General features: G+C 46.1%; 1 protein-coding gene and 2 long non-coding RNA genes across 3 annotated transcripts in view; 1 reads left to right on the forward strand and 2 right to left on the reverse strand.

The window, feature by feature from the left end:
• The first annotated feature begins 9,783 nt into the window (after window positions 1-9,783).
• On the forward strand, window positions 9,784-207,141 carry tyw1 (tRNA-yW synthesizing protein 1 homolog (S. cerevisiae)). Its single transcript, XM_072469445.1, has 16 exons — window positions 9,784-9,983; window positions 11,939-12,078; window positions 12,955-13,086; window positions 15,530-15,631; window positions 17,368-17,562; window positions 19,000-19,293; window positions 25,220-25,339; window positions 34,667-34,793; window positions 60,342-60,394; window positions 79,116-79,234; window positions 84,755-84,864; window positions 92,919-93,096; window positions 94,536-94,671; window positions 164,778-164,888; window positions 186,015-186,182; window positions 202,652-207,141. Exons 1-16 carry the CDS (start codon window positions 9,914-9,916, stop codon window positions 202,868-202,870), a joined length of 2,274 nt encoding a protein of 757 aa, XP_072325546.1. The 5' UTR covers window positions 9,784-9,913; the 3' UTR covers window positions 202,871-207,141.
• Window positions 184,336-211,996, reverse strand: LOC140386767 (uncharacterized). Its single transcript, XR_011933665.1, has 3 exons — window positions 211,929-211,996; window positions 207,831-207,954; window positions 184,336-184,402 (listed from the first exon to the last, which is right to left on the reverse strand). It is a non-coding gene; the product is annotated as an uncharacterized lncRNA (long non-coding RNA).
• A 73,512-nt stretch (window positions 211,997-285,508) lies between these two features.
• The window catches only part of LOC140386769 (uncharacterized), a 76,108-nt gene continuing 73,258 nt past the window's right edge, over window positions 285,509-288,358 (reverse strand). The window contains exon 5 of the long non-coding RNA XR_011933666.1: window positions 285,509-285,935. This is a non-coding gene — a long non-coding RNA (uncharacterized lncRNA). The remainder of the gene's footprint in view (window positions 285,936-288,358) is intronic.

Here is a 288,358-nt window from a genome sequence, read left to right on the forward strand (position 1 = left end):
ACTAGCGCTCTCTATGACGGTCGCCTTGCGCAACATTCAGGCCTACACCCCCAGCCGCGCGGCCCACCCCTCCTACGCATCGTGGACCCCACAGATGGCCGCCTCAGCGGGGGCCTTACCCAGCCAATACGCCTGCACCATGCGCCAGCCAGTGAACCCCGGGGGTCCCCGATGTTACTTTTGCGGCCAGCAGAAACACCCCCGCCAACGCTGCCCGGCCCGCGCTGCCCTTTGTAAGGCTTGCGGCAAGAAGAGGCACTTCGCCGCGGTGTGCCAGGCCCGTGCAGTCGCTGCTATCGCCCCCACCCCCCTCATTTATGGACGATGGGCGCCGCCATCTCCCCCTCAGACCACACGCGGCTAGTGGGTGCCCCCATTTTCCCCCCCTCAGACCAGCCAGTGGGCGCCGCCATCTTCCCCTCTGAGCAACACATGCGGCCCATGGGCGCCGCCATCTTGTTCAACCCCCGCCACGTGTGGCCCATAGGCACCGCCATTTTCTCCTCAAGATCTTCAGGCGCCACCATCTTGTCTCCCCCATGGCACATGGGCACCGCCAGCGTTCCAGGACCTGTGCCCCCCGGGCTCCCCATCATTCGACTCGCCTCAGTGACCATCGACCAGTCTCCGCACAACGTGGCCACCGCATCGACCAGCGGTAAAATCAACGGACAAGTGACCTCTTGCCTGCTGGACTCCGGGAGCACGAAAGCTTCATCCTTCTGGATACGGTAAGGCGCTGCTCCCTCACGGTACACCCTGCCAACCAAAGAATCTCCCTGGCCTCCGGATCCCATTCCGTGGCGATCCGGGGGTACTGTACGGTCACACTCACGGTCCAGGGCGTAGAATTCAGCGGCTTCCGCCTCTACCTCCTCCCTAACCTCTGCGCTGCCCTACTACTCGGCCTGGACTTCCAGTGCAACCTCCAGAGCCCAACCCTGAAATTCGGTGGGCCCCTACCACCCCTCACTGTGTGCGGCCTCGCGACCCTAAAAGTCGATCCGCCTTCCCTCTTCGCAAATCTATCCTCGAATTGCAAACCCGTCGCCACCAGGAGCAGACGGTACAGCACCCAGGACAAGACCTTCATCAGGTCCGAGGTCCAGCGGCTGCTTCAGGAAGGCATCATCGAGACCAGCAACAGCCTCTGGAGAGCCCGTGGTAGTAGTTAAAACTGGGGAGAAACATAGAATGGTCGTGGCCTACAGCCAAACCATCAATCGGTACACGCAGCTCGACACGTACCCCCTCCCACGCATATCTTATATGGTCAATCAGATTGCACAGTACCGGGTCTTCTCAACGGTAGACCTCAAATCCGCCTACCACCAGCTCCCCATTCGTAAATCGGACCGTCCATACACTGCCTTTGAGGCAGACGGCTGCCTCTATCACTTCCTCAGGGTTCCCTTCGGCGTCACCAACGGGGTCTCGGTCTTCTAAAGGGAGGTGGACCGAATGTCGACCGGTATGGTTTGCGGGCCACCTTTGCATACCTAGACAATGTCACCATCTGCGGCCATGATCAGCAGGACCACGATGCCAACCTTGCCAAATTTCTCCACACCGCCACTCTCCTAAACCTCACATACAACAAGGAGAAGTGCGTGTTTAGCACGACCCGCTTAGCCATCCTCAGCTATGTGGTCCAGAACGGAGTTCTGGGGTCCGATCCCGACTGCATGCGCCCCCTCATGGAGCTCCCCCTTCCCCACTGCCCCAAGGCCCTCAAACGCTGCCTGGGGTTCTTTTCATACTACGCCCAGTGGGTCCCAAACTATGAGGACAAGGCCCGCCCACTCATACAGTCAACCCATTTTCCCCTGACGGCCGAGGCACAATAGGCCTTCGCCCATATCAGAGCCGATATCGCCAAGGCCGGGATGCACGCAGTAGACGAGACACTACCCTTTCAATTAGAGAGCGACGCATCAGACGTCGCCCTAGCCGCCACCCTCAATCAGGCAGGCAGACCCGTGGCATTCTTTTCCCGCACCCTTCATGCCTCAGAAGCTCGGCACTCATCTGTCGAAAAAGAGGCCCAAGCTATCGTTGAAGCTGTGCGGCATTGGAGGTATTTCCTGGCCGGCAGGAGATTCACTCTCCTCACTGACCAACAGTCGGTAGCCTTCATGTTTAATAACACAAAGCGGGGCAAGATCAATAATGATAAAATCTTGAGGTGGAGGAACGAGCTCTCCACCTACAACTACGAGATTTTGTATCGCCCCGGTAAGTTCAACGAGCCCCCAGACGCCCTATCCCGAGGTACATGTGCCAGCGCACAAGTAGACCGACTCCGGACCCTGCACGACAGCCTTTGTCACCCAGGAGTCACACGGTTGCACCAATTCATAAACGCCCGCACTCTGCCCTACTCCGTCGAGGAAGTACGGACAATCACCAGGGGCTGGCAGGTCTGTGCGGAGTGCAAGCAGCACTTCTACCGGCCGGACCGTGCGCGCCTGGTGAAGGCCTCCCGCCCCTTTGAGCGCCTCAGCGTGGATTTCAAAAGGCCCCTCCCCTCCACCGACCGTAACACGTATTTTCTCAGTGTGGTCGATGAGTACTCCCGATTTCCCTTCGCCATCCCATGCCCCGATATGACTTCTGCCACCGTCATCAAAGCCCTCAACACAATCTTCGCTCTGTTCGGTTTCCCCGCCTACATCCACAGTGACAGGGGATCCTCCTTCATGAGTGATGAGCTGCGTCAGTTCCTGCTCAGCAGGGGTATCGCCACCAGCAGAACGACAAGCTACAACCCCCAATTCACTACTGTGCTCCACCACTAACAACACACTCCATGAACGTCTTTTTGACTTTCCCAGGAAGTCCACATCCGGGGTGTCGCCCCCGACTTGGCACGCAGCTCCAGGACCCGTCCTTCTCCGTAGGCACGTCCGACTCCACAAGGCGGACCCGTTGGTGGAAAGGGTGCAATTGCTCCATGCAAAACCCCAATATGCCTACGTGGCGTACCCCGACGGCCGCCAGGATCATGTCTCCCTCAGGGACCTGGCACCAGCAGGTTTCACCCCCCCCCCCTCCCCCCCCCGGCCCGGCATCACCCTCCCCTCCCCCGGCGCTCCCAGCAGCAACCCCCCCGGGACCATCCATCCTCCCCATGCCCACGACCGAGGTTGAAGAGGATTCCGGCACGCTCCCGGAGGCGCCGGACATCAGACCAGCATCGGCATCGCCGCCACCACTACGTCGCTCACAGCGGCACATCAAAGCCCCGGATCGGTTAAACCTCTAACTGGTCCATTGGACTTCAAAAGACATTTTTGTTTTCTCTCTATCAAGTATTGTAAATGTAAAACCATTTGTTGTATGTAGTTCTCCACCACCCCCGCCGGACTCAATTTTAACAGGGTGTGAATGTGGTAAACCACTGTTGCACCTCTATTAGGTGATGTATGGTAGGACCTGTACTACAGGTACGTTGGTAGTCCCTGCCTGCTGGCTCCGCCCAGTAGGCGGAGTATAAATATGTGTGTCCTCCATGCTGCTGCCATTTCGCCAGCTGCTGTGGGAGGCCACACATCTGAGAGCAATAAAGCCTCAGTTGTACCCAGCTCAAGTCTTTGTGCAATTGATCGTGCATCAGAACCCAGGTTCGATTCCCGGCTGGGCCACGGTCTGTGCGGAGTCTGCACGTTCTCCCTGTGTCTGCGTGGGGTTCCTCCGGGTGCTCCGGTTTCCTCCAGCAAATTCTGAATAACGTGCTTGTAAGGTGATTTGGATATTCTGAATTCTTCCTCTGTACTCGAACAGGCGCCGTAGTGTGGCGACTAGGGGATTTTCACAGTAACTTCATTGCAGTGTTAATGTAAGCCTACTTGTGACACAAATACAGATTATTACTATTATTATAATAGGCATGCGAGGGGTCAATGGTATGGGGAGGGGGGAGGCCAGGTATTGGGGAGAGGAAGGGGTTCAGTGCCCAGTTTGTGGGGGAGGGCAGCAGTCAGTGATTAGGGTTTGTGGGAGGGGAGGGATCAGTTCCTAGATTGAAATGAGGGGAGGATGCAGGTCAGTTTACAGGTTTGGGGAAGTGGAGGTCAGTGCTCAGGTTTGGGAGAGGGGAGAGTGCGTGTCAGTGTGTAGGTTTGGGGGAGGGAATGTCAGTGCCTAGGTTTGGGAGAGGCGGTTGGGAAGGTCAATGCCCTGATTTAGGGGAATGGTGTAACCCCCAGGTTAGGTGGATGGGATGGGGGTAGTGCCCAGGTTTACGGGAATGGGAGGAAGCAGTGCCCAGGTTTAGGGGCATGGGAGAGGGGCAGTGCTCATGTTTGTGGTGGGGGATGGTCAATGCCCATGTTTAGGGATCAGGGTGATGGGGTGGGAGGTTAGTGTCCAAGGGTGAGGGATGGGGGCTAATGTCCAGTTTTGAGGGTGGAGTGGGAATCAGTCTACACATTTTGTGGGTGTGGATCAGTGTCCAGGTATATCGTGGGGGGGGGGGGGGTCACCATCACCATCACCATCACCATCGAGGCCTATTGGGGGAGGGGGGTTGGGCATGGGTTTGGTGGTGGGGAAAGATGGTCAGTGTCCTGGCAAGGGAGAGGCTTCAATGTTTTTTTTTTAAAATATATATTTTTATTCTCCTTTTTCACATTTTCTCCCACATTTACACCCATCAACAATAAACAATAATCAGCAAGATATGTCAGTCCCCATAATAACAACGATCCCATCCGCCCACCAACCCCCAAACATCAGCCCGCATGTTTACATAAACAAATGACAAAAAGGAATCCGGGATTACCCATAGTCACCCTTAATCTACACAGCCCCCCTCCCCCCCCCCCCCCCCCCCCCCAACTAATGTTTGATGTTATCCAGTTCTTGAAAGTGCCTAATAAATAGTGCCCATGACTTGTAGAACTCCTCCGAGCTTCCCCTCAGTTCGAACTTAACCTTCTCAAGGGTCAAGTATTTCAACAGGTCCCCCCGCCATGCCAGGGCACTGGGTGGAGAGGCTGCTCTCCATCCCAGCAGGATCCGCCTTCGGGCGATCAACGAGGCGAAGGCTATGATATCTGCCTCCGCTCCCATTTCCAACCATGGCTGGTCCGACACCCCGAATATGGCCTCCTGGGGACCCGGGTCCAGTTTCACACGCACCACCTTGGAAATTACCCTAAACACCTCCTTCCAGTACTCCCCTAGCTTTGGATAGGACCAAAACATATGAATGTGATTCGTGGCCCCCCCCCCTGCCCCCGGCAAAGCTCACACACATCCTCTACTCCTTCAAAAAATTGGCTCATCCTCACCCTCGTGAGGTGCACTCTATATACCACCTTCAGCTGTATCAACCCCAACCTCGCACATGAGGTGGAGGCATTCACTCTCTGGAGCACCTCACACCAGACCCCCTCCTCTATAACCTCTCCCAGCTCTTCCTCCCACTTTGCTTTGATCCCTTCCAGTGGTGCCTTATCCTCTTCCAAAATAGCTCCGTACACCGCTGACACTGCCCCCTTCTCCAGTCCTGTTGTCGTCAACACCTCCTCCAGCAATGTGGAGGCCGGTTCCTCTGGGAAGCTCTGTATCTCCTTCCTTACAAAATCCGGAACCTGCATGTACCTAAACACTTCTCCCTGCTCTAGCCCATACTTCGCTTCCAGCTCCCTCAATCCTGCAAACCGACCCCGAAGAAACAAATCTTTTAGCGTCTTAATCCCCTTCTCTTCCCATTTCCGAAAACTTCCATCCCACCTCCCTGGCTCAAATCTGTGGTTCCCCCGAATCGGCATTTCCCTTGACCCTAAACCCAACCCGAAGTGTTGGTGAAACTGCCTCCAGATTTTCAATGAAGCTATTATTACCGGACTCCCTGAATATTTCCCCGGAGCTATCTGGAGCGGCGCTGTTGCTAGTGCCTTCAGCCCCGACCCCCTGCACAAACTCTCCTCCATTCTGACCCACTGAGAATCAACCCCTCTGACCCAGTTCCGCACTTTCTCCACATTCGCCGCCCAGTAGTAGTACAACAGGTTCGGGAGACCCAAACCCCCTGCCTGCCTTCCCCTCTGTAACAGCACCTTTCTCACTCTGGCCACCTTCCCTCCCCATATGAATGAGGTAATCCTTCCCTCAATCTCCCTGAAAAAAGACTTTGGCAGGAAAATCGGAAGGCATTGAAAGATAAACTGGAATCGCGGCAACACATTCATATTCACCACCTGTACCCGACCTGCCAGTGACAGAGGAAGGCCATCCCACCTTGCCAGATCGGCTTTCACTCTCCCCACCAAACTAGTGATGTTGTACCTGCGAAGCCTCACGGGCAACCTGCGCCCCCAGATACCTAAAATGAGTCCCTGCTCTACGGAATGGCAGCCCCCCCACCCCTGCCCCCACCCCCGGCCGTGACACCACAAAGTACTCACTCTTGTCCAGGTTCAACTTGTACCCCGAGAAAGACCCAAATACCCGCAGTAGCTCCAATATTCCTCCTATCGACGCATTCGGTTACGACACATACATCAGCAAGTCGTCGGCATATAAGGACACCCTATGCTCTATCCCCCCCCCCGCACTATTCCTTTCCATGCTCCCGAACTTCTCAATGCGATGGCCAACGGCTCAATCGCAAGTGCAAACAGCAGGGGGGACATAGGACATCCCTGTCTCGTCCCACGGTGGAGAGAAAAGTATCTCGAACTGATATTATTTGTGCGGACACTCGCCTTCGGTTCCTTATATAATAGCTTTACCCAGTTCACAAACCTTGGTCCAATCCCAAACCGCTCCAGCACTGCCATCAGGTACCCCCATTCTACCTGATCAAACGCCTTCTCGGCGTCCAATGCCACAACTACCTCTATTTCCTTTCTTTTCGCTGGTGCCATAACAACGTTCAAAACCCTCCTAATGTTCGAAAACAGCTGCCTCCCTTTCACAAACCCCATCTGATCCTCCCCTATCATCTTCGGGAGGAGAGGCTTCAAAGTTAAGTGAATGTCTCAAAATCTCACTAAGTCGTGAGTAAATGGACATTGAGTCGATGAAAGGTAGATTAAGAAGATTGACTACAACAGAATTCAATTTTAAGGATACCCTTAAAAGAGAGTTGGAGAGGCAGAGAGGTTAAGGAAAATAATTCTCTAAATGGAATCGAGGTGGCAGAAGACATGATCACCAATGCTGGGTGAAACATTTTAAAAGATAAATTTAGAGTACCCAATTATTGTTTTCCAATTAAGGGGCAATTTAGTGTGGCCAATCCATCTAACCTGCACATCTTTGGGTTGTGGGGGTGAAACCCATGGAGACACGGAGTTAAACACTTTTTTTTGGAAAGTGGCATCATCGGAACAAATGTGACGGAGACACAGGGAGAATGTGCAAACTTCACACAGACAGTGACCCAGAGCTGGGATCGAACCTGGGACCTCTGCGCCATGAGGCAACTGTACCAAGCACTGCGCCACTATACTGCCCCTTTGGTGGGTGAAACCAAATCCAAACCATGAGGGAAACCAAGGAACCCAGTCAGAGGAATGGGGGCTCATTGGGGGAAATTGGGGAGTTAATTGAGGAAATTGGGGGGTAATGGAGCTGGAATTGGTCAGAGAGCTTGAGGAGATAATAATAATCTTTATTGTCACAAGTAGGCTTACATTAACACTGCAATGAAGTTACTGTGAAAAGCCCCTAGTCGCCACATTCCGGGGACTGTTCGGGTAGACGAGGAGAATTCAGGATGTCCAATTCACCTAACAGCACGTCTTTCGGAACTTGTGGGAGGAAACCGGAGCACCTGGAGGAATCCTACGCAGACACGGGGAGAACGTGCAGACTCTGCACAGACAGTGACCCAAGCTGTGAATCGAACCTGGGACCCAGGCGCTGTGAAGCAACAGTGCTAACCACTTGGGACCATGCAGGAATTGAGGTGAGTTTTTTAAAGAGGTGATTATGATAGTATTGAAAGAAGGCAGCGGCTCTTGAAGTGAAGAATTAATTTACAGTATTGGATTGCACGGTGGCTTGGAAGGGAAGTCAGATGCTCAGCTGGAGGGGTGTTGCGGGATCAGGACGTTGGTCTTATGGAGGAGGTGAACTTGGAGGTGTTAAGGGAGAAATTAGAGAAATATTGAATTTAGGACGCGAATGGCAAGGGGAATGTTGGAAGATTCAGCTTAATTCCACATTGGGATGAATGACAACCAGCACTGCTTGACTGAATCTCTGCTCGTCTTTGAAGGAAGGGCTTGTGAGAATGGCACTAGATGGTCAGAAAAAAAACAAAATCTGAAAAAGAAGTGAGCAGGGAGGCTGCAAGAGAAAAAGAACATTTGGTGTGAGCAGGGAAAACTGCAGGGTGAACAAATTGACCATGCACATATTTTAGTTTTGTAACAACACTGGAGCACAACTTAAATAAAAACAGAAAGTGCTGGAAAAAAATGCAGGAGTTCTGGCTCCATCTGTGGAGAGAGAAACAGAGTAAATCTTTTGAGTCCAATACGACTTCTTCAGAACTGGAACAAAACTAAATGTGTTTTGTGACTTTTATTGTATTCAGTGTCCTATATGTGGAAAGCACAGTGGACAAACTGAACCAATCAACCCCTTTCTCAGTGTTCATTTGATCCATTGAAAGAGTAAAGGTATTTAAACAAATTTTAAAGATACAGATATTGGGTCCAGATCACAAGGGAGTTTAGTTGTTACACTCCAAGCTAGTGGTTAGCTGTGGGAGTCAACTTTCATAAAAAGCTGGCAAACAGACGATTTGAAAAAAACAATTGACTTCACTTGTCCTTGGTAGGTTTGCTGCGACAGATCTGAATCAAAAATTAAATTTAATCTTTACTCATTTTCCAGTTCCAGCTTATATTGTTATACACCGTAACACACAACTTTCAATAAACACATTGCTATATCCCTGCACAGTTTTGGAAAACTGGCTTTAGGGTCTGTCCACTGGTGGTCATAAAAATTGATGGGGCTGAGGATTCAGGGTCAGGAGATGGAGACTGACAGGGAGAAAGTGGCTTTTGAGGGGAAACCATGGCTCTGGTGGAGGGATGAAAGGTTTAGGAAAGAAGAGTGGATTGGGAAACAAGGTTGTATCTTTATTGTATTATTATTATTATCTGACTCATTAGCATATTTTAAATACAGACTGTTTGGCTGTACAGATGAATACACTGACTGGCTCAATGAAGCTGCATTTAATGAGTTTTAGCTGATCCAGTGGAGTTTTGAAATTGAGGAGTTTGATGTATTATAGATGGCCCAGTGGAGCGTTTTTGAATTTGAGGAGTTTGATGTGTTTTAGATGATCCAGTGGAGTCTTGTTGAAGTTGAGCTGTTTGAAAGCTAATCCAATGGAGTTTTGTGGAAGTTGAGGAGTTTGATAGCGGATCCAGTGGAGTGTTGTGGAAGTTGATGAGTTTGAAAGCGGATCCAGTGGAGTTTAGTTGAAGTTGAGGAGTTTGAGAGCTGATCCAGCGGAGTCTTGTGGAAGTTAAGGAATTTGATAGCTGATGTGGTGGAGCCTTGTAGAAGTTGAGGAGTTTTGAGAGCTGATCAGGTGAAGTTATGTGAAAATTGAGGAGTTTGAGAGCTGATCCAGTGGAGCTTTGTGGAACTTGAGAGTTGATCCAGTGGAGCTTTATGAAAGTTGAGGAGTTTGAGAGCTGATGTGGTGGAGTTTAGTGAAAGTTGAGGAGTTAGAGAGCTGATGTGGTGGAGTTTAGTGAAAGTTGAGTAGTGAAGTGTAAGTTGTTGTTGGCGGGCTCCCAGCATGCTCCACGTTGTTAATGGCGGCGCTGTGTGTGTGTGTGGGGAGGGTGAGGATTTAAATGTCCACCCTGCAGTTTTCCTGAAAGTTTCTGAGTAACTGCTGACCGGGACCTTTTGCCGGAGGGTTGCAGCCATGCGGGAGATTGTTAGCCTGGTTTTGCTGTGTCTTTGCCGGCCTGTCTGCGGGGATGAGCGCAGTGATGGTGAGGCCGCAGCGTCTCCCGATGGATTTCCTCCTCATTGCTTTTTATCCCCCCCGATTGACCCACTTCGACCTCTAATTTCCTTCTCCGACAATCTCCCTCGTCCCCGGTTCTCTCCCCTTGGTTCAGTGTTTGTTTTTGAAAGATTGCGGGGGGGAGAGAATCTCTATTTCAGTAATACAATTCCGATTAATCTCGGTTCGATTATTCAAACAGGATTCCCTCATTATCAAATCCAACTTGAATAATTATTTTCCCTCTGCACTTCTTGGAAGCCGAGCGATGATTTCTGTTTGTGAAGAAATTCCTCTTCCCGACCTTTTTTTAAAATTTAGAGTACCCAATTATTTTTTGTTCCCATTCAAGGGGCAATTTAGTGTGGCCAATCCACCTAACCTGCACATAGAACATAGAACAATACAGCGCAGTACAGGCCCTTCGGCCCACGATGTTGCACCGAAACAAAAGCCATCTAACCTACACTATGCCATTATCATCCATATGTTTATCCAGTAAACTTTTAAATGCCCTCAATGTTGGCGAGTTCACTACTGTAGCAGGTAGGGCATTCCACGGCCACACTACTCTTTGCGTAAAGAACCTACCTCTGACCTCTGTCCTATATCTATTACCCCTCAGTTTAAAGTTATGTCCTCTCGTGCCAGCCATATCCATCCGCGGGAGAAGGCTCTCACTGTCTACCCTATCTAACCCCCTGATCATTTTGTATGCAATCTTTGTTTTGTGGGGGCGAAACCCAAGCAGACACGAGGAGGGTGTGCAAACTCCACACGGACAGTGACTCAGGTCCTCAGCGCCGTAGGTAGCAGTGTTAACCACTGTGCCATGTGCCGCTCTTGCCTGACCTCTTGTCTTGTGTTGATGTTCAGTGTTTGCTTTTCCTATACCGTTTCTCTACTTCAGTGAGATTTTCATTCAGTTTTCCTTCAGTAACGACTTGTATTAATCTAGCACGTTTTCACGTAGGGACCCGTCACAAGGTATCCAAAGTATGGATGCCAGCATTGGGAATAGAATCCCTCCGGTGCAGGAAGGAGGCCATTCAGCCTGTCGAGCCTGCACCCTAAGTATGCCCACTCCCCTGCCCTATCCCTGTAACCCCCACCTAACCTTTGGAGACTAACGGGCAATCTAACATGACCAATGCACCTAACCTGCTCATCTTTGGACTGTGGGAGGAACCCGGAGGAAACCCACGCAAATACGGAGAATGTGCAAACTCCATACATTCACCCAAGACCCGAATTAAACCCGGATTCCTGGTGCTGTGAGGCAGCAGTACCACCCACCGTGCCACTTCTGAATGGTGACCATGTTTTTGGTCAGAATTTTAAGAAGGCTGTTAAAGGAGGAGAGACAGAAGCTGGTGCTTCCAGGGAAGAATTCCAGAGAGTTTGACCTTGGCAGCTGAAGGCATGATGGGTAAAATGAGGTTAGATTTAGAGGACTGGGTGGTCTAGACAGAGTTGTGTATAAAGAAAAAGGAAGTGTGAATTTGCTTTGATACAGCACATCAGTACATTTCAACGGGCTTTACAGCCAATGAAATAAATGTTGCAGTCACTGTTGAATGGAAACCGAGCAGCCAATATACATATGAAGAACAACAAAATAATGTCTTGGTAATCTTTGTTAGAGGGATAAATGCTAGAACTTTGGAGAGGTCTCTTGGCATTTGAGGTTTTTAATGTCCACTTGAGAGAAGATATAGCCTTAGTTTAAAGCCCAATATGAAATACAGCAATCTCTGAGTACTGCAGAGGCAGGATGTTTCAGGGAATGATAGAGGCTAAAACTGGATTTAAGAGCAAGGTTGAGAATTTTAAGTCGGAGCCATGTAGGTTAGTGAGGTCGTCGGTGATTGATTCCCGTACTCTAGTGACTCGTGTTTTGAATGAACTGACGTTTACAGAAGTTTTTCTTTTCTTTTCTAGATCAAATCTTTGATACCTGGAACTCCTTGCAGAATTATGCGTTGTCGTTGTGGCATCTTAGACACTACGTCTACTCGACCATTGTTGTTGCCTTAGGAGTTTGGGTAGCTGTTGAGTTCTTGAGCAAAATTCACAACAAGGTAATAAATCTAATGAGTTCTGCATCTGCAATAGAGGCAATAAAGTATTGAAATGTAGGTTTCTGTCTGCAACTCTTGCTGGAAGATAATCTCACAGTTAATGTGAGCTGCGAGAGAAAGATTTCACATATCCTTATTGACATGTTGGGGTGTGAGCTGAGAGAAAATCAAGAGTGAAGATGATCTTGGATGAGACTTAAACCATGAAAAAAATAAAAGGATTAACATGTATAGAATCATAGAATACCTACAGCGTAGAAGGTGGCGATTCGGCCCATCAAGTCTGCACCGACCCTTTGAACGATCACACTACCTAGGCCCAGTCCTAACCCTGAAACCCCACCCTGAGGGACAATTTAGCATGGTAAATCCACCTAACCTGCACATCTTTGGATGTAAATGGTTTATTGTTACAAGCCTTTTGGTACTTGTATGTCAGTTAAGTTCCAATTGCTTTCCTTTAAAATAATTCTTTGTACCAAATTATTTAGCTTATTTATTTTATTTGTTTTATAAATTTAGAGTACTCAATTCTTTTTTCCAATTAAGGGGCAATTTAGCGTGACCAATTCACCTACGCTGCACATCTTTTTGGTTTGTGGGGGTGAAACCCACACAGACACTGGGAGAATGTACAAACTTCACATGGACAGTGACCCAGGATCGAACCCGGGTCTTCGGTGCCGTGAGCCAGCAGTGGAAACCACTGCTCCACCGTGCTGCTCTAAATTATTTTGTTTATGTACAGAAATGCTTTCCGTTGGCTGCATATATATATATACAGTATCTATTTATTTGAGAAGTGCACTGCTTCTTGCAGTTAAGAAGTTTTGTGTTAAATGGAAATTGACTCCATGCTGAAAATATTTTGAACAGCCGAAAGAGGACAACATTGTGCTAAAAGTAGCAAAAGAAGTCATTCAAAATGGGCATTTAGCCCAAGAAGAAAAAGAAGTTCATGTTGCTGGGGTGAAGATTTTCTTTGGTTCTCAGACTGGTACTGCTGAGGTAAGAATTTTAAAAATGTACATTTTTACTTTCATTAAGCAAGTTCCTACACCTTTTCTCACCAAGGCCCTATACAGCTGTAGTAAGACATCCTTTCTCCTGCAGTCGAATCCTCTTAGAATGAAGGCCAACATATCATTTGCCTTCCTAACTACTTGCTGTAATTGCATGCTTGCTTTCAATGACTGGTGCACTAGGACACCAGGTCTCTTTTGTACATCAACATTTCCCAATTTATAGCCAATTAAATAATACACTTCCACTGTGTTTCTCTGCCTGAAGTGGATAACTTCACATTTACACTGCATCTGCCATGTGTTTGCCCTCTCACCCAACTGGTCTAAATCACCATGAAGCCGCTTAACATCCTCATTACCACTGACGATTTTCTGTCGTCAGCTAACTTGGAAATATTACTTTTGGTTCCCTCATCCAAATCATTGAATATTGTGAATAGCTGGGGCCCAAGCACCGATCACTGCTGGATTGGATTGGATTGGATTTGTTTATTGTCACGTGTACTGAGGTACAGTGAAAAGTATTTTTCTGCGAGCAGCTCAACAGATCATTAAGTACATGAGAAGAAAATGGAATCAAAGAAAATACATAATAGGGCAACACAACATATACAATGTAACTACATAAGCACTGGCATCAGATGAAGCATACAGGGTGTAGTGTGAATGAGGTCAGTCCATAAGAGGGTCATTTAGGAGTCTGGTGACAGTGGGGAAGAAGCTGTTTTTGAGTCTGTTCGTGCGTGTTCTCAGACTTCTGTATCTCCTGCCCGATGGAAGAAGTTGGAAGAGTGAGTAAGCCGGGTGGGAGGGATCTTTGCTTATGCTGCCCGCTTTCCCCAGGCAGCGGGAGGTGTAGATGGAGTCAATGGATGGGAGGCACGTTTGTGTGATGGACTGGGCGGTGTTCACGACTCTCTGAAGTTTCTTGCGGTCTTGCAGTTGCCATACTAGGCTGTGATGCAGTCCGATAGGATGCTTTCAATGGTGCATCTGTAAAAGTTGGTAAGGGTTAATGTGGACATGCCAAATTTCCTTAGTTTTCTGAGGAAGTATAGGCGCTGTTGTGCTTTCTTGGTGGTAGCGTCGACGTGGGTGGACCAGGACAGATTTTTGAAGATGTGCACCCCTAGGAATTTGAAACTGCTAACCATCTCCACCTCGGCCCCGTTGATGCTGACAGGTGTGTGGATCCCACTAGGCTTCGCCTGCCACTTCAGAAAAGACCCATTTATTTCTACTCTGTTTACTGTCTGCTATCCAATTCTTGACCCATGCCAATATATTACTCCCATGCACTTTAGTTTTGTGCACTAACCTCTTATGTGGAACTTTATTAAAATGGGACAAACAAGGATCAAGAGGCCTGTCAACCACCGTGGCGAGGACTTCTTGGTTGAGGATAAAGGAAGGCAAGAGAAGTGCTGGTGTAGAAGGTTACATCAACAGCATAGATGCAACGGAGATGGAGAAATTGTAAAAATGGAAGAATCCTTACAGGAACCAGGATGTGAGGAATTATAGCCGAGGTAGCTGCAGGAGTCAGCAGCTTATAGCGGATATTTGTTGAGATCTCTAGTTTGCCTTCTACTACCTTGGTTGTTACAGGATACAAGAATGGAGTTGCTGATTAATCATAGCACTCAATCTCTAACAATTAATATACAAGGGACCCAGACATAAGGTGATGAAAAAAATCAGTGGCAGAACGTTTTGGGAGCCACAGGTTCGAAGTTAGCTGTTCCTCCTAAGTATTCTACACTTGAGGCCGTTTCAAGTACTCTGTTGCAAAGCTGCAGCAATTAATTGTGGTCTTACTCTGCCACGCCTTTGCAACCTTCTGAAATATGTCCCAGCTCACCTGCTTCCTCTTGTGAATATGGATTATTGTGCAAACCCTTTTCTTTCTCCACCACCTTTGGCAAAGCATTTAACTGTCACACCTTGCTGTATGAATTTCTTTCTAAACTCTTGTCTTAGTTGCCCCATCATCAAAAACCTTCTCAAACTTTGTCTCTTTAATCCTGCACACTCCTCTGATTGCAGCTTATTCTAATTCTGACGCATCTTGGGATACTTTTGTATGCTAAATGTATTTGTAATTAATTTTACTGTGTGGTGTATCCCTTAAGGGGAGAGTGTGCACCCTGTGTTTGACAAACAGGAATTCCACATGTGGATTTCTCAGAAATTTGATTTAGATACTCTCCAACATATTTGAGTTTTCATTTAATCAGACTCATTGCAAAGGGTGGGGGCTGGATATTAGAAGACACTGCTCACTCGCAATGCTGTGACTTGAATTTGAACGGATGTTGCTATGGACACAATGTGGATTGCTGATGCTAGTGCCCGACAGAGCCCTTGCAGAGCACATCTTTTAAATTTTGATTTCCCAAAGGTTTAAAAAAAATCTTGTATTCCAGAGGTTTGCCACAATCCTTGCAGATGCTGTACAAAAACATGGATTACCTGTGGAAGTTGTTGATCTGAAGGAGTATGATCCAGATGAAAACCTGGTTGATGAGGTTAGTTGTTTTTTATTGGTTAATTTCTGTACTGTTACTAAAAGCCTTGGTAATATATGAAATTAGGTAACTTAACACCTTAATCATTGCATTGCATGGGGTAAATTGGATGATTTGCTACTTTATGCACAGGAATGATTGCTCACCAAGGTTGTGGGTTTCTCAGTGTATCAGATTCCTAATGTCAGCAGCAGGTACCAGTCTCCGAAGAATATTCACTATTCCATCAGCGTGACATTATTTTCATTTCCTACACCTGCCATCCTGTTGCCATCTGAGTGATATGGATAATTAATTTTAAATGAAGATAGATTGTTTCGCTGTAGGAATTTTATTGAGACTGCCACCACTCATTTTATATGAAAAGACTTTCATCACTTCAGTCAAGGCTGGATTTGAACCCAGTTCCTAAAGGTGGAAGGTTGCTTTAATCCACTGCACCAGTCCATACAAAAAATGTTGCACTATGAAGCATAAATGTATTCTGCTATGGTGCAGTTCTGTCTCTTTAGAGCTGGAACCTAATTGTGGAGCAAACAGAAATTTGCTTGGTTCAAAATCCAATTGTTTTGTTAGAGAAGTTTGCAGGTTGGAGTGGCCTTGCCACTTTCAGGCTGGAAGTTTGAAGAACAGGTTTGAAGCCCATAGCATACCTTGGGAATAGGGGGTTTATATAAACTTGTCTAAGGGAGTCATCCTTGATGCTGGACCTGAGGGACAAACCCAAAATACAATTTATCCCGGGATGGTTTTTTAATCATGAGATTGCATTTTGCATCTGTTTATGATTTCAATCTTGTACACATTGTTAAAAATGTTATTAATTGTTCCTGGGATTATTAAGAGATTGCATGTTGCTTTGATCATACAAGCATAGGAAATAGGAGCGGAGGTTGAATGGTGTTAGGCCATTCAGCTCCTCGGGCCTGGTTGCCATTCAATCTGATCTGTTTAGAATTCCACATTCCCATTTACCCCGATAATCTTTGATTCCTTTGGCTAACAAGAATCTATCTACCTCTGCCTTAAAAATATTCAATGACACCGCCCTTCTGAATCAGAGTTCAACCATCTGAGAGAAAAATACATTTCTTCATCCCTATCTTAAAAGAGCGGCCCCTAATTTAGAAACTTTTTTAATCAGAAAAAATGATCATTGCTAATGAATGATTGGAAATAATTATTTTGTGTATTCACTGTATATTGTGCTCATCATCAGCTTTCGCCCTGACTCCTTTTACTGCTATCGAACTGAAAAAATGCAGACCTACTTTCTGACCATCATCCCTTCTGTTGTATTGAGCGCTTTATAACATTTAAACATTCATGGCTTGCTATTCGCAAACACCAAATCTGAGAGTTTGGCTGTGTTGAAATAATTTCTGCACCTTATGTCAAACAAAAATAAATATGCTTGCGGTTATGTTCTGATAATGCAGATATTGTTAGTTTTAATTATCAATAGCTGAAATTTATGTAGCTATATTTATTCTTTTTTCTACTTTTCTGAGATGTGTTTTGAAATAAAATCCAGATACCTGTAATTATTGGAAAGTTTCCCACAATCTGATCTTGCCTTGTATTCTTTACAGACACAAATTCTGAGTGAGTTTAAAAAAAAAAAGTCAATTAATGGATGGTAGATTGGGGAGAATGGTGGATGGGCTGAGGTAGTACCATAGAAATCTATTTATGATTTCATCTGATTGAAAAAATATGCTTTATTATTTGTGCAGGTATACAGTAAAACTATCTGTGTATTCATGGTTTCCACATACACTGATGGACAACCAAACAAAAGTGCAGCCTGGTTTTGTAAGTGGTTGGAAGATGCAACACATGACTTTAGATATGGAAAAACCTACCTCAAAGGTTTGAGATATGCAGTATTTGGCTTGGGCAACTCTGTTTATGTAAATCATTACAACACCGTAAGTATATTGTCTTTGTTCCTGTAACTGCTCACGGTTCTGTTGTATGGCTACAATCTTTTAAAAAAAAAATAATAAAAATTCCAATTACAGGGCAATTTAGCGTGGCCAATCCACCTACCCTGCACATCTTGGGTTGGGGTGAGACCCACACAGCCACAGGGAGAATGTGCAAACTCCATGCGGGCAGTGACCCAGGGCTGGGATCGAACCCAGGTTCTCTACGTCATGAGGCAGCAGCGCTAATCACTGCGCCACCATGCTGCCCTGGCTACAATCTTTAAAGATATATATAAAACACTTGAGCTATAATATGATAAGAAGCAACTCCCTTCTGAGACTTTATTGCAACTTGACCCGTGCCAGTGGCTGATAGAAGGGTGGAGCGAGGTTCATGTAAAGCATAATCATCAGCACAGACCAGTTGAACAGCATGACCTATTTCTGTGCTGTAGATTCTGTCTAACTGTGTTGTCAAGATCTAAAATTCTGATCTAATTTGCAAACTTTAGTTGATTTCCCTTGGTTATTCTCATTTATATCACTTTACAATGCATTTTAATCTGTTTATCTGTAAGTTATGTTGGAATGGGAGTTGAAATTCACCGTGGACATTCATGAATTTGAACTAAAAAAAAAAATCAAACTGAGAACAGTAAAAGTGACTCTAAAACTGTTAGATTGTTGTAAAAACCGAACTGGTTCACTCATGTCTTTTAGGGAGAATAACCTGTCATCTTTACCCAATTGGTTGCTGTGTGACTCCAGTCCCATTGTGGTTAACACTTAGCCATCCTCTTAAGTGCCCTAGCAAGTCATTCAGTTGTATCCAACTGTACAAAGTGGGTCAAAACGAAGGGCAACTAAGGATGGGCAGTAAATCCCAGCCTTGCCAGTAGTAACCACATCCTGAAAATGACAAACAAAAACACACGGGCATATTTACATTTCAGTTACATTGATCACTGAACGATACATATTTCAGGGACTGGGGTGAAACAGTCCTTTAGAGTCGCATATACTGTTCGGGCAGCATGGTGGTGCAGTGGTTAGCACTGCTGCCTCACGGCACTGAGGTCCCAGGTTGGGCCCTGGGTCATTGTCCGTGTGGAGTTTGCACATTCTCCCCGTGTTTGCGTGAGTTTTGCCCCCACAACCCAAAGATGTGCAGGTAGGTGGGTAGGCCACGCTAAATTGCCCCTTAATTGGAAAAAATGAATTGGGTACTCTGAATTATATATTTTTAAAAAAGTCACATATAGTTTTCCTAACCTAAAGATTCTTTCTTTTTCACATTTACCAATGTAGCTAAACATTGCTTTTTATTTTTATTGCAAAGATTGAAATACTCTTTCTATTGATACTCTTCTGTATACTGCATTGGAGTAGTGAAATAACCTAGTGCAGCTTAACTGTACTGTCTTTGTCCTTTATCAGGTCGGTAAAAATATTGACATGTGGCTGTGGATGTTGAGTGCCAGTCGTATTATGACCCGTGGAGAGGGTGATTGCAATGTGGTAAAGAGCAAACATGGCAGCATCGAGGCTGACTTCAGTGAATGGCAAACCACATTCTTGAGCAGACTGCAAGCACTCTGCAAAGAGGAAAAAAATGAGTGTAGTAGCAACTGCAAAAAGGGGAAATGCAAGTCCAAAGTGGAAAAGCATAACGAGGAATCCAGTCAGAATGAAGAAGTGCCAGAAGAGATTAAAGATTACAGTAGTGAAGAGGTAACGTAGATCACATCAAAGTGATCGACAAAATGTACTGATGTGTAATAAATGCTCACTTCTCCTCCATCACTTTTTTTTTAAGCAGAGGATGCATTCAGCTTGCATCACTAAACCAAGTGGCTTTCCCCATTTTCTGCTCACTGCAAAATGCCTAAATTGGGTGGAGTTCTAAAGCCTATTCATCTTAATGTAGCTTGTAGATGTTTAAGAGCACTTCCCCAACCACAACCCCACCCTTCCACTCCCCTGCACCATAAATGTGGGAAACGTGACCTCTATCAAACTATCATGTGGCTTCTGTAATCAGTGTGCTATGCAGAGGACCACTAGCAAAAATTTATGCAATGTGTTTATATTTCAGTGGGAGTTCCCTATCCAATATTTACTCTAGGGCCACTTCCATAAGTACTCTGAGATGTGGATTTTCAGGCCCTGGGGATTTATCGACCTCCAATCCCATCAATTTCCTAAACACCATTTCCCTACTCAGTGATTTCCTTCAGTTCCTCATTCTCACTAAACCCTGTGTTTCCCAACTTTTCTGGCACATTATTTGTGTCCTCCTTTGGGAAGACAGAACCAAAGTATGTATTTAGTTGGTCAGTCATTTCTTTGTTCCCGTTATAAATTCCCGTGATTCTAACTAACATTTGTCTTCACCTATCTTTTTCTTTTCACTTAAGCTTATGCAGTAAATTTTTATGTTCCCTGCAAGCTTACTCTCGTATTCTATTTTTCCCTTCTTAATCAATCCCTTTGCTCTTCTTTGCTGAATTCTAAACTGCTCCCAATCCTCAGGTCTACTGTTTTTTTTTCTGGTCAATTTGTATGCCTCTTCCTTGGATGTAATGTTATCTCTAATTTCTCTTGTAAGCCATGGTTAGGCCATCTTTCCTGTTTTATTGTTGTGCCAGACAGAAATGAACAATTGTTGCAGTTCACCCATGTCCTCTTTGAATGATTGCCATTGCGTATCCACCGTCATCCCTTTAAGTAACGTTCCCCAATCCATCATAGCCAACTTGGGCATCATACCATTGTAGTTTCCTTTATTTAGAATCAGGACCCTAGTCTCAGAATCAACTAAGTCACTCTCCATCTTGATAAAGAGTTCTATAATATTATGGTCACTCATCCAAGGGGCCTCGCACAACTAGATTGCCAAATATTCCTTCCTCAATACCCAGTCTAGTTTGTTCCTCACTGTATTGGTCCAGAAAACCATCCTGTGCAGACTTAGAATTCCTCCTCTATGGTATTGTAACTGATTTGAGTTGGCCAATCTACATTCAGATTAAAGTCACGAGTATTACAGATGTTCCTTTATCGCATGCGTCTCTAATTTCCTGCTGAATGCCATTCCCAAAATTCACCAATATAGCTTGGGTCTACATACTGCCACACTAACTTTTCTTTACCCTTTGGTGTTTCTCAGCTCTACCCATGCAGAATCAACATCGTTGGAGCTAATGTCCTTTCTCACTATTGCGTTAATTCCTCTTAAATCAGCCTTCGCCTCGTTGGTCACCCTGTAACCATGTCTCCATAATCCAGACTATATCATACCCGTTTATACCTACTTGCGGGATTAATTCATCCACTTTATTGCGAATGCTCCGCGCATTAAGGCACAAAGCCTTAACATTCCTTGCCTTGAAAAACTTGAGGATAGACAAGTCCCCCGGGCCTGACGGGATATATCCAAGGATTCTATGGGAAGCAAGAGATGAAATTGCAGAGCCATTGGCAATGATCTTTTCGTCCTCACTGTCAACAGGGGTGGTACCAGCGAATTGGAGAGTGGCGAATGTCGTGCCCCTGTTCAAAAAAGGGACTAGGGATAACCCTGGGAATTACAGGCCAGTTAGTCTTACTTTGGTGGTAGGCAAAGTAATGGAAAGGGTACCGAAGGATAGGATTTCTGAGCATCTGGAAAGACACTGCTTGATTAGGGATAGGCAGCACGGATTTGTGAGGGGTAGGTCTTGCCTTACAAGTCTTATTGAATTCTTTGAGGAGGTGACCAAGCATGTGGATGAAGGTAAAGCAGTGGATGTAGTGTACATGGATTTTAGTAAGGCATTTGATAAGGTTCCCCATGGTAGGCTTATGCAGAAAGTAAGGAGGCATGGGATAGTGGGAAATTTGGCCAGTTGGATAACGAACTGGCTAACTGATAGAAGTCAGAGAGTGGTGGTGGATGGCAAATATTCAGCCTGGATCCCAGTTACCAGTGGCGTACCGCAGGGATCAGTTCTGGGTCCTCTGCTGTTTGTGATTTTCATTAATGACTTGGATGAGGGAGTTGAAGGGTGGGTCAGTAAATTTGCAGACGATACGAAGATTGGTGGAGTTGTGGATAGTAAGGAGGGCTGTTGTCGGCTGCAAAGAGACATAGATAGGATGCAGAGCTGGGCTGAGAAGTGGCAGATGGAGTTTAACCCTGAAAAGTGTGAGGTTGTCCATTTTGGAAGGACAAATATGAATGCGGAATACAGGGTTAACGATAGAGTTCTTGGCAATGTGGAGGAGCAGAGAGATCTTGGGGTCTATGTTCATACATCTTTGAAAGTTGCCACTCAAGTGGATAGAGCTGTGAAGAAGGCCTCTGGTGTGCTCGCGTTCATTAACAGAGGGATTGAATTTAAGAGCCGTGAGGTGATGATGCAGCTGTACAAAACTTTGGTAAGGCCACATTTGGAGTACTGTGTACAGTTCTGGTCGCCTCATTTTAGGAAGGATGTGGAAGCTTTGGAAAAGGTGCAAAGAAGATTTACCAGGATGTTGCCTGGAATGGAGAGTAGGTCTTACGAGGAAAGGTTGAGGGTGCTAGGCCTTTTCTCATTAGAACGGAGAAGGATGAGGGGCGACTTGACAGAGGTTTATAAGATGATCAGGGGAATAGATAGAGTAGACAGTCAGAGACTTTTTCCCCGGGTGGAACAAACCATTACAAGGGGACATAAATTTAAGGTGAAAGGTGGAAGATATAGGAGGGATATCAGAGGTAGGTTCTTTACCCAGAGAGTAGTGGGGGCATGGAATGCACTGCCTGTGGAAGTAGTTGAGTCGGAAACATTAGGGACCTTCAAGCAGCTATTGGGTAGGTACATGGATTACGGTAAAATGATATAGTGTAGATTTATTTGTTCTTAAGGGCAGCACGGTAGCATTGTGGATAGCACAATTGCTTCACAGCTCCAGGGTCCCAGGTTCGATTCCGGCTTGGGTCACTGTCTGTGCGGAGTCTGCACGTCCTCCCCGTGTCTGCGTGGGTTTCCTCCGGGTGCTCCGGTTTCCTCCCACAGTCCAAAGATGTGCAGGTTAGGTGAATTGGCCAATGATAAATTGCCCTTAATGTCCAAAATTGCCCTTGGTGTTGGGTGGAGGTGTTGAGTTTGGGTAGGATGCTCTTTCCAAGAGCTGGTGCAGACTCAATGAGAAAAATGGCCTCCTTCTGCACTGTAAATTCAATGATAATCTATGGTTAATCTAGGACAAAGGTTCGGCACAACATCGTGGGCCGAAGGGCCTGTTCTGTGCTGTATTTTCTATGTTCTATGTTCCCAGTATTTTGCACTGTGGCTGTGTTTGATCCTGACTCTTGATTTCTTTGCGTATCACTTTTCTTATTTCCCTTTCTGTCTTTTGTTCTTGCCTGTGTTTCTCCCTCCTCAGATTCCTTGTATAGGTTCCCATCCCCCTGCCATTTTAGTTGAAACCTTCTCCAAACGCTCTCGTAAATACAAGAACACAGAGTCCTGGTCCTGTCTCGATGTAACCCATCCAGTTTGAACTGGTCCCAATATCCCAAGAATCTGAAACCCTCCTTCTCGCACCATCTCTTCATCTATGTATTCATCTGATATAACTTCATTGCAGTGTTAATGTAAGCCTATTTGTGACACTAATAAAAATTATTATTATTCTCTGACGAGCATGTGGCACTGGCAGTGATCTTAAAATCACTACCTTTTGAGGTCCTACTTTTCGACGTACTTCCTAACTCCCTATATTCTGCTTTTCGGACCTCATTCCTTTATTTTTAATCTGTGTCGTTTGTACCACGACCACTGGCTGGTCACCCTCTCCCTCCAGAATGTCTTGTAGCTGCTCTGAGACATCCTTAATCCGAGCACCAGGGAGGCAAAATACCATCCTGGAGTCTCGTTTGTGGTGACAAAAACACCTGTCTATTTCCCTTACAATTGAATCCCCTATGATTATTGCATTTCCACATTTTTGTACTCCTCCCCTGTGCAGCAGAGCCAGCCATGGCTGTTGCGACTTTCCCCTGAGAGCCCATTTTCCCCCCAACAGTATCCAAAGCGGTATATCTGTTTTACAGGGGAATGGCCACAGGGGTTTTCCTGCACTGCCTACCTCATCCTCTTGCTCCACCTGGTGGTCAGCCATTCCTTTGCTGCCTGTGGAGTCTTAGTCTGTGTTGTGACTCCTCTCTGTATGTGCTACCCACGTTACTATCTGCCTCATGGATGCTCCACTGTGACCCTCAGCTGCTGCTCCAGCTCTGAAACCTGGGCTTCCAGGACAGATGCTGGCCCTGGGCACTTGAAATGTTCCTGGCTTCCCACATAGAGGGAGAGGAGCACGTCACGCCTTAAAGCTCTCCTGCCAAGTCTTACCCCCTTAAATTATAACCTATAGGTCTGGACATCAAAAGCTCCCATCCCCAAACTTGATCTGTTAACGTGGCCCAGGACATTGCCCATGTTTTGATCAATGAACAGATAGTTAAAATGACAGAGAGTAGGAATAGATGAGTTGAGGTTAGCACTCTGTTCCAAGTGAGAGGCTGCAATGACCTGTGTTGGGGCTTTGGTTACTTACAATCTATATTACTAACTTAGATGAAGGGACCGAGTGTAGTACTCAAATCCATTCATTGCCTCAATCAACCTTATCTTTGTCACTTCCGCCAGCCACCCTGCCTTCTCACCCCCATCAGACCTTCCATAACTCGGTTCCTGGCATCTTGCATTATCCCCATCCCTAAAATAAAAATTAGATTTAGCTAGCATCACCAACACCCTCAGAATTATTATTTTTAAAATTTATCATTTTGATTTCCAACTCGGGTGGCAGTTTTTGGGGGTGATAACATGATAACACCTGCATTTATATAGTGTTATCAATTTTAGCTTGGCTGAATTGACTCTCTGCACAGTGATTAGCACTGCTGTTTCACAGCACCAAGGACCCGGGTTCAATTCTGGCCTTGTTCACTGTCTGTGGAGTTTGTACGTTCTCCCAGTGCCTGCTTCTGAATTGTAGGGATTCTATGATTCATTCCACAGTCCAAAGATGTGCGGGTTAGGTAAATTGGCCAATGATAAATTGCCCTTAATGTCCAAATTGCCCTTGGTGTTGGGTGGAGGTGTTGAGTTTGGGTAGGGTGCTCTTTCCAAGAGCTGGTGCAGATTCAAAGGGCCGAATGGCCTCCTTCTGCACTGTAAATTCAATGATAATCTATGATTAATCTAGGACAAAGGTTCGGCACAACATCGTGGGCCGAAGGGCCTGTTCTGTGCTGTATTTTCTATGTTCTATGTTCTATTAGTTTGCCTTTATGTGATGTTTAGTCAGTTCCCTCCATTAGATAAAGTCCAGTGAGTGCCTTGATTTATTCACCCTGATTTATTGCCCCCTCCATATATTAACAATAGTTTTGACATGTAAACACTTTAACACCAGTTCAGTACTGATCAATTGCATTGTTACTTCCAATTTTAAAACAAAATCCCTCAGCATCATCTCGTAAACTGAGATTTATTGAGTGTTGCTGTAGATTAAGTGAGGCATGCGGATATTTGTCAGTCACAACTGATTTGTTTGTTGGTATATTTGATTGGCACTTAAATTTGGTTGATTCTCACGTTTTGATTTTTTTTCTTCTCTCCAGGAAGAACTGTTTGAGACGACGAGTGAAGAAGAATCTGGATTGGAAGATGAAACTGAAGCTGCATCTGTCATTGACCTAGAGGACCTGGGCAATGTTATGAACAATATGAAACAAGCAAAGGTATGGGCCCATTTATCATTGTGTTAGGTACTGATACAGTTAACCAAGACTGGCCTCAGTCAATCAAAGCTCTTGCGCAAAAATAAACTTAAGTTTCAGGAAGACTGTATTAATGAATTGCTTTCAGGACAAAGTGGAGATTGCCTTAATTTTACGTTATTTTTTCCATCTGTAGTTTGAGGTACTGAATGAGTTTTAGTCAGGGCATCCACAATCCTATTCGATTTACCAGCAATGCGGATGATTCTTAAACGACACAGTTGAAGAAACATTTCAATTGAATTCTCCACAAAGGTCAAAGGACTCTGGTCGGTATAGACTGTGGTGTCTATCCATTTTGGACATAATTCTAAAAGTGTTTGAGAACCAGTAATAAATCTAGGGTTGCTTCTTCTACTGTGGAATACCATTTCTGATGTTTGTTCATTTTTTTGACAAGTACCTGATTGGTGTCTCTATTCTTGATTCGTCCTCCTGGAGGAGGATCTTGAGGCCACCAGCCTTGATATCTACTTTAAATACTTGGTTGAAGCCTGAACTGCTAGCACTGGCTTGTTTCTTAAAATGGCTTCAGCTTCAGTCCATACGATTTTTGCTTTTTTCTGTAGTAGGTCTGACAGCGGTAGTACTGACGTTTGGGACGAACCTGTAATAGAACCCACACATCCATTTGTCACTGAAGATATTTGACCTCCCCAAGCTTCTTTGCTACTCTGCAGGCTACTAAAGCGGGATCTTTGGGTTCATCCAGTGTTGGTTGGAACACTAGCATGTAGTCTCCTGGCTGAAAATTCAGGCTCTGGCATGTCTGATTGCCTGTTTTGTCAGTTTGCAATGTTTTTGGGTGTTCTCGAGCCACATCACAGGCTCTTGTGAGTTACTCACGGAACCTGGTTATGCAGTCCTAACATGGAGACTTCTTCCTTCTGTTCTAAAATTTTCTTTGTGATTAGTTAAGACTTATCAAGCGGTTGTTAATTCACTTACGCTGGAATGAACAAGACCTAACTTTTTCTAGCATGTTTTGTGGATGTCTATCATGTAAATACTGTAACTTTAAGTGTGTTTGAATGCTGAATCAAGTGAAAGCAAATTCTTTAATTCCACATTTAATTCTCATTTATGGTTGTTGGAAATTGCTCTCTGATTTTAGGAGCAGTCATCCTTGATTGCTATTATTTTCATAGCGAGGTCTGGGCCATTGTAACAGCAGCGGGTCCCAGAGAAGATTTCTGTGTAACAACACTGGTTACCTCGTGATGAGACAGATCACTTGCCACCCTTTAGTTTGAATTTGTGGAAGCAATTTATCAGCCATTCTATAGATCTTAACTGCCCTTGTCAGAAAACCCCCAAAAACTAGATTTACTCCGCTATTCTTATCCAATACCTTGGTTATTCTCACAAGGAATTTCAATAGGTCAGTCAGCTGTGATCTATTGTTCTTGATAGCTGTGCTCTTCAACTATTCACTTTTAAAGTACTGTAGAAGACAGTAAAGCACTTATGCTCTGGGGATGTTAAATTGACTGGCCTGTGATTGCTAGATTCAAAACATTCTCCTGCGTTGAAGTTGGAACTACATTTGCCATCTCATAACCCTCAGATATTTCTGCAGGGTTTATGGTACCCTGGAGAAATGTCCTTTAATTACTTGAGGATTTTAGAATGTGTATTATCTGCTGCAAGAGTATTGCGGATATTTAATCTTTTCAGATTCTGCATGGCACCTTTTATGCACTTTCATATGTTATGGATCACTCTGCCTCCTTTGCCATGTCTGGAATGTATCAGTAGTCCTCCTTTGTGAAAACTGAAGAATCTATTCTTAATAGGAAAGTTATTTATCTGTCTTCCTCATATTATTTAATATTTTAGCCCAATTTGTCATTTAATAAACTTTCCTGTTAGATTTTTTTTTCTATTAACGTTGTCTGGTGACTAGTTTCTTTCTCTACATGTATTACTTTGTGTATAGGTCCCCTTATTTTTTTTTCTAAGAATCATACCCCTCTGTATTTTCTCCATGTGCCTTTTAAAACAAAAGCTGGTGTTGGCCTGAAAGACGTTTGGTCAATGCAATTAAACATTTGAGCTTAAGGAAAATTATCTGTTGCTTTTAAGATTTTTATTTTCCTCTGGTCTTTCCAAAAAATCAGACAAAATGTAAATGCCAGTCTTGAAGTTCCTCGTCCAAAAATTGCTACTTTTAAAACTGGCAATTGAATTAAATCAGTGAATGGTGAATTTTTAGTTTGAGCGAGAGAAAACTTTGTTTAATATATTCTGTAAAGGTTTTCTACGGTGTGTTTGAAACAAAAAAAACAGGATTACTTACATTGAGAGCCTGTCTGGGGGAAAAAAATGAATCAAATCCTATCACCTGACTCCGTGCTAACAGAGAGATAGTAAGAGAATCAGATATTCGTGTCACTGAGGTAGAAGACCATGTCACTCTATTTACCTTGTGTTGTCTTTCTTGGATGTTACATTTTAAGTCTTCAGTGGTAGATTATTGGTTGCTTGATGACTGATGAACTTTGTAAGCTTGCTTTGAACAAAGGTACTGTTCTAAAAAATACATTGATATCCAGCCAGAATCATGAACCTGTCATGCCTGGACATTTTAATTAAAATGTTCTGCTTATTCCTTCCACTGGAGGATGTTTCTACATTTATAAATTCCGAAAGCTATAAATAAATTCCCAGTGCATCGAATGCTGTTAAAGTTCTCCATGCAGTTTTAATAAATGCATTGCAGATTGAGATTTAATTTTTTTCTTGTGTAATATCAAGTCAATACTCTCTTGGGGCACTAAGTGGTGCTGTTATTCCTGCAAACTCCTGGCTCCCAGTTTGTTTTCTCTTGACACAAGATGGCACTGCTGTTCCTTTCCCAAATCTACTTTTGGCCATTGAAGTTTTAAAGTAGAAATTTAGGAAGAAATAAACGTTTTATTATCCTTTTATTTTATATTGTGTGTATCCAATCCGTGCTCTCACCTCAGCTTCCTTTATAGGTCCTGGATTCTCCCTTTTCTGTTGGTGACATCCGATTCCACGCCGCCCCATCCCAAACTTGTTTTCTTCTTGTTTTGGGCTTTGGGTGCCCTACCTTGGATCACTGTTCTCTCTGAGATGCACAACTGGGCAGCAACCTGAAAGTCCTCCTGCAGGCCTCGCATAAGTCGGTCCCTTTATGTCACTGTGCGCACAGCGGGCGTGCAAAAAAATTAACACAGTTAAATTAAGCAAATTGGCCACACATTTCCCCAAAAAAGTAGAGGGTACTGTTATGTGATGTGTTTTTCTATCTCAGATTCTAGGCACAGGACTTGGTTCTCAGACAGACTGCAGACATATTCTGGTACCTGCTTAACAATTGGAACTTCCGTAAGCAGGTTACAAAGTAGGCACGTTGCACTTGGCATGAATCCAATATCTCTCTCAAGAGTTGAATGCATGGCTAACGAGGGTCAGTGATACATCATCATCTACGTCATATATTAGCATATCTCTGCTATTAACCCTTACACTACACCTCCTACCAAGTATGCTAGCTACCTTTAAAAATAACATGAACTACCTTTAAAAATAACATGAACTACCTTTTAACAATAACATGAAACTATGTTTTTAACTATTTACTTTCTTCTTTAATATGGCTGCATATAGAACAACAACTATAATTTGACATCAACTTGGTCAAGTCAGGATATTATGTCAGGAGTGGAGGCGTGTATTGCTGTAATACCTCCGTCATATTTATGAGTCGGGCATTGAGTCATTATGTGTTCCATGGTCTTCTGGGTAACCAGTCGCTGAGTTCTTAATTTTCCACTATTTACATTGCATTTCTGTAACTTCCTATTTACAACCATAGATTATAACAAGCTCCAATTCCTCCTCATCCTCCCAGATTACGGACCTGGGAGATTTACTCTCCCACACTCATCCCTCAGAGAAGATAACTTGGACATGAGGGTTTTCTTCTGCATCTGGTAGGACATCCCCATCTGCAGAATAGGAAAACACTTAACATCACTGCTGTCAGCAGAGCTGGGAAGCCGAGTGTAGGTTGCAGAATGACTTAACTGCAAGGACAATAAATGAACAAATATTCAATGAAAGACTGATCCAAAGGAGAAGACTGAAGAGAATCAACTGTTAGACCTTCTGTGACTAGAAGAGAAGAACTTGGGACATTCTGAGGAACTTATTGCTCCCTCGAAAGACGCTGGGAAGAAGTTTCAGAAAAGTAATGGTCTTTAATTTCAAAAAGACTGTCACAGCTGTATCTTCCATTGCTGTATCAAAGACTGAAAAGGCATTTGAATATCTGAGATTGCATTGAACTTAGACGATGAAAGTGACAATGACTTCCTGCAAGACTGTCAAAAAAGAAGAGGTGATTTCCCAATAATATTTCTGGAGGGCTGTCTACTTTTTGTAGGCAGGGAGCCATACTTCTCTCTGGATGTGGTTGCTCCACCATGGGCAATGGGAACATTTGCTGAGAATATGGAGACAAGATAACCTCACCTGTGGAATATCCTTTGTGGATAACAGGACATGAGCTGGACAATGCATCAGCAGATAGCAGATTCAGTGGATTAAGATTTCAATGTTGCTCAGCCATTGAAAGTATAGCTGATTCTTTGAAAATGACATCAGAGACTTCATATGGTGTGTCCATCAACAGGAAAGATGAATTATTCTTGAGGATCTCAACATCCAGCGGTTCACTCCATACTGCAAGGCATTCTTCCTCATCACTCTCTGGGAAGAGCCTCTTCATGGGAATGGTCACCGTCTGGTGCAGTGCTTTCTGTATCCACCACTTCTGACCTTATTTCATGATTAACTGAGGGATTCATTACTTCAGTTTTTTGCCCTAGGAGTAATGGATAGTGTCTCTGTGAAAGGGAGGTTATTGCTGTTGATTGTACAAACTTTCTCAGCTTCTGAAGACTGTATTTCCGTTACTTCTACATAAGAAGATGAAGGTTGTTGCATGATGGACAATGCTTTATGGTTTCGTCTTCGAATAAAATTATTGGATTTGCAGAAATGCTTGAAATGCCCAGTTTTCCCCACTGGAAGGATTCCAGGCCCCTTGCTTGGTGGTCTTGGCGCCTGTTGGGTTTTCTTTCATGTCATTTGCCTGATTTGGTCTACTTGACGCAGGTATGAGGATTGCCCATTTGGCAGGCTTTCAGAGAAGTGGATCCGTTGGCTACCCAATCTACAGAGTCATATGAAGCCTCCGAGTCGCCATGATTTATAGCCTGATTAAGCACTCTAAGCTTGGCCTGCCTCACACAATGGGCCACTTGATCAATAAATACTAGGGATTCCTTGGTTGATGTCAAGGTTTTAACAATTAAATCACAAAGTTCAAGTTTTGGTTCCTTTTCATGAACACCTGACACTGCTCGGTACCACAGAAAATTGAGTTTCCATACATCCCACTTCTGGACTCTCTGTGGCCCTTGAGACAGTCACATGGATGGTGCATGCTCAGCCACTGAAAGCATAGCTGATTCTTTGAAAATGACATCAGACTTCATATGGTGTGTCCATTAACAGGAAAGATGAATTATTCTTCAGGATATGAAGGTGGATAAATCACCTGGACCGGATGGACTACACCCCAGGGTTCTAAAAGAGATAGCTCAGGAGATTCTGGAGGCATTGGTGATGATCTTTCAGGAATCACTGGAGGCAGGAAGGGTCCCAGAGGACTGGGAATTGGCTAATGTAACACCCCTGTTTAAGAAGGGAGGGAGGCTGAAGACGGGAAATTATAGGCCGGTTAGCCTGACTTCGGTCATTGGTAAGATTTTAGAGTCCATTATTAAAGAAGAGATCGCGGAGTACTTGGAGGTGCATGATAAAATAGGACTGAGTCAACACGGCTTTGTCAAAGGGAGGTCATGTCTGACATCTGTTAGAGTTCTTTGAGGAAGTAACAAGGAAGTTAGACGAAGGAGAACCAGTGGACATGATTTATTTCGATTTCCAGAAGGCCTTTGACAAGGTGCCATATAGGAGACTGTTAAATAAGTTAAGAGCCCATGGTGTTCAGGGTAAGATCCTGGCATGGATAGAGGATTGGCTGACTGGCAGAAGGCAGAGAGTGGGGATAAAGATTTATTTTCAGGATGGCAGCCGGTGACTAGTGGTGTACCTCGGGTCGGTGCTGGGACCACAACTTTTCACTATATCCATTAATGATCTGGAGGAAGGAACTGAAGGCACTGTTGCTAAGTTTGCAGATGATCCAAAGATCTGTAGAGGGGCAGGTAGTGTTGAGGAAGCAGGCGGGCTGCAGAAGGACTTGGACAGGCTAGGAGAGTGGGCAAAAAGTGGCAGATGGAATACAATGTAGAAAAGAGTGAGGTTATGCACTTTGGAAGGAGAAATGGAGGCATAGACTATTTTCTAAATGGGAAGATGCTTAGGAAATCAGAAGCACAAAGGGACTTGGGAATCCTTGTTCCCGATTCTCTTAAGGTTAACGTGTAGGTTCAGTCGGCAGTTAGGAAGGCAAATGCAATGTTAGCAGTCATGCCGAGAGGGCTAGAATACAAGACCAGGGATTTACTTCTGAGGCTGTATAAGGCTCTGGTCAGACCCCATTTGGAGTATTGTCAGCAGGTTTGGGCCCCGTATCTAAGGAAGGATGTGCTGTCCTTGGAAAGGGTCCAGAGGAGGTTCACAAGTATGATCCCTGGAATGAAGAGCTTGTCGTATGAGGAACGGTTGAGGACTTTGGGTCTGTACTCGTTGGAGTTTAGAAGGATGAGGGGGGAATCTTATTGAAACTTACAGGATACTGCGTGGCCTGGATAGAGTGGACGTGGAGAGAATGTTTCCTCTTCTCGGAAAAACAAGAAGCAGAGGACACAATCTCAGACTAAAGGGACGATCCTTTAAAACAGAGATGAGGAGGAATTTCTTCAGTCAGAGGGTGGTGAATCTGTGGAACTCTTTGCCACAGAAGGCTGTGGAGGCCAAATTACTGAGTGTCTTTAAGACAGAGATAGATAGGTTTTTGATCAATAAGGGGATCAGGGATTATGATGAGAAGGCTGGAGAATGGGGATGCAAAAAATATCAGGCATGATTGAATGGTGGAGCAGACTCGATGGGCCGAGTGTCCTAATTCTGCCCCTTTGTCTTATGGTCTTATCTCAACATCCAGCAGATCACTCCATACTGAAAGGGATTCTTCCTCATCTCTCTCTGGTGCACTCCAGGTGTAGTCATCGTTACTCCTCTCCAGTGCTTAAGCTGCTTTCAAATGTTTCTTCATTCTGTGGTTCCTTCCTTAACGTCAATGTGTTATTTTACATCGATGTTTCCATCACTGCCACATCACATGTTGTGAGATGTGTTCTTCTATCTCAGACTCTAGGCATAGGACATGGTTCTCAGACAGACTGTAGACACTCTGATATCTGGTTAACACTTGTTTATTGGTAAGATGCTAAACAGCTTAGACTAGGTACATTGACCCTCAGCATGATTCCAACCTCTCTCTTTCACGTTTAATGACTAGTGTCAGTGATATATCAACTACACCATACATTAGCAGACCTCATCTGTTACCCTTACACAACAGGTACATTGCCGTTGACCACTTCCTACCCTGATGAAGTTTTGATCTTTGTGACAGTTTCAGAAGGAACTCTCACCTCTTTACTTGCCATCTTAGGCCTTAGGCCTCTGGCATTAAGCTGACTAACTAGCATTTAAAGTGCTTTATGTCACTTATAATCCAGTGCCCTAGGGTGGCATGGTGGCACAGTGGCTAGCACTGCTGCCTCACAGCGCTTGGGACATGGGTTCAATTCCAGCTTTGGGTGAGCGTCTGCGTGGAGTTTGCACTTTCTCCCCGTGTCTGCTTGGGTTTCCTTTGGTGCTTTGGTTTCCTCCCACATTCCACAGATGTGCAGGTTAGGTGAATTGACCATGCTAAAATAAATTGCTCCCTAGTGTCCAGAGATGTGCAGGTTAGGTGGGATTAAGGAGCTGGGGTGGGGGAGTGGGCATAGTAGAGTGCTCTTTCAAAGGGTCGGTGCAGATTTAATGGGCGGAATGGCCTCCTGTACTGTAGGAATTCTATGATTCTATTCTATAATTCTATGGATAATGGACATCCTGTAGATGTAGTGGATCTGGACTTCCATTGACTGAGCAACTTCTCAAAGCATCATACCTATTTTCTGTCGCACTGCTATGGTCTTGTGTTTTCAGTCGCATGTTGCTGATTGATTGGCTCAGAGTTCGCAAATCAGAATGAAGGTAAGAAAGTGGGTATCAAACGCAATGCAAATAAACAAAGGGAAAATACCAGTGGGGAAACTAATGAACAATTGCAAAAATAAAACATTCTGAACAATCATTCTGAACTAGATGCTGAGTCGATCTGATCATTCAGAATACTTATTCTGAGTCTACTTCAGATTGTAACTGAAATTTAACTTGTTAAAAGTTCACAACATAAATGCATATTTCACGAAGCGTTTTAAGATTCCTTTACGCGATGTGGGCATCGCTGGCTGGGCCAGCATTTATTGCTTCCATTTCAGAGGGCATTTGAGAGTCAACTACATTGCTGTGAGTTTTGAGTCACACGTAGGCCAGTCCAGGTAAGGATCGTCGATTTCCTTCCCTAAAGGACGCTAGTTAACCAGATGGGTTCTTACGGCAATCGACAATGGTTTCATGGTTATCGTTAGACTTCTAATTCCAGATTTTTCATTGAATTCAAATTTCACCATCTGCCGTGGTGGGATTTTACCTGGGTATCTGAATTAGATCTATCCACAGTGCTAATCACTGTGCTACCATGCCGCCCATAAATAGATCAATGTCCAGTGACAATTCTACTTCGCAACCGCTTCCCTACTGAGATGTTGAGATTGTTTGATGACCGAGATATCTCCTCTCTGATCTCCCCAGAGTTGTTTTTTTCCATGTGATAGGGCCCAACTTAGAAGCTCTGAGATTGACTTCAAAATGTCTTTGTATCTAAGTTTGGTATGTCCTATGGTGCAGGTTCCCATGCTCAGCTGGCTGTAGTTTTGTTATGCAGGAATGCTCCATGCGAACCACATGGTTGAGCCAGCAGAGCTCTGATGAGCAATTTGTCAATACTATAAAAACTGTTTATCTATATTGTACTTCTTTAAAAAGAAAATGCATTCCTCTTCTCAAGTCTCCAAATTGCAAAAGACCTCAGTGTACAATATTTATATGATAGAACCATCATGCTGTAAATTGTGTTAATTCTTAATTCAGTTTCCTATGGTCTTATAGGAGGAAAGAGCAGCGGCCAAAAAAGCTGTGAGACGAAAAGCATCAAAGTATGCCATTGGAATAAAAGAAATAGCAGAGCCAAGAGAAATGATCACTCCAGCACTTAGGAATGCACTCACAAAGCAAGGTATGATCGTTAAAAGGGTACATCTGTCTGACCTGACCTTTCAGATTTTCCACATTAGGAAAGTCTAAAGTTTGTTCAAAGTTCAAAAGGAAATACTGTTTTATACAAAAAGTAGATCACTGATAAGATCTGCACTTCTGTTATTTCATATTTCTGTGACGCCGCACATGCAACTAAACAGGCAGAAATTTTGACTACACATCTCGGGTGCAAAATAATTTATTTGTGTATCTATTGATCGATTATAAAAAGAGTTCTTGTTACAGAATTTAAAACGTTCTCAATTTAGCCCCTGCCTGCAGAAGGCTTTTTTGAGATGATTGTCCTTATTAATTACAGATAAATTGAATTCAAAATACAGTAACAGTTTCTATGTACAGAACAATACAAGCTGCGCAGTTTAAGATAGAATGAGAAACTAGCAAATAGATAAGATAGGATAGTCAATAGTAGAGAATGATTCTAGAAAATAATTATGGTCCGAAACCATGACATTTTAAGGCGTTTGTTATCAATCCAAGTCAATCTATTCCTTGCTCCTGTAACGTGTTGATTGGTTTGAGTCAATCTTTAATACATTTGATTTGATCAGCGGGTTGTCAAATCACTATAAGAAACATTATTTCATCAAACTTAAAATTAACATTTATGTTGCTTCTGAAAACTCTTCAGTGGGGCTTTATCATATATTGGTATGTGACATTTGTGCTTATCATATACTGGTATGTGTTTTATCCAGGGCACATAATTGGATGATGGCCAATTCTTTCTTTCGGACAAAGGATCGTTCATATGAGTTCTAGTGTCAACCTGACCTTGTTAGAAATGTTGCATTTGCCTAGTTCTTTTGCAAGTTGTCTGCTTTTTCAAACATATTTATTTTGCACAATCATGATGGAATCCATTTTGAATGGCTTATGATTGAGCTTTTAAATCAATTATTAATTCAATTATTAATTAACCCTCTTTTACCTATAAGAAATAGTTAGTTTCCTTCATGGTCAGTGTCTCATTCTAGTGTGTCGATTTCCCCCACTCCATCTCTGTTTTCCAAATCTTTTTTCCTATAATACAAAATAATAATAATCTTTATTAGTGTCACAAGCATGCTTACATTAACACTGCAATAAAGTTACTGAGAAAATCCCCACACTATGGCTCCTGTTTGGGTACACTGAGGGAGAATTCAGAATGTCCAATTCACCTAACTAGCACGTCTTTCGGCACTTGTGAGAGGAAATTGGGGCACCCAGAGGAAACCCACGCATCACGGTGAAAACATAGAACATACAGTGCAGAAGGAGGCCATTCGGCCCATTGAGTCTGCACCGACCCACTTAAGCCCTCACTTCCACCCTATCCCCATAACCCAATAACCCCTCCTAACCTTTTTGGTCACTAAGGGCAATTTACCATGGCCAATCCACCTAAACCTGCACGTCTTTGGACTGTGGGAGGAAACCAGAGAACCCGGAGGAAACCCACGCAGACATGGGGCGAACGTGCAGACTCCACACAGACAGTGACCCAGCGGGGAATCGAACCTTGGACCCTGGCGCTGTGAAGCCACAGTGCTAGCCACTTGTGCTACCGTGTTGCCCATGCAGACTCTGCACAGGGAGTGACCCAAGCTGGGAATCCAACCCTGGCGCTGTGAAGCAACTGTGCTAACCACTGTGCTACCATGCTGCCCATAAATAGATCATTATCCTTTTCTTTTTTAATGTTTAAATTATGGAATAAAATTTGAAAATCATTGAAGTTATACCAGTTTGCCCCTAATCATGTAGCTGAGTATAAATTGACCTGTGTAAAGTGTTGTCTCATTAAGTAAAAATAATCACAAAGCCTAGAGCAGGGTGACCTTTTAGTATCTAGCTACAAACCTGTTGGGTTTAAGATTGTGCCTCATGCAATTAGGTGCGTGTTCAACAGTGAAATGCTGGTTGGTGGCATCAGATCACATTTAATCAACTGACGTGCTAAAATCGAGCTTCCTGTTCCCAACACTAACCTGACAGTCGAGAGTTGGAATTCGTTTCCATAGTTTAACAGTTTAATAAATCCTTGTATGATTTTATTAAATCAATAACCTTATGCATAATTTCATTTAACCCCCTGCGACCCAGACTATTTTCCAATGTGATCTCATTTTAAAGCATGAAAATTCATGTGACCCCAGCGCCAGCATAAACAACAGAGCAGTAAAACCGCACATTAACATTAAGGATATAATTGAGAAAGTTTTTATTATAGATGAACATATAATACATCATATGAATATAAAAGGTACTTAAAAAAATTATTTTTCATACACCCGCACACACTTGTAAAAGTGCCCTCTGATGTCAAAGAAAAGTACTTTGAGCTCACCGTCCATCCCTTGCTGTTTGCTGGAATTGATCCAATGGGTCCAGGGCTGTCCCTTCGGAGCCCCCGAATGGGCGATCTCCTCTCCACAGACACTATTGTCGCCTCAGAGGAGGGAGAGTGTACAACCCCAATGTGATCTCTGTGACCCCATCAGGAGTTGCAACCCACAGTTTGGAAACTTGATTTAATTATTCATTCCTTTTGTGATTTTTAGTAACCTGTTTCACTGACAATGAGATCATCTATCTACTGAAATCTATAAATCTCCCATCACTTCATAGATGTCTCTTGAAATATTCCACAGATTTTGCTTGAGATGCCCTTATTGATCGCTGTGTGAATATGTGCTTTTCAAAAATAAATTTAAAGTACCCAATTCATTTGTTTTTCAATTAAGGGGCAATTTAGCGTGGCCAATCCTCCTGCCCTGCATATAATAATCTTTATTAGTGTTACAAGTAGGCTTCAATTAACACTGCAATGAAGTTACTGTGAAAATCTCCTAGTCGCCACACTCCGGCGGCGCATGTTCGGGTACACGGGGAGAATTCAGAATGTCCAATTCACCTAACAAGCATGTCTTTCGGGACTTGTGGGAGGAAGCTGGAGCACCTGAAGGAAACCCATGCAGTCACAGGGAGAAGGTTCAGACTACGCACAGACAGTGACCTAAGCCAGGTCCTCTGCGCTGTGAGGAAGCAGTGCTAACCACTGTGCCATCGTGCCGGCCTGTAAATATGTGCTTTTGACAATGGTGTGAATTTGTCTTTTAGCAGTTTGGACCCATAATCTTTTTACCTCAGTTCTGGTCTGACTGAAATAATGCTCATAATTGTTTCTACTAATTAAACTTAATATCTCTTGAAGATGCCCAATTATTCATTTTATTTCAAAGCTGAAGAGTCTTAGCCTTTTTATGATTGCCCCATCCTCTTGAGATCAAGGATCAACCACTTCAACTCCCCCTTGTGTTGAGATGAACAAAGCTGAAGCAGTGTTAAAGGTGTGGCCTGAGCAGAACTCTGAACAGCTTTAGCGTACTTCAGACCTACATAGTCTATTTAGTTGTCAGCGTTGCTTCTTCACATTGCTTCTTCACATTCTGCTTTGTTTGTTTGCTGCTCTCTGTTTTGTTTGCTGCTCTACAATGACAGGATATGGTCACTCTCCAATGTTTTTTCAGCCTCTTGCCTCACATCACTCATTCAGTATGTCCCCAACTTTTCATCCAATGTACAATGTGCTTATTTCTACATTGAATGCCATCTGCCATTCATAGAATAGAATCATAGAATCACTACAGTGGAGGGGGAGGCCATTTGGCCCATTGAGTCTGCACCGACACTCTGAAAGAGCACCCTACCTAGGTACATGTCCCCACCCTATCCACGTAACCCAGTAACCCCATTTGAGCTTTTGCCCTCAGGGACAATTTATCATTGCCAATCCACATAACCTGCACACCATTGGATTGTGGAAGAAAAACGAAACACCCGGAGGAAACACATGCACATGGGAAGAATGTGCAAACTCCACACAGTCACACCAAGTTCAAACCTGGGTCCCTGGCATTGTGAGGCAGCAATGCGAACCACTGTGCCACTGTCTAGATCATTTGTCTAGGTCACACGATACTTGGGGATGAGGAAGGCTCTTTAGTTCATGTTAATACATCCAATCTGAACAACTCAACACTTTCTTCCTTCGCCTCATGGTTGAACCTAGTTGCTTTTTACACAATTCTATCTTTTTTTTTCGACCACTCTGCCTAAATCTCCACTTCATGCAGAAAATGATTAATATTTGAAGAAGAATCTCGAAATCAGTTCTTTCATTCGTTTCAATATGTGTCCTCTTCTGCTACTCCCACTGTTCAAATTAAAGTAATGTTCAGATTAGCGTTTTCCTATTATCTACTACCTTGTAAAGCTTAATCAATTATTGAATCATGTTGTTCTGGGTTGTTAAACCTAAATCACACCGGTCTTTCTTCATGCGTCAGTCCCTTAAAGGAGGTGCGGAGAAGCTGCATGAAGTTGTCAATGTGTAAAAATAGGGTGAGGAATAATTGCCAATCTAGTTCCATGAGAAAAACCTTGTTCAGGATTCAAGGTTCATAGCAACATTATAACTTCCTTCCTTGAGCCTTGGGTTTTGTGTGGTGACATGGTGATGTAATTAGACTGTAGAAATTCTGAAGGGTACAGACTTCTCGGGCGAAATTCTCCCCCAACGGCGCGATGTCCGCCGACTGGCGCCCAAATCGGCGCCAATCAGACGGGCATCGCGCCGGCCCAAAGGTGCGGAATGCTCCGCATCTTTGGGGGCCGAGCCCCAACATTGAGGGGCTAGGCCGACGCCGGAGGGATTTCCGCCCCGCCAGCTGGCGGAAATGGCGTTTGTTGCCCCGCCAGCTGGCGCAGAAATGCGGCGCATGCGCGGGAGCGTCAGTGGCCGCTGACAGTTTCCCGCGCATGCGCAGTGGGGGGAGTCACTTCCGTCTCCGCCATGGTGGAGGCCGTGGCGGAGGTGGAAGGGAAAGAGTGCCCCCACGGCACAGGCCCGCCCGCGGATTGGTGGGCCCCAATCGCGGGCCAGGCCACCGTGGGGGCACCCCCGGGGTTAGATCGCCCCGCGCCCCCCCCAGGACCTCGGAGCCCGCCCACGCCGCCTGGTCCCGCCGGTAAATACCAGGTTTAATTTACGCCGGCGGGACAGGCAATTTCTGGGCGGGACTTCGGCCCATCTGGGCCGGAGAATTGAGCGGGGGTCCCGCCAACCGGTGCGGCCCGATTCCCGCCCCCGCCCAATCTCCGGTACCGGAGACTTCGGCGGGGGCGGGGGTGGGATTCACGGCGGCCAACGGCCATTCTCCGACCCGGCAGGGGGTCGGAGAATGACGCCCCTCATCTTTGTCTATGGAGTCAGCACTGATACATTTTTTAAAAATTTAGAGTACCCAATTCATTTTTTCCAATAAGGGGCAATTTAGCATGGCCAATCCACTCATCTTTGGGTTGTGGAGGTGAAATCCATGCAAACACAGGGAGAATATGCAAACTCCTCACAGACAGTGACCCAGGGCTGGGAACGAACCTGGGACCTCGGCGCTGTGAGGCAGCAGCGCTAACCACTGTGTCACCGTGCTGCCCGATGCATTTTTAAAATTTATCTGCCAGCTTTTCAAAAATATGTTCATTCAAATCCAGTAAACTTTATTTTTAGCTTTAGGAAAACTTTCATGTAATTTGTATCAAATAATGGTCCGTGTCATTTTGCCGCACTTAAACCAATACCATCATCCCATCCATTCCTTTCTTCCACCCCCGTCCCGTGTTTCTCATCCCACCCTGATCCCATTCCAGCCATCCATCCCATTCCCCCCAGCAATGCTATCCCATACCTCGCAGAAACAATCTCTCCAGCCAGAGGACCACTGTGCTGTCCTTTTTCCTGTTTTTTTTCCCTCTCACCCACTGTCACTGCCACCAAATGGTGGCAATTGCATGTGCATCATCCACTCCAATCTTTTGCAGGCCCCATGTAGCTGTCTGTGCCAGGCAGGCCCATCAAATAAACCTACCACTTGACATTCCCTTTAAACTGACCAATCAAAACAATCTGAAAACTGTGTTGTTACAAATTCAAATTTAGGCGGTTTAAGCTCAGTTTCTTCATTTTTTTTCACATCTAGTCAATTAGAGGCTAATTAAATTGCAGATTGTGCCCTGTTAAGACCCAAAGCATATACTACACTATGGTGATATACATACAATTACTGAATTGATTCAATTTTCAGTGTTCAATCACTTACTGTAAAGAAATATTGGCCTAGGTCTTCCAGTCAGCAGCAATGCTTAGGTATATTGTTGGGTAGGACAAAACTTCACAGGTAGCGACAATGCTCAGCCCATTGCAACTGTCCATGAATCTTTTTCTGACCTAACGATACTACTCATTTCTTACGAGATCTTCTGATCCCTGCTGAAGCAGTCACAGGCACTCCAGGGCAAGTCCAGAAAGCTTAGGAAAATCAGGGGGAAGGAGAGGCTCTGCCCTTCCTTTTTACTGGAGTAGCTGCCATATTTATACAACTTGTATAGTGGACTAAATTTTTTAATGACATACCACATAAGAATTTTCAAGCAGACTTCTAACTTAATTAGTTTTGTTATACATGACTGAATTCCATGCTTTGCTTCAATATCACATCTTGGAAATATGTGGACTACCTTCTGTCTCCATAAAGCTGTTTGTAATACTGCTTAATTCTTTTCACAAGTATGTAATGAAAATGGTTTTCATGTTTAATGCAAGTTGTCTGCATTTAATTGATATAACTTTCAAAACGATATTTAAATAGCAACTATCAACAAGGCAGTGTTCGTCCAGTAAATTGTAAATAGCATGGAGCCATTGAACAACTCTGTCTGAAATCTAATTTCCCACTCTAAACAATAGCAGTCTTATGATCAAGAGCACATTCTCCCTGTGTCTGCGTGGGTTTCCTCGGGTGCTCCAGTTTCCTCCCACGAGTCCCGAACATTCTGAATTCTCCCTCAGTGTCCCGAACAGGCGCCGGAGTGTGGCGACGAGGGGATTCTCATCATGACTTCAGTGCAGTGTTGGTGTAAGCTTACTAAAACATTATTATTCAGGTAAGTTTCTGAAGATCTCCAGTCTTCCAAGGAATGAGTATGGGTGAGTGAGTAAATGAGTAGTCGGTTCAGTGGGGGAGGGGGGGGAGAGAGAAGAGGGGGGGGGGGGAGAGAAGAGGGGGGGGGGGGAGAGAAGAGGGGGGGGGGGGAGAGAAGAGGGGGGGGGGAGAGAAGAGGGGGGGGGGAGAGAAGAGGGGGGGGAGAGAGAAGAGGGGGGGGGAGAGAGAAGAGGGGGGGAGAAGAGGGGGGGAGAGAAGAGGGGGGGGGGGAGAGAAGAGGGGGGGGGGGAGAGAAGAGGGGGGGGGAGAAGAGGGGGGGGGGGAGAAGAGGGGGGGGGAGAAGAGGGGGGGGGGAGAAGAGGGGGGGGAGGGGAGGGACAGAGGGAGGGGAGCAGAAAGAGGGAGGGTCAGAGGGAGGGGGGGCAGAAAGAGGGAGGGGGGCAGAAAGAGGGAGGGGGGGAAGAGGGGGGAGGGGGGCAGAAAGAGGGAGGGGGGAGGGAGGGGGGGAAAGAGGGAGGGGGGGAAAGAGGGAGGGAGGAGAGGGAGGGGGAGAAGGGGGCAGAAAGAGAGGGGGGAAGAAAGAGGGAGGGGGGAAGAGGGAGGGGAGGAGGGGGGGAAGAGGGAGGGGAGGGACGGGGGAAAGAGGGAGGGGGGGGAAGGGGGAGAAGAGGGAGGGGGAGAAGGGTGGGCAGAAAGAGGGCGGGGGCAGAAAGAGAGAGGGGGGAAGAAAGAGGGAGGGGGACAGAGGATGGAAAGAGGGAGGGGGGAGAAGAGGGAGGGAGGGGGGGAAGAGGGAGGGAGGGGGGGAAGAGGGAGGGAGGGGGGAGAGGGAGGGGGGGGAAGAGGGAGGGAGGGGGGGGAAGAGGGAGGGGGGGGAGGGGGGGAAGAGGGAGAGGGGGGTGGGGAAGAGGGAGAGGGGGGTGGGGAAGAGAGAGGGAGGGGGGCCGCTGTACAGTGGCCAAGTCTGAGTGCATAGGTTAAACAAATTTGGTTAGCTGTCAGGTGATTGTGGGGGTGGTTGGTGATTTGGGGGAGGGTTAGGGGGGGTCCGAACCTCGGCAGGCTCCTGCTGCACATTCCCAAGGTAGGACTAGGAGATTTGGGCTGTTATAATCTGCACTCTCAAAGACTTGAATTTGTCGTTCTGTATATTTTACAGCCATACAATTTCATATGTGTTGAATTTCACTCTCCTTCAATTTAATGAAGGTTGAATTAAACAAACTAAATTGATGAACACTATAATAAAACCAGGATCTGAATGTTCACTACAGTTAAACCTTCTGATATGCAGTTTCTAGATTATATGGAGTAAATGTCAATATTGTAAAATCAACAGTGTCAGTCAAATATGGCGAATACATTCAGGAATCTTAATGCACTTACAGAGAAACAGGTTGTGACAATGTGCTTATATTTAAATTGGAGCACAGTGTTTCTCTTTATTCCTCAATGAGTTCCTTTGTACTAGAAGTTTCTATAGATAGTGCATCTATCATTAGCTGTTAATTGGAAATGGTTAACCAGCTAGTCAGCTGATGCCAATAAGTGTATCACACTAAAATCATAAGGATTGAACATGAACGGTAATATTAATTGCTTAATTCCAGGTAAAATATAAATCTATAATCTTGAGAGAGAAGAAAGAAGATTTGCATTTGCCTAGTGTCTTCAACATGCCAAAGCGCTTTGAAGTCAATTAAGAAGTACTTTTGAAGTGCAGTCACTATTGTGGTGGTAGACTCGGAGAGTTATTTGAGCATATCCAAGCTGTAGATGACTATCGTCTTCTATGGGTCCTCTCAAAACTGAAGTCCCTGATCCAGGATTAGCATGAACTTCCATAGAATTAGCAGGTCATGTTGTCATTGTTGGTTCTTGAGAGAACTTCTGCACCACCTCTGACCTTCCCTTGGGCAGGTTGGATTTTACCAGTTTGATGTCGATGGCATGCTGAACCAAATTTTGATCCCTGCCTCCAGATGGGCCGGCTGGCTGCAGCGTTTTTGCAAGAGAAATGGACTGCAATACACAAGTTTGTAAGTCTCTTGTTTTTTGGGGGTGTCCTTGTATCGTTCATAATGTTTGTAGTGACCAGTGCTCTGTGACACACCAGTTGATATGGAGTTTACCTTCAGCTGGCGATTGAACAGCAGAGTGTTATTCTTTCACTTCAATTTATATTCCAATGGTTAAATCACTTAAGTTGTTGGTCTTTGAGTTTATCTAGAAAAAACCTGCAGCTCTTGGTGTGCAATGCCAGTGTGATGTGGGAGATCCTCAATGCTTTCAGTGTGGGAAGTGTCCGTGCTGTTGGAACGCACTATTTATCAGTTTGAGAAGCAGAGTGATTTAATGAGCATAAAAAACTGGCTGAGGCTTTCATAGAGTTGGGAAGGGGTAATTACAAACATTGCAAATGATGCAATCCCAAGATTGTTGAATTGACAAATATTCAGTAGCCAATATCTGGTATCTCGGAGCAAAGCCACTACAGTGTGAGACTAAAGGTAACAAAAGATAGGAGAGTGGACAGGGAATTGCAGAATCATTGTCGTGATATTAATTCTACAGATTGTGTATTCAGGCAATAAAAGGCACTTTGTAAATAAATCCAAGTGCCTTGAATGGTTTATTGCCCCCGAGTTGTCCGGGTCAAGGGTGGATGCAAAGGATTTTGAAAAGAAACAACCAAAAGTCAAGGAAGCAAGTGGAATAAAGGAAAATATTATCGAATATAATACCGGAATTGCTACCATGTGCTTGTTAATATAAGAATTCTAAGATAAAGGTAAATATGTGGCTAGAGAGAGAATAGTTCAAATTCCTGAGATATTGTGACTAATTCTGTGATTAGAGTGGCATACACGCAAATGTCCAGCTATGGCACATGCATTTACCTAACAATACGGATGCTAAATGAATGTTATGCTTGGATGAATAGTTGGATAAGTAAAAGAAAACAAGTTGATTGATTCATGGATGTTGTTTGGACTGGAGGGATGTACAGAGTGATGCCTCCAGAGAGTCAGTATTAGGACTATTTTACTTCTCTATATATGAATCAGCCAGTGAAAATATTTTTTTTCCTATTGATCTTATCAAAGTCTCTTACAATTTTGAATATCTCTCTCAGAACATTCCTCAGCTTTATTGTTCGAGTAGAGAGAGCTTCAGTTTCTCTTGTCTCTTCTCGAAACAACATTTATTCATTTGTGGTATCATCCGAGTGAAATCTCTTCTGCACTCTTTCTATGACCTTGACATCCTTCCTGAAGTAAAGCGCATAATATTCAAACTGAACTGTAACCAATGATTCATACTGCTTTATTACTGCCTCTTTGCTTTTGTACCGTATGCTCCTGCTTACAAAATTTAAGATCTTCAATTTGCATTCCTTATATTTTCATGAAATTGCCCTTCCACTTCTAAATATCTTTGTATCTAAAACACTAAATCTCTTTGCTCCTCTAGCCATCTGGAAATTTTAACATTTAGTGTTCTTTGCTTATTCTTTCCTCGAAATTGTATCACCTCACATTTAAATGCGCTGAAGATGGGCCTTGTTCATCATGCATTTTCATGAATTGGATGACATCGAACGTTGGGAGGGAGGTGGTTTGGAATGTATAGATTAATAATGACTCTTTTTCTTGGTGTTTTGTATTCGAAATGTTGGGAGCTGTTTGAGGGTGGGTGGGATGAGGGGATTGTTGGCTAGGGGATTGCCATTGTATTTGTTGTTATTTAAAAAAATATATATATTTATTAAAGTTTTTTAACACAATTTTTCTCCCTTACAAACAATAACCCCCCCCCCCCACCCCTCGTAACAAAAAATGTCCACCCTCCCGGGCAGTCGTCCCCCCCCCCCCCCCCCCCCCCCCAAGGTTGCTGCTGCTGCTGACCGACCTTCCTCTAACGCTCCGCGAGATAGTCTAGGAACGGTTGCCACCGCCTGTAGAACCCCTGCGCAGACCCTCTCAAGGCGAACTTAATCCTCTCCAACTTTATGAACCCAGCCATATCATTTATCCAGGCCTCCAGGCTGGGGGGCTTCGCCTCCTTCCACATCAGCAAGATCCTTCGCCGGGCTACTAGGGATGCAAAGGCCAGAATGCCGGCCTCTTTCGCCTCCTGCACTCCCGGTTCGTCCACTACTCCAAATATTGCTAGCCCCCAGCTTGACTTGACCCGGACTTTCACCACCTGAGATATTGCTCCCGCCACTCCTCTCCAGAACCCCTCCAGTGCCGGGCATGACCAAAACATGTGGACGTGGTTCGCCGGGCTCCCTGAGCACCTTCCACATCTGTCCTCCACCCCAAAGAACCTACTCAGCCTCGCCCCCGTCAAGTGCGCTCTGTGGACCACCTTAAATTGTATCAGGCTGAGCCTGGCACACGAGGAGGAGGAATTAACCCTACCTAGGGCATCAGCCCACAGACCTTCCTCGATCTCCTCCCCCAGCTCCTCCTCCCATTTACACTTCAACTCTTCTACTAGAGCTTCCCCCTCTTCTTTCAACTCATGGTGTATTTCCGACACCTTGCCCTCCCTGACGCATACCCCCGAGATCTCCCTATCTTGAACTTCTTGTGCCGGGAGCAACGGGAATTCCCTCACCTGTCGCCTCACAAAAGCCCTCACCTGCATATATCTAAAGGCATTTCCCGGGGGTAACTCGAACTTCTCCTCCAGTGCCCCTCGGCTCGCAAACGTCCCGTCGATGAACAGGTCCCCCATTCTTCCAATCCCCGCCCGATGCCAGCTCTGGAACCCCCCGTCCATCTTCTCCGGGACAAACCGGTGGTTACCCCTGATCGGGGACCACACCGATGCTCCCATTGCACCCCGGTGCCGTCTCCACTGGCCCCAGATCCTTAGCGTTGCCGCCACCACCGGGCTTGTGGTATACTTTGTCGGCGAGAGCGGCAGCGGTGCCGTCACCAACGCCCCCAGGCTCGTTCCTTTACAGGATGCCATCTCCATCCTCTTCCATGCCGCCCCCTCTCCCCCCATAACCCACTTGCGGATCATCGCCACATTTGCTGCCCAGTAGTAGCTCCCCATGTTTGGCAGCGCCAACCCTCCTCGGTCCCTACTACGTTCCAGGAACCCTCTCCTTACTCTCGGGGTCTTATTCGCCCACACAAACCCCATAATACTCCTGCCTACTCTCTTAAAAAAGGCCTTAGTGATCACGATAGGAAGGCACTGAAACACAAACAGAAACCTCGGAAGGACCACCATTTTGACCGACTGCACTCTATCGCCTATTTGTTGTTATTGTTAATTAGTTGATGTTGTACATATGATGAAAATGTTAAAAAGGAGGAGAATAAAAATATTTTTTTAAAAAATGAATGCACTAAATTTAATCTGACATCGCTACCCAATTTTTTAACATATGTCAAAGGCTAGGAATCCAGTGGTGAGTAACCCGCTTCCTGACATCCGAAATTCTGTCCACCATCTACAAGGCACAAGTCAGGAGTGTAATGGAATGCTCTCCTCTTGCCTGGATGAGTGCAGCTCCAACAACACTCAAGACACTCAACACCATCCAGGACAAAGTAGCCGCTTGATTGCTCCTCCCTTCCACAAACATCATTGATGAACAGTGGCAGCCCTGTGTACCATCTACAAGGTGCACCGCAGGAACTCCAGGTTCCTTGGACAGCATCTTCCAAACCCATGACCACTACCATCCAGAAGGACAAGAGCAGCAGATACCTGGAAACCCCACCACCTGCAGGTTCCCCTCCAAGTCACTCACCACCCTGTCTTGGAAATATATCCCCCATTCCATCAAAATTCTAGGACCCTCTCCCTAACAGCACTGACGGCATACCTACACTTCGGGGACCCACGCAGGCACGGGGAGAAAGTGCAAACTCCACACAGACAATGACCCGGGGCCGGGATCAAACCTGGGTCCCCAGTGCCGTGAGGCAGCAGTGCTAACCACCTTGCCATCCTTGGAAGATTACCCACGTAGTCTGAGTGTTGCTTCAAAGACTTGTATGAGAGTTGAGATTTGTTGAACCTTCTACTTACTTTCAGCAAAGTTGTCCCTTCAGATCACCTCCAACTGTCACATTCTCCCTCTCTATCACTCTCATTTTCTCTCTCACACACACATTATGAGGATATGCTTTTAAAAAAATTATCAATTTCTTTCTGGCTGTATTTTAAAAACAATAAACTGCGATATTATTAAGGCAATGGAGGGCTGCCAGCCAGCCATAGTTACAACTTGCATTCCATCAAGTGGAATGAAAAGGAACAGACACTCAAACCCCTCGGGAGCATTAAAGACTCCCATCTCCTGTGGCTTTACATTGTTCTGAAACTTTGCAAAGGTTTTTGAGATTAGACCTCAAAATGTAATTACCTGTTCTAAAAATAATGACAATGGCAGGCATGGATTTAGCAAATTCCTCTGAAATAAACAGCCAGCGGGATACTTTGAGGACTGGTTAGCAAATCTGAGAGATCAGAATGCTGCACTGAGGCTGCAAAGAACCTCTCTCTCTCGCTTGATCTCTCTCTCGATTTCTCTAAAGTATGATGCCCAGATTTGCAATGTCATGACCCTGAGAAAAGAAATCTACTGCAAACACAGCTCTTTTGGAATAGAACATGAAAATCTGATCCATCCAACATTCAGGAAAACAACTAAACAAAACGACTGCTATGTAGAAACATCTCATCAAGACCAGCCAAAATGTGGCTAACTGTATACTCCTTTGTTTTATCTACTTCATTAACTGTTAATAAATCTTTTAAGATTTTTGTCCTATTTTACCACCTATGTGTGTGTGTGTGGGGGGGGGGGGGCTCAGGAATGAGATATGAATGGTGGTTGCAATTTATTTAGTTTATTTTAATTCAGGGAAAAAGTTTCAATAAACTTATCTTGTTCTTTGTTTAAACTCTGAAAACCTGTCTGACTAATCCATTATCATCTCAAAGCTTGAATAGTGGGACTCCTGCAATATTGGCAAAGCACTAAATTCAAAAATTCATGTTATGGTCAGATCTGGAGGGGTAGAATAGAGGAGTCATTTTCCCTCTCCTTACATGGTCATAAATGAAATTTGTGGGCTCAGGTCCGTGATTTGATCCCACACAGATATGAGAGAATAGCAATGGGGAAAGTAAATTGTTTCCCAGTAGCAATTTATTTTTAAAAAAGCAAACTGCTACAGGTGTCCTAGGGTTTACTATTGCAAAAATGTCCACATTTGGAACCAGTGCCTTTTTCGAACAGATGGAAATTACTTTTGATAATTTAAAAGTACTGTCTCTCGAGAAATTACAAAGTATAGGAACATAAGAATGTAGGAGTAGGCCATTCAGCTCCTCGAGCGTTCTGCGCCATTTAACTAGATCGTGACTGATCTTTTACCTCAATGCCATCTTCCCACACTATCCCCCTATTCCTAAATGTCATTGGTATCATGAAATCATTTGACTTCTGTTTTGAACATACTCAATGACTGAACCTCTACAATCCCCTGGAAAATTCTAAAGATTTACCACTCTGACTAAAGAAATTCCTCCACATCGTGGTGCTAAATGGCTTACCTATTACTCTGAGACTGCCTCTCCTGGCTTTAGACCCCCAGCCAGGGGAAACATCTTTCCTGCATCTAATCTGTCAAGCCCTGTCGGATGTTTTTTTCAATGAGACCACCTCTCATTCTTCTAGAGAATAAAGGCCCAGTCTCCTCAATCTTTCTACAGAAGACGATCCTGCCATCCCTGGGATTAGTCTGGTAACTTTGTTGCACTCCCTCTGTGGCCATATATCATTCCTTGGGAAAGGAAAATAAAACTGCACACACAATCCAGATGTAGTCTCACCAAGGCTGTATACAAATTCAGCAAGACTTCCTTATTCCTTTATTCAATCCCCTTCCAAAAAGGCTAACATAGCATTTTCCTTCCTAATTGCTTGTTGAAATTGTTGCTTAGGAGTTGGAGTTAGCCTTTCGGCCAAAAATAAGGAAACCTGACATTTTTGAACTCGTGGCCAGAGGATTGGATCGGAAGCCTATGGAAATTGCAACAGACAGCTTAACTTTTAACAAAATTTCAGCTGGAAAAAAGATAGCTCGAGCCAGAATTCCAAAGAGGAGAGAGAGAAAGAGTGAGATTTCCAAAGGGACATGGGAATGCTTGAACTGCAGAGGGGCAAGTCACCTGTGCTTACTATTTGGTGACATCAGTAACAGTATTCCGCCTTCAATTTCCCCAAGCTTAGATCATTTATGTCTGGTGAATCTGCACAGGGTCAACGTGATAAGAATAGGTGATCTGTAAGCATTAAATTTGTAAAGATTAAATTACCCAATTTTTATATGTTTTGGGAGTAAGCATGACGTTTGTTCCCCACCAGAAATGGCGGCGATTCAGCAGGCGATTTCTTCAGAGTAGATGCGTGTATGTAAATATATAGATGCTGAGAAAGTGTGTGAGAGTCCATCCAATGAGTTACTAAACAATGCTATTCTGAAAAGTCTTGGGTTTGATTCTCTCAATGATAAACTAGTTCATCTGAGCTAGAGCAATGATACAGTCTTACAATTGATCTTATTGCTTAGATGTAACATGAAAAAATGTGGCCAAGATTCCTACTCCAAATTGTTATCTAGCTTGCAGTCTGCATATTTGGACACCCTATGAGGTGAGAATCTGATTTTACTGCAATGCTCCATGTGATTGAATATCCTGTTTGTCGTCACGGTCTTGAGGAAGGAATGAAGCATGGAAAGTGATGGCCATCCATAGTACCCTAGTAAGGAGTCACTGTTGTTGGGGAAGAAGGACGCAGAGAAAATTGGTTTTTAAAATTCCTGTTGTTTGGAGATTGCTTATTAACTGTGTGCCATGTAATCATGGGTTCCGGCATTGCTATTTGAATGAAGTTCTTTACATGCAATGAACTGATATAATTACAGGTTCCATCAGCCGATGAACCTGTCACCCAGAGCATTCCCGGATGAAGTAACCATATCCTGACTGAGTTTTGCTACTTCTTACAGATGGCTCAGGTTATCTGAATGATATTTCTCTATTTCTAGTTCTCAGGACAGAATTCACTCCTGTTCTGGCATTTTCTGTTCCTGAATAGTCTGCCAAAACTTGTTGTCGAGGTGAGCATGTGAACAGTTATGTGGACAATTATCTCTTATGCCCTAAGCTAAGGAAAGAAAAAAAGTGACCAGGTTTGCTGCTCCCAAGTGCTTCTAACAAACCTCTTTTAAGTCTGCAATAGTCTCCAGAATTGAAAACCTTGTCAACACTCAACACCTGAGTTTCTAGGAAAATTGTCAGAAGACTGTATCCACAGCATATACTACTGGCTTCAGCAAAAAAAAAAGGATAAGTTGAGGAGAAAAGGTAAATTGTACCTTTTTTAATAAAAATGCACTTAGAATATTTAATACCCAATTAAAATAATAGATACCGTCCATTGCCAGGCCAACATACATTGCCTCCCTAATTACTGTTGAAGTTTGTTTGTTGTGTTACTTTTGCACCTGCCTTCTGGGCAGAAGGTTTGATGAGATGATCTGCAGTTTTGTAGCAGGTTTCATTATCTTTTGAAGGACAAAGCAACCAGGTTAATCAATAATAAATGGTAGCTCAAAGAGTGGCATTAAGAATTGTCCAAATGTTTTTAAAATTTCGAGTACCCAATTATTTTTTTCCAATTAAGGGTTAATTTAGCATGGCCAATCCACCTAGCCTGCACATCTTTGGGTTGTGAGGGTGAGACCCACAAAACCACGGGAAAATGGGCAAACTACACATCAGTGATCTGGGGCTGGGATTGAACCTGGGTCCTCAGTGCCGTCAGGCAGCAGTGCTAACCACTATGCCACCGTGCCACCATTGTCCAAATTTTAAAGCAACATTATTTCAGAATAAGCCTTTATACACTTGTTAATTCTATTTCAAGGTTTTAATATTTGTTTCACATTTGCTGTCTTGTATAATTCTGATCCACAAATCTGTAAAGGTAAAGCACAATAATTATTCATCACCCCTTTAAACATTTAAATGTTTTAACCTATCATTTAATTGTTTTAAGTTGCAAATTTTTAAAATTACGTTAAATAAAATTCCTTGAGCTCTACCTAATTTCCAGGATAGTAATTGCCTTGTATGGACTAGGAAGAACCAGGATATTTATTCAGGAATTTTGTTCTACTGATTTCAGTTAAGCTGCTGATGGAGAATGAGACAAAAGATTCAAATGCAAATTGTTTAAAACTACTGCATGTGTTATTAAGAAACCTGCTGGTGTTACTTACGGGGGCATTGCAAAATCCTGAAGGGTAACTTGGAATGCTGGTTCTTAATTGTGTATTTTACAATGTGGTATGATGTGAGGAAAGATATGCAAACCAGTGAGGAATGGTCCAGTCTTGTAATCATTCAAATAAAATAATGCTTATTAAACTAAAAATAAACAAGAAAGGCCACAATGCAAAACACAATTAACCACAGTATTGACTCCATACACAGTATATTTAATTAACCCTGTTCCACATTTAATTACTTCCCAAACTTTGAGAATGTTCCTTTTCCCAAAACTACACCCAGTAAGGTTTAACTTATGAGCCAGATCCAGCAAATAGTTACCACTCATGACCTGAATCTTTATTTGAGGAAGCCATCTGGTTCAACATAGAATCTTTGAGGTTTTCAAAACAGCAGCCTCTCAGCCTTCACGACTTTCAGGAGAGCTTTTATTTCCGGCTGGAGGTGGCTATGATCGTGGGTGTTCATTATCTGTGCTTCTCTCTCCAGTACAGAGCTAAACCTATCATTGATATATTGGACGGGATTCTCTCAGCCCACACCGGGCCGGAGAATCGCCGGGCCGAGCTCGAATCGGCGAGGCTGCCCCGACGCCGGTCTGCCGATTCTCCGGAGAGCAGGCGCGGGTTGGCGTAGTGCCAGTAGAGTGGCTCCCCCGGGGATTCTCTGCCCGGGATGGGTCAAACGGCCGTAAAAAAAATCTGAGTCTCGCCGGCGCCGTCCATGTGTAGTCTTACCCGGCGGGACCCCACCGTTCATCAATCCGGGGGCGGCCTGGTTTGGGGGGGCGGGGGGGAGTGGGGGTACGACCCTGGAGGGGGGGGCTCCGCTGTGGCCTGGTCCGCGATCGGGGCCTACCGATTGGGGTGCAAGCCTCTCGGGCTGGGGGCCTCTTTTGCTCCGCGCCGGCCCCTGTAGCCCTATGCCATATTGCGTCGGGGCTGGCGCGGAGAAGGGAGCCACCGCGCATGCACGCAACCACACCGGTCGCAGTGCGCATGCGTGCAATCCCACCGGTCGCACTGCGCATGCGCAGACCCGCGGTGCCCATTTGACGCCGGTATTGGCAGCTGGAGCAGCGCGGGTCGCTCCAGTGCCGTGCTGGCCTACTGAGGGGCTCGGAATCACTGCTGAGGGACTGTTGACGCCATCGTGAAATGCGACAGCGTTTACGACGGCGTCAACACTTAGCCTCAGGATCAGAGAATCCCGCCCATTGTTTATCCTTTTTAATTTTAACCTATCAAAACAACCCATCTCAGAAGCCATGCTTTTAGCATGTAGGTGCAACATGCATTCTTATTTCTCCACTTTGAACTCTCACCTTTTGTAGTTTTAACATCTCTGATTCTATTATTCTCCACTTCAATTGCGTGAATATCTGTTTACTCTGCTACTAAGATAATTTGCATATTAAATACCCCTCTCAGAGTAAAGTATTACTCTATGCCATGCTGATTTTCTGATGGATTGAGAGCTGTGTGTTTCTTTTATTGTTGTGTAATGGGATGTTTAGTAGTATTGAGGGGTAAGTGTAAGCTATTTTTTTGTGTGTGTAAAAAGTTTAATTTGTATTCATGATAAAGTTTTGTTTTAGAAACACCAAAGCCCTATTTTTTCATGCAATCACTCCTGGAGCAAATCATTCTTTCTGCACAATCTTATAAATAAACTAAAATATTGGGGTTTCAGTCCAGTATCCGAGCCACGGTTGGGGTCTGGTCTGGGATCGTAATAGTAGTAAATGGAGATGCTTTCCCAGTTGAGCCATTGCAACTGCATTGATTACAATTTATATGTACATTATTGTCTCAGATCTTTATATTGTACAAAGTAAAAGAGAAAATGCTGTGAAAGAGGACGACAATAATGACCTGCAGGCCAAGGGAAATAATATGGGTTATATGGAATATACATGGTTTTCTCTTGCCCTTTTGCGGCTCTTCTGGTCCTCCCATATTTTCTTTCTTCCCACATGAAGCATAATCCCCCTACTTCATTACATTAAAATGATACAAACTCAACAACCATGCATTGAAATTGGGGGGAAAAATGTTAAATATATAAAAAGTGGAGTGTGTCACTCATCATGTAGAACTGCAGGAGTTCCAAATGCAATACAAATTGAGTTAAGGAAGAGCACCATGCGAGATGCTAGTAAATGTAATTTGCCAAACATGAGGCATTTTGCCCACACCTATCACTACCCCAGGAACTGTGTTATTAGCCTCTCTCAACATGCAACGATACGTTGAAGACCTGCCTTTATGCAAAGGCAGCGGCAACAATGAATTGCAACTGAGGAGGTTAATAGTGTATGTCACTTTCTGTCACTAACTAAGTGAAAGAGTATAGCTTTGTCCGCACCTTTTGACACAATTTGATGAAGGGGAGGGGGGAACAAAACCTTGATACCTCATATTATTTTACCTAACAATCTCTTACCAGATAATGTGAATGTTTCACCAGCTATTCAATTAATTATTAAGTTCCCTACCCATTACCTTCTCAATGATTTTAAAATATTTCACAACTCTTCTCCAGGATGTATCAAATTGGTGTTGTTTAGATTGTAGCACAGTAGGAAAAAAAATCTGTACCTAGGCACATGCTATATCTGACCTAGTGATTGATGAATTCCATTTTCTAGCACTGAGAGCCTCATGCTGATAGCAAAAGAAATCATCAAAAGTATATATACGGTGAAAGTATTTGTACTGGCCTCTCTGCCTTGTTAATTATAGAAAGTAATCAGATTGCTGCAAATTTGGTAAGTTTAGCCGTATTTGTGGGCTATTTATCTCTCATGACTGGATTAGAATGAGCTGAGATTGATATAAGAACAAATGAGTTATGAAAGTCGTTTGCATGATTGAAAGCACACCTGGAACTTATGATCGGTGATGACATAGTCTTTTTTTGCTCCTGCTAGAATATTTTGCATGTTCACAAGACGTCTCAAATACCACAAACTGCTAACAGCTGTTAAGTGTATATTTATAATCTATTCCTTCAAGGCTGATAATCATGTCCTTAGAATTTAAGATGTTTTCTTTTGCATGGTGCAATGATTGATACTTTTCTTTTGCCTTTATTCACCCGTCACCATGTTTCTCGTCAATGTGACCAATATCATCAACAGAGTTGAACAAACACTAGTATCTTCAGGGCATTTGTCTGTAAATCTAAAGAAAGCTACTGTAATCTTGATAAATTATTAGTGAGAACACGTTAGAGTTTTGCCGCTCTTACCTTTAGAAAAACATTGTGTTGGAGGGCTTAGAGAAGAATGGCAAGAAAGATTTTGGTCATAGGCCTCCAAGGTACAGGGGACAATCACCTAGTTGAATAGGTTTAAGCAGAGATATAATGTAGATTTTTAAAAGACCCTAAGAGATACATAATGTTTAATTAAGCAAGGTTTGTGACAGAGTGTGAATACAACTCGAGTTCACAGCTTTAAAGTTGGCAAACTTAAATGTAAGCTGTTAGAGATTAGGAGCTACTCTTATTTTGAGGGCCTGCTATTTAACTTGCTTAAAAAGAAGCTAGATGAATGTTTGATTAATAGTAGTGTGAAATATACAGGGATATGTATAAACTGAGTGAAAATTCCAAGGAATGAGTATGACAAGGAAATAATATTAATTGGTTTTGCATTTGTGTAGTATCTTGATTAAGATCATCTTTGTTTTCAAATCCTCAGGAAAGAAATTCATGAAATGTACTACTTGAGCTTCTTCGTGTTAAAGTGTAGACTGGGGGCTTTTCACAGTAACTTCATTGCAGTGTTAATGTATGCCTACTTGTGACAATAACGATTATTATTATTGTAGTTGTGCACTTTGGCTTAGAAGAGGAAAGTTGCGCCGACATTATTTGATATAGAAGGTAGTGAATTTGTGGAATGGACTATCCAGGGAAGCAGCAAAATTATTTATCTACATTTAGGGACAGGGTGTTTAAGAGATATTTGGAACAAACCAAATGACCACAGTATCTTGTCTTTTGCTGTGCTTTCCAATGTTACTATTGCTTCTTAAAACGTTAAATGCCACATCAACATCGTGCTTGAGTGCTGGGTTTTGTTCCTTCATTGCCTTTTCATCCTCTACCTCATCCTTTTGCTAAAACCATCTGTCAAAATCTGCTAATATGAGGTACTGCATGTGTCACCACTTAATCCAACACTAAGCTTTCTCACTGCTTGCCCCTGCTTTTCTTCCGTCTATAAAATATATTCACTCATCTATCTATCTAATTAAAGGTTTTACATCTGCCAAAAAGCCATAGGATATGGGAAATGTCTGTGGTGTGCAAAGCATGCCAATTAACTCAGTTGTCATGTTGGCTAAAAATCCGCCAGTCAAAAACTACTCTACCAAGTGAACCATGATAATTGATTTAAAAGTCCTAATCAGAAATCACTAGCTGCAAAGAGAAAAAGATCACCAAATCTAAAATAAATCATTCAGTAAAGAAACAACACAGAATGCATAACCTGCAATCACCACAAAAGAGTCCAATCCCAAAAGAATTATATCCTCTTGAGTGGCCATATTGGTTCCTTTCCACACTTCAATATGCCACTGAAAAGAAATGTTTATGACACCAGTGAACAGAGTAGAAAAGATGACCAAGCTTAACATTAAACTTACCCGAAAAGAAGGAAAAGCTGCAATGCTGGAAATCAGAACAAAACTATTGCATATGCTGGAAATACATAGCAGGTCTATGAAGAGAGCAATGCATTATGAATTTTTGCAAGTGTCCCTTCATCAAAACAAAAAAACTTGCTTGTTCCATTTGACAGAATTTAAAACAACCTTTGTCTGGGCAGCCCTTTTCTCGCGCACACTTGTGTCTTCTGGACATGTTGGAATTACCCCCCCATCCCCCCGGGGCCTCCATTCATGCATCTCTCAGGCATGTATCTCTGCTTTGTACCGGAGGATAACTCTCTCGCTCCAGCAAAACTGCGCAGCTGCTGTATGAGAACCTGGATTATTACAGACTGAGAGCAGAAACCTGAAACTGAAAGCCTAGACTGAAATAAGGTTTGCTCGAAGACAACCATCTGAAACAAAGACTCTTATCCTTTTACTTTCATAATTATTTTTACACCCCCTCTTTTCCCCTCTGTGTTTGTTTGTCTGGTGTGTGTGTATTGTATTTGCTGCATATTTAATAATAGTTATTATTTTAAAAAATTATTATGTTTAAATTTACAAGCCTGGTGACTCTAGTTTTTGGGCAGCAAAAGGCTAAGCACTTCGGATGGTTTTTCGAAGAATTATTTGTTAATTTCAATTGTGTTGCGACTCTGGGTCAGTGTGGCTGGAATTGACTGTCTCCTGGCCCAGGGGGTGGTGACTAGTAGAATCAACTGTTTCAAAGTGTAGAGTCAGCTCCTAATGATGCAAAGTGTAAGTTCAAGTTAATTTGGATTTGTAATGCAGGTTTGATGGCATTGTGATTTAGTTTCAAATCAGTCGAAAAGCACCGATGCCAACCGTACAGCATAAATATGCAGGCTCTGAACCATGTTAATATTAATGTTCAAAGATTGTCATAATAAGACATTTTTCTAACTCTGGATTTTATTTACAACCATGTACTGAACTTAAAAAAGAATCAAGCAGTCAGAGTGACCTGGAGCCAAATCCCTTTAAAAACTGACTTTAGAAGTTGCTATGTGAGTGACAAATGAAGTATAGATAGTTGAGCGTCAATAATTGTGAGATTTAGACCTTGTCTCAAGTGACCCTCCTTTACAGCATTCTTTGTTCAAGCCGAGATTGATGATTAAGAAAATTACACAGGATAAAGACATTGACTGCATGGTTTTCCCTTCCAACTTGTTTTCTAGAATCCTGTGCCAGTTGATAACATGATGAAAATTGTGTTTTCTTGATCTTCTAGTGTACATTTAACATTTGAAATTCAATATGACCGAGCAGCCTAACAGGGATTTTTTTCTTTGTAAGGGAGATCACCTTCCATCGAACAGTTAATGCTGATTTCTGTCGAGGGTATTTGATAAACTATTTCAGATTTCCAGCGTCATCAATATTTTAGAAATGATCTTGTTATCGTTTTTAACATTTTAAATATTGCTTAATTTTAACATTGACAGCAATTTTAAATGCACACTGGCTATTATTGAGGCACAACATGGAGTTGTGGACTGTCTGTTTGGGATTATTGGTAAACGTAGCTTTTCGGCATCACCTCTATTCTGCTAAAATGAGGTTTATCCTCCAAGTCTGTGTAGAATCCCAAGTTTCTTTACCCGTCAGTCTGGCCTCAATAAAAGTCGAGATGGATTTGCAGGTACAGCATTAGTTATTTTATTTAGCTTGCAAGCTTGTTTCATTTCACAGAAGCATAGGACACATCTAGTCTCCTACATTCCAGAAAGCGAATGAACAAAGAGACAAAGGGATCTCTGCAAATCAGTTCAAATGGTATCAAGTTTCACATACACGATTCCCATAGGTCAGCCTATACCCCTCCTGACCTAGTCAGACATTATGATTGGCTCACTTCCAATCCCTTCCTCTGGCCCCTATTACCCAGCATCCTTTTCTCCTCCTTTGGTGGACACACCTCTTCCTGCTTTTCCATGCGGTCTGAAATCCTTTGTCTGTGAACTCACCAGAATTAGACTGGCCTACCTCTACATTACATTAACTAATATCTCTAAAGTAACTATTTTATATCACATTCGTCATCTGCACTCCATGCTAACCGCTCATTAGTTAAATATTAGTTGCCACTTCTATTCAGCTCCTTTTAAACAATCCCAAGCAGATTTGACTGGATTAATATATACACAATTCTAATATGATCAAGCAATGGGGTCCACTCCCCAGTGTAGACCAAAGACTTTGACTATGGTGAACTGACCACTGGGTTATGACCTCCCGGGCATCCAAGCCTCTACTCCCAGGACACTTGCAAGTGCGATTTGAAGATCGCATTGACACTGACAATTGAACCATCACTAATGGCAATGGCCTCTGGAAGTTGACTGTTGAAGTTGAAGGGGGTTGGAAGAGGCAAGCAGAAAAGAAAAACTCAGTTAAAAAGAAGGCCCAGAGAAAAGAGAGGCCAGGAAATTGTGCAGCTTCTTAACCCACTGTCGTCCTCTGCATCAAATGCAGCAGAGACTGCCATACCAGAATGAGGATCCTGAGACACACCAGGCAATGTTCAACACAGTTGACCACTGCAGCGCAAACTATCATCTTATAATACATAAAGAAGGCTGCCACTGTTACACTTGAGAAAACAATTCTTGAAGACGAACATAGTTGAATAACATACTACTTGGCATGCAGAACAAGCACATAACAAGATTCAGTGAAGGGCCAAGAAATATTACATTCTTGCTGTGATGTTTATTGAAAAAAAGGTAGTGAGGGGTCATCGGAGGAATTAATAATGAGGCAAACTGTAATGGCTTGACGCAACAAAAAAAAAAATCTTTAACAACAAGAGCCGTATAGAAAAATTGAAATCTCTTCAGGATGCAAATGAGACTGAAACCGGAGACAAAATTGTTGGTGTAGTAAATGATTACCTCCTGGGAATATCTGTGAGCTACAAGTTTGTTTTTTCTTTTGACTCTGTTTGGAAACCAATAACCAGCAGTAAGCATGGCAGAATTGTCATGGTTTGTTAAATATAAAATTCTTTGGAGATGCACACTAATTTATTTTTCAAGGTGTCAGTGCAGACTCGATTGGCTGAGTGGCCTCCTTCTGCACTGTAGGATTTCTATGATTCTATGTTTGTGAAGGAGTCAACTCTTAATTGTTCTAATGCCCTTTTGAATGTGACAGTGAATGGGGAACTAAAATATGCTTTTGAGGTGCTTGCCTGTACAGATGTGTTTTGCAAGTAAAATGCAAAGATTTCTACTACTGTAGATTTCAATGATTTTACTCTGATATATAATTGAAAGACTTGCAGAAATTAATACTGTTAGAATTGTGTGTGGGTGGGAAGGCGGTTCTGTGATTTTCCCACATGCGTAAAAGATCATGAGGTTTTTGGGTTTAATTGAACTGAAAGAAGTTAAAAATGCCAAGAAACTAGATTGAACTCGTGGGTAGTTTATTGGAGCAAAGAGCAGTTAATGAAAAGTAATGAGAGTGAACCATTTTATTTTTCAGGATACAGGCTGATAGGAAGTCACTCGGGTGTGAAGCTCTGCAGATGGACCAAGGTAGCTTATCTTATGATGACAACAAAATCCACTGCATTTTTGTTCATCTGAGTTTTTAATATAGATTTTATGAAAATTGGTCAACGGGGAAAACTTTTAAGGCCATGTGAGACACTGCATTCAATCGTAAAGTTTTTGTTACTGGCTTAGAAATAGACCCTGCTGGCCATTGACTGTACTAAACACGAGTTCATCTCTTTTATCACAGTAACTTCATTTGTCAATCAACAAACTTTGCAATTAATAATTCGTAGGAATCTGCAATTTTTTTGTGTAGCAATTTATGAATGTTGGAAGTAGAGCTTTGATCTCAAAGCTGAAAACATTTATAAATCGTTTGATATTTCTATCATTGGTTACAAGCGCTATAATTGTTCATATTGCACTTCATATTAAAATTCTGTTGAATCTGCGGTAAACAGAATGCATAGACAATAGTATAAATTAATGAACAAGGTTTATTACAATACAATTCCAAAACTCCTCCACTATCTAAGAGTCTCTTCCCTGACCTGCGCCCAGGCTGGGGTTAAGGGGAAGCCCCGTTCCCTTAAAGGGTAAGTTCATATTCTGGGCAGGTCATGGGAAACTGTATGATCCTGATCCCGGGACCTCCATTGCGTTTATAACAAATTCCTACTTCATTATTCTGATATGCTATCAAAAAGTATAACATAAATTTTCAAAGTACTTCACAACAATGTTACTGGTGAAAATCTGACACTGTAGTAGAAGGAGTTATTAGGATGGGTTTAAAGGAGTGTCTTGAAGGATGGGGGAGATGTCTAGGGAGTGAATTCTAAGCTTAAAGTATGGTTGCCAATGGAGGGGCTGAAGGAAATTGCAAATGTGCAAGAAGCTGGAGTTCTCAGAGTTGTGGAGCTAGAGGAGGTTTCAGAAGAAGGGATAAGACCATGGAGAGATTTAAAAACAAGGATGAGAATTTTAAAATCAAGGCATTGCTGAACCAGGCGAACATGTAGGTCAACTAGCACAGACCATAGACCATAATACATAGGAGGAGAAGTATGTCACTCGGCCCCTGAGTCTGCTCTGCTGTTCAATGAGATCATAACTGATCTGATGTGGTAATCCCCAGCTCCCTGCTGTATCCCCACAACGCATTATTCCCTTGCTGATTAAAAATTTGTCTGCCTCAGTCTTGAACACACTAAATGAGCCAGTCTCGACAGTCCTCTGCGGCAAAGAATTCCACAGATTCACTCTCCTCTGAGAATTCCTGTCTTAAATGGATGACCCTTTACTCTGGAGATTATGCCTTCTGGTCCGAGACTATGGACAGCATAGGAGTGATTGAGTGACCAGGACTTGGCATGAATCAGGATATGGGCAACAGATTTTAGTAAAGTCACTGTTGCCGAGGTGGAAGGTGAGAGCCCAACCAGGCGAACATTGAGTTTGGAGGTGCCAAAAGCATGGAAGTGGGTTTCAGTAGCTTATTAATTAGGATTGCAGACTGGTGACATTATGGAGGTAGAACTAGATGGTCTTGAAATGAAAATCGCTTATTGTCACAAGTAGGCTTCAAATGAAGTTACTGTGAAAAGCCCCTAGATGAAGAAGTTATGGGGTCAGTATAGGCTTAAACAGAATTCCAAGGTTGTAACTATCCTAGTTCAACCTCAGATGGTGGCTAGGGAACAAATTTTATGGTTGGAAATTAAATCCTGGTTTCTGTCTTCCTAATATTTGATTACAGGAATTGTTATGTCACTGGATGTCATCGTTAATATGTTAAATGGAATGCAAACAGCTTAATATCACAGAATTTAGAGTGAATTAGGTGAGAGACAGAAGAATGTGCAATAGTGGGTGAGGGTGTGAAAAGTCACAAGTGTCGTGTTATTCACCCTGGGTTAACACGGACTGCAACAGAATGCAGATGAACGGTAAAGCATACACCAAAAATAGGCGTTGGTTCAATACGATTTATTGAACTTCTGTAACAATGCACACAGCTGGCTGTGGGTTGACACTACTACTCTTAAGTGTACTAACTCTAACTTACTGGACCAGGCTAGCTCAGATCCACTTGTAGAAGGTGCTGACTGATATATACACCCTGACTGTTGCCACAGTTGTCATCAGTGGAAAGAGGCTGGGTGCTGATGCCTCGTGTGTTTTATAGTTGGAAGCCCCCCTCTGGTGTTCTGTCTGGTGATTGGTTGTGTTCTTTCCTGTATGTTGATCAGCTACCCTGGGTGTCTGTCACTGCCTGTTTTTACCTCATGATGTGCATGGGTGCATATTATGAGATCCCCCCTTTTAAAAAAAATAAAATAAAAAAATTGTCGGTTGCTTAGAGCATATACGACATATTCACAGATATAACTATTTACAGCAAATGGCGAGTGAAGGCATATGTACATGTAAGGTGCCTAGCGTGCAAATACAGAACAATATGTACAAAGGAAATATTTATAAGTCCAATCTCTAGGGCTGGCGTCGGATCCTTGTCGACCGCCTGAGAGGTGGAGGTGGGGACGACGGCGCCTTGACAGGTGGAATTGCAGCCAGATTGGTGGCCTCGTGGAGCGAGGTGTCCGGAAAAGGCAGAACGACAGCTGGGAATGTGAGATCCAGTGGTGGGCAGGCAAGTTTGCGGAGTGCCCTTCTGTTGCGCCTGACGATGGATCCATCAGCCATGCAAACCACGAACGACCTGGGAGCAGCCTGTCGAAGAACAACAGCTGGAGCTGACCAGTCTCCACCAGGCAACTTGATGCGATCAGCATCTTCCGGAGAGAGTGCAGTCAAATCAGTAGCATGAGCATCGTATGTCAGCTTTTGCCGGTTTCTGAGTTGCTGCACCTTTTGCAGCACTGGGAGGTGATCCAGGTCAGGTAAATGAATGGCCGGAACAGTCGTCCGCAGGTCACGATTCATCAGGAGTTGTGCCGGAAACATACCGGTGGACAGAGGGGTTGCCCTGTACGCCAGGAGCGCAAGGTTAAAGTCAGAAGCTGAGTCCGCAGCCTTGCAGAGTAGTTGCTTCACGATATGGACCCCTTTCTCGACCTTCCTGTTAGATTGCGGGTCATGCGGGCTTGAGGTAATGTGCTTGAACTGGTATAGCTTCGCAAAGTTGGACCACTCTTGGCTGTGGAAGCAGGAACCGTTGTCGCTCATGACCGTCAGCGGAATACCATGCCTGGCAAATGTCTCCTTGCAGGCCTTGATGACAGTCCTTGATGTGAGGTCGGACAGTTTCACCACTTCGGGGTAACTCGAGAAGTAGTCAATTATAAGCACGTAGTCACGCCCATTGGCGTGAAAAAGGTCGATTCCCACCTTAGACCACGACCTGTCATTTCATTTCATTTTCATTTCAATTCATTCATTTCATTTCATCTCGTGTTGCTGGAGTGTTTCTTTGGGCTGAGCAGGCTGGAAATGCTGGCAAGTCGCACAATTGAGGACCATGTTGGATATGTCCTTGTTGATGCCAGGCCAATAGACAGCCTGCCGGGCCCTGCGCCTGCATTTCTCGATACCGAGGTGTCCCTCGTGGATCTGTTTGAGCACTAAGCTCTGGAGGCTGCGACGAATAACTATACGATCCAGCTTGAGGAGGATCCTCTCGACAACTGTTAGATCATCCTTGACATTAAAGAACTGGGGGCATTGCCCTTTCCGTCAACCATTTGCAAGGTGATACATAAAACATAGAACATAGAAAATACAGCACAGAACAGGCCCTTCGGCCCACGATGTTGTGCCGAACCTTTGTCCTAGATTAATCATAGATTATCATTGAATTTACAGTGCAGAAGGAGGCCATTCGGCCCTTTGAGTCTGCACCGGCTCTTGGAAAGAGCACCCTATCCAAACTCAACACCTTCACCCAACACCAGGGGCAATTTGGACATTAAGGGCAATTTATCATTGGCCAATTCACCTAACCCGCACATCTTTGGATTGTGGGAGGAAACCGGAGCACCCGGAGGAAACCCACGCAGACACTGGGAGGACGTGCAGACTCCGCACAGACAGTGACCCAAGCCGGAATCGAACCTGGGACCCTGGAGCTGTGAAGCAATTGTGCTATCCACAATGCTACCGTGCTGCCCCGATGTATGACCTGCTGCAGAAGCGAGTCCTTGGCTGTCTCTTCTCGAATGTTGACGAATCGTTCGTCTGAGGCCGGGAGGTTGCTGGCACACAGTTGCACCTGTGCTTCAATTTGGCGGATGAAGTCGACCTGTTCACAGGGCGAGGTGATGGCGCGAGACAGGGCATCTGCAATGATTAGCTCCTTGCCCGGTGTGTAAACCAATTCAAAATCATACCTGCGGAGTCGAAGGAGAATGCGCTGCAGCCTGGACGTCATGTCATTCAAGTCCTTGTGAATGATATGGACTAGGGGTCTGTGGTCAGTCTCTACTGTGAAGGTTGGTAGACCGTAGACATAATCATGGAACTTTACAATACCGGTGAGGAGGCTCAGGCACTCTTTCTCTATCTGAGCATACCTCTGCTCAGTGGGAGTCATGGCCCTGGATGCATAGGCCACTGGAGCCCAGGATGAGGAGTCATCCTTCTGGAGGAGCACCGCACCAATGCCGTCCTGGCTGGCGTCCGTGGAGATTTTTGTCTCCCGCTCTGGGTCAAAAAACGCCAGTACCGGAGCAGTGGTGAGCTTTGCCTTTAACTCGAGCCACTCTGGTTGATGTGTGGGTCGCCACTGAAAGGCAGTGGACTTCACCGGATGCCTGCGAGCCGTGGTGTGTGATGCGAGGTTGAGCATGAACTTTCCCAAGAGGTTAACCATACCCAGGAAGCGGAGTACTGCCTTTTTGTCTTCTGGGGTCTTCATGGTGTTGATGGCCTTGACTTTGTCCGAGTCCAGTTGCACGCCCTGCTGGGATATTTGATCACCCAAAAACTTGATTGATGACGTGCCAAAGGAGCATTTGGCCTTGTTCAATTTGAGGCCTTTGGCATGTATGCGTCTAAAGACTTGTTGGAGACGAGCTATGTGTTCCTCTGGGGTCGTGGACCATATAATGATGTCATCAACATAAACCCGCACACCCTCAATGCCCTCCAGCATCTGTTCCATGCTCTTGTGAAATATTTCAGAGGCTGAAACAATACCAAACGGTATGCGGTTGTAACAGTACCTTCCGAAAGGTGTATTAAACGTGCAGAGCTTCCCGTTGGACTCGTCCAGTTGTATCTGCCAGAAGCCACGCGATGCATCTAGCTTCGTGAAGAATTTGGCATGTGCCATCTCACTGGTTAGCTCCTCCCGCATCGGGATCGGGTAGTGTTACTGCATCATGTTTCGGTTAAGATCCTTGGGATCTATACCTATGCACAGTTCTCCAGAGGGCTTCTTCACACAGACCATTGAGCTGGCCCAGTCAGTCAGTTCCGTCACTTTAGAGATTATACCCTGGTCTTGGAGCTCCTGCAGCTGCGCCTTTAAACGCTCCTTCAAAGGAGCCGGCACCCGGCGTGGTGCATGGATCAGGCCTGAGTAAGATTTTGTAGCGGTACTGCAGCGTGCCCATCCCACTGAACACATCCGGGTATTGTGACAGGATTTTGTCAATGTCAGCCTGAAGATTCATATTGGCAGAGGACATGGCATGTACACGCTGGACGAGATTGAGTAGCTTGCATTGATGGGGACCAAGCAGGGAAGCCTTGTCAGGCTTGACGATTTCGAATCGCAGTTTGGCTTTGATGGCCTTGTTGGAGACATGCAGGTGACAAGACCCTAACGCAGTAATGGCATTGCCATTATAATCAAGAAGCTGGCAGGTTGGCGGAAGAACTTTTGGCTGCCTTTGGATGCGAGCAAGATCTGCTTGAGATACGAGATTGGCTGAAGCACCAGTGTCCAGCTTGAACCGGATGCTGCATTGGTTGACTTGTACGACAGCACGCCATTCGTCCGCAGAATCCACATTGAGGATGGGTAGGCATGTTGCTGAATTTGAGGAGGACTTGTCATACATGGTAATGATGCCCACACAATATGGGGACTCCAGGCAGTCGTCCTCTGGATCCGTGGTGTTACCAGGTTCCGAATCTAGCAGCTCTTGCTGCACACTTCAAACTCGTTTGCGTTGGAACTGGGATCGCTGGCCCACGATCGGAGGTGCAGACCTGCACAAGGGCTGCATAATGGCCAGGCTTCCCACAATTTAAACATCGCTTGCCTCTTGCAGGGCATTGCCGCTTTAAGTGGGCGGTGCCGCAGTTTGGGCACGTCATGACGTTGACGTCGTAACGCTCCGTGCGTCGTCGCACATGCGCAGTGCGGTCAGCCGCCGCTCGCACCTGCGCAGTGTGGTCTTCGGCTGCTTTGTTCTTCCGTCCGTGGTGCGCATGTATGGGACCCCGGGAAAAGCATGCAAAATGGTCGCCTTCATCGATGCTAAGGCGCCGCATTCGGGCGATGGCCTGTTCACTCTCTGCCTCGTGGGAAGCTTGTTGGTCCTGGTTTGCCAATTTAAGGCGGGAGTAGTGACTTTTCACCTGTTCATGCACTTTACACGTCTAGATGGCTACTGGCAGGGTCATGCTTTTTATTTTTAGGAGCTGCTCCCGCAGGGCGTCGGAGTGAACCCCAAACACGATCTGATGCCTGATGAGGGAATCAGTGGTGTCACCATAGTTGCAGGATGCGCTAATATGCAGAGATGAGTTAGAAAGGATTGGAAAGGCTCATCCTTACCCTGAAGGCGTTGCTGGAAGACATAGCGCTCAAAGCTCTCGTTCGTTTCGACTTCACAGTGACTGTTGAATTTGGCTAACACGGTCTGGAACTTGGTCTTGTCCTCGCCGTCAGCAAAAGTGAGCAAATTGAAGATTTGGATGGCCTGGTCCCCCGCAGTCGATAGGAGCAGTGTGGTTTTTCCGGCATCGGACGCATCCTCGAGGCCCGAGGCCTCAATGTATAGACTGAATTTCTGCTTGAAGACCCGCCGGTTGGCGCCATGATTTCCAGAGATCAGGAGCTGTGGAGGGGCCTGGATCGTCTCCATTCCGCTGGAAGGCACTTGCTGGTCGTCACTGAATTATTCAAGGTACATTACTTAGATGAAGTAGACTCCTGGTATCATGTCGTGTATTCAGCCTGGGGTAACACGGACGGCAGCAGATGAACGGTAAAGCATACACCAAAAGTAGTATACGATTCATTGAACTTCTGTAATAATGCACACAGCTGGCTGTGGGTTGACACTCTACTACTCTAAGTGTACTAACTCTAACTTACTGGACCAGGCTAGCTCAGATCCACTTGTAGAAGGTGCTGACTGATATATACACCCTGACTGTTGCCACAGTTGTCACCAGTGGAAAGAGGCTGGGTGCTGATGCCTCGTGTGTTTTATAGTTGGAAGCCCCCCTCTGGTGTTCTGTCTGGTGATTCTTTCCTGTATGTTGATTGGCTAACCTGGGTGTCTGTCACTGCCTGTTTTTACCTCATGATGGGCATGGGTGCATATTATGACAACAAGTTCATAGACAACAAATATATGTTAGTTCTTTGTTGTTCCTCTTCATGCTCACTCTATTTAGTGCATTGCAAAGTTGTTGGACCAGTTCCTCCCTCGCTTTGTAGTTTATGTTTTTCTTCTTCTCGTGGTTCACGTTGTTCTCCACAAGGTTTCATTATCATAGAATTTACAGAGCAGAAGGAGGCCATTCAGCCCATCGAGTCTTGGAAAGAGCACCCTACCCAAGGTCAACACCGCCACCCTATCCCCATAACCCAGTAACCCCACGGGCAATTTATCATGGCCAATCCACCTAACCCGCACATCTTTGGACTGTGGGAGGAAACCGGAGCACCCGGAGGAAACCCATGCACACACGGGGAGGATGTGCAGACTCCGCACAGACAGTGACCCAAGCCAGAATCGAACCTGGGACCCTGGAGCTGTGAAGCAATTGTGCTATCCACAGGGCTACCGTGCTGCCCCCTGTTCACTGTTATCCACAGAGAATGATCTGCATTGTAATCAAGTTTCATTTAATTTAAAGGCTACACCTCCTCCAACTTTTGTAGTTTTATTTGTATAAAGTGATTGTTATCTTTTTGGGAGTTTTACTTTTCTTCACAGTAGAGACAAAGGATAACCAGGTTGCCACATTGTAGGTTACTTAACGAGTCGTCAGAGTTTATTGCAGAACTGTTGCTTGCTCACAGTCTAAGATGGAAGAGAGGGAAAGTCTCCCAAATGCCTCTGATGTCACCATGTAATCATGTGACCTACTGGACAGAGAGGCATTGTTACAATACATGTGATCTATAGGTTTACCTAATCTCTGTTGCTGTTGGAACTCTTTTTAGTGACATTAGGATCTCCTTGTGCAAAGATCTTTTGATCTCCCATTTTATTGCTAAGGCACCATTAGAGCTGGATTCTCCATTTGAGAGACTTTAAGTGTTAATGCTGGGACTGAATCGGTGATGTTCTATGACGATCTGTTAATGGGCTACCATCGGCGCCACGCGAAACTAGGGCAATTCCAATGAAAAGCGATGTCCGATTCCCCGGGGCCAGGATTGGCACTCGAGAGGCTAACGAGCTGCAGCCGCATATAAGTACCCCCCCACCCCCCCCACGCACACACATTTCAGCCAACAAGATGGCAATCCCAAGAGTGGCACCCTGTTTCGTCGATGCCGAGGTTGAGCTGGATGCCGTGGAGGAGAGGCGGGGCCCAACCGCATAGAGAGTGAGAAGACTGGATAGGGCCCGCTAAGGCCCCTCACCGTCACAGAGCGGTGGACACTGGACTTGGTCAGTGGGTCTGGTGAGAGGGCAGTCACCAAGGCGGAGCTCAGCAAGTGAGCCCCCCACTGAGTTGTGGTGTCCTTATGGCATGCGTGTCACAACCCCCACACCAACCCACGATCCAACCATGCGTTGCGTCTTCGTGGTCCCTGGTGCATCCGATGGGCAGTGATCAGAACAGAGTGGCATCTCGCCACCTGGACACTTGAGAGACTGCTGGGCCTTCAAGTCATGGCCGCTCCAGAAGGTGGCCGCCAAAGGGGACCCGGGTCACACGGCGGGAATTGCAGCTGGCTCCCCCCCCCCCCCCCACCCTGATGTCCCGCCTGGGGCTCCACGTGGTGTTAGGGCCCCTAAGGCCATAAAGGCAGACACTAGTTACGTTGGCACCTAGAATAGGCAGAAACCTGTAGAAACGTGTTCACCTGTTCACAAGAAACACCTGCTCCCAAACGTTTCAATCTGCCTTGGTGCTCTGCCAGAAGGGTGTGTGGGAGGGGCTGGGCTGGAGAGGGGGTGCTGGGGTGGAGGGTGGGGGGGGGGGGGGGGGGGGGGGTGTTCCATCGCTGGAGGCGGGCATGGGCCAGGGCCTCCAGATTAGCCACTTTTCACACCACTCCGGTATCCTAACCCAACCCCACCCCTCCACCCAACTGCAATTTGGGAGACACTCCTAGCGCTATAATGGAGGGCCCCTCCAGTGGTCCAGGCACCTGAACCGTTTCTTCAGGATGCCGATGCGCCGCTTGATCATGGCCTTGGTTGTGGCATGTGTGCCATTGTAGCAGGTCTCTGCGTCAGTTTGTGACCTCCAGAAAGGTGTCATCAGCCATAACTGCAGAGGATAACCCATGTCACCCAAGAGCCAACCCCTTACACCGGGGTGCGCTTGAAGGTGTTGGGAACCGTAGAGTGTGCCAGGATGAAGGCGTCATGAATGCCGCCTGGGTACCGGGCGCAGACGTGCATGATGTGCAGCCATGGTCACACATCAGCTGCATGTTCATGGAGTGGAACCCCCTTCAGTTCGTGAAGACCACCCCCTCATGCGCCGGTGTTCATAAGGGGAACATGCGTCCCGTTGATCCCCACTGAACCTGGGGCATCCCGTTGATGGCGGTGAACCCCGTTGCCCACTGCTGGTGGGTTTGGTCTACATTGAAGCTGAAATGGTTCAGGCGACTGTCACCTTGACGGCTATTACAGTCCCCCTGCTCAGCTGGATACTTCGATGGCATGCCTGGTCCCGCAGGTCCTCAAATAACGGCTGCTGCCGGTACACACGAGGCCTCATGCAGCGCCTCCTTCCCACCTCCTCGGTCTGTTGGATGGTCGGCTCTCCATCCACACCAGCTGACTCCAGACATTAAAATGGACTGTGGGAGGAAACCAGATCACCAGCCGTCTTCATCTGGGGCAAGCTCCGTTGCTGCAGGCCCCTGCCCTAGCGGCCCCTGCTCGTACAGCCTCTGCATCCTTCAGGGCTGCGGCGGCAAGGCACATTCCTGGTTGGATTCCGAAATCCATTATTTGCAGGGGGTGAAAGGCAAACATGTTAGCATGGTGCATACTCTCGTGCCCAACCAGGTCCAATGGGCTTCATGGTGGCCCCGGCCTGCACTGCAGACCCTGTCCCCGCATGTCCCTCTCCTTCCTCACCCAACCCCGACCGTTCCCCCGGCACTCTGCCCTCCGCACCGCACACCTGGCCCGTCGGTGCCCGGTACCACAGTGACCTCTGGCTACCGTCCCTGCCGACAGGGGTATTGGTGGTTGGCGCTACCCATGCCAGTGGTACGCTCTGTGGCCTCTGTCTGGCGCCCTCCTGTGGGGGTTACTGTGGGCATTGCCCTTGGGTGGACCGCATCATGCCCTGCGGATGGGTGGCACCCGGTTGTGGATGGGAGAGGCGATTGGTCGGGTAGAGGTTGGGGTTAGGGGGGGGGGGCGGGCGGTGGGGGGGCCACCCATATGGCCTGTGTCACTCTGCTCAACCATGGGCCATGGTGGGCAGTTAGTTGGGTACCATTTAGGCAGCCCACAGTCGCGCCTCTGGGAACATGACCTACCATTCACTCTCTCCCTCAGCAGCCACTGCGCCATCAATAATTCCTCCTAATGGAGGCGGATCATCACGGGAGCCCCAGAGAATACCGAGACAGGCCCGTTAATGAAGTGCCTCTGGCATAGTTACTGTATGTTCGGCGTAGAATGCATTCATGCCATGGTTGAGGCACCGGAGCATGGCATTCCGTTGGGTGCCCAGCACTGGCTTCGATTTTCAGCTGATGCGCGATTCGCCATCCAATCGTTTCCTGATTCCGGCGTCGGCCGACAGCGAATCCCATCCCTAGTATTTATAATCCAACACTTTGAGGTTCCTCAAAGTCTCTCAAACCCACACTGCTGTTGCATTTGTTTATTCTGTGACGGCCCCATTTGGTCCTACGCATGTACTCTGCACACTTTAAAAAAAATATATATATATTTTATTCAAATTTTTTGGCCAAACAAAACAATACAAAGGTTTTCCTTTTTACAACAATAAAACAGTATAAATAACAGTGGCCGTTTTAACAAATAAATAAATAATATATAAACTAAATGGCAACTGCCATATCAAAAATAATAACTCCAAAAGTAAAATCAAACAATCCAATATACATAACCTAGTACAAATATCTATACAAAAACACCCCTGAGGACCCACCCGCCCCCCCCCCCCCCCCCCCCCGGGTTGCTGCTGTTACCTTCCCATTTCCTTTATCGTTCTGCGAGGTAGTCAATGAACGGTTGCCACCGCCTGGTGAACCCTTGAGCCGAACCCCTTAGTGCGAACTTTATCCGTTCTAGTTTTTTAAACCCTGCCATGTCATTTATCCACGTCTCCACGCCCGGGGGTTTGGCTTCCTTCCACATAAGCAATATCCTTCGCCGGGCTACTAGGGACGCAAAGGCCAAAACATCAGCCTCTCTCACCTCCTGCGCTCCCGGCTCTTCTACAACCCCGAATATAGCCAACCCCCAGCCTGGCTCGACCCGGACCCCCACCACCTTCGAAAGCACCTTTGCCACCCCCCACCCAGAACCCCTGCAGTGCTGGACATGACCAAAACATGTGGGTGTGGTTTGCTGGGCTTCTCGAGCATCTTCCACACCTATCCTCTACACCGAAAAATCTACTGAGCCTTGCTCCGGTCCAATGCGCCCTGTGTAAAACCTTGAATTGTATCAGGCTTAGCCTGGTGCACGAGGACGATGAGTTTACCCTACGTAGGGCATCAGCCCACAGCCCCTCCTCAATCTCTTCCCCCAGTTCTTCTTCCCATTTCCCCTTCAGCTCATCCACCATGATCTCCCCCACGTCCCTCATTTTCCTGTACATATCCGACACCCTACCATCCCCCACCCATGTCCCTGAGATCACTCTATCTTGAATCTCCTGCATCGGGAGCTGCGGGAATTCCCTCACCTGCTGCCTCGCAAAAGCCCTCAGTTGCATGTATCGAAATTCATTCCCTTGGGGCAACCCATATTTTTCCGTCAGCGCTCCCAGACTCGCAAACGTCCCGTCTACGAACAGATCTCTCAGTTGCACAACCCCAGCTCTCTGCCATGCTCCAAATCCCCCATCCATTCTCCCCGGGACAAACCTATGGTTATTTCTTATCGGGGACCGCACCGAGGCTCCCGTCCTTCCCCTATGTCGTCTCCACTGCCCCCAAATTTTCAGCGTTGCCACCACCACTGGACTTGTGGTGTAATTCTTCGGGGAGAACGGCAACGGCGCCGTCACCATTGCTTGTAGGCTGGTTCCCTTGCAGGACGCCATCTCCAATCTCTTCCACACTGCTCCCTCCCCTTCTCCCATCCACTTACACACCATTGAGATATTGGTGGCCCAGTAGTATTCACTTAGGCTCGGTAGTGCCAGCCCCCCCTATCCCTGCTACGCTGCAAGAACCCCCTCCTCACTCTCGGGGTCTTCCCGGCCCACACAAAACTCATGACACTTTTCTCAATTCTCTTGAAAAAAGCCTTCGTGACCATCACCGGAAGGCACTGAAACACAAAAAGGAATCTCGGGATGACTACCATTTTGACCGCCTGCACCCTACCCACCAGTGACAGGGGCACCATGTCCCATCTCTTAAAATCCTCCTCCATCTGTTCCACCAATCTTGTTAAATTAAGCCTATGTAAGGTTCCCCAACTCCTGGCTATCTGAATCCCTAAGTACCGGAAATCTCTTGTTACCTTCCTCAGCGGTAAGTCATCTATTCCCCTGCTCTGCTCCCCCGGATGCACCACAAACAACTTACTCTTACCCATATTCAATTTGTACCCCGAAAATTCCCCAAACTCCCTGAGTGTCTGCATTATCTCAGGCATCCCCTCCACTGGGTCCGCAACATACAGCAATAAATCATCTGCATACAAGGATACCCGGTGTTCTTCTCCTCCCCTGAGTACTCCCCTCCACTTCCTGGAGCCCCTCAGTGCTATGGCCAGGGGCTCAATTGCCAATGCAAACAGTAACGGAGACAGGGGACACCCCTGCCTCGTCCCTCTATGAAGACGGAAGTAGTCAGACCTCTGCCTGTTCGTGACCACGCTCGCCACCGGGGCCCCATACAGCAGCTGTACCCATCCGATATACCCTTCTCCAAAACCAAATCTCCTCAGCACCTCCCACAGATAATCCCACTCCACTCTGTCGAATGCTTTCTCGGCGTCCATCGCCACCACTATCTCCGCCTCCCCCTCTGGTGGGGGCTTCATCATTACCCCCAGCAACCTCCGTATGTTCGTGTTCAGCTGTCTCCCCTTAACGAACCCAGTTTGATCCTCGTGGACCACCCCCGGGACACAGTCCTCTATCCTCGTCACCATCACCTTGGCCAGGAGCTTAGCATCTACATTTAAAAGGGAAATGGGCCTGTAGGACCCACACTGCAGCGGGTCTTTTTCCTTCTTCAAAAGGAGCGATATCGTTGCCTCCAACATAGTCGGGGGCAGCTGCCCCCTTTCCCTGGCCTCATTAAAGGTTCTCTTCAAAAGCGGGGCCAATAGGTCCATATACTTCCTATACAATGCCACCGGGAATCCGTCCGGTCCCAGGGCCTTCCCCGCCTGCATGCTCCCAATCCCTTTTACCACCTCCTCCATCTCAATCTGTGCTCCCAGTCCCGCCCTCTCCTGCTCCTCCACCTTAGGGAATTCCAGCTGATCCAAGAAACACATCATTCCCTCCTTCCCTTCCGGGGGCTGAGCGTTATATAACCTCTCATAAAATGCCTTGAACACCCCGTTCACTCTCTCTGCTCCTCGTTCCATCTCTCCCTCCTCATCTCTCACCCCACCTATCTCTCTCGCTGCTCCCCTCGTCCTCAATTGGTGGGCCAGTAGCCGACTCGCCTTCTCTCCATACTCATACTGTACACCCTGTGCCCTCCTCCACTGTGCCTCTGCCTTACCCGTGGTCAGCAGGTCAAATTCCACATGTAGCCTTTGTCTTTCCCTGTACAGTTCCTCCTCCGATGCCTCCGCATATTGCCTGTCCACCCTCAAAAGTTCTTTCAGCAATCGCTCCCTTTCTTTACCCTCTTGCTTCCCTTTATGTGCCCTTATGGATATCAGTTCCCCCTCATACCTTGAACATACCCCCTCATCTGCCAATAAGCCCATATCCATTCTCCAGAGTGTGTGCTGTTCTTTTTCCTCTCCTACCTCCAGGTCTACCCAATGTGGAGCGTGGTCCGAAATGGCTATGGCTGTATATTCCGTCACTGTCACCTTCGGAATCAGTGCCCTTCCCAAGACAAAAAAGTCTATCCGTGAGTATACTTTGTGAACATGGGAGAAAAATGAGAACTCCTTACTCCTAGGCCTACTAAATCTCCAGGGGTCTACCCCTCCCATCTGCTCCATGAAGTCCTTGAGCACCCTGGCCGCTGCCGGCCTCCTCCCGGTCCTGGACCTCGACCGGTCCAGCCCTGGATCAAGCACCGTATTGAAGTCTCCCCCCATTACCAACTTTCCCGCCTCCAGGTCCGGGATACGTCCCAACATACGCCTCATAAAATTTGCATCATCCCAGTTCGGGGCGTATACGTTCACCAGAACCACCGCCTCCCCTTGCAATCTGCCACTCACCATCACATATCTACCCCCACTATCCGCCACTATGGTCTTTGCCTCAAACAGTACCCGTTTCCCCACTAAGATAGCCACCCCCCTGTTCTTCGCATCTAAACCCGAATGAAACACCTGCCCCACCCATCCTTTACGTAGTCTGACCTGGTCTATCAGTTTCAGATGCGTCTCCTGCAACATAACCACATCTGCCTTTAATTTCTTTAGGTGTGCGAGTACCCGTGCCCTTTTAATCGGTCCGTTCAGCCCTCTCACGTTCCACGTGATCAGCCGGGTTGGGGGGCTCTTTACCCCCCCCCCCCCCTTGTCGACTAGCCATCTCCTTTTTTAACCCAGCTCGTCACCGGGTTCCCACGTACCCGTATATCCCCCCCGACGGCGCCCTCCCGCCTCGACCACCCCATCCCATAACAGCTCCCCTTCTCCTTAGCAGCAGCAACCCAGTTACCCCTCTTTCCCCCCCCTCCCCCCTCCGCTAGATCCCCCTCTAGCGTAGTTGCACCCCCCATGTTGCTCCCAGAAGTCAGCGAACTCTGGCTGACCTCGGCTTCCCCCCTTATCCTCGGCCCCCACTGTGCGGGGCCCCCTCCTTCCTGCGTCCCTGTTCCCGCCATAATTACCATAGCGCGGGAACAAAGCCCGCGTCTCCCACTCGGCCCTGCCCCTAATGGCCGGCGCCCACAGTTCCTCATCCCCCCCCCCCCAACATGGGGAAGTGAGAAAAGTTACAGGATCGCAAAATTAACAAATTGAAAAATCCCCCCCCCTTTTTCTCGCCCCACATAATCACCCCACCACCTTTTCCCAAAAGTTCTTTCTCTCGCCAGACTATTCCAGCTTCTCGTCCACAATGAATGTCCACGCCTCTTCTGCCGTCTCAAAGTAGTGGTGCTTCCCTTGGTGTGTGACCCACAATCTCGCCGGTTGCAACATTCCAAACTGGATCTTTTTTTTGTGAAGCACCACCTTAGCCCGATTAAAACTTGCCCTCCTTCTCGCCACCTCCGCACTCCAATCCTGGTATACGCGGATCACCGCGTTGTCCCACCTACAGCTCCGAGTTTTCTTCGCCCATCTGAGAACCGTCCCTCTGTCATTGTAGCGGAGAAACCTCACCACTATAGCTCGAGGTATTTCTCCAGCCTTCGGTCTTCGCGCCAGAACTCTATAAGCTCCCTCCACCTCCAAAGGGCCCGTCGGGGCCTCCGATCCCATTAGCGAGTGAAGCATCGTGCTCACATATGTCCCGACGTCCACCCCTTCTGCGCCTTTGGGAAGACCCAGAACTCTTAAATTCTTCCTCCTCGAATTATTCTCCAGTACTTCCAACCTTTCCACACACCTTTTATGCTGTGCCTCGTGTGTCTCTGTCTTCACCACCAGGCCCTGTATTTCGTCTTCATTTTCAGCAGCCTTTGCCTTCACGACACGAAGCTCCAGCTCTTGAGTCCTCTGCTCCTCCTTTAGCCCTTCAATCGCCTGTTATCGGGGCCAACGGCTCCTTCTTCAACTCCTTTTTCAGCTCTTCCACACAGCGCCGCAGGAACTCTTGTTGGTCCGGGCCCCATAACAAACGGCCACCTTCCGACGCCATCTTGCTTTGAGCTTCCCTTCCTTGCTGCTGCTCCAGAGGAACCTCCGCAATCCGGCCGCCATCCTCTCCCTTATCCATGCGTGTCCGGGGGGATTCCCTTCTGGTTTACCGCACAGTGTTTTTGGCCGTTTAAATTGCCGTTGGGGCTCCTATTAAGAGCCCAAAAGTCCGTTCCAACGGGAGCTGCCGAAACGTGTGACTTAGCTGGTCATCGCCGCACCCGGAACGTACTCTGCACACTTAATTGATGCATCACTGTCTGCGTTGAAGGATCATTTACACCAGGGTTTTTCAAACTCAGGGTTGCGGCCCACGGGTGTGTCGCAGGCGGGTGTCAGGAGGTCCCGGAGCAATCTGCTGTGAACTACCAATTGCGGGATGAAGACCCCAACAGCCATGACTGGCTTTTAAGAATGCCGGCCACGGGCAGTCCCCGATTGATTGCAGCGTTTGAGGGGGCGGGGCGAGGCTAGGCTGTGTGCTGGTCACCATGCGCGGGGGTGGGGGGGGGTAAGAGACACGGTCTGACGGGCGTCCACATGGACTCGACGCTAACAGCAGTGGCCCCAGCTTGGAGCTCCGCTCTGGTGCTCGTTCTCTGCGTGTTCGGTTCGTTCCCCCCACCCGTCGGCAGTATGCGACCTGCGGCTCTGTGGTCAAGCTGTTCAATGGCCGGAAGAACGTCGGCTTGCACTCCATGGCGTGAAGTACTAGTCGGGATGGAGACACTGTGACTGGGATAGATGCAGTGAGAGGGAAGCCAGGCCATGCGAGGAATACCGATCAAACGAGGCCAGTCAATAGGGCTGTCACATGTCAACACTGAAAGAAACCTACACAGTCATTACTTTGTGTCGCCACTCTCTGGAAACCAGGAATGAAGTGATTTTGGTGAGAATGCAGAAGGAAGTGACTTGGATGTCAGGATAGTGTAATGCAGTGGAACCAATAAGAAATAGTGTAGCATTGTATGTGTTTGACAAGTTACTTCATCTCCTCTAAAGTCATAGTTTGTAAAGTAAAAACAAGATTGTACTTTTTTCTGTACATAAATTTCTAAAGACATGGGAATATATTGAAAACAAAGTTTGTGTGTTAATGTAAGGATGCGCATGTTCAACTGAAATTGTTTTAATTTTCAGTAGTAAAAAGTCATAAACTTGGAAAAAACCAGGTATTGGAAATAAAGTTTCAAAGTAAAAATAAAGAATGCTGGCCGCAACCAGCCTTTAAATATGAACGATGGAGTCTTTCCACCAGAGGCAGCGGCAAAGAGAAGATCACGCTCCCGGTACGTACACCGACGCCACGCACCCTGTACGTCCATGCTTTGGGTGCGAAATGGAGAGAATCCTCCATTTTGTAGCTGCCAGCAAGCAAGCAACAGGACTGTGTGAAGAACTGAAGATTAATTAGTTTGTAATAAGGAAGAGAGGTCCTGAGATACAAACAGGCCAGGATCACACAATCGAATCTGCTGGAAAGACCTTCTCAGGAAGTCCACAGCAGGACAAAGCAGTGCTGGGGTGAACTGTATCCAGAACCTCCAGGGCCGCTGGTGAACAAACAATTAAGAAGAAACTGAAATTGTGAACAAAGCAGTTTTCAATGATTTCTTGAGGTATGGCTTTAATTGTGCCATTGCAAATCAGGATGCAAAACCCATGAGTGTTATATGCAGGGAAGTACTGGCAAATGGGAAGTTACAAACCTCTAATACTCAAAGGCATTTCAAGACTAAGTATGGCGAGTTCGAGGACAAACTTATTGATTTTTTTCAAAGGATGCAGCGAGAATCTAATCGTCAGCTGAAGTGCTTAGCAGAAATGTAACATTGAATGACGAAGCAAGTGAGATTGTGAGGACCAGGCAGGCTTACCTGCCGCAGTAAAGGTAAGCAATAATGGTGTGTAGCGAAGATTGGCCGGCATGGGTGGCTATGGTCGGCCAGAATGGGTCGCAAACGTGGACCCCGAAGATCTGATGGTTGGTGAAAGTGGGTCCCAAGAAAAACGTTTAAAAAACACTGATCCACACATCCTTGTTCTGTGCCATAACATCTACTTCTTTATCTTTTCTACCTCCTTCATATCAGTGTTATTTGTTCCTCTTTGTTCTTCATATGTAAATATATAAGGGGCTACATTGATTGATGTGTAAGGTTTGTTGCATCTCTTTCTTATTTCTGCAGTCCATGCTTCGAGGCCGAGGTGGCTGTTACAAACACACATTCTATGGCATTGAAAGTCATCGTTGTATGGAGACAACCCCGAGTCTAGCATGTGCCAACAAATGTGTCTTTTGCTGGAGGTAAGGGACTTACGATGGGCACAGTTAGCTTAATTGATTTCTTTAGGTTTTATTTTGCTCATGGATTTTGTGGAGTAAACGAAGTGGCATAAATGAGCATCACCACCTAATGTTGTCTTATCAAGTGTTCGAGACACAAAAATATTAGGGTGTCTTAATTAATTATGAAGCCTGTTTTCCCCCACATCAATGGCACTCCTATTTTCTGTCACCCTTCCCCTCCCAGATTATTATGAGAATTAATTTGTGAATTGCATTTGTGTCACAAAAGTTCATTTTATGTAGGTCTTGATGATCCTGAAAGAACTTTATGGTTTGCATTGTGAAGGTTTTAAAAGTGTAACAATATAAATGGTTCCTTAGTCCTGCTAAAATAAATGTTATGCTCAAGTTACAGAGCCCTTTAGCTTACATTAACTCTGCAATGAAGTTACTGTGAAAATACCCTAGTCACCAAACTACCCTTTTCGGGTACACAGGGAAAATTCAGAATGCCCAATTCACCTAACAAGCATGTCTTTCAGGACTTGTGGGAGGAAACCGGAGCACCCAGAGGAAACCCACGCAGACATGTTTTTACTTGTCCAAAGCCACTTGGCAATAAACAAAGAAATAACGGATGCATGTAGAAATGGTACAGCAGTTATCATGGGGGATTTTAATCTACATGTCGATCGGTTTAACCAGGTCGGTCAAGGCAGCCTTGAGGAGGAGTTTATAGAATGTATCCGCGATAGTTTCCTAGAACAGTATGTAATGGAACCTACGAGGGACAAGCGGTCCTCGACCTGGTCCTGTGTAATGAGACAGGATTGATTCATGATCTCATAGTTAGGGATCCTCTCGGAAGGAGTGATCACAATATGGTGGAATTTAAAATACAGATGGAGGGTGAGAAGGTAAAATCAAACACTAGTGTTTTGTGCTTAAACAAAGGAGATTACAATGGGATGAGAGAATAACTAGCTAAGGTAGACTGGGAGCAAAGACTTTATGGTGAAAGAGTTGAGGAACAGTGGAGAACCTTCCAAGCGATTTTTCACAGTGCTCAGCAAAGGTTTATACCAACAAAAAGGAAGGACGGTAGAAAGAGGGAAAATCGACCGTGGATATCAAAGGAAATAAGGGAGAGTATCAAATTGAAGGAAAAAGCATACAAAGTAGCAAAGATTAGTGGGAGACTAGAGGACTGGGAAATCTTTAGGGGGCAACAGAAAGCTACTAAAAAAGCTATAAAGAGGAGTAAGATAGATTATGAGAGTAAACTTGCTCAGAATATAAAAACAGATAGTAAAAGTTTCTACAAATATATAAAACAAAAAAGAGTGGCTAAGGTAAATATTGGTCTGTTAGAGGATGAGAAGGGAGATTTAAGATGAGGAAATGGCTGAGGAACTGAACAGGTTTTTTGGGTCAGTCTTCACAGTGGAAGACACAAATAACATGCCGGTGACTGATAGAAATGAGGCTATGACAGGTGAGGACCTTGAGAGGATTGTTATCACTAAGGAGGTAGTGATGGGCAAGCTAATGGGGCTAAACATAGACAAGTCTCCTGGCCCTGATGGAATGCATCCCAGAGTGCTAAAAGAGATGGCTATGGAAATTGCAAATGCACTAGTGATAATTTACCAAAATTCACTTGATTCTGGGGTGGTCCCGGCCGATTGGAAATTAGCAAACATGACACCACTGTTTAAAAAAGGAGGTAGGCAGAAAGCAGGTAATTATAGGCCAGTGAGCTTAACTTCGGTAGTAGGGAAGATGCTGGAATCTTATCATCAAGGAAGAAATAGCGAGGCATCTGGATGGAAATTGTCCCATTGGGCAGACGCGGCACGGGTTCATAAAGGGCAGGTCGTGCCTAACTAATTAAACAAATTTAATTTTTTGAGGACATTACCAGTGCGGTAGATAACGGGGAGGCCAATGGATGTGGTATATCTGGATTCCCAGAAAGCCTTTGACAAGGTGCCACACAAAAGATTGCTGCATAAGATAAAGACGCATGGCATTAAGGGGAAAGTAGTAGTATGGATAGAGGATTGGTTAATTAATAGAAAGCAAAGAGTGGGGATTAATGGGTGTTTCTCTGGTTGGCAATCAGTAGCTAGTGGTGTCCCTCGGGGATCAGTGTTGGGCCCACAATTGTTCACAATTTACATAGATGATTTGGAGTTGGGGGCCAAGGGCAATGTGTCCAAGTTTGCAGACAACACCATGATGAGTGGTAAAGCAAAAAGTGCAGAGGATACTGGAAGTCTGCAGAGGGATTTGGATAGGCTAAGTGAATGGGCTAGGGTCTGGCAGATGGAATACAATGTTGACAAATGTGAGGTTATCCATTTTGGTAGGAATAACAGCAAAAGGGATTATTATTTAAATTATAAAATATTAAAACATGCTGCTGCGCAGAGAGACCTGGGTGTGCTAGTGCATGAGTCGCAAAAAGTTGGTTTACAGGTGCAAGAGGTGATTAAGAAGGCGAATGGAATTTTGTCCTTCATTGCTAGAGGGATGGAGTTTAAGAGTAGGGAGGTTATGCTGCAATTGTATAAGATGTTAGTGAGGCCACACCTGGAGTATTGTGTTCAGTTTTGGTCTCCTTACTTGAGAAAGGACTTACTGGCACTGGAGGGTGTGCAGAGGAGATTCACCAGGTTAATTCCAGAGCTGAAGGGGTTGGATTACAAGGAGAGGTTGAGTAGACTGGGACTGTACTCGTTGGAATTTAGAAGGATGAGGGGGGATCTTATAGAAACATATAAGATTATGAAGGGAATAGATAAGATAGATGCGGGTAGGTTGTTTCCACTGGCGGGTGAAAGCAGAACTAGGGGGCATAGCCTCAAAATAAGGGGAAGTAGATTTAGGACTGAGTTTGGAGGAACTTCTTCACCCAAAGGGTTGTGAATCTATGGAATTCCTTGCCCAATGAAGCAGTAGAGGTTCCTTCATTAAATGTTTTTAAGATAAAGATAGATAGTTTTTTGAAGAATAAAGGGATTAAGGGTTATGGTGTTCAGGCCGGAAAGTGGAGCTGAGTCTACAAAAGATCAGCCATGATCTCATTGAATGGCGGAGCAGGCTCGAGGGGTCAGGTGGCCTACTCCTGCTCCTGTTTCTCATGTTTTTATTATTGCATTGTCAAAATTTTTGAAACTTTTTATCTACTTTTGTTAGTTTTGTAGGGAGGTATGTATGTTAACCTCAAAACTGGACGTGGAAGTCAGCAATAGCTAATACTCCAGAAACACGAAGTTGATCAAATTGTTAAAATTAATCATACTTTTATTTCCTCTGGGGCGGCACGGTGGCGCAGTGGTTAGCACTGCTGCTTCACGGTGCCGAGGACCCCGGTTCGATCCTAACCCCAGGTCGCAGTCTTTTTGGAGTTTTCATATTCCACCTGTGTCTGCATGGGTCTCACCTCCACAACCCAAAGATGTGCAGGCTAGGTGGATTGGCCACGCTAAATTGCCCCTTAATTGGGGGGAAAAAAGAATTGGGTACATTAAATTTATTTTAAAATACCTTGATTTCCTCTAAACATTAAGAAGTAGCTTGTATATCATTGCTGTTCACTGGAAAATTTTAACCATTCCACAACAATATAAATCATCTCACTTAGATTAAAAAGCAATTTTATTCGAAAGTTCTGGAATTTGTTTATCACCGCTAAGGCCCAAGTAGCATCTGTTTACATGTGGAAGCACCCTTGGTAGTGAAAGGATAATGTGGGGTAAAATATCAAATGATTTTAAATTGAAGAATTGCATCTTAAAACTAAGGGTTAGAATTTTAAATATTAGTGAGGAAGTGACGGAGGTTTAAAAAGGGATTATTGTGGTTTCAGAGATTTATTTTAGAGAAAGTTGAGTTCTCGTAGCTGCCAAAGATATCCAGATCCAACAATTTTGTTTGACAAATACTGGAGAAAGTTGAAACTGCCCTATTCTGCTGCATTAGTCATATGGAATAGAGTAGGGTCCTCGGTTGCATAATTGTAACTCTTTTGTTCTTATTTTAAAAGCTGTCGCCCTAAATTGAATCATTTATTCTATCAGGATAATGGAGAAATTATGTTTGTGAGGATTATGATGACTGCTCCCCGCTGTGTGCAATTTTAAGTTTGCATTTTTTTTTAGAATTGCACATTCTCCCTGTGTCTGTGTGGGTCTCACCCCCACAATCCAAAGACAATAATAATCTCCATTGTCACAAGTAGGCTTACATTAACTCTGCAATGAAGTTACTGTGAAAATGCCAAACTACGGCGCCTTTTCAGGTGCACGGAGGGAAAATTCAGAATGTCCAATTGACCTAACAAGCACGTCTTTCCGGACTTGTGGGAGGAAACCGGAGCACTCGGAGGAAACCCACGCAGACACAGGGAGAATGTGCAGACTCCGCACAGACAGTGGCCCAAGCCAGGAATCAAACCCGAGTCCCTGGCGCTGTGAAGATGTGCAGGGTAGGTAGATTGGCCACGCTAAATTGTATCTTAATTGGAAAAAAAGAATTGGGTACTATTAAAATTTTTTTTTTAAATTCACCAAACAATTTCTGTGTGTAAATGCATAAATTTATCTATCTAGAAAAACTTTGTAATTTACAATGCTTTTTACTGTGACACTACTTCAGAACATCTTGAAACATGTTGCGGAAAGATTCTGGCACAAGTAAAAGCAACTTGGGTCGAAGATCTATGAGAACTGTCAGCAATTGTCAATTTGCTGAACAGCTTTTGTGGCCAGATTATAGCAATTTTGTGGCCATATTATAGCAAAGTGTGACAATATCTTTCAGAGATCTATCTAGTTCTGTTGAAAGGCAACTGAAAGGAAGCATCTCTATTGTTTTGATAAATTGTGAGCGAGAGCAAAGTTTGTAAGTTACTGTGACAGCACTCTGTGACAGGATACTCTTCATTTGCATAACTAACTTATCTGTAGATGTACAGTCTCACTAAGATGATATGATCGTAAGATAGCTCCAACTATTGAAGGCAAAGAGTCCTGTGATGTATTTCAAGAAGATGATGTCTTAAATCTTAAAAAAATCTTCAATAATCTTTATTGTCACAAATTGGCTTACATTAACACTGCAATGAAGTTACTGTGAAAAGCCCCTAGTCGCCACATCCCGGCGCCTGTTCGGGTACACAGAGGGAGAATTCAGAATTCTCAGCTGGTACGGGAATTGAACCCGTGTTGCTGGCCTTGTTCTGCATCACAAACCAGCTGTCTAGCCCACTGAGCTAAACCAACCCCCAGTGACAAGAGTTCTATTTGCTGCATTGTTCTGTGTATCATTAGTTAGACTTTGGACAGGTAAGGCACATGCCTGTTTATTAGGGAGGCTACTAATTTAGATAGTCAGTGACTGAACCGGACAAGATTACTTCAAAATTCAAAAACCTAATGAGGCGAATCTCAAAATACGGAAATTGAGAGAAACAAAGTGAAAATGTTGTAGATAAGTAACTGTGGCTGACATTGAATGCCTTTATTGTGATAGGCACCATACCAACCCAGTTGGAACTGAATGGCGATGGAAAATGGATGAAGCAGATACGATTTTAAAAGAAGCAATCGACAATCATCAGAACCTGATAAAACAGTTTAAAGGTAAAAGGTTGTCAGTGTCAGGAAATTTCCAAACCAGGAATTGGAATTTTTAGTTTAAATTTAGAGTACCCAATTCTTTCCTTTTCCATTTAAGTGCAATTTAGCATGACCAATTCACCTAGCCTGCACATTTTGGGTTGTGGTGCGAGACCCACACAGACACAGGGAGAATGTGATTGAATCCGGGTCCTCAGCGCCGTGAGGCAGCAGTGCTAAACACTGCGCCGCTGTGCTGGAATTGGAAATTACCTGGCAATTTTTTGGTTCCATATCATTAATGGTAATATGGTACATTGACAAAAACACCAGCAAAGGATCAGGAACTTTCTGTTTAGAGTCCCACACCATAGTCTACCTTCTTTCCATCATTCTGCTTTGAATTATAGGATAGTTCAGGCCAAGCAGTCCTTGGTGTTCATCTTTCATAAAAGCTATGGTCTTAATCCTAGCTGCCTAGTTCAATCATAGAATTCTTACAGTACAGAAAGGAGGCCTTTTGGCCTGTTGAGGCTGCACTGATCTTCCGAAAGAGCACCCCGCCCAGGCCCAACCCTTATCGCCTTTACCCCACCTAACCATTGGACACTAAGGGGAAATTTAGCATAGCCAATCCATCTAAGCTGCACATCTTTGGACTGTGGGAGGAAACCGGAGCACCCAGAGGAAATCCACGCAGACACGCGGAGAAATGTGGAAACTCCACACAGTCACCCATGGTCGGAATTTAACCCCGGGCCCTGACACTGTGAGACAGCAGTGTTAACCACTGCCATCGTGCCACCCGTAAATTTGCATCCGTCTCTATTCCTAGATGACCTTGAGTTAAACCCATGCATTGACCAAATGGACAGAGGCACTGGTGAGGCTCTAATTCAGGCTCCACAATTTCCTCGATGGGCGTGTTAGCCAACTAAGCCTAGCAGCGGAGTTGTTTCCATATGTGTTCATTCTCTTTTCCTTCAGCCACCTTTCTAACCTGTTTGCACGTATGATCTATACATAAGCCACAAAATCAGATAATGCATTCCACAGCCGTACAACCCTCTCCTCCTATAGACATAAATATCTTGTGTTTAGTTTTTATCAATGCTCCCTCCTTCAATGGAAACAGTTTGATTTTACATACTCCTTCGTCCCTTGCTAATTTTAAATGCCTCCTTTTAAATCCCCTTTTAATCTCTTTTCTATTCTAACAAAAGCAGCCCCAGTTTTGTTTAAGTTGTTAAGTTAGAAAATATTTTATTGAAGCATTTATAATTTTCACAGTTTAGCACATCAACATTTCTTAAATAACCGCGAGGGCCGACACGCGAACACCTAAAAGAAAAAAACCTAGAAAACAATGTGTCCTACTACCCCTGCCCTATTCCCTGATTACCCGTATACTAAGTTCCCTGTCCTTATCTAACATTGCCATGCCTCCTGTGTCCCCCCCCTTACTGTTGACGTTCAATTTTCCTTGAAAAGTATCAATGAACGGTTGCCATCTCCGGGCACACCCCTGAGTTGATCCTTTCAAGACAAACTTGATTTTTTCCAGACGAGAAACCCTGCCATATCGCTGACCCACACTCCTGACTTTGGGGCTTCGAGTCCCTCCATCCCAGCAAAATCTGTCTCCGGGCCACCAGGGAGGAGAAGGCAAGGACATCTTGGGAGTGGAGCACAAATTTGATAATACCCTCATGCAACTACTGCCCTTGCCCTTCTGGATGCTGGAGGTTGGAAGCCCAAAATTACATTGTAGTACTGTACTCCGACTATGGTCTTGCTGAAGTTTTATTCAGATTCACCACTGCATATTGGTGTTTATGTTTTTTGCCTTATGCTATAAATCTCACTGTTCTGTTAGAATTTTTGTGACATTTACTTGTGATGATGCTTCTAAATTATCTTTTGACGCTCAATCCTTATGCCCTCTGTTCTTTCACATAACTCAGCTATCCCGCAAAGCATATCTTTTTTCCCCAAGTGAAATGCAATGCCTCACATTGACTGATGTTGAATTCCAAATGTTGCTTTCATAATTAAACCTAAACTGCCTTTTAGCCTAATCTTCTTGGCTTAAAGCAATGCTCTCCTTTTAATCTGTTTTCTTGTAGAGTTTTACTTATTTGATGCTATGATCCTGGAACTCTAGTTCATGTTTCTAGCTGTGTTTGAACTAAATACCGCGAACAGAATCTTTGGCTGTTTTAGATCTTATTCCTGAAAACAGCTGCTCCAAAATCGATTGGCCGTTCATCTCATTTTTGCTTGTGGGACCTTCCTTTGCACAGGTTGGCTGCACTGTTTGCCTGCATCACAACAGTCACTCTACTACGAAATAACGTATTTACTGGTGAAGCACATTGGGATGTCTTAAGTTTGTGAAAGACATTATATATAAATGCAAATCTCTCTATTCTTCCTCCCTTGCCTCCTTTCTTCCTCCTCTCACTATAGACTGCACAGATTGATCTTTTCCTAGATATATAAATAATTGTAAATAAATTCTGACCATTGAGGAGAGGTATTGTGAGATTACCAATTCCACATTAAGTTGTTAAAGGATATGTTGACAAAGTTCCATTACTTTATTGCACTTAAAAATAAATAGTTGATCTAATTAATTGTCATCAAACATTTTATAGCTTTAGTAAATCAAGAAATAATTGGGTGTTTGAATAACAATTTCATATGGCCCATTGAGCCAGCTTCACCACTCAGTAGGATCATGGACGACCTTGTGCTGCAACTCCACCTTTTTGCACTTTCCTCATTTCCAACATTAAGCATCTACAGGCCCCTGGGATAGAGATTTTCAAAGATTTCTCCTCCTGTCAGTCCTAAATGGCTGACAGTTCTAGACTGCCCATCCTAGGGAAACCTCCTTCCAGAATTTGCGCTGTCAAGGTGTTAAGAACTTTATATGTTTCAGTGTGTCATGGAAATCATAATAAAGACAAATTCCTCGGTTCGATTTAAGGAAATTTATTTACACAAATATATTTGCGGAGAGAGAGTATTCCAGCTGCAAAGCCAGTGCACTGCGCTCTGAGATTCGATTGAAGACACATATTTTTATAGTCTGAAATAACAGCTTGAAGTAAACAGGCATGTTTATATTAGATAGACCTTGGAAAGTAGGTAAGATGAAATACATAGTACGTATGTTCTTGCCATTGGCTAAAAACAAACTCGAGTACACATTTTGTTATCTTTTGGAGGACAATGTGTTTTCATAATAAGGCCGAGATCAGAATATTAAGCAGTATTTCATTTATGTTATCTGACATACTTATTTTAATTCAAAAGCAGTGTTGAAGTATAGTCAAGCATTTCCCAGCATGCTTCTAAATTGGCAACTCATTAATTTCCCTTCCACAATTCCCTCCTTGTTGATCTTTTGATCAACACCTTTTAGTAAATTATCGTGTAGGGTGGGTTATAATGTAAGGGGAATGGATGTATGACCGTTCCCTGCATGTTATGAGCCTGGTAGCAAGGAGACAAGATGGCTAGGGCTGTTCCCGTGTTCGTACAATAAAAATATCTTGCACAACATTAAAACAGTAACCAGACGACAATCAAGATTACAATGGCGATTATAATCCAGAACACAATCCTCTGTCCTGACGATCCTAGCCACCCAAAGCCAAAGTCCCATCCATCATTTTCATGTAATCTTGTCACCTCTCTACAAATGTGATCCAACAGCTTATCAATTTTTTCTGAGTTATCAGGGATGTATGTGCAACAGTTACTTCCAATCAGGGCACAACTGCCTCCCTTTTCAGCAAACAAGAAGTCAAGAGCCATTCTATTCTGCAGGCCAACCGCTCTTATAGCACCCATCTCAGTTTCTATCTGGTTAACAGCTTCTGCAGTGTCATTAGCTGCCTGCTCAAGGATGTCTCGTAATTCGTGTAGTTCGTATGCATTGTGGCTATTCCTAATGGTGGTATCATTATTCCCAGCATTTGTGCCCATGTCATAACACTTCGTGTAGTCCTGTGATGGGAATGGTCCTGCAGTTGCTGGACGTGATGTACATAAGGGACTACATATCCCAAATAGCAGGAGCCTTCTCAATTTTCTGGTAACCACGGGTACGCCTTGCGTTCACAGATAAAATACATGCCGTTATATGCGGTCAGGTTTCCTTTACTATCAGTCATCATTAGTCTAATTGGATCCCCTTCTCAGAAGCCTCCACTAGTTCGATTTTCAGCTCCTGACCAATCAAAGATGAATAGCCCTTTAGCTGTAAGGTGGAACATAGGGGGTTGCCAATTCAAGGTCTGATCACACTGACTCGTGCCTACTGAGTAGGTCCCATCTGTTTTATGTTTCTTAAAGCATATACTTCCTTTTGGGACTCCAGTATAATTGGGAAGAGCAAGAAATTCAGCAGCAAGACAGAGAAAGACTGAGAAAGGATACCAGCAAAGTAATATGTCTGGTGGGACCATGTTTTAGGACGGCTTGGGTAGAAGCTATGGCCATCTGGGAAGTCCCACAAAGAGTGGAAGCATGAATTTGTTTCCCATGACCATAAGATTGGTGATAGAGCCAGGTTAACTGGTTCTGAACCATCAATTTTCCAGAATAATTGGCCAGTTACATTAATAAAAGTAAATAACTCGGTCTTTTTTTGTAATGTGCATTGATAATTTGGCTGTTTTAAATTGAAGATTGAATAAACTAGGCTTCACTGTTCAAATGAGGTGAGGACCAATTGCAAATACTGAGTCACTGCCAGTTTTACAATCACTATTCGGGTTTTAGGAACATGGACGCAATACTTTGGTATATGAATCATGTTTCCAAGAGTGTAAGCCAGCAGAGTTTCATTGGATGGAAAACATGAAGCCCAAATGAGATGCAGACAGAGTACAGGATAAATTTTCCTCATTGAAATTTGATCAGTCACTGTTGTCAATAATACATGACTATAATTTTGCTCTGAGCAATATTCTGCATTGTTTACATGGCAGAATTAAGTGGGAATGTATGTGGGAAAATAAAGCAGAATGATACTTTGTCCTTAAAAACAACCTTATCCCAGCCTGTACCATGTAAGAAATGCAGAGTGCAGTAATATGTTCATGACAGATTAAATAAAAGGTTTCTCTGGTAATAAATTCAATGTTGGGATGGAACTTCTTTTTGCAAACTGGTGCATTCTGTCGCTACAACTGGAATTGCAAATAAAAAAAATAATTGTACTCTAAATATATTGCAGCAGAGGTGGGATTGGATGGATTTATTGATAAGGCCACCTTTTAAGAATTAAATATAGAAATGTGATTGTATTTGACAAGAATGTGCATTTTATCAGATGCTATTAATGAATCACAGGTAATCTGAAGCCTGATATTGGGTATTCATAAAATTCGGTAAACAGGTTGTAATATTTGATAGAAAATTTGTTCTATCCATTTTGACTTCTGTATTCCCCTTTCCGATCATATGACGATATCATTTGTCATTTTGGATTGTAAGTTGTTGTACCAATCTATATACCTGTTTAAATGCAATAACAACAGTACAATAATGTATATTTCTAAACTGAGACATTGTGCATGTTGCGCCAATTATTATCCAATATCCTATATAGAACAGGAACAAAATGGAATGAAGTAGCCGAGTAAAGAACAAATGAAAGCTAAGGAGCCTTAAATCTACCGAAGAGGAGGCACTGAATGTGCATGCAAGCAGAGAGTTAAAGCTGCGCAACAAAGCCCGGGTCACTGTCCGTGTGGATTCTGCACATTCTTCCCGTGTCTGCATGGGTCTCACCCCCACAACCCAAAAAGATATGCAGGGTAGGTGGATTGGCCGTGCTAAATTGCCCCTTAATTGGGAGGAAAAAAAAATTGGGTACCCTAAATTTATTTTTAAAAAGATGAGCAATAAGGAAAACCTACCATTAAAATTAGAAATTTAACAAATCAAATCACTCCCAAAAAAAGTTCATATTGCTTTTGAATGTCCATTTTGAATTTCCCCTGTTAAGTTTACTCTTAGTAATAAAAACTTTTCTTAAAGTGCGAATGATTCTGAACAAAATGATTATTCATATCCATTGAGTTATCTGTGCAGTGTTGTTAATTTCAGAAAAATATTTTCCTTTAGAAGCGTCCTGTTGATTCTGTAGCTTAAGGTTCAATATCTGGCTGTGGCTAATTGGTATGCTGCTCACATTAGTAACTGTGGTTAGCACAATTGCTTCACAGCTCCAGAGTCCCAGGTTCGATTCCCAGCTTGGGTCACTGTCTGTGCGGAGTCTGCACGATCTCCCCGTGTGTGCGTGGGTTTGCTCTGGGTGCTCCGGTTTCCTCCCACAGTTCAAAGATGTGCGGGTTAGGTGGATTGGCCATGCTAAATTGTCCTTAGTGTCCAAAATTGCCCTTGGTGTTGGGTGGGGTACTGTGTAATGGGGATAGGGTGGAGGTGTGGGCTTGGGTAGGGTGCTCTTTCCAAGAGCCAGAGCAGACTCGATGGGCCGAATGGCCTCCTTCTGCACTGTAAATTCTATGATTCTATTTTCCGGGTGACAGAGATACTTTTTAATCTTGTCCATAGTGGCTCAGCCAGTTCTGCTCCCGAGAGCTCACTTTTGCTTACCCCTACAGTGGTGACTACTACTGCCAATGTTGTAATATAACTGTATTTGTGCCAGAGCGAGTGGCACCTCCATTCAGGAATGTACCACCTGAAAGAGTGGAAACCGATTCAGTCATAACATTCAAACGAGAATTGGGTAAATACTTGAAAAAATGACAGAGCTGGGGGGTGGGGGAGCAAAATATTAAAGTTTATTGGATAGTTCTACCAAAGAGCAGGCACAGACTTGATGGCCAGAGTGGCCTCTCTCCACGGCATATCATTCTTTAATTTTGTGGTGTTAGACATTCTCTGCTGTGAAATGCTGTGGACCCCTCCTTGATACTCCATGAGGCCCCTTCCCATTAGAACTAAATCCTTTACCTGTTGTTTGGCACTGTCTACTCTTGTGGTTACTTCCCTCTCGTGTCAGACCCCATGATCCATTCTACATATCTGCCAGACGCTTTGCTAAGCAGTCCCAGACCTAGAACCTGGAAAGGAGGAGGTGTGGTGGGCAGCTGGGGTGGGGAAGAGTATTTAACCAGGCGAGGCAATTGTACGTTATGTGATGAAAAATCAAGTGATACGATCAAGCCGAGTTGGCAACCCTATTAATACTTCATAAAAAATACAGCAGCGTTTCAGCTACTATGTGGTACCAAAGAACCCTGAGAAATTGGATGCAATGCACATACTCAGCTGCACATTCTAAATTCAGCGAAAACATCACAGCTTTGGGCAAAATCATCATGTCCACGTACTCAGAATGACTTCTAAACAGTGTCATAATTTTCAAACTATTTGATTCAAACTTTTTATCCAAGATACAAACTAGTTTAATTAAAGAAAATAATACTTTAATAAGTCCACAAAGAGTCTACACTGAGTTTGAAGAAACAAAAACTTAATTTTATTTTACGAAGACTGTTAGGTACAGCTCCAGAAACTCCCTACTGAGGCCGACTCTATTTATACATAGCCAGAGATTGTTAGAGGTGCCCCTGCCCCCTTATCGAGGGAGCTCGTATTCTGCAAGATCTACGGGGTAGGTAATCATTCCTACCCCGTAGGACCCTTGCGGATCATAACACATGGTTTGATCAGTTTCTATGAGGAGTGAATTGACATTGTGTCTGAATACCAGAAGCATGTAAAGGAATGAATTGACCTATTTTTATACAAGGCTAAATTACAACCCAGGAGGAGACAGCTACAAAGGAAACCGAAGTGCAGATCAAGTTTACCTGTTTTACCATGTATAAGGAGAGTAAAACATTTTGATATTAGCTAGATATTAAAAAGTAAAGTGAACTAAGGTGTGATTTGTAGTACTAATGACCTCCTGCATGCTTTAAATGTCAAGGGAGTAATCTTGGATGAAATAATTCTGGTCCACGAGCCCAAACATAGCGCACATGTGCTAAATTGATGTTTTGCATAAATATATGTTGTTTTTGCAGGTGTACCTGGAGTACAGGCTGAACGTTTTGCGGAGGGAATGATGGTGAAGCACTGTGCGTTGTCATTGGTAGGAGAGCCGATCATGTACCCAAAAATCAACCAACTTGTTAAATTGCTGCACCATAAAAAAATTTCCACTTTCCTAGTAACAAACGCTCAGTTCCCAGAGGAAATCAGGTGAGAATGATCAATTAAATTGACCGATGAAGTTTAGATACATTCAAGAAAATTAACTTTGCATATTTTTTAATTATGGTACTTTGTGGAAAAGGGATTATTGGTTATGGGATTTTAACTGTCTTTAAAATGCTGTCTGGTGAAATGAAGGCAATATTTATTGTAGCGTGAGTTTATTTACTAAGCTTTGATTTGATTTTCAATTAATTAAAGTAGATTATTTAAACAGACTAACATCTCCTTCAACAGCAACTTCTATTTATATAGCACCTTTAATGTAATAACATGTCCTGAGGCACTACATAGAAACATTATCAAACAAAGCATGACATGAATGTAAGGCGATGCAAGGTCAGATGACCAAAAACTTGGTCAAAGAGTTAGGTTTTACAGAGTCTTTTATAAGAGGAAAACAAAGTCAAGAGATGGCGAGGCGTAGGGAGGGAATTCCAGAGCTCAGGGCCTAAGCAGCAGACTGTGGTATGGCTACCAATGGTTGCGTATTTAAAATTGGGATGCTCAACAAGCTAGAATTAGATGAGTTGCAGCAATCTTGGAAGACTGTGGAACTGCAGGAGATTACAGATGTAGGGAAGATAGAGGCCGTGGAAAGATTTGAAAACCAGGAAAGAAAGCAAATTAAAATTTACCTCTTGTTTTAATGTGTGTATCAAGTGTAAGATTTTTGATTTCAATTCAATAATAGAAGTAGGTTTACACCTAATTTATAGTACTGATGGTCTACCTTTTGTTTTGAATGCCTTGTAAGTTAGCTGGTGAAGTACTTCTGAACTAATAGGTTGATATTTTTATACCTTCAATTTGTAGAATTGTTTTTTACTGTGGATAAAATTCATGCAGAACTATTATTTCCAGAATCATGCAATATATTACAAATGTGAAAAGTAGCTAAATTGATTTTCACTTCAAAAAGCATTTTATGCAATGAGGAATAGCATAATAGAAGGAAACTTTTGATTTGGACCAAAGATATATTTTACATTTTTATTGCAGGCATTGTATAAAAAGTGTCCAGATAAAAAATGTTTTAAAATTTAGAGTACCCAATTATTTTTTTTCCAATTAAGGGGCAATTTAGCATGGCCCATTCACCTACCCTGCACATCTTTGGGTTGTGGGGTAAACCCACGCAGACACGGGGAGATTGTGCAAACTCCACACAGACAGTGACCAAGGGCCGGGATTCGAACCCGGGTCCTCAGCGCCATAGTCACAGTGCTAACCACTGCGCCACCGTACTGCCCTGGACCAAAGTAATCTTGACCATTGTTTTCTTGGTCAGAATGGAAGCAAGGAAGGGAAAGACAAATAAGTAATTCAATTTCAGGAATTTGGGCTCAGTGGATTAATTCTCCTCTGTTCTGAGGAAAAAGTTATAAATGAAATAATTTCCTCAAATGTAATGTTCCTTCATTCAGAAAACTTGAACCAGTTACTCAACTTTATGTCAGCGTGGATGCAAGTACTAAAGATAGCCTGAAGAAAATTGATCGTCCTCTCTTTAAGGACTTTTGGCCAAGGTTTCTTGAGTCCCTGAAGGCTTTAGCAGACAAGGTATTGAGATTATTTACTCAATTTTACAAATGTATATTGTAGCTTTTAAATGCATCAGTGTGTCGTCATGATATTTAAATAGGAGAGAATGAAGAAAATATATTTGATTTCGATTTGCAAAAGGATCTTGAAATTGATTTATGGTGAGCTGACTTATAAATCAATGGCCCTTAAGTCAATTTTAATCCTTTGATGTATTCAGAAACATTGGCTTTTCATCGGCATGTTGTTGTGCACTTTATCCAATATCCAAACCGCTGCATTCTCCAAAAACTCATTATTCTGCCACCCCAACCCCGACCATCCCCAAAATGTATTCATACACAGCCCCTTGTCTGTTATCTCAAACCAATGCAAGCAATTAAAGCTATACCATGATCTACTGATAAATTTGGCTGACTGAATACTTCAATTGTTTTCAGTCGGCATCTTCCTGGCTTAAAAAATAGTTGAGATCTTGACTTCAGTTAGTTTTACGTATGGAAGGAAAAAAATGCAATTAACAGGTTATTCACTTGCTATGTGTAATTTCAATTGAGAAGCTTTTTAGCGTATTCTCAATCTAAATGATTGTCAATGGAACTGTTTAATCTGAAACTACAATCTTGTTCAATATATAGATTGGTAAATAGATTGCAAGGGTTTACGTCAGAAATATTTTCACGGATACCGATAAAGATGGTGTTTGGGTGTATTTGTAACAGAATATGATTCGATGGCGCTTGGGTGTATTTGTCACCGAATATGATTAGATGGTGCTTGGGTGTATTTGTAACCGGATATGATTAGTGTAACATTTCCTGCTTTGGGGGCAATAACAGTGTCAATGCCCTGGCGTTTGGCATATGTTGAATAGTTTATCTGTTCTTGAGTGGTGTAGTTTCCTGTTGTATGCACGACACCTGAAGCATTGAGCACATATTGCTTGTTAGTAGGTATGGATAACATGGCTTTGACATAGTTTTATTGCTAATTTTAAGAGGGAATCAATAACTGGAATACTAAGCAAAATGTAACCAACTGTAGTTAGTGTAGAGATAGAGAATGATTGTCTATGGGACAATTAATTTCAGTGCTAATAGACCACTCTCAAGAAAGTGATTTGGCTTCTATCCAAATCCCTATCTATTTAGAGGATAGAATGTAATTACTCGCCTGTTGAGAAATAATTTGGGAATTCTTCAAACAAACTGGCCTCCTTTTTGAAGGAAATAGGATAAATATGAGTAGCAACATCATGTTGTTTAGTTCACATGTGGCGAAGCAGCGCTCAGTGGGGGATTTAGAAGTCGTTAAGTAACACAATTTAAAAATTCAGGAAAAAGTCAACACTTTTATTTTCAAATCAGGAAACCATTATTGTGCAGATTAAATATTATCCTTCTCCTTTATTTTTTCTTCTGTGTAAACCTATTTCTTGTAATAATAATCTGTATTTTTAGTCCGAAGTATGTGTATCAAAGATCCCCTGAACAAACAGTGGACATTTTTCATTACTCTTGTGCAAAGCTTTAAGTATAATATTTCTTTATTGGTTCCTGGCATGTGGGTGTCATTAAGAAGACCAGAATTTGTTGCCCATCTCTAATTATCCTTGAGGAGATGCTTGTGAACCATCTTCTTGAACCACTGCAATCCATGTGATATAGGTATACCCACCAAACTCTCTTACAATCCAAGTTGGTGTTATAACTGGACGGGAAGATCCCAGAATGGAATCCTGGCTCAAAAGACTGTAATTTTCTTTTAGAAAATGTGGAGGACAGAGTTACAGGACTGCTAATTAGTTTTAACAACAAGAAAAAAAACATTTATTAAACATGCAAAGTTGGACTACGATACAATACTGCTTTACCCCCCTTACCGTCACAAAGACCCACAGATTTTCAGGTTAAAACTGATTACAAAATACATCTTAAACCCCAATGGTCTCAGTAAAGTCCCTTTAAACACATGAGTTGGCTGTCGTCAAATAACCTCTCCACTCTGATCTCAAGTGAATGCCTTTGGATTTCTTCAAAAAATCCCCACGGATGATTGTCACATGAGAGCTTCCAAACTCCACTCCCAAAAAAGCACGCTTTGAAATCTTCTTTCACAACAATGCTTTCCATCAGTGGTTTGCATTCCAAAATCCAGTCCAGGTTTTCCAAATTACTCTTTCAAACAAAGTTTCCACTACACTTTTAACAAAGAATCTCACATTCAGGTTTTACAACTTCTTCAGGATTTCTTTGGCTTGACTGTTGTATAATGTGTTCACAATTGCTTCAACTCTAGATTCACAGACTCTATTAAAATGGCATCAAACTTTTAATTTACCTCTGAAATCTGCTTTCCACTTCAACTCTGGTCACTGCAGCTGTCTTTTACACTCGCAACTCTTTGTTTGCTTTTCCCTTGAATTCTCCTGTGAATAATACCTTGTTCGGCTTCTGGTTCTCTGTTCTCTTAACTTCAGTCTCCCGAAGACATTCTACCTTTCCCAATTCCCTGGTTATCTGGATTAAATCTGATTTTTTGGGATGTCTGCCACTTTGCAGCTCCCTTGTCCTGTCCAGCTTGTCTTTTACTGGCAGAGTCGCGAGATGTTCACTATCTGGTGTCCTTTCTTCAACTGCAAACAAATTCGGCTAAAACTAAATTCAAAAAGCCCTCTATATTAAAAAGGCCCCCAGGACCTCTGGTGGTGGCATGTAGGAGAAGGTCGCATACGAGGTAGCTCCTGACAGGATACTTGTTTCTTTGGCCCTTTTTGTCTGGTTCCCGGGGAATTTTGGTGAACAAACTTGGCCTAGCTAAAGGTTTAGTGAAGCCGTTGACGAAATAATGTTGAAAATTTTTTAAAAGGCTGGTGGAAAGAAAGTTAGACGCATTTGGGAAGATGATGATTGAGTCAACTCCAGCGGGTGCGGCTGCTTCTATTACGGCGGTTAGGCTGGCGGGGCTACTGGCCTCTGAGTTTGAGAAACAGTTTGGAAAACAGTTTGAAAAACAAGGCAAGTAATGATGGACACCCGCAAAAAATTGAGGGGGCGCTTGGACCAATTCGGGGGAAGGTGGAGAAAACCTTGGAGGTTGTGAAAAAGCAAGGAGAGAGGGTGGGCGAACTGGAGGGATCCTTGTCGAGGCACAGTGATCAAATCACCTCACTCGAAGCTCGAAGATGCAGGAGAAAAACAAGATCCAAAGCAAATGTAGATGACCTGGTGAACAGAGGACAAGGAGAGAGAACCTGCAAAACGTGGGCCCGAATCCATCGAAACACGAGATGGGTAGGGGAGCACCATCCAGATCTATCAGGACATCAGAGCAGAGCTGGCGAAGAGGTTGGCGGGCTTTAATAAAGCGAAGGCAGAACTATACTGGAGCAGATGACGTTCATGGTGATGTACCCAGCGAGGCCTCGGGTTAAATATGGGCCGAAAGACCACTAATTTGTCACATTGGAGGAGACGGAGGCCTTTGTTGAAGAACATGGGGCGGGATTCTCCCCCCCCCCCCCCCCTGGGGGCTGGGCCAGAGAATTGCCAGGGGGCAGTGAGAATCCCGCCCTAACGCCGGCTGTCAATTCTGCGGTGCGTTTTTTTGGCGGGGCGGGAATTGCGTTGCGTCGTTCGGGGACCGTTGGCAGCGCCCCCCCCCCCCCCGGCGATTCTCCGCTCCGCGATGGGCTGAGCGGCTGCCCGTTTTCGGCCTGTCCCGCCGGCGTAAATTACACAAGGTTCTTACCGGCGGGACATGGCTCTGTGAGCGGCCTGCGGAGTCCTCTGGGGAGCGCGAGGGGATCTGGCCCCAGGGGGGCCCCCACGGTGGCCTGGCCCGCGATCAGGGCCCACCGATCTGCGGGCGGGCCTGTGCCGTGGGGGCACTTTTTCCCTCAGCACCGGCTGCTGTAGGGCTCCGCCATGGCCGGGGCGGAGAAGAAACCCACTGCGCATGCGCAGGAATCACGGCAATGGTTCTGGGAACACGCTGGCGCTCCTGCACATGCGCCAACTAGCGCCAGCCGGCGGAGGCCCTTTCCCGCGGTTGGCGTGGCGCCAATCACTCCAGCGCCAGCCTAGCCCCAGAAGGTGCTGAGGATTCTGCACCTTCCGGGTGGCCCGACGCCGGAGTGGTTCACACCATTCTTTGGCGTCGGTACGGCCCGCCCGCCGGATACCGGAGAATCCGCCCATGGTCTTGGACACAGTTAAAGGGGTTCCATGGGAACTGTTATGGGTGTTACTGGAATTTTTTGTACACAGTATATCTATTTGTTATTAATCTGGGGTTGCACATGTTATATGGGGCGGGGGGGGGGGGGGATGATGGAGATGGGGGCCAATGTGGGTAGGAGGTAATGGTTAAAGTAATAGTAATGGAAATATATGGTCCCTGATGAGAATTTGAGAATTGCAGGGGTGTTAGATTTTGATTTTTGTGTCGAAGGGTTCTACCAGACTGGGCGGCCTTTTATTACTTCAATGAAACTAATCACCGTCAGTTGCTCGGGGGGTAGGGGAGATTGGGAGGGCAGGCGGGTTTAGGAGCCAGGTTGCTGCTGCTGCTGACCGTCTTCTAACGTTCTGCCAGGAAGCCTAGGAACGGTTGCCACCACCTGAAGAACCCTTACACCGATCCCCTTAAGGCAAATTTCACCCTCTCCAATTTAATAAACCCCGCCATATCGTTGATCCAGGATTCCATGCTTGGGGGCCTCTCATCCTTCCACTGAAGAAGAATCCTTCGCTGGGCTACCAGGGACGCAAAGGCCAGAATACCAGCCTCTTTCGCCTCCTGCACTCCCGGCTCCTCTGCCACCCCAAATATTGTGAGCCCCCAGCCCGGCTTTACCCTGGAACCTACCACCCTCGACACCATCCTCACTACAAACTTCCAAAGGCCCTCCAGCGCTGGGCACGCCCAGAGCATGTGGGTGTGGTTTGCTGGGCTCCCTGAGCACCTAACACACCTATCATGTGAGCCTTATGCAGCACCTTAAATTGTATGAGGCTGAGCCTCGCGCAAGAGGAGGAAGAGTTCACTCTCCCCAGGACATCCGCCCACGTCCCCTCGTCCATCTCCTCGCCCAACTCTTCCTCCCACTTACCCTTTAGCTCCTCCACCGAGGCCGCCTTCTCCCTCCTGCATCACCTGATTCGTTGCCGAGATCCTCCCCTCTCCAACCCATACCCCCGACAGCACCCAGTCCTGGACCCTGCGTGGCGGCAACAGTGGGAACGTCACTACCTGCCGCCGAACAAACGCCTTTACCTGCATATATCTGAAGGTGTTCCCCGGGGGGAGCCCGAACTTCTCCTCCAGCTCACCCAGGCTTGCGAACTTCCCGTCCACAAACAGATCCCCCATCCTTCTAATACCTACCCTGTGCCAGCTCAGGAACCCTCCGTCCATCCTCCCCGGTGGTTCCCCCGAATCGGGGACCACACCCCCCCCCCCCCCCCCCCAAATCCCTGCACCGCTCCAGGAACACCCTTCTCATCCTCGGGGTCTTCTGTGCCCACACAAACCCGATAACGCTCCTGCTAACCCGCCTGAAGAAAGCCTTGGGATCAGGATGGGGAGGCACTAGAACAGGAACAAAAACCTCGGGAGCACCGTCATTTTAACTGACTGCACCCTACCCGCCAGGGAGAGTGGCAGCCTGTCCCACCTCTTAAACTCCTCCTCCATCTGCTCCACCAGCCTCGTGAAGTTAAGCTTATGTAGGGCCCCCCAGCTCCTAGCCACCTGGACCCCCAGGTACCTGAAACTCCTCTCCGCCCTTTTTAGCGGGAGCTCACCAATCCCCCTCTCCTGGTCCCCTGGGTGCACCACGAACAACCCGCTCTTCCCCATATTAAGCTTGTACCCGGAGAAATCTCCAAACTCCCTAAGGATCCTCATCACCTCCGGCATTCCTCCCACCGGGTCCGCCACTTATAGCAGCAAATCATCCGCATAGAGCAACACCCGATGCTCCTTCCCACTCCGCACCAAGCCCCCTCCAGTTCCTCGACTCGCTCAACGCCATGGCCAGGGGTTCAATTGCCAGCGCAAAGGGCAGGGGGGACAGGGGACACCCCTGCCTCGTCCCCCGGTGTAGCCAGAAATACTCTGACCTTCTTCTGTTCGTGGCCACACTCGTCACCGGGGCCTCATATAGCAGCCTCACCCACCTGACGAACCCTTCCCCGAACCCGAACCTTTTCAACACCTCCCACAGGTACCCCCATTCCACCCTAGCAAAGGCCTTCTCCGCATCCATCGCCGCCACTATCTCCACCTCCCCTTCCATCGCCGGCATCATTATAACATTCAAGAGCCTCCGCACATTAGTATTCAACTGCCTCCCTTTCACGAACCCCGTCTGATCCTCGTATATGACCTGCGGCACACAGTCCTCTATCCTCATGGCCAAAATCTTTGCCAGCAACTTTGCATCTACATTTAGGAGTGAGATCGGCCTATATGGCCCAAACTGTAGGGGATCCTTGTCCCGCTTCAGGATCAGGGAAATCAGCGCTCTAGACATAGTCGGGGGCAGAGCCCCCCCTTCCCTTGCCTCGTTGAAGGTCCTTACCACAGCGGGCCCAGCAGGTCTGAATGCTTCTTGTAAAATTCAACCGGGAACCCATCCGGCCCTGGTGCCTTCCCCGCCTGCATGTTCCCTATCCCTTTGACCAACTCCTCCAACCCAACCTGCGCCCCCAACCCCGCCACCTGCCCCTCCTCCACCCTCGGAAACCTCAGCCGGTCCAGGAAGCGACCCATCCCTCCCTCCTCCAGTGGTGGTTCAGACCGGTACAGTTCCTCATAGAAGTGCCTGATGACCCCATTGACACCCACCGCACTTCTCACCGTGCTCCCTCCTCCATCCCTAACTCCCCCGATCTCCCTAGCTGCCTCTCGCTTCCGAAGCTGGTGCGCCAGCATCCGGCTCGCCTTTTTTCCGTATTCATATACCGCCCCCCTGCGCCTTTCTCCACTGCACCTCCGCCTTCCTGGTGGTCAACAAATCAAACTCAGCCTGGAGGCTACGCCGCTCCCTAAGCAATCCCTCCTCCGGGGCCTCCGCGTACCTCCTGTCCACCTTCACCATCTCCCCCACCAACCACTCCCTCTCTCTCCTCTTCCCCCCCTCTCCTTGTGTGCCCTAATGGAGATCAGCTCTCCTCTGACCACCGCCTTCAGCACCTCCCAGACCACCCCTACTTGCACCTCCCCTTTGTCATTAGCCTCCAGGTACCTCTCTATACAACCCCGGACCCGCCCGCTCACCTCGTCGTCCGCCAGCAATCCCACCTCTAGGCGCCACAGCGGGCGTTGGTCCCTCTCCTCCCCCAACTCGAGGTCCGCCCTGTGCGGAGCATGATCAGAAATGGCTATCGCCGAGTACTCTGTATCCTCCACCCGCGGAATCAGCGCCCTGCTCGTGACAAAAAAGTCAATCCGGGAGTAGGCCTTGTGGACATGGGAGAAGAATGAAAATTCCCTGGCCCCCGGCCTCGCAAACCTCCATGGGTCCACCCCTCCCATCTGGTCCATGAACCCCCTCAGCACCTTGGCCGCCGCCCATCCTAGACCTAGAGCGATCCAGTGCCGGGTCCAGCACCGTGTTGAAATCCCCCCCCCCCCCCCCCCATTATCAGACCCCCTGTCTCCAGGTCCGGAATCTGGCCCAACGTACGCTGCATGAACCCCGCATCGTTCCAATTCGGGGCATATACATTGACCAACACCACCCGCTCCCCCTGCAGCTTGCCACTTACCTACCGCCATTGTCTGCCACAATGCTCGACGCCTCGAACGACACTCTTCCCCACCAAGATCGCCACCCCCTGATTTTTTTTGCATCCAAACCCGTATGAAACACCTGCCCTACCCACCCCTTTCTCAACCTTACCTGATCCGCCCACCCTCGGGTGCGTCTCCTGAAGCATGGCCACATCCGCCTTCAGCCCCTTCAGGTGCGCGAACACCCAGGCCCGCTTGACCGGCCCATTCAGTCCCCTTACATTCCAGGTTATCAGCCGGATCAGGGGGCTACTCACCCCCCTACCCCGCCGACTAGCCATAGCCCTTCCTAGGCCAGCCACGTGCCCGCCCCTCCCGCACGCCCCGTTCCCCACAGCGGAAGACCCCCCCCCCGCCCCAACCTCCTCTACCAACTCCAGCTCCCCCTTGGCCATTCCAGCAGCAACCCCCGGTACTTCTTCCCCCCCCCCCCTCCCCCCCCCCACCCCCCAAGCTAGGTCCCCCCCTAGCTGCATTGATCCCCCCATTGCACTCCCGTAAGTCAGCTGACTCCTGACCCCGGCCACTCCCGCTGCTCCATCGACCACCCCCCAGTGTGGAACTTCGCCCCCCCCCCCGTCCACCAGCAGGCTCTCATCCATTCCACTCCCAGCACGGGAGAAAAGCCCGTGCTTCCCAGCTCCGGCCCCGCCCCTTGAACCCCGTGCTTTCCACGCGCCAGCTCCCTTTCCAGGCCCGGTCCCAATACCCCCAACACCCCCCCTTGCGGGGCCACATCTCCCCTACCTTCCATCAACCCCACAAACAGTTTACCTACCCCCCCCCCCCCCCCCCCCCCCCCCCCCCAACGAGCCCATCCGGCAGACCTAATCAAAACAATGCCCAATCAACCCCCGAAAAACAAAGAAGCCCCCCTCAAAACACAACACAACAATCCTCAACCATCCCTCCACCACGACCCCTCGTCCCCGACCCTTAGTCCGAGACCAGTGTTTAGCCCTGAACAAAGGCCCACGCCTACTCCGGGGACTCAAAATAATGGTGTCGGTCCTTATAGGCGACCCACAGACGCGCCGACTGCTGCATACCGAACTTCACCCCCTTCCTGTGCAGCACTGCCTTCGCCCGGTTGTAACCGGCCCTCTTCTTCGCCACCTCTGCGCTCCAGTCCTGGTAGATCCAGACCTCCGCGTTCTCCCACCTGATGCTCCACTCCTTCTTGGCCCACCTTAACACATACTCCCAATCAGCAAACCGGTGGAACCGCATCAGCACCGCCCCCTGCGGCTCGCTGGGCTTGGGCCTCCTCGCCAGCACTCGGTGGGCCCCCTCCAGCTCCAAGGGCCCCTGAAAGGCCCCCGCTCCCATCAGCGAATTCGGCATGGTGACCACGTAGCCCCCCACGTCCGATCCCTCCAGCCCCTCCGGGAGACCCAGGATCCGCAGGTTCTTCCGCCTCGACCGGTCTCATCTCCTCAAACCTCGCCTGCCATTTCTTGTGGAGCGCCTCGTGCCTCCACTTTCACCGCCAGGCCCAGGATCTTGTCCTCGTTCTCCGAGACCTTCTGCCGGCCCCTTGGGCCGTCTGGGTCTCCAGCAGCTTATCAATTGAAGCCTTCATTGGCTCCAGCAGCTCTGCCTTCAGTTCCTTAAAACAGCGCTGCAGAAACTCCTGCTGCTTTTGCGCTCGCTGCTTCCACGCTACCTGGTCTCCGCCCGCCGCCACCTTGGTTCTCCTCCCTCGCACCTTTCTTTGCTTCAATGCCACTTTTTAAATCGCCCCACTCCTGGTCCAATCCATACACTATCGGGGGACTGTTGCTGTCCCCTTCCCACACCTGGAAACGTCGAACAAGCGCCGTTACGGGCCCTAAAAAGAGCCCAAAAGTCCGTTTTTAGCGGGAGCTGCCGAACGTGCGACTTGGCTCCGCATAGCCGCAACCTCAATCCCCCTGCTAATGAAACCCAACGCATCATACGCAGTCTTAACAACCCTATCAACCTGGGTGGCAACTTTGACGGATCTATGTACGTGGACCCCAAGACCCCACTGTTCCTCCACACTTCCAAGAATCCTGCCTTTAACCCTGTATTCAGCATTCAAATTTGACCTTCCAAAATGAATCACTTCACATTTATCCTTAAAACTATCTTTGTTTTCCTAACAACTCTTAAGAAGGAAGTTCCAGGTTCTGACCCAGTGACCATGAAGGAATGGCAATACAGTCCCATGTCAGGATGGTGTGTGGCATGGAGAAAACCTTGGATGGTGCTGGTCTTCCCGTGCTGCCCATGTCCTTCTAGATTGCACAGATTGCAGGTTTAGATGGTGCTGTCGAAGGATCCTTGGTGAGTTGCTGCTGTGCAGCTTGTGGATGTTACACACTGCTGCCACGTATGCTGGTGCAGGGGAGAGTAAACGTTTTGTTTTAAATTTAGAGTACCCAATTATTTTCCAATTAAGGGGCCATTTAGCGTAGCCAATTCACCTAGCCTGCATATCTTTGGGTTGTGGGGGAGAGACCCACGCAAAGACTGGGAGAATGTACAAACTCAACTCGGACAGTGACCCGGGGCCGGGATCGAGCTCGGGTTCTCAGCGCCGTGAGGCAGTAATGCTAACCACTGCGCCACCTTGCTGCCCGTGGGGAGAGAAAATGTTTCGGGTGGAGGATGGGGTGCCATTGAAGCATGCTGCTTTTTCCTGAGTGCTTTCTGTTGTTGGAGTTGCACTCATTCAGACAAGTGGAGGGTAATCTATCACACTTCTGACGTGTGCCTTGTATATGGTGGACAGGCTTTAGCGTGAAAGAGGTGAGTTACTTGCCACAGGATTCTCAGCCTCTGTGCTGCTCTTATAACCGCAGTATTTATATGGCTGATCCAGTTAAGTTTCTGGTCAGCTTGGCAGCATGTTATTCCATTCATTGCATGTGTGGTTTTGTTTTGTATTTGTTTCCGAAATGTGGGCGTAGCTGGCTAGGCCAGCATTTATTACCCATTCCTAATTGCCCAAGAGAAGCTGGTGGTTTGTTCACTTCTAAAACTGCTGTTGAGCCTGTGGTGTAGGTATACCCAGAATGCTGTTAGGTGGGGAGTCCCAGAATGTTGACCCAGTTGAGAGTCCACATGGTAACAATGAGCTTGATACATGTGCATATGGGCTGGATTTAAGTGGATACTGAAGTGCCCATCCCCAGCAAAAAACATAGAGGGCAGTACCTCTCCGTTCCAGTGACTTGCCCCGTTCACATTTCGTGTTCGGGACATGAATTGCTTTAAGGCGGGTCTTCTGCCCTATCTGGGTGGAAGACCCACCTCTGGGAGCTGCCAGCCAATCAAATAGCCAGCAGTTCTCTGGTCCTAACAGCGTCGCCAGGAGTAGTGGCCATTGCTGGGACTGCAGAAGTTCCCTGAGCTGGCATTAAAATGGTCAGTGGTGCCGTCTGTGGGGAGTTAATGCTGGGACAAGGCTAGAAGCCCTGGTGAGAAGGGGCAAAGTTAGAAGCCCTGGAGTGGGTGTTGGGAAATAACCTTGGTGTAAGGGGAACTTTATTGGGCTCCAGGACTTGTTAAGGAGAGCACCTTCTTGCCCACCACAAGCCCGCTATGTGAAAGGTGCTGGGCTGGTCTCCTGCATGTTGCCCTCTTCCACCGCTGGTTAAATCCCAGCGGCGAAGCCTGAGACCACTGAGTGACCATTAATTGGCCACTCAAGGGCTCTATTGGTCCACGTACGGGTGGACTGCCCAACACCTCCCCTGCTCCTTGTAAAATTGTGGGTGCAAGTAGGTGGCAGACACGGTGACTATGAACCCAAGGGGTCCATAAAATCCAGCTCCATGTTAACAATCTCAACTTTTACGTTACTCATTGGGTTCCTCAGGGAAACAATATTTCATTCCTATGTGCGTGTTATAAGCATGTAATTTTCAACAGCTAATCCTTACGCCTTAGATCTTCTTCTTAAGAACCTAATTTGTTCCACTTCCTCAACTGGTAAAGTTCATTTCTAATACCTTTGGTTTTGCTACGAGGGTGAGATAAATTCCAGCTTTGACGACAGAAAACTTATCTGACATCAAGATTTTGTGATCCTTTGGTAATATCCTGATTTCATCATGAGATAGTTGGCTACCTTTCTTATATGGTAGTAAGAACAGTACTGTCTGCACCATTCCAGAAATGCTCCCACTTCAGATAGTTTGTCATTGAGATTGGATTTCTTTCCTGTCTACAAGAATCACTCTTATCGATTGACACTACTTGGCGAGTGTCCAGCATGCAATTGCCTGGCTCCATTACAGCTCTATTGTATTGCCAGTAGCAGCTTGACATTAAGGTGGACTGTAAAATAATAAATTAGAATAAACAGTGGTGATTAATTTTATTTTGGTTATGTGCACTCTTCATACTGGTTTCTACGATTACAGTGCTGAAGGGAAATCATAAGGTGGAAACTTTGCAAATTCATAGTGAATGACTCGTATAGTAAATTAGTTTGGATTTCATTGACTTCAAGTATTCCTCCAGTCAAATAATAAAAATGCAATGTGTGAAAGTTGTTTAATGCTCTTTCCATAAATCTACCATGAAATAATTTAAAAAATGTCTAGCACAGGGATATTAGAAAGGAAATTAATTATTTCTCAGATTCATTGTATTTATTCTCCTATATTTATGTCTGTGTTTTACTTTGAGTACATTTATCTAAATAATTCACTATATTCTGAAGATGTTTCTTATGCTACTGATATTTAAATCATTTTATATTATTACTTGCGTTCACTTTTGCATTTGTTAATATTTCCAGTAGTTCTTTCCAGTGTCCCCCAATAAATGTTTTTTAATCTGTCGATTAGAAATTAAATGCTGTAATTGAGTCATTACTTGACCATTTATAATTTTTTTTTGTATTGCACAAATGTCCTTAAAGTTCTTGAAAGACAAAAAAAACTTGTAACCCGTTGAATATTTAGGCTCTGCTCCAGTTTCCAAAGTCAGTCTGAAATGTAACATTAACAAAGTAATACTGCAGATTTTCAATTCTGAATTCAAAGAATATGAAACTTTTGGAAATTAGTTTTATATTGAGCAAAAACACTACCTGCAATTTCCTAAAAGCCAATTGTGCTGTATTTTATAATGCTTTAATGTTTTTCAAACTTTTTTTCCCGGGACCCACTTTTGCCAACTGACTGACCTTCAGGTCCCACTTGATGCCCAGCACAGGCACTATGGGCTGAAGGGCCTCTTTGTGTGCTGTAAAACTCTGAGTTTATGAAAGTAGAGAGAGATATTCAAAGTGCAGAGGGGAGCCACGAGGTTGATGTCAATGTTTGAATTGTGGGAAAAAAAAACAAGGTTTACAGTTTGCTAGCACCTTCACAACTACGAGTACAAATTAGTCTGCAGACAACAAAGTACAGTCACTGCTGTAATGCAATTTGTGCATCGCAAACTCCATAGCTTCTGGCATTGCATCTGATTGAGCAGCAGCCTAAATGCCTTATCTTCTGCTCACATGCATTCCATTTATCAGCGATAAATCTTTTGAATGTCTTCCTCATCCCACATGTCATTTTACTCCACAAAACCTCCCAAAATGTTGGCTCCCTCTTCAAGCCTTTTCCATCCATCTATATCAGCAACCGAACATTAACTGGCATGGCTAACACGTGGCCATTCTTTTCTTCTTTCTGATGTTTCCCCACCTGATTATACTTTCCACTGTTTGCACCACCAAGTGCCTGTAGTGTAGCCTGCTCATCAGATCACACCTTGACCCTAGTTCTCTGGCACATTCTCTTTGAGCACCTCATCTTGTTGCCTTTTAGTTAAGATTGGAAAATTGAAGCATTTCTTTGGCTACTCACCACAAAATGTGCTCCTCGACTTTGACTCTTTCCCCCTCCATGGCCTCATTCACTTTCCAGCAAGAATGTGGGCAGTTTCGAAATCCATTCAACCCTGTGTTGTGATTCAAATTCCACATTCTCTACACCAGTTATTTTCACCTCTTCTACTGCCTTAACTCTTCACTGTTGAAACCCTTATCCATGCTTAGTTATTCCATTGCTTTCCTGAATAAAATACCATCACTAGCATAAATACCAACATTGTTAAAATATAGTGATTTGGACTTCCGGGTGCGGTGATGACCAGCTGAGTCGCACGTTTCGGCAGCTCCCTGTGAAACGGACTTTTGGGCTCTTGACAGGAGCCCCAACGGCAATTTTGACGGCTAAAAACACTGTGCGGTAAACCAGAAGGGAATCCCCCATGGATACGGATGGAAAAAGGAGGAGAGAGTGGCCAGATTGCAGTGGATCCTTTAGAACAGCGGCAAGGAAGGCAAGCAAAAACCAAGATGGCGTCGGAAGGTGGCAGTTTAACATGGGGCCCTGAACAACAAGAGTTCTTGAAATGCTGTGTGGAAGAGATAAAAAAGGAAATGAAGAAAGAGCTGTTGGCCCCGATACTACAGGCGATCGAAGGGCTAAAGGAGGAACAAAAGACCCAGGAGCGGGAGCTTCGGGTCGTGAAGGCAAAGGCAGCCGAGAATGAGGACGATATACAGGGCCTGGTGGTGAAGACGGAGACGCAGGAGGCACATCAGAAACGATGTGTGGAAAGGTTGGAGGCACTGGAAAACAACGCAAGGAGGAACAACCTGAGGATTCTTGGTCTTCCTGAAGGTGTGGAGGGAGCGGACGTCGGGGCATATGTGAGCACGATGCTGCACTCGTTAATGGGAGCGGAGGCCCCGGCGGGTCCGTTGGAGGTGGAGGGAGCATACCGAGTGATGGCGCGAGGACCGAGAGCAGGAGAAATTCCCAGAGCCATAGTGGTGAGATTCCTCCGTTTTAAGGATAGAGAAATGGTCCTTAGATGGGCGAAGAAAACTCTGAGCAGTAAATGGGAGAACGCGGTGATCCGCGTTTATCAAGACTGGAGTGCGGAGGTGGCGAGAAGGAGGGCGAGCTTTAATCTGGCCAAGGCGGTGCTTCATAAAAAGAAGATAAAATTTGGAATGCTGCAACCGGCAAGACTGTGGGTCACATATCGAGGGAGGCACCACTACTTTGAGACGGCGGATGAAGCGTGGACTTTTATTGTGGAAGAAAAACTGGAATGAGCGGGTTATTAAAAAGAACGTTCGAACAAAGTGGTGGGGCGAATGTGGGGGGCAAAGAGGGGTTTTATGTACTAATCCTGCGATGTGGTAACTTTTCTCTCTTCCACAGGTGGTGATGGGGGGAGGAGGGGAGGTGGAGGAGATGGGGCGTTGGCCATTGGGGGCGGGGCCAAGGGAGAAGCGCGGGCTTGGTTCCCGCGCTATGATAATCATGGCGGGAATAGAGAAGCAGGAAGGAGGGGGCGTCGCACGGTGCGAGCCGAGGTCACGGGGGGAAGCCGAGGTCAGCCAGAGTTTGCTGACTTCTGGGAGCAACATGGGGGGAGTAATTACGCTAGCGGGGGATCTAGCGGGAGGGGTGGGAGGGGGGAATTACTGGGTTGCTGCTGCTGGGGAGAGGGGGGAGCTGGTATGGGAGAGGATGGGCGGGGGGGCACCGCCTGGGGGAGATACAGCTGCGTGGGAACTGGGTGAGGAGCTGGAAAAAGGTGATGGCTAATCGACAAGGGGGGGGGTAGGAAGCCCCCCAACTCGGCTGATCACGTGGAACGTGAGAGGGCTGAACGGGCCGATAAAGAGGGCACGGGTACTCGCACACCTTAAGAAACTTAAGGCAGATGTGGTTATGTTACAGGAAACGCACCTGAAACTGATAGACCAGGTTAGGCTACGCAAAGGATGGGTGGGGCAGGTGTTCCATTCGGGGCTAGATGCGAAAAACAGGGGGGTGGCTATATTAGTGGGGAAGCGGGTAATGTTCGAGGCAAAGACTATAGTGGCGGATAACGGGGGCAGATACGTGATGGTGAGTGGCAAACTACAGGGGGAGACGGTGGTTTTGGTAAACGTATATGCCCCGAACTGGGATGATGCCAATTTTATGAGGCGGATGCTAGGACGCATTCCGGACCTAGAGATGGGAAAGCTGATAATGGGGGGAGATTTTAATACGGTGTTGGAACCAGGGCTGGATAGGTCGAAGTCCAGGACTGGAAGGAGGCCGGCAGCAGCCAAGGTGCTTAAAGATTTTATGGAGCAGATGGGAGGTGTAGACCCGTGGAGATTTAGCAGACCTAGGAGTAAGGAGTTCTCGTTTTTCTCCTATGTCCATAAAGTCTACTCGCGAATAGACTTTTTTGTGCTGGGTAGGGCATTGATCCCGACGGTGAGGGGAACGGAGTATACGGCTATAGCCATTTCGGATCACGCTCCACACTGGGTGGACTTGGTGATAGGGGAGGAAACAGGAGGGCGCCCACCCTGGAGAATGGACATGGGACTAATGGCAGATGAGGGTGTGTGTCTAAGGGTGAGGGGATGCATTGAAAAGTACTTGGAACTCAATGATAATGGGGAGGTCCAGGTGGGAGTGGTCTGGGAGGCGTTGAAGGCGGTGGTTAGAGGGGAGCTGATATCAATAAGGGCACATAAAGGGAAGCAGGAGAGTAAGGAACGGGAGCGGTTGCTGCAAGAACTTTTGAGGGTGGACAGACAATATGCGGAAGCACCGGAGGAGGGACTGTACAGGGAAAGGCAAAGGCTACATGTAGAATTTGACTTGCTGACTACAGGCACTGCAGAGGCACAATGGAGGAAGGCACAGGGTGTACAGTACGAATATGGGGAGAAGGCGAGCAGGTTGCTGGCACACCAATTGAGGAAAAGGGGAGGAGCGAGGGAAATAGGGGGAGTGAGGGATGAGGAAGGAGAGATGGAGCGGGGAGCGGAGAGAGTGAATGGAGTGTTCAAGACATTTTATAAAAAATTATATGAAGCTCAACCCCCGGATGGGAGGGAGAGAATGATGGGCTTCTTGGATCGGCTGGAATTTCCCAAGGTGGAAGAGCAGGAAAGGGTGGGACTGGGAGCACAGATCGAGGTAGAAGAAGTGGTGAAAGGAATTAGGAGCATGCAGGCGGGAAAGGCCCCGGGACCGGATGGATTCCCAGTCGAATTCTATAGAAAATATGTGGACTTGCTCGCCCCGGTACTGACGAGGACCTTTAATGAGGCAAAGGAAAGGGGACAACTGCCCCCGACTATGTCTGAAGCAACGATATCACTTCTCTTAAAGAAGGAAAAGGACCCGCTACGATGCGGGTCCTATAGACCTATTTCCCTCCTAAATGTAGATGCCAAGGTCCTGGCCAAGGTAATGGCAATGAGAATAGAGGAATGTGTCCCGGGGGTGGTCCACGAGGACCAAACTGGGTTTGTGAAGGGGAGACAGCTGAACACGAATATACGGAGGTTGTTAGGGGTAATGATGATGGCCCCACCAGAGGGAGAAACGGAGATAGTAGTGGCGATGGATGCCGAGAAAGCATTTGATAGAGTGGAGTGGGATTATTTGTGGGAGGTGTTGAGGAGATTTGGTTTTGGAGAGGGGTATGTTAGATGGGTGCAGCTGTTGTATAGGGCCCCAGTGGCGAGCGTGGTCACGAATGGACGGGGATCTGCATATTTTCGGCTCCATAGAGGGACAAGGCAGGGATGCCCTCTGTCCCCATTATTGTTTGCACTGGCGATTGAGCCCCTGGCGATAGCGTTGAGGGGTTCCAAGAAGTGGAGGGGAGTACTTAGGGGAGGAGAAGAGCACCGGGTATCTTTGTATGCGGACGATTTGCTACGATACGTGACGGACCCGGCGGAGGGGATGCCAGAAATAATGCGGATACTTGGGGAGTTTGGGGATTTTTCAGGGTATAAATTGAACATGGGGAAAAGTGAGTTGTTTGTGGTGCATCCAGGGGAGCAGAGTAGAGAAATAGAGGACCTACCGCTGAGGCAGGTAACAAGGGACTTTCGTTACCTGGGGATCCAGATAGCTAAGAATTGGGGCACATTGCATAGGTTAAATTTAACGCGGTTGGTGGAACAGATGGAGGAGGATTTCAAGAGATGGGATATGGTATCCCTGTCAATGGCAGGGAGGGTGCAGGCGGTTAAGATGGTGGTCCTCCCGTGATTCCTTTTTGTGTTTCAGTGCCTCCCGGTGGTGATCACGAAGGCTTTTTTTAAAAGGATTGAAAAGAGCATCATGGGTTTTTGTGTGGGCCGGGAAGACCCCGAGAGTGAGGAAGGGATTCTTACAGCGTAGCAGGGATAGGGGGGGGCTGGCACTACCGAGCCTAAGTGAGTATTATTGGGCCGCTAATATTTCAATGGTGAGTAAGTGGATGGGAGAGGAGGAGGGAGCGGCGTGGAAGAGATTAGAGAGGGCGTCCTGTAGGGGGACTAGCCTACAGGCTATGGTGACAGCCCCATTGCCGTTCTCACCGAGGAACTGCACCACAAGCCCGGTGGTGGTGGCTACACTGAAGATTTGGGGACAGTGGAGACCGCATGGGGAAAGACTGGAGCCTTGGGGGGGTCCCCGATAAGAAACAACCATAGGTTTGCCCCGGGGGGAATGGATGGGGGATATGGAATGTGGCAAAGAGCAGGAATAACGCAACTGAAAGATCTGTTTGTGGATGGGAAGTTCGCGAGTCTGGGAGCGCTGACCGAGAAATATGGGTTGCCCCAAGGGAATGCATTCAGGTATATGCAACTGAGGGCTTTTGCGAGGCAACAGGTGAGGGAATTCCCGCAGCTCCCGACACAAGAGGTGCAGGACAGAGTGATCTCAAAGACATGGGTGGGGGATGGTAAGGTGTCAGATATATATAGGGAAATGAGGGACGAAGGGGAGACTATGGTAGATGAACTAAAAGGGAAATGGGAAGAAGAGCTGGGGGAGGAGATCGAGGAGGGGCTGTGGGCAGGTAAACCCGTCGTCCTCGTGTGCCAGGCTAAGCCTGATTCAGTTTAAGGTATTACACAGGGCACATATGACTGGAGCACGGCTCAGTAAATTTTTTGGGGTGGAGGATAGGTGTGCGAGGTGCTCGAGAAGCCCAGCGAATCATATCCATATGTTTTGGTCATGCCCGGCACTACAGAGGTTTTGGATGGGGGTGACAAAGGTGCTTTCAAAAGTAGTAGGAGTCCGGGTCGAACCAAGCTGGGGGTTGGCTATATTTGGGGTTGCACAAGAGCCGGGAGTGCAGGAGGCGAGAGAGGCCGATGTTTTGGCCTTTGCGTCCCTAGTAGCCCGGCGCAGGATATTGCTAATGTGGAAAGAAGCCAAGCCCCCGGGGGCGGAGACCTGGATAAATGACATGGCGGGGTTTATAAAGCTAGAGCGGATTAAGTTTGTCCTAAGGGGGTCGGCTCAAGGGTTCACCAGGCGGTGGCAACCGTTCGGCGAATATCTCGCAGAAAGATAGACGGAATGGGAAAAAGAAGGCAGCAGCAGCAGCCCAGGATCGGGGGGGGGGGGGGGGGCGGGGGGGGGAGGAGGAACCAGTAGGACTCTCAGGGTTGTTAATATATACTGTATAGTATGTATAGGTCGTTGCTACAGATAATTATATATTGGACTGTTAAATTATATTTTTGGAGAGTGTTACCAAGGCAGTTGCCAATTAGGGCTAGTTTTCATTTTTGTTATTTATTATTTATTCATTTTTTGTTTATAAAATAGGTCATTGTTATTTGTGTTGTTATAATATTGTGTAAAGAATGCACAATGTACTGTGTTGGTTGACCAAAAATTTTCAATAAAATATTTAATAAAAACAAAAATATAGCGATTTGTATCTTGTCCCCTCAGTAAGCCCTAGACATAGAATCATAGAATGTTTACAGTGCAGAAGGAAGCGATTCGGCCAATCAAGGTTGCACCGAGCAACCATTACTCAGTCCTTGTGTATCTCCTGTGGCTCCCATGTTCCTTAACACGTGAAATTTTAAATCTGTATCTTCCAGCTGCATTGTGTTCTTGGTCCTATACCCTACCCTCTATATGTACAGTGTGAAATGAAATGCTGTGCAAGTACAAATCTGCTTATCAAGAATTAATGTGAGATTTCTCGTTTAGAAAGCTGGAAAATGGTGTAACAATTTTGTGACAAGGCTGAAGATTACATTGGTGAAGGTGATTTTGAAAACTATTTAATTTTAATAATAAAAAGGGCAGTCTGTGGAAGTTAAGTTATGCTAATGGAATGTAAAGCTGACCTTTTTGTGCATTTTTGCATAATGCCAGTCATAAATCTCAGAACAAGGAGAAAGAAATAATTTATAAATAGAAGATCCACAACTGAGCACCATGAAAGGTAAAATGTACTTCATTAAGGTGCACCTGCAAAGTCAAGGCAAAGTCACCAAAGTCTTCCTTCAGAATGAAATACATTTTTACTTTATATGATCCTTCAGTGATTATTCAGTTCAAATAATACACAAAATGGTTGCCACATTTGTCTACAAAATAACAGTGAGTGAAACACAAAATGCTGTGCGCTTAGTTATTAAGTATTTTGGAACTGTGACAAAGGCAGGATTTTAGACATATTGGATTATAAACATTTGGCAATTTAAGGATTAAAAGCCTGGGTTAGAGTGTGTTTGACTTGTTGCTTATATTAGCCTTAGTTTATTACCTCTGATTATGTCACCTTTGCTCATGAGTCGCCAGGTATCTTTCTGATACCGCCACGTGGTTCAAGCTCGAGTTATGATTAATAAGTCAGCACACCGCTTAGTAAGATTGAAATCAACGGTCATTTATTATATACAACAAGTAATGCTTACACAATAATGCTACTCTCTATATAGAAACCTATCACTACTGGCCAATACTTAACTTTAGGAAGGGCCCACCAGGTCAGGGAAACGAACGGCTTATCGAATCGGATCTGGCCCGCGGGATTCAAAAGGCTGATACGGGTCGATGGCTAGGAGTCTCTATCGGGTAGCGATCGCTGGAGTCAAACTTGCGCTTTCTGGTCGATGTTCTTGCGAAGGTCACGAGCAGGCGAAAAAGGGAGAGAGAGCTCAATCTGAACTTGGCCCCTTACCTTATAGGGCCCAGGGGCTTCCCGCCTCTCGGGGCGGCCCTTGACCCTGAGTCCCAAGTGATTGGACTTGTTCCCAATCACTGAGTTCGATACGTCCAATAACGGGGTGATTCCTCTATCGGGGGGTGGTTGTTCACCTGTCTTTGTTTCGGCCACTGCAGACGCCGACAGGTCTGGCTCGGCATTCAATTGCTAATATGTTGGAATTGTTCCCGGGGATAGCCGATTAAACTGCAGATGTCTGGGTTGATGTGCTGCTAATGGTCTTGAGTATCGATCTGGGCCGACTTCCCCAGAGCCGAATATGCTATTCTGTCTGCAGCTGTCCGTTTGTGTCCTGTTGGCTGCTTTTCCCATCAGCCTTTTCGGTGAGCCATTTTAAATCGGGTTTTGGCCAAATTAATAGGGAATCAGCCATTTTAGGTGGCTACAGACTCCAGTAGTCATGTTTTTAAAATAATTTTGTTTTGCAAGACCAGAAAATTTTAGGAGTAAGAGGTGGAAGCCTGGGCTAATGCACTGTTGTTTGATTAGGCGGAGTCCCTGGGGAGTGAATGTGTTTTCAGCCTGTGGAGTTCATTTGTTTTTAGCTTAGGGAGATGATGTCATTGCCGTGTGGAGCTAAGGCATTCAAACATTTTGAGAAAGCTTTGGAATTTGAGTTCTGATCTGGTTAAATAACACTGAGTTCACAAATCACGGGCGTCATTCTCCGACACCCCAGCGGGTCGGAGAATGGCAGTTGGCCGCCGCGAATCCCGCCCCCGCCGGTTGCCGAAGTCTCCGGTACCAGAGATTGGGCGGGGGCGGGAATCGGGCCGCGCCGGTTGGCGGGCCCCCCCCGCTCGATTCTCCGGCCCGGATGGGCCGAAGTCCCGCCGAGAAATTGCCTGTCCTGCTGACGTAAATTAAAGTACCCATTTACCGGCGGGACAAGGCGGCGTGGGCGGGCTCCGGGGTCCTGGGGGGGGGGGCGGGGCGATCTGACCCCGGGGGGTGCCCCCACGGTGGCCTGGCCAGCGATCGGGGCCCACCGATCCGCGGGCGGGCCTATGCCGTGGGGGCACTCTTTCCCTTCCGCCTCCGCAACGGCCTCCACCATGGCGGAGGCGGAAGAGACTCTCCCCACTGCGCATGCGCGGGAAACTGTCAGCGGCCGCTGACACTCGCGCGCATGCGCCGCCCGGGGATGTCATTTCCGCGCCAGCTGGCGGGGCAACAAAGGCCGTTTCCGCCAGCTGGCGGGGCGGAAATGCCTCCGGCGTCGGCCTAGCCCCTCAATGTTGGGGCTCGGCCCCCAAAGATGCGGAGCATTCCGCACCTTTGGGGCGGCGCGATGCCCGTCTGATTTGCGGCGTTTTGGGCGCCAGTCGGCGGACATCGCGCCGTTTGGGGAGAATTCCGCCCAAGGTGTTTTGCTCTCTCAGTAGGATAGTTTAAAAAAAAAAGAGTAATAGTATTTAAAGCAGTGCAAACTTGTCTGAGGAAAAGGGGAAGCTGAAGCAAACCAGTTCCACTGCTTTTTGAAAATATCCAGCCAGAGTCTGCAGGGGTTCTAACAGGAGCCAAATCTGTCCTGAAAAACACGTATACTCTGTGCCATTGGGATGTGGGATGGATTGAGAGCTGTATATGTTTCCTTATTGTTTAATTAAGAATAGAGATAGTAATTAGGAGTATTGTATTTACTGTGTAGAATAGTATTGTTTAAGGAGTAATTGGAAGCTATTTTCGGGTGTGATGTTAAAGAGTTTAATATTGTGTTAAGAATAAAATTTTGTTTTAAAATACCAAATCCCTATTTCTTTGTGCAATCACTCCTCGAGCGCAATCTTACAAAATAAACCAAAATATTGGGGTTTCGGTCCAGTTCCTTGCCATTGTTGGGGTCTGGTCTGGGATCATAATAGGAACATCATCAAACTGTGGAAGAATCTATAAGAATGCATGAACTAGGGGCTGGTTTAGCACAGTGGGCTAAACAGCTGGCTTGTAATGCGGAACAAGACCAGCAGCATGGGTTCAATTCCCGTACCGGCCTCCCCAAACAGGCGTCGGAATGTGGCGACTTGGGGCTTTTCACAGCAACTTCATTGAATCCTACTTGTGACAGTAAGCGATTATTATTACTTCTTTATGTTTAAATAAAAAAGTGTTTCAGTAGTCGATTACTTTGTAATCGTGTGCAAAGGATGACCAGAGTATTCTGGTTGTATCCTGCGTGCTTCAAAAATAAGTAAATCACTCTCAGAATGAAGAATTAAACCACTGGAACAATATGGTACTGAAAAGCATCTGTTGCAAACCTAGAACTAAAAAAATGTACTTTAGTATTTTATTAAAATAATAATACAGCAAACCATTTTTAAGTAATTGAGATGGACTGCTATATAAGGCTACTGTAGCCAGCAAAATCCTTATTTCGTTTTTGGAAAAAAATGGGAAGATTTTTTTCATGCCCAGAAATATTGGATTGTTGAATGCTTTGCCACAAGGAGAAATTAATCCTAAATTGATTGCTGCATTCAGAAATGTATTGAATGCATATTGTTACAAACTTGGGGTGTTGCCTTTGGAACAATGCTATTAGTCACTTAAACATGTAACCTGACCATGCTGCATTTGAAAATATACATGTAATACTAACTAACTGCCCATATGAAGGTATTAACCAAGCAATGTCAGAGTGGTCCCTTGTGATCTGATATTGATATTAGTGTTATAGTGAAAAAGCAAACCCTGGAATCATTTTGGGAAGAACAAGAAGCCACAGTGGAAGGAATGTAGGGTCTTTCTGGAAGGATGAACTAAGATTGGCCAAATGGGTTTTGTAATTCATAATTAATTTGTGAATGGGACTTGGTGGATCCCTCTTTCAGCGAGCCATCACAGGTGTGGTGAGTTGGCTGGCATCCTTGTATGCAATTAAAGTCTATGTTATTTGCGGAAATTGGCTGATGAGAAATATTAGTTTTTGGGCTTGTCCAAATTGATTGTATGGATGTTTTGACCCTGTACTTTGAATGAATGATTAGTTACCAGTCTGTTGTTTATCATTTTCCTTGGGCATTTGTAGAGCATTCTCTGCTGATCAATTCAGAAATGTGCTAAAATAGTGATTTTGATGACCACTTCATCAGTGTCATTTTCTTCTACACCATTTTACTTAGATTTACTTGAAGCTGGATATATCCAATGAGTTGATTCGATCTTGCTATTTCCCATACTGTCATTCTCACTGTTGCTTTGACCATTAGAAAATGAAATGTCATAACATCAGTTTGTACAAATAAATGTTTGGTGATTTGCATCATAAAAACTGAGTGATCTGGAGCCTTAGAGCCTGGGACTATTGGACAATGTTTGCACCTTTATTTCGGTGAGCCTATTTCTGTAGTTTGTGAAAGGTTGCTAATGAGGAACCTCTGGGATGTCATGGGATAAAATGTTTATCTAGTAACAGCTGTTGAGAATTCAAAAGGAAATGAAAGCAAGAATCTGATGCTGGTGCTTTCCGAAGTCTGCAGCCTGTGCACAAGTGGCATGCGCTGGTAATGGTCCAGTTGGACAAGAGAAAGACATTCACCTCCCCCTAATAACCATTGATATGTCCTTTGTCATCAACATCCTAGGATCACACCTGACCAAAAATTGAACTGGACTTACTAGATCAACAGTGTGGTAACAAGACAAGTTCAGAAGCTGGGCATTTATTCTGTGATCAGCATTTCACCTGTAACTCCACCTATCCACCATTCACAAAGCACAAGTCAGGGATGTAATTGAACACTCACCCTCACATAGATGGGCAGAACTGCAACAAAATGCAAGAAGTTCCATGCCATCCAGTGCAAACTAGTTTGTTTGATTAGTGCCTCTGCCTTGGCTGTGGTAAATGAACAGGATACATTGTAGCAACGCACAGAATCACAGAAAAATACAGTGCAGAAAAGGCCCTTCGGCCCATCGAGTCTGCACTGCCAAATGAAAAGCACCTGATCTGCCAATCCTACCAACCAGCTCGCCAAGGTACTTCCTCAGCATCTCCCTCACCACTATTGTTTTTAAAAAAAAATGAACATCAAGAACATGGGGACGCCACTAAGTCACATACAACTACTTGCCATATCTCATCATCTTTGCTATGTCAATATTCTGGGTGCCCTCAGCATGAGAGCATCATTGTCCCGACACACTAACTCTGTGGGAATGACCCAGGAAGTTTGAACTTCTGATCGGCAATTCCCCTGCCCCACAGGAACCTCCGAAAATGTCCCAGTCTGAGTTGGAGTCAGAGACTTCAGACTGTTCCGACTTAACTGGATAGCTGCCCAATGTTATGTTATATAGAAAAATCCTAGTGTAACGTCTGGGTAACTATAAAGCTAATCAACCCCCCCCCCCCCCCCGAAAAACCTGTACCACCAGATACCCTCTCTCTTCGACTCCCCCAATTGACTCTCCAACATGATCTAATGAGCTCCCACAATTCGACTACCCCCTGACCCCATGACTCACCCTGAGCTATGACAAAACTTGAAAATACAGGAAAAATAAGTGTCTTGAAAAACAGTAATTTTAAGCTGGAGAAGAGTAATTACTTACAGAAATGAACATAGCACACACAGTAGAACAGAATCAATTACAGATGTGTATGGAGTCCTTCATTGATTTAGATCTACTGGCTCAAAAGCGTTTCAACCGCCTGTATACATCTGCAACAATCCCGACCATCTGCTCTATTTGTTCATTAATGTGCAGAATGAATAGCAACTTGTACTTCTATTAAAAACCTGTTGTGGCCATATAAATGTGTGGCTACATACATTTTCAAGTATGTAGTTCATTTTTCAGTCCTCTAAAGATTAGTTTCTTAGTGAAAACACTTTTTTGTGTGACAATTGAATGTTTAAAAAGCAGGTAGGCTCTATTTCTCTTTGACTGGACTGTGCAAGCTCATTACTCTTGACCAGTGGGGTGGCACAGTGGTTAGCACTGCTGCCTCTCAGCACCCCGGATTCATTTCCGGCCTTGGATGACTCTGTGGACATTCTACCGGTGTCTGCGTGGGTTTCCTCTGGATGCTCCGGTTTCCTCACACAGTCCAAATTTGTGCAGGTTAGGTAGATTGGCCATGCTAAGTTGTCCCTTAGTGTCCAACGGTTAGATGGGGTTACGGGGATAGGGCAGGGAATGGGCCTAGGTAGGATGCTCTTCCAGAGGGTCGGTGCAGACCCGATGACCTAATGGCCTCCTGCACTGTAGGGATCCTATGGTCATGATCTTTCATTCTTTATTCACAGTATGGATTCTGACAAATTTAAGTGGGAAAATGTGTTAAATTAATTTTTCATGATATTTGAGCACAAATCCTATGCTGTTGCGTCATGCAGGGAAACAAATTTTCAGTTCTATCTATTGAATGTTCAAACCATGGAAAACAGCACAAACTGTATACTGGCAAATATATTTCCATTCTAGGGCCATTTCCATTACTTCAAAGTGGATTTAAAGGGCTTATAGCTTTCCTAAGAGGCTCAATAGGTAAATGTAAGATTCATCAGTAACAGGAATTTGAAACATTATGCCTTTACAAAGAGTAAGCTTTTGGTTGGATTCCTTAAAAGTCAATATTTAGTCAAATTTCAATGTCCTGCAGCATTGTAAATGCACAGGTGGCTCACCAGCTTAGTTCAAATGAAGCCCGACCATGAACAATATCAATGTCTTCTGATGGCAACATTGGGCATGTATTCCAATTGCTGTTCCCACTGCCTGCCTGATGTGCGTCAAAGATGAAAATCAACCCCAGAATATTGCCTATCCCTGCTACTTCTTATGATCTTGCAACTTTGTTGTCTTACTTTTACTTAAACAAAACAGAAACAGCTTGAGGGTGAAGGGACCTATCATCTCTTGCCACCTGACATTCAGAATGAGGGCTTGGTGGGTGGAAGATAAAGATGAGGTGAGTGACAGTGAAGCAAGTGGGAGAGAGTGATGCAAGGGCAGAATGGATACTTTATTTGGAAAGTGGTGGAGAAAGCACGACTGAGGAAATCTTTTCTGATAATTCCACTATAAAAAACAGTCTTCCGCCATTGGAAGCTTCTTACATAGCCTATCATCCTCTGGATAGATCCGTTTCTTGTGAGCTGCTGCCAATGGTCATTGTTCTCTTCCCAAGTTTGGCTGATTTTGCACAAATGATATAACATAGAACATAGAAAATACAGCACAGAACAGGCCCTTTGGCTCACGATGTTGTGCCGAACGTTTGTCCTAGATTAAGAACAAATTAATCTACACCCCATCATTCTACTGTAATCCATGTACCTATCCAATAGCCGCTTGAAGGTCCCTAATGTTTCCGACTCAACTACTTCCACAGGCAGTGCATTCCAGACCCCCACTACTCTCTGGGTAAAGAACGTACCTCTTGACATTCCCCCCTATATCTTCCAGCATTCACCTTAAATTTATGTCCCCTTGTAATGGTTTGTTCTACCCGGGGAAAAAGTCACTGACTGTCTACTCTATCTATTCCCTTGATCATCTTATAAACCTTATCAAGTCTCCCCTCATCCTTCTCCGTTCTAATGAGAGAAGGCCTACCACCCTCAATCTTTCCTCGTAAGACCTACTCTCCATTCCAGGCAACGTCCTGGTAAATCTCCTTTGTATCTTTTCCAAAGTTTCCACATCCTTCCTAAAATGAGGCGACCAGAACTGCACACAGTCCTCCAAATGTGGCCGTACCAAGGTTTTGTACAGCTGCATCATCACCTCACGGCTCTTAAATTCAATCCCTCTGCTAATGAACGCAAGCACACCATAGGTCTTCTTCTCAGCTCTATCCACTTGAATATCTGTTATTAGTTACATTTGTTTGGCATGAAATATAATTGTGTGCTAAAGATCCTACCTGGCTTGTCTTAATCATGTGACCTCTGCCATAAGGCACAGACTGGGGGGGGGGCAACCATGTTACATTGAGTTCTAATAAAGACATTGTAATAGAAGGGGGAGGTGGTGGCATGGTGGTATTGTCACTGGACTTGTGAACCAGAGTAATGCTCTGGGGACCCAGGTTCAAATCCCCGCCACTGCAGATGGTGAAATTTGAATTCAGTAAAAATCTGGAATTAAAAGTCTAATGAAACCATTGTCAGGGCAGCACGGTAGTATAGTGGTTAGCACAGTTGCTTCACAGCTCCAGGGTCCCAGGTTCGAATCCCGGCTTGGGTCTCCCCTTGTGTGCGTGGGTTTCCTCCGGGTACTTCGGTTTTTTCCCACAGCCCAAAAATGTGCGGGTTAAGTGGATTGGCCATAATAAATTGCCCTTAGTATCTAAAGGTTAGGTGGGGTTACTGGATTATGGGAATAGGGTGGAGGCATGGGCTTAAGTGGGGTGCTCTTTCCAAGGGCTGGTGCAGACTCGATGGGCTGAATGGCCTCCTTCTGCACTATGAAGTCTATGAAAAAAAAACCCATCTGGTTCACTAATATCCTTTAGGGAAGGAAATCTGCCATCCTTACCTGGTCTGGCCTGGGGAGTGACTCCAGATCCACAACAACATGGTTGACTCTTAACTGCCCCCTCAAGGCAATTAGGGATGAGTAATAAATCCAGTCTGCAACACCCACATCCCATCAATGAATTTTTAAAAAACCCACTGTATTCTGTTATGGCCCAGGGTTTAGAGCACCCCAAAGTGTATCATGGAGTTCCCCTGACCCACAACCTTTAATAGATTGTGGTATGGGGAGCACACGGCCCACTCTACAGGTGTGGTACAGCAGAAATGGAAAAGTACTTTTTAAAGCAAAATAATATTTATTCAATGAACTCAAGTTAACCTTTTTAAAACATACAGTCAACATCTTAGCAACCATCAATTCAAATTCAAAGATTACAGCACTTAATCCTTTAAGCTTTCCTTTTAACATCCATACGACTTTAAAACAAAATCTTTAACAGAAGCACATCAGGTTAAAGTCACTACTGAAAACATTTATAATTCTGAATTCGCCAAATGATCAAGAGATAGTCTTTTGATGGCAGAGAACAGCAGTACACCTGCTTGGTCTGGCTTCAGCTCCAACACAGAAAACAAAACTAAAACACACCCTGCAGCAAACAGCCTAAAACGAAAGTAAAAAGCTGACAGACCGCCCAGCTCCACCCACTCTCTGACATCACTGCAGTAATAAACACCCATTTCTTAAAGGTACTCTCACTACAGATATTTATGTACACACCCATTTATAAACACCCATTTCTTAAAGGTACTCTCACATGACAATTCTTTGAGCATGTGTCAGAAGTGGAACTGAGATTGAGTTTTGGAGAACTGGAGAAAAGCCACAGCTACTGAAAAAGGAACACAATGTTCAGAGTATAAAGAAAGCAAACAAACTACAAATAAATCATTTGATTCATTTGCCTCTCCCAACTTCTGTTGAAATGAAAGGGAATAAGCAGCAGAACTGGCAGTTTTCCACTTGCAATGGCAGACTGAGATTGCAACAGATTTAATTAACAAACCGGAGCCAGTACGAACAGCAACACTTTTAACACTGTTGGGGAGAGACTGCCACAAATTGTGTTTCATCTTAAATCTCTCAGAAGAATAACAAACGACAGATGGCAGAAGTCTTGAAGACATGCTTTGAATCCCAAGTGAATATAATTTATGAATGCTGTGTACCCAACATTAGGGTTCAAGGTGAAAAAGAGTCTCTTGTTTAGTGTGCGACTGCAGTAACGTAACTTGCAGAATCCTGTAAATTCAGGCAACTAAAAGATGATTTCATTAAAGATAGGATTGTCATAGGCATAAGAGATCCTGGAGTGAAAGCACAACGACTGAGAGGAGAAATTTACTGTCAAAGCAGTCGGCCAATGCAAAAGCACAGGTTGTAAAATGTCAGCTAGAGCATATATATGGCAGAACAGTCCAGGCTTTGCATTATGCTGATAGACATTTCAGGACAAAAGGGCAGAACAATCACAGACAAATGACAGGATGTAAATACTGCAGTGAACATCACACAATGGAAAAGGTTTGTTCAGTGTGCAGAAAGCAGTGTTTTAACTGTAAGAAGCCAACTCATTTTGCACACAGGTATTTGGCTAGAAAGAAGTAAAACAAGCAGATGGACACTGGAGAGATATCAGCTGAAGAGACAGACAAATCATTGTAGAGGTTGGCTCAATCAAGTATATAGGTAAGAAATGGTTTGTGACTGTGAGAATGAAGAATCAGACACTGGTCATGCAAAATCATGGCCTTCCCAGACCTGGTGTGACGTGGCTCAACATATCAATCCCAACCATGAAGCCCTCAAAAGTAAGGCATGAAACTCGTATCGAGAGGATAAATTAATCTTTTTCTTAAAATAAATTTAGAGTACCCAATTCTTCTTTTCCAATTAAGGGGCAATTTAGCATGGCCATCTAACCTACTCTGCACATCGTTTTGGGTTGTGGGGGTGAGACCCACGCAGACACCGGGAAATTAATCTGAGAGCCCAATGCAATGGCAAGAATGAAGATCTAGAGATTGAGTTCATAGACACTCATCTCAGCTGGAGTAAGTGTAAAACTTGGACTGGTAACCCAAAATGTGCCAAAATAAATTTGCAGTGTGTTGCAGCACATTCAACTATTGACCGTTGAACAAAACTTGGAGGAGTACAAAGGTGTGTTTCCAGGTTTTGGATATCTTTCTGGTGAATATTATCTTAGAAGTAGATGAGAGTGTGTAAGACCAATTCAACATCTGTTGAGAAAAGTTCCAGCTTCCTCAAGTCCAATCAAAAAACAAGGTAGAAGAGCTGGAAATGAAGGGAGCAATCAAGAAAATAACATTTCCTACAGACTCGATAAACAGCATGGTAGCAGTGAAACGACTTGGAAAGCTGTGAGTATACATCAACCCAAAGGATCTAAATATGCGTTGAAGTGATCCCACTGCCCCATGCCAACCATCAAAGGATTTTTGCTGCAACTTGCCACGGCAAAGATCTTTATATCCGAGAGGCAAAGGATGGTGACTGGCAAGAGAAGCTGGATGAAAGCTGCAGTTTTCTAACTGCATTCTGGATGCCTTCCTGGTGATACAGATGGTTGTTCATGTCGTTTGGCATTTCCACAGCTCCAGAAGAGTATCAACACAGACGACATAAGATAGTCTGTGATCTTCCTGGTGTGAAAGCTGCAAGGAATGATCTGCTCATCTATGAATGTGGAGACAAAATGGAAGAAGCCATTGCTGGCCATGATCAGAATCTAGTGTGACGGCTAAAGAGAGCTCGCCAGATGAACCGGAATCTGAACAAGAAAAAATTGCAATTACAGTTGCCTAAAGTCAAGTACATAGATCATGTACTGACGGCAAAACGTCTTTGCCAGGACCCTGAAAGAGTGAGAGCTGTAGCAATGTGCAGCATCCAGCAGATGTGAAAGCAAGGCAGTGATTTCTTGGACTTGTGAACTATTTAGCAAACTATTTGCCTGATTTGTTGTCGGAGTGTGAACCATTACGCCAACTCACTGCCAACAATGTGCAGTTGAATTGGGCGATCGAACCAGTAGTGTTCACTAAAATCAACAGCTAGTGACAACAGCACCTGTGCTGAAGTACCATGATGTTAATAATGTACCTTGCAGTGTGATGACAGCAAGACCGGCCTTGGAGCATTGGAGCAACCCTAATGCAACAAGATGCAACATTACTTAGGCTGAGACCGAGGAAGAGTACTTGGCTATTGTCTTTGCTTGTGAACATTTTCATCAATACCTGCTTGGGATAGACAAAATGACAGTGATATCTAACCAAAAGCCACTTTAAAACATTTTCCTCAAACCGCTACTTTCTGCTCCAAAGCATCTAAGAATGTTACTTCATTTGCAGAGATATAATCTGGATGTGATATACATGCAAGGGAAACAGGTACATCCCTGACATTCTGTCGAGAGCGGCACTCCCTACGAAGAAAGTTCAGAATGCTGAAACAGAATGTGAAATCTTCCAGAATCAATGTGAGGCAACAGCTCGACGATCTCTGGAAGTCATCAACTCAGCAGAGACATTGAATCAGACAGACACGCGCCTTTCTCAAATCAAGCCACTACCCGGCAGGCTGTAATTCTCAAGTGCTGCACGATGTAGTGATGAAAGAATGGCCTGAGAGCACCCAGGATGCACCTGTAGTCACAAGAGTGTATGGGCATACAGAGATGAATTGACTGCCCAAGATGGCACTTTGGACAAAGGAGTCATCATCCTTAAGGAGATTGGTGGCAAGAAGCTAAAGCACATTCCTGCAAGCCTTCGGGGAACTGAGTTGAGTCAGAGGAAGGCAAGAGAAGTGATCGTCTGGCCAAACTGCAATTAAATTAAAGATTACAACAGCCAGCGTGGTACACGCAATGAGTACCAAATTAAGCAAGCTAGAGATCTTATAATCTATGACATCCCAGACATGCCACGGATGAAGTTGGGAGTAGACCTCTTTACTCTAAACAGGAACTGATTATCTTATCTCTGTAGGTGTCTATTCTGGGAATTTGGCCAGCTGACTTCAATTACTGCTGGTGAGATTGTAGAATGCCTGAAAGCACACTTCAGTTGAAACGGCATTCCCAACATTGTGATGAGTGACAATGACCCTCAGTTCATGAGTGAAGAATTGAGCCGTTTCACATAGGATTGGGAAATTCAACTATGCATCATCCTCACACTATCCACAATCAAATAGAAAATTGAAGAAATCTAGCAAAGATGTATATACAAGACAATCCTTGAGTGGAGAAACACACCAACCTATGGCAAGTAGTTCATCCAAGGACACACAAACTACTCTTCCAGCAAAAAAAGCTACTGAAATCAGTAGTAGTAACAGACATGAGTGTAAAAGGCCAAGGGGGATCAACAGAAAGCCAAACGGCGTAGGCTGTGGACAGCCATATTACAGTGAGGTCTAATAAAGACATTGTACTAGAAGCACCATACTCTTGAGTTCATAATAGTTCTGTACTTCCCATTCACTCTAATTAAGGTTAACCGATTATATATTCAACTACTACATTAGCATATAACCTTCCAATATCCGAAACGTTATTTACACTAATAAATCTTCTCACTTCTCAAAACTTTGCATTTTAATTGATGTTTGACAGTAGTAATTTAAACTTCCATAAAAAGAGTTCAGTTTGACTTGGAGAAGTTTATCTTTGTAAAGTATATCTGAATACATCACACAAGAGAATTAACACCATAGAGGGCAGTTTTCCATAGTATGTGGCATGGATATAAAGTCAATTGCCTGGTTACAGTATATTTTAATCAGGAAGGGCAGTAAATTCTTTATTTAAGCCATTTATATTAGCACAGTTTGAAAAAGTCTGTGATCAATAATGTTAACTATCCATTATTCAGTTAATCATCATTTATGTGCTTGTATCCAGGCAAAAGATCCATGACAGATAGGTTTTAAAAAAAATTACGCCACTGATGATTGATAGTGCGGTACGGAAAATGGTAAAGAGATGATGTGCTGCATGATCCTCCTGGCCTTGCTGTCATCAAATCTAAATAGTGACAGCAGTTTTTGGAAGACCTTCACACTGACCTGTATTGCCCAGTTTAGACCTGTAATCTTTCTCACTGTTGAGACAAGAGGAGAAATTTCAGAATTGTGTGTTAGGAAGCAGAATGTGTGCATTTCTAGTTTAATTGTACTAAGCTAGTGCATTTTATGATTATGTGGTAGGTGGAACATATCTTTATAATTTAATGAGTGCATTTAAAGAATTTTATAAAGCAGTTTAAATCAACTGATTCATCACCCTGATTTTGTTTCCCAGCGATATATCACCTGTTGCCAAATTGGGAATGAAAAAGACAGTAGTGAATAATGTTTATTATTCAAATATATTTGGAAAACTGAGAAGCAGGAATAAACAGGTTATTTTCTGGTTGTTCGGTTGCAACTGGTAGGATACCACAAAGATCAGTGCTTGGGTCTCAGCTATTTGTAATCTGCACCAATGACTTTGGTGAGGGGACTGAGTGTAATGAATCCAAGTACCAACTTCAAGGATAACTGTGTAGCAGATGACATGAGGTAAATAGAATGAGAGGACACTTGCATGGAGTAGGAATACAAGCATAGGTTCGTTAGCTGGGTTGAATTGCCTGTTTTTCTGCTGTATATTATGTGTAATTTTGTGTGTGCTCCTTCCTGAACTACGACTGTGCAAGATCTTAATTTTCTTTCAGGCCATCTGGCAATCATTGTAACCAGCGTAGGCAGAGATGCCATTTGCTGCCACTATAATGAACTTCTAGCTCCTGCAACTGTATTATTATTTCTTTCAAGTCATCTGTTCTACAGTTCTACCATCTTAACTTTGAGCTATATGAGCTTCTTGCGGTGCTGACAACGCATCCACAGTTTTTTGGTGGGCTAACCTTCAGCTCCGCTGATCACAATCTTGTTGTAATAATGCACACTTTTTTTTCTAATGAACATTTTATTGAGGTATTTTTGGTATAGTGACAACAACAAAAGAAACAATATACATGAAACCATAAACATAGTGCAAAAGTCATTTACCTCTCGTACAGGTCCCACCCTTATTAACCCACTACTCTAATCTAAACTACTCCCCCAAACAACAACCAACCTCACAGGGTCTCAATCTAGTCTCTTGTGGCTCCGTTCCCCTGGATTCCCGAGTCTACACCCCAGCACCAACTCACAATCATTACTTTAGTTCTTTGAAAATGCTGTGCAGAATACTACTGCTCCAAAGGGGTACGTTTGCCCCAATGTCCCATTGCATGAAGTCACCAATCTTGTTCCCCTCTATGATCACGACCAGGGTTTCTCCTGAGCCCTTTCCACTTCAGCAGCCCTTTTCTGCTTGAAGCCTCTTTCCCTGCGCCTCTTGCTTCTTAGCAAGGACATCACCCCATTCGTTCACCCTTTTGGATCGTAGCGCTTTGCTCCAGGGTCACAAGACCTCTTTCTCTTTTACGCAGTTACACTGTGCCAGTTCTCAACCCAAAAACACTACAGTGTCAGATTGCACACTCCTGACTTGTGCATGCGCAAAACCCCTAATACTTGTTGCGGGAAGTTCCATGGCCCAGGCTACACGTTGGATCTTTTACCAACCTACGGAGTTTAGATCTACAGGCGGAACGATGATTGTGCTCCCTAAACTTGAGTTGGAAAGTCTAAAGTTAGGCATGCCTGTCATCCATGATTAATGGTACAATGGTAGGGACTAATGAGCAGGTGTGCTCACATCATCTTGGTGTTGCATGCCTGCTCATACTTTAACCATGCATAATACAATTAGCACTTAGACAAAGCTCCTGTGTCCTGTAAAAATGTCCAAATCAATCAATCTGGCTGAATCTCAGAGTCTCCAGGCTACTCTTGAAATTAGATAAGGAAAAACTATTTATGTTTTAATCCCAGCTTTTAAATGTATCAGATAAATACAGAAAATCTCTATCACAATGTTCATTCTGCCCTGGTATGTCAGAACCCTATATGAATATAAAACTGGAGAATAATGATCAATTACTTAGCCTTCTGGAAATTTCCTAATTTCTCAAATAATGAATGTTTTTCCTTGTACCTATTGATTTGTCCTCTGGTTATGCAAAACTGAATGTTTATACATTTTAAAAAAGAATTGTATTTAACGGTTTATTTAGTTTCACATGGTTTTTACTGCATTAGCTGCTGTCAATGGAGTAGCAATTGGTGTGCTATAATTGGCCTCTGTGCCTTTCGGAGTGAAAGGTTTTAAAAAAAATATTGAGCCAAGTTTATCAGCTTCTGTTCACTAGCCAGTGGCCAATTCTGGAAAGTGTGTGGACACCAAGTGAAGCTAAAATTGGATTGTGACTGCTAGAATGAGATTCCAAAGTAGTACAAACATGGATGGAACTGTGCAGAAAGGAAGAAAGGCTTGCATCTATATAATGTCTTTCACAAACTCAGGGCATCCCAAAGCGCTTTACAGCCAATGAAGTAATTTTTGAAGTGTTGTTACTGTTGTGATGTAAGAAATGCAGCAGCAAACAGCTATTCCCACAAAGGGCAATGTGATAATGACCAGATCATCTGTTTTATTGATGTTGATTGAGAAATAAATATTAACCAGAGCCCTCGGCCTAACTGCCTCGCTCTTCAATATGGTGTCATATAACCTTTTGCATCCACCTCCGAGCAGGTGGGATCTGTTTATCATGTCATCTGAAAGAAGGCATCTCTGCCACTGAAGCACTCCCTCAGTACTGCACTGGTGTCATCCTAGATTTTTATGCTCAAGTCTCTGGAGGGAAGGATACCAACTGAGCCACACTAGGGTGAACACATGCATTCAGGAGAGTAGGGCGCACAATTTGAAGGACATATAGCAATGGCGCTGGTGGTGCCACATGATGGCATAATATAAGAAAGCAGGAGTAGGGCACATGGCCCCTCAAACCTGCTCTGCCATTCAATGCAGTCATGCCTGATCTGACCTTGGACTCAACTCCTTTCCTGCTGTTCCCCAGAATCTTTGACTCCCCAGTATCTCAAGAATCTGTCTATCTCTACTGTGAATATATTCAATGACTATGTTCACAGACATGAGAGTATCTTGGGGAAACTAGTGAGATTTTGTTTTCTTCGAAAAAGTACCAAACCTAAACCATTTCACTGATAATCTGCTACCTGATTGACAATTCATATCCCGTGTTAATATTAAGCATAAACTCTGCACATCTAATTTGAATAAATAGACAATATCACTGCAGACTCCAAGTCAGTTTAAGTCATCCATCCTTTTCCCAATTCCGTGACGTTATTCTGGTCAGTCAGGTTTCTTGTACAGTGCATAACATTTCAGTGTGATCTGAGATAATCAAAGGAGGTTCTCCTCAACTAATCTTTTCAACTAAGCAGACTTAAAAAAAAAAACAACCCAAAATATGTTGGGCACTGGAATTGAAAGTTTTTCAATGGTGAAAAAAAAATTAGTCTTTTAATGAAATAGAAGACTTCAGTGAAGGGGCATTACTTTCCCCTTAATATTGATTTATTGGCTGTAATGTGCTGTTCACACTTGAAAAAACATTCAGGGACAAAGAATGTCATTCTGAAACGGCAGTCTAGTTGAGATTCAGCTGTCTAACTACTGGTTGTATCTTCAGATGAAAATTTTGAAACCTACACTTTATACCTTGGATATTGAGGCAGGTTGCACCCTCTTAATGCCTTACATTTTCTTCCGGGTAGCCACTATTTATCCATTTATTAACATGGTCTGAAGTGGAAGAGGAATGAATGCTGAAAATGGGCCAGTTCTCTGTTGTTTCCTTTCCGAAAACGTTTAACTTCAGCTGTTTTCAATATGTATGGAACTGTTAAGTCAGTTCTGACGAAAGGTCATCAACCTGAAATATCAACTGTTTCTCTCCCCACGAATACTGCCTGATTTGCTGAGTATTATCAGAATTTCCTGTTTTTGTTCCCGATTTCCAGCATCTGCAGTATTTTGCCTTTTTTGAGATCAGCGTGTTTTCCAAATATATGTTTGAGTCATGTGGCTGAGCAAAATTGTCTGAAGTATTATGATGCAGTCAGTTTTCCTGAAATGTATGAAAGGAAACATCATGTTGGAATTTATAAATGCTGCCAAGAAACAAATACTGACAACCTTTGAATGGAGCTCCAGTCTTGTTGAACACTTTTGTAGTTGAATTTGCGTAATCTAGTGCAAGTTTTTTTTTCTCTATAACCATTCCGATCTCTCTTTAGACTCCTAAAGTGTCAAAGAATGTGCTGTTGCGATTGTCTTCATTGTCTTAGCTACAGATTTTGGACATTTTCCCTTATTGTGCATATTTGTTGCGGATTAATTTTGTCGAGGTATTAAATATCCAGAAGCATATTAAGTACTGTAAAGGGATATGATGTGTTAAATTAAGCATATGTTTCACAAAAGACAGTTATTTGTGAAATGTAGCCTTGAGTAGATTATTCACCAGCAGGGTTGTGACAATTTAAAAACAAGTTAGAACTCTGTTTGTAAGAGGGCAATTTAAAGACTAATTAGTTAAGATAAATTTAATATACCTATAACACTGTTGGTGCATTGAGTATTGAGGCTTTCTTATTATAGCAACTTATTCAATTGCATTTTAATAAGTAACACATCACCAGGTGGGGACAGCAGATGTCTTTAATTAAATTTAGCTCTTTTAGTGTGTCTATGTTTAACTGTAATTAAGGTATTGCTTCTGTAATGTTTTCATTTGCATTGTGGTTCTAAGAAATTTTAAGTAAAACTTGATTGTAGAATGTTAGGGGATGATACAGATAAGAGGATGTTGTTCCTTCCTTGTGCTCCGCACATGGTTTAAAATCATTTTTGCATTTTATCTGTAACCAACCCCATTTATAAAAAAAAAAAAAATGTTTATTAAGAATTTTAAACAAAATTTTCAACCATACAAAACAACCCCCCCCCCCCCCCCCCCCCCGTAACACAAAAGAAAGAAAGCTCGCATAGCAAGACATGAACATGGCAAGTCAATATGATACAGCACTTTGTACATTGGATTCCTCCCATACATATCAGTTTCCCGGATCGTTTTCATGTATTTTCTTGCTCAAATGCCCCCCAGAAAGCCCCCCCCCCTCCCAAGAAAGATGCCCCCCCCCTTCTCCCTCCTCCCCCCCCCCCCCCCCCCCCAGGGTCGCTGCTGCTGCTGTCCGACCTTCATCTAACGCTCCGCGAGATAGTCTAGGAACGGTTGCCACCACCTGTAGAACCCCTGCGCAGACCCCCTCAAGGCAAACTTTATCCTCTCCAACTTGATAAACCCTGCCATATCATTTATCCAGGCCTCCACGCTGGGGGGCTTCGCCTCTTTCCACATTAACAAGACCCTTCGCCGGGCTACTAGGGACGCAAAGGCCAGAATGCCGGCCTCTTTCGCCTCCTGCACTCCCGGCTCGTCCACTATTCCAAATAATGCTAGCCCCCAGCTTGGCTTGACCTGGACTTCCACCACCGTAGATACTGTTCCCGCAACTCTCCTCCAGAACCCCTCCAGTGCCGGGCAAGACCAAAACATATGGACATGGTTCGCTGGACTTCCTGAGCACCTCCCACATCTGTCCTCCACCCCAAAGAACCTACTCGGCCTCGCCCCCGTCATATGCGCTCTGTGAACTACCTTAAATTGTATCAGGCTAAGCCTGGCACACGAGGAAGACGAATTAACCCTACTTAGGGCATCAGCCCACAGCCCCTCCTCAATCCCCTCCCCTAGCTCCTCTTCCCATTTACCTTTCAGCTCCTCTACCAAAGCCTCCCCCTCTTCTTTCATCTCCTGGTATATCGCCGACACCTTGCCCTACCCGACCCATATGCCCGAAATCACCCTGTCTTGAATCCCCTGTGCCGGGAGCAGCGGGAATTCCCTCACCTGCCGCCTCAAAAACGCCCTCACTTGCATGTACCTGAAGGCATTTCCCGGGGGTAGTCCAAATTTCTCCTCCAGCGCCCCTAAGCTCGCAAACGTCCCGTCGATGAACAGGTCCCCCATTCTTCTAATCCCTGCCCGATGCCAGCTCTGAAACCCCCCGTCCATCCTTCCTGGGACAAACCAATGGTTGTCTCTGATCGGGGACCACACCGAGGCTCCCATCGCTCCCCTCTGTCGTCTCCACTGCCCCCAGATCTTTAACGTTGCCGCCACCACCGGGCTCGTGGTGCCGTCACCAGCGCCCCCAGGCTCGTTCCTTTGCAGGACGCCATCTCCAACCTCTTCCACGCCGCCCCCTCACCCTCCATCACCCACTTACGGATCATCGCAACGTTGGCTGCCCAGTAGTAGCCACCCAAATTCGGCAACGCCAACCCTCCTCTTTCTCTGCTACGCTCCAGGAACCCCCTCCTTACCCTCGGGGTCTTGCTCGCCCACACAAATCCCATAATGCTCCTGCTTACCCTCTTAAAGAAGGCCTTGGTAATCACAATTGGGAGGCATTGGAATACAAAAAGAAACCTCGGGAGAACCACCATTTTAATCGACTGTACCCTGCCTGCCAGCGAGAGTGGCAACATGTCCCACCTTTTAAAGTCCTCCTCCATCTGTTCCACCAGCCGCGTCAAATTAAGTTTGTGCAGTGCCCCCCAGCTCCTAGCTACCTGAATCCCCAAGTATCAAAAGCTCCTTTCCGCCCTCCTCAACGTTGGGTCATCTATCCCTCTTCCCTGATCCCCCGGCTGCATCACAAAGAGCTCACTCTTTCCCACATTGAGCTTATAGCCCGAGAAGTCTCCAAACTCCCTTAGGATCTGCATTACCTCAACCATCCCCTCCACTGGATCCGCCACATACAGCAACAGGTCGTCTGCGTACAGCGACACTCTATGTTCCTCTTCGCCTCGGACCACCCCCTTCCATTTCCCCGACTCCCTTAACACCATGGCCAAAGGTTCAATTGCTAATAACAGCAGAGGGGACAGGGGGCACCCCTGCCTCGTCCCTCGGTACAGCCGGAAATACTCCGACCTCCGCCGGTTCGTGACCACACTCGCCACCGGGGCTCTGTACAGGAGCTTAACCCAACTAATAAATCCTCCCGCGAACCCAAACCTCCTCAACACTTCCCAGAGATACTACCACTCTACTTGGTCAAAGGCCTTCTCCGCGTCCATGGCTGCCACTATCTCCGCCTCTCCCTCCACCGATGGCATCATTATCACATTGAGGAGCCTTCGCTCATTGGTATCTAGCTGCCTACCCTTTACGAATCCCGTCTGGTCCTCGTGAATCACCCCCGGGACACAGTCCTCAATCCTCGTAGCCAACATTTTTGCCAGCAACTTTGCATCTACGTTGAGGAGCGAGACCGGTCTATACGACCCGCATTGCAGTGGGTCTTTATCCCGCTTCAAGATCAAAGAGTTTGTTGCCTCCGACATTGTCGGGGGCAGGGTCCCCCCTCCCTTGCTTCATTGAAGGTCCTTACCAGCAACGGGGCTAACAGGTCTACATACTTCCTATAAAACTCCACCGGGAACCTATCCGGCCCCGGGGCTTCCCCGCCTGCATGCTCCCCAGTCCTTTAACCAGTTCCTCCACCCCAATGGGCGCCCCCAAACCAGCCACCTCCTGCTCCTCCACCCTCGGGAACCCCAGTTGGTCCAAGAATCGTCGCATCCCCTCTTTTCCCCATGGGGGCTGGGACCTATACAGCTCCTCATATAAGGCCTTAAATGCCTCATTCACTTTCACCGCACTCCGCACCGTAGTTCCGCTGCCATCCTTGACTCCACCTATTTCCCTCGCTGCCATCCTCTTACGGAGCTGATGTGCCAGCATCCGACTCGCCTTCTCCCCATATTCATATATCGCCCCCTGTGCCTTCCTCCACTGTGCCTCTGCCTTCCCTGTGGTCAACAGGTCGAACTCCGTCTGGAGACTTCGTCTCTCCCTGAGTAGTCCCTCATAAGGAGCCTCTGCATATCTCCTGTCCACCCTTAAAAGCTCCCCCACTAGCCTCTCCCTATCCCTTTCCCTGCCCTCTCTCTTCACCCTATGAGCCCTGATGGAGATTAACTCTCCCCTGACCACCGCCTTCAGCGCCTCCCATACTACTCCCACCTGCACCTCCCCGTTGTTGTTGGCCTCCAGGTACCTTTCGATGCACCCCCGCACCCTCCCACACTTCCTCGTCTGCCAGCAGCCCCACATCCAACCGCCACAACGGGCGTTGGTCCCTCTCCTCCCCAGCTCTAGCTCCACCCAATGCGGGGTGTGGTCTGAAATGTCTATGGCCAAATACTCCGTTCCCTCCACTTTCGGGATCAATGCGCTGCCCAAAACAAAAAAATCTATCCGGGAGTAGGCCTTATGTACATGGGAGAAAAAAGAAAATTCTCTGGCCAAAGGCCTGGCAAATCTCCACGAATCTACTCTCCCGATCTGATCCATAAACCCCCTGAGCACCTTGGCCGCCACCGGCCTCTTCCCCGTCCTAGATCTGGAACGATCTAATGCTGGGTCCAACACCGTGTTGAAATCCCCACCCATTATCAAGCTCCCTACCTCCAAGTCTGGAATACGCCCCAACATCCGTTTCATGAATCCAGCATCATCCCAGTTCGGGGCATATACATTTACCAATACCACCTCTGTCCCCTGCAACCTACCGCTCACCATCACGTATCGGCCTCCATTGTCCGCTACTATGTTCTTGGCCTCAAACGACACCCGCTTCCCCACCAGTATTGCCATCCCTCTATTCTTCGCATCCAGCCCCGAATGGAACACCTGTCCTACCCATCCCTTCCTTAACCTAACCTGATCTGCCACCTTCAAATGTGTCTCCTGAAGCATGACCACGTCTGCCTTCAGTCCCTTTAGGTGCGCGAACACTCGAGCCCTCTTAACCGGCCCTTTTAGGCCTCTCACATTTCACGTGATCAGCCGGATTGGGGGTCTACCCCCCCCCCCTCCGCCGACTAGCCATCTCCTATCTTAGGCGAGTCCCGTGCCTCCCGCACCCTCCAGTCCCCCAGACGGGGAGCCCCCGCTCCGACCACCTCTTCCATTTTCAGCTCCCCCTTGGCCAGTGCAGCTGACTTCTGCTGACCCCGGCTTCCCCCGCCTTCCCGTTGATCTCCCCCGTGTGGGAATCTCTCCTCCTCTTTACCTTCCTCCATCCCCCCCCCCCTCCCTAGCGTGGGAAAAAGCCCACGCTTTCCTGAGCCAGCCCCGCCCCCTGTGGCGCAGCTCCTGTTGCGGCCTTATCCCAGTTCCCCCATCCCCGAGTCTCACCTCCCTCCAGCACCGACGCCCACATTTCTCACCATCTCATCAACAGAAAAAAAGAAGAAAAAAAATTTAACAAGAACTCTTCCCACACCCCCATCCATCATCCCACCCATGAAACATTCTTTACCCATATTTACAACCCCGTATACAGTCAAAATCCCCCCCCCACAACCACAGCCCCTCAGTTCGAGTCCAATTTTTCCGTTTGGATAAAGGTCCAAGCCTCTTCTGGCGTTTCGAAATAGTGGTGTCGGTCCTGATAAGTGACCCACAGTCGCGCAGGCTGCAGCATTCCAAACCTGACTCTTTTTTTGTGCAGCACCGCCTTGGCCCGGTTGAAGCCAGCTCTCCTCTTTGCCACCTCCGCACTCCAGTCCTGGTAGACTCGGAACACCGCATTCTCCCATCTCCTTTTTCACTTTTTCTCCCACATTTACATCCATCAACAATAAACAATAATCAGCAAGATATGTCAATCCCCATAATAACAACGATCCCATCCGCCCACCAACCCCCAAACCTCAACCCGCATGTTTACATAAACAAATGACAAAAAGGAATCAGGGATTACCCGTAGTCACCCTTAATCTACACAGCTCCCCAGTCACCCCCCAACCAACGCCATCCAGCCTCTGAGAGAGTACCGTACAGGATACGCCAGAGTTGTACCCCCCCCCCCCCCCCCCCCCCCCCAAGTCTCCAGCTCCTCCCGTCCACTGCCTCTTGTAAAACTCCTCCTCCCAACCTGTGTTCCCTCTCCCCAACTTTCCACCCCGGCTAGACCACTCGGACCCTGTTCTGCCAGGCTCCGATGGCCGCAGCCCCTCCTCCCACCTCACTCCCGTTCACTGGCTGGCTTAAACCGGCCAGCGTGGAGGCCCCCATCCGGGTCCCTTTCCCCCTTGCCCGGCCCTAGGAAAGCCCAAAGATCCCCTTTTAGTACACAAACCCCACATGTCCACCTACACCCCAAAGAGCCCTCATTTAGAGTGAAAGTCCCGTACCTTCCGTTGTCCAAATATATACAACATTGGCTCCTTTAGCCTCTACACCCGTGCGCAGTGATACAAAAAAGAAGAAAATACAGTCATGAGGTTACATCGGCACATGACCATTCCTCAATTTGTCAGTTCTGCCACAGTCCTTTTTTCGTAAACTCCTCCGCTGCTTCCGCCGTTCCAAAATAAAAGTCCCCGAGCTTATAAGTCACCCTCAGCTTCGCTGGATATACAATGCCGCACTGCACCTTGCTAATGTACAGTGCCCTCTTCACCCGGTTGAAGGCAGCCCGCCTCCTCGCCAGCTCCACCGTAAAGTCCTGGTATACATGTATACCAGCTCCAGCCCACTGCACCACCCGCTTCTGCTTGGCCCAGCTCAGGACCTTCTCCTTCACACTGTACCTACGGAAGCACAGAGTCACTGCCCTTGGCGGCTCACTCGCCTTTGGTATAGGCCTCCACGACCGATGAGCCCGATCCAGTTCATATCGGGAGGGATCCTCCCCCTCCCCCAATAGTTTTGCCAGCATCATGGCAAAATACTCAGTCGGCTTCGGTCCTTCAACTCCTTCGGGCAGCCCCACAATCCTCAAATTCTGTCGCCTGGATCTGTTTTCCAGATCTTCCATTTTTCCTCGCAGATCCTTGTTAGTGTCCATCACCTTCCGCATCACCTTCCGCATCTCCTTCCCCATCGAGGCAAGTTGGTCACCGTGCTGCAATAACGTCTCCTCCACTTCCTTCACTCTCGCACCTCCGCCACTGCGCTCGCCACCGCCGTCATCACCGGAGAAACCGCCTCCTCCACCAGCGCACTCAAAACCTCCCTCATCTCCTTCCTCACCGTCTCCATGCATTTCGCAATCTGCGGCAACTGCTTTTGGAATTCCGCAGCCATCACCTTAGTTATTTCTTCAGCCGTAAGCACTACGGCCTTCCCTGGTGCTCCAGCCTCCATTTTCTTTGTTGACCCCACGGTGACCTTTCCACTCCCCAACGGACTTTCAGCCGCTTTTTGCTCCGCACCTTCTTGGCCCATCTCAGGACACTTTCTTTGTCCGCGAAGCGATGGAACCTCGCCACTATCGCCCTTGGCGGCTCATCAGCCCTGGGTCTCCTCCCCAAGTACCCGGTGAGCCCCTTCCAGCTCCAGGGGGCTCGGAGAGACCTCCCACCCATCAGCGAATGGAGCATCGTGCTCACGTACGCCCCGGCATCAGCTCACTCCACTCCTTCGGGGAGACCCAGAATCCGGAGATTCTTCCTCCTCGACCTGTTCTCCAGGACCTCGAGTCTCTCGGCCCACCTCCTGTGCACCGCCTCGTGTGTCTCCATCTTTACCGCCAGGCCCAGGATCTCGTCCTCGTTCTCATTAGTTTTTCCCTCACCTCACGGAGCTTCACCGCCTGGGCCTTCTAGGTCTCCTTCAGCCCCTCGATCGCCAACAGCATTGGCGCCAACACCCAGCGCTTGAGAAATTCCTGCTGGTCCGGCCCCCATGCTGCTCTATCTCCGCCCGCCGCCATCCTGTTTTTTCCGCCTCGTTTTTGCCGCTGCTCAAAAGCCTCTTTCTCCGACGCTCCACCGCTAATCCCTGCCATACAATGTAAGGGGGACCTTACTTCACCTTCCCACTCGGGATTCAATCAAAAAGTTTCCGTTGGGGCTTCTCTGGAGAGCCCAAAAGTCCGTGATAATGGGAGCTGCCAAAATGTGCGGCTTAGCTCCGCATCGCCGCAACCAGAAGTTCCTGTAACCAACCCCATTACATCTCAGTCCGGATCCAAGGCATGTCCTTGACTTTTCACTTAAAGCAATTCTGGTCTTTTGCACCAAGTTTTTCCAATCTTTACGTGTGGGGGGCCACATTAACAACAAAATTCACACTCAAGGAGCTGATGAGGAAATTTCAGAAACATAATTTTGCCACACTTTGAAAAGAATTAATTTTGTGAGCGAAAAAATGAGTAATAAATGAAGCGGAGTATTGGAGGTAGTCTTGACATTAAGGTCTTGTTCTTTAGCATAAATCCACTACTGGGACTCTCTTCTGCCCCCCCCCCCCCCGTCAACCTCATTCCTCACCCTGTAAACGGCTTGGGTCACTGTCTGTGCGGAGTCTGCACTTTCTCCCCGTGTCTGCGTGGGTTTCCTCCGGGTGCTCAGGTTTCCTCCCACAAGTCCCGAAAGACATGCTGTTAGGTAATTTGTGTGTACCTGAACAGGCACCGAAGTGTGGCGGCTAGGGGCTTTTCACATTAACTTCATTGCAGTGTTAAGCCTACTTGTGACGATCAAGATAATTAATTAATGTGTCCTTGCGCCCTTCTCCAAACTTCTGAAATATAACTTATTTCCACTTTAGAGAGTTGTGACCCAATGCGCTTTAAGCTGGTTAACTTTAGTTTGCCAATGTTCAAAGTAACAATTCTACCAGTTTAACTTTGGACGTTCCTCATAAATAAGTGTAATAAGACCGTTGCCATGGTTAGCAGGTTAAATTCTGGGCTAGAATTTTACCAGTCTTTTGGCCATGAGTTGGGAACCAGGATAGCTGGGATATGTTCTGCTGTAAGGTGTCTATGGTGGGATGGAAGGTAATGGTGGTGGAGGGTGCTGACCTCTTGCATCTGCCAGAGCATTTTGTCAGCAGGCAAACTATCAGATTTGCAACCCACAAATACGGAGGCAAATGGCCCATTTAAGTGGCCAATTAAGAGCAATTTCCAGCCTCCATTTGCATTTTGCTCAGATCGAGTTGCCTGCCATTATGTGCGAACAGTTCTGGGTCAAACCTGGTAGCTTCCCATAGGTTCCAGGGCTGGACAGGTGGAGTGGGAGGGGCATTCCTTTATAAGCACTCCATGGCCCATGGAAGAAACCTTCGGTTTGCCACCGTCATGACAACAGAGCTGCTGCCGCCTTACTAGCCCCCCAATTGGTAGGGCCCATCTGCTTGGCTCTGGCAATGCCCAAACCCCATTTAGCTTTTTAAGAACGCCCATCAATTGAGGCACTCTGTCCCTGGGTCTGCAGTCTTATCAACAGTCACTGCACTCATTGTGCACTGCTCTGCCACTGGCTCTCTGATTGAACCAGCAGCTCTTAGGAGGGGCCACTGTCTCTTTGGCTGCTGCTGGCACTGTGGTTCCCAGGGTCCTGCCGCCAGAATAAGCAGGGTTATTTCCCCACTTTTGGCTTCTGCAGCAAAACTTTTGCCACTCCACAAAACTCAGCTCCTGAGTTTTGACATCTCTGTTGCTGAATTGAGCTAGGGCTGACCCTAAGTTAGGTATGCTCTCCTTATAAAGACTGGCCTAGGCTTGCCTGTCTCTCACAGCCAAACTTACTAACTGACCTTGAACATGCAAGTTTTTGCTCTTTTCTAGCCTCTCTGGATCGAAGCTTGGCAGATTAGTTCTCTCCCTGCCTGTGCAGTAGCCTGTACGATTGTTAATTAATTTGGCAACTCACTGCCAAAGGTAGGTTCCTACCCATGCATATCCAGAAGCATAGTTTATCCTACCACTCCCAACAGATGTTGAGGTAGTGAAAAGTCTATTGTTCCAGATTGTTATGGGTAGCACTTTCAATGGCTGGCTTTTAATTCCTTGGTGAGTTATTGGTGTACCGATGCCCTTGTATAAATAGCACCTTTGTCAAAGTGACAGAACATAAACTGGACTTTTGGGAATTAACACTTAGAAATCCTGGACTGGACCTTCGGGAACAAATATAAACCACAACTTCCTACTTAGTCAAATAGTCTATAATTGCTAGTTGCGATACATTTGTTTTCCAAAAGCTTTAGCACTCACTGTAAAGAAATCCTCACAAGACAAGGCAGACTTCAACGCACAAAAGCACAGGCTCGTACTGATGTCCCTGAGGAATACTGCAAACTGAATATACTCGGAATGCATAGATAGTTAGTAACTTCCTCCAACTATTTTGGAGAAAAAATATCCAGTGGAAAGTAAGCCTTCTGAGGCAGGCTGTAACCTTGCAATAAAAACTTTAAGGAAAATATTAAAAGACACAAGATAATTCAGTGAATTAATTTAGTCAAGCTATTCTGAAATATGAGTTAGAGGATGTGCTGTTTGGACAATTCATTATCAAAGGGATTATGGTACTGTGACTGAATAAGACAAATTCCCTTTTTATTGCATGATATTCTGAGATTTCTATTGGGAATCAAATTCCAGATTCTGTCTTTTATTCCCTGAAAACTGTAAACAACTGATTTTCTTTTTCTTTTAACACCTTACCCTCAACTATTTAAAAATAATATTGCACACTATGTATACCAGCTGTGTGTGTTTTTCTGTAACTAATTTTTCTCTGTCTCTATTTACCTATCTGTCTCTTTGCATCATAAATGGTATCTCAAAAGCATTGCTCAATATTCATGACTTGGGAAACGAGTAACCTGTGCAAGTCAATGTCATGTGGAAGACCTTCAATATATTATGGATAAATTTAATAAATATTAGAATACTGAAAACTGGAACATTGGCAAATGATATTTGTACTGAATATAAATCATCAGGAAAATTTGTTCCCAGTCTTGCAAGGTCACCATTACTAACCTGATAAATATATTTCTGATGTACCTTAAAAATAAGTACTTGATCAAAAACACACTCAAAATTGTAATAAATACTGGATTTAAAAACTGTAATCTCTCCCGTTGATTATGAACTTTATCAGTTGCACAAAATAGTCATAATGTTCAAACGATTTGATCACACAACTGACGGTATACAAATAATCTGGTCTTATTTTAGTGTGATTCAAATACATGAATAAGAAGGATAGCAATTTGTCTTTGGCATTGGAACCGAATATCAAATGCCTTGCATCAGGGGTTTTCAAACTCAGGGTTGCGAGCCGCAGGTGGGTGGTGGGCAGGTTTTAGGAGGGTCGCGGCGGTCAGTTGCAGTGTTCCCGATCACGGGAGGAACGCCGGACGGCTGCGACCGGATTTAAAAATGCAGGCTAGGGCGGCACGGTGGCGCAGTGGGTAGCACTGCTGCTTCATAGTGCTGCGAACCCGGGTTCGATCCCGGCCCTGGGTCTCTGTCCGTGAGGAGTTAGCACATTCCCCTTGTGTCTGCTTGGGTCCCACCCCCACAACCCAAAAAGCTGTGCTGGGTCGGTGGATTGGCCGTGCTAAATTGGACAATTAGTTGGACAAAAAATGATTGAATACTCTAAATTAAAAAAAAAAATGCTGGCTGCAATGGACTTTTGAGATTGCTGGCTGTCCCGCGCTTGCGTATCAGATCAAGCAGTGCGCAGGCCCAGAACCCAGTGGGGTGGACCGCCTCCTCTTGACGTCAGCGTGCTGTCCAGGGCCAGTTTTTTTCAGAAAACACTGGAGTCTTCCAACCACAAGGGGTGCAGAGAGCAGGTCACGCTGTTTGTACGCTGACGTCACGTGTTCTGGGCGTGAGAGAGATTCCTCCATTTTGCAGCCACCAACAGTGCTGGTGTGAACTCCAGGTCCTCTGATGAACAACCAATGAAGAAGAAGCTGAAAACAGGTACAAAGCAGCATAAAGATGATCATAAAGATGATTACTTGAGGTATGGGTTATTAATTGTGCCACTGCAAATCAGGATTCAAAGTTCATGTATGTTATATGTAGGTAAGCACTGGCAAATTAAAGTTTAAAACCCTCAAAACTTCAAAGACATTTGAAGACTAAGAATGGCAAGTTCAAGGACAAGCCTCTTTATTTTTTTCAACGGATGCAGTAAGATCTTAAATTATCAGCTGAAATCATTATCGGAAATGTAACATTGAATAACAAAGCAAGTGTGATCGTGAGGACCAAGCAGGCTGACCTGTCACATTAAAGGCAAGTGAAAATAGTGGGTCACGGAGGTCGGCCGGTGTGGGTTGCAAAGATCGGCCAGTGTGGGTCCGAAGGATAGCCGGTTGGTAAAAATGGGTCCTGAGAAAAAGGTTTGAAAAACACTGCCTTGTATAACTGACGATGGATCTGATACTGCTCCACTTACTCCATTGTCCAGGACAAATTTCAACTTCCTGGAGTTCTATTGTATATAAATGCTGTATTAAGTATCTTGAAAGTCATCTTAAAACACTGGTTCTTATAAAGTCCAAAGCCTCTATTTTTGAGTCCGATTGGAGCTGAAATATGGATGCTGAATTGGAGCTTTATGGGCCAATTTAAGAGTCCCCAAATCAATGTCAGTGCAAACTGGAGTTAATTGGAAAGTCTACCAGTAAAATGTAGCAGTGAGCTTCAGATCCATTTTTACAAACATTGAATTCTTCGCTTTCGTGCAGTTCAGCAGTTTTATTTTCTATAAAAACCAAAGTTACACATTTCTCATAAATTTAGAGTACACAATTCTTTTTTGTTTCCAATTAAGGGGCAATTTAGCATGGCCAATTCACCTACCCTGCGCATCTTTTTGGGTTGTAGGGGTGAGATCCACACAGACACGGGGAGAATGTACAAACTCCACACGGAGGTTCACGGTGATAACCACTGCGCACCATGCTGCCCCGAAAGTTACACACAATATATATTTATAAAATAAAACTGCGTGCAAACATAAGCAAAGCAGCCATTTATAAATATATCAAAATGGAAAAAATAATCTGCAATTGAATAGCCCCATTGAGATTATTGGAAGTAACCTGGACTGTTCAACTCAGTTTGAACGGGAGTTTGAACATACCTTTGTGTTCTACCTATAACTGTGACCTGTGTCAATAAAATGTGAGTACTTAACTATGGTTACATTATTGTCTCATTTGGAAGAAAAATTGAGTAAATGGCTTGATGAGATGTTTTCAACATATGAGTCAATAGATATTCAAATAAAAACAAAATACTCCAGAGGCTGCAAAAATTCAAGGAAATGGGAGCAGTGGCCTATGCCTTTAATTCAAGCAGAAGCATGTGCTGGTTTGAACATGAGACCATAGACTGATCAGACCAATGACAACATTTGGCGAGGACTCTGTTTGATTGATTTTCCCAAAAGGCTGTGCTCTGCCATTAACAGATGATGTGGAGATGCCGGCGTTGGACTGGGGTGAGCACAGTAAGAAGTCTTACAACACCAGGTTAAAGTCCCAACAGGTTTGTTTCGAATCACTAGCTTTCGGAACCCACTTCTTCATTCACCCGAGGAAGGAGCTGTGCTCCGAAAGCCAGTGATTTGAAACAAACCATTTGGACTTTAACCTGGTGTTGTAAGACTTCTTACTGTGGTAACAGGTGGTTATTGGACCTGGTCCCACTGAAACATTATTCAGAGTCCCGAGGTTCCAGTTTAGTTTCAGTTTGACTCCTGGATTTCCCAAAGGAGGTCCTACTCTTTTTTTTCTCCAGAAAGGCTTTGTTACTGAACTGGCAAAAAGCCTGGATGAATCTGTTTACAGGAGAGCCATTCCAGGCTATGCAGGAAAGATTCAGAATCTCCTAATTGCACGGTAGCACAGTGGTTAGCACTATTGCTTCACAGTGCCAGGGACCTGAGTTTGATTCCCGGCTTGCATATCTGTGTGGAGTCTGCACGTTCTCCCTGTGTTTGCATAGGTTTCCTCCAGATGCTCCAGTTTCCTCCCCCAAAAGTCATAAAAGACATGCTTGTTAGGTGAATTGGACATTCTGAATTCTCCCTCTGTGTACCCGAACAGGCGCCGGAATGTGGCGACTGGGGGATGTTCGCAGTAACTTCATCGCAGTGTTAATGTAAGCCTACTTGTGACACCAATAAAGATTATTATTATGATAATAAAAGCTGGTGTGAATCACTATGTTTTGCTGCCTGTGTGTACGTTTTCTAGAGGTTAGAAGACGAACCACGAACTGAAAGCGAGGTTTGGGGAAACAAAGTCTCTGCCTTTCTGGGAAAGGTGTGAGTACGCTGCTTTTAAAAACAGCAGGAAAACCAGTGCACCTGCAAAACTAAGCCATTGTGTGCTTAATTCTTGCATCGTTGCCCTTCATCTCTGTGCAAAGATAATGCCTAAGCAGGTACCTGGAGAAGACTTCACTAAGTAACAGTTTGCCTTTTGTTGAGTTCAGTTTGCGTTACTTTCAGCAAAAAAAAAATGATGACAGTTTAGATGGCATAAACATCTGGGCATGGTACATACGAAGTAGGACCCTGCGAAGCAATTAAATTAAATTGGAGGTCAGTATTGCAATGAAAGGAAGAAGATCAGAGGCTTGGTTTTGCTTTGAAGCAGACCCTTAATCGCATTTCTTTCTTTGCTTTGGCTTCTTTCATTGGATATTTGTGCAAACCATACAAACGTAAGTGGAAATCTCATTTATGGGTTCATTCATTTGAGGAACTGCGGCATTGCTACCATGTATTTAAAGTGCACAGATTAGGAAGGTTTGTATGGTACGTAGATGAACTTTAAATACTTAATTGTTCAGGTGGCATAACTAATATGTTTTTTTACAAAGAAACAATGGAACTGCCTTCAGTATCACTATCCTGCAACAAGACCAGGTCCATGGGATTTATGGACTAGGTTCGTATGCAAGTGTGCTGACCTATTTTTTGCATTTCGAAAGAATCCTTATTGACAAAAATGAATAGCAAGCCTGGATAATTAACTTTTAGAAATTTGAAAATCCAACATGTTGGAACATTTAACATGAGTTCTTGCTGAGTCTAGCTGTCTTTTCGTACTTGTGTTCATGTTGATCATTGATTGCAGGATTGCTTAAGGAGTGTTGTACGGCTCATTAGGTTATTTCTGGTTGGATAAACTATTCACCTCATCGCAGATTTTGTCTCTATGCCCTACCATACCATCAAGATTTACAATGACACTAGAAGTGTGATCGTACACATGTCAGGAGAGGATGAGCAGGCTGGCCTCTCCTCCCTCAAGATAAAAGATAGCGGGGGGGGGGGGGGGGGCGATCTAATAGACGTCTTTAAAATTCTAAAAGGGTTAGATACAGAGATAATGTTTTCAACTTTTGTGAAAGAGCACAACTAGAGGCCACTAATATAAGATAGTCACCAAGAAATTCAGTTGGGAATTCAGAAAAAGCTTCTATACCCAAAGAATAGTGAGCATGTGGAATTCACTACCATAGGGAATAGTTGAAGCGATTAGTATCAATGTGTAGTTTCTCCTTAAATGCAATCATATGAGAGAGGAGGGAATTGATGATTAAGACGGTGCATTTCGATGAGGAAAGATGTGAGCAAGTTCGAGTGAAGCCAAATGTAGGATGGACTCTGGCTGAATAGCCTGTTTCTATGCCATATATCTTGTGTAATTCCACTTGTCCACCGTGCCTTGTGTGAAAAGTTGTCTGCTGGTGTCAGTCCTACATGGCTTTGTAAGTCAAAACTTGAATTAGTTGTCCTGCTGCCACAGTTATATTTGATGTAATGCTCTGGATTTATCTTTACTGTATTATCTTGTATTTGGTTGTCCTCCTTGGTTGGAGTGGGAGGGAAGCAGAATCTATTGGGATTGAATTGACTTTAGGATTACATCTGGCAATGAAAATCTGAAGTTAAATTGCAGACTCCATTATGTAAAACAATGTAACAATATTTTTGGGCGCTGTTGCTGATTAGACAGGTGACTTAGCTTCATAAAATATCAGAATAAGCAGCTGCGGGACTGAGATTCATCCCTCTTCTGCTTTGGGTGTCAGCATCACAGACTAACATCCGTCTTCCGCCAACATTTATATCGTTAGCGCTAGTTAACCAGACAAAGCCTGACTTCCGGTTGTGGCGATGACCAGCTAAGCTGCACGTTTCGGCGGCTCCAGCTCGCACGGACCTTCGGGCTCTTTTAAGAGCCCCAACGGGGAATTTTTTTGGGACAAAACCCGGTGTGGGGTGATACAACAGGGAGTCCCGTCGTCGTTCCCCGCCCCCCCCCCCAAGCAAAAAAGAAAAATATCGGCGGCGGCGGCCAGTTCTCAAAGAATCCTCGAGGGCAGTGGCAGAAGGAAGAAAGGAGCAAGATGGCGGCGGAGGGAGCCCAGGCGACATGAGGACTGGACCAGGATTAATTTTTAAGACGGTGTGTGGAGCTGCTAAAAAAGGAGGTGCTAGCCCCGATGCGACAAGCAATTGAGGGGCTTAAGGAGACACTAAAGACCCAGGAGATAGAGCTCCGTGTGGTGGAGCAGAAGGTGACTGACAACGAGGATGAGATCCTGGGCCTGGCGGTCAAAATGCAGGCGCACGAGGCGCTCCATAAGTGCATCGAAAGGATTGAAGTCCTAGAAAACAGATCACGGAGAAAGAACCTCCGGATCCTGGGTCTTCCCGAGGGAGTGGAAGGAGCTGACGGTGGGGCTTACGTGAGTTCGATGCTACGCTCGCTAATGGGAGCTGAGACCCCCTCAGGCCCCTTGGAAGTGGAAGGGGCCCATCAGGTCCCTGCGAGGAGACCAAAGGCTGGAGAACCACCTAGGGCGATGATCGTGCGATTTCACCGCTTCAATGATGGAGAGGCGGTTCTGAAATGGACCAAGAAGGTACGGAGTAGTAGATGGGAGAATGCGGTGGTACGAGGGTATCAAGATTGGAGTGCGGAGGTGGCGAGAAGGAGGGCGAGCTTCAATCGAGCCTAGGAGGTGCTGCACAAGAAGAAAGTGAAGTTCGGGATGTTGCAGCCGGCGCGACTGTGGGTCACGCACCAGGACAGACATTACTACTTCGAAACGGCGGAAGAAGCATGGAACTTCATTAAAAACGAGAAACTGGATCAGAACTGAGGGACTGATGTTGGAGGGGAAACGACAATGCTGATGTATATAGAAATGTAAATTGGGGAGGGGGGGACAATGAGAAATGTGGGCGCCGATGGGGGAAGAAGAGACTCAGGCGGGGGATGGGGAATGGGAGTGGGGCGGCAGAGGGAGCTGCGCCACGAGGGGCGGGACGGCTCTAGAGAACACGAGGTTTCTTTTTCTTGTTCCCGCGTCAGAAGGATGATGGCGGGAAGATAGGCGCAAGGTGGATGGGAGTTCCTCACACGGGGGGAGTCAAGGAGAGAGCGGGAGAAGCCGGGGTCAGTTGAAGTCAGCTGACTTTCGGAAGCAATATGGGGGAGTAACCAAGCTAGATGGGGGTCTAGCGGGGTGGGGGGGGGGGGATAACTGGGTTGCTGCTGCGGAGATCGAGAAGGAACTGGTAAAAGAAAAGGTGGTCGGGGCGGGAATGCGCCGCCTGGGGGAGGGGTGGGTGCGCGGAACCGGGAAGTGGGACTGGCCCAGAGAGGGTGATGGCTAGTCGACAGGGGAGGGGGGCGGGCAGTCCCCCCAGCCCGGCTGATCACGTGGAACGTGAGAGGCCTAAATGGGCCGATTAAGAGGGCCCGAGTGTTCGCGCACTTAAAAGTACTGAAGGCAGACGTGGCCTTGCTTCAGGAGACGCACCTGAAGGTGGCGGACCAGGTTAGGTTAAGGAAAGGATGGGTGGGCAGGTGTTCCACTTGGGGCTGGACGCAAAGAATAGGGGGGTGGCCATATTGGTGGGGAAACGGGTGTCATTCGAGACTAGGAACATTGTAGCGGACAGCGGTGGCAGATATGTGATGGTGAGCGGCAGACTGCAGGGAATGGAGGTCGTGTTGGTTAATGTATATGCCCCGAATTGGGATGATGCGGGATTTATGAAGCGGATGCTGGGACGTATCCCGGACCTGGAGGTAGGAAACCTGATAATGGTGGGGGGAGACTTCAACACCGTGCTGGACCCAGGGTTAGATAGATCTAGATCTAGGACCAGAAGAAGGCCAGCAGCGGCCAAGGTGCTTAGGGGGTTTATGGACCAAATGGGGGGAGTGGATCCGTGGCGATTTGTTAGGCCGATGGCAAAAGAGTCCTCCTTTTTCTCCCATGTCCATAAGGTGTACTCCCGGATAGATTTCTTTGTTTTGGGAAGGTCACTGATTTCGAGGGTGGAAGGAACTGAGTACTCAGCCATAGCTGTTTCAGATCATGCCCCACACTGGGTGGACCTGGAACTAGGAGAGGAGAGGGAGCAGCGTCCACTCTGGCGACTGGATGTGGGATTATTGGCAGATGAGGGAGTCTGCGGAAGGGTGCGGGGATGTATCGAAAGATACCTGGAGGCCAACGACAACGGGGAGGTCCGAGTAGGAGTAGTATGGGAAGCACTAAAAGCGGTGGTCAGGGGAGAGTTGATCTCCATCAGGGCTCACAAGGGGAAAACGGAGCCCAAAGAAAGGGAAAGACTACTGGGGGAGATTTTGAGAGTAGATAAAAAATATGCGGAGGCCGCGGATGAAGGACTATACAGGGAGAGGCGACGACTCCAGACGGAGTTCGATCTGCTCACCACAGGGAGGGCAGAGGCACAGTGGAGGAAGGCTCAGGGGATGAGATATGAATATGGGGAAAAGGCGAGTCGCCTGTTGGCCCACCAGCTGCGAAAGAGGACAGCGGCGAAGGAGATAGGGGGAGTTAGGGATGAAACGGGAGCCACGGTGCGGAGAGCAGGGAAGATAAACGAGGTGTTTAAGACCTTTAACGAGAGGCTATATAGGTCCCAACCCCTGGAGGGAAAAGAGGGGATGCAGCAGTTTCTGGACCAACTAAGATTCCCGAAGGTGGAGGAGCAGGAGGTGGCAGGCCTGGGGGCGCCAATTGAGGTGGACGAGGTGACCAAAGGGCTGGGGAACATGCAGGCAGGGAAGGCCCCGGGACCAGATGGGTTCCCGGTGGAATTCTATAGAAAATATGTGGACTTGTTGGCCCCGTTGCTGGTAAGAACCTTTAACGAGGCCAGAGAAGGAGGGACCCTACCCCCGACAATGTCGGAGGCGACGATATCACTAATCTTGAAGCGAGATAAAGATCCGCTGCAGTGCGGGTCCTATAGGCCTCTCTCATTGCTAAATGTGGACGCCAAGGTGCTGGCAACGAGGATGGAGGATTGTGTCCCGGGGGTGGTGCACGAAGACCAGACAGGGTTCGTAAAGGGGAGACAATTGAATGTCAACGTGCGATGGCTATTAGGGGTGATAATGATGCCCCCAGCAAAGGGGGAGGCAGAGATTGTGGCGGCAATGGATGCAAAGAAGGCATTTGATAGGGTGGAGTGGGAATATGTATGGGAGGTGCAGAGGAGGTTCGGGTTCGGGGAGGGGTTTGTCAGCTAGGTTAAACTCCTCTATGGGGCCCCAACGGCAAGTGTGGTCACAAATCGGCAAAGGTTGGAGTATTTTCGACTACACAGGGGAACAAGACAGGGATGCCCGCTGTCCCCATTACTGTTCGCGCTGGCAATTGAACCACTGGCCATAGCGCTGAGAGACTCCAGAAAATGCAGAGGGGTGGTTAGAGGGGGAGAGGAACACCGAGTGTCACTCTATGCGGATGACCTACTGCTGTATGTGACGGATCCAGTGGGGGGGGATGACAGAGGTCATGTAGATATTGAGGGAGTTTGGAGATTTCTCGAGATATAGGCTTAACATGGGAAAGAGTGAGCTTTTTGTGATACACCCTGGGGACCAGAGTAGAGGGATAGATGGCCTACCGCTAAGGAGAGTGGAAAGAAACTTCCGATACCTGGGGATTCAAATAGCCAGGAGCTGGGGAACCTTACACAGACTCAATCTGACACGGCTGCTGGAACAAATGGAAGAGGATTTCAAAAGGTGGGACATGCAGCCGCTGTCACTGGCGGGCAGAGTGCAGGCAATTAAGATGATGGTCCTCCCGAGGTTCCTATTTGTGTTCCAATGTCTCCCTATACTGATCACTAAGGCCTTCTTTAAAAAAATAGATAGGCGCATCACGAGCTTCGTGTGGGCAGGGAAGGCCCCGAGGGTAAGGAGGGGGTTCCTACAACGTAGCAGAGACACAGGGGGACTGGTGTTGCCAAATTTGGGCGACTACTATTGGGCTGCCAACGTGGTGATGATTCGTAAATGGATGATAGAGGGAGAGGGAGCGGCGTGGAAAAGGCTGGAGATGGCGTCCTGTAAAGGAACAAGCTTAAAAGCGCTGGTGACGGCGCCACTACCGCTGTCGCCGAAAAAGTTTACCACAAACCCAGTGGTGGCGGCAACATTAAGTATCTGGGGGCAATGGAGGCGACAGAGGGGTGTGCTGGGAGCCTCGGTGTGGTCCCTGATCAGGAACAACCATAGGTTTGCCCCAGGGAGGCTGGACGGAGGATTCCAGAGCTGGCACCGGGCAGGAATCAGGAGAGTGGGAGACTTATTTATAGATGGGACGTTTGCAAGTTTGGGAGCGCTTGAGGAAAAGTATGAGCTGCCGCTGGGAAATACCTTTAGGTATATGCAGGTAAGAGTGTTCACGAGACAACTGGTGAGGGAATTTTCGCTGCTCCCGACACAAGGGATCCAGGACAGGGTGCTTTCGGGGGGGGGGTGGGTCGGGGAGGGCAAAGTGTCCGAGATATACCGGGAGATGAGAGAAGAGGGGGAGGAGCTGGTGGACGAACTGAAGGGAAAATGGGAAGAAGAGCTCGGGGAGGAGATTGAGCAGGGTTTGTGGGCTGATGCCCTCAGCAGGGTAAATTCCTCTTCCTCGTGTGCCAGGCTTAGCCTGATCCAATTTAAGGTGCTGCATAGAGCACACATAACGGGAGCAAGGTTGAGCAGGTTCTTCGGAGTGGAGGACAAGTGTGGGAGGTACGGGGGAAGCCTGGCGAACCACACACATATGTTTTGGTCGTTTCCGGCACTGGAGGGGTAATGGAGGGGAGTGACGGGAGTGATCTCGAAGGTGGTGAAGGTCCGGGTCATCCAGGCTGGGGGTTAGCTATATTTGGAGTAGCGGATGATGTAGGCCGATGTTGTGGCCTTTGCGTCCCTAGTAGCCCGGCGTAGGATTTTACTCATGTGGAAGGAAGCGAAACCTGGAGACCTGGATAAACGTTATGGCGGGGTTCATAAAACTGGAGCGGATGAAGTTTGCGCTGAGAGGATCGGCTCAAGGGTTCACCAGGCGGTGGCAACCGTTCCTCGACTATCTAGCCGAACGTTAGGGGGAAGATAGATAGCCAGCAGCAGCAGCCCAGGGGGGGGGGGGTGGTAAATTGTTTGTGTTCTAGATGGGGAGAGGGGGTGGGGGGAGCACTATTTCATGTTATTTGGTTAGTTTACTATATTATTTAAACAATGTTATATAGCAGGTACCATGCTACCATTTTTGTTGATTTGTAAGGGAAAAAATTGTGTTTGAAAACTTTAATAAAATATATTTTTTTAAAAAACAGACAAAGCCTGCCATTGAGCTTGATATTGACAAACATGTAAATGCAAATAATATAGAGATAGATAGGTCTTGAAGATTTGAAATGATGGGGCTGTGACTTGTTCCGATCACGTACGCTGTTTAAGGCTCGACAAGCTGGCAGAAAACCTGAGTTGGTAGGCTGTATGATTTTTAACTGGTTAAAGTGCAACAGTTCTCCTGTCTATACATGAAGACCATAAACCTTGGTTCAACCGACTTGCATCTAAGCTCTCTTGATTTGGGTAACTAGGGTGTGTCCTTGAGGGGGAGCGTGCATTCCCCATTGGATAAGCAGAATTGTGTAGATTTAGTTTGGTTTGGATTGTCTTAAATAGTGTTGCTGTAAAGTTTGAATCTGCATTTGATATTGTGCCAGCATCACTGGTCAGCATCTTGTAAATGAACCTTATGACCGCTGCATTCTATAGAATACCTTCAGCATAGTGATCTTACACACTGCCACACGCATTTCTCCGAATTCTCTGAAGACAGACTAGTCGATGATATGGCGAATTGTAAACCAACATGTAATGTATGAATGAACGGAAAAAAGTCACACAAAACACAGTAAATTTCTTTCTACTGGCTCAATCATGAAATACAGTAAACTGAAAGAAATCTGTTTATCTGCTTTCTTTAATAGCAGATATCCACTCCGTTTCTGCCACGCATCTGGTATATTACCAAATCCTAAGAAACTTGTTCATACATAAAACTCTCCTGTCCTCTCCATTTGTTTTTCCAGGTTTATACCTTAAATTTATACTCGCTAATTACCAACTCATCTATCAGTGACTAGTTTTTCTTAATCTAACTTAACAAAACACTTCATAGTTTTGAATGCTCTACTGGACCCCCTATATGTATTACTCAAATGAAAAGAGGCATGGTTTTACTAATCTTGCATCTCCGCCTTGGTATCAATTTTACCTCTCTGCACCCACACCTTGGGCTTACTATCCTTTTTAAAATGAGAGATCGAGAATAGGACACAATAGACTGCTTGCAGCTTAGCTGAAGATATGCCTAGATTAAAAAAAAATTATTTCAAGGGACTTGGGCGATGCTGTCTAGGCCAGCATTTCTATTACCCATCCCTTTGCCTTTGTGAAGGAGGTGGTGGGCTGCCTTCTTGAACCACTGCAGTCCATATGGTACGGTCAGGAAGGGAGTAACCGGATTTTGGCCCGGTGATAATGAAGAGATGGTGATATATTTTCAAGTCAGGGTGATGAGTGGTTTGGACCAGAATTTGCAGGTGATTGTGTTCCCATGCATCTGCTACTCTTGTCCTTCTACCTGGTAGAGGTCATGAGTTTAGAAATTGCTGTCAAAGGAGCCTTGGGAAGTTTCTGTGATGCACCTTATAGACGGTACACAATGCTGCCACTGTGCATTGGTGGTTGAGGAAGTGGATGTTGGATGGAAGTGGATGTTGGTGACTGGGGTGCCAGTCAAGTGGCTGCTTTGTCTTGGATGGTGTCGAGCTTGAGTGTTGATAAAGCTACATTCATCCAGGCAAGTGAAGGGTATTCTGTCACCCTCCTGACTTGTTCCTTTTGGATGGTGGACAGGCTTTGGGTAGTCTGGAGGTGAGTTATTCGCTTCAGAATTCCCAGCCTCTGATTTGCTATTTATATGGCTATTCCAGTTCAGTTTCTGGTCAATGGTAATACCCAGGATATTGATAGTGGGGGATTCAGTGATGGTGATGCCATAGAATGACAAAGGGCGAAGGTTGGATTCTCTCTTGTTACAGATGGTCATTGCCTATTGATAGGATGTTGTCAGGGCGCATTGCCTTTGCAGTATGCAGTGCCTTCACCTGCTTCTTGATGTCACATGGAGTGGATTAAATTGACTGAAGACTTGAGTCTTTGCTCCTTGAGATCTCAGGAGGGGGCTGAGATGGATCACCTGCTCGGCACTTCAGGCTGAAGATCGTTGTAAATGCTTCAGTCCTGTATTTTTCACTGATGTGTTGGGTTCCCCATCATTGAGGATTGGGGTATTTGTGGGTCTGCTTTTGTAGATAGGACATACCTGTGCAGTTTTCCAAATTGCCGAATCCGTTATTCATCATGATCATAGCTGATCATCCAATTAAGTAATCTGTACCCGCTTTCCCCCTATATCCTTTGACCCCTTTATCCCTAAAAGCTATATTTAACTCCTAGAAAACATACAATGTTTTTTATGCTCCACTGCTTTCTATGATCGAGAATTCTACAGAATCCCTACAGTGCGGAAGGAGGCCATTTGGCCCATTGAGTCGGCATTGACTCTCCATTGACCCTCCAAAAGAGCATTGCACCTAGGTCCACTCCCCCCACCCTATTCCTGTAACCTGCTCATTGATCATTTCCAATCCACCTAACCTGCACATCTTTGGACACTAAGGGGAATTTAGCATGGCCAATCCACCTAACCTACACATCTTTCGATTGTGGGAGGAAGCTGGAGCACCCAGAGAGGCTGGTTTAGCACAGGGCTAAATCGCTGGTTTTGAAAGCAGACCAAGGCAGGCCAGCAGCACTGTTCAATTCCCGTACCAGCCTCCCCGAACAGGCGCCGGAATGTGGCGACTAGGGACTTTTCACAGTAACTTTATTTGAAGCCTACTTGTGACAATAAACGATTTTCATTTTTCAGAGGAAACACACACTGACACGGGGAGAACGTGCAAACCACACATTCACCCAAGGCTGGAATCAAACCTGGGTCCCTGGTGCTGTGAGACACCAGTGCTAACCACTGTGCCGCTGTTCCACCACTCTCTGGGTGAAGAAATATTTTGGAGGCAGTGGCATAGTGGTATTGTTCGAATCCCACTGTGGCAGATGGTGAAATTTGAATTCCCAGTCCCCAGAGCATTACTCTGGGTATCTGAATTGCTAGTTCAGTGACAATACCACTATGCCACCGTCTCTTCTGAGGAGCACTATTTAACTCTATCTCTTTGATTTAGTTCCCGCCCATAAACATTAGATCCCTATTTACATTTATAACAGTTTTACGGACTTGTTCTTCCATTGTTAAAGATGCATGAATCTGAAATCCAATACTTGCTAACTCCTTTACTTGTTATTAAAATTTTACTATCTAGTTTTATATTCTTCTTCATATTCTTCCTACCCATGGGTCAGCTCACTTTTTTCTAAATAATTTACTTGCAGTCCTTTATATTGGTAAGTGCTCTATTTTTTGTCATCTTCACATTTTGGTCATGTATTATCCCATCGTAACATAAGAATTAGGGGCAGAAGTAGACCAAATGGTCCCGCGAGCCTCCTTCACCATTCAATATGACCACGGCTGACGTTCGGCCTCAACTCCAGTTTCCTGCCGGCTCCCCAAATCCCTTGATTTCCGAGAAAATCAAAGTCAGAATCATTTATTTATATGTATTTTATATCTGTTTATTTCTTCAACCAGCCTATCCATGCAGCAACAGTTCCTTTCATACTGCATCCTCTATAGCTGTAAGATGTTGCATAGGTGGATCGGACAGACTTGAAAACAAAGAGGATTTTGAATTCAACGTGTTGGGTCTGGGTACAATGGAAAAACAGCACTAACTAGGTGAGCAGAGCTTAGTCTGGAGTTGAATAAATCAAGCACCATTGGACATGGGATGGGTAACAATTTCCTGGAAAATGGAAAATGCAAAGGTTCAGCCTAAAAGTTATCAAATATCTCTAATGGAATACGCTGGCTGTTAAAAAAATTTATGACTGTTTAATATGGAAATTTAATCCGTGAGTTGTGGCATAACTGGAGAGGCTGCATATAAAATGTTTTTGTGCAGCTGATTTGATTACTTGCAAAAGAAAATAAAAAACCACCTCCACTCCTGCCAAGATTTCTGCCCTTTTGAATGAGTGATGTAGGATCATAACTGAGTATTGATTGTTTCTTTTTAAACTTACGACATATGCTGAATTTATGTAACTTCGAAGCAGATTTCAACGCAGGAGGTGACCATTCAACTGCTTTCATTGAATTGAGATCCTCTTAGGACAGCTTTCGTTTACCCTATTTTACTTTTCTGATACTGTTCTAATAAATTATAGTATACCACTATCATTTTATTTTTTCCCCCATAAATGTAGGGTATCCAATTAATTTTTTTCCAATTAAGGGGCAATTTAGCATAGCCAATTCACCTACATTGCTTATCTTTGGGTTGTGGGGGTGAGACCTACGCAGACACGGGGAAAATGTGCAAGCTCCACATGGACAGTGACCCAGGGCTGGGATCGAACCCGGGTCCTGCGGCAGCAGTGCTAACCACGGCACATCTGTGCCGCCCCACCACCATCATTGTAGCTGCCTTTTTATTTTTAGCATGTGGAGGGATGCCCAGCAATTTAAAAAAAGGTTAAATGCCTGCCGTGGGCCAAGAAAAGCACAAGTATTTTCCCCAGGCCCAACCAGCTTATCTGCACACGATCGGGCCACCACATCTGGCTGCCTTTGTCCTCTACCCAGCAATGTTGGATTGAAGCTCACCACATTCGCAGTGATGTCCAGTTCTTGTACAGCAAGCTGTCCCCACCCCACCAGTGAGGTCCACCAACCCACCCCCTCTTACAGCGAGGTTCACCAACTCTTCATCTGCAAAGTTCCACCCCCTCCCCCAAGAGGTCCAGCCGTCTTCAAATATTGTGGGGTCTGACACATCCTCACCCTCATTATCAGTTCCAACCGTTTCCTTCCCTAGCAGCTACTGACCTGCTCAACCGTATCCTCTCCTCTGCCTTTAGTACCCTAGCCCCAATAAAACCGTTTTGCAAGATAGGTGTACACCATACAACCCACTGAGCCTGCTCCTTCATTCAGTACAATCATTGCTGGTTTTGGCCTTCACCTCCACTTTCCTGCCTGCTCCCCATATCCGTTGATTTCCTGAAAGACCAAAAATCTAATTATCCTAGCCTTAATTATAGTCCATGATGGAGCATTCACAGCGCTCTGGAGTATAGAATTCTAAAGATTCGCAACCTTTGAGTGAAGACATTTCTCCTCGTCTCATTCCTAAATGATTGACCCCTTATCCTGAGATTGTGCCCACTGCCCCCAGTTCTCAATTCCCAACCCAGTGGCAATAATTGCTCTGTCAACCCTGTCAAGCCCCTTATGAAGCTTGTATGTTTCAATGAGACCACCTCTTTCTGTTAACCTCCTGAGAATATAGGCCCAATTTATCGAGAGCCCCTCCTCCCAGCAAAATACTAATTCCAGGTTCTAGTGAACCTTCACTCTACTGCCTCTCATGCAAGTACATCCATCCTTACATATGGAGATCAAAGTTGCACACATTTCTCTCACCCTGGTCGTTCCCCCAGTTGCATTCCTCTTCTCTGCTCCCTTAAACCGATGCAGACTTGAAAGTATGTGGTGGACAACTGGTTTAGCCATCTACTGCCAGATCTTACTGGACCACATAAAGCACTATTAGATCTCATCTGCTAAAACTGCTCCTAATTCTAGAATCATCTTGGAATGCAAACATAAACCTGTCTTTTCTCTACTGCAAAACACCACCTTAAACCCCTCCCCTGTCTACTCTTTGGGAGGTGAGCTTCAACAGTGTGCAAGGAGTTCATGGATTCCAATCTCTCTAAGATCAAGATCAACCAATCAACTGCCTCTGTTCCAACCCTTTTTTCACTATCTCACCGGTTGAGGTTTCCCACCACCCAAGCCTTAACTCCTCTTCATCAATGATCTTCCCTCATACCATCTCCGAGATCATCTTGTCACGTCCTGTTCCCTTGACTCTTTTCCACTCAAGTGCTGACCACCCAACTGCGGAACTCCTCATCCCTTTGTATTGTAAGCAGATCTCTGTCCTCAGATGTTGGGCGCTATTCTTCCCCCCCACGCCAGGTGGGAGAATCGGCGGGGCGCCGCGCGAATCGCGCCACGCCGCCCCGACCCCCGCACGCGATTCACCCACCCCCGGAAACCAGCGGCGCGCGATTCGCACCGGGCCGCTCGGAGAACCGGCGAGCGGCAATTCTCCGGCCGGATGGGCCGAGCGGCCGCTACGATCCGACAGGTTTCCGCCGGTGCCGTCCACCCCTGGTTGCTGCCGGACGGAACGCATGCGCGGGTTGGCGCGACGCCCATTTGGCACCGTGTAAGAACGCTGGAGCAGCGTGAACCGCTCCAGCGCCGTGCTGGCCCCCTGTGAGGGCTAGAATAGGTCGTGCCCGGGCCCTGTTCGCGCCGTCGTGAAATGCAACAGCGTTCACGACGGCGTGAACACTTGGTCTCCATATTGGAGAATCACCCCCGTTGTTCCTCTGTCATTTAAATCAGCTGCCATCACCCTTCTCAAAAAAACAACCGTTGATCTCACCGCCCGGCTGTCCCATCTCCAAGCTTCCTTTCCTCCTCAAAGCCCTTGAATATTGTGTCTCCGAATTCCACATTTGAAATCTTCCAATCAGGTTTTCACTCCTGCTAAAACACCAAAAATGGCTTTTATCACAGTCATAAATGACACCCTGGGCGGGATTCTCCCCTACCCGGTGGGGCAGGGGGTCCTGGCGGGATGGAGTGGCGTGACGCCGGAGTGGTTCTCCGCACCTTTAGGGGCCAAGCCCTCACCTTTCGGGACTAGGCCCGCGCCAGAGTGGTTTCCGTCCTTCCGGCTGGCGTGGAAGGCCTTTGGCGCCACGCCGGCCGGGGCCGAATGATTTCCGCCGGCCGGCGGAAGTCCGCGCATGCGCGGGAGCGTCAGCGGCTGCTGACATCATCTCTGCGCAGGGGGGGGGTCACCTATGCGTCAGCCATCGCGGAGACCTACATGGTCGACGCGTAGTAAAAGAGTGCCCCCATGGCACAGGCCCGCCCGCGGATCGGTGGGCCCCGATCGTGGGCCAGGCCACCGTGGGAGCACCCCTCGGGGCCAGATCGCCCCCCCCCCCCCCAGGACCCCGGAGGTTGGTCCCGCTGGTAAGGGAGGTGGTTTAATTCACACCAGGGGGAGCCCGCCAACCGGCGCGGCGCGATTCCCGCCCCCACCGAATCTCCAGTGGGGGGAGTCGGAGAATCCTGCCACCTGTGTGACCGTGACGAAGATAAACGATCCTTCCTTGCCGTTGACCTGTCTGCTGCCTTTAACTCAGTTGATCACACCATCCTCCTTCAACACCTCTCCCCTGTCATCCAGCTTTCAGCTAGTTCCATTCTTATCTATTTGATCCATTGTATTTCTTTTGTACCCCAAGGATCTGACCTTGGCTCCCTCCTATTTCTCAACCACATCCTGCCCCTGATGACATCATCCAAAAGCACAGCGTTAGTTTTCTTATATGTGTTGATGACACCCAGTTCTACCTCACCATTACCTCTCACAACTCTGTCGCTGTTGCTAAATTATCGAAACACTTGTCCGAAATCCGAGATCAAATGAGCAATAATTTCCACCAATTAAATATTGGGAAGACTGAAGCTTTGTTCCCCAGCCACCAATTCTGTCTCTCTCCCAGGCAACAGTACGAGATTTGCTCTGACCCAACCAGAGGTGATGGTCCCAAAGTTGTTGATCCAGGCGAAATCCCTCGATTTATCACCATCCAGCTGGGATACTCCCAAATTGCTGCAATCCCGGATGAGGGGAGATAAACTGGCTCCCTGTCTCTATTCAAGTTCCTCTGTTAAGGATCCCTTTTCGTAGATACCTTTTTCCCAGAACCAATATTTAATTTTTAATTGGAGCCAATTTAACCGGGCTTTCTTTGAGTCAAAGATGGAGTGAGTTTGTTCATTACTAAAGGCACGAAAATGGTAAAACATATGCATATACATTCATACAGATTAGAGGGTTGAGCCTTGTCATTTGAGATTCCAGTAGAGTTGACTTCAGTTGGCGAATGGTGGGTTTTGCGACACCAGTGTTATGTAGTGTGGCGGAGAAGCTCTCCTGTTCACTTTTCAACTGCAGTCCTCGCTGACTGGGCTGACTTCCACAGTCCGAGTGAGAGAGATATTCCTGCAAAATAGCTATTTGCTGGGGCACTATGAGTGTGTTAGCTGGCTTTTACTTCTGTGTCAAAACCTCTAGCACTTGTTTTCACAGAGCGCACACAGACATGCAACCTGGGCCAGCTTTCAGCTGGCTTTTAGCCCGTTCTTTGCAGGTTCTCAGACTTTTGTATCTCCTGCCCGATGAAGTTGGAAGAGAGAATAGACTGGGTGGGAGGGGTCTTTGATTATGCTACCCGCTTTCCCAAGGCAGCGGGAAGTGTTGACTGAGTCAATGATGGGAGGCGGTTTTGCATGATGGACTGGGCTGTGTTCACGAATCTCTGTAGTTTCTTATGGTCTTGGGCTAAGCAGTTGCCATGCAAGGCTGTGATGCAGCCAGATGGGATGCTTTCTATGCCGAACTTTCATAGTTTCAAGAGGAAGTATAGGTGCTTTTTGTGCTTTCTTGGTCGTAGTGGCAACATGGTTGGACCAGGACAGATTGTCGGTGATGTGCTCACCTAGAAATTTGAAGCTGTCAACCATCTCCACCTTGGCACCATTGATGCGGAGTAAGAAGTCTTACAACACCAGGTTAAAGTCCAACAGGTTTGTTTCAAACACTAGCTTTCGGAGCACTGCTCCTTCCTCAGGTGAAGTGAACTTCCTTCACCTGAGGAAGGAGCAGTGCTCTGAAAGCTAGTGTTTAAAACAAACCTGTTGGACTTTAACCTGGTGTTGTAAGACTTCTTACTGTGCTCACCCCAGACCAACGTCGGCATCTCCACATCATGGCTACCATTGATGTAGACAGGGGTGTATACGATACTTTGCTTCCTGAAGTCGATGACCAGCTCCTTAGTTTTGCTGACTTAGTGGGAGAGATTGTTGTCGTTACACCGCACCACAAGGTTCTCTCTCTCTCCCTCCTGTACTCTGATCTGACCCACTACGGTCATGTCATCAGCAAACTTATAGATGGAGTTGAAGACAAATTTTGCCAACACAGTTGTGAGTATATAAGGAGTATAGTAGGGGGCTAAGTACGTAGCCTTGCGGGACCCTGGTATTGAGGACTATCATGTAGGAGGTGTTGTTGTTTATCCTTAATGATTGTAGTCTATTTGTTAAGAAGTCGAGGATCCAGTTGCAGAGGGAAGAGTCAAGTCCTAGAGTTTTTGGAGTTTTGATATGAGCTTGGCTGCGATTATGGTATTGAAGGCGGAGCTGTAGTCAACGAATAGGAGTCTGATGTAGGAGTTCTTGTTGTCGAGATGCTCCAGGGATGAGTGTATGGACCGTTTGTGGCGGTATGCGAATTGCAGTGGATCACGGCATTCTGGGAGTATGGAGTTGATGTTCATGACCAACCTCTCGAAGCACTTCATAATGACAGATGTCAAGTCCACCAAATGGTAGTCATTGACAGTCACCTAATGTTGGAATTGAACCCGGTGCTAACCACTGTGCCGCCGTGCCAATGGCATAACTAAATAAGCCAGTCTCCATACAACTTGATTCACTCCACATCATATCAAGAAACAGCAGAAGGCACTGGATACTGCAAAGGCAATGAGGCTTGATAACATGTCGACAATAGTACTGAGCACTTCTGCTCCAGCACTTGCTGTGCCCCTCGCCAAGCTGTTCCAGTATAGCAACAACACTGGGATCTACCTAACCACATGAAAAATTGCCCAGGTATGTCCTGTGCACAACAAACAGGACAAATCCAACCTGGCAAATACTGTCCATAAGCTACTCTCCATCATCAGCAAAGCGATGGATGAGGTCATCAACAATGCTTTAAAGTGACGCTCAGTTGGGATTATGCCATGGCCGGTCAGCTCCTGACCTCATTACAGCCTTGATTCAAACATGGACAAAAAAAATTAACTCTTGAGATGAGGTGAGAATAACTGCCCTTGTCATCAAGGCTGCATTTGATTTAGCATTAAAGAGCCCTGGCAAAGGATTAGTCAATAGTAATCGGGGAAAACTCAACTGTTTGGAGTCATACCTGGCACAAAGAAAGATGATTGTGGTTGTTGGAGATCAGTCATCTCAGCTCCAGGGCATCTCTGCAGGAGTTCCTCAAGGTAGTGTTTGAGGATAAACCATCTTCAGCTGCTTCATCAATGACCTCCCTTCCATAATAAGTCAGAAATGGGATGTTCACTGATGACTGCACAATGTTCAGCACTATTCGTGACTCCTCAGACACTGAAGCAGTCCATGTCCAAATGCAACAAGACCTGGACAATATCCATCCTTTGGCTGACAAGTGGCAAGTAACATTCACGCCAGGCAATGGCCATCTCCAAATGAGAATCTAACCATGGACCCTTAACATTCACTGATATTACCATTACTGAATCACCCATTATCAGTGTCCTGAGGGTTACCATTGACCAGAAATTAAACTGGAACAGCCGTAAATATACCGTGGCTACAAGTGTACGTCAGAGGCTAAGAACCCTGCAACAAATAACTCACTACCTAACTCCCCAAAGCCTGTCCACAATCTACAAGGCATGTCAGGAGTGTGCTGGAATACTCCCCACTTGCTCGACATCATCCATAACAAAACAGCCTGCTTGATTGGCACCCCATTCACAAACATTGACTTCCTCCACCACCAACACACAGTGACAGCAGTGTGTACCATCTACAAGATGCACTGCAGGAACTCACCAAGGCTCCATAGACAGCACCTTCCAAACCCTTACCTACTAACATCTAGAAGGACAAGGGCAGCAGATACCTGGGAACACCACTAACTGAAAGTCCCCCATCAAGCCATCCTGATTAGAAACATATCGCCGTTACATCACTCGTTGGGTCAAAATCCTGGAACTTCCACCGTAACAACACAGAGGGTGTATCTATACCACATGGATTGCTGCAGTTCAAGAAGCCACCTTCTCAAGGGCATTTAGGGTTGGGCAATAAATGTCGCCCTAGCCAGCGAAGCCCACAGCCCTTGAATAAATTAAAGAAACATTATTTTATAAATCTTTTACTAAGATTTGTATGTGAGCATTTCCATAGAATTGTTTGACACTATATGACATGACAGAAACAATTTCTTTAAAGTGAAATACAGAGAAGAAATACTTTTTCATGCAAAATTCTGATAGAAGATACTGTGCTTTAAATTATATTCTTAATTTGTTATCTTGCAGAAGCAACGCACGGTATATAGACTAACTCTGGTAAAGGCCTGGAATGTGGATGAACTTCGATCTTATGCTGACCTGATTGAGATTGGGAAACCTGACTTCATTGAAGTTAAAGTAAGTCAGAATATTAATATGTTGGCAGAAAAGCATTACCATATGCCATTATTGCATGATGTTTAAAAAAAATTAAAACAAGTTTTATTGTCGCTGGCAGAATTTTGGTTATAATTTCTTAGTATTTGAGTGTGCGAGCACAGAGTCTTGTTTAAAAGCCTGGACTTCTTCACCCTTTAACAGCTTCAGGTTTGATATGATGGCTCCAACAGTATGTCCCATCCAGGCACAGAGGAATGAATGCCTTCTCATTTCTCCAGCTCCTCTAGTTAAGGATTCTTTTCCCATTCAGAAAGGAGTGCTCTCAGGGAAGAAATTTCTTAACTCAAAATGAATAGTATTTAACATAATATTTAAAAGGCAAAAAAACACATGCTGGCAATATGAAGCACAAACGGGAATTGCTGGAAACAGTCAGAGGTCTGCCAACATCATCCTATAAACCTTTCTCCATTGCATTTTGTTGACAGTGGTCCTTTTGTTATAAAGCCATGCATCTCTAAATCACCATTAGCAATTATAAGGGAGATGAACTCGTACTTTATAATTTATATTTATTGATAGGAAGTGTTTACAGTGCTTGCAGATTGGTATCCTCACTGCATTGGTACTGTGCGCATGCACATCACACTTGATGCAATCCAAATTGGTTTTTAATGCTGTTTGTAGTGGAGTGTAAATTCATTAAATGTAGGATAATAGAAAAAAGTGAAAGACTGCAAGTCATTACCTCATGATGTGGTTCAAATGTGGTTTCCACCTTTAATGATAAAAGATCCTGATTGAGGATTGCTGATTACAGTTTGAAGAAACATACTGAGCAACAAGTTCATGCACACTGCCTAGAATTACATAGAACAGACAGCTCAGAACTAAGCTATTCAGCCAAGCTAGTCCTTGCTGGTGATTCCACACCAGTCCACCTTCCATTCCATCTGCCTCATCTCAGTCTTTCAGCATGCCTTTATGTTTCCTTTTCATTCCTCTAGTTTCCTTTTCAAAGCCTCAACGCTGTTCATTTCAGTCATTTCCTGTGGTAGCAAGTTACACAGTCTAGCCATTCTGAGTTAAGAAATGTATCTTTTTTATTGGATTTATCAGCATACTGTTCATTGCTGACTGAAGTTTGAAGAAATGTAATGCTGTCAGGCTGCCTCTGAAGTTATCCTGGCAAACGTGGTCCCATTAAAACATCTAGGGTTTTCTAATATATAATGTCTAATATTTTCTTTGAGTGCAGGTATTGAATTCCTAATGACTTGGTGCATTTATTTTGGTGCCAACTCAATCAAAATGTTCCATTTTGAACATAAGCAATTTTAAAGGTTGGGAATATAACGGTGTAAACTTTGCTTGCTAAATTCTACATCCAGATACTTAATGCCGATAGTTCCTTTGTGCCCAAGCTTTAAACTAGTGTTAACCTACTGAAAATAAATGAATTAATGTCAGCATAGAAGAAGTAAAGGAGTGTGGCACAGGTGTTTTAAACATTTGCACTAAACATGGGTTGAACTGGAATTCTGATCATGGTATTGAAATTCCCAAATCAAATTTTATTTAAAATGAAGTAAACATAAACCCCCTCATTGTCTTTAAGTTCACTAAGTCAATCCAATAGATAGACTTTTATCCCGGACGAGCCCCCAATTTGTTATGGGCCAGGGTTTAGAGAAGCCCAAAGTGTGTCATGGAGTTCACCTAACCCTCACAACTTTCAATAGATTGTGGTATGGGGAGCACAAGGCCCACTCTACAGATGTGGTACAGCAAAAATGGAAAAGTAATGTTTAAATAAAACAATGTTTATTCCATGAACTCAAGTTAACCTTTTTAAAACATACAGTGAACATCTTAGCAACCATCAATTCATATACAACCCCCAAAGAATACAACACTAAGTAATCCTTAATAACTTCCCAAACAACATCCAGAAGACAAAAGAAACACCTTTTAACAGAAGCACATTAGGTTTTCATTCACTACTGAAAACATTTATAATTCTAAATTCCCCAAATGATCAAGAGATAGTCTTTTCATGGCAGAGAGATCAACCGTACACCTGCTCTGTCTGCCTTCAGCTCCAACACTGAAAACAAAACTAAAACACACCCTGCAGCAAACAGCCTAAAACAAAAGTAAAAAGCTAACAGACAGCCCAGCTCCACCCACACTCTGACATCACGGATAAATACCCATTTCTTAAAGGTACATTTCTTAAACACCCATTTCTTAAAGGTACTCTCACATGACAGGGACTCCCATGATTTTCTATAAAATAGAGAAGAAATGAAGCAAAGTAATTTAAACAATCACAGGACCTGAAATTGCAACTAATTTGATGATCAGACTTTTAAACATTTTTAAGGACAGTCACAGGTACGCTAACTCAATTTCTAACCAAGTTTTATTTAGTTTTTTGTTTGCATACACTCATTGTTAAGTAGTGAACCACTTTGGTGCACTTCAGCAATCTCAGTGTTGCAATCCCAGCAGTTTCCAAGGCAACATCCAATAGATTAATGAAATTGATTGTACAATTGCGAATTGTAGCCAATTTTTAAAAAGAAAAATTCCGATCCTCAGTTTATATGGGTTGTAAGATGAATATTAAGATGGAATTGCAAAATACAAATAATGTAAATTGTCATTGGTGATACATTTAAAATAATACTCATAAATTAATACATACAAGGGCAGCACGGTGGCGTAGTGGTTAGCATTGATGCCTCACGGCGCTGAGATCTGAGGTTCAATTCCGGTTCTGGGTCACTGTCCGTGTGGAGATTCTCCCTGTGTTTGCGTGGGTTTCACCCCTGTAATGATATGTGTATAGTCAGGTTAGTGAAGGGTTAATAATTACATCTATGTGTAAATCAAACACTAGAGGGCTTTACTAATACACTGTGTTTAAGACAGTCTCACAAGGAATTCTGGGAGAAACTGAGTAGAACATGGAGAGAGCAGATTGAAAGTTAGAGATAAATAGCACAAGGTCAAGTCATAGTGTAGTTAGTAGTTAGATAGAATATTGTATACTGTAATACAGTATTCGTTACATGACTACACATGCTCACTTGGCAAAAAGATGCGAGACGGAAGAAGACCGATCTGTGCATGCATGAAGACACTACACGTGACGACATGAACGTGTGGACGCTGTGGACACACCCACCCACACAAAAAATGTCCTGCACGGGGAAAAACTTGCTCACAATGTGGCAAACTCACTCACTGTGCTGTGCAATGCAGAACTTCACCTAAAGCAACACAATTAAAATCTGCAAATTTAACAAAGGCACATATGAATGTAAGAAGTGTAGACACAACAGAAGAAGCTTATCAGAATGAAACTTTGGCCAATGATCTTGATGCTTACTGCTTAGAAGATTCCTTCTTTGTTGGTATTATTGAAAAATGTGATGATACTACAGATGTTTCATTTCCTCCTACAATAGTACAATCTATCAACACGGAATCTGAATGGAACACAGTTCAGGTAAATGTTTCTGAAATCATTTTCAAACTTGATATGGGAGCTTCTGCAAACTTTCTCAACAAGTATGACCATTCGCAACTGAGGCAACCCAAAATCAAAAAACAGATTGTCAATTGCGTGATTATAATGGCAACACAATCACCTCATTGGGAGGTGCCATATCCCTAAGATTTTATTGTTGAATCAAACAGATCTTCTCTCTTAGGTGCACAAGCATGTCAGGATCTTCACCTAATTCAAAGAATTTATAGCACAAGTTCACCTCTTCCACCTGTCCAGGAAGACATGCAAGGAATTCTTGATCGCTTTCCTCACGTCTTTGAAGGCATGGGTACTCTTCCCTATCAATATAAAATTCAATTGAAGCCAGATAACAAACCAGTGGTACACCCTCCTAGAAGTGTTCCTGTCCCGCTTCGTGACAGATTAAAGGAAGAACTTGCACGTATGCAAAAACTTGGTGGAATATTCAAGAAAACAGCACCGAATGACTGGGTCAGTTCAATGGTGTGCGTAAAGAAGCCTTCTGGGGAATTAAGGATTTGCATAGATCCAAAAGATCTTAATAAAAGTATAAAGCGTGAACACTATCCAATATCCAAGCGTGAAGAAATCACCAGCGACATGGCAAATGCTAAAACAATTTCCAAACTGAATGCCTCCAGAGGATTTTGGCAAATGCAGTTAGATGACACAAGCAAGAAGTTGTGTAGGTTCAACACACCATTTGATCGATACTGTTTCAACAGAATGCCATTTGGTATTATTTCAGCATTGGAGATATTTCATCGAGTGATGGAACAAATGACTGAAGATATTGATGGAGTATGCGTTTATGTGGATGATATCATTGTCTGGTCATCTACACGTGAAGAGCACAATGCAAGGCTGTTGCAAGTCTTCCAACGAATACACAAATTTAATTTAAAACTGAACAGAGCCAAATGCAATTTTGGTATCTCAAACTTTAAAGTTCCTGGGAGATCAAATTTCGGAACATGGTGTGCGATCTGACGACGACAAGATTGCTGCCATACAGAAAATGACAGTCCCAGAGGACAAGAAAGCTGTTGAGGCTCTTGGGTGTTGTGAACTTTCTTGGGAAGCTCATTCCAAACCTCGCTTCCAAAACTACAACTTTGCGACATCTCATCAAAAAGTCTACTACATTTTCATGAACTGATGCTCATCAAAAAGAATGGATCAATTTGAAGTCACAATTGACTACTGAACGTATTCTTTTGTTCTTTGACCCCAACAAAGAAACAAAAATCTCAACGGATACAAGTCAAAGTGGAATTCTATAAAGAGATGACAACTCTTTGTGGACACCAGTTGCTCATGCTTCAAGAGCAATGACACCTACTGAACAAAGGTATGCCCAGATAGAAAAGGAATATTTAGGCTTACTTACTGGAATTCTCAAGTTTCACGACTATGTATATGGCTTAACCACATTCACGGTCGAGACTGATCGCCGACCACTTGTTCACATCATTCACAAGGATTTGAAGGATATGACACCAAGATTACAGCGTATCCTTATGAAGTTACGTAGATACGACTTTCGACTTGTATGTACTCCTGGCGAGGAATTGATAATTGCTGCTGCGTTATCTCGTTCTGTCAACTCAGAAGAATGACCACCAGAATTTATTCAGCACATAGAAGCTCAAGTGCAGCTTTGAGCTGAAACCTTACCTGCCTCCGACGACAAACTGAAACTCATCCGTGATGAGACCACCAAAGATTCAATGTTATGACATGTCATAGACCATTTAAACAATGGTTGGCCTAAAAGAACTGTTCCAAATACAGAAACATACAAGCTGAACTCAGTTTTGAGGGATTATGAAATGAAATGAAAATCGCTTATTGTCACAAGTAGGCTTCAAATGAAGGTACTGTGAAAAGCCCCTAGTCACCACATTCCGGCGCCTGTTCGGGGAGGCTGTTACGGGAATTGAACCGTGCTGCTGGCCTGCCTTGGTCTGCTTTCAAAGCCAGCGATTTAGCCCTGTGCTAAACAGCCATCACAATCGCATAGTGATTCCCATGTCACTTAGACCCATGATTCTACGACAGATACATGAAGATCATCTAGGCGTAGAGAAATGCAAAAGAAGAGCGAGATGAGCAGTATATTGGCCAGGCATCAACAAGGACATCACTAATCTTATTCTTGAGTGTGAAACATGTCAAAAACATCAACCCGCACGATGCAAAGAAAAACTTCTCCCGCATGCATTGGAGAAGACTCCATGGTCAAAAGTAGGAATCGACTTGTTTCATTTCAATGGTTGTGATTACGTGTTAATCATAGACTACTTTTCAAATTATCCTGAAGTCATCAAGTTGTCAGACTTGACAGCTAAATTTGTCATCAAGGCTACAAAAGAAATCTTTGCGAGACATGGTATCCCGAACACATTCATGACTGATAATGGATTTGTGTTTTGATCGTTATGAATGGACAGAATTTGCTAAAGCATATCATTTTGCTCACATAACTTCAAGTACTCGCTATCCACAGTTGAATGGAAAAGTTGAGAAAGGGATTCACATAGTGAAGCGACTTCTACATAAATCCTTTGATTCTCATGCTGATATGAACCTAGCTTTATTCAACGACAGAGCAACTCCGCTTGCTCCAGGTTTATCTCCTCAATTGTTGATGAACAGGGAGTTGAGAACACCTCTTCCATGCATTAGACTTCCTGATCCAGATCATCAGCCAGTCATTAAAAAGATGCAATGTGAACAAGACATACAACAGAAATACTATAATCAACATGTGACAACACTGGAACCACTGAATCCAGGTGATCAAGTCAGGATTCGCATTCCTGATAGAGGATGGTCTGCTATTGCTAAAGTAATTCGTCAAGCTGCACCACGCTCCTATATCATTCAAACAAATGAAGGTTCAATTGTTCGACGCAATCAATGAGCACTTTTGAAAATTAAACCATCAAACAAGATTTTTGCAGATCCTCAAATGCATAAAAGTCTCTTTCACAACACTCTAACATCTTCCAAGGTTATTGAAGACTCGCAGAAGACATTAAAAACTTCTGACACTCCTCTTCTTGGTTTGAGAAGATCATCCAGAATTAGAAGGAAGCCAGACAGACTCGATTTGTGAATCATCATAGTTGGACTGTTTGATTATTATTTTTTTACTTCACATGTTAATTTCATATACATATCATGTATTATGTACCGTTAGTATACATGGTTTCCTTTTAATAATAGGAAAGAAATGTCCAAAAAAGGGGGGGGTGTAATGATATGTATATAGTCAGGTTAGTGAAGGGTTAATAATTACATCTATGTGTAAACCAAACACTAGAGGGCGTTACTAATTAACTATATTTAAGACAGCCTCAAGGAATTGGGGGAGAAGTTGTGAAGAACATGGAGAGAGCAGATTGAAAGTTAGTTAGAGATATATAGCATGAAGTCAAGTCATAATGTAGTTAGTAGTTAGAATATTGAATACTGTAATACAAATTAAATATCATTTGTTATCATCTATAGCTCAGTAGAGTGTGCAAGCTTCATTTAATTAGTAGTTGTGGTAGTATGTACTAGTGGTCATGTGGGACTGGAAGCCCTAATGTCATTGGCTGACAGATCCCGGGTCCTGGTTGGCCGTTGACCTCTAGCTCCGCCCTGAAGGCGGAGTATAAGAAGCCGGAGTCCTCCCCCGCAGGCCATTCTACTATCGAGCTGCGGGGGAACAGACACGTTTAATAAAGCCTCACCGACTTCACTCTATTCGTCTCACGGAGTCTTTGTGCGCTACAATTTATTAAGCGTGCCTAAAAAGGACTATGGAGCTCAGGATCATCCCGGAATGCCTGAGGATCAGCCCCCACGCAGTGAACGCGGCAGCAGCCTTCAAGCACTGGCAGACTTGCTTCGAGGCCTACCTCAGAACGACCACCGGCCGGGTCACAGAAGACCAAAAACTACAGGTCCTGCACTCGAGGTTAAGCACGGAGATTTTCTCCCTCATCGAAGACGCAGAGGATTTCCAGATGGCATTCGCAGCACTGAAAAGTCTCTATGTCCGCCCAGTTAACCAAATCTACGCTCGCTACCAGCTCGCGACGAGACGGCAAAGTCCCGGAGAATCGATTGACAAAGTCTACGCCGCGCTGCTGATTTTGGGACGAGCCTGCAGCTGCCCTTCGGTGAACGCAAATGAACACACGGACATGTTAATGCGCGATGCTTTTGTGACAGGTATGAATTCCTCCCAAATCCGCCAAAGACTTCTAGAAAAAGAGTCGCTAGGACTCTCAGAGGCACGGGCCCTAGCAGCCTCCCTAGACGTGGCCGCGCGGAATACCCGCGCCTACGGCCCCGACCGCGCGGCAGCCCATTGGGCTCCGTACGTACCCGTCGCGACAAACCCACCCACCCCCCGGACACCCCACAGGCTTGCGCGGTCCAAACGCACAAGTCGCACTGGGGGCGCCCGCTGCTATTTCTGCGGCCAGGCGAAACACCCCCGGCAGCGCTGCCCGGCCCGCGCAGCAATCTGCAAGAGCTGCGGGAAAGAGGGCCATTTCGCGGTTGTGTGCCGGTCCCGCGAGGTCGCCGCTGTCCCGGGAGAACAGGGAGCCCTGCACGCCGCTCACACTCCCCAGCGCCCCATGTACGACCCGCAGGCGCAGCCACTCTGGGTCCCGACCACCGCGGTCCCGGGAGAACAGGGCGCCCTGCACGCCGCTCACGCTCCCCAACCCCCCCCCCCCCGTCCCCCCCCCCCCGTCCCCACGTATGACCCGCCGGCGCTACCAATTTGGGTCCCGACCACCGCTGTCCCCAGAGATGAGGGAGCCCCGCGCGGTCCTAACGCTCCCCAACTCCCCCAGCGCCCCATGTGCGACCCGCAGATGCCGCCATTTTGGGTCCCGGCCACCACGAGGGGAGGAAGGGCGCCGCCATCTTGGACCACCCCAGACCTGTACGACGCATGGGGGTGGCCATTTTGTCCACCCCCGCCGCCATCTTGTGACCCCCCCAGCCATGTGCGATGTATGGGGGCAGCCATTTTGTTCATCCCCGACGCCATCTTGGACGGCAACAACGGACCCCAGTGTCGACGGCTCCACGGGGTTCGAGGAAGGCGCTCCACTACTACAACCACGTCTCGCTTCAATAACGCTCGATCAAGCTCGGCCCCGGCCACTCCAGACGACGACGACAACGGTGCTAATAAACGGGCACGAGACACCATGCCTAGTCGACTCCGGGAGCACGGAGAGCTTTATCCACGCCGACACGGTAAGACGCTGTTCCTTGACCACCTATCCCAGCGCACAAAAGCTTTCCCTAGCTGCAGGATCCCACTCCGTACAGATCAAAGGTTTCTGCATAGTTACCCTAACGGTGCAGGGGAGGGAGTTCAAAAACTACAAACTACACGTCCTTCCCCAACTCTGCGCCCCCACATTACTGGGATTAGATTTCCAGTGCAATCTACAGAGCCTTACGTTCAAATTCGGCGGCCCAATACCCCCACTCACTATCTGCGGCCTCGCAACCCTCAAGGTGCAACCCCCGTCCTTGTTTGCGAACCTCACCCCGGATTGCAAACCCGTCGCCACTAGGAGCAGACGGTACAGCGCCCAGGACCGGACCTTCATTCGGTCCGAAGTCCAGCGGCTACTAAAGGAAGGCATAATCCAGGCCAGCAATAGTCCCTGGAGAGCACAGGTGGTAGTAGTGAAGACAGGGGAGAAACAAAGGATGGTCATAGACTATAGCCAGACCATCAACAGGTACACACAACTAGACGCGTACCCTCTCCCCCGCATATCCGACATGGTCAATCGGATTGCCCAATACAAAGTCTTCTCCACCGTGGACCTCAAGTCCGCCTACCATCAGCTCCCCATCCGCCCAAGTGACCGCACGTACACAGCCTTCGAGGCAGACGGGCGATTATACCATTTCCTAAGGGTCCCATTTGGCGTCACAAACGGGGTCTCGGTCTTCCAGCGGGAGATGGACCGAATGGTTGATCAACATGGGTTGCGGGCCACGTTCCCGTATCTCGACAATGTAACCATCTGCGGCCACGACCAGCAGGACCACGACGCCAACCTCCAAAAATTCCTCCAGACCGCCAAAGCCTTGAACCTCACGTACAACGAGGACAAGTGCGTTTTTAGCACCAACCGGCTAGCCATTCTGGGCTACGTAGTGCGCAATGGGATAATAGGCCCCGACCCCGAACGTATGCGCGCCCTCATGGAATTTCCCCTCCCGCACTGCTCAAAAGCCCTGAAACGCTGCCTGGGTTTTTTTTCATACTACGCCCAGTGGGTCCCCCAGTACGCAGACAAGGCCCGCCCCCTAATACAGACCACGACCTTCCCTCTGTCGACAGAGGCTTGCCAGGCCTTCAGCCGCATCAAAGCGGATATCGCAAAGGCCACGATGCGCGCCATCGATGAGTCCCTCCCCTTCCAGGTCGAGAGCGACGCCTCCGACGTAGCTCTAGCGGCCACCCTTAACCAAGCGGGCAGACCCGTGGCCCTTTTCTCCCGAACCCTCCACGCTTCAGAAATCCGCCACTCCTCAGTGGAAAAGGAAGCCCAAGCCATAGTGGAAGCTGTGCGACATTGGAGGCATTACCTGGCCGGCAGGAGATTCACGCTCCTCACCGACCAACGGTCGGTAGCCTTCATGTTCGATAATGCACTGCGGGGCAAAATCAAAAACGACAAGATCTTAAGGTGGAGGATCGAGCTCTCCACCTTCAACTACGAGATCTTGTATCGTCCCGGAAAGCTGAACGAGCCGTCCGATGCCCTATCCCGCGGCACATGTGCCAACGCACAAATTAACCGCCTCCAAACCTTCCACGAGGACCTCTGCCACCCGGGGGTCACTCGGTTTTTCCACTTTATCAAGTCCCGCAACCTCCCATACTCTTTAGAGGAGGTCCGTACAGTCACAAGGGACTGCCACATCTGCGCAGAATGCAAACCGCATTTTTTCAGGCCGGATGGTGCGCACCTGATTAAGGCTTCCCGCCCATTTGAACGCCTTAGTCTGGATTTCAAAGGGCCCCTCCCCTCCACCGACCGCAAAACATACTTCCTTTATGTGGTGGACGAGTACTCCCGCTTCCCATTCGCCATCCCCTGCTCTGACATGACCGCGGCCACAGTCATTAAAGCCCTGAACACCATCTTCACACTGTTCGGTTGCCCCGCATACGTCCACAGCGACAGGGGGTCCTCTTTCATGAGTGACGAGCTGCGCCAGTTCCTGCTCAGCAAGGGCATAGCCTCAAGCAGGACGACCAGCTACAACCCCCGGGGGAACGGGAAAGTAGAGAGGGAGAACGGCACGGTCTGGAAGACCGTCCTACTGGCCCTACGGTCCAGGGACCTCCCAGTTTCACGGTGGCAGGAGGTCCTCCCGGACGCTCTCCACTCCATCCGGTCGCTATTATGTACGAGCACTAATCAAACGCCTCATGAGCGTCTCCTTGTCTTCCCTAGGAAGTCCTCCTCTGGAACGTCGCTGCCGACCTGGCTGGCGGCCCCAGGACCCATCTTGCTCCGAAAGCATGTGCGGGCACACAAGGCGGACCCGTTGGTCGAAAGGGTTCACCTCCTCCACGCGAACCCGCAGTACGCTTACGTGGAGTACCCTGACGGCCGACAGGACACGGTCTCCCTGCGGGATCTGGCGCCCGTCGGCAACACACACACCCCCCCGACACCATTCACCCAACCCCCCCCCCCCCTTCCTACCACCGCCGCACCCCGCGACCGCCCCCTTCCCAGGAGGATCGGTTCCCCTCCCCTCAGGCCCGACCAAGAATAAAGCCCAAGCTGAAACCGTAAGGCTCCCGGAGACGACAACACCGGAACAAGCACCACCACCACCACCGGGGCCGAGGCGATCGACACGGACGACCAGACCGCCCGAACGACTCGTGGCGTCGATCTAAATCAATATATGGACTTTTCACAAAAACATTTTGCTTTTTCTCCCGATACCTTCTGTAAATAGTTGAAACAGGACAAAATTGTACATACTGTATTGCCATATGAATGTTTTCCTCCCAGGACCAGCCCTGTAAACCCTTACCACCATGCGAAGCATCACCCCGCCGGGTTCATTTTTGACAAGGGGTGAATGTGGTAGTATGTATTAGGGGTCATGTGGGACTGGAAGCCCTAATGTCATTGGCTGACAGATCCCGGGTCCTGGTTGGCCGTTGACCTCTAGCTCCGCCCTGAAGGCGGAGTATAAGAAGCCGGAGTCCTCCCCCGCAGGCCATTCTACTATCGAGCTGCGGGGGAACAGACACGCTTAATAAAGCCTCATCGACTTCACTCTATTCGTCTCGGAGTCTTTGTGCGCTACAGTAGTGCAATAATAAATTAGTTTTGTTTCAATCTATTGATTGGTATATTCTTTGTCAACACTACATCAGGTCATTCTGGAAGAAAAGACAAAGAATACAACATATTACCAGTCGCGGTAATATTACAACCCCCCACAACCCAAAGATGCCACGCTAAATTGCCCCTTAATTGGAAAAAATGAATTGGGGACTCTAAATGTATTTAAAATAAATAAATAAATTAGTACATACATTGGCACCAAAGTATTTTTGTGATTGAAGTTTTGTGGCAATTAAAAAAAATAAAAATAGCAACACATCAGTGGCATCTCTTTGAAATGAATTTGTAACAGGAGCAACCAGAATCAATATTCCTGTCCAGTCATGTCATCTTTGGACAGGCAACACACTACTTTTGTAATTGAACACGTGCATTAGCAAACAATCATTAATCTGTCTTCTACAGTGCTTTATTATAGTGCTGTTCAGTGATTACTAAACTGTTAAAATGCTGAACAATTTCTGTAGATTATATCCTCTTTAGATGTTCAACTCCATCTTCATTAGTATTCTGAAACAGTATTGTGCTGCTTTTCAGTGAGAAATCCAACAATGGCCTATTTTAAAATATACAACTTGCAGTGTTGGTAACCGCAGTGTTGGTAACCGCAGAGTTTTCATATGATTACATTGAGATTGATTTTTAAAGGCTGGAGTTCAACGCCTCATCAGCTTTACCCACACTTAACAGGAATGGTAAAATCTGTAGTAATGTGTTCTAGACGCTAGTAGTAAAAAGCACTTGAAAACAAAGTACCATTTCAGCAGCTGATAATTTACATAGTCTCATTCCCTGTATTGTTTCCCCCTTTGTTTTCAGTGAAATTTTGCTGTGGCTCTGAGTGTTATTTCTGTAATGTTTGCTTCCTGCCCTGGGTCATTCATAATCTAATGCCCTGTTGGTTGCCCTGTGCTACCTACTAACCATGACAAAATGTAAAATTAACTTTAAAAAAATATATATTTTATTCTCCTTTTTCACATTTTCATCCAAATTTACACCCACCAACAAACCATCAATGGTAACAAATACAGTGTCAATCCCCTGGCTAACATTTCCCCCTGCCCCAACTCATATTTCACCCCCAGCTCCTTCAATCCCACAAACCGGCTCCCTAGATACAAATCCTTTAATGCCCTGACTCCCTTCTCCTCCCATCTTCCAAATCTCCCATCCCATTTCCCTGGCTCAAATCTGTGATTCCATCGACTCGGCATTTCGCTTAACCATCGGGAGTGGCGTTGTTGCCAACGCGCTCAACCCCGACCCCCTATAAGACTCTCCTCCATTCTAACCCATTGGGATTCCCCACCTCTCACCCAGCTCCTCAACTTCTCCGCGTTCGCCGCCCAGTAATAATATAGTAAATTCAGAAGCCCCAATCCCCGCTGACTGCCATCAGCACCCGACCTGCCAGCGACAGAGGGAAACCGTCCCACCTTGCCAGATCCGCTTTCACCCTCCCAACCAGACTAGTAATGTTATATCTACGGAGCACCCCCAATCCCGTGCCAACTGCACCCCCGGATATCTAAAGTGAGTTCCCGACCTAAGAAAGATACCCTATGCTCTTACCCCCCCACCCCCAAACTATCCCTTTCCACACCTCCGAACTCCTCAACGTGATAAGCAACGGCAGAATCGCAAGCGTGAATAACAAGGGGTACATAAGACATCCCTGCCTGGTCCCACAGTGCAGAGCAAAATAACCCAAATTCATGTTATTCATGCGGGCACTCGCCCGCGGCTCCGTGTACAGCAGTCTTATCCAATCAACAAAGCGTGGCCCCACTCCAAAACCGCTATCAAATACCCCACTCTACTCGGTCAAACGCCTTCTCGGCATCCAATGCCACAACCACCTCTGTCTCCCTCCCCTCCGCTGGCGCCATAATCATATACAATATCCTCCTAATGTTCAAAAAGAGCTGCCTCCCCTTCATAAACCCCGTCTGATCTTTCCCTATCACCTTCGGGAGGCACTCCTCCAACCTACCCGCCAATACTTTTGCCAATACCTTTCTATCATTTAAAAGTGATATGCCCGGGTTCGAATCCCGGCCCTGGGTCACTGTCCATGTGGAGTTTTCACATTCGCCTCGTGTCTGCATGGGTCTCACCCCCACAACCCAAAGATGTGCAGGTTAGGTGGATTGGCCACGCTAAATTGCCCCTTAATTGGAAAAGAAATAATTGGGTACTCTAAATTTATAAAAATAGTGATATGGGCCTATTCGACCCACATTCTGTCAGAATCTAATCCTTCTTGAGCAACATGGAGATCAATGCCTGACCCCAAAGTCTGTGGCAACTCCCCCTTCCCTATCGCCTCCTCAAAAATCCCCACCATCTGCGGACCCAATTTATCTTTAAATTACTTGTAATACTCTACCGGAAACTCATTTGGCCCTGCTATCTTCCCCGACTGAATTCTCCCAATCATATATTTCATCTCCTGCTCCGCTATCGCCCTGTCCAATATGGCCCTGTCCCCCATCCTCGGGTATTCCAAACCATCCAGGAATTACTGCATCTCCCGATCCTCCCCAAGTGGCTCCGACCTATACAATCTCTCGTAAAACCCCTCAAACACCCTATTAATCTGATCTGGAGCCACCACCAACTTCCCTGCCCTATCCCGCACCTGAACAATTTCCCTCGCTGCTGCCTCCCTCTGAAGTTGACCTGCCTGCATGCATCCCGCTTTCTCTCCATACTCGTAGACCGCTCCCCTCGCCCGCCTCAATTGGCGCATCGCCTTCCTTGTGAACAGCCGGTCAAAACTCGCCTGCAACTCCTTCTTTTCAACAGTGTTGGATCCACATCCTCTGCCTACCTCCTATCCACTTCCAACATCTAATCTATTAATGTTTGCCATTCCACCCTCTCCTCCTTTGCCTTAAACGGTATCACCTCTCCTCTTACCACTGCCTTCAAAGCTTCTTATACCTCCGCCTCCAAGACCTCACCCTTACAATTAAACCGCACATATTCCTCAATCACTTTTCCAATCTTATCACAAAATCCTTGGACCCCCAACTGCCCCACATCCAATCTCCACCCCCGCCTCTGCACTATTCCCTTCTCTAACACCATATCAGCCCAGTGTGGCGCATGGTCTGATATATTCCGACCCCTTGACCCCGGCCAACAGTGACTTCCCCACCACAAAGAAATCTATCCGCGAATGTGCCTTATGAACTGAAGAGAGGAAAGAATACTCCCGCTCCCCCTGTTGCAAGAACCTCCAAGGGTCCACTCCTCCCATTTCAACCATTAGCCCAGCCAACGCCTTCGCTCCCCCTGACTGGGTAAGCGATCGCGGTCGTGATCTGTCCAATTTTGACTCCTGCACCATATTCCAGTCTCCACCCACTATCAATTCATGGAATCCAAGTCGGGGATGGCCCCACACACCTTCTTTACAAACCCGGCATCATCCCAGTTGGCACCATGCACTCGTACCAACGCCACCAACCTCCCTTCCAATGTCCCTGTCATTATTACGTATCTACCTCCCTGATCTGCCACAATTTTCTCCATTTGGAACCTCTCTCTTTTATTCACCAGAACCGCAACCCTCCACGCCCTACTATCAAAACCCGAGTGAAACACCTGACTAACCCAGCCCTTTCTAAGCCTCCCCTTATCCTTCACCCTCAAGTGAGTCTCCTGCAGCATCGCCACATCTGCTTTCAAACTTTTCAAATGCGCAAGCACCCTCAACCTCTTCACTGGGCCTCCCAGCCCCCTCACGTAACTATCCTAACAGTTCGTTATCCCAACTTTTCCCCCACTCTCCTCCCTGTTTATCCACCATCATCATAATTTCAGGCCCTGCCCACTAAGCCTGACCTGTCCCTATCCATTGTTGACATCGAACCCATCCCCCCTTCCAGAATCCCCCCCTAAACTCCCTCTCAAAGAAACCCCACCCCGTTTCAATCCCCTCTCCTCCTTTTTCTCACCTCTTAAGCCCATTGAAACCTGCTCACCAGTCCCCAAATCCGCAGCTCCTCCCCCCACAATACCTCCGCTCACTAGCCGACTTAAGTCAGCTGGTGCGGGGCCTCTGCTCAGGCCTTTCCTCCCCTCCCACCCAGTCCCAGGAAAAAAAACATTCAAATATATATTTGTCATAAAAAAACGTTGCTACAAAGAACAGCAACAAAAATATTTAACCTCTATAACAGCATGATGTAAGAACATTATTCAAAGCTATAAAGAACAACAACAAAAAACCTTTAACCTCTATAACAGTATGAAGCAGGAACATTATTCAAAGTAACATATATACAGTCCCCTACTCTTTACTTCCGTCCCAAGCCTTCTGCCTGCATAAATGCCTCCGCCGTCTCCACCATCTCAAAATAAACGTCTCTGGATTTGTAGGTCACCCTTAGCTTTGCTGGACACACCACTCCAAACCGCACTCCACTGTTTTACAATGCCGCTTTCACTGGGCCGAAAGCCGCTCGCCACTTTGCCAGTTCCACTGTCAAGTCCTGATTGATACGAACCCTTGCACCAACGCATTGCACCTTCCGCTCCTTCTTTGCGCAGTTCAATACCTTCTCCTTCATGTGATTTCTGTGAAAACAGATAATCACTGTCCTTGGCGGCTCAGTTAACTTATCCCTAGGCCTCAGCGACCAATTCATATCTAGAGGGTTCTTCTCCCTCCCCCATCAGTTCTGTCAACATCATGGTGCACAGAGCGCACCTGACTAGAACCCAAATGAGCAGGTTCTTCCCAGAGGTGGAGGATTAATGTGAACGATGCCAGAGGGGCACGGCCAAGCACACCCACATGTTCTGGGCTTGTCCCAAACTTGCTGGGTTCTGGACAACCTTCTGCGAGGCAATGTCCAAGGTTGTGGGGGTGAGGATGAAGCCATGCCAGAGAATCCTACTCGGCTGGCGATTGGCAGCACCACCCACAGCTGCAGACTGGCTTGTTGACCTTTTGGAATTTCTCCATCTGGAGAAGATTAAGTAGTCCATCCGAAGGTCGAGAAAGGCTTCCTGGATACTTGGGGGCGGTTTGTCGGCCTGTTCCAAAACCTTTGAGGCCAGCAACAAGGAGTAAGTTAGAAAAAAAAACAAGATTGATGAGGAACCAAAGGACTGCGCAACCCACGGAAGGAAGGTGGGGAAACCATAAAAGAAGAGAAGAGGAGGGAGCTTTCCCTGAAAATAAAAGCAAAACATAGCTGAAGCCAAAGTGGGGAGTGGGGGGAGAGGAAGGGAGGGAGTGGGGGGCAAGGGAGGGAGGGGGGGGGGGGGGGGGGGGGGGCTATAGACTGATCCAGAGGGTGGCAAAATGTATATAAGGCCAATTAAATGAAAGACAAAATAAACCTCTGTACAATAAAGTAAATTAACGCGGGTAAGAAAAATGTGATGTGTATATATACAATTGTTTATAAATATGAGAAATGCAATAAAAAGATTTTATTAAAAAAAGAGTTCTGTCAACATCTTGGCAAAGTACTCGGTCTCGGGTCCTCCGCCCCCTGGGCCAGGCCCACAATCCTTAAATTTTGTCGCCTCGAGCGGTTCTCCATATCCTCCAGCTTTGCTCGCAACCCCTTATTGGCCTCAACCACTCTCTGCAGCTCATCTCCCATCGAGGTGAGCTGATCGCCGCGACATGGCCTCCTCCACTCCCTTCATCTTCTCACCCTGTTCCCTCACCTCAGCCGATGCCTTTGCAACAGCTACCTTCACTGGGGCAATTGCCTCCTCTACCAACGCCTTCAGCGCTACTGCCATCTCTTTTCGTATCACCGCCATATGCTTTGCAAATTGCTTTTCGAGCTCCAGCGACACCATCTCAGTCATCCTCTCTGCTGTAAGCAGCGCGGCTCCACCCAGCGGCCCGGTGTCCACCCTCTTGTAAGCCCCGGGCTGGTTCTCACACTCGATGCCGAGATCCCATTCTCTCCCCTCCTCGCTGCTGTCTTCCTCTGATTTTTGGACATCTTTCACCTCTTTGTCAGCTCTTAGTCCTTCATTAATTGCCCCCAAGACCGGCATTAAATATTCCCCAAAAGAAAAAAAGCCATATACGCCTCAAGCAGGAGCTACCCAGCGTGTGACGTCCCCTCTATATGCCGCCTTCGGCTGCCTCGTGTTCTGGGCGCTGCTCCGCTGCTCTGGCAGTTTCAAGCACTGACCTCAGTCTTACTGCTCCTGCTGCTCCACACTTTAACTTCAACCCTGCTGTTCCACACTTTAACTTCAGTCCTGCTGTTCCACACTTTAACTCCAGCCCTGCTGTTCCACACTTTAACTCCAGCCCTGCTGTTCCACACTTTAACTTCAGCCCTGCTGTTCCACACTTTAACTCCAGCCCTGCTGTTCCACACTTTAACTCCAGCCCTGCTGTTCCACACTTTAACTCCAGCCCTGCTGTTCCGCACTTTAACTTCAGCCCTGCTGTTCCACACTTTAACTCCAGCCCTGCTGTTCCGCACTTTAACTTCAGCCCTGCTGTTCCACACTTTAACTTCAGCCCTGCTGTTCCACACTTTAACTCCAGCCCTGCGGTTCCACACTTTAACTTCAGCCCTGCTGTTCCACACTTTAACTTCAGCCCTGCTGTTCCACACTTTAACTCCAGCCCTGCTGTTCTGCACTTTAACTCCAGCCCTGCTGTTCTGCACTTTAACTCCAGCCCTGCTGTTCCACACTTTAACTTCAGCCCTGCTGTTCCACACTTTAACTCCAGCCCTGCTGTTCTGCACTTTAACTCCAGCCCTGCTGTTCCACACTTTAACTCCAGCCCTGCTGTTCCACACTTTAACTTCAGCCTTGCTGCTCCACACTTTAACTTCAGCCTTGCTGCTCCACACTTTAACTTCAGCCCTGCTGTTCCACACTTTAACTTCAGCCTTGCTGCTCCACACTTTAACTTCAGCCCTGCTGTTCCACACTTTAACTCCAGCCCTGCTGTTCCGCACTTTAACTTCAGTCCTGCTGCTCCACACTTTAACTCCAGCCCTGCTGTTCCGCACTTTAACTTCAGTCCTGCTGTTCCACACTTTAACTCCAGCCCTGCTGTTCCGCACTTTAACTTCAGTCCTGCTGTTCCGCACTTTAACTCCAGCCCTGCTGTTCCGCACTTTAACTCCAGCCCTGCTGTTCCGCACTTTAACTCCAGCCCTGCTGTTCCACACTTTAACTCCAGCCCTGCTGTTCCGCACTTTAACTCCAGCCCTGCTGTTCTGCACTTTAACTCCAGCCCTGCTGTTCCACACTTTAACTCCAGCCCTGCTGTTCCGCACTTTAACTCCAGCCCTGCTGTTCTGCACTTTAACTCCAGCCCTGCTGCTCCACACTTTCAATGCAAAATTAACTTTAATGTTGTTTTTGTTTCATATATTTGCTGATCAAAGCTATCGGTGATTAGAAACTAATGCTGTCCACAGAATTATATTCTGACTAAAAGCTTTAAAGTACCTAGAACAAATCCCCATTTCTATTAATTGAAGGCAACTCACCTCCACCTTCTCGAGGGCAATTAGGGATGGGCAATAAATGTTGGCCTAGCCAGCAACGCCCACATCCTGTGAAGGAATTTTTAAAAAGTGCATCACTTGTCTGTATTGAAGGGCACTTCGTATTAAATACATAAAACAATAGGGATGACTATCTGCAAAAAAAAATTTAATTAAGTTTAACAACCGCTATATAATTCACATCTTCAGAAAATTAACATGGTTAGAGCAGTTGGCATCACAATAAATATTAATCAATTTGGTAATCTTGTGAGCTACTTATTATAATACAAATACTGGGGAAAGTTGGAGACTAATTTTATTAAGGGGTTTATATCACATCAAATGGGTTGAGACTGTAATGTCTTTTCTGAGCTATAAAATTGGATAATTACCTTTTAGCTAATTTATTAATTGACATTTTTTTTGTATATTATATCATTCTTGCTTGATCATTTCTCTTGTCAGCTAATTGCTTCACATCAGTTCAAAGTAATCTCAGTTCCCCATTTGTGCAATTGTGGTTCGGTCACTTGGAAATCAGGCCAATGATCTTATTTTTGAATATGCAGATATCAAGTCGATTTGAGGTCATTTCCAAATCATACTCCTTCCACTCCATAGTTTAGCAAAGCGGTGTTTTAGTAGACTGCAATAGACTATCTTAAAACTCAGATTTTTAAAGTAGGGAAGGTCCATGCTCCTGCCAGCTATTTTCTGATATAAAAAAAGAGATTTCAGAATGCAGAGTTCTAGGAATTACTTTTGTATGCATACACAGAGCTGCAGTGTTACTCGGCAATATGAGACCCCTGGCCAGTGGTCTAACTCCAATCTGCTGGATGTGTTTTATTCTCCACAGATACCAGTCTAACACTTATATGGGACCCTCATGAATGTACTTGGACATTAGCACCCTTGTGTCAACTATTAAATACCTCAACAGGAATGCAATGTAATTGTGGCAATATTTCCCTCATACATAGCCAATGATGATGGATATTTATATTTCAGAATCAAGGGTATTTAAGAATTCACCATTTTACTGTGAGAAGACTGCTATGTTTCCTTCAGGAAGCCGAGATGACAGCATTAACCCTTGATGCTTCTCCATATGCTCATCGGAAAATAGCTATCTTCAACCTTTTTTACTCTTATCTTCAAAGTTGTCATCAAGAGAAAGGGGTGTAAAGAATAAAATCGATCTGACACTTCACAGCTACTTAGTTATCAAATAAAGTGTGATGGGACATTTTGAAGCACACTTCTCTTTTAATAACTCTATAGTGCATGTAGTTTGCGTGCTTAAATTTCATCCATAGCATTCCACAAAGACTTCCTGTGGAGTGTTTCTAGTCTATGTTCTACCCTTTCCATTTCTCTTCTCTGAAAAACATTGTGCTTTGGGTTTTTAACCAAAATTGTGGACAAAAGATAATTCAGTAAATGTTCGATAGGTATAGTAAGATGCACCAGCAGAGCCTGTAATGTTTACCCATTCAATTCCAACCCCTCCTCCCGTAGGGAAATACTTGATGTCTTTTTGCCATCCTTCACGGCAGTCTGGAAATTCATTACATGGAGAATTGTTCTGTGGGACGGTGCTTATACTACACATTGATGTAAACAGATGGCTCTGATGTTATCAGGTTATGAAAGAATAATGATATATTGTTTTTAGGGGGTGACGTATTGTGGTGAAAGCTCAGCAAGTAATCTGACTATGGCTAATGTTCCATGGCATGAGGAGGTTGTATATTTCGTCCAGCAGCTGGCTGACCTTCTGACTGACTATGAAATTGCTTGTGAACATGAGCATTCAAATTGCATCCTCATAGCACACAAAAAGGTGAGTGGCATTTAAGTTTTGGTATTTAATCTGCAAAAATCCACTATTCTGTTCATTTACAAGTTGAAGTTTTGATAATATCTATAAACTAGCATTAAAAACTTGCACAGTAGAAAATAATATAATTAATAAATCGAGTGTTTTATATGAATTATATTACATGGTTAGACATTTTCTGGGAGCTTTTTAGATTTTCTCTTGTGCTTTGGTGTGTTGTGTGGTTGCTATAATGGTCATTTCTCAATGCAAGTTACTGTGCAATGATGGTAGTTATGGTAAGCTGAGATACCTCCGTAATGTGCAGGGATTTGCTAATTGTTCTTTCTGTCGACACTGCACTGAAGATGGAGGGAAGGCTGAGAGGGAAAAAGATACACAGTTATGAGATCCTGGACAATAATAAGTCGTAGAATGTTAATAGTTTAAAAGAAGGCCATTCAGCTCATCATGTCTATGCCAGCTCCCTGAAAGAGCAACTCAGCCAGACCCTGCACCCGACCCTTTGCCTGTAGCCCTGCAAGCTTTTCTCTTCAGGAGCATAACCAATTCCCATTTAAAATCCACGATTGACTTTGCTTTCATCACACTCGGGCATTACATTCCAGACCCAATAAACTCACTGCATAAAAAAGGGGTGGCATGGTGGCGCAGTGGTTAGCACTGCTGCCTCATGGGGCCGAAGACCTGAGTTCGATCCCGGCCCCGCGTTACTATCCGTTTGGAGTTTGCACGTTCTCCCTGTGTCTGCGTGGGTGTCACCCTCACAATCCAAAGATGTGCAGGGTAAGTGGATTGGCCACGCCAAATTGCCCCTTAATTGGAAAGTTTTTAAAAAACTCACAACATAAAAAGATTTTTCTTCATGTCTCTTTTTTTTGCCATTTACCATAAATTAGTAATGACATAGTGTAACCTGAGCTGTTCAGTTGCAACAAATTTTGGTTAAGTGTATTTATGTTTGTGTTGAATTTTTTTTAGCTTGTATTTTTTGGAAAGATATTGATTCAGTAAAACTTTCTCATTGAATTTAGTGTAAACCATACTGAAATAGATCACACTTTCAAGTTTGAGTGTACTTTCACAAATAATTCCAGGTTCACTTTTCACAACCCCAAACATCTGGGAGTAGCATCTGTTTTGGCTGTACTTGGAAATTGTACCCAAGATGTGATCAAAATTGCACTGATTAGGTTATAGTTCAAATTTATACGAAGATTTATTTGCATAATCAGAAATGTAAAATCTTCAATAAAAATAGAATGTAATTGTTTCTTTATTTTTCCTCCCATGATAAAAAATATTCCTTTATGTATTTAAGAGTGGTAACCTAATGCAGTTTCATTAATATAGTTGAGAATGAATTTGTCATCAAGCTTAAACATTTTTATAAGCGTCAGAGATGGTTCAAAATAATACCATGCAGCATGGTGCCAAAAAAGTGCAAGTTAGATGGATTGGCCATGCTAAATTGCCACCTTAGTGTATCCAAAAGGTTGGGTGGGGTTACGGAGAGGGGACGTGGAGGGGGGTATTGGGGACTGGGTAGGGTGCTTTTTCAGAGGGTCGGTGCAGACTCAATGGGCCGAATGGCCTTCCGCACTGTAGGAATTCTATGTTTCTGCCCATGTCTGTCATATTGTCTTTCAAGCTTATAACCAAGGTCCATAATCATTCCCAGTTGCTGCAATATCACAGTGGCATCTATTATATTTTAAGTACAATTCATCATGAATCTAAATATTTCAGAATTGTAAAGTGAATGTAAAAAGAAACGGATGTGAGGCAGTAAACTGATTAACATCAGAATTTCCATCAGCCATCATCTTGTTGGATGGTGGAGAAGGCTCGAGGTGCAGAATGAACTGCTTCTAGTTCTTAAGTTCTTTATTATCAATGTTTCCAAGTACAAATACATTAAGAAATTATATTCTTAAATGGTAATTTAGTTAGTTAATATATATCAATGGCTATAAAAAAACTTATTTGCCAGTACTGAGCATAACAGCCATTTGTGATCTGAATTCTGGAGGGGTGAATCTGATATAATTGGGCAGGAAATGGAACAAAATAATTTTCTTCTAAGCCCTGCCACTGAATGATAGGTTAATTTTATATACATGATTTGTTAATGGAGTATTGGCTTGTTTTTTTTTTGTAAACTTTTTACAACTGCAGGGAAATCCATTGGAAGTCCACCACATAATCCTCCAATTATCCCATTTATTTTCTTTTGATTTTTTTTGTCCACTTTAGAAATAGGTAACTTTTTATTCATGCATGCTGCCCCGTTGTTTACTTGTGCATCTGATGGTGAGAATCACCAACCTCACTGAACTTGTAAATGTTGTGCTTGTGGTATCTTGCCTCAATAACTAATGTGTTTATATCTTCACTCAACATTCAGGCTCTCAATTAGTCCACTTTTTAATTACAGAAAAAACTGTGCCACACCCATAAACAGATTCAATGGATTGAATCGTAGTCATAGTACAGTATATAGAATAAAAAAAGGTAAAGTTGCCATAGTCCCAGGTGACGATAGTCTGCTTTCCCCTTTGAGGGGGAGAGCTGACTGGTGGTGATTTAACCTGAGGATCACCACACCTCCGGCATGGGGCAAGGTTGAGAAGGTGGGGTCTTCATGAATAACCTCAGCTGGTAAGGGAATTGAACCCGGGCTCTGCTTCACGAACCAGCTGTCCAGTCAACTGAGCTGTTGTTACGTATTTTTCTGTTCCATTTCCTAAGGGCCTTTAATTTTAGTGTCCCTATCTGTTATATATACTGCAGCAATGCTGGATTACAACTCTACAACACTACGAAATATGTGCTCTCATTCTTCATAACCTAGAAGGAGATAAATAGGATTTACACCAAAGGAGGTGATCAGGCTTGCAGTAACGCTATTATATTTAAACAAAGGATGAACAGGCTAGTCTCAATTTTCCACCAATTTAAAGCAACAGATTTTGTTCAGATGCTAATAGAAATTTCTGCATACAGTTTTCAGAGCTCAGCTCATAATCATAATTTGCATAGCTCCAGGTGCACATTTGAATGTTTGCGAGAAGGTAGGAGTGGAAAACTGCATATATGCAAAATTTAAATTGAGGACAATTAAAGGCAGAGAGGGACTGTCAGAATAGATGACAAGAATCCTGAAAGCCTTTGGAAAGGCTTAAAAAGGATCTAAATCCATTACCCAAACTTAAGGCAGAAGGGACCGAGAAATGACGACGAGCAAAAATGAAGGATCAGGAAGTCCAGGAGTGCAGTTAAGCTGTGTATCCAGTTTAGTAATTTCTGAGGTGAATATGCTTGCAAATGGGATCTTCAGATAGCATAAGTTTAGTTAAGAGGAGTCAAATTTGCTGACTTGAATAGTTTTTTGAAGAAATTAATGGTTGAATAGATAAAGACAATGCAGTGGATACATATAAATTTTCAGAAGCCATTCAACAGGGTTTCATATGGGTGGCTTTTTACAAATGATCAGGTATCGGGTGTAAGTTATTGAAAGGACGATGTTTGGGGTTGTAGCAATGTCACTGGACTGGTAATCCAGAGACCCAGGCTACAAGAAAATTACTGTGGATGCTGGAATCTGAAACAAAAACAGAAAATCCAGGAACGTCTCAGCAGGTCTGACCGCATCTGTGGAGAGAGAACGTTTCGAGCCTGGGTGCCTCTTCGTCAGAGCTGACACAGGGTCATCCAGACTCGAAAGGTTAACTCTGTTCTCTCTCCACAGATGCTGTCAGACCTGCTAAGATTTTCCAGCACTTGCTGTTTTTGTTTCAGTGACCCAGGCCAATGCTCTGGGGACATGAGTTCAGATCCCACCACAGGAGCTAGTGGAATTTAAATTCAATTAATAAATGTGGAATTTAAAGCTAGTCTCAGTAACAGTGACCGTGATAACTCTCATCATTTTCGTTAAAACCCATCTGGTTCACAAATGTCCTTTAGGGAAGGAAATCAATCATCCCTCCCTGGTCTGGCCTACATGTGACTCTAGACCCACAGCAATGTGGTTGACTCTCTGAAATGCCACTCGGTTCAAGGGCAATCAAGGATGGGCAACACAACAAATGTGGCCTTGCCAACGATGTCCACATCCCATTAAAAATAAATAAATCTTAAGCTTCTGCAGTGCAGTGTCATTGGTTCAGTTTGTATCTGACTAACAAGTGCCTTTTTAAACTCATAAAGCTATTTAAAAATCTCCTGGAGGGAGCAATGCTGGTAGGAGGCACAGCAGACCCTACAGCAAAGGGTTAAAGGAGAGTATTGGGCCGCTTTGGGGTGGAAGGGAGTCAGAGGATTGTGGAATAGGGTGACAGGAGAGCAGTTGTGCTCGTCCTGTTGCATAAAGTGTGTCAAAATAGGTTGTTTTCTGCTTGTTTTTGAGTTGTTTTCTGTGATTCATCTAAGGGGCATCAGCCCAGGCTGTTCCCCATTCTCTGTAGAAGGCAGATTTAACACTCATCGGGCCCCATAGTCAATTGTACCAAAATGCCATTAGGGTCCTAACAATGTCTTACTTTTTAAAATTAGATTGAAATATGAGGCTCCTTCCTGTTAATGGTGGGAGTGTTCATTGCCCAAACTAAAAGCCTGCTGGAAAATGGCAGGATGTTAGCTGGAAGTCTTCTGTTATTTTTGTCTTCCAATCTTTCTCCCATACCCCCGTGGTCCCCCGCCCCCCCCGAATGAAGCCTCTTCAATATGAGGAGAAACAAGATGTAACAGAGGCATTCAGAATTATGAGAAAATATATAATGACAAGTTGGGGAAAACTATTTCAACTTAGCAGCGAGTCAGCAACTAGATGGCATAAATGTAAGATCATGAACAAATTAAGCAATGCAGCATCGTGGAACATTGGGACTCGTTCTCGTTTTTGACATCTAACACCATTGGCCAAATTCATGGTAAAATTGCTTTCTTTGTTCCAGTCCAGTACCTTAACCCTAATCTCATAAAGCACATTATTCTGTGTACTTCCTAATTCATATAAAGTTATAAGAAGCACATTATGCTTGTTTTTTTAAATTGACCAATATTTTTGTACTCTGCGTGTTGCATTTTCTTTGCTGTATCGCATGGTGAAAAAAGCACAACCCAAACTGGCAGATTATCCACATTTTCCCCTAAATTTGAGTTTGAATATGTGATGAGACGTTAGCATGTATCAGATCTGTGAATTCATGACATGCATTGAAAGTGGCTGCCTACAATCTAGAAATACCAAATATACATGCATTTCAATACATTCCTTCACAGTAACCCATCTAATCAGTTTAATGCTGCATTTCATAATGTTTATGAATAATGATCTTATTTATTACCACTGGTTTCTGAATCATTTGATTTCTGTGCTTAAATTATATTATTAGAGAGTACTGTACTGCAGAAATCAATCTTCTATTTAATCTGACACAGTACCAAAATGAAAAATGATAAATATAAATTGAGACCAATACCCCACAAAGCCAAGATAGGTTGTAGACTTAAATGTTTGCAAGAAATAATATTAATGGTCGGTACTCTGGATTCTAGTGCACTATCCTGCATAGTCCATAGCAATGACGTCAATGCAGCAATATCAGATCTTCATATTGACAGCTTTGTGAGTTTTATGCAAGTAATTGTCCTTCAGTTCAGGGCCAGATTGTTTTATATGTTCAGATTTGGAGTCAAAGAAGCAGTGAGAGAAATGAGTATAAAAGTAAGGAAATCAGGTACCACTCTTATGGATCTGTTTCCTTTGTGCCAGAATTTGGTTGCAAGTTAAAGGTGGCACAGAATTGAGGAAATATTGCTAGAGCATGTTCCGTTCAATTGTCCCTTCTTCTATTGAAATGTATTTGAAACTAGACTGATTGATGTTGCCTCTCTTTTGTGCTGTCTGATTTCAGGATTTTGCATTGGCCATTTATTCAGATCATCTTGGAAAATGTTACTTTTTAGTTTTGAGTTTGAAGCATTGTCTATACACCCAGGTTGGAAAAGGAAGTGCTGAGATGATTGGTGATTAAATACTGATAGGTTAAGTTTTGTTCTTCCATACCTTGACAAAAATAATCAACTTGCTAGAATGCCTCGATAATTGATTAACACCTTACACCAATTGTGTTAGGTAGTGCCTTGTGCCTCCATTTTGCAAACAGAAGGTGACAAAGACAAAGTCAGGCAGTTAGCCCTTGTCTGCAAACAGAAAGCTGAGAGCAAGCTTTTGTTTGGCTGAACAGGAAAATTAATTTGTTGAAGCTAACCAATAGAATGGTTATTATTTTATATTATCGTGCAAAGAACGGTTGAATTGTTTGATCTATTTGAATCCAGTCATAAGTTGGGCAACTTGAGATTGGCAGAGGAAGCTCTGATGCATGAATGAGTGTCAGCTGAGGGAGATGAAATGAGAACCCGCTACTCTGACGTTGAACAATGTAGCGAGGAGGAGTTTCAGCGTATGCATTCTCTTGGTCAGCAGGAAGCCAAAGAAGCATTTGGGGGGGCTGCAAGGGGATGAAGGCACTACCCAAGACACGGGGTGTGCCATCCAAGAGTCAGCTACCTGCAAATGACAGTGCACCAGTGCTGTAGGAGAGCATGCTTGCTCGGGCAGTTGGACTGAGACATTTGCACAATGACCTGAGGCTTTGCAGTAGCCATGGCAATCCTTTACCCGCAGCTGTTAAGGCTACTGACCTGGATTTTACGCTTCAGAGTTGTTTCCTGGATCAGCGTGGACTTGGATGGCAGCTCATCATACCCATCAGGCAGGTCAAAGATGCCCTATTCTGGAAGTTGGTGGACTATATCCATTTTGATGTAGGTGAGCTGGAGTCGGTACAGAAGCCATTGGGATTTGCCTCTATCGGGGCTGGTTTAGCACAGAGCTAAATCGCTGGCTTTGAAAGCAGACCAAGGCAGGTCAGCAAAGCGGGTTCAATTCCCGTACCAGCCTCCCCGAACAGGCGCCAGAATGTGGCGACTAGGGGCTTTTCACAGTAACTTCATTTGAAGCCTACTTGTGACAATAAGCGATTTTCATTTCATTTCATTTCATGTCCGGGGCCTTATCAACTATACTCATGTAGCCATTAAAGCACCAATCAGATCAGTTAGCTAGATTCCTGAACAGAAAAGGCTTCCACTCCCTGATCTCCAGATGGTCTGTGACTGCAGGAAGAGGAACTTGCAGGTGTCTGGCCAGTTACCGAGCAGTTGTCATGATTCCTTCATCTTGCAAGAGTTTCAGATGCTGGAGCTCTTTAGGCCAGCATCCAGACTTCATGGGTGGCTTCTCAGAGGTAAGGGTTATCCGCTGCAGAGGTGGTTCAGATGCCTGTCCAGTACCCAGTCACAGTAGGAGAGATGCGACAACGAAAGCCATCTAACATGAACCCTCATTGAACAAACCATTGACATCTTGAAGATGTGCTTCAGATGCCTTGATGGGTCGGGTTTTGCCCACAAATATCAGCCAGCCAACGGTGGCATGGTGCCACAGTGGTTAGCACTGCTGCCTCTCAGTGCCAGGGACCCGGGTTCAATTCTGACCTTGGGTAACTGTGTGGAGTTCTCCTCTTGTCTGTGTGGGTTTCCTTTGGGTGCTCCAGTTTCCTCCCACAGTCCAAAGACGTGCAGGTTAGATGGATTGGTCATACTAAAATTGCCTTTTCATGTTCAAGAGATATACAGGTTAGGTAGGGTTACGGGGATTGGGCAGTGGAGTGGGTGGACGCAGAGTGCTCTTTCAGGGGGTTGGTGCAGACTTGATGGGACGAATGGCCACCTGCGATGCCAAGATTCTATGGATCTTGTATTGTGGTGGTTTGCTGCATGCTAAACAGCATAACTATAAAAAGAGGCCTGGAACTGGATGAAGGGGAGACCTGGATTGCCACTTTTCCCCGAAGAAGGACAGAGAGGAGGAAGTAGAGGATGATGAGGGTGATGCAGAGGAGTTGGCAGGCTCAGGCTTTTTAGGGAGGCTCTGACACGCCTCACGGAAGTTGGCAGACTGGCGTGGCCAGATTGGCCACATTGATTCAGCAATGTGCCGCCTGAGCACATCCCAGCTTTATGACCAATAACATGATAACCTAACTTCCATCGGAAGGTAAATTATTCAAGCACACACATCCGAAGAATCCTATCGCCACCCAAAAACATTGAGAATGAGGTCTCCATCGCCTACATTGTCCCACATCACAGACCGTGGCACCCACACCAGATCCAAGCATCGCCATCCCCCACCTCACAAGCCCTTAACGTGCATTTCACTTTTGCGTCAAGCATTAATAATATACGAGTCTGATCAATAACATAAGCAACTCTTATTATTAAAGGAGAAACAGGGCAGCACAGTGGCGCAGTGGTTAGCACTGCTGCCTCAAGGCGTGAGGTCCCAGGTTTGATACCGGCTCTGGGTCATTGTCCAAACTGTGGAGTTTGCACATTTCTTTTTTGTTTGCGTGGGTTTCGCCCCCACAACCCAAAGATGTGCAGGGTAGGTGGATTGGCCACACTAAATTGCCCCTTAATTGGAAAAATTGAATTGGGTAGTCTAAATTTATTTAAAAAAATTAAAGGAGAAAGAAATGACCAATTAAGGAAATCTTACCGTACCGGCCTGCCCGAACAGGCACTGGAATGTGGCGACTGGGGACTTTTCACAGTAACTTCATTGAAGTTTTCTTGTGACGATAAGCGATTATTATTATTATCTCTGAAGTTTTGGTGACCAGCATGGCACTTTTCTTGCCCAGTTCTACGGAGTACTCCGCTTATGTCTAAAGAGGAGGTGGAGGCAGCCTGCTCCATTGTGTCTACTTGCAGCTGAGATGCCAGTGGCTTCTCTTCTGGTCTTGAAAGTGCTCGTGGGAGCTCCTCCACTGGCTGATGGCCCACATCATTGCAGGGGTAGCCTCTGTCACAGGGCCTTGTGGCATAGGCGATTCCTGAGTTCGAAGGACAGAGGAGGTGATGGCCCACTCCTCAGCCTCTTTGGCTCGGCTGTTTCATAGTGCTGCTGCATGAGACCACCTGCTAGGACGCAGCTGTCATCCACTCCAAGCAACTCTGGCCCATCAGAGGCACTGAGAGAATCTCACTCTTCCCGTGCATATCAGTGTGCTGCTCCTGCACCCGTCAGAGTGGTGCTGGAACTGGCTTTACAAGAGGTTGGCCATTCTTTCCATGGCCTGCCCATACAACCGGGATCTCTCAATGTTCAAAACTCCCACTGCCTCTGATGTTCAAGAAAAACCTTCCTTGTTTGTGATAACAAGACCCAAGTTCTTTGCCCAGCGAAGCATGGCTGAATTTGCTCTCCATCCTCTGAAGGTAACTGGCCACAGCTGCCTCTGCCTCCTTCTCCTGCTCACTTGGGCTGCAGCTCACTCTATGCTACCCGTTCTAATCTTGATTGAGGCCCAACTGAAGGGAGTGTGTTTGCAGTATTGGATCGTGCGGAGCTTTGATGTGATGGTGCTGACTCTGTGACATCTCCCCCCACTGAAGAGACCAGCGACAACTGTGCTGGAAGAGTCCACTTCCCCTCCACCATATGCCCTGTGGGAAATGCAGGAACGTTATGATGAAAGCTCGAGCTACTCAGCAGATGCATCAGCACACCCAACTCCATTTGTGACAGCAGTCGAAAACTATAGCTCAGGAGTTTCCTCCATTCCCTTCACTTGATGATAGAGCAATCAAACGACCCTGCTTTTCATAGCCATGTTAGCAGCCTCACAATGTCCAGCAGTGCCGCTTCCATCTGTGACAGATTGTGCTGGTCTGCCACAGAGCCAACTGGACAAAATTGTTGTGTGCTCTGTTCCTGCAGGATAAGGAGAATATTATGTAGGAAAGCCCGGTCTCCTTCACCTATTATGGCATAACCTTGACGAGAGCTGTTGTACTCTTCAGTGAGTCCACTTTCTCAATTGCACTCCATGTGTGAGGATGACTGACCTCTCACTGATACAACTGACCACTTGCTTTGACATGATTAGGGAGAGCTATAAGCTATAGGCACTCATTATGCTCAGCTCGTGTTAATGCTGCTGAGTACAGATTTAGAGACCTGTCATCTGGGTGCCAATTGCCTTTGCAGATCTTATCAGGTCATGTCACTAAAGTTTTCTGACAGCGGACGCTCAATGTTCTGGTCACTCCTCCTCTGCTGGCCTCCCATGCCACCTCCATCGAGGCCCTTTGTGCTATCTCTTGGGCAGATTTATTCTACTGGCTACTGGAAAAAATATCTCGCCCGTCTCAGCAACGACATTGGATAATGCCTTGACTGGCATTTGAGAACCTTGAGCCACCTGTGGCTGACTGCCTGTCCAGATAAGTGTGAGGTCATGCATTTGGTCAGAAAAATGAGACGGCAACTTATTTTCTAAATGGGGAGAGACTTCCGGGTGCTCCATTGCAGAGAGATCTAGGGGAGCTGGGCTGTGGCTCTGTGAGGTTTTACTTTCGCTTTGAGTTTGGACTGGTTTTGAACTGCACAGGTTGAAAGAAGTGTTTCTCTATCCAGAAGGTAGCTTAAAAGAGATAATTGCTTGCTGGAAGGAATTCAGACCTGCTGTTTGGAAAGGAGAACAAAGTATCGCTAACAAACAGAGTACCAATAAGAATGCTGTGTGCTGGGCCACACCTTTGAAAAAGGGTTTCTGGTTTTACTTGGATTTTGTTAGTGAATTGGAACAGTTGAGGGGGAATTCATTAAGGGCTATACATAGATTACTGTAGCTGTGTGGGGTCCTTATGTTTGTAGTTGATAAAAATTCTTACTGGGTGTGTGTTTATACAAATGTGAACTAAATTCGTAAAATAAAGCTTGTTTTTTAATTAAAAGCACCTAAGAACTCTGTTGAATAACACTTGAAAGGCAGACTCTTGTGCTCATCGTAACCAAAATCAATAAACAGTTATAGGTCAGGTGAACTCCATAATATACTTTGTGTTTTCTAAATCCTGGCTCATAACACAGGTTCAGCAGATAATAAAGAAAGCAAATGGAATGTTGGCATTTATAGCTAAAAGAATAGAGTATGAAGGTAAGGAAGTGTTGTTGCAACTATGCAAGGCATTGGTGAGACCACATCTTGAGTATTGTGCACAGTTTTGGTCTCCTTATTTGAGGAAAGATGTGGCTACGGAGGCAGTTCAGAGGATGTTCACTAGGTTGAATCCAAAGATGAGGGGTTTGTCGTATGAAGAGAGATTGAACTGTTTAGGCCTTTACTCTCTAAAATTTATGAGAATGTGGGGAGATCAAACGGATGCTTCCTCTTGTGGGGCATCCTAGAACGAGAGGTCATACTCAGGATAAGAGGTAGCAAATTTAAAACTGAGTTGAGGAGAAACTACTTCTCCCAGCGGATTGTGAATCGGGAATTTGCTGCCCCAGGGTGCAGTGGATGCTGAAACAGTGAGAAAATTTAAGGAGGAGTTAGACATTTTTAAAATTGGTAATGGGTTGAAGGGTTATGGAGAACGGGCAGGACAGTGGAGTTAAGGCCAGGATGAGATCAGCCATGATCGAATGATGGAGCAGACTCGATAGGCCAAATGCTGCTCCTATATCTTAAGAACTTATGAAAACTGGCCTTCTGCGAACCCTTTAATGCTATCTCAGTAAATGCCAAGCCCATTCATGGCTTCTGCTCTTGCCTTTTCAAAAGGCCGGACGTTTCTAGAGCCTGCCTCCAGGTTGCGCCCGATGCCATTAAATGGGCACAGAACTAGTCCTCACCAGTCTAATTAGGGACTTGACATTTTAAAGTTGCAACCCTGGGTCAGGACCTGAAAGCATTCTGGGCATCGGGTTCCTGATGAAAATTGGGCATCCAGCTGCATATGTCTTGATACTTCTAAGTCTTCTGTACAGAACCTTCCCAAATGCTTTGGAAAAGTAATCCACCTCATTTAATTTATCAGTGAACTCTGACACTTTCATCAGAAACTAGATTGTTTTTCTACAACTCCATGCCATATCCTTTTTTTTGTTTTATAAATTTAGAATATACAATTCTTTTTCTCCAATTAAGAGGCAATTTAATGTGGCAAATTCACCTACCCTGCACATCTTTTTGGGTTGTGGGGGTGAGACCCATACAGACACGGGGAGAATGTGCAAACTCCATACAGACAATGACCCAGGGCCGGGATCGAACCCGGGTCCTCGGCACCATGAGGCAGCAGTGCTAATTATTGCACCACCGTGTCACTCCTAGCCATGCCAGCTATCCTTAATTAACCCATCTCCTTCTGGGTAAATTTCTTTTCAACATTCTTCTGGAAATTGACATCACTAGCAAGACCAGTATTTATTGCTCGTTCCTGGTTGTCATTGATGTGAGGGTGTTGGGCGTTCTTCTTGAAGTGCTTTAGTATACCTGATGAAGGTGCTGCAACAATTACTTTAGATGAACAGTTAATTATAAATTCCTGAGTCAACATTTATAATGGAAGCTGTGTATTCTTGTTTTTTGTAATTACATCTCTTACCTGTGGAGATGCTGTAGCACCACTAATGGCAGGGGGGTGTATATATGACATGTCACATTTACATGTGCAGTTTCCATTTTAAGCATGTGTTTTAATGTAAATAGAGAATATGAATATTGCTGAAAAGAGAGACAGAATGTATGACTTTCAAATTCTGTGTAGCCTAGTCCAATTTATCCTCCCCTTTAACATCATTTTGCCCGAAGAATCCCACTCCACTTGATCTTGACTCATTGGGACCAGCTTTGATCTTGGGCAATGGTGTAATGTAGGTGGATACGGATTCAGCTGCCTGCTGTGCATTTTTCACTCTATTTTCATTGATATCAACATTCAATAATGCCCTTTTTACGCTATTGCCTAAAGTCAAAGGCACCCCCTCCATCTGCAGTGTTGAAGTCATCAATTAATTAAAAAAACATGTTCAGAAGCTGAAGGAGTCCTGCTGCATTCAAGGAATTCAGATGATTTTGGAATCGCAACAGATGTTTGAATAGTCCATTTACAGCTGTGCCTTGAGGCTGAGAGAACTGTAATATTCAGTGCAGTTAACAAATTCCTTAATGGATAGTTGTAATGACGTTGACAATTATTTTTGATAGTCAGAAAGATTTAATTAAGCTGCATACCCCTCGTTGATTGCCTTTCTTCAAAGACAATAAAAATGAATTCCTCATTTAATGAGCTACTCCCATGATAAATGCTGATGGCTGACATTTATTGAGGACGAAAAAAGACATGAGAAAAGATATATCTGTTAGGGCTTATGATCTATAGAATATAAAACAATGCAAGATAAAATATGTAGTGTACCCAAAGTAGCAGTGGCAGTACTTGAAAGTATAAGCATTCACATTGGCTGGTGCATCTTGGCAAACAGAAAAGAAGACCAGCCGTTTTCCTGCTTCATTGATCTCATTCTGATCAGGCCTAATGGTACAGAATTCATAACATTTGTTCTGAGGTGCCAATGCAAAATAGAAGGATGGCTGGATGCGAAATCCTTGATGAGGTGACGCATACGTAACAAATTACATTCATATTAGTATGATTGTGACAGGTGAGCTCCCAGACAATAATTCAAAGGAGCAAAATAAACAAAAGAATAAATTGCAATACAGCATGATATTCCCCACCTACTGGACCCTCCCTGATGATTCTGGCTGATCTGTATTTAAGTTCTATTCAAAATAACTAAATATGTCTCCTGTATATTTGAAAGCAGAAAAATCTATGAACAGATCTCTTCCACAAATGAAAATGCTTTGTCACTATTGCATGTGGATCTACTTTTGTTGGCCAATTGTTGAGCATTAGCTTTTAATCATTCAAACAATTCCACTCTCCAACCCTGGCATGTCTGCCATTTTAGATAATTATTATCCTTCAGCTTTGACAGTCAGTGCCGGAACCATCAGGTTTCTCACACAGTATTAGATTATTTCTATCTGTTCTCTACGTATAGCCTTCAATTTTGATCCTAATCTAATATTTCTCCAGTGTTGTTTTTAAAAAAGTTAATCAATGCAGCTCAGTGGGAGCCTGTTTCACATGTTAGAAACTGGAATTTTTTCATATCTATTCTCATTTGAACCTTTCTTATCTAGGCATGTATCCTCTGGGTATGTTCTTGAAGATAACGTCACCTTAAAGAATGCCTTTCAGCATGTCAGTGTCCTATCCCCTTTCTAGTGTAAACAAGTCCATATGAAAATCTCTCCGTAATTTAGAGTCCTCAGTCCTGTAACCATTTTTGGCAATCTCCAGACCTGCTTTAACGCATTAGCATCCTTTAATCAGTGGAAATTGTAAATGTGACTTCACTAAAGCTCTACAATGTTAAAATACCTTGTTTTCAGTTAGTTGGATAGCTTTGAAATGCGTCTAATATTTTGCCAGCCTATTTGATGGTGGTTTCATATTGCCTGGATACTTTACTATGCTGTAAGTTGTTATCCCATTCGTCATTCTATTTGTTCGTGTGGGAGATGAAGATAAATTTCAATATTTTCAGTAAATGTTCCAAGCCTCTTCAGCCTCTCTTAATACCTCACAGCCATCAGTTTGTTTTCCTTTGCTGCTCCCCTTCCAATGCGTGGATCTTCTTGTAATAATACAGTACTCAGAATTGTGTATAATATTCTAGGTGCAGCAGGACTTGCTCTGTGCAATCTTCACCACTTGCTGAGATTTTTGTTGTACTGCCCAAGATTCCATTTACTCAACTGTTTATGCACACTGTGCTGATGTCTTCGGAACCCCCAAATTCCTCGCCTATGATGTGCCCTATAGAATAAATAGCATTTGAAACCATTTGAGATTACAGAGCTAGGAGGGACCAGGCCAGGGAGGGTTTTGACAATCGATATGTTGCTTGACCAGGAGCCAATATAGGTCAGCAAGCATCGGGTTATTGCAGAATGGAACTTGCACAGGCAGTAGAGTTTTGGGTAACTTCAAATTTACAGAGGGTGGAATGTGGGGGAACCAGCCAGGAGTGCTTGAAATAGTCAAGATTAGAGGTAAGGGAACAAATGAGGGATTCAGCAGCAGATTGGGGGCACAGTTTGCTGGAAAGCTGGTTCGTGATGCAGAGCGACACCAACAGCGCAGGTTCAATTCCCGTACCGGCTAAGGTTATTCATGAAGGCTCCACCTTCTCAACCTTGTCCCTCGCCTGAGGTGTGGTCATCCTCAGGTTAAATCAGCACCAATCAGCTCTCCCCCTCAAAGTGAAAGCAGCCTATGGCCACTAGGACTATGGCAACTTTCTTTTAGCTGAGGCGGGTGATGTCGGACAATTTTGTATGGTGGAAATATATAGTCTTAGTGCTCAACATGGGATCAGATGCGACAGAAAGGGTTTGACCAGGCTGACTAAACCTCAGGCTGTTGCCAGGGAGAGGAATGGAGTTGGTAGCAAGGGAAAGGAGTTTGAACCAGGGACCAAAAACAATAGTGCTTCAGTCTTTGTAATACTTAACAGGAGAATATGTGCTTGGTAAACAGCAATGGCATTAACAGCTGACCCTGAAGCACCCCATAATTTACCATCCTCCCGGATCCAGCTCCGTATATAACAACCATTTGACTTTTCTCCTTCAAACAATTTTGTTCTATTTCAGAAGCACTCCAACTGTGCAGTGCCTACCAACCTTATGGTCCTAAATAAAGAACATTCACAAAGTTTCCGCTAATATTCATTAGGCTTTTTGTTTTTCTCAAAGGCTAGTCAGGCATGATCATCTTCCCATAAAGGCATGCCGGTTCCCTATTATAATTAAATAATTCCATATTTCCCCAGGTGGTGGTACACTCATTCTTTCCAAATGACCTCCAGTACTTAGATGCAATGGATGTTAGGTTTATCAGCCCGTAATTCCTTGTGTTATCTTTGAGCCCTGCTTTACAGGTTGGTGTCCCATTGTGTTTTCCCCTGTCCTCGGGCACATCTCTTTACTCAAGTTTCTTTAGCTACTTCATTCAGCTCTCATGCACTCCACTCCAGAGACTTGAGCAGTTTAGGCAGAGGTTCCTAAACAAATGATCATTGGTGTTTTGACACTGTTACAGAGATATGCTTATGTCACATAATGATTTTAATCCATTGGCTGGAAACATGAATTGAACTTTTAAAAACCGAAGGGTGACTTGAGATCACAGCCAAAGATGGATGCCCCAATTTGCTTTGCAGTACTTTCCACATTCTAATCAATTGGAACAGGGTAAGACAGTCTGCAGAACCCACCAAAGATAATGACCATGTGACCTGTTGTTACTTCATGATCTGGGGTGACATATATCAAATTCCAGGAATTAGTCACTATCACAACTCAAACTTGAACACTCTGAAACAGAGGTTCATTGAAGATTTATCCAATCCCTTTTTCACTTGAGTGTTTGTATTAATAGAGATTTGCTTTTCTTTGTTTTAGTTCAAAGTGAATGGAGAATGGTGGACTTGGATAGACTATGACCACTTTCAGGACCTCATCAAGGATTACGAGGAGAACAATGGCACCAAGATAATCTCTGCAGAAGATTACATGGCGAAGACACCAACTTGGGCACTCTTTGGAGCTAAACAGAGGGGTTTTGATCCTGTTGATACTCGCTTCCTGAGGAAAAAAAAGAAGGACATCTCAGGTTGTTAAGCCTATTGAACTGGACCTGTGCATGATGCCTCAGGAATTCAGGCGAGATTGTGCACAGTTTGTATCGGTCTTCAGAGCAGTTGTGTATTTATGTTTTAATGGATTTGAGTTTCAGTGTAAATGAAAGAATTTGCCAAACCACGCACATGCAGAATAGGAACTTGCATGCATCGCAGTCAGATGATGCAATATATCCTTACCCTAAAGAGCAGTCAATTTACAAAGATACATGACAATGTAATCGACATAACTGTCGAAATCAGGTATGTCCAACCTATGGCGTATGGGCCACAATCTGGCTGACTAAGCATCTGTATCCAGCTCGTGGAGTCAGATTTTAAACTATGGCTAAACTCAATGAAGGATTCAGCAAGGAACTGCTCCTCCAATCACAGACATGTTCTCCCGAGTCTGCTGCTGACCAGCTCACCAGTGAACCAATGCAGGGGAGAAACAGTCTCCGATCGGAGGAGCAGATGACAGCATGAAGGTGACAGGGAATCTCATTTCATAGTGTGGCTGTCTCTGCCATTATCTGCGTTCTCCCTCTCCCTTTCACCATACCATGCAAGCGCTGTCCCCTAAAGGGACGCAGGGTTCATGATGGCGAAGCAGGCCGGGAAGTCCACTGGGATTAACAGTCGCAGCATCAGTGCCCTCTTGGGGCAGCTGGAGTTCCAAATAGGGCAGAGTGAGGAAGATTGTCTGTTTGTGTGTGTGCGGAGTTTTACCAGCTATTGACAATATGTCAGGCTCAGACAGAAAGCTGGCATGTAATTCTCCAGTTCCACAGACCAGTTTTCTCATAGAAACTTGAGCCTCTTTGTCAAAAAAAACTGAGTGGGTGTGGTTAGGTCATCACTCTGGCAGGATGGGGCCTCTTAGAGCGAGGAACCAGCTGCTTTGCAGCCGAATAGCTCCCAGCACACACTGTAGAGATCTTGGGGGGTTCCCTCCGACATTCATCGCTGGCATACCTCTTTTCTTCCCCCCCCACCCCTCAATCTCCATTGTCCCATGCCCGCCACACATCATAGAACCCCCCCATGGGTCTCTCACCAGGGTCCACCTAGGCACGGCACAGATTAACACTGCCTGGTTGGCTGGCACTGCAACCTGTGCAGGGCATTTCCTTCTACTCCCCAGGAGCATTATTTATATCTGTGCCCCAGAGGGATCCCCTTTTCTGCCTCGTGACTGGCCAAACCTAGTGTCAGTCGGTGAGGTATGACTATTTAGTGAAGGGGCATCATTAGTGAAAGGAGGGTGGTGTTAATAACATTTCAATTTATTTAATTGAGGACCATGCCCTCTGTGAATGTGAATCTTTTGATGCCATCAAACAGGAGCGGGAAAAATCTGGGAACGTGATTTTTCTCGCAAGATATTCTGCCCTCGCAGCCGATCCCGCGGGCGGTGAGTGAAGCCTCAAGATTCCAGGCTATGTGTGAGACTCTGTGTGATAGAGCCGTGAGACTGGGAGTAAACCACACTGTTCCCTTCCTCTACCTCCCTCCCAGAAATCTGCCCACAAAGCAGGACCAGAGAGGAGGAAAGCCCAGGCTGAAAGCAACCTGCTTCTGACTCCACTTTTGCACAAATTCCACTGAGGCCAGCACAGAGTGTGCTCCACAGAAACAAATGCAAGGTCATTGTTAGTTAAACCCAACTCCACAGCTTAACCATGGTCCCTACCCTTTCCCTGGTGACCAGGACGTAGGACACAGGAGCAGGCGTAGACCATTCAGCCCATCGAGCCTGCTCCCCCACTTAGTATGATCAGGCTGATTGGACACTTTAATGCCTGTTACATCCACTATCACCATAAATAGGACATAGGACTTAATCTGTCTCTGCTTCTTAATCGAAAAAGCAGAAAAGGTTAACTATACTTTTTAAAATTTATGTTTAATGTAGTACCAAAAGTTATCTTGCTGACATTTGCTCACAGCCCTTTGAGTGAGAAATGTAATGTGACCCCCATGCAAAAAAGTTGGACAAGCCTGATCTAAATCGTGTGCATGTTACTGCCATAGTTTTCATTTTATTATCTTTTATTCAGCTTTCCTATTTTTTTGTTATGTCTCCACAAAATTACCTTCATCTGTGTTAGTGGGCTCTCCCTGTTGTTTATTTCTTTTCAGCCATCGCCAACACAGTTCTGCAACCTAACCTCAGTGTTGGTAGGCATCAGAATTGGAGGGACAGTATCCGATTTTCCCTTTCAATGATGTGATGCAAAGCTGAGGACAGGATCGCATTTCACATATTTGACCTGTCACACAACTATGTTGGAGATGGCTGTAAAGAAATAAACAACAGGGACAGCCCACTAACTCACTTATAAAATTCACTGTCAGAAATGTCATCTTCACAGTGAATAGAGTTGTCATCCATTGTCTTAACATGACATGTTCCTTTATTTCCTAGTTCCAGTTTAAACTTTTTAAAATTATGATTGTAATAACTTGTATACAGAACGTGATAATAAATTTTGATAGTCCAATTTTTATACTTTAACGTTGCTGATAGTAATTCAGCGATCAAATGGCAGTCAGGGAGCCATACAGCAAAGAAGATGGGCCCAATTTGTCTGTGTTGGTACCTGTGCTGTAGAGGCTATGCAATTAATCTCACTCTCCTCTTTGCCCATTGCCACTTCAAATCTTTTTGCTTTTCACCTCTTTATCCAATCCCCTGTTGTCGCTGATCACTACTGCTAGATGGTGAAACATTTGGTTTTATTATTTGAATAAACTGTCCATTGTATTGTGATGTAATTACTACTTAACTGTGATACTTGCAAGTACCGTGGAAGGTCCATTGCAATTACCAAGATAGGAAATAAAGCAAAGTGCCTAAATACTGGGCATTTATAAGAAGAAAAGAAAGGTTAGCACTCCAGGATTGGACCCTTTGAACCACGTCAGTATGGAAATTTAAGCAGCAGATCACAGTGTAAGCACATATTTCCCAGAGACTGATTAAAAATATGTTCCATGTTGTATATTGCGTCACGGTAGCATGATGGTTAGCACTGTTGCTTCACAGCACCTGGGACCCGGGTTTGATTCCCAGCTTGGGTCACTGTCTGTGTAGAGTCTGCACGTTCTCTCCCAATCTGCGTGGATTCCCTCCCCGTGCACCGGGTTTCCTCCCACAAGTCCCGAAAGATGTGCCTTTAATAATAATAATAATAATAATAATAATAATCTTTATTGTCACAAGTAGGCTTACATGAACACTGCAGTGAAGTTACTGTGAAAAGCCCCTAGTCGCACATTCCGGGGCCTGTTCGGGTACACGGAGGGAGATTTCAGAATGTCCAAATTACCTAACAAGCACGTGTTGTGCTTTGTGATTTGTGGGAGGAAACCGGAGCATCCGGAGGAAATCCACGCAGACACTGGGCAGACTCCACACAGACAGTGACCCAAGCCGGGAATTGAACCTGGGACCCTGGCGCCGTGAAGCAACAGTGCTAACCACTGTGCTACCGTGCCACCTGTTAGGTGAATTGGACATTCTGAATTCTCCCTCAGTGTACCCGAACAGGCGCCATAGTGTGGCAACTAGGGGATTTTCACAGTAACGTCATTGCTGTGTTTTTTAAAAAATGTTTTTTGGTATCCCCTGTGTATCACTCCCCGCCGGGTTTTCCCCTCTCTTTTCTCACCCCTGATTCCCATTGTTGTTGCTCCTGCCTGCCCCAGCCCTCCCCTGTGACCCTTGGCTCTGCTGTTGGGTTTGGTTGTACTTTCCTATTTCCTCAGTTCCCCCCCCCCCTTCCCTTCTGTGCCGTGACACCTCTCGCTTTGTCCTTGGCTACCTAATTGTTGGCCACAAACAGGTCTCAGAACAACCGAGTGAATGGCTCCCACGCTGTGTGGAAGCCCTCTTCCGACCCACAGACGATGAATTTGATTTTCTCCATTTGGGGAAATTCCGACACATCGGACAGCCAGTCTGCAGCTTTAGGCGGTGCTGCTGACCGCCAGGCGAGCAGGATTCTACGGCAGGCGATCAGGAAGGCAAAGGCAAGGGCTTCAGCCCTCCTCCCCATGAAGAGATCTGGCTGTTCTGATCCCCCGAAGACTGCCACTCTCGGGCATGGCTCCACCCTCATCCCCACCACTTTGGACATTGCCTCGAAAAAGACTGTCCAGTACCCAGCGAGTCTGGAGCAAGACCAGAATATGTGGTGTGGTTGAACTTCACTGCAGTGTTAATGTAAGCCTACTGTGACACTAATAAATATTATTATAAAACTCTCTGTAAAAGGTTTTGTTTCATACTTGCTAGCTGAGCAGTTCTCACAGTCATAAAGATTTACAGCATAGAAACAGGCCCATCGGCCCAACTTGTCCATGCTGCCCAATTTTTACCACTAAGTTAGTCCCAGTTGCCCACATTTGGCCCATATCCCTCTATACCCATCTTACCCATATAACTGTCTAAATGCTTTTTAAAAGTCAAAATTGTACCTGCCTCTACTACTGCCTCAGACAACTCATTCCAGACACTCATCACCCTCTGTGTGAAAAAATTGCCCCGCTGGATCCTTTTGTATCTCTCCCCTCTCACCTTAAACCTATGCCCACTAGTTTTAGACTCCCGTACCTTTGGGAAAAGATGTTGACTATCTAACTTATCTACCCCCCTCATTATTTTATAGACCTCTATAAGATCACCCCTAAGCCTCCGACGCTCTGTTCAAGACATTTGTATCATTCTAACCCCTTAAAAATATTACTGTTCACAACATAACTATAACATTATTTTGTTTAATTCTGGTTTTCGAATGAATTACATATTTATATTTTTGAACAGCAAGTGCAAACGATATCCTTGAGGAAGGTGGCTGAGAACAGGTATACTGCAGTGTGAAGTGACTGAATAATTAATCATGATTGAAGCTTATTAACATTTGGCCCTAGGTTAATTTAATTAAGCAACTTACTAAATTCAGCGTACATCTTGTAATTGAGCTTAATTCCTCACAGCCAGAGCCCCAGCAAATCACCAACACTCACTTCATGTGTGCGAATTCTTGAGGTGTTTCAAATGACCACAGTTCAGACCATCTATTAAGTAAAATAGGGAAAATGTTAATTTATTTCAGATGGAAAGAAATATGCAACATGCCACATATTTTTCCAGAACCTAAAATGAACTGACTATGGTATTTCAGCTATAACTTATTTTTGTTTTGAGACTTCTGGTGGCAACCATAGTGTGAACAGTCGCACATTTGGCAGCTCCCGCTCGAGGCTGTTTTTTTTCGGACCTTTTCCCCATTCGGAAGGTGGATGGGTGGCTAAAAAAGGTGTAGGGCTTGCCAGAGGGAAGTCTTACTCCACTGGTTTTTGGACCCACGGACCAGAAGTGGGTCAAGAAGAAGGGAGCAGCATGAGCAGGAGAATCTATGCGCCACAGCTTATGATGGCGGAGGGCGCATGGCCTGCGCTGCCTACCCAATGGTCGCTGGATCAACTGGTGGCCTTCTTCAATGAGAAGTTCAGCCAGCAGAGGAGAGAGGCCCAAGGCTGTAGACCTGTTGAAAACTGGAATTCACCGGGTGGAGCAGAGTTTGGAGTCCCAGAATCAGGCCATCCGGAAAGTGGAGGAGGCGGTGGGGGAGACACGAGGAGCTTCGGCTTCGCTGCCGGCCGAGGAGGGAGTAATGCGAGATACCCAGAAGCGGCTACAGGAGATGGTAGAAGATCTTGAGAACCGCTCCCGGAGGCAGAACTTGAGAATTGTAGGGATGCCTGAAGGCATTGAGGGAGCAGACCCTGCCACGTATGTGGCTGGAAAAGCTGATGGGAGAGGGGGCCTTTGGCCGGCTCCTGGAGGTCGACCAAGCGCATAGAACGCTAATGAGGAGGCAGCAGGTGAGCCAGCCACCAGGGGCAATGGTGGCACGTCTACACCAGTTCCTAGATATGGAGAAGATGTTGAAATGGGCAAGGGGATGCACCTGGGAGGGAAGTGCGCTGCAAGTGTATCAGAACCTGGACCCGGATCTGGCAAAGAGGTGGGCCGGGTTTAATTGAGTGAAGGCTACTCTCTTTAAAAAAAGGGGGTGAAGTTCGGGATGTTGTAACCACCTCGCCTCTGGGAGACCTTTAATAATAAAGAGCACTATTTTGGAACACCAGAGGAGGTGGTGGAATTTTTGAGGGTGAAGGACAATGAACTCCAGGTGAAGGAGGACATTGAACTGTGGAGGAGGGGTGTGGAGATGAATAGTTTTCCTTTTGTTTCTGGTTCTTTGGTAATTCTGGTATATTTTGGTTGGGTTGGTGATTGGGGAACTCGACTCCTCCAAGCTGTTTTAAGGCGATGAGGGGGAGAGTGCACCTTTTAGACTGTTGGGGTTTTTTGTTTTTCTTGGTTTTTTTATTGTACGGTTGCGAGGTGAGTAAGCGGAGGGGGAGGGGAATCATTTGTGGGGTGGTGGTAGGAGGCTGTGGCACCTTGGGCAAGGAGTGCCAGGCTAGCGGGATGAGCTAGTTAATGGGAGCGCAGTGGGGGGGGGGGGGGGTGTGATCAGGTGGTTAGCAGAGGGGGATGAGGTTGTTTTGTTGGGGGGAGATGGGGCTGCTGACGAAGGTGATGTTGCTGTGGTGCTATGTGGGAGGGAGTGGTGATGGACATCCGGGGGTTGGCCTGGAGGGTTGCGTGGCACAGGCGGGGAGCTGGCCTAAGAAGGGATATGCTTGATAGGCGGGGGGGGGGGGGGGGGGGCGTGCCCTCGCCCTCGCCCTCTGACCAGGCTGGTCGCATGGAACGTGAAGGGGCTGAATGGGCCAGTCAAACGGCCACGTGTTTTCACGCATCTGAGGAGTTTGAAGGAGGATGTGGCCTTTTTGCAACAGACACATCTGAAGATTGGGGACCAGACAAGACTAAGGAAAGGGCGGGTAGGGCAAGTTTTCCATTCGCCATTGGATATGAAGACGTGTGGGGTGGCGGTGCTGGTCAGTAAGCGTTTGAGGCGGGGAATATTGTAGTGGGGGAGGTTCATGATGGTAAGTGGGAAATTGGAGGGGCTGCCAGTGGGCCTAGTTCATATTTATGCCCCAAATTGGGACGATGTGGAGTTTATGAGGCGAGTATTGGGGAAGTTCCTGGACCTGGACTAGCACTGGCTCATTATGGGTGGGACTTTGATACGGTCATTGATGCGGGGATGGACCGATCGAGATCGGGGAGAGTGTCGGCAGTGGCAAAGGAGCTGAAGGTGTTTATGGAACACATGGGGGGAGTGGACCCGTGGAGGTTTGGGAGGCCGAGGGCAAAGGAGTTTTCATATTTCTCCGATGTGCATAAGGTCTACTCGCAGATTGATATTTTTGTGGTGGGTAAGTCGTTGCTGGCGTAGATGGTGGATTCGGGATATTCCGCGATCGTGGTCTCAGACCACGCACCGCATTGGGTGGACTTGCAAGTCATCGGGTTGGGGGAGGGGGGGGGGGGGGGGTTGCTCAGCGCCTGCAGTGAAGGTTGGATGTCGGATGCTTGCAGAAGAGGAGTATGAGCGGGTGAGGGCCGCCACCTGGGGGTACATGGGAGTAAACAAGACAGGTGAGATCTCGGCCGCCACGCTATGGGAGGCACTCAAGGCAGTGGTCGGGGGAGTTTATATCCATTCGGGCTCGCAGGGAGAACGAGGAGCTAGCAGAGATGTCAAGATTGGTGGATGAGATTATGCGTGTCGACAGAAGGAACTCGGAGGCCCCGGAGGCAGGATGGTTGAAGGAGAGGCAGAAGCTCCAGATGGAGTTTGGGCTGCTGTCCACGAGGGAGGCAGTGGGGCAGCAGCGTAGGGCCAGGGGGCAGTGTATGAGTGCGGGGAGAAGGCTAACCGGATGCTGGCCCACCAGCTCCGGAAGCGGGAGATGGCGAAGGAGATTGGCAGGGTAAAGGACAGCAAAGGTGAAGTAATATTGGATCCAGTGGGGGTGAATGGGGTGTTTGAGAAGGGGGCTTTATGAATCGGAACCCCCAGGAGGGAGGGAATGTGGAATTTTTTGGCCGGGTTGAAATTCCCCAGGAAGAGGGGGCCAGCAGCTCCCATTGGATTCTTCAAGGTGCTAGTGGATATGGGGGCAGGGAAGGCCCCTGGCCCGGCTGGCTTCCCAGTAGAATTTTATAAAACGTTTTCGGGAGACCTGAGACCCCTGCTGGTAAAGGCATTTAATGAGGCGAGGGAGAATGGTGAGCTCCCCCTACCTTGACGCAGGCCTTAATATTTCTGATCCAGAAGAAAGTTAAGGATCCGGAACCGTATGGGTCCGACCACCCAATATCACTATTGAATGTTGATGCCAAGTTGTTGGCTAAGGTTTTGACCTCGTGGATTGAGGATTGTGTGCCAGAGGTGATAGGGGGGACCAGATGGGATTCGTAAAAGGGAGGTACATGTTGGCCAACATCAGGCGCCTGTTAAATGTCATAATGATGACCCCAAAGGGACACAATGCGGAGGTGGCGGTCACAATGGATGCGGATAAGGCCTTTGATCGGGTAGAGTGGGAGTATTTGTCGGAGGTATTGGGGCGGTTCGGGTTTGGGCAGGGGTTTGTGGATTGGCCCCTCGAGTAAAGAAGGCGCTGGTTGGCCTTGTCAAATGTAATCAATTGTTATTGGGCGGCAAATATAGTCATAGTAAGGAAGTGAGTAGTGGGGGAGGGGTTGGTATGGCGTAATGGAGGCAGTCTTGTGTAAGGGTACTAGTTTGGGAGCATTGTTGACGGCACCTCTGCCATTCTCGCCGGTCAGGTACTCCACAAGTCCAGTAGTAGTGGCGGCCCTGATGGTGTGGGGGCAGTGGCGACAGCCCTTGAGGCTTGAGGGCCTTGGTTTGGGCCCCGATCTGCGAGAATCACAGGTTTGCTCCGGGGGGACTAGACGGGGGGGGGGGGGTTTCAGGGTTGGCGGTAGGCGGGGATCGAGCGGTTTGGGGATTTATTCGAGGAGGGCAGCTTCCCGAGCTCGGAAGGACTGGTGGAGGTGCATGGGTTGCCCAGAGGAAATGGGTTCCGATACTTACAGGTGCGGAGAAAATGGGTGCCATCCTTTCCTGATCTGCCGCCCCCGAGGTTTGCAGGACAAGTTTCTATCGAGAACAGAGGTTGGAGAGGGCAGCATGTCAGAGATATATAAGGAATTGATGGACTGAGAGGGCGCCCCGATAGGAGTAGTTAAGCAAAAGTGGGAGGAGGAACTGGGGGGTGAGCTGGAGGCTGGGCTATGGAAGGAAGCTTTGAGGAGGGTGAATGGATCCTCTTCGTGCGCCAGGCTGAGTCTCATTCAATTTAAGGCAGTCCGCATATGACAGTGGCTAGAATGAGTAGGTTCTTTGAGGGTGGAAGATAGGTGTGGCGGTGCGCGGGGGGCCTGCGAATCATGGGTGGCACGGTAGCACAGTGGGTAGCACTGTTGCTTCACCGCTCCAGGGTCCTAGGTTCGATTCCCGGCTTCGGTCACTGTCTGTGGAGTCTGCATGTTCTCCTTGTGTCTGCGGGGGTTTCCTCCTGGAGCTCTGCTTACCTCCCACAGTCCAAAGACGTGCAGATGGATTGGCCATGCTAAAGTGTCCTTAATGTCCAAAGGGGTTGGGTGGGGTTGCTGGATTACGGGTATGGGGCAGAAGTGTAGGCTTAAGTGGGGTGCTCTTTCCAAGGGCCGGTGCAGACTCAATGGGCTGAATGGATTCCTGCACTGTAAATTCTATGTCTTATGTTCACACGTTTTGGGTCTGCCTGAAGTTGGGGGGATTTTGGCAGGGGCTCGCTGATGTGATGTTCAAGGTACTGAGGGTGAAGGTGGTTCCGAGTCCAGAATTGGCAGTGTTTGGAGTGTCGGAAGACCCGAGAGTCCAGAGGACGAGCAAGGCCAACGTTCTTGCCTTTGTCTCTCTGGTAGCCCGGAGACGGTTCCTGTTGGGGTGGAGGGATTTGGAGCATCCGAAACCGGGGATGTGGGTGAGCGACTTTGCGGATTTCCTCAGGTTGGAGAAATTAAATTCACCTTAAGGGGGTCAATGGATGGGTTCACCCGGAGATGGAAACCATTAATTGACTTCTTCCAGGACGGTTAAGTCAGTGGGAGGGGGGGGGGGTTAGGGTTAACAAGAAAAAATGGAGGCAGAGAGAGTGGATGTTATGGTAGGGAGGGAGGGCAGGCTGCGGTTGTTGGTTACTCACTGAGTTACGATGTAATCTGTTCGTTATCTGTTCTCTTTTTGATCTTGGTTCTGGTTGTATTTGATGTTTATTTATAAATGCCTTAATAAAAATATATTTTAAAAAAACATATTTTTGTTTCCACGATATTATGTGATTGTATGAGGAACCTAATTGAGTTTGTTATGGAAGAAATGCTGATTGACTATTTTACCCAAACATTAAAAAGGCATTAGAAAGATAGAGAGCAAAACCAACTCAATTTAGTTTGTCTGAACAATATTTCAATCAGAAACTTTAAAATGCAACTTCTACTACATTGCAGTGAGATTTTCTATTTCCCACTCCTACCACCCTATGGCTCTAAGTGAGATTCATAGCTTTATGCCAGATACTGCCAAGTTAGAGGAAGTTGTTGTGATGTGGACCCACAGAGACTAAGCTCCAGACTGAATTCGCACAAAATGCTCACTGCAAACAGACAGTGGAGGCTTTCAATTTGTTAGTCATGGAATTGAACTCAGCGCTCATATTTGGAAACCAAATTCCATTGCTTTCAATGAGTTTGTGTTAATAATATTCTCGTATACGAGCATCTACCGCAATTCGGACACACTGTTTAATGAGCAAACATGCATTTTATTGGACTCCCGGGTCTTCCGACACTCCAAACACTGCCAATTCTGGACTCGGAACCACCTTCACCCTCAGTATCTTGGTCATCACATCAGCAAACCTGTGCCAAAATCCCTCCAACTTCAGGCAGGCCCAAAACATGTGAACATAGCCATAGAATTCACAGTGCAGAAGGAGGCCATTCAGCCCATCGAGTCTGCATTTTAAATAATTGAAAGGCTATCCCATAGTTACGGATCCTCTCGGAAGGAGCGATCACAATATGGTGGAATTTAAAATACAGATGGAGGGTGAGAAGGTAAAATCAAACACTAGCGTTTTGTGCTTAAACAAAGGAGATTACAATGGGATGAGAGAAGAACTAGCTACGGTAGACTGGGAGCAAATACTTTATGGTGAAATAGTTGAGGAACAGTGGAGAACCTTCCAAGCGATTTTTCACAGTGCTCAGCAAAGGTTTATACCAACAAAAAGGAAGGACGATAGAAAGAGGGAAAATCGACCGTGGATCTCTAAGGAAATAAGGGAGAGTATCAAATTGAAGGAAAACGCATACAAAGTGGCAAAGAATAGTGGGAGATTTGAGGACTGGGAAATCTTTAGAGGGCAACAGAAAGCCACTAACAAAGCTATAAAGAAGAGTAAGATAGATTATGAGAATAAACTTGCTCAGAATATATAAACAGATAGTAAAAGTTTCTACAAGTATATAAAACAAAAAAGAGTGGCTAAGGTAAATATTGGTCCTTTAGAGGATGAGAAGGGAGATTTAATAATGGGAGATGAGGAAATGGCTGAGGAACTGAACAGGTTTTTTGGGTCGGTCTTCACAGTGGAAGACACAAATAACATGCCGGTGACTGATAGAAATGAGGCTATGACAGGTGAGGACCTTGAGAGGATTGTTATCACTAAGGAGGTAGTGATGGGCAAGCTAATGGGGCTAAAGGTAGACAAGTCTCCTGGCCCTGATGGAATGCATCCCAGAGTGCTAAAAGAGATGGCTATGGAAATTGCAAATGCACGAGTGATAATTTACCAAAATTCACTAGACACGGGTGGTCCCGGTGGATTGGAAATTAGCAAACGTGACACCACTGTTTAAAAAAGGAGGTAGGCAGAAAGCGGGTAATTATAGCCCAGTTAGCTTAACTTCGGTAGTAGGGAAGATGCTGGAATCTATCATCAAGGAAGAAATAGCGAGACATCTGGATGGAAATTGTCCCATTGGGCAGACGCAGTATGGGTTCATGAAGGGCAGGTCGTGCCTAACTAATTTAGTGGAATTTTTTGAGGACATTACCAGTGCGGTAGATAACGGGGAGCCAATGGATGTGGTATATCTGGATTTCCAGAAAGCCTTTGACAAGGTGCCACACAAAAGGTTGCTGCATAAGATAAAGATGCATGGCATTAAGGGGAAAGTAGTAGCATGGATAGAGGATTGGTTAATTAATATAAAGCAAAGAGTGGGGATTAATGGGTGTTCCTCTGGTTGGCAATCAGTAGCTAGTGGTGTCCCGCAGGGATCAGTGTTGAGCCCACAATTGTTCACAATTTACATAGATGATTTGGAGTTGGGGACCAAGGGCAATGTGTCCAAGTTTGCAGATGACACTAAGATGAGTGGTAAAGCAAAAAGTGCAGAGGATACTGGAAGTCTGCAGAGGGATTTGGATAGGCTAAGTGAATGGGCTAGGGTCTGGCAGATGGAATAGTGTTGACAAATGTGAGGTTATCCATTTTGGTAGGAATAACAGCAAAAGGGATTATTATTTAAATGGTAAAACATTAAAACATGCTGCTGTGCAGAGAGACATGGGTGTGCTAGTGCATGAGTCGCAAAAAGTTGGTTAACAGGTAATTAAAAAGGCGAATGGAATTTGTCCTTCATTGCTAGAGGGATGGAGTTTCAGACTAGGGAGGTTATGCTGCAATTGTATAAGGTGTTCGTGAGGCCACACCTGGAGTATTGTGTTCTGTTTTGGTCTCCTTACTTGAGAAAGGACGTACTGGCACTGGAGGGTGTGCAGAGGAGATTCACTAGGTTAATCCCAGAGCTGAAGGGGTTGGATTACAAGGAGAGGTTGAGTAGACTGGGACTGTACTCGGAATTTAGAAGGATGAGGGGGGATCTTATAGAAACATATAAAATTATGAAGGGAATAGATAGGATAGATGTGGGCAGGTTGTTTCCACTGGCGGGTGAAAGCAGAACTAGGGGGCATAGCCTCAAAATAAGGGGAAGTAGATTTAGGACTGAGTTTAGGAGGAACTTCTTCACCAAAGGGTTGTGATTCTATGGAATTCCTTGCCCAGTGAAGCAGTAGAGGCTCCTTCATTAAATGTTTTTAAGATAAAGATAGATAGTTTTTTGAAGAATAAAGGGATTAAGGGTTATGGTGTTCGGGCCGGAAAGTGGAGCTGAGTTCACAAAAGATCAGCCATGATCTCATTGAATGGCGGAGCAGGCTCGAGGGGGCAGATGGCCTACTCCTGCTCCTAGTTCTTATGTTCTTATTAATTCCATTATTACTTTGTGATAGTCCGGGCTCTTGTTTCTGTCCTTACCCACTAGGTTTCGTTCAGCGTGAAGGTGTTTCTTCATTTCTAGTTTTGCCAGTGCCCGCGTAGGTTTCCTCTGAGAAATCCCGTTACCTCCCACAATCCAAAGATGTGCAGGTTAGGTGGACTGGCCATTATAAATTGCCCCTTAGTGTCCAAAAGGTTAGGTGGGGTTACTGGGTTATGAGGATAGGCTGGAGACGTGGACTTAAGTAGGGTGCTCTTTCCAATGGCCGGTGCAGACTCGATTGGCCGAATGGCCTAATTTTGCTCTGTAAATTCTATGATGTAACCGCAAGTTCTTTTTTCGTACTCCATTTTCCTATCATGTTTTCCCATTTTATCCTTTACTGCCTCTTTGGGCACTCTATCCCTTAAGTGTAATGTACTCAAACTTAAACTTTCCACCATCCATTTTCTAAACTTAAAATTTGTGTGCCTCAGATTAGAACTTGTGGCAATCTTGAGCATCTTGTATAGCTCAACTATTTAAACTTTCAGGAACCCTGAGAAATGTCTCCAATGAAGTTTACGGTCTCAAGAATAAACAAATGCAGTCTCTTCAATGTGCCCTGATTGCCACATTCAAGATATCTGAACATCAATCCAGCCCATTTGATTCAGCTATGATACTGCCTACATTTTAAAAATATATTGCCTGCTGATGGTTCCACAATTTTATTCAGTTAATGCCAACCCGTAAAGACCAAGGAGCTTTCAGGGCCCGATCTCAATCTAAGTTGAGTTGGCAAATCTCAGTAGGGGAAGCAGTAAGTGCAGAACAAACATCCTCCTAAAAAAAGTCATAGAATTATATTTTTGTGGGGTATTGGTTGCAGCTCGGCAGATCCGAATACGTCTTCATAGCCATATGTCGGTTAACTGTAAGTCTTTATCAACTCTGAGAACTATTTACAAATATGCAGTAAAGGGTACATCTCCATGCTTACTGGTACACACGGCTCTCTCTCCAACAACAGACTGACCTTGGGTAGGGGTGATTTGTGTTCTGACACACTGTGTGGATGGTACTGTACTCAGTCATACATTAACCCTATATGTGCTGAACTTTTATCCTACATATTACCCCCAAATCTTTACCCAATGTATTCTAAGTGATTATAATTTTCCTGATGGCTTAAATTGCTATCATACATTTACATTGTCATTAAAACCCCCAAACCCCCTTTCCTTCAAGTTTTTGAAATCAAGGATTCAGGTCTGGAGGCCAAAAAACCCTTCAATGTCTTGATCGCAGTAGTGTCGGAGGAATGCTGGGCATTCTGTAAGGAATCCTGTAAGTTTGGAGGTTGTTCTGGCATTGAGGTACATTTACATCCTTTTCTTCCATTCTTTCGTATTGAACCCCACTTGGTCGGTTTGGCTGTTCCGCCAGTCGGTGGTTCCAACCCAACTCACTTCTTCGGGGGCGAACAAACAATGTGTTCATCTCTTTTTCGTTCCTTTCATTCCTTCCGTTGTTATATGGGTTGTCGCGACATGCATTGTGAAAGATTGTGTTTCAAAAATTTTCGTTCCCACTTGTTTCACAATTACACCCAAATTTGAGTACTTTCTTCTTTTCCAGCTGTTCTTTGAGCTTATGAATCGTTTTCATTCCACTCAGCAACTACTCTGGTAAGTTGAGTTGCATTTGTTGCAGAGTTACCTGCAAAGCTCATATGAGTTTAACAACTTCGCCTAAGCATTGAGCTCTGTTCGGAATCTTTTTTCCATGGTCACTGACTGCTCTTTGGACTCTTTCAGTTCACTCATCAGGTCGTCAATCTGCTTCATAGAATTATTCTTATCTGCTTTCAACATCTGGACTTGCCGTTCCATTTTGTGTATCGCAACCTTCTCGTTGTTCAGGTTGGACCAAAGTTCAAAAATTTCATCAGCTTTGGTTGTTGATTCTGTTCAAGCAACTGTTCTGCTCCATTAACAATTCTTTCTCCTGTTTCATGCATGTTGAACGATGCTTACCAGAGACATCTGATGCTTGAATCAGGTTCTAATTGAAAATCTTTGTTAGATTTGCTTCTACAAGGTCCTAATTTTAAACTTTTTAAGTCCCCCTTATAGTGTTCTACTTATTGTGAGCAACATTTCAGTGTTCCTATCAGTTCTTGTTTTTTCTTTACAAGCTCATCTTTTGTCCATGAAAGTTGGTTCTCCACACTGATTAGTTTTTCTTTAGCAGAGTATAATTCCTTTGCACTATCCTTCAAGCTCACACTCTGTAATCACACTTCTACCAATTGTTTCTGAGACTCTTCATGTTCTTCTATGAAATATTTTACCTGCTCTTGCCATTCTAGCTTCTCAATTTTCATCTCTTCATATATATCCTTGGAAAATAATGTTTCCCACATTTTCCTCCAAATGCCTAAACATTTTCTTCAGCTCTGTGGTCTCTTCCTTGTACCTTTTCACTTCCTCCGGGAATGTAGCCCATTCCTGAATCTTCTGTGCCAAATGGTTCTTCAGTTTTTTTCAAGGCCGCAAATTCTTTGAGTGCATATTCTGCCTGCTGTTGCGGCTGGCTGTATTTCTGGTTGAGCTTTCCCAATTCGCGCTTTGATTTACCGACAATTGAGAGTTGCTATTTCCCTCGGCACCTTTGCGCGCCTCAGAAATTTGTTTGTTCAGATCTCAAAAGAATTTGGTACATTGAAGATTTCAGTTCATTGTGCGTTTTCAAAGGTATATACTCAACTTGTATTAAAACTTCCAATTCAGCTTTGATGCCAACATTTTCCAACCTTATTCCACTTTCCGTTTTGCAGCATTTGTGTATTTCAGAAAGTTTACCTTTATTCACTGTCAGCTGCCCTCTCTGTTGGCAGTTCGGCGAAGGTGGATGCGACTTCTGGAAGGTTCCCTGCCTCTTTGGCTCCCACGTGTGGTTTGCTCAGGTAATATCCTTTACTCTTTCATAGCTTTACTGGGGGTTTCTATCTCTCTTTTTAAAACTCGTGTTTCTCAACTTGAAGATTAAATTATTTGTCCTTTAATATTTATTAAGGCTTTTAATATTTAATATTACATTGAAGGTAGCTGAGGATTAATCAATGCCCATGCACAGCATTGGGATTACTTCATCCACAATACACCAAGCGAGTTTAAAAACATTTTAACTTGTACTTTGTCTGATTTCTGACTTAACTCTGATGTATTCCTGTAGTGAAAAAAGATTATTTTCCCAGGCCTCCAATTTTGGGTCCGTTTTGGCCCTTAGCTTAAATTGATCTGATAGTTTTAATTTACTATCCATGGCTCTTTCCGCCCCCCCCCCCCTCCCCCCACTTAAAAGTGGCTCTGCGAACTGTTGTTTCTTTTTGTTTCTCTTTGTTCTTTCTGTGCTTTATTGGGTTTCAGTGGGTTCCTGCTGCAATCGAGGGCCCAATTCTTCAAACTAATCGATTTCCCAGGAAGCGTCAAAACAAGCTATTTGAGCCAGCTACCAGATTTGTAAACAGAGAACATATGCTGGAAGGTGATTTTTAAGCTCTGCTTTCAGTTTTATAAAAACGTTCTTTTTTTTTCCATCGAGCCTGGCCTTCACATGGTATAGTGCCAGCCATGGACCCATTGCTGCAGCTTCCTTGTCACTGTGCTCTGAAATGCTACTGCTGACCCCGATAGCTGCCGATTTTATACAGTAGTTTCTACCCTTTTACTGTATTTTGTTCACCATCTTTTGATTTGGCTAAGTCTCTTCACTGCATTGACTCAGGTTCTTCATTTCATCTGCCTCTCAACCTTTTTTCCCTTTTTGAAATTTTCCCCAGCCTTTTGAAATCTAGCTATGTCTGTTGACTGCGCCAATCTGGTCTGGCAATGGATCTCCACAAGACCCGGTGGAGTCCTTCAGCCTCTACATCTGCCACGGAACTTTTTTTTAATGCAAACTCCAACTGTGCCTTCAATATAGGCACACTTAATTCGGGTTCCTTTAGTGTTCCCTACCTTTGAGATTCTGGGTTCATTCTCCAGCTTCTCTGGGTCCATCCCTCACTCCCATCGTGTTGGTTACAGTTTGTTAGGTCTGAAGTCTTGTATAGGTTAACTTAAGTTTTTATTGACTCTTAGAACTATTTATGAATTTACAGTGAAGGTTGTCTCCATGCTTGCTGGTACATATGGCTCTGTCTAACACTCAACTGACGCTGGGTACGGTCATCTGCTGTCCTTCATCGCTGTGTGGATGGTACTGGATTCAGTCTCACATTAACCCTACGGGTCTCAGATCCTGTACAACAAATATAATAAAGGAGGACAGAATTCAGCCCATTGTACCTCTGGTGGAACAATTGAATTGTACCATCCACTGCTGAGCCCCATATCTCTTTTTCCCTTAAAGCATTCATTCTATTATCTTGGATATTACTATTAAATCCACTTCCACCACCCTTTTTCAAGCAGCGCATTACATTCTCCAACAGAGCTGTAAAGAATGTTTCCTCATGTCACGTATGTATTTTTATGTGAACTTGTTACTGACGTCTAGCCACTGGAACACAGGTTCTCTTCACCGGTCACATGTCCTTTAGTCCTTTACCCATAAGTTCGAAAACCAAAAATATCCAAAAACTGCACTTTTTCTGAACCCCGTGCACTGTTAGAACCATAGAATACCTACGGTGCTGAAGGAGGCCTTTCAGCCCATCGTATCTGCACTGACCCTCTGAAAGAACAGCCCTACATAGGCCCACTCCCCCACCATATCCCCATAACCCCACCTAACCTGCACAACCTTGGACACTAGGGCAATTTTATCATGGTCAATCCAGCTAACCTGCACACCTTTGAACTCTGGGAGGAAACTGGAGCATCCATGGGAAATCCAAGCAGACAGGGGGAGAAAATGAAACTCCACACCATCACCCAAGGACCATAACCACTGTGCCACCCCTGTTAGAGTGGGAAGTCTAGTTGTTTGTCTGTACTGTTGACTTTGCGATTTTTGTGGTGCACGTGTCAAAAAGAAACTACAGGTATCCTGTATTTATTATTGAGTGGCCATTTTAATTACTTTGGTCTACCGCTAGCCGAGGCTTAAGCCAATGTAATGCTTGTATGCCATATCCAAAAACGGGAATGATTTGAAATCCAAAATACAGTTGACCCCATGGGTTTCGGATAAAGAATACTTGACCTGTAGCAATACTCTTGTCAAAAACATTCTGATTTTGAACACCTCTCTCAAATCCCTCCTTAATCTTCTCCACTCCAAGAAGTACCACCCCTGATTCTCCCATCCATTTTGGTGATCTGGGGCGGGATTCTCTGGTGCGGCGCACTCCCGCCAGCAGCAGGATCCTCTGTCCCGTCAGCCGGCCAATGGGGTTTCCCATTTTGGGCACCCCCGCACCGTAGGGAAATCTGCGGGCGGGAGTGCGCTGCCGCTGAAACGGAGGATCCCAACCGAAAAACTCGCCTCTTTTCTTTCTAAGATCCTGACATCTTTCCTAAAGGGAGGTGCCCAGAATTTATGGCAGTACTTCAGCTTGAGGCTTAAACTGGTATTTTGTTACAGGTCACTGTAACTTCCTTGCTTTTATACTTTATTAATGAAGCCAAGGTTCCAAATGCTTTTTTTTGTTTTTTATTTGATTAAGTTTTAAGAACAATCCTAATGGGAACATTACAAACGTTAGCTTGCAATACAGCAATGATTTCAGAAAGTTACATTTGGAAGAGAAAGAAAAGGGAAAGGAAAAGAGTAGATGGAAGAAGAAAATTCCCTCCCAACCCCAAAATATAAATAATAAGAACATCAACAGCAATCGTAGGTCAGATATTGGGTGCGATTTAACGGGAAAAGTACTAAGTGCCGCATTGGGCGTGACTTCCCCGATGCTTCCCAATGGCCAAGCCGGATAGATTGCGGCCCGTATTTAATGGCACTTAGTGCCAGAAATCATCCCCTATGTGCTTCAAGATGGAACCCCCTGTCCCGCCAGCTGATTCGCCTGGACCGCACCCAAAAGCTCCCGGCTAACAAGCGGAAGTTGCTTATAAACCGCTCCCTCTGAACTCAATCCCAGGCAACACAGGACCATGGCACTACGTAGACTTACTCCACGCTTCGGGGATACCAACCTGGCCACGCTACTGGATACCGTGGAGGTGGGACAGGACACCCTGTTCCCCGAGAGGGTCGGAGAACCAGCAACAGGGCCACCAATGCTGCCGGGGAGGTAGTGGCTGTGGCCGTCACTTCGGGCAGCGTGACCAGGAGGACTGCTGTACAGTGCAGGGAGAAGATCAACGATCTCCACCGGGCGGCAAGGATAAGTTAACACTGGCCCCCTGGCATCAGTCCAGCCAGCCACCCCGCTGACCATCGCCACTCTACCCCCCAACAAGTCGGTGGCTAACATCTTGTACCCCCCCACCGGAGCATATTACCGCATCTGTGCCCTAGCACACCCAGACACCCATCAGCACAACCCCCATGCCCGGGAGTGATGCCCACTCAGGCCACCTGCCATAGACCCCCCTCCCCTGATGCATCAAGCATTCAGCTCACAATGCCCCCTCTCTGTCCCCGAAGCAGAAGGGAGCCCATTATAGGCGGGCAAGGGCCCAGACAGACATCAGAATCCTCGCCCCCTATGAGTAACGGGTCCTGGAGGTTGCGGAATTGACCGAGGAGACAGTAGTCACCGGAAGCGGGATTGGTCTGCGCCGCAGAGTTGAGGATCCACTGCCCCTTCACCTAGATGACCTGTCTCAAATTCATGTCAGACAAAATGATCCCTCTCACTGACCACATGTCCATTCTCTCACAGGATCTCCACCTGATGGGGCTGAGCCAACCGGGTTGACGATTCCCCCTCTTACCACCCCTCCCCCTCCCGTATATATATTTTTTATATACGTATTTTATTACAAACTTATATCAAAGCAGGTTACAGCAAGTAAACACCCCGGGAAATATACTTCCCAACATTCAACTATACAGTCTGTACAGATTTTTCCCTTTTTCATCCCCCACTCTCCCCATCACCCAACCCCCACCACCCTGCGACAAATAGCTCCTCAAACACAGTCACAAACATCCCCCACCTTTTCTCAAACTCCCCCACTAAGCCCCTTAACTCATACTTTATCTTCTCTAACCGCAGGAAGTCGTACAGGTGTCCCAACCAGGGTGCTACCACCGGTGGCGATGCTGACCGCCACCACAGCAACATTCGCCGCCGTATAATCAGAGAGACAAAGGCCACGACATCGTCCTTCCACTTCTCCATGAGCTCCAGCTTCTCTGAAACCCCAAATATCGCCACCAAAGGGTCCGGGTCCACTCCCTCCTCCACTGTCCTGGTTAAGACCGCAAACACTCCCGCCCAGAATCTTCCCAATTTTTCCCAACCCCAAAACATGTGCGCATGATTTGCTGGCCCCCGCCCACACCTCTCACACTCATCTGCTACCCCCTGAAAGAACCCACTCATTCTCACCCGAGTCACATGCACCCTGTGCACCTCAAACTGTATCAGGCTCATCCTTGCACAGGAGGAAGCCCCGTTCACCCTTCGCAGTGTCTCACTCCATCCTCCCCAATTGATTTCCATTCCCAACTCCGCTTCCCATTTCTCCTTTATCTTCACCACCCGCTCACCTCCCTGCTCCCCCAGCCACTTATATACATCCCCAATTCTTCCCTCCCCTTCCACATTCGGAAGCAGCAGTCGCTCCAGCAGGGTGTATCCCGGCAACCTAGGGAACCCTTCCAGACCTTTTGTGCAAAGCCCCTAACCTTTAGATACCTGAACTCATGACCCGCCGGCAGCTCTACCCTCTCCCTGAGCTCCTCCGGACTGGCGAACCCTTCCTCCAAATACAAATCCCTCACCTTGACCAGCCCCACTTCCCTCCACCTCCTGTATACACTATCCATCCCCCCCGGCTCAAACCCATGATTCTCGCACAGTGGCATTAGCACCGACATCCCTTCCTCCCTAAAATGCCTCCTCAGCTGATTCCATATCTTCACCATTGACTGCACTACTGGGCTTCCTGAATACTGTAGCCACCTAAATTGGCCAGCTCCCGATTTAAAATGGCGAACTGCAAAGGCTGAAGGGAAAGTCAGCCAACATAGACAGAAACCAGCAGGTGCAGGTTTGCTGTGTATTTATCTCTGCAAAAGGCCAGAAGACATCAATACCAGCGACCATCAGCTTGACAATGTAGCAGCCATCTACATACTGATGAGCAATCCCCGGGAACAATAAGTAACATTTGGGACACACAAAGCAAAGCCAGACTCCCCGGCACCAGCAGGAGCCAACACAAAGGAGGTGAACGAACACCTCAAGACCGCCCATCGATCAGGGAACCGCTCCAGTATTGGAGAAAATCTAACCAAGTGATTGGGACAAAGTCCAATCACTTGGGACCAGGTACAGGGTCCGCCCCGAAAGGCGGGAAGCCCCTGGGGACTATAAGAGTTAAGCCCCAAGTTCAAATCGCTCTCTTCACCTCTGCGTCCTGCCCGGGTCACCCAGCAAGACGAACCAACATTGACCGTGACCGGTGCAGTGACCACCGAACAAAGTAAGTCTTAATTCAACGCTCGCTAGGAGGTAGGCGCTCCTAGCTACCAATCCGTACCAACTTCGAATCCCGCAGACTCAGAACCCGAACGAAAGGCCATTTGTTCCCCTGACCTGGTAGGCCAGTCCGAAGTTAAGTATAGACCTGTTAGTTGTAGAAGTAGCTTAGACGTAGAATTTGTGCATGAGTAGCGATTACTGTGTATAATAAATGTGCTTTGATTTGAATCTTACTAATCGGTGTATTGGGTTATTGATCATTACTCGGACTTGAACCTCGTGGCGGTATCATGAAGATACCTGGCAACTCGAGAGCAAAGGTAATAAAACAGAGCAATTGAACCAAGGAGAAAGTTAGCAACAATACCTACTCGGAGCCATTGGCAACGCTGCCATCACCAAAGCCCTCAAACTAGACCCTTACAAGATTCCTCCTCCATCCTAACCCACTCTACCCCTTCTCCTTCCCACCACTGCCGCACCTTGTCCACATTCGCCGCCAATAATAATGAAGCAAGTTCGGGAACGCCAACCCTCCCTGCTGCCTCTGCCACTGTAGCAGGGTCCTCCCCACCCTCGGCACCTTCCCCGCCCATACAAAGTCAGAGATGATTGTGTCCACTTTCCGAAAAAAGGTCTTTGGTATAAAGATCAGGAGAGCCTGAAAGATAAACAAGATCCTCGGCAGAATATTCATTTACACCACTTGGACCCTCCCCGCCAACGTTAAGTGCAGTGTTTTCCACCTCACAAGATCCTCCCTGGCCTCATCCACCAGCTTCATAAGTTCCACTTATGGAACCCCATCCATTCCCTCGCTACCTGAATCCCCAAATACCTAAACCTATCCCTCACTACCGTAAATGGCATCCCCCCTAAATTAGCCCGCTGTGCCAGCTCATTCACCGCGAATACCTAGTTTTTCCCTTCATTCACCTTGTAGCCCGAGAACCTTTCAAACCTCCCCAAGAGGCCCATAATCCTTTCCATGCTCTCCAACGGATCCAAAACATATAGCAAGAGGTCATCGGCATAGAGCGACACCCGATGCACCCTCTGTCCCCTTACTATCCCCTGCCACTCTGCCGACCCCTGAGAGCCATCGCCAATGTCTCTATGGCCAGTGCAAACAGCAGCGGCGACAGCGGGCACCCCTGTGTAAGTCAAAGCTTTGTGAGCTCATATCATTCGTCCTCACCCTCGCTCTTGGTGCCACATACAGCAACCGCACCCATGCCACAAATACCTCTTGTGGAAATATTAACAACATTCCCAGAGCTACAGCTGAATATTTTGGTAATAGTGCAAATTTTTGGAATACGGTTCTAGGTGCTACAATTATTATTTTTGACATCTACCTTCTGTCACACAGATCTTCTATGTAGCAAGGGTTGTAAACGATATGCTAGAGTCTTCCAAACCTGAAAATAAAACATAGCCTGAGATGCAATTTTTTGATATAATCGGCTAAGTAATAAATCATGTGGAGTACTACTTTTGATCATTTTGTGGGGGGGGATCGGGTTTTATCTGCCAGATAATATATTGTTCCTTTTTATTTAGTCCAGTTACTCACAGGTTAGAAGGGGAGGTGGAGAGTTTGTCCATGAAAATTAAATATATGGTCCATTAAACAATTTGTGTATATTTTCTAGTAATAGGCAACAAAGAAAGAAACCAAATATTTCTCACGCTGTCTATTGAGCTGATTTTTAAAAATATAAAACATTTTATTAAGGCACTTATGATTTTATAACAACATAAAATACAAATACAAATGTAAACATAATTCAGTACAAAACAACCAACAACCATACCTAGCCAACATGGCTTATACACACAATTCCGCAGTCCCTCCATCTCCTCTTGCTGATCCTGCCTAAGCTAAACTATACTAACTCCCCCCTATTCTTCCCCCCCCAACGTTCTCTAACCCCCCCCCCCCCCCCTCCACCCATCCCCTTGTATCTGCGAACAGTTTAGTTTTCCCCGAAGAAATCGATAAACAGCTGCCACTTCCGGGCAAACCCTAACATTGATCCTCTCAGGGCGAACTTAATTTTCTCAAGCATGTGAAATCCAGCCATGTTGCTAACCCATGTCCTCAATTTCAGGGGCTCCGAGTCCCTCCACGATAATAGGATCCGTCTCCGGGTTACCAAGGAAGCAAAGGCCAAAGCATCAGCCTCTCCCACCCCCTGAACTCCCAGGTCTTCCAACACTCCAAAGATCGCCACCTATGGACTCGGTGCTACCCTCGTTTTGAGCACCGTGGACATGACATCCACAAATCCCTGCCAGATTCTCCTAAGCTTCGGACTTGTGAACATGACTTGCTGGCCCTCCCGCACACCTCACACACCTGCCCTCCAACCCAAAAACCTGCTCATCCGGGCCACCGTCATGTGTGCCCGGTGAACCACCTTGAATTGTATCAGGCTGAGCCTGGCACATGATGAGGACGTGTTGACCCTACTCAGAGCATCCTCCCACAAACCTGCCTCTAGCTCCTTACCCAGCTCATCTTCCCACTTGCGCTTTACCTGCCCTCTCTGAGTTCCCTCCCACTCCATAAGCTCTTTGTAAATATCCGAAACCTTTGTGAAACTACCTTATCCTGTATCTCCTGAGGCGGTAGAAGCGGAAAGGTTGAAACCTACAGGTAGCGAAACTCCTCCTCCAAATCCTCCAAACAGGGGAAGCTCCCATTGATATTCAGATCCCCCAGCCTCTCAAACCCTGCTCTCTGCCACCTCCAAAACACCCCATCCAACCTCCCTGGTACAAACCAGTGATTGCCACAAATTAGAGCCCACACCGACGTTCCCTCATGCTTCCTCCACTGCCCCCATACCCTCTGAGTCGCCACCAACACCGGTCTTGTGGAATACCGAGCCGGCGAGAATGGCAGAGGTGCCGTTACCAGTGTCGCTAAACTTGTGCCCCTACAAGAGGCCGCCTCCACCCCTCTCCATTTCATGATAATGGCTATATTTGCCACCCAGTCGTAGTTCCTAAAGTTCGGTAGGGCCAACATTCCCCCCCTCCTCCTCCCCGGCTCCCCTCCAACAGAACTTTATTTTCTCGCGGGGTTTTACCCGCCCATATGAACCCAGAGATCACTGTATTCACCCGCTTAAAAAAGGTCTATGGGATAAAAATAGGGAGACACTGGGAAACAAACAAAAACTCGGGAGAACCGTCATCCTTACGGTCTGTACCCTCCCCGCCAGTGACAGCAGGAGCATGTTCCACCTCCGAAAGTCCTCCTTCATTTGCTCAACTAACCGGGTCAGATTTAATTTATGTATCTGCTCCCATCCCCGTGCCACCTGGGTACCCAAGTATCGAAAACTCCCTCCCAGCACTTTAAACGGCAACTCCCCCAGCCTCCTCTCTTGCCCCCTCGCTGGATCCCGAAGACCTCACTCTTACCCATGTTCAATTTATACCCCGAGAACCAGCCAAATTCCCCCAAGATCCGCATAATCACCCCCATCCTCCCAAATGGGTCAGAAATATGCAGGAGTTGCTTGTCCGCAGATAATGAGACACTATTCTCTCCCCCCCCCCCCCCCCCCCCCCCCCCCCGGATGAACCCCTTCTCGTCCTTTGAGCTTCTCAGCGCCATCACCAATGGCTCTATAGCCAAGGCAAACAACAGTGGTGAGAGTGGACATACCTGCCTCGTCCCCCTTCTCAGTCTAAAATAGTCCGAGCTCACTTGGTTCGCCGCACACTCTCCACCGGTGCCTGATACAGCAACCGGACCCAGTCCCCAAAACCCTGGCCAAACCCAAACCGCCCCAGGACCTCCCACTCCACCCGTTCGAAGGCCTTCTCCACGTCTATAGCCATCACCACCTCCCTCCTCTCGGAGGGCATCAAGATGACATTCAAGAGCCTTCTAACGTTGGCCGTTAATTGCCTTCCTTTGACAAATCCCGTCTGATCCTCCCCTATCACCCCCGGAACACAATCCGCTATTCGCAAGGCCAAAATCTTGGCCAGCAATTTGGTGTCACATTTAGTAGGGAGATTGGCCCGTATGACTCGCATTGGTTCCTTTTCTTGCTTCAGAATCAATGCGATCGAAACCTGTGATATTGTTGGGGGAAGAACACCCTGCTCCCTAGCCTCATTAAATGTCCTCACCAGCAATGGATCCAGCACTCCAGAAAACATCTTATAGAATTCCACTGGGTATCCATCTGGCCCCGGGGCCTTGCCTGACTGCGTGGCCTCCAATCTCTCTATTACTTCAACAAGCCCGATCAGGGCACCCAGCCCCTCCACCAACCCTTCCTCCACCTTTGGGACTCCAAACCCTCCAAGAATTGCCTCATCCCCTCCACCCCACCTGGGGGCTCTGACTCATACAGCCAACTTTAAAATTCCTTGAACACCCCGTTCACCCCTGCTGGGTCCAAGATCGTGTTCCCCCCTCTATCCTTCACTCTTCTTATCTCCCTGGCCGTCTCCCGTTTCCTGAGCTGGTGTGCTAACATCCTTCTCCCCATATTCATACACCACCCTCCTCGCCTTCCTTAACTGCCCCACCGCCTTCCCTGTGCATATCAGACCAAACTCCATCTGCAGCTTCTGCCGCTCCTTGAACAAGCCCACCTCCGGGGCTTCTGAGTACCTTCTGTCCTCCTGGAGAATCTCCCGAACCAGCCTATCCATCCCTGTCTGCGCCACCTTCTCCCTGTGAGCCCGTACTGAAATCAGCTCCCCCCTAACTACTGCCTTCAATGCCTCCCAAACCATTGCTGCCGAAAGCTCCCCTGTGTCATTTATCTCCACATAATTCTGGATGGCCGCCCTCACCCGCCCGCGCACACACCTCCTCATCCGCTAACAACCCTACAGCCAATCTCCACTGCGGGCGCTGGCCCCCTTCCTTGCACACCTGTAAATTCACCCAGTGTGGGGAATAGTCGGACACAACAATCGCCAAATACTCGGCATCTACCACCCCCGTCAGGAAAGCCCTATCCAAAACGAAAATATCGATTCCGGAGTACACTTTGTGCACATGGGAGAAAAAAGAAAACTCCTTTGAACTTTGTCGTCCAAACCTCCAGGGGTCTACGCCCCCCATCTGTTCCATAAATCCCTTTAGTTCCTTCGCCGCGGCTGGCACCCTCCCTGTCCTCGAACTCGACCGATCCAAACTCGGATCTATAACCATGTTCAAGTCCCCCCCCCCCCGTCCCCCCCCGCGCCCCCCCGGCCCCCCCATGATCAGCCTATGCGAGTCCAGGTCTGGAATCTTCCCCAACACCCGCCTCATAAACTCCGCGTCGTCCCAGTTTGGTGCATAGATATTCACTAATACCACCCGCATTCCCTCCAGCTTCCCACTCACCATAACGTACCTACCCCCCGAGTCTGCCACTATGATTCCATTTCAAATGACACTCGCTTATTGATCAAAACAGCTACTCCCTAGTTTTAGAGCCGAGCCCCGAGTGAAATAACTGCCCAACCCACCTCTTCCTCAGCCTAGTCTGATCCACCACCCTGGGGTGTGTCTCCTGTAGCATTGCCACGTCCACCTTTAAGCTCTTCAGATGTGCGAACACGCGAGGCCTCTTGACCGGCCCATTCAGCCCTCTCACGTTCCATGTCATCAGCCACCAGCTCGCGTCCCGCACTTCTTCAGGCCTGCCCTCGGGCGCCCACCGTCATCCACCCCCAGTCTGTCTCCAAGCGCCAGTTCCTCCCATGTCAGCAAATCAATGCACCCCCCCCCCCTCCCCCTCAAAAATAACAATCTCAATCCCCGTCAACAAACTTATCACCTGCTCACCCACCACTGCGCTTCTGTGAGCTAGCCCGCCCAGCTGGCTTGGTAGCCCCCGCCCATGGCGGCAAACATCCTACCCCTCCACTGACCTCCCTCCCCACCTCTCGAACATACATATGCAAACATCACAATCCCCAACAAACACAAAGAAGAAAATGCCACCCACCATCCCCCATTGAGAACAAAGTTAACCCGCGTACAAAACTGAGCAACGGCCCAAACCTTAGTGCAAAACAATACAGACAAAACCCAAAGAAAAAAGAAACTTAGAAATTCAGCAGCATATCAAGAACACAACTACTCGCCCCCAAGTTCAATGTTCTCCATCACCTGCCAGTCCCCTGTCCTTAACAAAGTTCATCCCCTCATCTGGCGATCCGAAGTAAAGTTCCTGGCTCTTGTAAGTGACCCACAGACGTGCTGGGTACAGCATACCAAACTTCACCCTCTTCTTAAAGTGGGCCAATTTCACTTTGTTAAAACTCGCCATTCTTTTGGCCAGCTCCGCACCCAAGTCCTGGTAGATACGCAGTTCATTGCCATCCCATAAATAGCTCCTCATCTGCTTGGCCCACCGCAAGATCTGTTCCTTGTCCAGGAAGTGGTGCGTTCGTACCACCATCGCCCTAGGCGGCTCATTCCTAGCGGCTTCCTCATAAGTGTCCTGTGCGCCTCCAAGGGTTGAGCAAACGCACCTTCCCCCAGCAGCTTCTCAAACATATGCGCCACATATGCACCTGCGTCCGATCCCTTGCTTGCCTCCGGCAGGCCAACGATACTCAGGTTCTGCCTGCGCGATGTGTTCTCCAGATCCTCCAATTTATCTTCCAGCCTCTTCTGGTGGTCCTTCATCAGCCCCATCTCCACCACCATCGCGGCTAGCTGGTCATCGTGCGCAGCCACTGCCTCTTCCACCTTCTGGATCGCCTGGCCTTGGGTTTCTAATCTCTGCTCCACACGGTCAATCCCCGTCTTAATCGGATCCAGGTATCCAACTTTGCGCAAGTAAAGGAGACACATCCTGAGTGAGTGAGACACATCCAGAGTGGGAATTGGAACTTGGTAATTTGGTGCAGTGAGGTAATCAGGAAAGGTAAGTGGTAAGTTAATTTTGCTGTTTTTCAGTTAAAAGTGCAGTGTGTAGCTTAGTGTCTGATTGGCTGAAGCTGCCCCCATCCTAATTGCTGAGAGGCAGTTATCTGTCAGTCACCTGAGGCCTGTTTAGGGGCACAAAGGTGCACATTGTATTCTTCGCTTTGAAGCTTAAGTAGTGTGAGTCACCCTGGTCAGCTAAAGTCTGTATAAAAAAACAGACCGAAAGCGCACTCAGTAAGCTTTGCGCAGGTGAAAGAGACACAGCCTGAGTGAGTGAGACACAGCCAGAATGGGAATTGGAACGTGGTAATTTGGTGCAGTGAGGTAATTCGGTGCAGAGTGGGAGAAGGTGCTTTTTCCCTACCATTTTGTTCTCTTTCTTCTGGCCTGTAACTGTTAATCTGCAGGGAAAGAACCAGGGAGCATCCTGGGAAGATAAGTGATTTGTATTTTTATTACCTTTTCAAATTGCGTGGGAGGGAAAACTGAAGTGACATCACAGTAAAGCTGTGACCTGATTGGTTGGTTGGGAATCTGTTAAATTTGAAAAAAAATAATATTGCAAAACAAATCTAATTGATTAACTAGATATTGGAGTAACTAAACCTGAGGGCAGTGATCGGTATTTAGCATTTAATTTTACAGTAAAAATCATCTAGTGTCAGGGCCGTATAGTTAATTGTAACTCAATCTAACAATAATTCAAGTGTTTATTTTAAATTAATTAATTAGTGCTTAAATGTCACTCAGCAGGGTGCCGTGCTCCAACTGTGAGATGTGGCAGACCTGTGACGCGTCCAGCGTTCCGGTCGACTACATCTGCAACAAGCGTAACCAATGGCATCTCCTCACAGACCGCGAGGTTCGGTTGGAGCAGCAATTGGATGCACTTAGGCACATGCAGGTGGCGGAAAGCGTCATAGATGGCAGTTATAGAGATGTGGTCACACCCAAGTGCAGGCAGAGAGATGGGTGACCACCAGAAGGGGCAGGCAGTCAATGCAGGAATCCCCTGTGGTTCTCCGCTTTGGATACCGTTGGGGAGAAGAGCCTATCAGTGGAAAACAGCAGCAGCCAGAGCAGTGGCACCATGGCTGGCTCTGATGTTCAGCAGGGAGGGTCAAAGCACAGAAGGGCAATAGTCATAGGGGATTCTATAGTCAGGGTTACAGATGGGCGCTTTTGTGGACATGAAAGAGACTCCAGGATGGTATGTTGCCTCCCTGGTGCCAGGGTCCAGAATGTCTCCGAATGGGTAGCGGGCATCCTGAAGGGGGAGGACAAACAGGCAGAGGTCGTTGTACATATTGGTACGAATGACATAGGCAGGAAGGGGCATGAGGTCCTGCAGCAGGAGTTCAGGGAGCTAGGCAGAAAGTTAAAAGACAGGACCTCTAGGGTTGTAATCTCGGGATTACTCCCTGTGCCACGTGTATTCTTCGGAGTAAATACATCCCTGAAGCTTCTATCTATGACCAACTCTGCCTCCTGAATGATCCGAAGTTCATCCAGCTCCAGTTCCCTAACGTGGTTTCTGAGGAGCTGGAGATGGGTGCACTTCCCACAGATGAAATCAGCAGGGACACTGACGGCGTCCCTCACCTCAAACATTCTGCAGGAGGAACATTGCACTACCTTCCCTGTCATCCCCTCGAGATAAAAAAAAAGAAAGAAAGAGCTTACCTGTTATTCACTCGCCTTCTCAGCAAGCACTCACTCAGCAACCTCTGCGCCCCGCACGATAACACCTGAGGGAAAATAAAAAAAACTATTTACCAGTCACCAGCTAATACCTTACCTGCAGGCTGTGATGTCATGGTTCAACTTTCCACTTCTACCTGCCCTTCTACCTGCCCTCGAGCCTTCCTCTTGATCCTTACAGCGGTTGGGTTTTTTTTGGTTAGAGGAGTGGGTAGGGAGGGAAACACTGAAGAAGTGTTTCGGGTTTAAGTGTCACTTGACAAGAGCTCCTCCACAAACCACCTCCAAGTTAGGGTGAGCACAAGGACGTATGCAAATTTCCCCTGCAACGGCCAATTAGCAGCTCCGCTCTACTGCCCTCTGCTGGATACTTGTCCTCACTTGAACAGCTAGGGTCTCTTGTTCAGGTACGCCTCCAAGTTCGGGTGAGCACACGGACGTATGCAAATTTCCCCTGCAACGGCCAATCAGCAGCTCCGCTCTACTGCCCTCTGCCAGATGCTTGTCTTCACTTGAACAGCTAGGGTCTCTTGTTCAGGTACGCCTCCAAGTTAGGGTGAGCACTTGCCCAGTACTTGGAAGCCCTCATGGCGAAGCAGCAGTGGGAAAGATAGTGGTAGGGAGGTGGGTCGTCATTGATGGCCAATTTGCAGATGGAGCAGTCAATGAGCTTCACCAAGTGGGAATTTAGATAACAATGCAAGGAGATGCAGGTGGACTGGTCGGTGGCGAATTGGTGCGGTGGCACCCCTTTGTGTGTTGCTGGAGCGAGTGGCGAAGCGGCTGAAGGCGCAGTTGGTGACAATCAAAGAAGTGGAGAGGCCAGTATCAGATCAGAGCGATCAAATTGTCTTGTTGGAGGCCGAGATGGCAATGATGGAGGTGATGGGGGAGATATGAAAGATGCTGCAGGTGAGGGTCGACAACAAGGAAAATCCGTCAAGGTGGCAGAACATGTGTAGTGTGGGGCTGCAGGAGGGAGTAGAAGGAAGGAGAGCCACCAGTTTGTGTGTCTATGATGTTCAGCAAGCTGGTAGATGTGAAGGTCTGTGAGAGGGCCCCTGAGGTGGATCAGGCCCACCGGTCTTTGAGGTAGAAACGAGTGCGGGGGAGCCGCCCTGGGCGGTGATTGTGTGAATGCACAAATTCCAGGATAAGGAGAAGATCCTGAGGTAGGCCAAGGCGACTGGGAGGGGAATCAGGTCCGAGGTACCAGGACATTGGGGCTGAACTGGCCAAGGTGGCACTCTTTTGAAACAAAGTTCGGTTTGGGGTGCTGTATATGGCCAGCCAAGTTGTGGGAGATGTTCCAGGGGAAGGATCATTATTTTCAGTCGCCAGAAGAGGCGAATTACCTTTTCCGGGGCCATGGACCGGGACCATTAGGGGTGGGTTGATTTGTTAGGGTATTGTTAAACTGTAGTTAATATGTTATTGATTTTGCTCATTTGTGTGATGACGATGTGTGTGTCCTGCTGTGGCTGGGCGGTGGGGTTCCCCTGCCTGTGGTACCAGCTGAGGGATAGGTAGGGGGAGTTTTTTGAAGATGGGGCGATGATGGGACTCCTTGTCTGTGAGGAGGGGGGGAGCGTGATGGGCGATGAGGGAAGTGGGTGGAGTAGAAGGGATGGGTGATGGAGGTGAGGCTCTTTGTTTGGACCTCCAGGCAGCGAGTAATGACTATTGTCCAGTGGCTCTGGCATCTATCATTATGAAGTGCTTTGAAAGGTTAGTCATGGCATGAATCAACTCCAGCCTCCCGGATTGCTCTGATCCACTATAGTTCACCTACCACTGCAACAGGTCCACAGCAGATGCCATTGTCTTGGCCCTGCACTCAACCCTGGATCACCTAGATAACAAAGACACCTATGTCAGACTCCTATTTATTGATTACAGCTCAGCCTTCAACACCATTATTCCTACGCAACTCAACTCCAAAATCCATAGCCTGGGCCTCGGTTCCTCCCTCTGCGACTGGATCCTGAACTTCCTAACCCACAGGCCACAATCAGTAAGGATAGGCAACAACACCTCCTCCACGATCATCTTCAACTTCTGTGTCCCACAAGGCGGTGTCCTCAGCCCCCTACTATACTCCTTATACACTGTAGCCACCTGAGTTGGCCAAGTCCTGATTTAAAATGGCGAACTGCCACGAAAGCACAGAGAGCCCAGCAGACGGGCACTCTAAGTAGGAATAAGACAGAGCCCATTCATAGTGTTAGCACCCGTTCAGATCAGACGGACCTGAACGGAACGGACTGACGGTGTTCGGGCTCCCCCAGTTGGGTCTGCGACACGCTTTGGGATAGGTCCGGACGACCGGTAGTTGCAGCAAAAATACGGGGACAGCCCATCGAGTTTCTCTGGGACACAGGAGGGTCCCACACCACAATAAATTCCTCCACAATGTTCCAAAAGGACACGTGGCCCACTACAGCCACTATGACCCTCAGCGGCTTTACAGGCCACTCACAGCAGGGACACATCACAGCCCCTGTAACCATTCAAATCGGCAACATCACCACCAAGCACCCGTAGTTTTAGTTGACCTGCCCCACACAGCAGCACACATTCTGGGAATAGACTTCATGAATTCCCACAATCTATCATTTGATCCAGTCAACCAGTGTGTCTGGAAAATGGCAAAATCTGCAAGAGCCCCCGCAACGCTCACAATAGGTGAATACCCCAACAAAATCAGCGCAGTAGGCGAATTTTGGTTTAACCCGACCACGCTTAGCACAGACAAGCAGGTTAGCGCAGTTCTACAGAAAAACAGGACAGCATTCGCGACCCACAAACACGACTGTGGCCCGATGGCTGGTTCCGTACAAATCACAGGACCTGACCCAAGACCCCAAAAACAGTATGGATTTCCCCAAGAGGCAGAGGGAGAAATCGCAAAAGTAATCGAAAGCTTATTAGAGCAGGGCGTACTGAGATCAGAAGCCTCCACTAATAATGCCCCGATTTGGCCAGTGAGAAAGCCCGATGGATCATGGTGACTGACCATCGATTACCAGGAACTCAACAAAATCACCCCCGCAGCAGCCCCCGCAGTAGCCACAAGTCCCGAGACCATGTTCAAGCAGGGACTCAATTCCCGATACTTTACGGTTTTGGACATCAGTAATGGATTCTGGTCCATTTCATTGGCAAAGGCGTGCCAGTACAAATTTGCCTTCACATTTAAAACCAACAGTACACGTGGACGTGCCTGCCACAAGGATTCCACAACTCCCCCTCCATTTTCCACCGACAGCTGGCAAATGGTTTGGCCAAATTTTCTCGCCCCGAATGTCTGGTCCAGTACGTAGACAGCCTACTACTGCAGACAGACACCAAGGAAGAGCACATTGAGCTTCTGTCCGAACTCCTGGAACTCTTACACTCAATTGGTTGTAAAGTTAACCCCAAAAAGGCTCAGATTTTGGAAGATAAGGTGATATATTTGGGTACAATTATCACACATGGTAAACGCGAGATCAAGCATAAAAGGATTGACTCGATTGCTAAATTGCCCCTTCCCCAGAACGTTTCAGCCCTCCGGTCGTTTTTTGGACTGGTTGGCTACTGCCGAAACCACATTGACTGTTTCGCCAGCAAGGCAGCACCCCTCTCAGACCTCCTAAAGAAAGGAGCCCCCTGGGAATGGCTTCCGCAGCATACGGATGCTGCGGATGCGTTGAAGCAAGCACTCATAGCAGCCCCCGCACTATAGGTTCCAGACCCGCTTTCCCCTTACGCGATAGAGGTAGCAAGCACAGACCGCACCCTTTCGGCCGTGCTCCTTCAGGAACGGCACGAACAGTTAAGACCCGTGGCTTATGCCTCCAGAGTTTTAGATGCTGTGGAGCAGGGATTTTCAGCCTGTGAGAGGCACCTGCTCGCAGTATTCTGTGCAGTCCAGTATTTTTCGTACATTACCGGACAGAACCCAATCACAATCCTCACAGAACACACCCCCACCCAACTTTTACTGGTCGGACGACTTAAGGACGGTACAGTTAGTCAGATTAGAGCAGCTAGATGGACCCTTCTTTTGTAGGGACGGGACATCACTGTTAAAAGGACAACGACCCTCACTTTTTTAGCCGACAACTTACAGTACCCCGGAACCCCCCACAAATGTGATATCATCTCTCCACACCACAACACAGGCCCCTTTATTGTTAAAACACCCCGCAGAAAGATAGGTAGTTCAACCCAGAGCCCCAAGCACACAGACACGTGCGAACCCATAAAAATATATGTGGATGGATCTTCCAAAATATTAGGAGGGAAGTGCATAACAGGATGCGGTATTTATGTTGAGGAAGTGCAGGGACGCGCCCTAGAAGAAATAGCAATAAAATTTCCAGGACACTTAGGCGCGCAGGCGGCAGAACAAGCGGCCATCGCATACAGAGTGGAACACCCAGATTCCTTCCCCAGCCCAGCAGACATATACTCGGACAGCCTCTATGTCTGCAACAGCCTTACAGATTTCCTACCCCTGTGGAAAGCAACAGAACAGGACTTTTGGTAGTCAAAGTTTGAAGTCACCATCGTCCCCATTTCCCCCCCCCCCCCCACCACCACCACCACCCTGGAAATGTAAAGGCCGACGCACTGGCTAAAGCAGGTTCCAGGCATGGATATTTTTGGACACCCCCCGAAAGCGCACCAGTAAATGCAGTTCAGGTCTCACAGACTAAGATCGAGGATCTAGTGCAGGGCCAGAAGCAGGACAGCATTCTCAAGGAGATTTTGAAAGGAAACTATCCAGCCCCCTATGAAAGGTTTAGAAATGCACTGACCACACATGACGGTGTGGTGTTAAAAGACACCCTTTATGTGGTTCCTGAATAGGACAGGAATCAACTGATTTGTTTATTCCATGACAGTCATGGACATCAGGGAATCGATCCCACTACAGCCCACCTCAGGCAGCTCTGCTGGTGGCCGGGTTTAAAAGACGATGTAAGTCACTACATTGAGAATTGTCTTATCTGCGCCCAGAATAATCCGGACAGATACGCCAAAAAAGCTCAGCTCAGTCACACCCGACCCGTTAATGGCCCCTGGACTAATCTCCAGATTGATTATATAGGACCATTGCCCCCTTGTAGGAATGGTTATAAATATGTACTCGTGGTGATAGACACGTTTACCAAATGGGTGGAAGCATTCCCATCCAGAACTAACACGGCAAAGACCACAGCCAAGATTTTAACCCACCACATCTTTACGAGATGGGGACTCCCCCGCAGCATTGAATCCGACCAAGGTTCCCATTTTACGGGACGTGTCATGAAGAACGTCCTCACGATATTTGGCATTACCCAAAAATTCCACATTGCATACCACCCCCAGTCAAGTGGTATCGTGGAGCGCATGAATCGGACCCTAAAATCCACCCTCAGAAAAATGGTCCAGCAAAACAACACCGCTTGGGACTCAGTCCTCCCTTTTGCGCTGATGTTTCTGCGAAATACAGTTTCAACTTCTACAGGTTACACCCCACACACTCTCATGACTGGACGCCCCATGAAAGGCACAGAATTTTTATTAGGCTTAGACTTGACCAGCCCCGAAGTGACGGCCCTCACACACGAGAAAGCAGTAGAATAATTGGTGGCGAATGTTAAAACGGCTCAGCTAGCAGCCGCAATGAAGTTGGGCACAAGAAAGAAACAGAGCAAGGCTTGTTTCGATAAGACAGTGCATGCGACTGAGTTCAATGTAGGACAGCAAGTCATGCTCTCCGTATACAACCCCAGCACATTCCTGTCACCAAAGTACTCGGGTCCGTACTCCATTGCAGACAAAGTAAGCCCATCCGTCTACAAAATAAAGTACCCCAATGGAAAGACTGCGTGGTTCCATATCAACCAGCTGAAGGCATATGGAACACAGTCTAACCACGCACATCACGTCATGCTCGACGCAGCACACCACACCCCGCCCACAGCCAACGTAACCCTACCATCCCCCAACACGTCCAGCCCAGCCACGGACTCAACCTCGACTCCACCCCCGAAATATACACTCCGCCCCGGAACGCCCACAGACTGCAGCAACAGCGACAGCGACTCAGACAATAGCCACAGCACACCTCCCTACTATCCCCATGCAACAGGACTGACACCCAGCGAATCTGACCACGATTCGAGTGATCCCTTCATGATCACTTTCCTAAACAAACCCCACCACCGACCACCGACCTACAATGACGACCCCGATTCCGTCCCCACTGAACTAGACACCACCTATTGGCACAGAGATAATTTGTACAGACTCGTCCGGAATGACGAGAGCGATCCCAGATCACACCTATCAGCCCTGATACACTCGAGAGTTTGGCATCCGGGAGAAGATGACGACCTTGAGTCTGACTCCCAAAACGAGAACCCCTTTGCGACCCTGTTCGCAACCGCTAACTGAGGTGTCCAGATGATGTTTTAAAAGGAACCGCTTGGGAGAAACGGTGTCCTTTCTGATGGAACCTGCAGCATGTTTTATGTTGTTTGTAGTGTATTGTTAAATGTTGTATGTTAGACCGGAAAAAAAAATTTCCACGGCCCCACGCCTTTTCGGCCGAAACCGCTGAGAATTTGCCCGCAGAGACTTGTAAATGTCCCAGACGCCAGTTCAGCGGAACTCGTCTGTCGACAGATACACAGACCCCCGTTCATAACTGCTCTTCTGGTTCGAGGAAGGAACCAATACGGCAGCCCCCCACGATGACTACATTTCTTGCCCGTTCTTGTCGGTTGCTCAGGCAGTGGAGAAACGGCTTGAGACCCGCCCTGCCTGCGAACCCCCCCTCTGGTTAGCTACGCTTGGGTAGGGCACACACGGCATTGGTCGCCGTCCTACCCGGGGACTCCATCCAACTCTTACCCGTCGCGGCCCATACGCACCTCATTTCGGCAAAGTTTGGTACAAAACATTTTCTTTTGTTTTCAGGTAACCCTTAGGTTGCCAACCCTCTGCTATTTACATTCTCAAACATTTGGATGGTAAATCGCACAGTCTGCGAGACGGCTCGCACTGGTTCAGTATTTGTGTCGTCCTGAAATTCGGTTTTTGGAAAAAAAAAATTTAAATGAGGGATTCACACATAGTGACCAATTATAAAGGGGGTAATTGGCACTAAAGGACAGACAAGCTATCGTACGAGATATTAACACAAGGTAGTAACAGACACTAGGCTTGATCACACAGAACTCCAGAAGCTCCAGGACCAGAGAAGTGAAAGACGAAGAACCATGAGGACATCCTCCGTATGGCTTATAACCCTAATGGACATTTGGTTGCGCACGAAAGCGAATCCCCTGACCTCACCTCCCCCAGCCGTTAATGATTCACTTCCCCACAGTACCCAGAGCCCAGTCATAAGCAACACCACACCATCTTGGTGTGACAGGTTTATAACCTGGTACTCCCTGTCCTACGTGATAGAATCCCTATTGGTATTGGCGATACTCTGCTGCATCGTGCAGACTATTCGTCTGAGAAAATGCAGAAGGAGAGCCTACCGTTCTCGCACCCCGGTATATAGGATCAGATCCCCTATTTTCGGATACGACCAGACCCCCGACCCCCGCGATCTATAATAAAGAGCATTCCTTTGCGTTTTGTTGTAAATAAAGAAATGTTCATGAGCAATTGTACAATCCTGAGCTTGACTGCCAAGCCAGAAAATGTGTATAAAACTGCTATGATTTTGTTTGTATGGTTTAGGAAGTTAGTGTGATGAAAAATTTGAGTGAGTGTAGTTTACTAAGGATAGTTAGAGGTTCCCATTTTCTTGTTTTGTAATGCATGTCCCTGTTTGACATAGCGCCCCTCAGACTGTCAGTTAAAATTTTCTTGCATAGTTATGGTCAGTGTAGAGGCCATAGAAGAGTGCTCGCCGGGTCAGGGGTTGGAAAGCAACGCAGTTATGTGATCCTTCATGCTTTGCGTTAGGATCACAAGGAGGGAGTGTAGCCACCTGAGTTGGCCAAGTCCCGATTTAAAATGGTGAACGGCAAAGGCTGAAGGGAAATTTAGCCAACACAGGCAGAAACCAGCAGGTGCAAGTTTGCTGTGTATTTAACTCTGCAAAGGCCCAGACAGCATCGATACTAGCAGCCATCTGCACAATAATGTAGCAACCATCTACATACTAATAAGCAATCCCCGGGAACAATAGCAACATTTGGGACAAACAAACTAAGCCAGACTCCCCGGCACCAGCAGGAGCCAACACAAAAGAGGTTAACGGACACCTCAAGACCGCCCATCGATCAGGGAACCGCTCCAGTATTGGAGAAATCGAACCAAGCTATTGGAACGAAGTCCAATCACTTGGAACCAGGTACAGGGTCCGCCCCGAAAGGCGGGAAGTCCTTGAGGACTATAAAGTTAAGCCCCCAAGTTCAAATCGGCCCTTTTCTTGACCGGGTCACCCAGCAATGCGAACCAACATTGACCGTGACCGGTCCAACGGCCGCCGAGAGATCTTAAGTCTTAAGTCAACACTCGCTACGAGATAGGCGCTCCTAGCTATCAATCCATACCAACTCCGAATCCCGCAGACTCAGAACTCGAATGAAAGGCCATTTGTTCCCCTGACCTGGTGGGCCAGTCCGAAGTCAAGTACAGGCCTGTTAGTCGTAGAAGTAGCTTAGACGTAGAATTTGTGCATGAGCAGCGATTACTGTGTATAATAAATGTGCTTTGATTTAAATCTTATTAATCAGTGTATTGAGTTATTGGTCATTACTCAAACTTGAACCTCGTGCCGGTATAATAAAGATACATGGCGACTCGAGATCAAAGGTTATAAAACAGAGCCAAGTGAACCAACCAAAAGTTAGCAACAACACCTCTGACTGTGTGGTCTAAATTCAATCAATAGACATCTGGAATATAAAGCTAGTCTCCGTAATGGCGATTGTGGCAACTACCATCGGTGGCTGTAGAAACCCAGCTCATTCACCAGTATCCTTGAGGGAAGGAAATCTGCCAGCCTGGCCTGGTCTACACGTGAGCCTGAATCCACGGCAATGTGGTTGACCATTAAGTGGTCTCTGAAATTCCCTCGCGCTCATTTCAAGTTCGGTCAAGGATGGGCAATGGTGCCCACATCCACATCAACAGAGGCCAGGCACGTATATTTCTGAAGGTGTAGTCATTTAGGAATGACTCCTTCACTTTCCAGCAGCACCGATGCCCATGAAGCCATTACTCGTTGGCAATCTCTGAGCGGTGTCTCCCAATGCTGAGTCGACTGCATGGGAGTCACCACGCATTTGGGATTTTTGTCACACTAAGTTTCACTGTCTCCTCCGTCAAGGGGACGCTCGAGGCCAGTCACATGATTTTTATAAATAACCCCCCCCCCCCCACCGATTTTCGTTACGGCAGCCTCAATTAACAATCTGCAATTTCCTGACCGTTCTGCTGCCCCGTTTGTGCTGGGACCGTTCAAGTTGCCTTAAGCATCATCTCTGTCCCTTTTACCCCGCTGGTGCAAAGGGGTTCCAGCATTTAGTGCCATCGGAGGCATTGAGACCCGTGTCGACTAAATCCAGGGGTGATCGATATGAGATTTGACGGTCTGTAACTGCCGTTTGTATTGCTGTTCCAAAAGTACATTTGCTTTACACCTCGTGTCTGAGAATTTCGATCCGCTGTGTAGCAATCTCATGTCCGATTGTTCGCATTTCTTCAATCTAATCTTCAGTATTTGGTTCTCTTCACACCCGGATGTTCCATATCGGCTACCAAATTGTGGTAAACCACTGTATTGTATTGTATTGTATTGTACTGTTGTATTGTTACATGCCTGGGCTTGTCCCTGCTGGCTCCGCCTGTGGCTCCTCCCCTCAGGCTCAAGTATTAAGGTGGCCAACCTCCAGCCCTGCCCTCATTCTGGGACCGGCTGCCAGCAGGTGTCTTTAAGCTGATTAAAGCCACAGTTTTCTCCCGACTCCTCGTCCGTCGTCAATTGATGGTACATCAGTTTAATCAGCTGAACATTTTTAGATGGATCCATCGCTAAAACCTGATTGCCTGGAGCTGGACCCCCAAGCAGCCGACGCCACTATTACGTTTGAACACTGGCTACGCTGCTTCGAATCGTACGTCGAGTCCTCCGCGATCGCCGTCACCGAGACCCACAAGCTGCTAATCCTCAACTCCCGGGTGAGCCCGCAAGTATTCCTTATCATCAGGGACAGTATGTTAAGGGAGTCAACGAGGTGTATGCTAGGCATCTCCTTGCCACGAGGCGACAGCGCCCCAGAGAATCGCAAGCCAAATTTCTGCGCGCATTGCGGGTACTCGGCTGGAACTGCAGTTGTAAGGCGGTATCGGCTGCCGAGCACACACAGTTGCTGATCTGGGATGCCTATGTCGCAGGCATAAAATCGAATTACATCCGCCAGCGCCTACTAGAAGGGGGCACACTCGACCTCCAAGAAACAGTACGGATTTTGGATTCATTAGAAGTGTCCTTCCGCAACTTGGATGCCTACACCTCCATCCACGCGGCACCCTCGTGGACGTCTTGGCCACCGCCATCACCCAACCCGGGGGCGCCGCAAGCCTATGCCGTGCAGCAACCTGCCAATCCCGAAGGCCAAGGTAAGCACCCCAGGCAACGCTGCCCAGCGAGGAGCGCGATCTACAACGGGTGCGGTAAGAAGGGCCACTTCTCTAAAGTCTGCCAGGCCCGACCTGTTTGTAAGCCCCGCAGCGCTGCATGTAACTTGTGGGGGCCGCCATCTTCAACACAACCCGCCACGTGCAACCCGTGGGGGCCGCCATCTTGGCTGCCATCTTCGACGCCACCCGCAACGTGCGATCCGTGGGGGCCGCCATCTTTGCCGCCATCTTCAACGCCACCCGCCACGTGCGACCCGTGGGGTCCGCCATCTTGGCCGCCATCTTTGACGCCACCCGCAACGTGCGACCCGTGGGGGCCACCATGTTTGCCGCCATCTTCGACGCCACCCGCCACGTGCGACCCGTGGGGGCCGCCATCTTGGCCGCCACCCACCACGTGCGACCCGCGGGGGCCGCCATCTTTGATTCGCCCCGCCGCCTCCCGGAACCCCTGCTCATCCGATCGGCCCGCCCACCTTCTGAAGATCGCCTCCATCACCCTCAACCAGTCTCGACCTCATCACCTCGCCAAATCCATGATGGTAGTCCGGATGAACGGTCATGAGACGACCTGCCTGTTCGACTCCGGGAGCACAGAGAGTTTTATTCACCCAGATACGGTACGGCGCTGCTGTCTCCCAATCTTACCCTGACCCAGAAAATCTCCCTGGCTTCCAAATCTCAATCCGTGGAAGTCCGTGGGTACTGTGTTGCAACCCTTACAGTACGGGGCGTTGAGGTCAAAGGGTTCAAACTCAATGTCCTCCCACAACTCTGCGCTGCCGTGCTACTAGGTCTTGGCTTAATGCCACCTCAAAAGTCTTGCTCTGGAGTTTGATGGACCCCTGACCCCCCCCTCACCGTATGTAGCCTCTCGACCCTTAAAGTCGCCCCACCCCTGCTCTTCACCAACCTCACCCCGGACTGTAAGCCCGTCGCCACTTGGAGCAGACGATGCAAGGCCTTTATCGGGTTGGAGGTCCAGCGACTCCTGTGGGAAGGGATCATTGAGGCTAGTACTAGCCCTTGGAGAGCCCAAGTGGTGGTCGTCAAAACTGGGGAGAAGCACCGGATGGTCATCGACTACAGTCAGACCATCAACCGGTACACGCAGCTCGATGCCTACCCCCTTCCCTGCATATCTGACATGGTCAATCAGGTTGCGCAGTACCGGGTCTTCTCCACCATCGATTTGAAGTACCACCAGCTCCCTATCCGCCCGTAGGACCGCCTATACACTGCCTTCGAGGCAGATGGCCACCTCTACCATTTCCTCAGGGTTCCCTTCGGCGTCACCAATGGGGTCTTGGTCTTCCAACGGGAGATGGACCGAATGGTTGACCAGTACGGGCTGTGGGCCACGTTCCCGTATCTGGATAATGTTACCATCTGCGGCCATGACCAGCAGGACCATGACGCCAACCTCCAAAAATTCCTCCACATCGCAAGCTCCTTAACCTCACATACAATAAGGAGAAATGAAATGAAATGAAAATCGCTTATTGTCACAAGTAGGCTTCAAATGAAGTTACTGTGAAAAGCCCCTAGTCGCCACATTCCGTCGCCTGTTCGGGGAGGCTGTTACGGGAATTGAACCATGCTGCTGGCCTGCCTTGGTCTGCTTTCAAAGCCAGCAATTTAGCCCTGTGCTTCCACACAACCCGCCCAACCAACCTTGGCTACGTTGTGGAAAACAGAGTGCTAGGGCCCGACACCGACCGCATGCTTCCCCTCCTGGAACTTCCCCTCCCCCACTGCCTCACGGCCCTGAAGAGATGCCTGGGGTTCTTCTCCTACTATGCCCAGTGGGTCCCCAATTATGCGGACAAGGCCCGCCCACTCATTAAATCCACCCTTTTTCCCCTGACGGCTGAGGCCCGCTTGGCCTTCAACCACATCAAAGCAGATATTGCTAAAGCTGCGATGCACGCAGCAGGCGAGTCCATCCCGTTTCAGGTGGAGAGCGATGGGTCTGACTTTGCCCTGGCCACTACCCTCAACCAGGTGGGCAGGCCCGTGGCTTTCTTCTCCCGTACCCTCCAGGGCTCCGGAATTCGACAGTCCTCCGTCGAAAAGGAAGCCCAAGCCATTGTGGAAGCTGTGCAACATTTGAGGCATTACCTGGCCGGCAGGCGATTCACACTCTTCACTGACCAACGGTCGGTTGCCTTCATGTTCAATAACATACAGCGGGGCAAGATCAAGAATGACAAGATCCTAAGGTGGAGGATCGAACTTTCCACCTATAATTATGATATCTTGTATCGACCTGGGGAGCTCAATGAGCTCCCAGATGCCCTATCCCGCGGTACATGTGCCAGCGCACAAGTAGATGACTTCAGGCCCTCCACAATGACCTCTGTCACCCAGGGGTCACCCGGTTCTTCCACTTCATCAAGGCCCGCAACCTGCCTTACTCCATTGAGGAGGTCAGGACCATGACCAGGGACTGCCAGGTCTGCACGGAGTGCAAACCGCACTGCTATCGGCCAGACAGAGCACACCTGGTAAAGGCCTCCCGCCCCTTTGACCGCCTCAGCGTCGATTTCAAAGGGTCCCTCCCCTCCACTGACCGTAACATGTACTTCCTCAACATCATTGATGAGTACTCACGTTTCCCTTTCGCCATACCTTGCCCTGACATGGCCTCTGCCACAGTCATCAAGGCCCTGCACAGCCTCTTCACCTTGTTCGGTTTCCCCACCTATGCCCATAGCGATCGGGGTTCCTCTTTCATGAGTGATGAGCTGCATCAATTTCTGCTTAGCAAGAGTCCTGCCTCAAGCAGGACTACCAGCTACAACCCCCAGGGAAACAGACAGGTGGACAGGGAGAACGCGACGGTCTGGAAGGCCATCCTTCTTGCCCTACGGTCTAGAAGTCTCCCTGTCTTCCACTGGCAGGAGGTCCTTCCCAATGCGCTCCACTCCATCCGGTCACTCCTGTGTACCGACACCAATGTGACCCCTCATGAGAGGATTTTTGTTTCCCCAGGAAGTCCACCTCAGGGGTCTCGCTCCAGTTCAGGCTGACAATCCCAGGCCCCGTCCTCCTCCGGAAGCATGCGATGAGCCGTAAGTCGCATCCACTGGTTGAAAAGGTCCTTCTCCTCCGTGCTAACCCCCAATATGCCTACGTGGCACACCATGACGGGCAGGAGGACACAGTCTCCTTTCGGGATTTGGCACCTGCAGGTTCCCCAGTGACTATCACCACTACCCCCGACCCTACACCGTCTCCCTCCATTGCCACTCATCTACTACGAGACGCAGAAGACGACACGCTCCTGGACACGCAGGCCTCAACACCTCATCCGACACCAATATCCACACCACAGCTGGGACTGAGGCGGCCACGGCGGAGAGTCAAAGTCCCCGACAGACTCGATCTATAACTCAACCCATCCACTTCACCCCCGCCGGACTCTTCATTTTTAACAGGGGGTGAATGTGGTAAACCACTGTATTGTACTGTTGTATTGTTACATGCCGGGGCTTGTCCCTGCTGGCTCTGCCTGTGGCTCCTCCCCTAGGGCTCATGTATAAAGATGGCCAACCTCCAGCCCTGCCCTCATTCTGGGACCGGCTGCCAGCAGGTGTCTTTAAGCTGATTAAAGCCACAGTTTTTCTCCCGACTCCTCGTCTGTCATCAGTTGGTGGTACATCACAAATATAACAGTCTTGAGCTGCTCACTCTGCCATCAAGTGCTGAGACAGCTTTGTCAGTGGATGATAACCTAAGTGGCTACTTTTTGGTGGGAACGGGGGAGAAATAAAGCCATATGATAGTACAGTGGAAAGTGAAAAAAAAATTGACTGTGTGGTCAAATTCCCCTCCAACTCAATTTTCAAATTTGCTGATGACACCATCGTAGTGGGTCAGATCTCAAACAATTGCGAGGCAGAGTACAGGAATGAGATAGAGAATCTGGTGAACTGGTGCGACGGCAATAATCTCTTCCTCAAGGTCGATAAAATGAAGGAGATTGTCATCGGCTTCAGGAAGCGTAGTGGAGAACAAGCCCCTGTCTACCTATCAATGGGAACGAAGAAGAAAGGGTTGAGAGCTTCAAGTCTTTAGGTGTCCAGATCACCAACAACCTGCCCTGGTCCCCCCATGCCGACATTATAGTTAAAAAGCCCACCAATGACTTCCGGGTGCGGCGATGACCAGCTGAGTCGCACGTTTCGGCAGCTCCCGGTGTAACGGACTTTTGGGCTCTTAATAAGAGCCCCAACGGCAATTTTAACGGCTAAAATACTGTGCGGTGAACCAGAAGGGAATCCCCCCTGGATACGGATGGAAAAAGGAGAGGAAGGTGGCCGGATTGCGGTGGATCCTTTAGAGCAGCGGCAAGGAAGGCAAGCAAAAACCAAGATGGCGTCGGAAGGTGGCAGTTTAATATGGGGCCCTGAACAACACGAGTTTTTGAAACGCTGCGTGGAAGAACTCAAAAAGGAAATGAAGAAGGAGCTGTTGGCCCCGATATTACAGGCGATCGAAGGGCTAAAGGAGGAGCAAAAGACCCAGGAGCGGGAGCTTCGGGTCATGAAGGCAAAGGCTGCCGAGAATGAGGACGACATACAGGGCCTGGTGGTGAAGACGGAGATGCACGAGGCACACCATAAACGATGTGTGGAAAGGCTGGAGGCACTGGAGAACAACGCGAGGAGGAACAACCTAAGGATTCTTGGCCTTCCTGAAGGTGCGGAGGGAGCGGACGTCGGGGCATATGTGAGCACGATGCTGCACTCGTTAATGGGAGCGGAGGCCCCGGCGGGTCCGCTGGAGGTGGAGGGAGCATACCGAGTGATGGCGCGAGGACCGAGAGCAGGAGAAATTCCTAGAGCCATAGTGGTGAGATTCCTCCGTTTTAAGGACAGAGAGATGGTCCTTAGATGGGCAAAGAAAACTCGGAGCAGTAAGTGGGAGAACGCGGTGATCCGCGTATACCAAGACTGGAGTGCGGAGGTGGCGAGAAGGAGGGCGAGCTTTAATCGAGCCAAGGCGGTGCTTCACAAAAAGAAGATAAAATTCGGAATGCTGCAACCGGCAAGACTGTGGGTCACATACCAAGGGAGGCACCACTACTTTGAGACGGCGGATGAGGCGTGGACTTTTATCGTGGAAGAAAAATTGGAATGAGCGGGTTATTTAAAAAAAAGAACGTTTGAAACAAAGTGGTGGGGCGAGTATGGGGGGTGAAGAAGGGGGGAAAGAGGAGTTTTATGTTATTAATCCTGCGATGTGGTAACTTTTCTCTCTTCCACAGGAGGTGGTGGGGGGAGGAAAGGAGGTGGAAGAGATGGGGCGTTGGCCATTGGGGGCGGGGCCAAGGGGGAAGTGCGGGCTTGGTTCCCGCGCTATGATAATCATGGCGGGAATAGGGAAGCAGGAAGGAGGGGGCATCGCACGGTGCGAGCCGAGGTCACGGGGGGAAGCCGAGGTCGGCCAGAGTTTGCTGACTTCTGGGAGCAACATGGGGGGTGTAACTACGCTAGTGGGGGATCTAGCGGGGAGGGTGGGAGGGGGGAATTATTGGGCTGCTGCTGCTGGGGAGAGGGGGGAGCTGGTATGCGGTGGGATGGGCGGGGGGGCACCGCCTGGGGGGGACACAGCTGCGTAGGAACCGGGTGAGGAGCTGGAAAAAGGGGATGGCTAATCGACAAGGGGGGGGGGTAAAAAGCCCCCCAACCCAGCTGATCACGTGGAACGTGAGAGGGTTGAACGGGCCGATAAAGAGGGCACGGGTACTCGCACACCTTAAGAAACTTAAGGCAGACGTGGTTATGTTACAGGAAACGCATTTGAAACTGATAGACCAGGTGAGACTACGCAAAGGTTGGGTGGGGCAGGTGTTCCATTCGGGGCTAGATGCGAAAAACAGGGGGGTGGCTATATTAGTGGGGAAGCGGGTAATGTTTGAGGCAAAGACTATAGTGGCGGATAGCGGGGGCAGATACGTGATGGTGAGTGGCAAACTACAGGGGGAGACGGTGGTTTTGGTAAACGTATATGCCCCGAACTGGGATGATGCCAATTTTATGAGGCGTATGCTAGGACGCATCCCGGACCTAGAGGTGGGAAAGTTGGTAATGGGGGCAGATTTCAATACGGTGAACCAGGGCTGGACAGGTCGAGGTCCAGGACTGGAAGGAGGCCGGCAGCAGCCAAGGTGCTTAAAGATTTTATGGAGCAGATGGGAGGAGTAGACCCGTGGAGATTTAGCAGACCTAGGAGTAAGGAGTTTTCGTTTTTCTCCTATGTCCACAAAGTCTATTCGCGAATAGACTTTTTTGTTTTGGGAAGGGCGTTAATCCCGAAGGTGAGGGGAACGGAGTATACGGCTATAGCCATTTCGGATCACGCTCCACATTGGGTGGACTTAGAGATAGGGGAGGAAACAGAAAGGCGCCCACCCTGGAGAATGGACATGGGACTAATGGCAGATGAGGGGGTGTGTCTAAGGGTGAGGGGGTGCATTGAAAAGTACTTGGAACTCAATGACAATGGGGAGGTCCAGGTGGGAGTGGTCTGGGAGGCGCTGAAGGCAGTGGTTAGAGGGGAGCTGATATCAATAAGGGCACATAAAGGAAAGCAGGAGAGTAGGGAACAGGAGCGGTTGCTGCAAGAACTTCTGAGGGTGGACAGGCAATATGCGGAGGCACCGGAGGAGGGACTGTACAGGGAAAGGCAAAGGCTACACGTAGAATTTGACTTGCTGACAACGGGTACTGCAGAGGCACAGTGGAGGAAGGCACAGGGTGTACAGTACGAATATGGGGAGAAGGCGAGCAGGTTGCTGGCACACCAATTGAGGAAAAGGGGAGCAGCGAGGGAAATAGGGGGAGTGAGGGATGAGGAAGGAGAGATGGAGCGGGGAGCGGAGAGAGTGAATGGAGTGTTCAAGGCATTTTATAAAAAATTATACGAAGCTCAACCCCCGGATGGGAGGGAGAGAATGATGGGCTTTCTGGACCGGCTGGAATTTCCCAAGGTGGAGGAGCAGGAAAGGGTGGGACTGGGAGCACAGATTGAAATAGAGGAAGTAGTGAAAGGAATTAGGAGCATGCAGGCGGGGAAGGCTCCGGGACCGGATGGATTCCCAGTTGAATTTTACAGGAAATATGTGGACTTGCTCGCCCCGCTACTGATGAGGACCTTTAATGAGGCAAAGGAAAGGGCACAGCTGCCCCCGACTATGTCTGAGGCAACGATATCGCTTCTCCTAAAGAAGGAAAAGGACCTGCTGCAATGCGGGTCCTATAGACCTATTTCCCTCCTAAATGTAGACGCTAAGATTCTGGCCAAGGTAATGGCAATGAGGATAGAGGATTGTGTCCCGAGGGTGGTCCATGAGGACCAAACTGGGTTTGTGAAGGGGAGACAGCTGAATACGAATATACGGAGGCTGCTAGGGGTAATGATGATGCCCCCACCAGAGGGGGAAGCGGAGAAGGTGGTGGCGATGGATGCCGAGAACGCATCCATTGATAGAGTGGAGTGGGATTATTTGTGGGAGGTGCTGAGGAGATTTGGTTTTGGAGATGAGTATTTTGGATGGGTGCAGCTGTTGTATAGGGCCCCAGTGGCGAGTGTGGTTACGAATGGACGGGGATCTGCATACTTTCGGCTCCATAGAGGGACAAGGCAGGGATGCCCTCTGTCCCCATTACTGTTTGCACTGGCGATTGAGCCCCTGGCAATAGCATTGAGGGGTGCCAAGAAGTGGAGGGGAGTACTTAGAGGAGGAGAAGAACACCGGGTATCTCTGTATGCGGATGATTTGTTGTTATATGTAGCGGACCCGGCGGAGGGGATGCCAGAGATAATGCGGACACTTCGGGAGTTTGGAGAATTCTCAGGATATAAACTGAACATGGGGAAAAGTGAGTTGTTTGTGGTGCATCCAGGGGAGCAGAGCAGAGAAATAGAGGACTTTCCGCTGAGGAAGGTAACAAGGGACTTTCGTTACTTGGGGATCCAGATAGCCAAGAATTGGGGTACATTGCATAGGTTAAATTTAACGCGATTGGTGGAACAAATGGAGGAGGACTTCAAGAGATGGGACATGGTATCCCTGTCACTGGCAGGGAGGGTGCAGGCAGTTAAAATGGTAGTCCTCCCGAGATTCCTCTTTGTGTTTCAGTGCCTCCCGGTGGTGATCACGAAGGCTTTTTTCAAAAGGATCGAAAAGAGTATCATGAGTTTTGTGTGGGCCGGGAAGACCCCGAGAGTGAGGAAGGGATTCTTACAGCGTAGTAGGGATAGGGGGGGGCTGGCACTACCGAGCCTACTGGGCCGCCAATATCTCAATGGTGAGTAAGTGGATGGGGGAAGAGGAGGGAGCGGCGTGGAAGAGATTGGAGAGGGCGTCCTGTAGGGGGACTAGCCTACAAGCTATGGTGATGGCCCCATTGCCGTTCTCACCGAAGAAATACACCACAAGCCCGGTGGTGGTGGCGACTTTGAAAATTTGGGGACAGTGGAGACGGCATAGGGGAAAGACGGGAGCCTTGGTGGGGTCCCCAATAAGAAACAACCATAGGTTTGCCCTGGGGAGAATGGATGGGGGATTTGGAATATGGCAAAGAGCAGGAGTAACGCAACTGAAAGATCTGTTTGTGGATGGGAAGTTTGCAAGTCTGGGAGCGCTGACCGAGAAATATGGGTTGCCCCAAGGGAATGCATTCCGGTATATGCAACTGAGGGCTTTTGCGAGGCAGCAGGTGAGGGAATTCCCGCAGCTCCCGACGCATGAGGTGCAGGACAGAGTAATCTCAAAGACATGGGTGGGGGACGGTAAGGTGTCAGATATATATAGGGAAATGAGGGACGAGGGGGAGATTATGGTAGATGAGCTGAAAGGGAAATGGGAAGAAGAGCTGGGGGAGGAGATTGAGGAGGGGCTGTGGGCGGATGCCCTAAGTAGGGTAAACTCATCGTCCTCGTGTGCCAGGCTAAGCCTGATTCAATTTAAGGTGTTACACAGGGCGCATATGACTGGAGCACGGCTCAGTAAATTTTTGGGGGTAGAGGATAGGTGTGCAAGATGCTCGAGAAGCCCAGCGAATCACACCCACATGTTCTGGTCATGTCCGGCACTACAGGGGTTCTGGGTGGGGGTGACAAAGGTGCTTTCGAAAGTAGTGGGGGTCCAGGTCGAACCAAGCTGGGGGTTGGCTATATTTGGGGTTGCACAAGAGCCGGGAGTGCAGGAGGCGAGAGAGGCCGATGTTTTGGCCTTTGCGTCCCTAGTAGCCCGGCGCAGGATACTGTTGATGTGGAAGGAAGCCAAGCCCCCGGGGGTGGAGATCTGGATAAATGACATGGCAGGGTTTATAAAGCTGGAACGGATTAAGTTCGTCCTAAGGGGATCGGCTCAAGGGTTCACCAGGCGGTGGCAACCGTTCGTCGAATACCTCACAGAAAGATAGAGGGAATGGAAAAGAAGAAGGCAGCAGCAGCAGCCCAGTGGGGAGGGGGGGGGGGCGGAGGAACCAGAAGGAGTCTCAGGATTATTAATATATATGTATAATATGTATAGGTCGTTGCTATAAATAATTGTATATTGGATTGTTAAACCATATTTTTGGAGAGTGTTTATCTGAGACAAGGCAGTTGCCATTTAGTTTTAGTTTTCATTTTTGTTATATATTATTTATTCTTTGTTTATAAAACAGGTCATTGTTATTTATACTGTTATATTATTGTGTAAAGGATACACAATGTACTGTGATGGTTGACCAAAAATTTTCAATAAAATATTCTTAAAAAAAAAGCCCACCAACAACTCTACTTTCTCAGAAGACTAAGAAATTTGGCACATCAGCTACGACTCTCACCAACTTTTACAGATGCACCATCGAAAGCATTCTTTCTGGTTGTATCACAGCTTGGAATGTATCCTGCTCTGCCCAAGACCGCAGGAAACTTGAATAGGTCGTCAATGTAGCCCAATCCATCAGGCAAACTAGTCTCCCATCCATTGATTCTGTCCATAACTCCCGCTGCCTCGGAAAGGCAGCCAGCATAATTAAGGACCCCACGCACCCTGGACATATACTCTCTTCTACCCTCTTCCGTCAGGAAAAAGATACAAAAGTTTGAGGTCATGTACCAACCGACTCAAGCTTCTTCCCTGCTGCCATCAGACTTTTGAATGGACCTACTTCGTATTAAGTCGATCTTTTCTCTACACCCGAGCTATGACTTTATCATTGCATTCTGCAGTCTCTCCTTATTCCCTATATACGGTATGCGTTGTCTGTACAGCATGCAAGAAACAATACTTTTCACTGTATACGGATACATGTGACAATAATAAATCAAATCAAAGCACAAGGGGTCACCATACTAGCGTGATATGCTAGTAAATGGAAGCAGAGTGGGGGAGGGGGCTGTGATGAGTAGCCGGAGAGGAGATGGGTGGGGAGAGGGAAGGGAGGGGTGGGTTGCTGATGCAGTTGTTTAGTAAATTGGAATTAGGGGTGATGGAGGGGGTGGCCATTTTGTGTGAGCTCAAGTTGCTTAGGATATGTAGAATTGGGTGGTCTGTGTTGGAGATGATGGTGGATCTTAATAGAGGAGGAGGTTGAAAGCCTCCGGTTAGGATTGTAACCTGGAATGCCCGGGGTTTGAATGGGCCGGTCAAAAGGTCAAGGGTGTTTGCGCACCTAAAGAGTTTAAAGGCAGATGTGATTTTTTTGCAGGAAATGCATTTACGTGTCAAAGATCAGATGCGGTTGAGGAAGGGGTGGGTGACGTGAACATTCTACTTAAGATTTGATTCTCAAGGTGAGGGGGTCGCGATATTATTCAGTAAAAAGGTTAGATTTGCAATGACGAGAGAGATGCAGAAGGTTGGCAAGGACGCCAATGTATATTCACCCAATTGGGATGATGAAGATTTCACGAACAACTTATTAGCGAGCATCCCAGATCTGGATTCCCATAAGGTAATAATGGGGGGGGTGATTTTAATTGTGTGCTGGGCCCAAGGGTGGACCAGTAGAAGCCCATGTTCGGTGGCGAGGACAGGGGTGGTGAGGGAATTGGGGGTGTTTATGGAGCTGAAGAGGGGGACTGGTCCGTGGAGGTTTAGGCACCTAGGTGGGAGGGAATACTCCTTTTTCTCCCATATCCACCTTGTATACTCAGGAATTGATTTCTTTGTGGTTGGTGTTAGACATTTTGCTGCTGTTTAAAGAGTCAAAGGTTCTGCTCCTTTTTACAAACACCTTTATTTCACTTTAACAGACTCTGCACAAAACTCTATCTTCGCATCACCTGCCACAAAGGCCACCTGAAGCCTCTTTACATATCAATGTCAATTATTGGATACTTAACATAAATGAGACAACTAATTGGAATGTCTCTTAAACCATTACTAAACAGTTGGGAAGGAGGTGCTGGCGGGAGTGGTGGGGGTGGAGAATGCAGGTATAGTCATCTCAGACCATATGCCACTCTATGTTGATGTGAGGCTGGAGTTAGGGTGGGCACAGAGACCGGGGTGGAGGTTTGACTTTGGGTTATTGGCAAATAAAACATTTTGTGATAAGGTACAATTGGTGATAAAGGATTAAGTTTAATCAAAATGGGGAGTTTTCTGCAGCCACGTTCTGGGAGGCGCTGAAGGCGGTAGTTTGGGGAGAGATGATCGTGTTCAAGGCCCATAAGGATGAGGAGAGGGGGAAGTTGCTGGAGGGTATTTTGGAGGTATGATATGTGGCGGCCCTGACTAGGGAGATGTTGGCAGAAAGGAAGGACTTACAGGGCAATTAGATCGGTTTATGACGGGTAAGGCATTAAGTCCGCTCTGTAGGATGAGGAGGCCCAGTACAAGTATGGTGAGAAGGCCAGTCAGCTGCTGGCACATCAGCCGAGGAGGCAAGTGGCGGCACGGGAAATTGTGCTGGTGAGGGTGGCGGTGGGGAGGGGGGGAAATAAAGGGGAACACGGTGGAGAAGGAGCCGGATAAGATCAATGAGGTCTTTGAGGACTTCTATGGGGTTGCATAGCTCTGAGCCCATGGCGGAGGCAGCGGATATGGGGGGTTTCTTGGATGGTTAGTATTCCCAGAGGTTGGGGAGGCCAGGTGGCAGGCATTGGAGAAGCCAGAACGTTGCAGGAAATAGAGGAGGGAGTGGGGTCGATGAAGTTAGGGAAGGCGTCAGGGCCAGACAGCTTCCTGGATGAATTTTATAAACAGTTTTGGGGGGAATTGGCCCCGCACCTCCTGAGTTTGTTCAATGTGATAGTGAAGAGGGGGAAACAGCCGGACACTTGGCACGGGGGGGGGGGGTTTAAGGTTTTGTCTGAGATACTGGGGCTTTGGGTAATGCCGAGTCCCTTGGCGGGGCAATATTTGGGGTGTCGGAAATGCCGGAGCTGCAGGGGGTGGGGGGAGGGGCCGACGTTGTGTCCTTCGCCGCCATGATTGCCTGGCGAAGGATACTGCTGAATTGGCTGTTGGCACAGCCATCAGGCGTGATGCCGTGAATAGGGTACGTGCAGATGTTTTTGAACCTAGAGAAGATTAAGTTTGCCCTAAGGGGGTTGGAGGAAGGTTCTGTGCGTATTGTCTATTGTCTATTCTTATCTATTGTCATGAGAATGTCGCTTTAAGAAATGTTTGACTGCTCATGTTACTGCAGTGAAGTCAGAGTGTGGGTGGAGCTGAGCTCTAGTTCTGCTTTTTAGTTTCACTTTGAGAAAAAGCTTGGGTGTGTCTGTCTTTTTGGTTTCGTTGTACCACACCTATAGAGTGGGCCGTGTGCTCCCCATACCACAATCTATTAAAAGTTGTGGGTCAGGTGAACTCCATGATACACTTTGTTGTTCTCTAAACCCTGGCCCATAACAATTGGGGGCTCGAGGGGGATAAAGGTCTATCTATTGGATTGGCTTAGTGAACTTCAAAACAGTGAGGGGTGAGCATATTGTGGTTGCTTTTCAGGTGTGGTATTTTAGTTTAAGTGGGGAGTGTGTTGTGGACAATGGCTCTTTCAGAGGCTCAGAAGTTTTTGGGGGTGGAGACGGTCACACGCAGTACCTTACGGACAGAGACTAAAAGCAGACTGTTAGATTTGGCAAAAACATTGCAGCTAACATTACCTGACAAAATGCAAAAAGATGAGGTAATTATGGTGGTGGTTAAGCATTTAAAGTTGCCTAAGATACAGTTTGACTCATTGGAAATGGCAAAACTTCAGTTACAAATTAAACAAATGGAACATGAGAAAGAATTAAAACAGCTTGAATACGAAAGAGAGGAAAAAGAAAGAGAGAGAGATAGAGAGGACAAAGAAAAGGAGAGAGAAGAAAGGAGAAAAGAAAGAGTAGCCCTAGCAGAACAAAAAGAAAAAGAAAGGGAGATACAGATCAGGGAAAAAGATAGAGAGAGAGTTTGAAATTCAGAAAATGGCCATGAAACATGACAGTCAGTTAAAATTGGCAGACATAAAGGGAAACGTACAGTTGGATGATAGTGATGAGGATAGTGAGAAAGGGTGTCATAGTCGAAGGCGTGGTGGGATCTATTTAAATATGTCCAAGCATTGCCAAGAAATGAGAAAGAGGTAGAAGCCTTTTCATTTCATTTGAGAAGGTAGCTAAACAAATGAAATGGCCACAGGACATGTGGGTATTACTGATTCAAACAAAGCTGATAGGTAGGGCCAGTGAAGTATTTGCATCACTACCGGAGGAGGTATCTGGGACGTATGAGGAGGTGAAAAAATCCATCTTAGGAGCATATGAACGAGTGCCTGAAGCTTACAGACAAAGGTTTAGAAATTTAAGGAAAGAATTTGATCAAACATACATGGAGTTTGAAAGGCTCAAACAGAGTAACTTTGATAGGTGGATAAGGGCTTTGAAAATAGATCAAACGTATGAAGCTCTCAGAGAAATTATACTTTTGGAGGAGTTTAAAAATTCAATTCCTGATGTAATGAGAACTCATGTGGAAGACCAGAGGGTTAAAACTACGAGATTAGCAGCAGAAATGGCAGATGATTATGAATTAGTTCATAAATCAAAGCTTGCTTTCAGACATCAGTTTCAGCCTGTGAGGGATAGAAACTGGGGACATGAGAAATACTCAAGTGGTAGAGGTGCAGGTGATCTGATGGGAGATAATAAGGAGAGTGTACCTCAGATTAAAAAAGAAATCCAGGAGGGTGGAAAAGAAATGAAAAGTTTCAAATGTTTTCACTGTAATAAACTAGGCCATGTAAAGTCACAGTGTTGGTGGTTGAAGAAAAGCACTGGGAAGGCTGATGTGGTAAAACAGGATAACAGGGGTTTGTTAGAGTGGTAAAGGAGTGGAAAAGGAAAGCCCAAGGGAAGCGAATGAGGTGCAAATGATTGTACAGACTGTTCAAGAGGTGATTGATAAGAAGGTGCCAGATGTCTTTAAAGAATTTACTTGTGTGGGTAAAGTTTACTCATGTGTATCAAGAGGAGCAGGTAAAGAAGTCACAATTTTAAGAGATACGGGAGCTAGTCAATCTTTAATGGTAAGAGATGAGGAGTTATGTAGTTTGGGAAGAATGTCGCCAGAAAAGGTGGTAATATGTGGAATTCAGGATGAGAGGAGTAGTGCTCCATTATATAAGGTAAGGTTGGAAAGTCCAGTGAAAGGTGGTGAAGTGGTAGTAGGAGTAATAGAGAAACGATCTTGTCCAGGAATACAGTTTATCTTGGGTAATGATATAGCTGGATCACAAGTGGGAGTGATGCCTACTGTGGTTGATAAGCCAGTGGAAAATCAGACAACTGAAGTGTTGAAGGACGAATATCCTGGGATTTTTCCGGATTATGTAGTAACAAGGTCGCAAAGTCATAGGTTAAGACAAGAGGAGAAATCAAAGAGTGAAGATGAAGTGCCATTATCAGAAACGATTTTTGATCAGGTGGTTGAAAAAGACCAAGAACAGGTGGAGGATGAGGCAGATATTTTTAGTTCAGGAAAATTGGCGGAGTTACAACAAAAAGATATAGAAATAAAATGGATGTATCAAAAAGCATATACGGAAGAGGAATCTGAGTGTACACCAGAGTGTTATTACCATAAAAGTGATGTCTTGATGAGAAAGTGGAGACCTTTACATATGCAGGCGGATGAAACGTGGGCAGAAGTTCATCAAGTAGTATTGCCGGTAGGTATAGAAAGTAGGTGTTGCGAGTTGCACATGAGGTACCAGTGGGAGGTCATTTGGGGACAAGGAAAACTCAAGCTAAAATACAGAAACATTTTTATTGGCCTGGACTACATAAAGATGTAGTTAAATTTTGTCAATCATGTCACACATGTCAAGTGATAGGGAAACCTCAAGCAGTGATAAAACCAGCGCCCTTAATACCCATTCCAGCATTTGAGGAACCTTTTACAAGGGTCCTAATTGATTGCGTAGGACCGCTTCCTAAAACAAAAAGTGGGAATCTATATCTTTTGACTATAATGGATGTGTCTACTATGTTTCCAGAGGCCATTCCATAATGTAATATTACAGCTAAAAAGATTGCGGAGGAGTTACTTAAATTCTTTACTAGATATGGACTACCCACAGAAATACAATCGGATCAAGGATCAAATTTTACCTCAAAGTTATTCAAAGAAGTTATGGATAGCTTAGGAATAAAACAATTTAAATCAACTGCGTACCACCCAGAATCGCAGGGAGCGTTAGAAAGGTGGCATCAGACATTAAAGACAATGTTGAGGGCTTATTGTCAAGATTATCCAGAGGATTGGGATAAAGGAATTCCATTTGTACTGTTTGCAATTAGGGATGCACCTAATGAGTCATCCAAATTTAGTCTTTTTGAACTAATTTTTGGTCATGAGGTAAGAGGACCACTTAAATTGATTAAGGAAAACTTGGTGGATGAGAAATTGGAAATTACATTATTGGATTAAGTGTCAAATTTTAGGGAATGATTAAATAGAGCAGTGAATTGGCTAGACAACTTTTGAAAGTTGCACAAAATGTGATGAAACGGGTAGCGGACAAGAAATCCAAAGTTTGTAGTTTTGCCAGTGGGGATAAAGTTTTAGTGTTGTTACCAGTGGTAGGTGAGCCTTTAAAAGCTAGGTTTTGTGGACCTTATCAGATTGAAAGGAAATTAAGTGAGGTGAATTATGTGGTAAAAACACCAGATAGAAGGAAGACTCACCAAGTGTGTCATGTGAATATGCTTAAAAGGTACTTTGAAAGGGAAGGAGAGAAAAAGGAGGAGGTTTTAATGATTCTAATTCAAAGTGACGAACCAAATCCAGATGACTGTGAATTTGACATACCTCAAATTAAATTGGAAAATGAGGATTTTCTTAAAAATTGGGATAAATTGTTGAGTTACCTTCCAGAGGAAAAACAAACTTACCTGAAGGAGTTATTGATATCGCATGGGCAAGTTTGTAGAGATAAATTGGGAAGTACTAAAATGGCTATACACGACGTAGATGTGGGAAATGCTGTTCCAATCAAACAACATCCATATAGACTTAATCCTTTAAAATTGGCATAGGTTAACAAAGAGATTGAGAGTATGCTTAAAAATGGCATAATTGAAGTGGGTTGCAGCCAATGGAGCTCACCCATAGTGATGGTACCAAAACCAGACGGTACCCAACGGTTGTGTGTGGACTATAGAAAGTTTAATGCAGTTACAAGAACGGACTCTTATCCGATCCCACGTTTGGAGGATTGCATTGAGAAAGTGGGACAATCAGTTTTTATTTCCAAATTGGATTTACTTGAAGCTTACTGGCAGGTACCTTTATCCGAAAGGGCGAAGGAGATTTCAGCTTTTGTGACTCCAGATGGTATAAATCAATTCAAAGTTATGCCATTTGGCATGAAAATAGCCCCAGCCACATTTCAACGGTTAACTAACAAAGTTGTTTCAGGATTACCCAATTGTGCAGTATACATCGACGATCTGGTCATTTTCAGCCAGCCATGGACAGAACATTTAAAACATCTTATGGAGTTATTCGATCGACTTCAGGAGGTGGGTTTGGTGGTAAACCTAGCCAAAAGTGAGTTTGGAAAGGCCCAAGTCACTTTCCTTGAGAAGTTTTCGATACCCTCGAGACAAAAGGAAATAATGCGATTTCTTGGCAAGAGTGGATTTGATCGAACATTTGTGCAAAGGCTTTGTAGCGTGATTGCTCCACTGATGGACTTGCTGAGGAAACGTCAAAAATTTCAATGGACAGTGGAGTTTCAACAGGCATTTAACTGCCTGAAAGCTGTGATAACCAATGATCCTGTGTTGGAGAATTTCAAGGGGCTCTGTGATCAGATTGAACTGAAGTATCTGACTTTAAAGAGAAATGCTGAGGCTTAGAGAAATAGACGGATCGTGCAGAGACCTTCTTGTTCAAAAGAGACTGTCAATCATGAAGGATTTCAGTTGGAAGAAGAAGAATGGAAAAAAATGGATTATATTATTATACCTGTTAGCATGTGTTGTTTTTTTTTAAACAAAAAGTATATTTACTGTGTGCATTTCTTAAAGGATAGTGAACAGGTGAAAAATGAAACCATCTTGAAGTTGATGGTTTATTTTTTTTTCTTGGGGGGAGATGTCATGAGACTGTCACTTTTAGAAATGTTTGGCTGCTCATGTTACCGCAGTGATGTCAGAGTGTGGGTGGAGCTGAGCTCTAGTTCTGCTTTTTAGTTTCACTTTGAGAAAAAGCTTGGGTGTGTCTGTCTTTTTGGTTTCGTTTTTCCAGTGTGTTGCAGCTGAAGTCAGAAAAAGCAGCTTTACTGTTGATCTCTCTGCCATGAAGGACTATCTCTCAATCATTTGGTGAATTCAGAACTATAAATGTTTTCAGTATTGAGTGTAAACCCTGATGTGCTTCTGTTTAAAGGTTTGTTAAGTCTTCTGGGTGAAAAGGACAGCATACAGATTACTTAGTGTTGTATTCTTTGGGGGTGTATTTGATTTACTGGTTGCTAAGTTGTTCACTTTTTGTTTCAGAAAGGTTAACTTGAGTTCACAGAATAAACATTGTTTTGCTTTGAAAAAAATACTTTTAATTTCTGCTGCACCACACCTGTAGAGTGGGCCGTGTGCTCCCCAAACCACAATCTATTAAAAGTTGTGGGTCACGTGAACTCCACGATACACTTTGGAGTTCTCTAAACCCTGGCCCATAACTCTATGTTTACGTAATTGTTTGTCATGAGGTGGGGGAGGGGAAATATAAACGGGAGAAAAATTTGTACAGACTGTGTATATTAATGGTATGTGTGGATTCTGCTGTAACTATAATTGGTTTGAGTTTGGAATGAGACTTAATTGGAAAAAGAAGAATTCCATGAGAAATTCCACAGATTTTCACCATTTTCCTCACTGGAACTGCCATTTTGCCATTTTTTTGGTAAGATTCTGCCCATCGTGTTACTATTTATGAGGGGGATACAGTGAGGGAGGATGGATCATTTAACACATTCACCATTTTACATGAGGAAATTTAATATATCCTGTTTTCTGGTTCCATAATTCCTGTATGGATGAATGCAATTTTTTACCCTGTCAAAAAGTAAAATAAAGTATTTATATTTATATTGTGACTTCCATGTCTTCAAGATAGGCCAAAGTCCTATATAGCAATAAAGTACGACCAAGGCATGTTCATTGTTGCGATGTTTGCAATTGTGCCAATTTGGATAAAGCAAGATTCCACAAACATTAGCGAGATAAATGACTATATAATTGGATTTGTTGGTGTTGGTTAAAGGATGTGTGTTGTCCAGCTCACTGTGAGAACACAGCTCTTTAAATAGTGCTGTGGGATATTTTACAACCACCTGAATATGCAGATGGGATCTTGGTGTAGTGCCTCGTGCAAAAGACAGCACCCGTGGCTGTGCTGCACTCCCTCAGTGCTCGACTGAAACGTCAGATTGGAATGTTGTGTTCGAGTCTCTGCAGCTGGGCTCGGATCCATGGCCTCCAGCCTCGAGTCAACGGGCAAGACTGAGCCACGACTGGTGATGATAACTGAAGTTCGCAGGAGTTTGTAAGTGTTGAGTTTCTTACAATATTCCTGAACGTGCAGTCTGTGAAATACTGTTATGTTCAGCAGTTAGGAGAAGAAAAAAATGTTCCTCTACCCAGTCAAGCAAGTGATAAAAATTGCACTATCAATCCTAAATCCAATATAAATTGAGATGTTGTAAACCATTTTCTGAGTCAGATTTGCATACAAATAGTATTTTTTAAATAATATATTTTCAGTAGCAAATATGCATTTCCATTTTCTCTGTTGCCTTCCTACTTTTATCAGTGCCCCTGCAAGGTCACTTCACTTCCTTTATCTTCCTATAGCCAGAGGATTACTAACAATAATGCATCATTTCTGGTTAACGGGAACAGTGCTTGCTGCAGTGTGAGATGAAGAGTGGAGTGACCCTGTGCTTTCAGAAGAAGGGACTATAATGCAGTAGCAGGCAGGCCTGAGGCTTATATCCACCAAAAATTGAATTTAATTTAACATTCACCCGGACGCGTTAAAGTCTGACGACCCTGACCTATATAAGAAATTCAGGTACGACGTACGGAAAGCCATCAGGGATGCCAAAAGCCAATACCGCATCAAACTAGAGTCCTAGGCCAACGACACAAACCCAAGATGTCAAGAGCAGGGCTTACATGAGATGACAGGCTACAAAGCAAGGCCAGGCGGAATCTCTGGGGCTGGAGAATCCCTCCCCGATGAACTGAACAAGTTCCATGCCCGCTTTGAACAGTCAGCCAAGACATCAGTGCCACCCACCCCAACAGCCCTGGGCACACCCATACCCACTATTACAGACTTGGAGGTAAGAGCTATCTTCTTGAAAGTAAACCTGTGGAAAGCGACGGGCCCCGAAGGAGTCCCTGGGTGAGCACTCAAGAGCCTCCGCTGACCAGCTGGCGAGTGTATTCGCTGATATCTTCAACACCTCACTTCTCCGCTCCGAGCTCCCTACCTGCTTCAAGAAGACTACCATAATACCAGTACCAAAGAAGAACAAGGTAGCATGCCTTAACGACTACCGACCGGTGGCCCTGACATCTGTTATCATGAAATGCTTTGAGCGGTTAGTCATGAGACAGATCAACGCCAACCTCCCAGATGCTGTCGATCCATCGCAATCTGCCTACCGCGGCAACCGATCCACAGCAGATGCTATATCTCTGGCCCTACAATCAACACTCGAACACCTCGACAACAAGGACACCTATGTTAGACTGCTGTTCATGGACTACAGCTCCGCCTTCAACACCATTACCCCGACAAGACTACTAACCAAACTCTGCAACCTTGGCCTTGACCCCTTCCTGTGCAGCTGGAGCCTTACTTCCTCACCAACAGACCGCAATCTGTCAGGATAGATAACAGCCCCTCCTCCACAATAGTCCTCAACACTGGGGCCCCGCAAGGATGTGTGCTCAGTCCTCTACTGTACTCCCTATACACGACTATGTGGCAAGATTCAACTCCAATTAAATCTATAAATTTGCAGATGATATGATTTTTGTGGGTTGTATATCAAACAACGATGAATCAGACTACAGAAGGGAGATAGATCACTTGGTTGCATGGTGTACGGAAAATAACCTCTCACTAAATGCTGGAAAGACTAAGGAACTGATCATCGACTTCAGGAAGCGTAGCACGCCACTCCATCTACATCAATGGCTCCAAAATGGAGATGGCCGATAGCTTTAAGTTCCTAGGGGTCACCATCAACAACAATCTGTCCTGGTCCACTCACGTTGATGCAACAGTCAAGAAAGCCGAACAACATCTCTACTTCCTACGGAAGCTAAAGAAATTCGGCATGTCTGCATTGACTCTCACACACTTCTACTACAGATGTGCCATAGAGAGCATCCTATCCAGCTGCATTACAGCTTGGTAAGGAACTGCTTGGCCCAAGATCGCACAAAACTGCAGAGTGTGGTCAACTCAGCCCAACGCATCACACAAGCTTGCCATCCTTCCATTGATTCTGTCTACACCTCTCGCTGCCTCAGGAAAGCAGACAGCATTATCAGAGACCCATCACACCCAGACTTTGCCTTCTTCCAGACCCTTCCATCAGGCAGAAGATACAGAAGTCTGAAGACCCGCACATCCAGACATAGGAACAGCTTCTTCCCCACAGCTACAAGACTCCTCAACGACTCCCCCTCGGACTGATCTGTTCCCTGTAAGAACAATATTCACGACGCCCAGTGCTGCTTTGTTCCGCACTGTAACCAATCACTATTTGTTGATGTACCATTTTTTAATGTACTTTGTTGATTATTCTTTTGTCTACTATGTACGTACTGTGCACGTTCCCTTGGCCACAGAAAAATACTTTTCACAGTACTTCGGTACATGAGACAATAAATATCAATCAATCAACACTCCCAGCATATTGTTAACATGATGCTTTTTGTTGGAAGAATGAGAAGAGACAATATACACTGGTATAATTCTTAAGGTGACGCAAGAACAGCGATATAGAATCATAGAATTTACAGTGCAGAAGGAGGCCATTCGGCCCATCGAGTCTGCACCGGCTCGTGGAAAGAGCACCCTACCCAAGCCCACACCTCCACGCTATCCCCATAACCCAGTAACCCCACCCAACACTAAGGGCGATTTTGGACACTAAGGGCAATTTAGCATGGCCAATCCACCTAACCTGCACATCTTTAGACTCTGGGAGGAAACCGGAGCACCCGGAGGAAACCCACGCAGACTCGGGGAGAACGTGCAGACTCCGCACAGACAGTGACCCAAGCTGGGAATCGAACCTAGGACCCTTGAGCTGTTAAGCAATTGTGCTAACCACCATGCTACCGTGCTGCCCCCATATCTAGAAGTCTACAGGCACAAAGCTGTCAAGGTGGCAGGACAAGTTTAAAAAATTGTATTAAATTTTAATAAAAGGATTCTAGAATTTATAGAGGAAGGTACAGAGCACAAAAGATAGTGAAAAGAAACTGTTATGAATCACTGGTTAGAGAGCCAAGTATGTCGGTGGGAAATATCATGAGGCGGCTCCAAAGATTCGGGTGGTTCTCGGGGCATAAATTGAACCTAGGTAAAAGTGAGTTTTTGGTGGTATCTCAACTGTGAGTGGGGGCAGGGGTGGGGTGGCTGCCATTTCGTGGAGCGGCAACAGACTTTAGGTGCTTGGGGGTGCAGGTGGTGCGAGATTGGGGGGCTCTGAAGATATAATTTTCCTAGTTTGGTGGAGAAGGTGAAGGCTCATTTGGTAAGGTGGAATAACCTCCCTTTGTCGTTGGCAGGCCGGGTGCAGGCAGGTAAAATGAATGGGCTACCGCAATTCTTGTTCCTATTTCAGTGCCTGCTGGGTTTTCTACCCAAATCTTTCTTCAAGGAGGTGGACAAGATGATCACGTCATTTCTTTTGGGGGGGGAAAGGGGGGAGGTGGCCAGGGTTAGGTGTAGGAGGGCAGTCCTGCAGAGGGAGCGACAGGAAAGTCTGGGTGCGAGGTTTCGGAGGTGGGAAGAGAGGGGGATTGGGGCAGTGAAGGATCTGTTTCTGGGTGTATTATTTGCAAGGTTGGAGGAGCTGGAAGAGAAATACAGGTTGGCACAGGAGGAATGGTTTAGGTACCTACAAGTTTGAGATTTTGTGAGGAAGGAGTTCACGACCTTCGCGTTAGCCCTCTCGCTGCTGGAGGCGGCTGTCAGCGGGGGCTGTTGGAGAGGGGGGTGGTATCGGCGATTTATGGGAGGATTTTGGAGGGGGCGAAGGTGAAATGGGAGGAAGAGCTGGGGGAGGTGATGGAAGAGGGACTGTGGTGTGAGGTGCTGTGAAGGGTGAATGCCTCAACCTCATGTGCGAGGTTGAGGCTGATACAATTGAAGGCGGTGTATAGGGCACACCTCACAAAAGCAAGGATGAGTCGGCTCTTCGAGGGGGTGGGGGATGTCTGTGAGCGATGTTGGAGGGGCCCCGTAAACAATGTACATATATTTTGCTCCTGGCCGAAGCTGGAAAGATATTGGTGGGAGGTATTTAATCATCTCGGGGGTTTTGCAAACGGACTTGGAGCCGGGTCCCCTAGAGGCCATTATAGGCCTGAGTTGCAGGCGGGTATGGGGGCAGACGATTTAGCCTTCACCTTGTTGATTGCTCGTAGACGGTTCCTGTTGGGGTGGAGGTCAGATTCTCCGCTCTGTGCCTCGGCGTGGCGGGAGGACCTGCTGGAAGTTTTGGCTCGGGGGGGGGGGGGGGGGGGGGGGGGGGGGGGGGGGCGACAACGACGACACACGAAGGGGACGAAGGAGTTCTACAATTCATGTTTTTTTTTTATCATGCACTTTCGGGAGCTGATTGCCGTTGAACATTAAGGGGGGAGGGAGGGAGGGGTGTTCGTGTTTGCTTTTTGTCTTTAACTTAGGTTGGATATTGGTGGGGTTGTTTTGTTGTTGTTTCTCTGTTTTTTTTCCCGTTTGCATGGTGAAAATTACAAAAATATGGCGAATAAAAAGATTTTTAAAAAGCTGAATCACTGGTCAGGCCTCAACCAGAATATTGTGTCCAATTCTGGACATCATACTTTGGGACAGATATAAAACCTTCGAGAAAATGTGCAGATAAGACTTGCGAGGAGTGTACCGGAATGAAAGGCTTCAGAAACATTTTGTAGTATAGTTTCTTTGTTTTGTTTTCTTAAAATTTAGAGTATCCAATTCATTTTTTCCAATTAACGGGCAATTTAGCGTAGCCAATCCACCTACCCTGCACATCTTTGGGTTGTGAGGGCAAAACCCACGCAAACATAGGGAGAATGTGCAAACTCCACATGGACAGTGACCCAGAGCTGGGATCGAACCTGGTACCTCGGCGCCGTGAGGCAGCAGCACTAACCACTGCGCTACCGTGCTGCCTGCATTTCTTGCCCATTTCTAATTGCCTTTGAGAAGCTGCTGGTGAATCGTCATCTTGAACCCCTGCAGTCCATGTGGTGTAGATACACTCACAGTGCTGTTAGGAAGGGAGTTCAAGGATTTTCACCCAGCATCAGTGAAAGAACGGTGATATATTTCCAAGTCAAGATAATAATCTTTATTGTCACAAGTAGGCTTACATTAACACTGCAATGAAGTTACTGTGAAAAGCCCCTAGTCGCCATAGTCCGGCGCCTGATTGGGTACACAGAGGGAGAATTCAGAATGTCCAAATTACCTAACAGCACGTCTTTCGGGACTTGTGGGAGGAAACTGGAGCACCCACGCAGACGCGGGAAGAATGTGCAAACTCCGCACAGACAGTGACCCAAGCCGGGAATCGAACCTGGCACCTGGTGCTGATGTGTGGCTTGGAGGGCAACTTGCAAGTGGTGGTATTCCCATGCCCTTGTCTTTCTAGGTGGTAGCGGTTGCAGGTTTGGAAGGTGCTGTGGAAGGAGCCTTGGTGAGTTCCTGCGGTGCATCTTGCCAATGAGGTGGGCTGTCCTGTCATGGGCAGTGTTGAGCTTCTTGAGTGTTGTTGGAGCTGCTCTCACCCAGGCAAGTGGAGGGTATTCCATCACACTCCTGACCTGTGCCTTGAATATTGTTGACAGGCTTTGAGGTGTCAGGATGTGAGATACTCACCAAGGGAATTCTCAGCCTCTGACCAGCCCTTGTTGCCACAGTATTTATATGACTGTTCCAGTTCTGTTTCTGATCAATGGTAGCCCCCAGGATTTTGATAGTGGAGGATTCAGTAATGGTAATGCTATTGAATATCAAGGGATGGTTGGTTAATTGTTGGAGATGGTCATTGCCTAGCACTTGTCTGGAAGGAATTTAACTTGTCACTTAACAGCACAAAGTTGGAAAGTCCTCATGGTCTTGCTGTTTGAGAAGTTGTGAATGGTTCTGAACATTGTGCAATTGTCAGCAAACATTCCTACTTCAAAACTTTTGATGGGAGGAAAATTATTGATGAAGTAGCTGAAGATGTGATGGCCTAGGAAACTACCCTGAGGATCTCCTGAGACCGAGATGACCACAACCATCTTCCATTGTTCTGGTTACGACTCACAACCAGTTGGGAGTTTGCCCTCTAATTCCTTTTGATTCCACTTTTGCTATGATGCCTTGATGTCAAGGGCAGTCATTCTCACCTCACCTCTTGAGTGCCGCACTTTTTCTTATTAAGTCATGGAATTAAGTAGTCATCACTGGCTAGGCCAGCATTTATTGCCAATACCCAATTGCCTTGAGAAGGTGGTGGTAAGCTGCTTTCAATTGATAGAAAAGGAGATTGGTTTTTATAGCTTCCAGCCAGAATGGAATTCTGTGGACAGTATCAGTTTTTAATCAGTGATAGCCTTAGTCAGCAAATATATGAAACAGAAACAAGTTGTAGGTGACACACATTGCTGCCACTGTGCATCGGTGGTGGAGGGTGTGAATCAAAAGATTCAAGAGGGTGTGAATCATGAGATGCCAATCAAGTGGGCTGCTTTGTTTTGGATTGTGTCGAGCTTCTTTATTGTTGTGGAGCTGCACTCATTCAGGCAAATGGAGAGCCTTGTAGATGATGGACTGGCTTTGGGGAGTCAGGAGGTGAATTACTCTACACAGAATTACTAGCCTCTGACCTGCTCCAGTATTTATATGGCTGGTCCAGTTCAGCTTCTGGGCAATGGTAATTCCCAGGATATTCATAGGGGGAGATTCAGCCATAGTCAAGGGGTAATGGTTAGAATCTCTCTTGTTGGAGATGATCATTGCTTGGCATTTATGTGCCCTAATGTTAATTGTCACCTGCTAGCTCAAGTCTGAAAATGATCCAAATCTTGATGCATTTGGACTCGGACTGCTTCACTATCTGAGAAGGTGCAAATGGTGCTGAACATTGTGCAATAACCTGTCAACATCCCCATTTCTGCCCTTATGATAGAAGGAAGGTCATTGATGAAGCAGCAGAAGGAGGTTGGGCCAAGCAATTCTGAGGAACACCTGCAGGGATGCCCTGGAATTGAGATGATTGACCTCCAACAACCAGAGCCATCTTTCTTTGTGCCAGTATGACTCCAACCAACGGAGAGTTTTCCCCCCTGATCCTCATTGCCCCTTGATGCCAAAAGATGCGTAGGTTAGATGTGGTTCTGGAGTTACGAGAATATGGTTGGGAAGAGGTCGAGTGGGCCGACGTGGGGTGCTCTTTTGGAGGGTCGGTGCTTTGAACCAGGGTTGATGGTGATGGTAGAGTGGGGGATATGCCGTTCGTGAGGTTACAGGTGGTGGTTGAGTACAATTCTGCTTCTGCTGATGGCCCACAGTGCCTCAGGGTTAACCAGTCTTGAGCTGCTAGATTGATTAAACTCTATCCTATTTAGCACAGTGAAAGACAGGACATCATCTACACAAGAACTTTGTGGTGGTCACTCCTACCGATATTATCATGGATCCATCTGCGGCAGGCAGCTGGGTGAGGCGAAGTCAAGTATGTTTTTCCTTCTTGTTGGTTTCCTCACCCAGTCTAGCAGCAGTCCTTTAGGATCTGGCCAGCTTGGTCTATGGTAGTGCAACCAAGCCACTCTTGGTGATGGACATTGAAGTCCACCACACAGAGTGCATTCTATGTCCTTACCATCCTCAGTGCTTCCTCCAAGTGGTGTTCAACATGGAGGAGTACTGATTCATCAGCTGAGGGGAGGGTGTGGGTGGTGATGGTAAGTGGTATCCAGCAAGAAATTTTCTTGACCATGTTTGTCCTAATGCCATGAGACTTTTCTGGGTCCAGAGTCGATGTTGAGGACCCCCAGGACAACTTAATCTACACTGTATACCACTGTGCCGCCACCTCTGTTTGGTCTATCCTACCGGTGGGATAGGACATACCCAAGGATGGTGATAGTTGTGTCTGCAACATCTGTAAGGTTGGACTACATCAGGCTGCTGCTTGGCCAGTCTGTGAGACAGCTCTCCCAATTTTGGCACAAGCCCCCAGATATTAGTAAGGAGGAATGTTCAGGGTCATCAGTACTGAGTTTGCCATTGTTGTTTCGGGTGCCTAGGTCATAGATTGTCATAGATTATCATAGAATTTACAGTGCAGAAGGAGGCCATTCGGCCCATCGAGTCTGCGCTGGCTCTTGGAAAGAGCACCCTACCCGAGGTCAACACCGCCACCCTATCCCCATAACCCAGTAACCCCACCCAACACTAAGGGCAATTTTGGACACTAAGGGCAATTTATCATGGCCAATCCACCTAACCTGCACATCTTTGGACTGTGGGAGGAAACCGGAGCACCCGGAGGAAACCCACGCACACACGGGGAGAATGTGCAGACTCCGCACAGTTGATCTGTCTGGTTTCTGTCTTTGATTAACTTCCTAGAAATCTGATACAACTGAGTGGCTTGCTAGGCCATTTCACAGGGCAGTTAAGAGTCAATCACATTGCTACGGGGCTGGAGTCACGTGGAGGCTGGACCAGGAAAGGACAGCAGATTCCCTCAAGGATGTTAGTGAACCCGATGGGTTTTTACGACAACTGACAATGGTTTCTTGGTCATCATTAAATTTAATTCAAAATTCCACCATCTCTCACGGTGAGATTCAAAGTTGGATCCCCAGAGCATTACCCAGGGATTCTGGATTACTAGTCCAGTGACAATACCACTACATCACCACTTCCCCTTTTGTCCATGTTTGGACCAAGTAACGAGGCCAAGAGCTGAGTGACCCTGGCGGCACCCAAACTGAGTGTCAGTGAGCATTATATTAGCCATTATTTGGCCTGATAATATGTACTTTACCAGTACACAGTATATTTGTGCTTTAGGAATATAAATGCTTTGGTTTTACTGGAAACTTGGACGAGTGACTATTTGGGTACGGTGAGAGATTGAATCATACATGTGTGACTTCCAATATGTTGATGTAGTGCAGAGGATCTTCTGAAGACCTGCAATGTATTTTATTCACTTACATAAAATCAGCTGGGGTTCCTTTTCTGTTCTTCAGTATTCTTGCTATGGTCAGCAACTGGAATGAAAAAAAACAAATGACGTGCTGTCTAAAAATATGAAATGTTGCTACTTGTTCAAAGCAGAACAAAAAAGGAAAGTTATAGGACGGGATTCTGCGAAAACCGGCGGGGCGGGCAACTCCGGCGCGAAGGAGTGGCGTGAACCACTCCGGCGTCATGCCGCCCCGAAGGTGTGGAATCCTCCACACCTTCAGGGGCAAGGCTGGCACCGGAGTGGTTTGCGTCGAGCCGGCTGGTGAGGAAGGGGCTTGGCGCCACGCCAACCGGCGCCGTAGGGCCTCCGCCAGCTGGCACGAGTTGCCGCCTGCGCAGGAGCGCCAGCGTGTGCTGGCATCATCCCAGCGCATGCGCGGGGGGGTTCATCTCCGCTTCGGCCATCACGGATCGTTACAGCGGCCGATGCGGAGGAATAGAGTGCCCCCACGGCACAGGCCCGCGCACGTATCGGTGGGCCCCGATCGCGGGCCAGGCCACCGTGGGGGCACCTCCCGGGGCCAGATCCCCCCACGCCCCCCCCCCTCCCCGAGGACCCCAGAGGCCGACCGCAGAGCCAGTTCCCGCTGGTAACTATCTGTTGTAATTTACAACGGCGGGACCGGCCGAAAACAGGCGGCCACTCAGCCCATCACGGGCTGGAGAATCGCCGGGGGGGCGCTGCTAGCGTCCGCCTACCTGCGCGGTGTGATTCCCGCCCCCGCCAAATCCCTGGCGCCGGAGACTTCGGCAGCCGGCGGGGGCGGGATTCACGCCGCCCCCTGGCAATTCTCCGACCCGGTGGGGGTCAGAGAATCCCGCCCATATTATTTTATAGTCCGTGCGAATGAAAAAAATATGTTTTTCAAACTTGGCCTGACATCATAAATCAAACCCTATGAGTGTTAAATAAACCATTGATGTACAAGTGGCAGAATGACTGAACCTTTGCACTTATGCACATAGCAATTTGCAAACTCAGCCCATTGGGGAAGCAGTTCAATACTTGCAGAAAGGAAATTATTGCCAATGAGTCAACCTAGGGTGCTTTCAAACACCTCCCAGTGACTACTTGCAGAACAATTCAGCTAGGAACCACGGTAGCACAGTGGGTTGCACAGTTGCTTTACAGCACCAGGGTCCCAGGTTTGATTCCCAACTTGGGTCACTGTCTGTGCAGAGTCTGCACGTTCGCCCCGTGTCTGCGTGGGTTTCCTTTGGGGGCTCCGGTTTCCTCCTACAGGTCCCGAGAAACGTGCTTTTTGGTAATTTGGACATTCTGAATTCTCCCTCAGTGTACCCGAACAGGTGTCGGAATGTGGCGATTAGGGGCTTTTCACAGTAACTTCATTACAGTGTTAATGTAAGCCTACTTTTGACAATAAAGATTATTATAATTATTATTTTAGATCCCTTTAAATGTTCCGTGTGGGACCTAATGAGGGTGAGAATTTTTTAAAGAGACTTCAATCAGTGCTGTTAATATAGAAACATGATTGTAACAACTTTTCAAATTTGAGGGACAAAAATGATCTATTAATGTTTGCATTATTTAGTATTTCACTTAATTCTTCAACAGCAATATGTCAGTACAAAAGTGCTTCAGAAGTTAAATTTGGACAGGTCACTGGTAGCATTCTATGAGCTCACAATCCAGTGACTAGTTAGTGGAGCTTTTTGCATGTTCTTCGCTTACGTTGGACAAGGTGCCCTCTAAGTGCCACTGCTTGGAATCGTAACAAGCTTGAGTGATTGAACCACTCTTGATTTAAGTCTGCCGTTAACAGATAACTTTAATCATTGCAGCTTTAGCCTCTAACCTCGGTGAAATAACTATTTTTGAAAGCAGCAGATGTGCATGACAGTCTAAATTTTTGAAGGCTGACTGATGTTGAGTATTAACCATAATCAGAGCATAAGTGAGCTGAGTGTTGTAATCACGGACTGCCATTACCCACAAACCAGATTTGGAGGGAATTATCAACTTTTTTTGACCTTTTATAGTTTCATTTACATTCACATTTTAAATGAAATTTAATATATGGCACCTCCTCGCGTAATGCCCTGGATTGATGACAGAGATCTTCAAGATCAAGTAATATAACCTTTACACTATTATGCACACTCTTCAGTGCGTATTGGCACTCGAACTGGTAAACATCTTGATCATTTGTTGAACTTATGTTCACAAAGTTGTTAAACCATTCAGCACAGGAATCTGGAAGTAATATTTAATCAAATAGAAGAATTAAGGTAAATAAATGTCGCTAAGTCGTTAGGTTGCCATTGGGGCTGGGACCTTAAAGTCACAAAAAAAGGGCTTGAGAAATCAGGGCTTCATTATTGAAACAAAGAAAATTAAATGGGATTTAATAGAGATTTGCCAAATTAAGTAAGATTTTATGAGGAGAAATCATGATCGAATGTTTCCACTAATGGATATATCTGCTATTAAGGGGCACGAATAAGGATTATCACCCAGAGAATGGTGGAGAGTGGTAGTTAGAAGACAAGGGGCTAGAAATTCTTCCCGGGTAGTGACACGAACTGGGTGGTATCAATTGATTGCTTGTTATATGTAGAACGGATTCAGTTCCATTGCAGTCAATAGAATTAAATAACAGGTGCTTCTTATCACAGATGGCTAATTTTGCACCATTGTCCAAAATGAATTTCTATCCCGTAGAATCTTACAGCACAGAATGAGGCCTTTTGGTGCATTGTGCCTCTGATTTTATACCAAGCCTATTTGGAACATTGACTGCTTTACCACAAGTGGCTGTGGAACAGAGATTCTACCATTAGTCAAATGGAGCTGTACAGCCATTTGAGGGCAAAGAGTATAAAAGAATCTGGGACAAATGCTGGAAAATTGATTACAGGAGACAACTCCACATGAAGTGCTCACAGCAGCATAGGCACAACTGGGATTATTCTATACTATGGATTCATTGTTTTTATGGCACAAAGGAAAACAAGGGTGGCATGGTGGCCCAGTGGTTAGCACTGCTGCCTCACGGCGCTGAGGATCCGGGTTCGAATCCCGGCCCTGGGTCACTGTCCGTGTGGAGTTTGCACATTCTCCCCGTGTGTGCGTGGGTCTCACCCCCACAACCCAAAGATGTGCAGGGTAGGTGGATTGGCCACGCTAAATTGCCCCTTAATTGGAAAAACTAAAAAGAAACAAAAGAAAATAAGTGATCATATCTGTGCTAATTGTGAATGTACACTGTGCATCAACTGTAAAGCAAGGCTTAATCGACAATGGTTCTGAACATTCCTTTCCAATTTGGATCCCAAAGATGAAGAAACCCTCTGGTAAATTTTTGCTTAGTTAGCATTATTATAGACTACTATTTTTGTTCAAAGTCAAATATTTATATTCTTAATCGCTGGACATAATGACACTCTTATTTCAGGGTGTTTTGACAACTTGTCCACAAAGAGGATTTTTAAAAAGTGAATGATTTTAAGTGTTTAATTTAAAACACAAAATGGATTTTTACAAGTTCATCAGGTAAAGCCCACAGGCAGGAGACATTTCCAGAAGATTTCTTAACGCAAAACATTTATGTGGTTACCTTTGACAATTGGGAGCAATAGGGATTTCCCAACAAACACTAACACCATGAGAAGCTAGAAGGCCCTTCAGGTGAACCTTGCATGAACCCAGTTTCAAAGGAAAATTACTCTGGATTATTACCCAGGGGTGAAAATAGATATAAGGTGGGGTAAATGAAGGCACATAAAAATAAACGTTAGTTAGTCTGCTTATGTAACATTATTTGTATAGTGGGTGATTTGTACAAGGTTTCTTTGTTCATACTATTTAAATGTCCATGGAATGCCAGGATCCCTTTAAAATAGAAACACCACTATGCAATTGAGCATCATCTCTGCAATAACAGCAAAATGCTGCAGATTATGGAAAACAAAAATAAAAACCAAGTTCTGACATAACTTAGCAGGTCCGATAGTGTCTGTAGAGAGAGAAACAGAACTAATGTTTCAAGCCTAATATGGCTCTCCAGAATTAAACCCATGTCCATGTTTAGCCATGTTCAGTTCTGAAGAAGAATCATATTCATCACAACGTTATTTGTGTTCCTCTTTCCACAGATGCTGCCAGACCTGTTGAGTATTTCCTGGTTTCATATCATTTCTGTAATGCCTATAATGTTGTCCACAGTCAAAGCAATTTCCTAAACATGATATTCAGTTCCCTTTTAATGAATTGAGGATTAACAGCCCAGTCATTAAATTACCTTTCGGAATATGGTTCAGTATATTTAACTGGTTCTTGATTAAAAAGGGGATCAGGGGTTATGGGGAGAAGGCAGGAGAATGGGGATAAGAAAATATCAGCCCTGATTGAATGGCGGAGCAGACTCGATGGGCCAAGTGGCCTAATTCTGCTCCTATGTCTTATGGTCTTATGGTTCTGCGGTATTACACTAATTTTAGATTTTTATTGCTCTTTACGGATATTTGGTAGAGGTCTATCACATGGGAAGGGTCTTGATCTCCATGGTTATCTGTTTCCATTGCCTCCTCCGGAGCCTGTCTTGCCAAGGGGCCCAATGCTCCTCCTTTGTAGTTTCTCCATCAAGGTTTTCATCAGAAACCTTGAAACACATGCTCTTCTATTTGTGCCATTCTTCTTTCTCTTTCATACTCAGATTCAACTCACAATGGACTCCCAGCACCTGTCTAGCCACAATCCACCTCCCCTTTAAGAGGCACTGTTGAGCTTTATGACTGTAGGTAGGCTCCCTTTAGCCACTCATGATATTGGCCTCTTGCTATGGTATTCAGCCAATGAACAGCATGGTGCATGTTTCCTGTGTTGCAGGGTCAATTGCACATCTCGACCCCTATGTCCGCTTTCAGGGGCAATCAATTTTACCCCCTCCCCATGTTTTAACACATTTAATTTAGTCCCATGTTTGGCATTCATATTCAACCTGTAGTCTTTTTTTTCTTGTGGTGCTAGATTTTCAAATGATGACCCCCAAAACTCCATTGGCCCAGATCTTCAGTTTCCCTAAACTAAGGGGTGAGAACTGAGACAATTGCTGCCCGTGAGAGGCTGCAGCAGACAACCAGGTTCCAGGGAGCTGACTTGCGTTGGAACCTGGAAATTGCACCATGGGATCACACACTGATTGTCCCAGTAGAATCGGGGTGGTGGGGAGATGGGGTGGGAGGGGGGTGTAGTGTGTGTGCTGTGTGCCAAGTAGCAGAGCCAGGGGTGTTGGAAAAGGCTACAATTAAAAGTTGAATCAAGGGAACATTGAATGCACTTAAAGGGACATAGGCACTTGTGAACACTGGCAAGACCTTAACACACACTTATGTAAACACAACTTAAGGAGTATATTTAAAAGCAATTGTAAATACATCCTAAAAGGCCATTGAACTGAAGTCAGACTTCAAGGAGCGTATTGATGTCAAAGAGGGCAAAGCTTTGCGAGAATTACACCTCACCACTAGACCTCCGAATTACCTCTGGGTTGGATCCAGGCTGTAGCCAGGAGAGCAAGCTCCCACTGCAGCCAATGCACAATATCAAATGCACTTTTAAACATAAGCCAGAGTTTGGCGCTGACGAGAAGATTCGGTTCAATATTAAGTCTCGTGTGTCTTTCAGCAAAGCTGCACAATGTTACACTAATGGGAGATGGATTTTTTATTTCTTAGCTTTCCCGAGCACCAAAAATAAATGGATATGCATATCGTTAAAATGTAGCTTTCGAAAGAAGCATAAAAGGATGGTTTAAACAATGCAATGCACAATGGCGATGAATAAAGTTTAATTTTAGCATATTGATCTTGAATTGTCAATTTTCAAAATATATTCAAGTGTACAGAGATGGGGAATAGTTAATGAAACTTCATTTCTCATGATTCACAAAAGCAGTTCCAATATAAGTCGGCATTCAGCTGAATGAAAATCCACCACTACTGCAGAATCGAGTCAGTGGATTACAGAGTAAGAAAGTAATTTAAGTTCAAAGTGATGTGAAGAGATTCTGAGAAGTGCCTGCGATTAGAGTACACAACATTGACATTTTATGTTACAATGTCAGAAATATGTACATCTCAAAAGGATGCATATGTTTACGAAGAAAGTTTCATGATGCAATATATATTCAAGAGAAAATAGAGATGCCTGCATTTTGACTAACTGCAAATCTTATAGAGCTTCCAGCGCATTGCCTTATGATTGTTCCATTTTTTTCTATTTTGTAACCTTGTATTTTCTGATTTATTTTCACTTGCATCTTTTGTCTTCATTTAGTTCTCAGATTTATAGTTTTTCACTGTGTACTTCTCTGCGTCTTCCACTTTCTTTTCTCTTCCCTTTTCTATTATGTATATAATTTCTCTTAAATTCTGTCTGATTTATTTATTTTTTGTTCTTATTCCCTCATTGCTAATAAAACTCAGTGCATCTGAAACTGACAGTAACAACCCTCTGATGCCAAGATGTCTGTGGAAGCCTCTTCATGTGTCTACCTATTGAAAATCCAACTCTCACTGATTTGAAAAACCAAACTACTTTCCAAATGTCCCAGCAGGAAGCTTTATTTGGTCACTAATGAAGGGCGTATCACAAAAAGCCACATAGCCGGCTTTGCAAATCATCCCTGCCAGTCTTTTAATGGCAATAGAAAGCATCTTTGTTTTTTAGATTAATTTTTTCGGGATGTGAGCTTCGCTGGCTAGGCCAGCATTTGTTGCCCATCGCTAATTGCCCTTGAGAAGGCGGTGATGAGCTGCCATCTTAAACCGATGCTCTCCATGCAGTGTAGGTGCACTCACTATGTTATTGGGGAGGGAGTTCCAGGATTTTGACCCAACGCAGGTGAAGGAACAGCGATATATATTTGAAAGTCAGGATGGTGAGTGACTTGGAGGGGTACATCCAGGTGGTGGTGTTCCCAGGTCTCTGCTGCCCTAGTCCTGTAGATGGTAGTGATCTTGAGTTTGGAAGATGCTGACGAAGGAGCTTTGGTGAGTTCCTGCAGTGCATCTTGTAGATGATACACACTACTGCGTCGGTGGTGAAGGGTGGAAATGTTTCTGGAAGGGTTGCCAGTCAAGCGGGCTGCTTTGTCCTGGGTGGTGTCAAGCTTCTTGAGTGTTGTTGGACTTCACTCATCCAGGCAAGTGGAGAGTATTTCATCACACTCCTGACTTGGTCCTTTTAGACAAGCTTTGGGGAGTCAGGAGATGAGTTACTCATCACGGGATTCCTAGCCTCTGACCTGCTCTGGTAGCAAAGGTATTTATATGGCTGGTCGATGGTAACCCCCCAGAATGTTAATAGTGGTGAATTCAGTGATGGTAATGCCATTGAATGGCAAGGGCATTGGTTTGATTCTAATTGGCGATGGCCATTGCCTAGGACTTCTGTGACGCGGATGTTATGATATAAAGAGAGTACTAAAGTTGGAGGGAAAACCTAGATAGATGTTTCAAATCAAATTTATTGTCACATCCTCGTAATGCAAATTAATCTGGAAAGAAAAGAAAATGATCCTTGAATGTGGAGGGCAAATGTATGAATGCAATCGTGGGTGGGGTATCCTTTCAAGGTGTAAGGTAAAATACTGTGGATACTTGAACACTAGAATAAAAACAGAAAATGCTGCGAGTACTCAAAAAAAGCCGATCTCTGCAGAGAAAATGATAATGTTAATGGTCCAGGTTGATTACCACCTGTCAAAAGGCCATTGACCTGAAACATTAACTCTGTTTCTTTCTCTACAGGTGCTGCTTGGTCTGTTAAGTACTTCCAGCATTTTCTATTTCTTTAAGGCCTTTTGCTCTGTGAAATCTCATGAGAACCATTTGATTTTTCTCCTACTTTTACGCTGTCTAAGATGCTCGGGCATGAACCTGACTGTTTTCTTAAACTGACAGAAGGTGCGGGAGTTTCAGTGCAGAGCAGTATTGCAGCATCTGCCTTGAAAACCTCTGGGGCATGCACACAGCTGCCCTGTCAGGCTGTGTATTTATTTTACTTGGAGTTTTATCTAACACACTTGGACCTTTGGTTGCATAACCAATAGCGAAGGCTGCAAACATAAACAGGCAGTCCATGTGTCTCATTCATTTGACATGTGAGCACGTATAAAGGTCAAACAGATATGTTTATAAATGCTCCTCGCCTGAGAATCTTCATGTTGAAGCACCGGTAGATTCAAAACCTCCAAAATATGAGGGGTTGCTGTCACGTCTGGGAATTTCCTGGTTGAAGTTAATACCCTATCACCCAGTGACATGCTTTCGTTTTGAAGCACTTGTCTTGAATTTCGCACCTGCCAAAAGCCCACCCGACGGTGTAGAATCTCAACTATCAACGTCAGCTTTGACCTTGGCCCTGAAAGGATCAATTGAGCATGCTTTATTCAGAGCCCTAATTAGATTTTCCACTTGGGATTGTTCAGATTTGTGTCCAGCAGCGTCTACAGAGAATGGTCTGGGAAAATATGTCTTCTAGCAAAGTGCAAGAGGATAGTCCAGTCTATAGCCAGATTGGCCCAAGTTAATAACAGCCTACTTGAATCTGCAAATCCTCTGAATTTCAAAGAAGCAATGCTCGTTGAAAAATGCCATGGTTTTTGAAACACTGCCAACAATTGTCCTGCAGCATTATCCATTGCATTCTCTCTTTTTTTAAATTGTTTTTCATTTGTAAATACGATCCTGGACCAGACCCCAACATTTGCTAGGACACCGGACAGGAACCCCAATACTTACATTTTTTTGACCAATTTCTTGCATTCGTCGCAATCCATCTTGGGCTGGACTCTCCCAAAATGAGACTATGTCCTGTTGCTAACTTTTGGTTGGTTCAATTGGCTCTGTTTTATAACCTTTGCTCTCGAGTCACCAGGTATCTTTATGATACCGCCACGAGGTTCAAGTTCAAGTAATGATCAATAACTCAAATCAAAGCACATTTATTATGCACAGTAATCGCTACTCATGCACAAATTCTACTTCTAAGCTACTTCTACGACTAACAGGCCTATACTTAGCTTTGGACTGGCCCACCAGGTCAGGGGAACAAATGGCCTTTCGTTCGGGTTCTGAGCCTGCGGGATTCGAAGTTGGTATGGATTGGTAGCCAGGTGCGTCTATCTCGTAGCGAGCGTTGACTTAAGACTTACTGGATATCGGCGGCAGTTGAACTGATCACGGTCAAGGTTGGTTCGCGTTGCTGAGTGACCCGGTCAAGAAGAACGATTTGAACTTGGGGGATTAACTTTATAGTCCGCAGGGGCTTCCCGCCTTTCGGTGCGGACCCTGTACCTGGTTCCAAGTGATTGGACTTCGTTCCAATCGCTTGGTTCGATTTCTCCAATACTGGAGCGGTTTCCTGATCGATGGGCGGTCTTGAAGTGTCCGTTAACCTCTTTTATGTTGGCTTCTGCTGGCGCCGGGGAGTCTGGCTTAGCTTTGTTTGTCCCAAATGTTGTGATTGTTCCCGGGGATCGCTTATTAGTATGTAGATGGCTGCTACATTATTATGCAGATGGCTGCTTGTATCGATGCTGTCTGGGCTTTTGCAGAGTTAAATACACAGCAAACCTGCACCTGCTGGTTTCTGCCTGTGTTGGCTGAATTTCCCTGCAGCCTTTGCTGTTCTCCATTTTACATCGGGAGTTGGCCAACCCAGGTGGCTACATTCCCCACGCCGGTGTAAAAACGCTGGCGTTTCACTCTGGAGTTTCCTATAAAAAAGATCAGCCAATTCACTCACCTGAAAGGGGCTAGCAGGGACCCAGAGTGATTCATGCAGCTTTAGCTGCGGATATGGGCCCCCGCACTTCCGGTTTTGAGTTCGCGCATGTGCACAGCGGTGGCCTCCAGCGGCCGCGTCGAGCGTCATGGCGAACCCCGACCGCGGAGGCAGATGAAGAATGTAGGCCCCCCAAATCAGCCATGTGCCCAAAGATCCGACCAACCCGATCTCTCCCCCGGCCAGCCATAAGGCCACCTCCCGTTGCCCGATCACATTGCCACCCACCAGGGCGGCCGCGGACTGAATCCACAGCCGCCATGTGAGCTTCCCGAATGGCGATAGTTGGTTAGAACCACGCCGACAGGAACTCGGCCGGTCGGGAGCGGAGGATTGCTGGGTGGCCCTCTGGCAATGGGCCCCCAGCCGCGCGGAGTACTCTGCGAAAACGCCAATTCTCGGGGCCCAGACAATCGTCGGACTGGTGCCAGGCCCGATTTTGGCGTGAAATTGGATTCTCCGCCCTTGTCTCTGTACTAGAAATTAAAATAGCACAGAATCTAAAATGGCTGGATGAGGGTGGCAATTTCTCCTCCTTCTTTCCCAGACTTTTATATTTCTGCCTCTCCATTTATCTCAGAACTGTGGAATACTTAGATACTCTGTATGGTCCATCAATTTTGCATTGATATTTTCCTCCATGTGAGCCAATTAGTTTAATCAAACACTACTCCAACATCCTGCAACTAGCTAATTCATTAATTCTATTCTTAAATAATTAATTCTATTCTTTGCTGAGAATTTTATATTCTGTTTTGTTTTATCCTGTTTAATTATTTTTATGAGTATCCTAAATGTGTATTCCCTTGTTTCCATACCCATAAAACTATAGTGCAGAACCACAGTGCAGAAGACCATTTGGCCCATCAGGTCTGCACCGACCCTCTGAAAGAGCCCCTTACCCAGGCCCATTTCCCCACCCTATCCCTTCAACCCGTAACCGCACCTAACCTTTTGACACTATGGGGCAATTTAGCATCGCCAATCCACCTAACCTGCACACCTTTGGACTTCGGGAGGAAACCGCAGCACCGGAAGAAACTCACAAAGACATGGGGAGAAGGTGCCAACACCACACAGAAGGTCACCTAAGGTCAGAATCGAAACTGGGTCCCAGGTACTGTGAGTCAGCAGTGCCAACCACTGTGCCACCCATAAGTCTGATCAATGCCAATTTATGCCATCAGAATCTTGAAGTCCTGTAATGTAATTGGTGAAAAATCAATCCTTAGTTCTCAACTGAGGATTCCTCTTTCCAAATCCCTCCCCTGACCCCCACGGCCACCACTCCCCCAATGTGGTTGACAAGGCCCGCCTTTGTGTCAATCTAGTTCATGAATTGCTGCTCTCACCCATTCCCCTCCCATCGCAAATCATGATATTGTTCCCTCTATCCTCAACTCCCACTCCACCAGCCTCCGTGTTCAACGGATCATTCTCCGCCATTTTCACCACCGCTGGCATGATGCCACCACCACACACATCTCCCCTGTGTCCTCCCCTGTCAGCATTCCAAAGACACCATTCCAACCACTGTGCCCTGGTCCACTCCTCGCTCCTTTCCGATGACCCTTCCCTTTCTACAGCACCTTTCCTTGCAAGCACACGAGATGCAAAACCAGTCCGTTCATTAAATCATAGAAACCCCACAGTGCAGAAGGAGGCCATTTGGCCCCTTCAGTCTGCACCGGTCCGCTGAAAGAGCACTCCACCCAAGCTCACTCCCCTGTCCTATCCCAATAACCCCTTAACCTAACCCACACATCTTTGAACACTAAGAAGCAATTTAGCATGATCGATCCACATAACCTGCACATCTTTGGACTGTGGGAGGAATCCAGAGCAGCCAGAGGAAACCCACGCTGATACAGGGAGAAGATGCAAACTCTACATAGTTATCCAAGGCCAGAATTAAATCTGGGTCCCTGCCGTTGTGAGGCAGCAGTGCGAACCACTGTGTCACCGTGCCGCCACTTCCTCCCTTCTCCTCATTTAATGCTTCAACGCTCCTTACACTCGAAACAGCAGTTTAATTGTGCATCTTTTAATTTAGCATACTCTACTCGGTCCCAGCGATGTGGTCCCCGCTACATTAGGGAGACTGGGTGGCCAGTTTGTGGAAAAGCTCTATTCAATCAGCAAGTGTGACCGTCAGCTTCTTGTAATTCCCCATTGCAATTCCCCACTTTGCTCCCACTTTGACCTCTGTCCTTGGTCTGTTACAGTGTTCCACAACTTGTCATCCTATAGTTTTCTGAACTCAACAGTGAGTTCAACAATTTTTGCATAAAACCTCTGCCTCCATTTTGTTTCTGGTTTGGTCTTATCTTGTTTCTCTCTTAATGCCTTCATACTTCATTCAGCTGGCTACCATGCAGCCATTTGCACCTCATCTGGATACACCTTTTGTTTCTTTTCTTTACCAATTATATCTCCCTTTGTCTGTTGTACCATTATTTAATTGCTCCTGCCCTCCACCTTCACGGAGATTCCTTTTTTGTTCTTTCCCATTTCTGCCCCTTACACGTGTGCAAAACCTACTACATCTCCATCTTGCCTCAGTTCTAGTTTGAAATGTCATATCTTTTTCTAGATACAGATTGCTGCCTGACCCGCTGAGTAGATGAAGGATTTTCTGTTTTTACTCATAAACTCTTAATTTTCTCTTCATAGCTATGACCCCTCATCCAATAGACTTGCTGTTACGACCAGTGAGGTCGTGTCAGGGCTTGGCCTTTCCTCCCCACACCGCAATTGATCGTAACAGGGGGCGTCATTCTCCGACCCCCCGCCGGGTCGGAGAATGGCCGTTGGCCGCCGTGAATCCCGCCCCCGTCCCCGCCGAAGTCTCCGCTCCCGGAGATTGGGCGGGGGCGGGAATCCGGCCGCGCCGGTTGGCGGGACCCCCCGCTGGATTCTCCGGCCCGGATGGGCCGAAGTCCCGCCCAGGAATTGCCTGTCCCGCCGACGTAAATCAAACCTGGTATTTACCGGCGGGACCAGGCGGCGTGGGCGGGCTCCGGGGTCCTGGGGGGGGGGCGCGGGGCGATCTGACCCCGGGGGGTGTCCCCACGGTGGCCTGGCCCGCGATCGGGGCCCACCGATCCGCGGGCGGGCCTGTGCCATGGGGGCACTCTTTCCCTTCCCTTCCGCCTCCGCTACGGCCTCCACCATGGCGGAGGCGGAAGAGACTCCCTCCACTGCGCATGCGCGGGAAACTGTCAGCGGCCGCTGACGCTTCCGCGCATGCGCTGGGAAACTGACAGCTGACGCTCCCGCGCATGCGCCGCATTTCCGCGCCAGCTGGCGGGGCAACAAACGCCATTTCCGCCAGCTGGCGGGGCGGAAATCCCTCCGGCGTCGGCCTAGCCCCTCAATGTTGGGGCTAGGCCGCCAAAGATGCGGAGACTTCCGCACCTTTTTGCCGACCCGATGCCCGTCTGATTGGCGCTGGCTTTGGCGCCAGTCGGCGGGCATCCCGCCGTTGGGGGAGAATTTCGCCCAGGGTTTTTGTAATTTGTAAGGATGAAGATATTCATTCAATGTCTCTCCTAACCATTTATGTGCTGATTGCAAAGAACACAGCCCAACAAGTATTTTTGAATTTAAATGCATAAGGGATTAGTTTTTAATTGAGCTAAAAATACAGGCAGGTAAAGATATATTTTTAAAAAGGTAAACCCATGTCCTGACCGTTGCAACACGCACACATACAAACATGAAAAATTACAATTTATGCAGAAGGAGGTTTTTTTTTTACTGAGTTTCAGATTCAATGATAAAAGGCAAAAAAAAGAAGTGTTCTTTGTTCGAGTCCATCACTTGTGTTTGTGGCTGAAGCAGATTCTTTCCAAGGTGGTCTTGAAATTCCAGTGAGAAAGGTGTGAATTGCAATTTCTGGAGATAGTTTCTTTTCAAATGTAAGCCACCTTTTTCCAAAGTTGTTAATATTACACCTGAACTTCCTTTCGATTGAAATCTCTATCTCTGTGATGGATTCCAAACTGTGACAGGGATCGGGTCCTGGAATTGAAAATGGGGAGAGAGAGAGAGATGATGTTGTTGCTCCAGGAGATGACTTCTCTGACTGCCCAAAGCAACCAGGGTGTTGTAATTGAAAGACATTTCAGAAGGGTTATTTTGGTCAAAATGACCTCTCTCCCCATAATGATTTCAGAAGCTGATTGATTAGCTTATGTCTGGACACACCTTGGGCGGGATTCTCCGGCCCGCCAGCCCCACCTTCCAGTGTGGCGTGCCCCCGCCGGCAGTGGGATTCTCTGTTTCCACAGCTGGCCAATGACATTTTGCATTGTGGCCTCCCCCATGCCGCCGGGAAACCCGCAGACATGGGTGCGCTGCCGGCGAAGTGGAGGATCCCGCTGATGGAGTATCCCTCATCTTGTCTATTGTGTTATGGCCTAAGTGATTAGTTTCTATAATGGCCCATCACTTCTAAACAGACATTCTTCCTTGTGATGGGTTAGGAAGAACATATCAAGACCTTCTATATAACCATTGTCTCGGTAGATTTTCTGTTTCTGCCTGAAAGATAGCTTTATAGAAATGAAATTGGTGAGGACCAGTTCAGTTTCATTTCATTATTGAAGTGATTATTGACATCAGCATATAAAGAACTCCATTTGAGGTCACTGCGGAATGTCTTAATTTTAACTCACATTGGAAACTTGCGGATGACTGTGTGGAGTTTGCATTTTCTCTGCGTGTCTGCGTCCTCCCACAGTCCAAAGATGTGCAGGTTAGGTGGATTGGCTATGCTAAATTTCCCCTTAGTGTCCAAAAGTTTAGGTGGGGTTACTGGGTTATGGCGATAGGGTGGAGGCATGGGCTTAAGTAGGGTGCTCTTTCCAAGGGCCAGTGTAGACTCAATGGGCTGAGTGGCCTCCTTCTGCACTGTAAATTCTATGATTCTGTAACTGACCAACTTGTAATACCAGAATGTCAGGTGACCTGCGGCAGCCATGTTAAGTCAGTGTCTTTACTTTTGAAAAGTCATTTTAGAGAAGTTCAAAACATTTAGTTGACCAACCAATGCGATTAAATATTAATATTACACCGGGACACATCACACCATCATGACAATAGACAATACCATTTCATTGTGTTTATAATGGGCTTCCTAAAACTATACATAATACACCAACTGCAGTCTTGCACAACTTCAATAATACTTCTTTACCTTTTTCAAAATGGGCAAAACATGACAAGCGATTAACAAAATTGAACTATTTTATTGACGGAGCGTTCTACAGTTTTATATTTTATAGCAGTCAAGATAATGGAATGAGATGATGGAGTTGAGGCAGCGCTAAGAACCAAATAACGTTCATGTGGAGACAAATAAAACTAAGATGAGAAATGCAAAATCATAAAGCACAGGTACAAACAAGATGACACATAATTTAGAAAGTATGGCCTTCAGCTTGACATTTCAGGATTGCCACTGACTATGAAAAGATTGCTGACTAGAACAGCATTGGGAAAGGGATAAGAAGTGTGAATACATTGAGAACTGGACCCAGTTCATTAGATGGCAGAGGTTATTCATCAAGGATGGAGTTCACCTTGTGCAAAAGCACTCTTTAATTTTCTGCCGATTTGGACGAAGCATCTAGGGTTTCTTTAAACTGATAAGGTCAGAAAATAAAATATACATTCTGCAGAATAAAGGCAGGAATTCAATCACAGACGGTGCTTGCAGAGATTGGAACTTTTAACTCGTCTCTACATTTGAACATATTGTCAAGATTGAGAGTTTGTCATTCACCTGCTGAGGCTATTATATTAAATTTAATGTTTAGTAATAATAATCTTTATTATTGTGACAAGTCGACTTACATTAACACTGCAATTAAGTTACTATGAAAGCCCCTAGTTGCCACACTCCAGCGCCTGTTCGGGTACACTGAGGGAGAATTCAGAATGTCCAATTCACCTAACCTGCACGTCTTTCGGGACTATTGGGAGGAAACGGGGGCGCCCGGAGGAAACCCACTCAGACAAGGGGAGAAACCCACGCAGACTCCACACAGACAGTGACCCAAACTGGGAATTGAACCGGGGACCCTGGCGCTGTGAAGCAACAGTGTTAACACTATGCTACCATGCCACCCAATGAGCTACTGGTGATCCAGGTGAAGGAACAACTTTCAGATTTGGATAATCCTATGTTAAAATATAGAGCTGCGGAATTAAGTTATAATAATGCTTGGTTTACAGAACTGAAAAGAGACATAACAATGGTTAAGAGCCAGACATGATTGGGTAAAGATGACTGAAATGATAAGTAAGGCATACTTAAAAAAAAAACATAATTTGTAGAAAGTATGTCCTTATTCTATGAAACATAGGAGTGTGAATATTAAGAGAAAATCCACAATAGCTTCATTAGAGAGTTAATTTGGCAAGAGACATTCGAGAAGAGT

The sequence above is a fragment of the Scyliorhinus torazame genome, chromosome 12 (assembly GCF_047496885.1).
Source record: "Scyliorhinus torazame isolate Kashiwa2021f chromosome 12, sScyTor2.1, whole genome shotgun sequence".
In the NCBI taxonomy this organism is placed as follows: domain Eukaryota; kingdom Metazoa; phylum Chordata; class Chondrichthyes; order Carcharhiniformes; family Scyliorhinidae; genus Scyliorhinus; species Scyliorhinus torazame.

Coding starts and splice junctions, on each gene's coding strand:
- tyw1 (XM_072469445.1), top strand. CDS start 9,914: ATGCGGGAGATTGTTAGCCTGGTTTTGCTGTGTCTTTGCCGGCCTGTC. Junction 17,563..18,999: donor ATGTAAATCATTACAACACC/GTAAGTATATTG, acceptor GTCCTTTATCAG/GTCGGTAAAAATATTGACAT. Junction 186,183..202,651: donor TCCTCATAGCACACAAAAAG/GTGAGTGGCATT, acceptor TCTTTGTTTTAG/TTCAAAGTGAATGGAGAATG.